This window comes from Sciurus vulgaris (assembly GCF_902686455.1).
Source record: "Sciurus vulgaris genome assembly, chromosome: 2".
Classification (NCBI taxonomy): domain Eukaryota; kingdom Metazoa; phylum Chordata; class Mammalia; order Rodentia; family Sciuridae; genus Sciurus; species Sciurus vulgaris.
Window position 1 is genome coordinate 135,985,064 of NC_136462.1, and position 206,495 is coordinate 136,191,558.

A 206,495-nucleotide genomic window follows, 5' to 3' on the forward strand; every position below is an offset into this window, starting at 1 on the left:
GATCATTGGCATAGAGCCTCTCTATGATATCACCAAAGGAAATCAAGTCCCTATAACCAGAGGGGGAACAGGGCTGCTGGGTAACCAAAAATCAATAAAGGTGTCCCTACCACTGTTCATTCTGCCTACCAACTATTTCTCAGATATATTACAAATGTATTTTTCAAACTATTTCTCAAATTCCTTCTTCTTAATTTCCATTTCCTGGGCCCCTGCCTTATCCTATGGGGCCTTAGCTATTATAAGCAATAGCCCTCCAATTTTTCTCTGCCTTTCCCATTCTCCTCACCTGGCTGCCGGAACTCCTGTCCAGAAACAGATGTCTACCCCTGTGACTCTCCAGTGCACAGCTCTCCCGTGGCTCCCAGTGGCCAGCCAAGCCAGGGAATGGGCTTGTGGTCTGGTTTCATGTTACACTTCTGGCCAGGCTGCTGGTTTTAGTCACGGGGTATCCTCTGCCTCTAAGCCATTGTCCACGCTGGTCCTTTCTCTTAGGAAGCCACCTCTTTCTGCCCTTCCCTGCACAATCTGGTTTACCCTTTTTCAGGTCAAATGCAGCCTCTTCTTTGAGGCTCCTGCAAGCCTTTAGCTGCTGTGATGTCAGTTATCACTTTGCAGGCTGGTGACTTAACTGTGGTCGGTCTCTGCCCTGGAAGAAGATGTCCAGGAAGATAGGTGCCCAGGATGCAGCATTGTGCAGTAGCAGCTGGACATCTCTTGAAGTCCAGACTCTCTGGCCCTGCCCTCCTAGCACTGGGCTCCCAGTGCTACTGTGTAGGGGGTGGGGGAAATCCCAGCCTGCAGGGTTTCCTGTTCTCTACATCCGCACAGGTCTTCTTTGTCCAAGGTTCTTCCTCTCTGGACAGCTTCTTATCTAAGCCCCTCAAGTACACAGCAGCAGCGACCTGGAGGGCCCGGCTGGTTGGTTTCCTGCCTTAGCATCTCTGGATCTGAGTCAGAAGGTTTAGAGCCAAGCTCTGAAACTCTTCCTAAGACTGTGAACTTGACCCTTGCTTTCATCTCTGTTAAACCCCAGTTTCTTCCCCTGTAAAAAGAAATGGTTTTGCTGTTTAGCACAAGTTTGCTCTTCAGACTAAAAGTGTGCCTCCCAACCAATTCCTTTCCCTTAGGAATCAATGGTAACACTCCAGCATACCTGGCCAGATTGTTTTCTGTATATTTTTACAAACACCCTGAAAATTGATCTTGTTCTGTAGCAAAAGAATCACATTTACATGCTTCTCTATACTTTGCTATTTTTTACCCAACTCTGATCCCATACCCCTTCATATAGGCTTTCCTTATTCTTCATAGTAGTTGCTTATTTTGTGGAGTGTGAATGACCTTAGTTTATTTAGCTGGGCTCCCAATAACAGACATACAAACCATTTTCCTTAAAAACATTTTTTATGAAAGTCTTTATTTTGAGATAATTGTGGATCCACAGAAAGTTATAAGAAATAATACAGAGAAACACTATGTACCCATTACCCAGTTTCCCCCAATGGTAACATCTTTCAAAATGACAATACAGTATCACAACCAGGATATTGTCATCAATACAGTCAATAGAACATTACCAAACCCACAAGAATCCTTACCATTGTCCTTTCATATGCCATAACCATCTCTGTTCCACCATCCCCCCATCCACTCCCTACATACCATCCTTCCCACCAGCCCCCCACCCCCGCAGCCGGCAATCACTAATCTCTTCTGTAGTTCTATAAGTTTGTCATTTCAAGAATGTTATATAAAGGGATGCATGCACAATGTAACATCTGAGGATTGGTTTCTGTCACAGCATAATTTCCTGCACCTTCATTCAGGTTGTTTCATGTATTCACAGTTAGTTCTTTTTCATTGCTGAGTAATATTCCATGGAATGAATGTACCATAGTTTGCTTAGCCATTTGCCATTGAAGTATATCTGGGTTTTGCAGTTTGAGGATATTAGGAATAAAACTGCTATACACATTTGTGTACAGGTTTTCGTATGAATATAATTTTCATTTCTCTAAAATGCTCATGGGTGGAAATGCTGGGTATATGGAAGTCACATATATAGTTTTTTAATTTAAATTTATTTTTAGCTGATACATACATAAAAATGTACATATTTATGGGGTACCATGTGATATTTCAATACATGTACACATTGGATAACATTTAAATCAGGTTAAACATATCTATCTCATCATTTAACATTTATTTACAGTGAAAACATTTCTCTTTTTCTGGCTTTTTAAAATATATAGCATATTATTATTATTATCTGCAGTCACCCTACAATGCAATAACTCACCAGAACATCTTATTCCTATCTATGTGTAACTTAGTATGAATTGATCAACTTTTCCTCATTCCTCCCTCCCCAGTCTCTGCTAACCACATTCTACTCTCAATTTCTATGAGATCAATTTTTTCATATTCCACATATAAGTGAGAGCAAGCAATTCTTATTTTTCTGTGCCTGACTTATTTCATTTAACATAGTGACCTCCACATCCATCATGGTGGTTTCCATTTGCTCTTCCCTAATGACATTGACTGTATTTGGTGAAATGTCTCTTCATGCTTCTTTCTAGTTGACCTCTTATTTTTTAAATGTTTTTTTCCTAAATTTTGAGAGCAATCCTTTGTCAGATGACTGATTTACCAGCATTTTCTCCCACTTTTGTCTTTTCTTTAAATTTTGACCAAGTCTCATTCATTTGTTTTTCCTTTCATTGATTGTGTTCTTGGTATTGTGTTCTTGGTATCCAGTCTAGGAACTCTTGATTTAAACCTGAGTCCCAAAGTTTCCCTCCTGGTTTTTTTTCTGCCCTAAAAGTTGTACATTTTCTATTTTACATTTAAGTCCAAGGTCCATTTTGAATTGGTTGTGAATAAGATGGGGAATTAAGTTACAGTTCATTCTTTGCCTGTGGATGTTTGTTGCAAAGACTTTCCTTCCTCCATCGAATTGCTTTTGCACTTTTGTCAAAAATCAATTGGGCATTTTTGTGTGGGTCTATTTCTGGGTTCTCTGTTATGTTCTATTGATCTGTGATTCCATCCCTCTGCCAGAACTGCAATCTCAATTACTATAGCTAGATAATAAGTCTTGTTAACGGGTAGACTGACCTTCCAATTTACTCTCCTTTCGAAAAAAAAAAAAAATAGCTATTTTAGTTCATTTGTTTTTCCATATAAATTGGGAATAATTTTGTACATACATACAAGAAATCTTGGTGATATTTTTATAGGAATTGTTGTAAACTTGACTATTAAAAAGGAAGCAGTGACATTTTTACTATGTTGGGTCTTCCAAACCATGAGCATGATTTTTCCTCTTCATTTTTTAAATCTTGGATTTTTTGTTTGTTTGTTTGTTTTTGGTTCAAGGGATTGAACCCAGGGTACTTAACCACTGAATCACATCTCCATCCTTTTTTATTTTCTTATTTTTTAAGTTACTTAGGACCGTGCTAAGTTGCTGAGGCTGGTCTCAAACTTGTGATCCTACTGCCCCAGCTTCCTGAGTTGCTGGAATCATAGATGTACACTACTGTGCCTAGTAAGGTCTTAGATTTCTTCTATCAGAATTTCATAGTTTTCTTTGAGGAGTATTAGAATGAGTTCTTCTTTGAAGTTCTCCAGATTCAGTTTGGGTGGATCATATGTCTCTAGAAACCTGTCGATGTCTTCGAGATTTTCTATTTTGTTGGAGCGTAGATTTTCAAAATAGCTTCTAATTATGTTTTATATTCAATAGTGTCTGTTGTGATATTTCCTTTTTCATCACGAATTTTAGTAATTTGAATTTTCTCTCTCTCTTCGTTAGTGTGACTAAGGGTTTATCAATTTTATTTTTTCAAAGAACCAACTTTTTGTTTTGTCAATTTTTTGAATTGTTTCTTTTGTTTCAATTTCATTGATTTCAGCTCTGATTTTAATTATTTCCTGTATTCTACTACTTTTGGTATTGATCTGTTCTTTTTCTAGGGCTTTGAGATGTAATGTTAGGTTATTGGTTTATTGACTTTTTATTCTTTTATTGAAAGCAGTCCAAGCAATGAATTTTCCTCTTAGTACTGCTTTCATAGCATCCCAGATATTTTGAAAGATTGTATCATTGTTCTCATTTACCTCTAAGAATTTTTTAAATCTCCCTCCTCATGTCTTCTGTTATTCATGCATCATTCACTAGTGTATTATTTAGTTTCCAGGTGTTGGAGTAGTTTCTGTTTTTTATTTTATCATTAATTTCTAATTTCATTCCATTATGATCTGTTAGAATACAAGATAGTATCTCTATTTTTTTTTTTTTTTTATTTGCCAAGAGTAGCTTTGTGGCATATGGTCTATTTTAGGGAAGGATCCATATGCTGCTGAGAAGAAAATATATTCACTCATTGATGGATGGAATATTCTATATATGTCTGTTAAGCCTAAGTTATTGATTGTGCTGGGAAAACTGGAAAACCATACGCAGCAAAATGAAACTAAACGCTTATCTCTCACCCTGCACAAGACTCAATTCAAAATGGATCAAGGACCTAGGAATTAGACCAGAGACCCTGCACCTAATAAAAGAAAAAGTAGGTCCAAATCTTCATCATGCAAACTTAGGACCAGACTTCCTTAACATGACTCCAAAAGCACAAGAAATAAAAGCAGGAATCAGGAATCAGTAAATTCAAACTAAAAAACTTTTTGTCATCAAAGGAAACAATCAACAATGTGAAGAGAGAGCCTACAGAGCGGGAGAAAATCTTTGCCACACACACTTCAGATAGAGCACTGATCTCCAGAATCTATAAAGAACTCAAAAAATTTTACACAAAGAATACAAATAACCCAATCAATAAATAGGCTAAGGAAATGAACAGACATTTCACAGAAGATCTACAAGAAATCAATAGATATATGAAAAAATGTTCAACATATCTAGTAATAAAAGAAAGGCAAATCAAAAGTACCCTAAGATTTCATCTCACCCCAATTAGAATAGCTATTATCAAGAACACAAGCAACAATAGGTGTTGGCGAGGATGTGGGGAAAAAGGCACTCATACATTGGTGGTGGGATTGCAAATTGGTGCAACCACTCTGGAAAGCAGTATGAAGTTTCCTCAGAAAACTTGGAAAGGAACCACCATTTGACCCAGGCATCCTACTCCTAGGCCTATACCCAAAGGACCTAAAATCAGTATACTACAGTGACACAGCTACATCAATGTTTATAGCAGCTCAATTCACAATAGCTAGAATGTGGAACCAATGTAGATGCCCTTCGATAGATGAATGGATAAAGAAACTGGTATGTATATACCATGAAATATTATTCATCCTTAAAGAATAAAATTATGGCATTTGCAGGTAAATGGATGGAGTGGAGAATATCATGCTAAGTGAAATAAGTCAATCCCAAAAAACCGAAGGCTGAATGATTTCTCTAATAAGTGGATGGTGATACATAATGGGGTTGGGGAGACAAGAGTGGAGGAAGGATGGATTGTATAGAGGAAAATGAGGGGTGGGGAGTGGGTGAGTGGAAGGAAAGATGGTGGAATGAGACAAATATCATCACCCTATCTACAAGTATGATTATGCAAATGATGTTAGAGAAATGAAAGTTGTACTCCACTTGTGTACAAAGAATCAAAATTTTTTAAAAAATCCCAACACTCAGGCCATACTCCAGACTGATTAAATCAGAATCCTTGAGACTAGGGGAAAAAAAAATTAAGGCACAGGCATTGACCCAGGAAGAACCAAGAGAGGCATGTGTCCCTGGGAGGGCTAAGTTTTTGTCCTGGCTCTGGCACACTTTTCACTTGGATTGCACATTAAACAACAAATAAAATGACCTAACTTTCTGGAAAAAAAAAAAAGAATTTCATAGTTTTCAGCATAAAGTCCTTACATGTATTATTACTTTTGCATATATTTCTCCTTTTTTAATAAATGTAAATTTTATTCCAGTTTTAATTGCTAGTGATCATTGTTAGTGTATAGAAATCCAACTTATATTTGTATGGTGGTCCTGGATTCACTTATTAGTTCCAGGAGGATTTCGTTTTTGTTTTTGCTTTTGCTTTGTAGATTTCTCAGAATTTTCTACATAGAAAATTATATCATTTACAAACAGTAACATTTTTATTTCTTCTTTTCCAAACTGCATGAATTTTATTTAATTTTCTTATCCTAGTGCAGTGGTTAGAACTTCTAATACTAGGGTGAATAACAGTGATGAAATTTGGGATCTTTGCTTTGTTCATGATCTTAGAGGGAAAACAGTCTTTTGTGATTAAGCATAATGTTAGTTGTATGTTTTTTGTAAATGATTTTATCAAACTGGGTGAGTTCCTTCCTATTCCTAATTTGTTGAGAGTTTTTTTTTTTTTTTATCATGAATAGGTGTTGTATTTTCTCAAATGATTTTTCTGAGTTTATTGATATGATCATAGAAGTTTTCTTCCTTAGCCTGATTATATTGTGGGACGACATTTGAATATTGAACCAACATTGTATATCTGAACTAAATCCTACTAACTTATATACTTCTCTTTCTGTATTGCTGGTTTCTATATGCTCATATTTTGTTAAGAATTTTTGCATCTATAGCTATAAATGATTCTGGTCAGTAGTTTTATTTTTTATACTATCTTTGGTATTGATATCAGAATAGTTGTGTAAAATAATAGGAAAGTCTTCTATTTTCTGGAAAATATTATGTACAATTTGTGTTTTTTAAAAATTTGGTAGAATTCAGTGGTGAAATCAGCTGGCCCTAGAGAGTACTTCTGAGAATTTCAACATTATGAATTTATTTTCCTTAACAGTTATAGAGTTATTCAAATTATCCTTTTAACATTGTGTGAGTTATGGTAATTGCTACTCTTTAAGAGATTAGTCCATTTCATTTGAGCATTTGACTTTAGAGTTCTTCAAGGTATTCCTTTATTATCCCTTTGATATCTGTAAATTCTGTAGTGATTTTACCTACTTATTTTTGACAGTGCTAATCGGTAACACTTTTTTGGTCAGTTTTGCTAAAATTGGACAATCTTATTGATCTTTCTATTTTATTGAATTTTCTCTTTTGTTTTTTTGGTTTTGAATATCATTGATTTATTCTTTTAATCATTTCCTTTCTTCTATTTTCCCCAGGCTTATTTTTATATTCTTATCATATATTCTTGAGATTGGAGCTTAGATTATTGATTTGGAATGTTTCCTTTTATCTAATGTTAAGCATTTAATGTGATACATTTGCTGCATCCCACAAATTTTGATATATTCTATTTTTTGTGTTATTTAACCCAATATAGTTTTTTATTTTCCGTAAGACTTCCTCTTTGTGAAATATTTAGAAGTGTGTGTGTTTAATTTTCAAATGTTTAGAGAGTCTTCTTATTAATTACTAGTTTGATTCCATTGTGGTCAGAGTACCCTCCATATTTAAAACTTGGTTTTTTTTTAATTTCTTATGTTCCATGGGCTCTTGTAAAGACTGTATGTTCCGCTGTTGTGGGATGCTTTGTAACTGTGGATTAATGGTGTTGTTGAGTTCATTCATGTCCTTGCTGCATTTTTACCTGGGCACTATCAATTGCTAAGTGACAAATGTTAAAGTCCCCGCCTATAATTATAAATTTGTCAGTTTCCCCATTCAGTTTTATCAGGGTTTTTTCTCCACATTTTTTTTCTGTAGCTCTGTCGTTTGGTACATTCACATTTAAGTTCCTTACATCTCCTTGGTGAATTGAAACTTTTGTTATCATGTAGTGATCCTCTCTGTCTGGTGATTTCCTTTGTTCTGATACACTAATATCAGACGAAATGCAACTGATAGCAGTAAAGGCACTCTTGCTTTCTTTAAAAAAAATAACCTTTATATTTTAGGATAGACTTAGAGTTCTGAAAAGTTACTAAGAGAGTTTCCGTACACCTCACACTCAGTTTCCTTTATTCTTAACATCTTACATTAGTATGGTACATTCGTCACAAGTAATCCACCAAGACTGATTAACTACAGTCTAAAATTCAGTTTCCTTAGTTTTTACCTAATTACCTAATTTCCCCCCACTACTAACATTTTGGGTGCTGGGGATTGAACCAATGGCTTCCCAAAGGCTAAGCATGTGTTCAACCACTGAACCACACCCCAGCCCCACAATCATTTTTGCTGTCCAGGTTACTACATTACATTTAGTCATCATGCCTCCTTAGGTTTCTCTTAGATGTGACAGTTTTGAGGAGTACTGGCAAGATATTTTATAGATTGTCCCTCAATAGGGGTTGTCTGATGTGTTTCTCATGATTAGATTGGGGTTATGGGGTTTGGGAAAGAAGATCAAGATGTAAAGTACCATTTTTGTCGCATTATATTAACAATGCATACTGTCGACATGATTTCTCACTGTTGATGTTAACCTCGATCTCCTGGCTGAGATGGTGTTTGTCAGTTTTCTCCACTGTAAAGTGATTCTACACCACTTCCAACTCCCACCCCTGCTTTCACACTGTGATCTTTGGAAGGAAAGTCACTATATGCTTGAGGCGAGGAGAATTAGGTCCCATCTCCTTGAGGGCAGTGTATCTAGATAAATTACTTGGAATTCTTTCCCATGTGAGATTTACCTATTTCCTCCATTTATTTATGCATTCAATAATTTATTTGTGGACTCAATAGGGACTTAATAGTATTTATTTTATACTTTGGGTTATAATCTAATATTAGATTTTTTTTTGAGGCGGGCACCTTGGATTGAACTCAGGGGCACTTGATCACTGAGCCACATCCCTCGTCCTATTTTGTATTTTATTTAGAGACAGGGTCTCACTGAGTTGCTTGCTGCCCCCCTTTTGCTGAGGCTGGCTTCGAACTCTCGATTCTCCTGCCTCAGCCTCCTGAGCTGCTGGAATATCAAGTATGTGCCACTGCACCCAGCCAATACTAGTTTATTTTGCTGCTCAGATTTTCCCAGTTTTAGTCCTTAAGAGTTCTTTCCATTGGTGCCTGAAACCCTTAGACATATTCCCTACATCAGGTTTGGTTGGGGTTTGGCTTGCTTTTGAGAGCTTCCTTACTTTCTGACATTTAAAGATGATCCAGGATCATCTCACATGTTCCCTGCCCCAGCTATAGAATCAGCCATTTCCCCCAAGGATCCCTGGTTTCTTTTGTGGAAAGGGGCATTGGAAATTATGTTTTGGGCACCAACTGTGATCCTGGTCATCATTGTTTCAGGGTCCTCTTCGCTGAAAGAGGTGGGTAGATCTATGTGTATGTAGACCTGTATGTATGCACTTAAGTATTGTGTGTATCTAATTGAGCTAAACATGAGTTCATGCTGATATCTCCAACTCTAATCCATCACCCATGGATTATTCTAAACTCCTCTCCTTGATTGTCTATAACCTCTCATTCCAACAATGAGAAACTTGGCTCTCCAAATTCACCATTTATGTATTTGTGTGGTTGCAGTCTACATGTATGTTTGTTTCCAAATTGGTAAACTGAGGGGAAACAACCTTATCAGTGAGAATACTTTGATCTTACGTGGTTACTTAGGTCAGTATCTTATTTCCCACCCCCTTCGGTGAGGGTGTTTGCTCATAGATACATGCATGTGTAATGGTTAGATTGTGTCAACACAGAGTGTGCGCCTGGCATTTTGAGGGCAATACTTTCTAAACTGGAGATTCCGTGGAGTGCTGGGGACTTCATGCCGGAGTGTAGAGAGATGCCTGAGCTATCGGGCAGATAGGACTTTGGGTTCTCAAGGCTGATTCAATTGGAGACACTCCCTTCTCCCGTATTACTCATCAACATTGGATGAGATTTTATCTGAAAAAGTAGCTCCATAGCTGAAAAGAGAGAAAAACATTCTTTGAGAACCACCGTAAAAATGTCTGAGTTTCCTTTCCTTGGTAAATTTCTGTGATACTGTGAACTATAAACCCATCATGTTTTCAAAATGATTTGGAGAAGGAACCATGAACTTGAGTGTAATGGGCTACAAGAGTCCTTGAGCATAAAGAATTTGACATCAAATTATCTTAAACTGAAAACCATCTTGGTGCATTTAAAACAGCATTTAATTTATAACAAAGCTAATTAACACACAACTCTTCAGACACAGATCAATTATATGAAGCAAGGTGCACCTGTATTAAAATTCCCAAGTTCACCACTGTGGAGAAGAACATCTGTTTGAATGGACCCTTAGACAGGTCAGGAGTTGCCAGGGGAAGAGAATGGTTGCAAAAATGTTCTGAACTTGAAGATAAAGGTCGCTTGTGAGCAGAAGTGTTTTTCTTCCCCAAAGCATCTGTCCTCCTAATCCATCCACCACTTCCACCCTGCATGAGAATCTCACTTCTAGAGGCAGCTGCTTCGTGTTCAGCTTGGTGACACCTTCAGAAGTTTTGCTAATAAATGCATATCAGAAAAGCATTCTGCCCATGGGGACCAATTTCTTTTTCCATCACCCGTGACTTCTCAACATGAAATTAAAGGCAGAAAGAAGCAGGTAATTGCAGCTGGTGGCAGCTCCTAAGACTCATCTGCTGCCAAGGGACCCGGCCTGTGTGTCTCGTTCCCTCTGCCTCTTCCACCTTCCATCCAGGGATGGAGCAAAAGGTGAGTCGGACTGCAAGAAGGTGCTCCACCCAGCCTGAACACAGGTCCCAGACTGACATTCTCAGGAAATTTCTAGAGTTAGGACACCCAGGGAGATTCCTCAGGCCTAGAAAGGTTTGAAGAAGGATATTGCCAGCCCTCTGTCCTAACCCAGGACTGTCAGTGATCCCATGGATTCCTCTACCCTGGTGGAAGAGGTTGAAGGACCATGTTCTCCCAGTCAGTAGGCTACTGACTGCAACTCCCCTCTTATCTTGGGGGAGATCATAAAAGTCAGGGAAGGTTTATCACAGTGCCCATCTCGCACTGTGATCAGTGACATTACCTGGTAACCTGGACACACTCAGGCGCCCCCCCAACCAAAAAAAAAAAAAGGCAAGAGAGTGGAGCTTTGAATATGAGCTATGAAGGAAATGTAAGAGTCAAGGTTATAGTCATAAATTTTGACTTGAGATAAAGAAAAGATGCAACTGCAGAGGTGTCAGGAGGAACCACTTCAGGGGTGGAAATCAGGAGTGCTCGTGTGGGGAGAAGGTAGTTGGATTTATGAGCCCTGATTTCAGGGGAGAGGGCTGGTCTGCGTTATAAACACGGGAAGTACCAGCTGCCTTGGACATTCTTTCCCCGGTGACTTCACACCTGGCAAAGGCCTCACTTCCCATTTGTGGATTGGATGCTCCCTCCTCGGGGCCCTGCCCACCTGCCCTCTCTCTCTGTGGAGACATGAGCTGGTGGGCAGTATGTAGACTTTTGCCCCCACAGCTGGGTGACTGGCTGGCAAGCTGTCTCCTGGTTCAGGCCCCACAAGGAATAGCCTCTGATAAGATTCTGCAGCCCTCTCATGGCTGCCCACCCACACCAGCCTAGTGTCACAGCAGGAATGTGGTGGCAGCTGGGTCCGAATCACAAGGCTGAAACACCCAGGATATGCAGTCAGGCTGGGAAGGGCCTCCTGGAAAGGAGTGGGGTGGGGGTGGGGCCCAAAGGAAATCAGTGCTGGTGACTCACTGCAGATCTGTGGACAGAGTGTGTGTTGCCAGAGAAAACAAATTCCTCCGGCAGGTTTATCTCCTTGTGGAGGAGGCACAATCAGCAGCATGAAGTGGCAGAGGAGGGAGGCCATGTGTTCTGCCCTGGCTGAACTGCCTGTGCCAGGATCAGCTGGGTCAGTCAGGATGAACAGCACCTGGCCCCAGAGGGTACCATGCAGGGCAGTGTCCCTCAGACCACACAAGCCAGATCTGTCCCAATCCAAATCATTTTAGAATAGGGGACCACAAGGAAGATGGAGCTCCTGTGGAAATGAAGAGGAGTAGAGGGGAGACGGTTAGAGCACATGTAGGCACAGAATTTCTGAGGTACCATGTAAATATCTCCACAGCGACTTGCTGAACTTTTAGCAGGAAACCTGTTAGGCTTGGCAATACTGGGTGGAGAGGAAGGGATGCAGTTCTCACCCGTGTGAATGGGGGTTCCTGGATTTGTGCAGTGCTCAATATGCCTAGCCATCCCCTGAGATGGAGACAGAGACCCATTCTCCATCTATGTGGCTGCAATTATGCAAGAAGAAATAGGTTCCCACCTCACTAGGTGCATATGGGAGAACCCATCCCTAGAGAGCCATATGAAGCATTTAGGAAAATAAGACTACTTGGGCCCTTCAAAATAGAGTCACACTTTACCAATGGCCACAAGGAACGACTCTTAGCTCTTCCTTTGCCCCATCCAGTTGTTCTCTAAGTGTGGTTCCCACTCTAGCAATACCACTAATACCTGGGCTATGAGGATGCTTGATGGTGCAGATTCCTGAGTATCTTCCATAGAGATCCCAATTTAGGTCTGGAGTAGGGCCAGGCAATGTGCCTTGTGAACAATGTCCGGTGATTCTGATGGAGGCCCAGCCCCTCCCCTTTGAGAACCACTGGCAGGAACAGGAACATCTGGTTCTAGCTGCACCTCCACTATATGCCCCCAGCGAGCCACTTCATCAGTCATGGCTTCACAGGTAACTCAGAGAGAATTCGAGCTGCCCTGGTCATCTCAATGCTGTCCCGAGACCTTTGAGAGATAGTTAAGACTGATTATCCCAAGGAGGTAAGACAGACATAAGGAATTGCTGGACTGTTCTCCCATCTCTGTGCAAAAGTATTTAATAAGAGTACCTGGCACAGCCAGGTGCGGTGGTGCATGCCTACAATCCCAGCAGCTCGGGAGGCTGAGGCAGGAGGATCACAAGTTCTAAGCTAGCCTCAGTCACTGAGCAAAGCCATAAGCAAATTAGCGAGACCCTGTCTAAAAATAAAAAAAATAAATAGGGGCTGGGATGAACCTCAGTGGTTAAGCACCCCTGGGTTCAATCTCTGGTACTAAAAAAAAGAAAAAAAGAAGAGTATTTGGCACAGGTGGTGCATGTAGTGGCTGAGACAGGCCCAGAGTGAATGGACACAGATTCAGGAAGTTGAGGGGAGGAGTCGTGGGTCAGAGCCAGGCTTTGGGGTGTGTAGTGGATAGGGGATAGCCCCTGAAGCCCCAGCGGCCAGAGCTGAGACTGAAAAGACAACAGCAGTCATGGGGGAGGGAGGCCCCTCTTTTCTGATGAGTTCCATAACCCTTGTGACTTTGGATTCTGTTCAGGTATCCCTGACCACAACTTACTGCAGCACTTAACCTGAACGGAGTTTCATTTTCTTACAGAGCAAGGCCAGAAGCAGACAGGGTGGTGGAGCTATGTGAGGAGGCTCCTTTGCGCTCCCGCTTCTGCTATCCCTAGTATCAACTCTGTCCTCAGAGTCGCCAGATGGCCACCCTGGCTGGACCCAGCTTCTGCATTCAGGCAGGAAGCAGGGAGGAGACAGGGCGGTGTCTGTGTCTGGAACAGCACACTTCCCCAGGCGCCCCGGCACCCTGCCACGTGCAGCTCATTGGTCAACTGGATCCTGTCCAGATCCCAGCTTCCCCTGCAACAGTGCTGTCTGCAACAAAATCCAGGTGGGAGTTGGGAGGTGGAGGTGAGGCAGGAGCAGAGCAGGCTCTCTGCTGGTCATGGTGGACTTGGGTACCTCCTGGTTGGCCTTTGTTTGGGCACTACGTTGCAGGGTCACAGCGACCCCACTCATAGATGACCAGGGGCCAGAACAGGCCCCTCAGCCACTTCTCTATGCCATACTCTGGCCCCATAAACAATATAGACACTTTTAAGAGCCAAATAAAGACAGGAGCAACTTGCTCCCTCTCCTCCTCAGTTTTCCTCTTCATTTCTCAGTGGAAACCTGGGCTCTCTGCTACGACAGGATTTGCATTCATGCCCTCCTAACTTGCATCTTTCCTGGGTGCTGGTGTCTCCCTCCAGCAGTTACTGGATCCAGAGCCCTCAGGTTCCATGTTTAGTAGAGGGGCTGGGCCTCTGCTGTGCTCTGGGCTTCCAGGATGTCTGACCTTGTGTAACCTTGTGGCCCTTGTCAGTCAGCACTTCTTCACCTGTAAAGGGGAGATAATAATGTTGCCTCCACTCAGGCGGAGGCTGGGAGGGAAGGCAAACAAAAGACCCAGCACTTGGCAAACCAAAACAGCCCTAGAAATGCTTCATAATCAAAATGCTTTTTCCTTCTTTTAAAAACAGAAATGGAGGGAGAGTGGAAAGGATAGAGAGAGGGGAACAGGCTCACAACTTTGGTGGGAGGAGGGAAAAGAGGCATTTACTGAAGGTGTGTTGAGAGGGGCCTGAGAATAGCCCCTCTTGGAGACTGAGGTACACTGTAGGGGACAGAGTGGCCAAGGGATCCTGCCATTCGGCAGGTGTGTGGTCTAAGGCATTGTGTTATTCCATGATTTGCAGGGTACCAAGGGTAAGATAGGTTTCTCTGGGTTCTGTGCAACAGCCACCAGGCTCACGGGGCTGCTGGAGGGGAGGGGACTGTGGGCATAACTCAATTCCCCTTATTTAGGCTCAAAGAGGTCAGACAGTGCCCCAAACTTCAGAGCAGGGAATTTGGGTCACCGCAATAATCACAGCCCCTGCTGGTGGGGCTTCTTCCTGCGGTGACAGGGAGGCTGTTCCAGGGACCCTGACTTCACCATCAGGACAGAGAGGTTTCAAATGACATTCACGAAACAGAACAGCCTGCCAAAGGACCACCCCATTTTCTTATTAAACAGGGTTTTACCTAGCAAGGTCTCCTCCCAGCATGCTGTTTGGCTCTCAGTTTTATAGCAGTGACTCTCTAGGGGCACAGACTCCCAGGAGTCAGGCCTGAGCTCTCCTGCTTGTCACAGGGAAGTCACAACCTTTCCATGGAGGCAGGTGTCGACTGTTCCTTTTGTGCATCCCTCTCACTTGGGGGGTAGAGTGGGCAAGCTGAGCCTATGGTGTGTGATTATACAATGCTCTAACACTGGAGGAGTTTGGAGCTTTGATCTTAGAGAGAAGAGAGGCTTACGGGGTGGGGGTCTGGTCATTGTCTTCCAGCGGGTAGGAGCTTTGTTCTCAATGTGGCTTGTCTTTCCTGTGAGTAGCTGACCTCATTGGGGAGAGGGGACAGGCAGAACAAAGCAGGAGAGACTGGCTTCTATACTGGGAGTGGTTTCCCGACCTACAGGCGAAAACAACAAATCACTGGCGAGGGTTGTAGAGAAGAGGTGATGGCCAGCTCCAGTCCTGGACCAGGGATTATTTTTATACATGACTATAAAAAATTATAAAACCAACACCTGTGCCTGGTGAAAATTCAAATACTACAGTAGTGCTTCTCAAAGTGAGGTGCCTGGATCAGCTCAGCAACACTTTGGAACTTTCTAGAAATGCACATTTTACCTCCCTTCACCCCAGACCTACTGAATCAGACACTCTGGGGGTGAGTCCAGCAGTCTGCGTTTCAAAAGACCCTTAGGGGTAGGGGTCCTGATGTCTCAGAGAGTCCAAGAACTCTGCAACAGAAGAGGAAACCAGAGAAAGTGAAAGACTCAATTTTGCTCCAGAGGGAATCTTTCTTTAGCCATGTCTTTGCACAAACGGAATCCTACCTGCTACATACTGCTCAGAACATCACCTTTACACCTGATAAATACATCCTAGATTCCCCATTCCCACCTCCTGCTTTGACATTCCTATCTCTACCCACAGACCTAGGTAGTTCTAAAACATATTCAGTTTATCAATTTATACTTCCTTCCAAAATACGGAGATTTTCCCTTTCCCTATCCTTTCTAGAATTGTGAGTCTTCTCTATCTTGCTGCTCTGACAGGTGAAAATAGAGACCTAGCATTTGGATTTGGGTTTCTTTGACTATGAATGCCTGGATGACCTTCTACTTGCTATAGCTGCTGACATTCCTTCTATGATTGTTTTTTCTCCTCCACTCCCCACATTGTTTTTCTTTAGGTTGGTGGACTTTTTCTTATTAGTCTGGAAGTCTTTATTATACATTAAAGAAACTGGTAATTGTTCTATGTCTCGAGTGGTTTTCTCTGGCATTTCTTTTTTTTTCTTTTTTTTTTTTTGCACCTATGAGTTGTGGTAATAGTCTTTATAATAATAATAACCACGAAAGGGTTTCTTTGTATGATGTTGAATTTATAAAGTTTTTATTTAAATGCTTCTGGATTTAGAAATACAAAAAAGCATTCCCCACCTTAATATTTTAAAAAATTCCCCATGTTTTCTTTAAGTTCATGATTAAGAGCACAAGCTTCAGAACTAGACAGCCTGTGTTCAAAACCGAGCTCTCCTGCTTCTTGAGTGACTCTGTGCCTCACTTTTCTACTCTCTAAAATGGGGATAAGGGCACCTCCTTCATAAACCGGGTAGGGTGTGGGAAACTCTCAGGGATTCCTCCTCAGATTTTCCATCTGAAAGTCAAAAGCTTCAGTTAACTGGAAAGATTAACTGGTGCCCCACTAGAGTGGAAGCCTAGACCAGATGGTCCTTCACAATTGTTTCCAGGATCTTCCAACTGCAAGAACAAGGGGCTTTCCCTGAACCTGAACATATGCTTACTTCCTTCACCCTTGATTCTTAACCCAGAGGCAGAACTTGCCAGGAAAGAGGTTCAGGTTCTGCCCCTGAGGTTGGCCAACCGGGAAGTCCCTCTGAGGCTGTTATGGGTTGCATTGTGTACCCTCCTGACATTCGTTGAAATCCTAACCCCTGGTACGTATTTGGTACCATATTTGGAGTTAGGGATCTTGAAAGAAATAATTAAATTAAAATGAAGTCATCAGAGAGTTACACATTCAGACCGGCTGGTGTCCTTACAAGTGGAAATTTGGGTGGGCTTGCGCATACACACACAAGCCCGCACGCGCGCTCGCAGCAATGGGGGAGGGGACACCAAGCAAAGACATAGCAAGAAGACAGTTATCTATAAACCAAGGAGCAAGACCTCAGAAGAAACCACCTGTCAATATCTTGATCTTGGACTTCCAGCTGTCAGCACTGTCAGAAAACAAACTTCTGTTGTTTAAGCCACCCATTCTAAGGTGTTTTGTTTTAGAAGCCAGAGAAGACTAATACAGACTAATACTGGACTTGCTCTGGGTAGTCCAGTTTAGGCCTCCCTGTCTCAGACTCTTTAGGCCCCAAATTGGGGTGGGAGTATGTGGATTATCTAGGTGTCTCTTTTATCCCTTGCCTGATACTGAAAACCATGACTCAGGTGTAGACAACTGTTCTCTTGACTTTCTCCTCTCCATAGTCACCAAATAATTTGAAAGACAATATGTGAGGCTTTGGGTTTGGACTAAGATCAAAGCCAAAGAACAGGTGCTCAGGCACAATGTGAGGGCCTTCCTACACTGGGTGTGGACAGGGCCATCCACGTGGACTTCCCCAAATCCCCAGCAGACTCTAGTGGACTGCAGACAGCTGCAGCAAAAACAGGTGTGGAGGCCACAGGAAACTGAAGAGGGCAGCACAGTAGGTTAAGGAAGGGGAAGAATGCTGGGGGAAAGACAAAATGTCACCTGGTTCTGAGTCACTCGGTCTTCCCAGCCAGACTGGGCAGGGCCACCTGTGGGTGGTGGGCGGAACTTCGTGTGGGCAGTGGGTGGTGGGCGGAGTCTCCTGTATCCCACCACTGCAAAAATATTACTGGCCTCCCTTCCTCTAACCCTGCAGCAGCCTGTCCTGACCCCAGATTGGGAGGAAACCAAAGCAAGGGAAAGAAAAGGGGGAGCTGGCAAATCTAGGGTAGCTGGATTGCAGGTTAGAGTCATCAAATTAGGAGACAGCCCTGCTTGGAGAGATGGTCTTTACTCTCCTTCACAGTCCTAAGGGCCCTGGGAAAACTTTTCTGCAGGCCAGTGTGGAGCAGGGCCTAAGAGGCTTTCCACAAAACCAGATTTCTGCCTCTTGAAGATGGCTAGCCTTTGCCTGGGTAGAGTCCCCACCTGCCACTCTAGGACTTAGTGCGTCAGGAGCAGCGTGGTGAAGGATGCACATTGCGATCTGGGCCTGAGGTCCAGACAAACCCGAAGCTATCACCTACCCTGCTCTGCCGGCCCAGGAACCCATGTCGACTAATGAACCAGCTGCCAAGGAGTGGCTCTCAGCAGCTGCCCTGGCCTTGCCAGGTGTGTGCAGCACTGGGCGGGCAGATAGCTGGGCAGGCCAGCTCCACTTGTAAAGGGTAATAACCCTAGGCTGCAGGATAATCGCCCTCTCTGCAGGCAGACGTGATCTCATTAGTAGTGATCAGGCAGAAGGTCGAAAGAGGACTCTTGCTCTTCCAGGTGGGGGAAGCTCTCCAGTCAGGGAAGGTGCACAGGTCTTCTGCTTCCAGGTGCAAATGGGGGAAGCTCCAAGTTTCATAGAAATAATGGAGGCAAAGGAAGGGAAACTGAGCAAACTTAAAAGGAAAGTCACTTCCAAAGCACTCCCTGAGCCAGTAGGCCCCTGCTGGACACTTTCCCAGGCCATGCTAATTCCCACCCTGTGCTCAGACTGAGTCCCCAGCCAGAATCCCTTCCTCTGTGGATCAGATATACCCTCCCTGCTGGGAAGAGTTCTCCTCCAGGCCACCCGCCCCTGGTATCCTTCTCCTATCCTTTCTCTGCTGGCACCTGCACTACTCGGATTGAAAGGAAAGAACTGTCAACACCTGACTACACTGGGACATCAGCTAAAGCTCGGGTTCCAAGATGTGTCCTGTATTATATCATGTCTAGTGTCCACTGAATTCTACTCTCTTAATCCCAAAGTTTGTTTGTTTGTTTGTTTGTTTGTTTATAAGGACACTTTTTGAGAACCTGGTGAACACGATGAAATTCTTTCCTTAAGATGTGCTTTAAAATACATTATGTGCAATATTCATAGTCCCTGGATTCTCTAAGTCTATCCATGGACCCTCAATCCAGTAATTTCCAGACTTCAGTGTACATGAGAATCATTAGGGGATTGTCAAAAATACAGAAGTTCAGGTCTTACTAGCTGGTTGGGGGCCTGACCAGGGAATCTGCATTTTGACCAGTATCCCAGACTATTTGGATGCAGGTTCTAGAACTTCACTTCGAGAAACACTGCCTGAGGAGTCTGTGGAGCACAGGTGAGGACCATGCTCCAAACCCAACTCCAGATGTGCAGGTCTTGACATCCCAAAGGAAACAACAAACTCCCTAACAGAAGGGACTGTGTCTTAAATCTCTGTATGTGGTCTCAGTGCCCCAGAATATTATCCATAAGCCCTCATTGCTTGTCAAAACTCAAGGTTCTTCAAGGAACAATCTGGAGGAAATCTACAACCCAGTCAATGTGGGCAGACTGTTTCTTCTTCTGTTGCCAAGGGGACCAAATGATGTTGCTCTTTTGTGTGATATGATGGAATTCTCTCCCCTTCTTGTCCATCGGGGCACTTAGGCAGGTCTTTGCAATGGAAGAAATAATTCCCAGGGCTCTTTGAATTCCTGCCTGGCTCCATTGCTGGGTATAAACTGCCAGTATGGGGACTGTGTTGACATTGTTATGCCTCTGTGTTAGCTAGTTTGAATTTGGAATTCTAATCTGATTGACTAAGTAACTTTTATTCTAATTAGAACAGTAGGGTTTGTTCTTAATCTGCAACCATTTAATCTTCTGTCTCATTAATTGTACAAAGGTTTTTATAAATATGTAGATTGGAAAGGGAGTAAAAGATTATTTGACCTTGAAAGAAACACATATAAAATAGGTGTACACTCTCCCAGCCTCCTGTTTCCTTTTATTATGCAGATGCAAAAATTGGTATGGCTCCAAATCAAGCTATTGTGGGTTATCGGCAATCTTGTAGCCAATTAGGGCACAGCATTCTGATGAGCCATACAAGTTTAATAATTAGTATAGTATTTACATGCGAGCTGCTTCCTGTGAATTTGCATGTAAATAAAAATGTGGCTATCAAAACTAGTCAGAAACAGCCTGCTGATGAAAAATGTCAAAAAGGTCCAAAGTGAAAAAGGGAAACACTAGAGAAGGAAAGGGTTAAAGGTCTCCAAACCTCAAGTTAAATCCTTTATGAAGAATGCTCATGTTAAAGGTAAATGGTCTTCTGAATATATAGCACATCTTTCTTTTGAGACATTGCTGATTTGTCCTCGATAAAGCTTAGACATAAAATCAGGACAAGCTGGTTTTCTGGTTAAGATCTTGATCCGACCACCTACCAGATAGAATGCTCTGAGTCTCAACTTCCTCATTTTTAAAATGGGAAACATCCCACCTTCCTGGCCTGGCAGGATTAAATTAAATGAGATTGAGCATGAAATTCTGAGTGCACAAAGACTTCCCAGAAATGTCTATTTCATCACATTTTTATTTCCTTTCTTCCTTCTAATAATATACCTCGAAGGCTGGGAAGAGTATTTTCTTAGCAGCTGGATTGACCCATAGGGAGAAACCTGTCCTTGATTCAAGGGAGCATGTTTGGGGAAAATAAAGCCTCCCTATTTAGAAAATGACCAAATTTTCTTGTACTGAGGGTGTTTTATAAGAACTAGGGAGATGGTGTTTTATAAGAACTAGGGAGATGGAACTTTGTGATTTGCTGGGGTTAGACCTGGTACAATTGCCCACACAGGATGAAAGTCCCTTGTCTGACATGCTTGGGACCAGTAGTATGTTGCACGTTGAATCTTTGTGAATTTGGGGATATTTTCATATGTATAATGAGCTATCTTGGGGATGGGACCCAGGTCTAAACATAAAATTCATTTCTATTTATATGCACCGTCTATACACAAACTGAGGTGATTCTAGCAATATTTCTAGCACACCTGCATTTTGACTGCAACCTGTCATAGAGGTCAGGTGTAGAACTTTCAACTTATGGCACCTTGTTAGTGATCAGAAAGTTTTGGAATTTGGAGCATTTAGGGTTTCAGATTTTTGAATTAGGAATTCTCAACCTGTAGTTCCCTTTCGCTTTCAGAGTGCCCATGAGAGGTCAAGGTAGATGAGACCACTGACCAGGGAAGAGTCGCATGCCTCTTGAGGAATTATGATGCTCCTGCTTTATGCCAGATGACCATCTCTCCTGGTTTCCCCAAAGTCTTCATTACCTTACTCCTTTTTGATGAATCTTCCATGAAGTTGAGTCACTGCCAGACATATGGATTGCTGAGAAGGACCTGAGGGAAAGTGTATGGAAGGAATGTGGGGCCCCTCAGGGGAGTCCCACATTTCCAGGAGTACTGCCTAGCCTGCACTCCCAGTAATGAACATCCTGGTCCTTAGAACGCTGCCATCATGGCCCAGTAACCACAATTGCATCCCCACTGTTGACCACCCCAGCTCTTCTCCAGGGCCCTTGCTGGGGTCCCAGCATTTCAAAGACTAACAACTCCCCATGCTCCCAAGCAGGCCATGGGTGGGATCCATGATCCAGCACAGCCCACCCACAGCTGTGTCTTCTGACTGGTCCCTCCAGCACCACCGGTTGCATGTTGGTGATACCATATCCCTGGTCACCTATTTTGGCACCAAGTACAAGACTCAACTTTAAAGTTCAGTTCCCAGTGACAATCCCGTCTTTAGGAAGACTCAGCCTCGTCCTTCTCCATGGGGGAACCACATACACTCTTCTCGCTTGATCCATTACTTCAGTGAGGGTCGTGAAGGGGAGATGTAGCCACCAAGTCACCCTCTCTCTGCCTCTACTCGATGATCTTATACCAGGCGCCTGGGTGTTGGAGCTGGCGGGAAGAGGACATAGCTGGGGAGGAGAGTGTTTTCCTGGCTAGCTCGGGGCGTGATTTTTGGCTCCTGGCCTTTGACATAGTTTACTAATCCTTTCCACTGCCAAGAGCCGGTGAGGAAGGGCATGTGTGACGAAGATGGAGTGGGGGGTGGGCTGTTTCTCCACTTGTAGTCTTCTGAAGCAGAAGAAGGGGGAGGGGTGACTTCTGGTTTTAATCTTTACATGTAGGGCAACTGAGAGCAGAAACATTTTAATGGTTAATCAGCAGTTTTCAGATGACGTATTTCACATTCTTCTTTGTATTCAAATGCCAGGGAGAGAACTCTGGCAAAAAGATCAACTCCATAGATGCTTGAGTGATGGAAAAAAAAACAGTGACACAGTTTTTCCATTGCAATTCAAAAAGATACAATCTTATGTTAGTACAAGGAAATGTTTATGAGCAGTGATATTAAAGGAGAGGCAAAACAAAAGTCGGTGTGCATACACTAATTAAAAGTGTGTAGAAACAGCTCTAAGTACATTAACCAAGATCAGATGGAATCTCAAAAGCTATGCCCCTGGTATAGCATTGGACTCTCTTTTGAGTGAGGAGTTAAGTTTTACGTTGTTCTTAAAAATATTAATCACTAATCTGGATTAACAGTTCCTGGAAGAGGGTGGCATTCCCAGGGGCTATCCAAGTGTTTCATGAACGTCCGGTGCTTGACTCTCTCCCTAAACCCCAGCCCAAGCACTGAGGTTACCTCCCCACTTCCTGCAGTGATCCACCTCAAGGCAACTTCAGACAGGCAGGTTTAGAATGCTCTCCAGAATAGGACACAAGGAGGCAGAGCCCTGCACATTGTACAACTACAGTATTTTCATGAATCACACTCAAACATGAGGGGCAAACAGGCCCCAGGGTGCACAATTATGGTTTTGCTGGGCACAAGGCATTAATCTTTCCACTGGCCTTCAGTGAGTAAAGAAATAATTGGGGAATGGGGAAGGATTGAGGCATCTCTCAATTCCATTTTGCATTGTTTAAATAAATAAATAAATAACACACAAGCATTTTCTATTCCAAAAATGAATTTACTAATTATTTTAAATATTTAAATGGGCCTCATCAATGCACACAGCTGGGCTCCAAGTAAGATACCATTAGAAGGTTAAACCTGGTCCATCCCCTTGGATTCCTGGCGAGGCTCCCTCACTTCCCCCACATTCCCCCACCCCCACCGTAATGGTAACTCTTCCAGTGTTTAGTAGTGGGGACACAGTGTCTCAAAAGATTCATCTCTGGCCTTTTCCTTATGTCCTCATTCCCAACTTTTTCCCTAGTGGTTGATTAGAAGTGACCACACCCTCATCACTTTCAGAAAAAGTAAAGTTATAGTGGAAGTATGAAAAAGCAAGAAACAGCGATGTGCTAAAAAAAAAAAAAAAAAAATCAGGATAGATTCTTGCAAATAAGAAAGGAAGCCAGAGATAATCATAGAACCTGTATCTTAATAACAGTGTGGTAAGGAGACAGAGCATCCTCTTTCCCCAATTGAGGAGGGGTTCTTGGGCTGGAAGTGAGCAGCAAGGTGGGTGAGATATTAGGGGTTCTGGAGGTGGGAGACCTGAGGAGAGCGTGAGATGGGGAGGTGGATAAAATAGAGGATGCCCAATTAAAATTAAATTTCAGATTAACAGTAATTTTTAAGTATTTTCAAATATCACGTAGAGGTACTATTGAAAAGGAAGCCTCCATGTAAATTTTGGGTGGGGCTGGACATGGGTGAAACTCACCCTGCTTCCTTGATATTCCAGGCCCCTGTCCTCAGGTTGTTCTGCCTGGCATTGAGTCAAGTGTCCTTAGAAACCATTATTCCAATGCTCTTATTGACCTACAGGACAGGTCTTAAAAGAATTGTCTAGTCTTTTTGTAGCCGCCCACCCAATAACTGGCAGAATTTGGATGCTCACCAAGACCAAGGGTCCTCCTGTGGTGGCTCTCAGGAAATGTGGTGGGGGGCAGCAGGGAGGCTGGAGGCTGCTGGTGCCACACAAATTCAAAGGTTTAGACTGGCCCCTGCTCAGATGAAGAGGTCCAGGGCTCACTGGAAATGTTCCCTGCCCTGCCTGGTGGATCACAATGTCAGTTTGATTTGCACTCTTTTCAGCTTTGGAAATATCGCCAAGGAGACATTTGAACTCCTGCTGGAACCCAGGTTAGTGTCAGCACCTACGACATACCCATGTGACCACCTCCTGTGTCTAAAACACAGGTCCACCCACTCAGGAAGCTGATGCCTCAAGATAAAATGCCAGAGTCTGCTTCCAAGTTGGGTCAGAAGAAAAGGAGGAACAACCAAATGTGGGGTCGGTACTACTGTGAACCCCATTTTACTGTTAGGAAATGAAGGGGAGGAGGGGTGAGGTCTGACTGCAGATCCTGGATGCTAAATAACTGCTTTTCTGTCTTTCTGATGGTGGCGATAGTCCCTGTGTGATGCTGCAGTACACAGAGCTCTCTGCTCTGTCCCCTCAGCTGCTAGGAGGCTTCAGATGATGAGATTCATAAGCAGCAATCTGTAGAGAAACCCTGCCCTTCCCACCCCAGTTACCCTAAGTGGTAGCATTGGAGAAGAACTTGCTTCCAGCTTCCCAGGTCTGGGAGAAGCCTTGTGGCCCAAGTAGATGTGGTAGTGTGGCAGGAAAGAGGGTAATTCAGGGCAAGATCAAGATACAAAGATGCATCTCTCAGACTGTGCGACGGATAGATAAACCTGAGTAAGGAGGTTTTCAAGCAAAGAAGAAGAGAAGAAAAGGGGAAAAAATTTATTTCCATAATACATTCCTATGAAGCCCGGGTGGTGGCTCAGTGGTAGAGCGCTTGCCTAGCACACATGAGGCACTGGGTTCAATCCCCAGTACCACATTAAAAAAAAAAAAAAAAAAAAAAAAAAAAAAAAAAAAACTACATTCCTGTGAAGTGGACTCTGTTTTATAGATGAGAAAACTGAAGCGGAGTGTGGTTTCAAAGCTTGCTCAAGCTGACACAGCAGATGATCAAACTGAAATTGAACCCAGTTAGCTAGGTGCTCTCACCACAGGACAGCAACCATAATGCCCTTTCTAGGGGCTTGTTAGAAATGCAAAACCCAGGCCCCTGTTGGAACTCCTGGTCAGATCCTGCTAACAAGGTCTCACATGATTTGTCTGCTCATTCTAGTTTGAGAAGTGCTGCTCCAAGGAACCGTCATATGCTCCCTTTGGGCTTGTTGAACCTTATAGTTTGGATGCCCAGGAATCTTTGTTTTGTTGGCTGTTTATTTTCAACACTTAGAATAATGCCTGGTGTATAGTAGAGGCTCAATGAATGCTTATCAAATGTATGAAGTGAATTGAATTGAATTTGACCCTGGCTGGTTTTGCACCCTGGTACAGAATTGCCACAGTCTAGTTCAGACCTTCCCGAGGGCTTTGTGCAGGAGTGAGCCCATCTTCCTGGCCATCTTGTTGGAAGTGGGAAGAGGAAAAATTGCCTTTGGCTTGGGGATTAACCACTGTGTGGAATTATCCTCTGCCTTCATTAGTGGAGATAATCAGCTACAGTGGCAACACTGACCCAATGTTGGATCAAATCATAAAAATCTGTGACACCCTGGAAGCAGCCTCTCTCTCCCAGCCATGGGCCTCATTTCTTCTCCACCCCAGGCACCAACCAGCCACTGTTGTTCAGCTGCTCACATATCTCAGCTGCATTTCACATACCTGGGAGTTATTTCAGCGACATCCCTCCAACGTCTGCGAAAGGGTTTTATTTTTATTCCCTGAAAAGCCTTCAAAGCGCTCCATCTGAGCTTTGAGTTTGGCGTGGGTAATTTGAAACATTTAATGGGAATTGTTATGTGGTTTTTTTTTTTTTTTTTTTTCAAGGAGGAATTATTCTCAGCAAAGTCTGGGACTGGCCGGAAGGAGACAGCCAGACATCTCCAGGTAGAACAACGAGTTTCCTGCTGTTCTTGGGTAAATCAAAGAGGAACCAGCAGCCCCAGCTCCCCAGCCCCATGCCGGGCCTGACCCCAGTCTTTCATGTACATTGGCCACAGGGAGGAGAGAAAGTACAAAACCAGAACAAACCCCCCAAAGTAAAGGCCTAAAATGAAACCATTTCACAATGACAATACTCTGTTCTTCTTTAAACTGCCCAAGAACAAATGACGGTCTTTTTTTTTTTTTTTTTTTTGTTTTCTTCCCAGTGGAAAGACTGGATTCAGCCTCTTATCCTCAGAGGCCTTTATTTGGGTACCTCCACCCCTATCTCCTTTCATTATTTCAGAACTTAGAATCAGGGTGGGGAGTGGGTGAAAACAGGAACCACTAGGCCACCCCCGCTGGAGGACCATGGCCTGGGCCTGGGGACACGTGGTCTTGGATTTGTTCAGATTTAGGGTGTAATGAAGGGTCTGTTTTTATCCTGGTGGTAAGGGTTAAGATAAGTGCAGGGAAATAATGGTGCTGTTGTCCTCCCCATCCCCAAAGCAGGGAACTGCCCTACCATCTTCTTTTGGACCTGCATTAACAGAGAGGGTCATAACCCAGCTGGCACTGCTGTTTGGAAATCTGGACCTTAAAACACTGTCATCCAGCCCACCTGGCCAGCATGATGCTGGGTCCCTGTTCATTGTGCTCAGCAGGCTCAGCTGGGAGGTGGCATTAAAAGCTGTGTTTGCCACACAGCCCTTCCAGGCAGGCCTGAGGCCCAGGATGACTCAGGAAAAAGTCCCAGTGTTTCAGTGTTAGATGCTGCTAACCAGTCCCTGAGAAGAAGTTGCACTCGGCTAAAGGTGCATAGAGTTGAGAGGAAGTGGAGCCTGTGTTTCAAGTACAAGGCTGATGTTTCCTCAGGCATAAGACCCCGGGGAAGGGTGGACAGGATTGTGTGGACCCTAACTCATTTCCTTCCACTCAGTCCTAAGCTAGTCCAGGTCTTCGTGCACACCTCCACCCATTCCAGGTCTCTGAGATCCTTCCACTCTGAAAATCATCCCTGATGGAAGCAGGAAGTCCCCACAGGGAGTCCACAAGGGAGAGAGAAGCTTGAGAAAACAATGATCAAAGGGAATGCACAAGGGAGAATCACCCTGGGGACCCCTGCAAGCAGCCCAGCCACTGCCCTTTTAAGTGACCAATGACTCTTTGTCAGGTTCCTCTGGTACAGACCCCTTCCTGCCTCGTGTTTGTGCACTGCTGACCTCCTCTCCCTCCCTGAGTCATGGGTCCCAGGAGGACACATTGGGCTTCCCAGGCAGGGATGGAACCGATCCCCTACTCCAGCTTTGGTCTGCACTCCTCTTCTATGACCAGTGTTTTCAGCCTAGTTTTGTCAATTACCAGACCACACTCCAGTCTGGTCTCTGTCATGGGACTGGGTGATTAAGGTGGACAAACTAGGAAAATCCAATGACTTCACTGTCCCAGCCAGGCCATCAGCCTGGCAGAAGATGCAGAGAAGAGAGATGGAAGAAGATATCAGGATGAAAGAGCTAAACAGGCAGGCAGCAAGGGGACAAGGTCTCTTCTGCCAAGCGTTAGTGCAAGCCACATAGGGCTCAGGGACTCTGTTAGCAGAGTCCACCACTTAGCAGCACTCCTGCCTGCCCATGGACCTCACTCTCCTGGGTAGGACAAGCTTTCTGGAGAGCAGGAGAGATGCAGAAGGCAGGCTGCCCTTGTCTTTTGGCACGCACCTTCTGGGCTTGGCACCCTGGTATTAAAAATCCTAGTGATGGACATTATTCATATGTGCCCATGCTACCTAGGGGCAGGGTGGGCGGCTGGAACTATCAGACCCCATAACCACACAGGGGCCACAAGACTACTCCCAAAGGAAGGAGTGCTGGTACAGAAAAGTGAAGGATTGCTGAGCTGACCACAGTGCCCATGTCCCCACTTGGCCTATGACTTGATGACCTCCAGCAAGGTGGCAGTGCCTTGTGGTCCTGGTACACAAGACCACCAGGCATAGCCCCCTGTCAACTCCCCAGTGTCAAGTGCAGTACTGTCACCAAGAAATGCTGGTGGACCCCCAGACTGGAGGGAGAATATTGAATAGCAGAGTTCAGGCAGCAGTCACTGAGAGCTCTTCGAGCACTTTCCTTCCTGAGAAAAGGGAGACCCAGAGAAGATACATATGTTTCTGAATCACATGCAAATTGCTCCAGTGGCTTTTCCCACCCAGCTGAACACTGTAGAGGTGCTGTCAGATCCTCTGATGGGAGTGTGGGTCAGGGGCTGTTGCAGGGAAGTCCTTCTATGGGCAGAAATCCGGTCCTCTGTGTGGGAGGGGCACTGTCTGGGTGAACTCAAAAATGGCAGTGTCTTTGGACCCAGAGCAGGCTCCTTGGAAGCAGTGGATCTGGCCATGGAACATGGAGGGCAGATTGGATTTTAGGGCTGGAGATGGCAGAGGGGTCCCCATGTAAGAGGGCAAACCAGATAGGAAGATAGGGGCTTCCCGAGGTATAGGTAATTAAAGCTTCTCCGACCCATGCTCCTCTCTCATTTGAAGCACTGACCACGAGTGAAATTTAATATGCCTTTGTTCCCTGTCTTGCTGGTCTCTGAGCCTCAGCAGGGTAGTGTTGGTGTTGCTCAGGGCTCCATTTCCAGGTCGCAGTGCTGTACCTACAAAGACTGGACAGAGGGCAGCTGAGGAGAAGACAGAAGAGGCTTAAAGGGGGGTTAGGCCTTTGTCACGCTAGGTCTCAGGTGGCCCAAAGGCACATCTGTACCCAGTGCTCCCTGCAGATCAGTGTGCCAAGCCCCGCTCATCCTCAAACCTCTCCGTGTATTTGGGTAAGTTAAGTATCCTGATTCCTAGCTTCCTCATCTGTTATTTAGGGCAATAAAAATGACCAAGCTTTGAGAATCTACCCAAGGAGACAATGTCCTCACTACATATGAGGTTTCCTCCTCTGAGGCCATGAAGTGGAAGGAGGAGGGTAGAACTTAGCTCTTCCTACCTGGGTCACTTTGGGCATGCCACTGAGCTGCTTATCTGTAAATTGAGACTGTATACTGGGTTAAGAAATGCTCCTTCTTTTTAAAGCAGTGATGACTCCTTCCTCAAGCAATGTTTTATTCGGAATTCCAATATAAAACAGACAAACATGGGGCTGCCTAGTTGAAGTTGGAGGGACTAGGCAAGGGTCTAGAAGCCCACCAGGTTGGTTTCCTCTTAACCTGACTCTGTGCCACTCCATGGAGCTCCAGGGCACGAGGGGACCCCAATTTGAACAGCACTTTGAAGGCCTAGAACTCTCTGGAACCAATTCAGATGCAGTCAACACATACCACTCCCCCAGAAGCTCCACCCACCAACTACCAAGAACCTTTGATCTTCCCCTGAGTACCCTGGGGCAGTCATTTCTTGGGTGTCCTCTCTGAAGGAGGGGACAGTGAGGGCCCCTCCTTCAGACAGGCCATCCTGCAGACTAGGAAGGCTAGGTCAGGCCCTAGAAGCCCCAGACTTGAGTTCAGACTTTTCTTGGCATCCGTCACCCCATTCCTCCTCGGCCCTCCCCGAGGGCCCCACCCTCACAGCTGCTCACACATAGGTGGTTGCCTCTTAATGCCACCTCCCTCTGCATGTCGTTGCCACCTCCGGCACACCCTGCAATTAGGACTGCTGTTCCTTGCCTTTCTATTGTGCCTGCCTCGCCTCCCCACTCTCTGTAGCTAATTGCTGGGTTGATCCTTCACCATGTCCTTAATGCTAAGGCCCGTTCCCCTCAGCTGCCAGCACTGTTTCTGTAGCTACAGGGGAGAAGAGTCAACGCGGCTTTAGCAAGCATTCCCCTTAGCCTGGGAGAAGGGAACCTTTGTAGGCAGGCCAGAGCTCCCAAACTGAAGTGTGCATGTTTGGCTGAGGGATTTAGTTAAAATGCAGACTCCGGTCCCCATGGATCCAGACTGTGTTGTTGGAGATTTTGCATCTAACCAAATCCTGGGGTGAAGGTTTACAACCCTCAGTGTGAGGGGTGACGGTGAGGGATGAGCACAGAGAAGTCAGGAAACGTGGGTGGGTGGGGTTGCTCTGGTGCTGAGCAGCTTGGATCAGGTCCTGCCATCAACCCAGGAGACCAGGCTCAGGCCGCCTGGAATTGCAGTGGTGACCAGAAGATAGACCTTATTGTAGCCCCGGGGAATTCCTTTCAGGAGGGCTCCTAGGAGCAGCGGGGAGGGACCCCAGGATTCTTTTTCCCAACCCTGCTGAGAAAGCATCAATTTCTTCTGGAGGAAGGATCCCTTTTACTCATTCCAGAAATATTTATTGAGCATCTATGGCATGCCAGGCACAGTGTATGTCCTGAAGATATGAAGTAATCAAGACAGACAAGTTTCCTGAAGCTTCCATTCTACCAGGAATGGGATTGGGAAAATGCCAAACACGGAAAATGCAGCATGGAGTTATTGGCAATGCACAAAATGGAGAAAAACGAAGTTAGTGAGTAGGTACAGGTGCTGGGAAGTGGCCAATTTAAACAGGGTGGTCAGGAGTATCCAGGGAACCCAGGTGGATTTTAAAGGTGGGTTGCTTATAACAGCCCAAAAGAACAAGATTTGTTTGTTTTTTAAGCAATTTCTGTGTGACATGAACATGAATTTCTGTATGGCAGTTGGGGGTCTTATTGACCTGTATCATGGTCACTGCTGGGTACAGGCAGTGGTTAGGAAGTCCCAGAACCAGCAGACTGTCCATGTGAATGCTACCAGGTTGCATGAAAGAAGAAAGTGAGCTCTGGTTTGCGCTTTGAATCTGTGGTATTGTTGGCGGGACCCTTCCCCTTGGCAATGGGCCCCCTCCTGGTCTTTAGTCCTGCTCTAGGAGAAGGAAGAGAAGGTTGCCCCCTTCAGCAAAGGGGAGCAGCCTTATATACCCCTCTGTCCCCACAACTTGGGGGTGTCTGGCATGGAACCAAGAACCCCCGTCCAAGCCCAGAGAGGGAGGAGGGAGGCGTGAGCCCCAGCAGGTCTGCCTGACAGGTAGGGCAGATCTAATCATAACAGTTCTGGATTTCCAATTTTTCCATTTGAATTAGAATTCTAGGGGTTAAATCTAGCCCTCATTTGCCAACCACACAGGTGTTGGGGGGCGGAGGTCAACTCCTCCCCAGGCCCTGCAATGATGTGGCTGTGGGGCCTCTGCCCGCTTCAGGTCCCACCCAGGATGGAGTGAAAGAGCAGAGTGAAAGGAACCGAGGCAGGAAGCTGCAGAAATAGCTTTCAGGGGGTGGGAGGGCGTGGTGCTCACTGAAGGCCGAACACCCCCGCGGGGCGTTGTTTCTCCACCCTCCAAAGCTCAGGGGATTTCTCAGACATGGGAGGAGTTGGAACCCAGTTCAGTGAGATCCCCACCCCATTCCAGCCTCAGCATCGCCCGCTCCCATTCTCCACTGGACAGCAGGAGCATCAAAATCTGGGCCCACCTACAGTAACAGTAAGGTCCTTGTGAAAAAGGGTGGACTAACCAGCATGTCCCTGTGCCCCAGTATCTGTTCACCTGGTCTCTCAGACAGCATCGGGGCTCTGTCTGACCTCACCCCACTCCACTGTGGGGCACGAGTCAACTCCAGGCATGTGTGGCCATGATGAGGTCTGCTTTGGTGTTCCCTGCTTGTCTTAATGGCCCTCTCATGTCCTGGGCTCACCCACAGGGGTCATTTCAGCCCCATATAGGATTCTGTGTGAACCCAGACTGTACCAGTGCAGGGAGATACCTCTGGGCAGCTGGGAGCAGGAGGAGCGTCCAGCAGATGAACAGAATTCCACAAACAGTCCATGAAGGGTCAGAGGGACATAGGGGTCTTGGGGAAACAGGGGACCCCAGAAGCTGATGGAGAGTTGTCAACCATGGGATGTTTTGTGAGAGAACCTGATGAACAGTTGCCTGTGGCCACTTCAACAGAAATCACTAATCCCCAAGGTCACACCTTCCTAAGCTGATCAGCCAGTGGCCAGCTCTGGAGCTAGACAGTTGGCCCTCCTCTTTGTGCAGGCCTCCCTCTGGGGCTTCCATCAGCCTGGTCATGGGGAGCTTTCTCAGGGCTAAGCTGAGGATGAGGTTCCTCCTACCTGGTACCCTTCCCTCCCTTCCACTCTCCTTTTTTAAGCATCAGACCTTCATCCTGGTCTGAGGCTCTGTTCACCTGCCCCTGCTCCCATCTCCCCATCTGCCACAGCTAACATTTCCCCCCAACAAATCTCTCTTACTTCTCATTCTGGCTTACCATCTGCAATTCAGAGAACCCAGGTGGACCCGTAGGACTCAGACAGGACCTGAGAGGAACTATAAGCTCTCAGCCAGGGCTCAAAGATAGGAGTCGGTGCTGAGGCAGTCAGCCTAAGGATATGGGGTTGGGGGGTTCCCCTTAGCACTCCCTGCTCTACATCTCCTTGGGCCATGTGGGTCCCCCTCTACTTCTTCACCCTCTTCCAGGTGGTTTCCACTGACTGACCATCTTCCCAACCTACAGTCAGTCTCTAGTTCAATTCCCACAGAAGAGAACATGGAGTGTCCAGTCTTGAGTGAAGGCCCACACTCAACCAAACTGATGTGGCCAGAATTCTTGGTTGGGTCTTGTTATTAACATGTAGGAAGCAAGATAGAAGGAACCTAAGAGCTGGGAAGGGTCACCTTCTCATATATACTGTTCTGGGCAAGGCACTGTCCACCTACCCTGGTCCCCAGGACCAACCCAGGGCCTCCTATGACTGCTTCCTCCTTGTAACTGCCAGGTCATAAGGTCCTCCCCAATCTTTCTGTGACCTCCTGTCTGTTGTTCTTGCTTGACCTTGGAGGGCTGGCACCTTTGTCTCTCCAGCACTAGCTGAGATCTTGGCACCTAAGTGCTCACTGCATTGCTGGGAGCTGCTGTGTTAGGCCATGTCGGTTCCAGGGTTCTAGATGAGGTGGAGAGTGGTCACCTCACTTTCAGTCAACCTGGGAATTAGCCCTTCTCACCCTGCCCTGTCACCCTCCAGGTTACAGCATCCCAGACAAGGTCCTGAAGCCTGCTAAGAGGCTGACCCAGTGGGTCTCTCCATGATTGTGGGCATTACCAGTCACCAGTGACTCTTGTGCTATTGTCATTCAGGAACAAATATGGGTGATGTAATAATAAAGGACAGGGGCAAAGAGGCACAGGTCATGACCATCAGAAAAAGGGGGGATGGGCCTTGGTAATATACACCAGAGCTGTCAGTCCCTCAGGCGGGCACTGTGCTAAACATTTTCTCCTCTGACATCACCAGGCATGTGACCTCCATTACATTACTTAACCTCTTTATGCTTCAAAAATGGGACTGGAGAAGAGACATCTACCCAGGGTGGCTACTTCATGTGCGCTACCAAGACAGTATCTGGCCCTTAGCAGGCTTCTGTCAATGTTGGTGATGACAGGGACAAGGGAGCGGGATGGAGTGATGTGCCCAAGGTCACGCAGCCAGCAGGCAGCTGGTCACACTGCCAAGAGTCAGCAGGAAATAGCTGTGGACAAAGTAGCATTGGTTTTCAGTCTCTCTCCACAGAGAAGTGGGCTGCAGTTTCCCTCACCACACAGAAATCAATATACAGGAGGTTGTTAAAAACCACCTCCCATCAAGCCAGCCGCTGGCCGGGAGCTGAAGGCTGCTTGGTTCATGGCCTGCCCCACCCCAGGGGCACTTAGGATTCACCACACAGGGTGTAGAGGCATGCACACAGGCTTCAGGCAGGCCTCAGATGCATGAGGAGGCAGAGCCAGACCTGCCAAGGTTATGTGCACACCTCTCAGCTCCTAGCCTTTCACTGCATTCCCTGGGAGAGAGATTTCTCCCCAGCTGCTTCACATCAGAGGAGATCATCAGCTCTCAGGGAAAAATAAGGCAAGTGTGAAAACAGCTTTGGATGCCAACTGGGGCCCCACTTCCAGGGGATGCTTTCCCTAGAGGCCACTCGTTTGCTGTAGTTCCTCAACCTGACTTGGATTCACACTCTCTCATTAAGAAATAGTACAACTGGAGCTAAACCCAGAGTGAGTGGTTGGGGGGCTTGCCAAGGACTGGGGGGAATAGGGAGAAAGGTGGCAGAGGTATTGAAACAATTCAGTATTGTTGAGAGGATTGGCCAGGAAACCTAGGTCTGCCCACCAAGAATCCAAGAATTCAAGTCATCTGGCCACAGCTAGATGGAAAACAAGATGATTTTTCTGAGATTATTTAGACTATGTAGGCCTTGAACCAGCCACTATAGGGTTAGGTGGTGCTGCAAAAACAAACAGCCCCAAATCTTTGTGTTTAATAGCCACAAAGGTTTCCTTCTTACACATGGTATATGTCCTGGGGACTGATTTTGTTGTCTCTTCAGGGTCAGATTAATGGGGCAGTTACCACTATGATTTGAATATTTGTGTCTCTTTCAAAATTTATGTTGAAACCTAATCCCTAAGGCAACCCTTTAGAAGGCCACAAGTGTTCTGCCCTCATAGTGCTTTATAAAAGGGCTAGAGAGAATTAGCTGGGACTTTTTGCCATTTTACCCTCCACCATGTCAGAATAGAATGTCAAGGCACTATCTTGGAAGCAGAGAGCAGCTCTCACCATACACTGAATCTACTGGCATCTTGGACTTGGACTTCCTGGCCTCTAGAACTGTGAGAATTAAATTTCTACTAATTATAAATTACCCAGTCTCAAGTATTTTGTTATAGCAGCATGAACAGTCTTAGATGGCCATCATCTCAACCTTTGCTTCTGTTTCTAATGGAAGGAGACCTCTGAAAGTATCACAGGTCAGTTCCTATCACTCGCTAGGACTAGTCCCAAGGTCCTGACCCAGAATGTGGGGACTAGGAAGGCAGTCCCACTGAGTGACCACCACAGGCCTGTCCCTGTTCTCAGGATTCAGATAATACTCAAGCAGAAAGTCCTTCCTCACTGCCCTCCCCCTTCTGCCACTCAATAGCCATATCATCATATGCTTGTGAAGCTCAGGGCCAGGTCTGGTCAGTCTCCCAGGCTGGGTCACCACTGTGAGCTTCATGTTTCAGTTTTCATCTTCTGAGCATGGACTCAGATCTCCAGTACTTGATATACTTTTATCTTTCTAAAAAATTGTTTAAGTTCTGGTGTCCTATTGCACAGCAGGGTGACTAGAGAACAATAATGTGCTGTGTATTTCAAACAGCTAGAAAAAGAAATTTTTTGTATATGTCTGTGGTGCTGGGGATGGAACCCAGGGGTGCACTACCACTGAGCTACATCCTTAGCCCTTTTTATTTTATTTATTTTGAGACAATGTCTTGCTAAGTTGTTCATGTTGGCCTCAAACTTACAATCCTCCTGCCTCAGCCTTCCAAGAAGCTTGAATTATTACAGGTGTGCACCACTGTGGCCAGCAGAAAAAAGGATTTTGACTACTTTCACCATAAAGAAATGCTAAATGTTTGAAGAGATAGATATATTTAAACTGACACAAACATTACATAATGTATACTTGTATTGAAGTATCACATGTAAAAGGACTCTATTAATAGGTATGGTTTTAATGTTTTTATGGATGGATCAGTCAGAAAATTAATTTAAAAGTTGAAAATTTATAGACATATTTACTCAAATACATGTTATACATGGATATGCAAATACATCTATATATAATCATGTATGTACATACATCAACAATCTCCAAAGACCTCAAACTATATGTGAGTGTGTGCGTGTCTCTGTGTGTGCACGTGTGCACATATGCACACGTGCACACACACACAAACACATACAGGGGTTTTCTTTGGGGGTGGCTTGCTCCTGAGGTCCAAACACCTTTGCCATTTTAACTCAAGAGTATTAAGGGTCAGTCACTAAGGCAAAGAAACTCTTCTGCAGTCTAGCTCCTCACTGGGCAGATGATCAGAGGATAAAAGTGGGGTGACAGCACCTAAAGATGTCTAGTGTCACAGGTAGAAAAGCTGGGTGCTGACACCCATTTGCTCTAGGAGGATTCAGAACTTGCAAACGATGCCTGAGACTTTGTCCTGCACTGGCCATTTATTCAGGTCCCACTGTGGTGCCTCAGCCTGACTTGGACCACCCCCACCCCACACTGACACTACTGTCCCTGTAAGCACTCCAGTAGAATAATCAGCTTACTTTCCTGCCACTTGCAGCCCACAGGGTCCAAAAAGTGACACCCATGCAATGGGAGAGGTGAAGCCACCAACAGAACCCTCTCTCACCCGACTCCAACCCAAGGGGCTTTTCGGTTGATTTTCCACCTAGCACATTCACATCCATCCATCATCTATTCATGCGTGCACCCATCCATCCACCCAGTTACTCAAACACATGTTCCCTTTCCTCTAGTTTGCTGAGCATCTACCACATGCCAGGTGCTCTGTTCAGCATTTGGGGACAATGATGGCCAAGTTGAGATGTCAGCCCTTAACGAGAATATGACTAGTTTCTTATCTTTCCATGGAGAGGATTTTGATTAGAAATGGGGGCCCAAGTAGTGTGAGGAGGTAAGGGGGAGGAGCACAAAGTGTCAAGCTGAGGCTGCAGAGGAGAGAGGTGATTGCTAAAGTGAGTCTTTATTCACAAATCACAGAGCAGAACTGACCACCAGTCAAATCCTATTCAGGAAGGAGTTTGGCAGTGGAGACCCAAACAGCCTCTGAGGGCAGGTGCGGGCTGCCCTCCCAGTTCTGTGCAGAATGAGGGTCTGCGGAGGTCTGCTAAAGGCTGCTGACAAAGGGCACTGGAGGAGAAGAACCGCCCATTACAAGAAAGCCGTTCCCTGTAGGTCCATGGAGACCTTTGCTGTGCAGAATCGGTCATTATTACAAGGCAGACATGTCACACTTATTACTGAATCATCCGGTTGACTCCCAAGTTTTAAAATGCAATTTCCAGGCCTGTCACCTCCCACATAAACAGCACTTGCTGTAACTGGAGACCTTTCTCCTTCGCCATTGCCCTAGGCTATTCCAACTTAGAAGGATCCATCTCACAAAAATCCTGCTGTGGTGTCATTACCCCTTGGCTCAGCCCACACTCCAAGGTCTCCATCTTGCTTTCTATTCACAACTCAGCCAGATCTACTGCTGACCCTCGGGCACATCAGTGCGCTGTCTACATCACCCTGTTCTTCCTCCTGAGCTGTCCCCTCAGAGCCGCCCCCCAAATGCTCTCCTCTTGCTGGACCTGCTGCTCACCTGGGGTGCTCCAGCCTCACCCTCCAATAAGGAGCCTCTTCTATGAGGCCCTCCAGAATACCTATGGAGTGATTATACTGGAGTGCTACTGGACCCACTTTAATGGCTCAGGAGGGGTCTTTGCCTGGGACTCTTTGTCTCCAAAATTCAGCAATAAACTGAAAAAAAAAAAAAAAAAAAAAGAGGCCCCCAAAGACCTCTTCAAAGCTACTGGATTCTAATCTAATCTCTGTTATAGTAATGTGACCTCACAAAATTTCCTCATCTGGAAAGAGAGACATTTCCTGGACTCTGCACCCAGAGGTAACTATGAGGATCAAGTGAATGTTATTTCAAACTGCAGATGCTTCTTGTGTGCTGGTGCTGTGACCAAAGGTCTGATTCACCCATCTGCACCATTCTCAAAGCACACAACCCTGGATATACAGTAGGTGCCTACACAATGCAGGTGACCACAAAGCAGGGCTGTAATCAGCGGAGCACAGGCAGGTTATACTGCTAAGGCACTCAAAGACTGAGAAGGTGGCAGGGGCAGGACAAGCAGGCCCTCTTCTTGGTGACCTGCAGTTGGGTACCAGGGCCCTTCATTTGGTGGCTCCTTAGTGGAAAACTGGGAGCACTTCGGAGGAATGGCCCAGCCTCTGCTCCTGAGGACATTTGGAGGGGATGGGAGACCTGACGAGCACTGGCAGGGCCTGAAAGTGGCACTGGAGCCTCCTGCCAGACAGAGATGTGGCTGGGCAGTGTCTTGGCATGAAATATCCAGACAGACAGCCTGGGACAGAGATAGGGGGTAGGATCCCTGACAGCACATATGTGGAGCCCAAGATGTTTGCCAGTTTCCTGAAGGACAGTGGCACTGTGAGTAGCAGAACTTTCATCTGTTGACAGGTGACCTGTGACTGGGGGTAGAACTTCCAGGGCTGCTGAGAACCCCCAGGGTGGCTGCTCCCCTACTCCAAGTTCATGTGGGACATACATGTGAAGAAGACAGTCTCAAGAGGGCACAAGTGAGGTCCACTTGCCCTGGTTGGTCATGGATGAAGAGATGGAGACCTGGAAAGTCTTGGCTTTACCTCCTCTGTCTTCAAGCTCCTGCCCAAAGGATATGAAAGGGCATCCTGTGGGCCTTTCAGCATTAACCCCAGGCCCGGAAACCTCCTTCCTCTTGGCTCTGGGATGGGACAGGTTGTGTTCTCCCTGCTTGAGAGGGGCCACCACCTTCCCCTCTAAATTGGCTGAGGCAGAGCAAGGCCCAGGCTGGGGTCCAGACCCTTGTGCCAATTGGCACTTGGCCTGAGCTACAAAATCTGAGCTCATCTACAGGCAGCGGGGCACTGAGAAAGCATTCTGGGTCCACATGGGCCCAGGGAGCCTCTGCCCTCCACCCCGGCACCTGCCAGGCACCCAAGGTCCCCATTGTGAATAACGGTGACTCACAGGAGATTTTTGTTTCTATCAGATTCTTGAGGCTTAGTCGACCTGGTCCTGAAACAATGACAAGTCTCAAGACAATCCTTCCTGGCTCCCCCAGAGAAGCTTTTCAGGCCTGGCCAAAAACTCAGCAGAATGGAAAATGACGTTGGGAGGGAAAGGTCAGGCGGCTGGGCCTCCCGCAGCTGGGAGCAGGTGGTGGCTTGGGCCAGAGGGCCAAGTGGCACAGCCTGTGGACACAGGTGGGTGGCAGTGACCCTGCAGATCATCTTGGGTCCTGGCTGCGGATACCGAACAGGCGGCAACCCCACTTGGCTTGGCTGTCTGGTGTGGCCCCCTGCTTCGCCGTGACACTTCAGGACAGCGCCCTGGTCTCCAGGTCAACAGACCAACTTGGTGTGTTTAAGTCAAATTTACCTCAAGCTCCAGAGCTGTTCTTGGGTGAAGGAGGAGGGCCTGGAGCAGAGGTGGCTGAGAGAAAGCAGAACCCAGCCACACATAGCACATCGTCACAATGACTGAGGCAGCCACTGTCCATTGGCTCTGTCTCCCTTATAGAGCCACCACTTTTAGAACCAACCTTACAGAGCCCTGTTGCATGCCAGGAAGTAAACTTGTTACTGTTCCTCTTCATGTTCCCCTGCCATGTAAGTACCACTAACACTAACCCCATTTCACAGATAAGGAAATTGAGACTTCAATCACTGATGTCTCACACAGAGCCCCTGTTCACCTAGCTCTTACACAGGACAGGAGACACCTATCAACCCACTTCTCTTTAATTTTCCATGGGGATGGGATTCTATATAAATGCCTACCTCCACCCTCTCCAATAGAGACATCAGAAGCCTGTGTCCCAGCAGCTCTCTGAGAACCTAGTGGGTCGAACCCATTGTCCATAGTAGAAATTCCTTACTCATAGAATCTTTAGGGGCCCTCCCTCCCTTCTGTCTCCATTCTCCACCTCTCACCTGAGCTTCTAGGCATCACCTCCCACATAACTCACCTGCATCCGAGTCCTTGTTTTGTGGTCTCTTTTGGGGGAATTCAAATGTAGCCATGCCCCTTCCAAGCAGAGACACCAAGTATGGTACCCCCTGCTCAGTACCATGGGGAAAGGAAAGTGTAAAACCCTAGTGTTCAATTCAGAATCAAACCAGAAGGATCCAACAGCAAAGGTGCACACCAGTACAAGGAGTGGAGGGACTTATAGGAATTAGCTCTTGTGGTTGAAATTCACAGGAAATCCAGCTCAAACTGGTTTAAGTAGTGGAGAAATACTTTGGTTGGTGGGAGTGGAGTCCAGAGGTAAGGAGCTGCAGGCTGGGCTTCACCCGTAGCTTCTGCTCATCTCCCTGGTTTTCCTAGTGGTACCCACCCAATCTCAAGGAAGGAAGCTATATGGACACAGCTGTTCTGGGCTGACATTCAACAAGATGCCTTCCTGGGGCCCTCTCCCAAGAAAGAGAGCTGGGATATATCAGCTTTCCATCACTATAACAAGATACCTGAGACAATTAATTTGTAAAAGATTCGTTTTGGAGGTTCCAGTCCATGACTGGATGAACCCACTGATGTGGTGAAGTAGTACAACATGGCAGGAGTGCACGGCAGAACAAAACCACACATTCCATGGCCAGGAAGTAATAGAGAAAAGGAAGAAGATGAGGTCACACTATCCCTGTCAAAGGTACACCCCCAAAGACCTAAAAACCTCCCACTAGCCCCCAACTGATAAAGGTTCCACTACCTCCCAAGAGTACCACCATGGGGACCAAATCTTTAACACATGGACCTTGGGGGGGACACTTAAGTCCAAATGATAGCATGGGGTGACCAAAACAACAACAACGACAACAAATTTATGTTCTCAAGATGGCAGAAAGAGTTGGGGAAGCTGGATGAGTAACCTAACAGTATTCACTAGATTTTTTTTTCTGAAATATAAGTTTCTCCCTGGTGAGTTGTCCTGAAACCTCCAAAGACCACAAACAGAAACTTTGCCTGCTGGCAGATGCTAGCAAATGACAAAAGGAACCAATAAGCAGCAAATCAATCTTCATGGAAATGCAAGGCAACAGTCAATCCTTTGACGACATTTCTGCGTATACAGTGCACCCATGGGCTGTGGTTTAACTGTGTAAACATAGTGAAGTTGTATTATGCAAGTAAACATGTTCCTCATTTGGGTCGTAGATTTAAATGTGAGAGTGTTCCACAGCCTTCTCCAAGGAGTTGGATGTTTCCCAGCATACTACCCATGACCCTGTGGGCTTTGCCATAGGCCTGGCCACTTGCCTGTGTCTGTGGTTGGCTGTGCTGGAGACCAGTGTGGAAGCAGCCATCCCAGGCAAGTTCTGGAGGTGCCCTGGTTTGCAGCACAGAGGGGCTGGAGCTGCACTGGCCCAGGAGTATCAAGACTCAGCTCCATTCCTTCCCCAGTCAAACTTTCCAGGCCTTAGCACCTCCTTGAAATAATTCCCAGTTCCCTGTCTTCACAGGAGGAAGGTAATGTTCCCAAACATGAGAACGACTCTACCCTGGATTCTCAAGTTCTTACCTCCAAGACAGTGTAGTGTGGTGCCAAGGAGCGGTACAAGGTGGTGGGCTCCACTTGCAGCTGCATGGCCTTCAGTAAGGAGGCACCCTGCCAGACTGTGAGAGGGCGATGATCCTACCCACCTCCTAGGGGCAAGGGAGATATGTGTCTGGAGTTCCAATAAGGAAGAGGGCTGAGGAACAAAGAGGCAAGGCTGGGTTGATTAAATCCCAGGACTAAAGGACTCCATGAAGCAGGACCGAGATCTGCAAGGAGGGCACAGATCAGCTACTGCTGGTGTGCTCCAGTGAGGCGGGCAGAATGGACAAGCCTGCTCTGTAATGCCCCCTTGCATTTAGTCCCTAAAAGGCTCTGTTTCTCCCAGCTCTTTGGCCTTTGCTGTGACTTGAATCCTCCTGTGACAATTGTGGGGCAGACAGTCCCTCAGGTGGCCCCTAGTAGTCCTGCCATCTAGTGCTTCACTTCTACTTAGTAGAATAGGGCCAAGGTAATGGCATGTCATTTCCAAGATTATGAGGCGACAAAATAACTGCCACTTCCATTTTGTCACCTTCTCTTGCTCTCTTTCTTCAGAGTCCTTGCTCTGGGAATTGTCAAAGACCATCTTCTGTTCAGCCAGCCCTGGGGAGAGGTCCACATGCAAAGGACTGATTGATGTCTGTGGCCAACAGCCAGGGAGGACCTGCACGCTGCCAGCAGCCATGGGAAAAAGCTAGTAGGCAGGTTCTGTAACCCTAGTCGAAACTTAAAAGCCTGCCTGATGTCTTCCTGGAGCCTTTTGTGGGGAGCTCCATGAATTTTCCCAGGATTCCCTTTGAACCCTCCCTTCCAGACCTACTTTCTCTGCCATGGAAGACCTAAGGTCAGTCCCACTGGGGTGTCGAGGCAACTGGCACAAATGGCCCTCTGTGTCTGCGGGCTCCACATCTGCAGACTCAACCAACTCTGGATCAAAAATATTTAGAAAAATATTGCAGCTATACTGCACATTTGCCTACTTTTTTCCTTACCATTATTCCCTAAACAATACTGACTATTTACCTGGCATTACATTGTTAGCTATTACAAGTCAGCTGGAGATAATGTGAAGTATGCAGGAGGATGTGCATAGGTTCTATGCAAATTCTATGCCATTTTAGATAAGGGAGCTGAGCATCTGAGGATTTAGGTATTTGTGAGAGGTCCTGGAACCAATCCCTCATGGATACCAAGGATGACTGTACTCCCCTCAGTGGGTGAATGAAGATTCTATATTTATTTCCTATAGTTGTCTGACCCTGGCACAGACAACAGTTGAGTCATGGTGGGTCTGCCTTGAATTGGGATTCTGTAGCATCTTCTGCAAAATACCAACAACTGTAGAGTTGCCTCTGCTTTGTCTCTGTCAGTACCACTTCCCTCTGTGCTGAAGTGGCCCCAGCTCACTTCTTATAGGTACTGTTACCTCTCGAGGCCTGCAGCCCCCTTCAGCCCCTGCCTGAACAGTCTGGCCTGCAGCCCTCAGGAGCAGGGACACCCTCAGTGACATTTTCTGCAAGTCACCCAAATAGACTCTCGGGATCCCTGAGATCTTCTTTAGAAGTACATGGGATCTGCTGGGCTTCTTCCCACCCTGCTGAGACTGAGGGGGTGGAAACAATGAACTTTGGTCCCTCCCTCCCTCTGAAAACCTACCAAAGTGGCCTCCCAGGACAGCTGCCTCTGAGGAGGAGGCTGGTCTGCAGGGATGTTAGGCTATTAGGATGTGATTTGACTCTCTAAAATGCATGCTGAAATTTGATTCACAATTAACGTTGTTGAGAGGCTGTTGGACCTTTAAGAGGTGTTTGGTCATGAGGGCTCCCTGCCCTCTGCTGGAACTAGATTAGTTAGCACAAGAGTTGTTAAAGATCAGGCTGGCCCTCGGTCCATTCCCTCTGAAGAACCACTTACCATCCCATTTTCCAACCAGGAGATGCAGCAGTACAAGGGCCTCATCAGATCCTGCCACTGTTCTCAGGCTTCTTAGTCTCCAGAACCATAAGCCAGTACATGTCTGTTCTTTATAAATCACCCAGTCTCAGATAGTCTGTGATAGCAACAGGAAATGGACTAGGACAGGTGTCCTCTGGGGGTCATCCCTGGCAGATGGGAAAGAATAAGCAAGATGAGCACAGACAGAAGCTGGGATAAAACAGACTCAACCAAGGGCTCTGGGGCTCTGGAACTCTGAAGCTGGGAAGGCCCTGGGCTGAGGCTTAGGCCTCCAAGCCCATTAGTCAGCGAATGTGGCTGCCCTGGGAAAGAGGGACACCTTGAGCAAGGAGATCGCTCTTGTTGGCCAAAGCGATTCCCCAGAGGGCTGACAGCTCTGGAACAGGCCTGGAGGACCTAGGATTCTCCGGCCTTTCCTTTCCTCAGGCATAAGTCTCATGACTCAACCCTAGAGGTGGACAGCAGGGAAACATGGCGGAGGAGGGAAAGCAGGGATTGTACACCACCCACCCATGGACTCCCACAGCCAGCCCCAGGCCTGTGGAGACGAGTTTCAGCAGGCGGGCCTGGATCTGACTCATCTCTGGGGTCCAGGGCTCTAGACAGAGCGTTACTCATCACAGGTGCTTAATGAAGCTGCCGAAGCATTTTGTGCCTTTGCCTCCTCACTTTCTGCCACCTCCTGTGTGCTCGGAGGGATACCCAGACACCTTTATTTTAAGGACCACCCACTTCTTCCACCTCTGCATGGGTTGCCACCAGCTCCTCTCTAACAAGAGTCAACAGCTTGTGGCATTGACAGGAGCCATGTCAGTGACTACTGCCACCATGATGCTGTGCAGCAGATCACCCAGACCTCCGTGGCCTAAAGCTATTACAATTATTTGGCCCCCAAGTCTGCAGGCTGGTTATCTAGGCTGGGCTCATCTGAGTAGTGGCTCTGGTTGCTGGCTGGTGTAGGGTAGCCTCAGTTGAGGCAACTGGGGACTCAGGTTCTGGCCCAGGTGTCTTGTTGACCAGCAAGCTAATTGAGGCATGTCCCCAAAGCTGTGGCAAAAGAGCAGGATGAATGAGCTCCATTGGTTAGCACTTTTCAGAGCTCTATTTGCTTCCCACTTGCTACTAACATCGGCTTGGATCAGAAAGGGAAAGCCCTGCAAGAGGACCGGTGATGGATGTAGATCCAGGGAGGTTGAGACCAATGCCCAGCTCTGTATGCTGCTGGACAGAAAAGGGAAGGACAGCAGGGAACCCCTCACAGTCACAATCAAAAAGCTACTGGTGACATCAGAGCAAATAGTCAGGACTTTCATGGACTGAACAAGAGTGGCTGATGACAGCATTACCATGTGGCCCTTGTAGTCCAGGGCAAGCAAGATGCTGAAGGATGCTCATTGGTCATATGAAGAGGTGACTTAAGGGCTTGATGTGCACAGGTCAAGGCCCTGGAGTATGCCCTGAACTGGCGTCATGGTGCAGCCTATCCCTGATCACCACCACACAGGCTGGCCTGGACCCCACAGCTGGGGAGGGGAGAAGGATGGCCAGCCTTCCCTGGGGTCCTTTCCCAAGTTGGCTTCTTCGTAGGTGTGCAGCAGTGCAGTGTGCAGGAATGTTCCAGACTGGGGCAAATGATTCACTTCCTCCAATGGCCAGTTCCTTGTGACCCGTCTCAGGTTCAGGTCCCCCTCAGCCTGATGCAGCTCTGCTGCTCCTGGCCATGTCTCTGGGGACTTCCTCTTATTGGAGTACTTTCCCTCATCTTCTCTATGCTGGAATTAAACAAGACTCCACCCAAATACTCTTGAAAGGGGATTCAGGACATGGAACAAACACAGGCCTTGGGGCATGAAAGCTGTCCATGATTATCATGGCGTGATTTGCACACAGGAGCTGGGCATGAAAGCAGGATGGAAAGAAGATTCATTGTTTGAGTTTTTGTTGATTCACTCACCTTCAGCTTTAGGCCTGACCTCAGTCATCATTGGGTTTCTTCCTTAGGAAAAGCAAAGACCCTGAGTTTTCTGGGGGCTAACATGTGAGAGGCCCTGGTCACTGGCCTGCCCCAGGTGAGGCCAGACACTGGCCTCCAGCCAGCCTCACCCTTCACAGCTGCCCAGTGTGGGAGTGTGGATCTTGGCAAGTCTAGGAGTTCTGGAAACCTCCTACCTGCCAGTGCTTCTGGGAAGCAGTGCCTAAGACTTTCAGACCCTATTCTTGGGGTGGGAGTTGGGGAGGGGGATGAAATCACATAAAAACAAAAACAAAAAAAAAAAAGGAAAAGAAAGTCAGAAACGAACTTGACTAATTCTCGATTCCTACAACGATTCCTACAAAGAACAATGAGAACAATACTATTATAATATTTAAATTCGAATTCATGCTTACCACGTGTCTAGCATTATTCTAAGCTTCCTATGAATAATGAACTCATTTTATCCTCACAAAAGAGGATCCTTAGGAGGTTAAATTCCATTTTACAGATGTGGAAACTGAAGCATAGAGGTGTTCAGTAATTTTCCCAAGGCCAAATAGCTAACAAGCAACAGTGCAAGGATTTGAACACAGGTGCTTCTGGCTGTCCGGACTTTCTACTTCTCTTTGGAGGACTGTCAGGAGCAGAACAGTTCCCTTTCTGCAAACAGAGCTGTTCTCACCAGGAAGGGGAGCACTGTCCTTGGAGGTGTGCTCCTCCTTCATTCTCTTCCCCTGTAGCCTCAAAGGATGGCGCCCCAGTCCTTCCATTTGAGGGACTTTGGCAGGCCACAGAGCAGTTTGAAAGGATTTTGGGATGAGCAGAGCCAAGTCTTCAGGTACCTCTGACATGCCTGTTAATCCAGACAAGCTGTCTGGTGGCATCAGTGTGCAGCATTGATCTTTGAGTCACACTACCTAGTGTTAGAGAAGGTATACTTGCTGGAAAGGGAGTTTGGAGGGGTCGGGGATTCCCTAAGGAGGTTCCTCAGCCCTCACTAAGTCCACAGGAAACCATGTCCAGAAAGATGCCAAATCACAATGAGGTTTGTTCTCACATAAATAGACACCTGGTGTTGGAGTGGGTTTCAGGACTGGCTTGATCCAGTGGCTCTAATCCTATCTTTCACTAATTCTCTTTGCTCTCACATCCCTAACTGTATCAGCTTCATCCTCAGTCTGACTTTATTCATGGAGGCAAAATGGTGGCAGTTGTTCCAAACCTCACATCCACATGTCCAGCTATTCAGAGAAAGTGAAGGTGTTTCTTTCATTGACTCATTCTTAAGAGCAAGAAACCATCTTCACATCTATTTCACATTTGGTCATAAATCACCACCAAGCCAACTCTTGGGGAGAACTGACTCTGGAACCCATATTAATGCTGGGTACTGATTGGCTTAGGGCTGAATTCCTCAAGCACTCCTGTTGCTCAAGAAGGGATGCCCCTTGGACCAATCAGACTGAGGCCTGGACAGGGCCATTTGGGGCAAGACTGGGGAAGAAAGGATCGATACATGTGGAGAACAAGCATAGGAACTCAAGATCTAAAACAAAAGGAATTTGTCCACAGAGGAGGCAAAACCCAGAAAATCAAACTCTCCAGGTCAGAGGGGATTTTCCCTTTATGATGTGTCCTGGGTGTCCTGGAAGCTAAAGCTACAGAGAGAGAGTGTGTGTGTGTGTGTGTGAGAGAGAGAGAGAGAGAGGAGAGAGAGAGAGAGAGAGAGAGAGAGATTGAGAGAGGGGAGGAGAGACTCCCTGGCCTTATTGGCACCTTATCTGCAGTGTAGTGACAAAAACTGAAACCCTCTGTCATGGGCCACCTGCCCAAAGTTTCCCGGTCACCAGAGACTCATGGGAGCCCGGGGCTTTGGTGCCCTCTCACGTGTTTATCTTGTGAAGTATGAAGCCATCTGAGGTGGACTTGACTCATGTCTCAGCACAACAACACTAAGTGAAGAATGGGTTCTGCTGTGGGAGGCGGGGGCTGACACCTGACTCACACTGTCCCTGATGGGCATGGAACTTGTCTGACACAGCAACAGGGCAGACATTGAGGGCCCCCTGCCAACAACCCCCTTCATATATGTGGGGGTGGGGAGACTCACAATAGAGCCATTCTGTTAAGTGGGGCCCGACTTATCAGGTGGCTGATGGTGTGGATGCCATGCTGCCCGTCAGTTCTTGATGATGCTTTTGATGAGCACAGATTAAAGATGTGTTTAAACAACAAGGCAGCAGCAACCCTCATGCAACTGGGAAGGAAAAGCCCCCGAAAAACCACAATTTCCAGCCCAGCCCCGTCTCCTGGGCTCCCTCTCCTCCCTGCCACGATTAGGTGCTGGGCACTCTGCAAGGTGCCGCAGCCATCACTAGATGGGGAAACCATCTTTTTTATGCATCAGCTGGCATCAAAAACCTTTCTGCAGCCCTAGCCAGCAGGACCCACACTCAACTTGTAATTGTACACATGTACCTTCTCCTTCTGTAAGTGACGTTATCACCGAAGTGATCTCATTGTGGTGTGGAAGGTAAAGCACTCCTCAGCTAGCTCCAATCCAGAGTCAGCAAATGCTGGTTTTTGGGGGGGGCAGTGCAAGCATCAGCCAGTAGCCCAGGAGAGCCACAGGGCTCCATCTCTGCAAGACCAAGTTAGTGACCAAACAACTGAAGAATGATCTTGTCCATGCAATGCCCACAAAACCATAAGAAATAGGATGTGCAGTTTTTCTTGATTGTTTTGTTTGCACTGCTGAAGGAAGAACCCAGGACCTCACACATGCTAGTCAAGAGCTCTACCACTGAGCTGCACCCCCAGCCTCATGTGCAAGCATACAAAAATAAACAGAAAGACTCCAGCCCACAATCAGCAAGAGAGGCTGCATCTGATGGAGGCGCTGGAGTCGGGGGTGGGTACAATATTAACCTCACTGTTAATATTTTTATTCTTTTCAAGCTCTTCTTGGGGTTGCTGGGGGTGGAGGCCTGGCAGCACAGGGAAATATGGTTTGATGTCTGACCTTGTTTTGGGTTTAAAGGCATCCAAGTAACTTGTCTCAGCACTTAGAAGTGCATCAGAGCCAAATGTCTCCAAAACTGGGCCTGGAGCCACAAGGAGAGGAAAGGAGGCCATGGGCTTGGCAGGACCGTGTGATCTGAGAGGAGGCTGGAATTGGGCCCTGGGGAGTGAAATTCGTCCAGGGACAGGAGAAGGGTTTTCCTGCATCACCCCTCACCCCCCAACCTAATTCTGCTCCAGGGACAGAAAAGAGAGGGAAGGGAGACTGGGAGGGTAGTTGAATTGGGGGATGGTGAATGGGGAGAAAGTTTCCTTTTGAGCCCTTATAAAATGCCTGGCACATTCTACTGTTCCTCAGAGAAATTGTAGGAGCACCTCTTTGCCCCCTCCCTTTATAACACAAGGCAAAGAGGCTAGAGAGGTTGAGGGGCTGGGCGTGAAGACATACCTTCAGCCTGCAGAGGTGCCACCCCTCCAGAGCAAAGGGTGTCTCTGGACTCTGGGAACAACAGAATGTGGAGATGTGGGTGAATGGGATTGGGGAGCACCATCTCCAGAGTTGACCCCTCCTGGCCCACAGGACAGTGCAGCCTCCCTACTACAGCTTGCTCTAGTCTCTGGCTGCAGTACCAATTCATCGAAGCTCAGAAGAGTCCTTCCAAATCTGGGTCCAGGGCCCAAGAGATCAGCAAAGGGGAGGCAGGACTTGGGTAGCATCACAGAGAGGCAAGTGTGCCCATGCCACAGGCCAAGCACATGCACACCTACTGTAGGTGAGACTTACAGCAGCACAGAGACCACCAGACTGACCTGAGGCTTTGCTGAAAGATATGTATGCTTTGATTATCAAGAAAAATGGGACAATAAAGTAGCTGTTAATTAATTAATGCAGGTTTCCAAGGCAGATTAGACCTTTCAGGCATGTGGGGCCTTGAGGAGCAGACCTCAGAGGGTCGAGGCGGAGCTACTGGGTGGATGACTGAGCTCCACCTCCTCTGTCTGAGCCATCAATGGCCCATGGCTGGGAATACTCTGCTCTCAAGCTCCTCATGCCACCTGAGGTCTCAGCATAGCCAGGTGGTGACCACCTGGGGCAGGTGTCAGTGGATGGACTTCCATACACATCTGCAGATTTACCAGTCCTCTTGTGGAGAGATGAATGATGGGGACACCCAGGCAGGGACCAGATGGGGGGAGGGAGGAGAAGAGGGAGGAGACAGCCCAGGTGTGTGCCTCATTAACCCATTCCTGGTACCTCCTGCTGAGCAGGGTTCTTTGTCTCTCTGGTTCCAGCTGTAAACCTAAGGGGACTCAGAGCTTCCTCAGGGCAAAATGTAGCACCAAGCTGGCAAAAAATGGGGATGTACTCAATTGAGGCTACCAGGTGGTCCTTGAGAGGTTGAGAAGGGCAACTTGAGTTCATGGAAACATCTAGTTGTCTGGTTTGAGTTTGGGTGAAGATCAGGACCCATTTTTTTAAAGAATCTGCTTTTTCTCTTTCTCATCTGAAGAACTCTTACCAAGTCTATCTCTGACCTTCAGCAGGAAGCCTTTATTGTTAAGGTGTTAACCCTGGTACATTCCAGCCACAGAGCACAGCTGGTAGGGAGCCAAGGGAACATGATAGGTGTTATGGGTGCACCTAGAAAACTGGCCATCGCTTTCATGGAAAGGATGAAAATTCTTAAACGAGAAACCTCTGGTCCTGGAAGGTCAATAAAATGACTTGTTTTTATTTATTTTTTGGTTAATATCTGAAGCATATTTAAGTGTGAGAACTCTTTTCATGAGCAAGAAGACATGTTGATGCCATTAATTTACATCTTCAAGGTGCAAGGACGTTATTCTGACAACATCATATCTCTACTTCCTCATTTCCCAGTAAAGAACGCAGATGCTCTGTGCCTCTGACCACAGCATCTTCAATTAATTCACCCACAGCTTGGCCCAGGGATCTTGGCTGGATATGGCAATGTTTGTTGGAGAAAAAGTCTCCAGGGGACTCTTCCCCAGAAGGAACCACATCCCCCTCTTTCCCTGTAAAGAAGGGCACTGTGAGAGAGCTGTGAACCAGAAGCCCCCCTTCACGAGTTTCATTCTACTGGACTCAAGTTATCAGCTACGTGTTCCTGTTCATTTTCTAGAGGAACCTGGTCTGATCTTTGGAGTCATCCTGGGAGTGTGGTCTGATAAGGTGTCCCCTTTTCCAAATTTGTTTCTCAGAAGAATCTCTTTTTTCTTCCCATTGTGGTGGGACTGTAGGGGGTCTCCAGAATAGGTATAGTTCGTGCTTCTCTCTACTGTGAAGTCCAGATGCAGCCTCTCCTCCCACTAAGAAAGTGGAGGCTGGGGACCCCAGAGACACTCACAGACACCACCTCTTCCTCCCCTGATGGGCTGCTTTTTCCAATTTAGCAGCAAAGTATTGAGGGAACCTTCAAATGAGACCCCATCAAGCTCACAAAGGGGGAGTTCTTGGGAAGGACTGCTGGGCCCCAGCTGCCATGTCACAGTGTCCCTAACTGGAGCAAATAGTGGATTAAAACAGGGTAGCATTTGTTATTGTTTGATTAGCAGCATGGCATCTTCCCTTCCTCTGTTCCTCTTCTTCTTATGTCTTCTTGTTCTGAGGGCTACACATGAATGCCCTATGAACTTCTTCAAGGCAAGGATGATGTTCCTTAAGTATGATGGACAAATTTTTTCCTGGACTGTAGTTTAGTGTGACTCCTGAACCTCCTTCCAGGCCTATTGTGCATTTGCTTATAAAATCAGTTTTAGCAAAGAACTGAGTTAGTCTATCTGATCACTGTTCCTATCTGGCCAATTTCTTCCTCCTCCATTGTCCCCAGATCACCCCGGCCTGTCTTCAGCAAGAACCTTGTTGGGTTGGTTTAGTCCATATCACCCTTAGTCCTGATGTTTCTTCTTCACAATTTTCCAGCCATTGATACCCAACCTGCTCCTTGATCATAAATTCCCACTTACACATAAATTCCCATATGCTGTATTCAGAGTTGTCCCCATCTCTCTCCACCATTGCAAGATCCCATTGTAGTGGCCCTGTACCTCTGGTAATGGTCCAGAATAAAATGTGCCTTGTGCTGGGCATGGTGGCGCATCCCTGTAATTCCAGCAGCTCAGGAGGCTGAGGCAGGAGGACCGCAAGTTCAAAGCCAGCCTCAGCAACTTAGCTAGGCCCTAAGCAACTCAGGGAGACCCTATATCTAAGTAAAAATGTTAGGAATGGCTGGGAATGTAGCTCAGCCATTATGCACCCCCAGGTTCAATCCCTGGTACCGAAAATAGGAAAGAAAAAAATGTGCCTTGCCGTGCTTTAACAAGTATCAGTGAATAATTTTTCTTTAAAAGAAAGACATACTGTTTAAGATACTGTTGGATACTATTTAGGATGCTCTTCTGTATCATAGGTACTCAAGAAATATTTCTAGAATGACAGGACCTGAGTTTCAGTCCTGCACTCATAGATTGCATGGGAAGTACTGGTCAGAGGAGAAATGGAACCGTCCTACATAAAGATGTAGAGGATCTATATCCTTAGAGAGCTACAAATCAAATGTTGTAAGAGTGGAAGAGGGAAGTGCTTGCTGCTAACCGGAGGAAGGGAAGATGTCCAAAGGCATCTGACCCAGAGGGCCAAGAATAAGCACAGCGTGGCTGCATGTTCACAGGGCTGAAGCTAGATTCTGCACCATCACTGGCACAGAAAAGGAACAGGCCTTCCTGGGGGCACAAGCCCTTATAAAGCTCAAGTCAGCAAGAGATGGGAAAGCAAGACGTCCATGCTTCTGCACCCCAGCAAAGCAGGCCCAGAAAGCTGAAGTTCTAGGTCAAGTCCCCACTTCTGTCACTCTCTCCTTTTGTAGGGGTGAGAAAGCAGCCCTGCCACAGGGGGAATGCCCAGGCTGCTTGGTGCCAGGAAGTCTGGATTGTGGTGCCAGCTGTTTGTGGGACTTGTCTGGGAATGCCAGCTGTCTGGCTACTGGAGACCCTGGCCCAAGAAAGTCTCAGAGAAACCACTTGTCACAGGGAAGGCCAAGCCCAGAGACAGCCCCTCTTGCTGGAGGAAGGGGACTCAGGTCACAGGAAGCTCCTGTCCCAGAGCAGCACAGTGGTGATCCTCTGTGTTTATAGATTCTCCTGCTCTATTATAAAGACAGTAATCAGTCACTGACATGTAAACAGAAGGAATAATTCTAAATATAAGAAAGAGGATCAGAAGTCATTCTGTATAAGAAACTCTGGAAAGCAAAGAGCAAAAGAATGATACAAGAATGAAGCAGCATCAGGATAAGAAAGTGCAAGACAGACTTCTCAGCACATCAGAGAGGGAGTGTGGGACATTCCAAAGTCCTATAGGACCAGGATTACTTTGGTGTATGAAGGTGTTCTACTCCCCTTCCCAATCCCTAATGCTGGGAGGCCCTAGAATATTATGACAGCCCAAAGCAGCCTCCCAAAGATTGGAACACTCCCCCAGTGGTAGTGTTGGTACGGTGACCACTGACTAGAGAGCCCTAGAAAGGTATTGTGTATCATATGCTGAAACTAACCTGGGCAGTTTGAGAAATACTGGTGGGCGAAAGTTGGCCAACTTTGGAAGCTTCTGGACCTAGGAAGTTAGTCAGAAGGAAGAGTCAAGTGTGACTCATGTGGGAGGCAGGTGGTGGCTCCTGGAGACGAGAGATGGAGAAGGAGGTTAGAACTGGGGGTGGGAGAGGAGACCTGCTGGGCTTTTCCTTCCATTACTTGTGTCTCAGGGCATAATTTACATACTATAAAATTCACCTGTCATCATTGTAGAATCCAGGGGTCATTAGTATGTTTTCAGAGTTGTGCAATGAGTACCACAATATTATCTGAAACGACCAGTTGAGTTTTGGTGGGGCTGAGGACACACACCAGGCCCCAGGCGTGTGGTCAGGACTGGATGTGGACCTGTGAAGACCACCCTTCAAGGCCAAAACAGGAGCAGTGACAGTCACGTAGACCTCGGTGTACCTTTCTAGGGACTGTGTTGGCCGGTGGGGTTAGCAGCAGAAGGACTCGGAGACACAGAGAGGCAGAAGGAGGTGGGGGCCCGTGGGCCAGAGTTCAAGGAGCAGAGGGCATTGGGGTGAAGTGCATCAGTGGTGCAGAGGAAAGATGGAGGGTGGGGAGCTGGGGGGGAGGGGTCACAGCATGGGAGGGTGGCAGGGGCAGCTGGAGAAGGGACAGTGAGGAGGTGGAAGCAGGGAGGGAGCCCACTCCTTTGGTGAAGAGAAAAGGGACAAATCAAAACTGAAGGGACATGGACGAGATGAAGAGGAGCAGGAAGTGGAAGATTGGGCTGGAAACCTGGGCACCTCTCTCCCCTCCAACCTCCCTCATCACCAGTCTCTCCCCTCCTCTGTCTTCTGATCAGTTTCCCCATCTCGACAGTGGCCTAGTCACTGCCATTTCCCCCCGGATTCCACCCACCAGAGCATCCTGTTGAAGAGTGAGACAACGCGTCAATGGCTCAATGGCTCCAGTGGACTCTTGCCAGTCCCCACCTTGCCTGCCCTGCTCTGCCCAGCACCCACCACGCTCCAGTCACTCATGTGCCCTCAGTCCTGGAATGTGTCGGGAGCTTCCTCACCTCAGAGCCACTGGCCATATTGTTCCTGGAACACTCTTCCCAGCTCCTCTCATGACTCGCTGCTTCTCCCCTGTCAGACTCCTTGGCCGAGCCTGCCCCTCCCAGCCCTCTTCCCGGGACCTTCCCTGTATGTGAGTCTATTTTTCTTTACCTGCTTTCTCTTTCCCCAGAAGCAGGCTCGCCTGGTTGAGCCTAGCACAGAACTTGCCACTTTGAAGCTGGGTGGTGTGAGTGAATGAAGGAATGGATGGAGTTTTTGCTTGAGTCTGTTATAATCAGGCTGTGGAGTCTTAGCTACATCCTCTCAAAGTCCTTTGGCACCACTTTCCTCCTGTCACAAATGTGGGCCAAAGTACCTGCCCTCGCAGTGTTCTCTGAGGACTGCTAGGAAGGGACCACGTCACTGTGTTGTCACAGGGCTGGGGTTGCGCGCTCAGCCCGTTGGAAAACCTTGCATTTCTTCTGATATTGGGACTGTTCCTCACTGTGGCCTGGTTCTGTGCAGATTGGCATAAGCACACAAAGGGGCTGGTGGAGGAGAAGGGGGTGACACCCAGTGGAGGGTATTCGTATCCAAGTCAATTTTGCGACCCCAGCACAGGGTGCCGTTCTTGGCCACGTCTTCTGGGGGCACTGCCTTGCCCTGCCTGTGGCTCTCTGCCCAGAGCCCACCAACAAGCTCCCTTCTCTCTCCTGTGTCTTTTGGCAGGTTGGATTTTCTCCTTTACCGTGTCTGAAATCTCTCTCCTCCCCTTGCTACTTTCTGTTCCCTCTGACACGTTGCCAACCTGTAAATGATGTCTTCGTTTTTTTCTTTGTTGTTTTGATGCTGTGAAGTTTGCCTTGTTAACACCAGGTGCTGAAAAATTAAAACTTATCTCATCAATCATCATCATCAAAGCAAGGTGGGGTAGGATGGTTTCAACTAGTCCCAAATTTCTGGAGGGAATTTGGCCTCTTGTCAATTCCCCTCTCCCCAAGGCTGACGTTACTAGAAAAACAAAGTCCTCTCCAGCTGCCCAGTCTTGGGTTTACTCAGTTAAAAAAATCTCATAATGGGCTCAGTGCTAAACATGAGAAAGGGCCCAATGTTTCTTCACTGATAATCTATCAGTTGTTTCCTGCCATTTGACTGTGAGACTCTAAGAATAGTACATTTTTTCTGGTAGCAGAGTTTTAACAACCTAGAAAGCTTAATTAAGCTTTCCTGCTGCATTTTTTTAATTGAATTAGTAGCAGAAGAGTATTTTTAGAACCCGAGTGACTGTTTCTTGTAACAGATACATGTCTGAATATTCCTAAGCCTCTATATAGGCCAGCACAGCTAGAGGACCAACTTCACAAGTCTGAAAGCATGACTGGCTGCCTTTAGACACGTCATCACTCGCATAATCTATTTATTTTATTCATTCATTATGTATACCTTGAACTCTTTCCTTTTTCCTAAATGCAAAGATGGAGTTTCAAGGAGAATTTTTTAAAATACTTTACAAAGTTGGTCAGTCTTCAGAAGTTTTCTCTGCCCTCTATTTGACCCATCTGGGTGGATCCCCTTCCTAGATTTCAGTCTCACTTGGATTTTGTCTTTTATTTAGAGGAACCAGGACTTCATGACTTCATGGTAAATGTTTTGTATATTGCTTTGGAAAGTCAAAGTAACACTAAAAATTCTTGTTATGAAGAAGCTCCAGGTTAAGAAAGCAAGCCGTCATTTAACTAGGGCTTTGAAGTGTGCATTATCTCAGCAACTATGGTGACAATTCAAAGTGAGGTAGCAGATGGCACATTTTCAAATGAATGCTCTGGCTAGAATGGATCTTTCAGGCTGCAGTGAAAAACATGACATAGAAGTGGTCTAAACGAAATTCTCACGTTTTTCTGGAAGGGCCTTTCTATAGAAGTAGAATAAAGACTATTTTAATGTTGGTTATGTGAGAAATACAGTGTACAAATTATAGCCACTACACCTCTTGGTTAGGATCACTAAATTACTCATACACAAATAATGGGAATCATCTAACAGAAGTAGAGGACGTGATCTGAAGTAGAAATGCTATCTCTGCATGCTGTAGGTTTGGCAGAGGAGCTAAGAGGGATCCTGTGAGAAACCTGAGGGTGAGGTGGGGTGGGTGTGATGAATTCGATTTGAGGAATTTTCCACCTCCTCTGAGACAGGTTTGCCAATTTAGTTACATCGGTGAGATCCATGCAAAGATACGGGACTGGGCAAGAGTGTCCCAAAGAAAGGTAGCAAGTGAAGACAACACCTGGAGGTGGCCACAGGCACAGGAGAAAATCAAGTTATTTCTTGCTTCCTTTTGATATTTGTGCTATCAGATGATTCTGCTCTTTAATCTCACATTTCCATGTTTACTTTTAGAATGAGTTTCAGTATTTCTCCATGTTTCTTCTTCTGCCAAACACTGCAAATCCAGGGACTTTTTGTAAAAAATCGTGAGACTTCTATTTTCTTCTTCTGAAATGGCATAGCATCTCCTTTGATTAGGGTTTGTTTCAGTGACCTGAAAGATCACAGAAGTTTTCTTCATCTTCACTCAGCTTAGCCTCCTATGGGGTAAACTCCTTTGGTGTTTTCCAAACACCAAATCCAAGTCCTTCTTTGAAGCACCATCACTACCAAGGCCATGGAGACGTGGTCCAGGCCAATCTTGGCTGCTGGCAGGTGAGCACCAGGCACCAGCAAAATCAAGGTACTGCGAGTTGTCAAACTGTGGATTGGTAGGGTTGGAGAATGTTGGGGGTGTGAATTTATAGCATTTCTTTCCTTAAATTTGGATTTTCTTCCACTGAGTAGGGTGCATATTGTTAAAGCAAAAGAGGAGAGGAAATAGGCACTGATAAATTATGCTCATTTATGTTTTTTTATATGTATATATAGATTTTTTTTTTAAGTTGTAGGTGGACCCAATGCCTTTATTTTATTTTTATGTGGTACTAAGGCTCCAACCCAGGGCCTCACACATGCTGGGCAAGTGCTCTACCACTGAGCCACAACCCCAGCCCCTCATTTGTGTTTTAAGAAGTACTTTCTACTTGGAGTGGTATCCTCACCACCCAGCCCCCTCTACCCTTTTCTTCCCAACTTGCTCTAATCTTATTACTCTTCTGGTTTCGTAAATCTGCAGAGTTCTTCAGCTGGGAGAACGCCCCAAGGGTGCGGTCTGTGCTGCAGCTGACTCGCCCCTCCCTCCGGCTGCTCCCAGAGCTCTGGGGCCTTTTTCTCCTTGGCGTCAGCAAGGCTTTTTCCCTGAGCTGCTCCTTTAAACTAAAGTGAGATCTCCTGTCCCACTTTCACAGTGATCCCAGCTTAACATGCAAAGTATTGATATTTTGGCCATGATTCCCATGTCAATCAATGCTGTGACTTTCACATGAAACAAAAGCTTAATTGTCAAACCTCCACTCATTTTGTTGTCCTTAATATACTGAATGGAACTGATTTAGGGAAACCTCTTACTGGAAACTGTACATGGCCATGGTACACCAGCTACACAGATAGAAGTACATTTTGAGTTAAATTGTATTTCAAAGCTTTAGTCACAAATGAATTTAACCTTAAATACAAGGATAAAATTTTCCAAGATTGCCGTAGTTGAAAAGAGCCAGACTGATAACGTGTGTTTACAACAGTAGAAGCAATCTAATACTTGCTTATAGAAGAATTAATCTCTTCTGCTTTCTCAAATAAATTGGTACTACATGGAAGAAGAAAGTGGGAGAAACTGATATTTTCACATAGAAATGAAAAACAATTTTAGGCTTAAAATACATTAAATATACATATAAATGTGAAATTTATTAAATAATGTTGCTAGGAATGTAATACCATGCAGTCAGTGATTATATGCATTTATATATTTTTTCTATAGTCAACAAGATTTATGGATATGGATTTTCATAATCCATTAGGTGAAGACAATAGTAATAAAACCGTGCATAGTAAGATGCCATTTAAGTAAATCTACAGGTGAGGATTTACAAAAGACTGAAAAGATAGACAAAAATCATTATCAAAAAACAGGGAGTAGTTATTAAGTTTTTTTATTCATGGTTTTCTCTAGCATGCAGAATTGCTTTTGTAATCAGAAAAAGGCTCTCTAATTTGAATTAGAAACTATTTTTAAAAATACTACATACAAAATTCTCATTAGGAGTTTTGAATTAAAGTACACTTCTGTACTAAATAGAAGAGAGCAGGTTTTTCCTCTTTTGGTAATCTACCAAATGCTGTTTCAAATGATTCAATTACACAATCAATTTACAGGACTCAACAGCAATAGCGCAAAACACAGTTTACCTAGATTCAAGTACTGAGGTCATACTAGTAATGCAACTAGATTGTGTATCTACTTAAAATTCTTTACCAACTCAGTCAACTAAAAATAAAGAGCATATTCCTGAAGGTAGCAAAATGTAACTACTGATGTTTATACACAAGGTAAATCACTCTACCATTTAGAATCTAGATAGTTTTGATCTACTGAATTAGATCACACACCATCAAAGAGGGTATAGTTCTGTGGCCAGTGAATGTAAGTCTTTATCAAGTTCAGAGAATTATGAACAGTCAATAGTTAAGATATTTTGGGAATATCTGATAAAATAAATGCAAATATTTAATAATTTGGTTGAAAAGGTAAGACCTTTATTAAATAATTCCTCCCTGCATATTTGTTCTAGATAAAGAATGGTACAAACAGTGTTTAGAACCTAGGAAAGAGGCAAATATGGCTTCTGGAAGAAATTGGTTCATCCCAAAAGTTTATTGGTGGATATGTAAAGTAAGTTGTACGTCTAGTTTTGATTTTTAAAATTGAGATATAATTCATATCCCATGAAATTCATCTCAAGTCAGTGGTTTTCAGTATGTTCACAAGGCTGTATAACCATCGGCATGAATTCCAGACCACTTTCATCAACCTCAACAGAAACTCCATAGCCATCAGCAGTCATTACTCATTTTCCTCTCTCAACCCCTTGAAATCATTATTTCTGCCCTTATGGATTTCCTTATTCTGGAAATTTCATATAAACGGAATCATTGAACTTGTGGTCTTTTGCATCTGGCCCCTTTCACTATTTTTTAATGTCATAATGTTTTCAAGGTTCTCCCACATTGTAGCATATGTCAATAATACTTTTTTTATGGTCAGATAATATTCCATCATCTGGATATACCACATTTTATTTAGCCATTCATCCATTGAGTTGTTTCCACTTTTTGGTTATTATGAAAATTCTTATAAGATTATTGTATACAGTGAGGGAATGTATAGTTTTTTGATGCTGCTCAGCTACTGTAGAGTTCATATATTCCTACCAGCAATGTATGAGCATTTCAATTTTTTCACATTGTTGCCATCACAAACATACTGTCTCCCAATATGCAAAGATGGGATTTCTTTACATCTATTCAAGTTATCTTTAATTTTTTCAGTGATGATTTGTGATTCTTGGTGTACAGGTCTTGACTTCTTTTGTTACATTTATGCCCAATTTTTTTTTTTTTTTTTGTACTTTAAGCGGGGGCTCAATGGGTAGAAAAGACCTGATGAGTCTGATCTTAACCGTGGAAAAAGCCCACGAATGCTTTATTTATAGTGAAACACATCAAAGGGATTTATTGTAAGGAAAGGTTCTTCAAGGTAAACAAGAAGTGAGAGGCTGTGGGGAAGCTGTCCTGACTGGACACTCATCACTTGCCCAGTAATTCTTCCTCCTCCAGGCAGCTGGTACCTCAAGGCTAGGTGGGCATACTGGTAGCTCTTTCCACCTCCAGGGAATTGTGTTGAACCTTGGGCTGTCTAAACCAATAAATTCCACGGTATCACAGAATTCTCTTTGACTAGGACGTTGCCAAGGCAATCGATCTAAGATTGGTGAGATAACACCGAAAGTTCTCCAAGGAGCATACCTCTGCTTAGAGATGGCTCAGACAAGCCCTCAATTCATTCAGGGCTCTCAACAGGGAGTGAATTCTGCCACAATACGACATGACCGATATCCTTTTCTTTTGATATGAGAGAGCTCAGCATTTATAAGATGGATTAAATAACCTTAATAATATCAAGGTATCAAGGGAAATAACTGGATAGAGAGAACAAGATCCTTGTTCCAAGGAAAACTAGAATTTTTTGCAAGTGGACTTACTCAAATAGAATTGATGAAGTTCTGGTAAAGGGGAAATAATGGAAGGAAACATATCATTAGGAATTAAATAAAAGCAACAAAAGGAGTAAGTATATCATCAAGTGAGATATGCTGTGCTTTTGAATTTTAAAAATTGTGTTGGAACCAAAAATGTCTTATATGGTTTCAGTGGATGTCGAAGTGTTGACCGACACTTGCCATCATGGAAATGTAAGTGAAGGCCATGATTATATTCTACTGCATACCCAATAAAGCTAAAAAACTGACAGTGCCAAGTGCTAGAAAGGACATGGGACAAACAGAGTGCTCATAGCCAATATTTTATGATTTTATGATACTATTGTAGATGGGATTATTTTCTTTATGTTCTAGGTTATTCATTGCTAATGTATAAAAGTCATTGATTTTTGTAAATACTGTATCCAGCAACCTTGCCAAATTTATTAACTGTAATATGAAGTTTTTTGTGGATTCCTTAATGTTTTTTTATATACAAGACCATGTCATCTGAAGTTTTGTTTCTTCTTTTTCAATCTGGATGGATTCCTTTTATTTCTTCACCTTGCCCATTTGTCATATCTTTGTCTTATTTCTGATCTCGGAAGAAAAGCTGACAGTATTTTGCCACTAATATATTACTGTGGGGTTTTCATAGGTGTCCATTATCAGATTGAGGAATTTATTCCATATTTAGCTTTTTGAATGTTTTAATCAGAAAGGGTGTTGGATTTTGTCAAATGTTAAATGCTTTTTTACATCTATTGAGATGCTTGGGTTGATTTTGTCCTATATTTAATAACATGGTGTAGTATATTGATCAATTTTAGTATGTTGAACTAACTTTGTATTCCCAAGATATATCCTATTGGGTTATGTATAATCCTTTCTGTATGTTGCTCAGTTTGGTTTTATACTTTGCTGAAGAATTTTATATGAAGTGATATTGGCCTATAGATATCTTTTTTTTGCCTGATTTTGGCAAGTGGATAATGTTGTCTTGGTAGAATGAGTTCAGAAGTGTTCCCTCCTTTTTTGGGGTAGAGTTTGTGACTAATTGGTGTTAAATATTTAAATGTTTGGTAGAATTCACCAATGAAGACATCTGTTCCTTGACTTTTCTTTGTGGGAAGTATTTATCTTATTACGATTTAATCTCTTCTTTAAACTTTATTTCTCTTTGACTTAATTTTGGTAGTCTAGATTCTCTTAACTTGTGAGCCTACAAATTTCCTAATAAATCTTTCATTTCCATAAGGTCAGTACTTATATTTCATTCCTGGTTTTAATTTGGGACTTTTTTTTTTTTTTTTTTGGTAGTCCATCTAAGTGTGTGTTAATTTTGTTGATTTTCTCCCAAGAGCCAGCTTCTGGTTAGGTTTCATTTGTTTTTCTCTTCTCAATTTATTTTTACTCTAATCTGTATTGTTCTTTTGCGCTGCTTGTTTTAGGTTTAATCATTATTCTTTTTTAATTTCTTAAGTTTGAAGACTGGGTTATTGATTTGAGAACTTTATTTTTATTTTTTATCATTTGTTCTATTTAGTTATACATGACAGCAGAATGCATTTTGATTCATTTTACACAAATGGAGTACAACTTTTCATTTCTCTGTACACGATGTAGAGTCACACCATTCATGTAATCATACATGTACACAGGATAATGATGTTTGTCTCATTCCATCAGCTTTCCTTCCCACCACACCCTCCCCTCCCATTTCCCTCTACACAATCCAACATTCTTCCATTCTTCCCTTCCCACCCCACTACCCAGGTTTTGTATCAGCATCCACTTATCAGAGACAGCATTTGGCCTTTGGTTTTTTGGGATTGGCTTATTTTACTTAGCATGGTATTCTCTAACTCCATTCATTTACCTGCAAATGCCATAATTTTAGTCTTCTTTATGACTGAGTAATATCCCATTGTGTATACATACCGAAGTTTCTTTATCCATTCATTTGTTGAAGGGCATCTAGGTTGGTTCCATAATCTATCTATTGTGAATTGAGCTGCTATAAACATTGATGTGGCTATGTCACTATAGTATGCTGATTTTAAGTCCTTTGGGTATAAACTGAGGAGTGGAATAGCTGGGTCAAATGGTGATTCCATTCCAAGTTTTCTGAGAAATCTCCATACTGCTTTCTAAAGTGGTTGTTGCACCGATCTGCAGTTCTACCAACAATGTATTGAATGTACCTTCTCCCCCACATCCCCACCAACACTTACTATTGCTTGTATTCTTGATAATTGCTATTATGACTGGAGTGAGATGAAATCTTAGTTTTGATTTTCATTTCTCTAATTGCAAGAGATGATGAACATTTTTTAAGTTTATTGGTTATTACATTTCTTCTTCTGTGAAATGTCTGTTCAGTTCCTCAGCTCATTCATTGATTGGGTTATTTGTTTTTTCAGCATTAAGTTTTTTGAGTTCTTTATATATCCTGGAGATTAGTACTCAATCTAAGGTGCATGTGGTAAAGATTTTTTCCCATTCTGTAGGCTCTCTCTTCATGTTATTGTTTCCTTTGCTGAGAAGCACATTTTTAGTATGATGCCATTCCATTTATTGATTCTTAATTTAATTTCTTGTACTTCAGGAGTCTTGTTAAGGAAGTCAGGTCCTAAGCTGACATGATGAAGATTTGGACCCACTTTTTCTTTTATTAGGCACTGGGTCTCAATTCTAGTGCCTAAGTCTTTGATTCACTTTGAGTTGTTTTTTGTACAGGGTGAGAGATAGGTGTTTAATTTTGTTTTGTTACATATGGATTTCCAGTTTTCCCAGAACCATTTGTTGAATAGGCTATCTTTTCTCCAATGTATATTTTTGGCACTTTTGTCTAGCATGAGATAACCACATTTATGTGGGTTTGTCTGTGTCTTCTATTTTGTACCATTGGTTTACATGTCTATTTTGATGCCAATACCATGCTGTTTTTGTTACTGTCACTCTGTAGTATAGTTTAAGAGACTGTTCTTTTTTAATGTGGACATTTATAGCATGTGTTATTCTGTAAGTTCTGCTTTAGCTACATCTCCTAGGTTCTGGTGTGTTGTATTTTCATTTTCACTAATCTCAAGGAACTTTGTAATTTCCCTTGTGAATTCTTCTTTGACTCATTTGTTAAATAGAAGTACACTGCTTAATTTTCACACATTTGTGAATTCCCCAAATTTCCTTGTTATTGATTTCCAATCTCATTCATTGTGACCAGAGAACATACTTTGTGTTATTTCTATCCTGCTAAAAAATTAGGATTTCTTTAATGTCCTAAAATATGGTCTGTGCCAGGGAATGTTCCAAGTATACTTTAGAAGAAGGTGCATTATGTTGTTGTTAAAAATATTTTAAAGTTATTTGCTATGTCTTTTTGACTTAAAGCATTGTTCGTGTCTTTTATTTGTTGACCTTCTGTCTCATTGCTCTGTTATTGTGAGGCATTGAAGTCACCAATTGTTACTGTTGAATTGCTTATTCTCTTTCCAATTTTGTCAGTTTTTACTTCATGTGTTTAGGGCTCTGTTATTAGATTCATATATATGCATAACTATGTCTTCTTGGACTGACCCTTTTATGATGTAATGTCTTTGTCTCTAGTAACAATTTTTACCTTAAAGTCTACTTTGTATGGTATTATTATATTGACTCTAGATCTTTTTGCTACCATTTGTATGTTATTTCATCTTTTTACTTTTGCCCTATTTGTGTCATTAAATCTAAAGGATGTATCCTACATATAGTTGGACTGATTTTTATCCATTCTCCTCTTACTTTAAATTGGAATGCTTAATTCATTTATATTTAATGAAATTATTGATAAAGTGGGATTTAGTTTTCCATCCTTTGTAGTTCTGTCCCTTTATTCCTCCATTAGTTTCATGCCTTCTTTTGTTAGTATTTTCTAGTGTACCGTTTTATGAGTTCTCTTCTTGTAGCTTTTACTATATATTCTTTAGCTATTTTTCCCTTGATGATTATAATTAACATCTTGAATGCAGTTTGAATTTAAACCAACTTAATTTCAATAGTGTAAAATTTTGTTCCTAAGGAAGTTTTTTCCTGCCCCCTTTGTTCTGTTGTCATATAAAATATTATTATTACTTTGTTCTTTATGGTGCTGGGGGTTGAACCCAGGGCCTCGAGCATGCAAGGCAAGCACTCTACCATAAAATGTTATTTTTATTTTGTGCCTGTCACTACAGATTTTATGCAGTTGCTCTTAATTCATGAAAATTATGAACAGAAAACAAATTCAGGCTATATTTACTTACATAATCTTACCAGTGCTCTTTCTTTATATAGATTTGTAGTGTCTATTTTAAAATCATTTAAGCTTGAAACTCTATTATTTCTTGTAGAGACACTTGCTACTGTAATTGTTTTTGTTTACATGGGACTATTCTAATTTTTCATTTGCATTTTGAAGGATAGTTCCCCTGGATATAGAATTCTTATGGATAGTTACTTTCTGCACTTTGAATATAGCATTCCACTGCCTCTTCTCTCTCACTTGTAATGAGGATCCCTCATCCATGAGTCAGTTTTTCCTTGTTTTCAAGATCATATGTTCAGTCATGGATCTTCTTGAGTGTTTCCTACTTGGAATTGATTGAGCTTCTTGTGTGTGCAAATCAATGTGAATTTTTTTTTTTAAATCAAATTTGTCTTTAACAATTATGTTTTCAAATATTCTTGTTGCCACTTTCTTTTCTCCCTAAGACTCCAATTATACACATTAGTATGCTTGATAGTGTCCCACAGGTCTCTGTGGCTATATTCATTTTTCATTATTTTTTCTTTCTGGACCTCAGAATGGGTCATCTCAATTGACCTATATTCAATTTGTTATTTTTCTGCCTGCTCAAATTGCTGTTGAGTACCTCTCATGAAATTTTCATTTCAGTTATTGTTTTCAACTTTAGAATTTACATTTGGTTATTTTAATTTTTAAAAAATATTTTTAGTTGTAGATGCACACAATACTTTTATTTTTATGTGGTGTTGAGGCTCAAACCCAGCACCTCACATGTGCTAAGCAAGAGTACTCTATCACTGAGCTACAACCCTAGCCCCTGGTTATTTTAATATAATTTCTATTGTTTAATCATTGTTTTTGATTTAGTGAGACATCATTTCCATACTTCAGTTATTTAGATATGGTTTTTATTTCAATAAGTATATTTAAAGTAGCTGACTTAAAGTCTTTGTCTAAAAGTCCAATGTCTGTACTTCCTCAGGTGCAGTTTTTTTTCCCTGCACTTTACATGCTTCATAATTTGTGTGTGTAAAACTGGACAATTTGAATAATGTAGTAACTGTGAAAATCGTATTTACTTACCTCCTTTTTTAAGAGTTTGCTGTACTTGCTGCTTTTTATTCTAATGACTTTTCTGAACCAACTCAGTACTATGTAATCTTTGCAATACATGAACACTGAAGTCTGCTTGGGTAATTCAGTGATCAACAAATGATTGGGCAGAGATTTCCCTACTTGAAACAAGTTAAGTTTCCCAGTCTCTGCAGAAGGCTGTGGGCACATTGAGACACTCAGCAGGAAAGGTGACAGCTGTTTTCAGCCTCACTTTCTGCTTGTGCAGAACCACAAGGTCAACTTCAGTTCAGAGTTTAGGATGTTATCAGGTCTTTCCTGAGCAAGAGGACACCCCTAGCCAAGTGCAAAGCTCTACACATGTGCACGACCATCTATCTCTCAGAATACCAGAGCTTTTCAAAACTCCTCTGGACACCTCATTCCCCAACTTTTCTTTTTAAGGTTTTGGTTAGCCTACTGTTCACTGCAAGGATTATGTGCTGCTTCAGGCAGTCACATGTTCATTATCTCTTGAGTATTTTTTTCAGCAATGTTCCTGAGGAAAAGACTTTTCACACTTGACAAACTCAAATCCAGTAAAATAAGGACTGGCAAATAATATCTTCCAGAGAACTGCCCAACAGGTCAAGTGACAGTTCTCTGGAAATGAGGCTTTGAAGGAGCTCCATCCTCCTTTGCCCCCTCTGGTGGCTTCCAGGTCAGTTTTACACCTTCAGTTGTGTACTGCTGGTTTTCAAGGATCCAGTAGAGATGGAAGGGGGATGGAAAAAAGGCAAGTCAAAACACCACAAAGCTCACTGTTCATGCCGTGATCCAGTTGCTTCTCTTGAATTAGTAAGTACTGCTTAGATTGCTGCAGCCCTTGGTAATTTCCAGAATTCTGAAAAAAGTGAATTCTGACATTTTGGGTCAATTTCTTCTTGCTTTTACAGTGATTAAAGGGTTTTCAGAGGTCCTTCCTCCACCATTTTCACTGGCTTTGATTTAAATGTCTAATGCCCTCTTTTCTTTCCTACAGAATGAATTTGGCTAAAAAAATAAAGATAGCACCACTGACATTTCTGAGCATTCATATGGTTCAAACTCAATTATTCTCTAAACATGAAACCAGACTGGATGTAGTATGAATTTCAGAAAATGGCCACACTTCAAGTGGACATTGCCATAATTTTTTGGAAGGCAGAATCCGAGTCTGAGGTAATCTTTTTGTTATGTACACATATATCTCGAATCATCAGAACAAACAAAACCTGATGCTCTTTAATATAGACAGCAAAGATAACCCATACTTTACTGTAAGGTGAATGGGAAAGAAAATAAAGCAACTCTTGTCGGTTTCTCAATGCATTTAGAAATGATCTCCAGATGCTGCACCTTCTGCTTAGCCACCACACTGGGCTGCCAGTATTTTTCTGTATCTAAAGTACAAGAGACCATGTAGTCATGCTTCAAAGAGCACATCTTAGGCTGTGAAGCACTCTCTTCTTCTGACTGAAGATAACAGTCACTCTGCTATGATCAATCCCTTTCCTAGAGACACCTGCATCACTTTCAGATCTATTAGCTGACGACACAGGGAGGTACTTCCTGGGTAGGGACAGTGAGTCTTAAGTGATTATTTTAGATAAATATGGAGCTATTTTCATGAGCACAAATTTCATAAAAATCCTCTCTGAAAAAAAGGCAAGATATTCACAGAGCTCTTGGAGAATATAAAAGAACTCATCAGGAACAAGCAGGGTGAATGGAAATCACAAAAATAAAAGCATAATAAAATTATCAGGGTTATGTATGGAAGCATTTAAATAAGATTCTTAGTGTTTACGAGTCTATGAGATGCATTTACATCTCAACATTTAATTATATCAGGATGTATTAATGTTGGTCCAGTTAGGTGTCCATGTTCACAAACTATCTGAATAAGAATGTTTTGATTTCTGCTGAAGCAATGTACTATATTCAAGTTTTCTTAAAGAAAAAGTAATACTAATTTTTTTTCAATTCAGGAAAGAGAACTAAATATTACTATTAATAATTTTAAAAACTGCCTTTGAAAGTTTCCAGAGATTATGAAATAGGCATATGTTTTAGGAAAAACTACAAGCAGCCAACTGGTGTTGAAGGTTTTTTTTTTCCTTAGACCAAAAACATTTTAATATATAATACTCAATATGAGATAGACATTAAATTAATCTGACAAGTAGAGTGTGGAAGGTTTTAGTGAGAGCTGAGTACACTGACCAAAGAAAGTTTAATACGCACCTCACTCTTCCAGAAGAGGAGGGACAGATAATAAACAAGATCACTTCATCTTTATTAGCCAGAGAGGATCCTCCACCAGTCAGGGCTCTTTTGTGTACTCAAAAATATTTTAAAGTGCATTTAAAATACACATTAATTGAAGATGCAGCATTTCATCTACACAATGTTATATAATCAATATTTCTGGCATAACCATTAGGCATACGGAAGAACACTGATGAGTGATGCACTGACGTAGACCCCTTGGTACCGCCTCACCCGATGACCTGTCTTCATGAGGCTACCCGAATTTTAAAACTTACCACTAGCCAACCACACATGAGGTCACTGTTGTAAACATACCTGAACACTCTATTTTCCAAGTGGCTCACTTTTAAAAATTATTATTACTGCATAAAGTATTTTTCTACTTGGAATAACTATTGCTCAAGGCAACAGCAAATGATAAGGGCATTTGCCTAGCAAACATGAGGGCCTGACCTTGATCCCCAGCACTGTTAAAAAAAAAAGAAAATAACACATATAATACCTTTAGATTTGCTTTTCTGCAAAGGTTTGGACATGATTCACAGCATGTAGGCAAGTTTTCTCCAGGTGACAACATTCCTTTATAGTATCAAAAAATTAGAAATGACATCAGTGAATCCAGCACGAAATTTCTATAATGAACAGCACCAAGGAGACCATGTTATAAGTTCTATTTCTTATCAATTAAGCCTGAATGCTGCACCCCAGGGTTAAGGTTGAGACTGCCCAAAGACTGGCTGCCCCACCAATGCTGATGTTCAACACATTGCAGTTTATAACAGGTAAAGAGCTGATGCTTGGAGAGTAAACATCTTTGCAGAATTTCAAACATGTTAAAACAAAATTATTACATACTTTATCTCAATAAGAATTCCTGAATATCAGGTTAGTGCATTTCATGGCTCCATTTTAAGATATATGATGGTAGAGGGTGAAACAGAAAGATGCCGCAATCTCCTTGCTGTCATTTAAATGATAGGTAGCAGTCATTTAGGCCTGAAGCACATTTGTGAAGTTTCATGCCACATTTCTCACCCGTCAACTTACATACAAGTAGGGGTTTTGCTAAAACTTCAATTATTCTAAAAGATGAAAGAAGTGGTACATTTTGATATGGATCTTCAGTTCCTATTATACTCTAAGCCTTTGAAATGTTAAGATGAACAGACCAAGTTATGAAAGGGACAAGAGGAAGTAAGAACAGCGCGAATGCAGTTGGAACACATGGTAACTCTCTGCCGTCACCATTCTCCCCGATAGTCAGCTTTCTGAGCAGCAGGTGGTGTGACTGTAAAGAGATCACACATTTGTCAGTAACTATGTAGGATTTTTGGCACTGTTAGAGCCTAGCATTACAGAGTTAGGGCAGCTAATAAAATGCCATCAACCAGATTTTTGACAAGTCTGAAAGTTTTTGAAAATAACTTCTCTACCAAGCAATCCTTCCTGGTTCTCCGTTTAGTCCTGCCTTAGAAAAAGAAAAAAAAAAAAATTTTTTTTTCTTTTAAAAAGAATCACTTCACAGCAACCAGCTGAACATCTGGCAGCAAAGTAACACTAAAATGCCATCCTTTTAAAGGAAGGGCAAATACGTGACTCTTCCACAAAGAGTATGTCTCTTTGGTAGGGGTAGGCTCACAGGCTTTTGTTTACAGAGCTTTTTATTTTTTTTTTTAAACCAAAGTCCAAGGCTGTTTGGATTTCGCCTGTATTTTCTCAGTGATATCTGGACAACGTTACATAAATAAGAAATCCAGAATCAAAATGAACCTCATGCACCAGGTAAATAATGTGCCCAAGCTGTACGTTGGATTGACCTGCTAAAAACTAGTAGCAAAAGTAGGTGAAGCCAGTTTTTTATGTGTAACAATAATAGTTCAAAGTCATTATGAATTTAATCATACACCCACCTAATGGGAACAGGGAGGTCTCAGGTTGGTGTGTGTTTTCTCCCCTTTTCTTATTATGCAGAAAATGCTTAAATCTAGAAAGGATCAGATCTTTTCAAGCCTCAACTATTTCTTGAGCTTCTCATTTACAAAAACAAAATCTCATTAGGAAATTAAGAAATTAAAATTATCTTTTTGTAAACAGTCTTTCAAATAAAAGTATATTTCATTATCACCTGCATTTTTGTTTTTGAATCCCTCTTGATGGTCCCTTAATACATTGCAAAACTTACAAATAAGGTTGTAACTTTCCAGAGGGTGTGTGCTCTGGGATCTTGCTGCGCCTCCACAGAAGACTAACTTTGCCGCCAACTCAGGGGCCCCACCCTGCTATGTGAGACTATTAGGCCATGGAGTGTGCTTAAATGGTAAAAACTGACAAGTTTCCACTGGAGAAACCATGGAGAATAATCTCCTGGGGAAATAATCCTCTGGGGAAAGAAAGAGAACAGGAGAAGTATCACTGAAGGTAAGTTGTTCAAGTTAATTTGCCTGTATTATCAAATTATAGTTCTTCAGGGAACTGCAACTTGCTTTAAATTAGACATGGGGAGGCTCATCAAACTAAATAGTTTACATATGAGACACACTCACATAAAAAGAAAAAACACAGAAGACAGGATGTCCTTAATTTGGGGGAGGATATATTCCAACTTGGGGGAAGGGTGAAGGCATTTTAGCTGTGCAGCTCAATATGACATTTCCAGAGAGTTCTGCATGCCCCGCACTGGACAGGACAGGATGGAAGGGCCTGTTCCGCACTGGCTGGACTCTCCAAGCCCTGTCGCACACAGTGCGCGACTCACAGGCGGCCTCGGTGTCAAGCTGGCAGTGCTCCTGAGGCTTGAGTGTTTATCAACGCAGCAGGTCAAAAGTCTGCAGACACTGGGTGGAGCAGCAGTAAGCCACAAAGCTGACTGTCGTCCTCCTGGAAGGAGAGAAAGGAGAGAGAACACTGTAAGTTCAAGATTAAAGTCTCTGGATTCTTTTCAGTGGAGACAGTCTTTCTTTGTTACAAATGAAATGATTGGGCATGGTCAACAGACTGCATACATTTCCTTTTAAAACTGAGTACTGTCATCAGGTAAGGCATGTGTGTGCATGTGTGCACTTGCTTTATTAGTGGTGTCCCGATGACATATTCTCCCTAACCTCACTCCTGGGGAATAATAAGCCCTTTTCCATATCCTGTTCTGAATTGTGCTTAGTAGAACTAACAGGGGGATCACAGAATTTGTAGTACATTATTAAAATTATACAACTCAAAACGTCACCAATTTAGCTAGAATGCATGTATACTGCAGAGCTTAACATAATTTTAACAAAGGTATTCCCACAAATTGTTCATGGAGATAATTTCAGAATCTGTTAATAGATTTCAAGGGTATTTCCACATGACAGAGGAATGCCTTCTCAAACTCCTGTTTGGATACCATGGATACCATTGACTAGCAAGCTACGAATTCCCTGGAGATCTGATACACTCTGGACCTCTCCAGTTGTTGGATGCCTTGTGTTCTCACCAGAAGTGCCATCCTCTGGTGAGGGGAAAATAGACTACTATTTGTCTTTACCAGGCCCCGTGCTAAGTGTTTTCTATTTTCTCACCCCTTAATCCAGTCTCTGCCTATCTCTGTGGCCCAGGAAGGTGACCCCTATAGACAACCTCTGAAGCTACCTGATGCTAATCGGCAGAGCGTGCTGTGGCATTGTAATTACTCAAACAGAATGGCAGGTACAGGACAGCAAGTGGCTGGGGCACAAGAAGGCTTCTGACTGTGTTGAAGAGACTTGCAGGGAGGAGAGGAGGGAGGGGAAGCATTGTGCCTTGAAATCTCAACTCAAGGAACAGACAGAAAATCAGAAAGTTTCTATGGTGGTCTGAAAGGATCCTCATTTTAAGATGCAATGAGGAACACGGCTGAGGCCTGAAAAGTACAGGCTGCAGAATCATCAGCCAGGTAATGGGACACTTATGTTAAATCTCTATGCTAAAGTAAAGGTGCTGGTTGGGAGAAAGTAGGAACTTGAGACTTGAGAGACGAGCCTTTGGACAGACACCAACCTAAGGACCTTGAGCCTCTAACATCTTTGAACATTTTTTTTTTTCATATCAGGAACAGTGTTTTCTAGGTAGTAAGAAAATCAGTATTGCTTTGCATAAAAATATTCCAATGGCTTCATGTAGGGTGGCTACCTAAAAATGAAGTACCTATTCTTTTTAGGACCCACCATCACCAATACAAATTGCCTCTATGGCCATCTAGAGTAAAATTCTGGCATGACCCAGAGATCAAGTAAGATCTGCTCCTGGAGGAGATAATATATACAATGAAGAAGTCACAGGCTCTTTTAACAGTGTATTAGAAGGAACCCGGAGAGCAAATGTGGAAACAGATTCTAAGTACATTAGCCAATAAGAATAAACAGAAGGTTGGATCAGGCCAACACTTTACCTAGGCCTCAGGATTTAATGTGTTACTCTAGGAATGAACAACAATAGCCTTGACTCAGTTGGAAGGCTATGGTCAATGAGATCAGATGCTGAAACTCCTCCTGAAGACTTTAGAGACAGGAGAGCAAAGGCTTAAGAGAAATGGAAACACTGGGGTGGACCCAATTTGGTACATCCTCCTTAGTCACCTCCTGAAAAAATCTCCAAAAGGGCCAAGACATTCTTTTCACTAAAGCATTAATATATGTACTGGTGAGGGGAATACCAAATGGAAGGAGCAAGCACCCTACCGGAGGTCAAAAATAAACCTGTGTATGTTTGAAACCTGCTACATTAGTGAGGTTTTAAAAGGGAAAGAAGAGTTGTATCCAGAACTGCCCAATATGAAGAAAGAGACATCTGGTGTGTCCCTTTGGGTTATGCTGGCAAGATCTATTTCAGTGGAGACTTTTGATTCTGTCAAGAGGGGATGGCCCCATTCCCTCCAGTTCTCCCTCTTAAAACTTCAAACATTCTGGTCTCAGCACAACAAACAAGTTTAGGATGACTCTGAAATGTAGAATGAAAGCAGACAACCTAAGGACCATGGGACTTGAGGAACAGCACAGCAAGGGTAAGTTCTTGGCTTACCTTAGTGCCTCTAAGGTCTTAGATATTATTACCTCATTACCTTAGTCTTAGAAGCAGAAGCCTCCAAATCAGAACCACCCACAGGGACAAACAAACAAACAAAAATCTCCAGAAAAAAGTCTGTTCCCCCAAGTCAAAAGACTAGAACAGGGAAATCTAGAATGACAGAAAGTAGAGAAGAAGTTGCTCAGGGCTGGTTATGTGGTGGGGGAGAGAACAGAAGGCTAACAGCTAAAGGTACCAGGTTTCTTTTAGGAATGAGAGAATGTTCTACAATTGACTGTGGTGATGGTTGCACATACTTGTGGATGTACTAAAAAAACACTGAATTGTATACTTTAAAAAGGTAAAAGTGTAGACTATATGAATAATCTCAAGAAATCTATTAAAAATAGAGGCAAAAAGAGAAATATATAAACCTACAATTAGAACTGATAGAACTACTATATAAAAAATCAATACAGGTATAGAAAAACTAGTAATACAATAAACCAAAGGATCTAATTGACATATTCAGATACTTCACCCGACAGCAGCAAAACACTATTTTTTTCAAATGTCCATAAAACTGTCACCAACATTTACTATATATAGGGCTATTAAATAAACATCAACAAATTTGAAAGAACTGATCTATAGAAGAGACACCTGGTTTCATCTTGAACATGTAAAGAGTCAGGGTCCATTCTTTACAAGAGATATATGTTGAAGAAATTGAAAATCAACAACTTTTCTTCATCCCTTCAGAGAACTAAAATTGTACAATAAACTACCACTTCAAAATCTAGAGACAGATGAATACAGAAAGTCACAGCTAAGATCTGCTTACCTGGATAGAAGCTGCTGAGACATAAACTGGTAGGAAATGAAAATGTTTATAATAGGCTAGAGAGTAGAAATCAACAAAACTAAAAATATCACTAGAATTAAGATCAATAAAACTGATGTCCTTAAAGACTGACAAAGATAACAAGAAGACAAATTACTATTATGTATGAAACAGGTAATACTACAGATCCTGTGAACTGAAAATTCTAGATACAAGGGAATTCTGTGAACAACTTTCCACTTAAAAAGTTTTTCATCTTAGAAGAAACAGATCAATCAATTCTTAAACACCACAAACCACCAAAACTCAAATGAGATGAAATACACAACCTAAACAGTCCTATAACCATTAATTTGAATTTGTAATTAAAAAAAAAAAAGAAATTTACATTCCCAAATGGTGTCACCAGAAACTCTAAACATTCAAAGGGGAATTAATAGAAAATTTTACAACAATCTCCTTCAGTCAAACAGAAGAGGAACACTTCCCAACTAATTTGATGAAGCCAGTATTAGTCTAACTCTAAAACCTGACAAGAACCATAGAAAAACAGAAATGTATAGACAAATATCTCTTATGAATCCAGATTTAAAAATCTTCACTGGGGATTTTTATCAGTAGAATGTTTGACTAGCATGCTCAAGTTCTGGGTTTGATCCAGTACTACCCCCCACTCCAAAAAACAAAAACACAAAGTATTAATAAATTAAATATATAAAAGTATAAAATGAATTATATATCGTGAGCAAGTGGGAGTCATTCTAGGTGTATAAAGAAGGTTTAATAATTTTAATACTTGACAATAGAAATAGATTAAAGAAGAAAAAGTATATGATCATATCAATGGATTCAAAATAAGCATTTGACAAAATGGTACATTAATTCATAATAAAAACTTTTAGCAAACTACAAATAAAGGAGATCTTCCTCAATTTGATAAAGAGAACATACAACAACAACAAACTCCTACTGCTAATGTTATACTTAATAGTGACAGACAATGTTTTCCGAGACTGGGAAAAAGTCAAGAATGTCCACTCTCACATCCTTAGCATAGAACTAGAAGTTCTAAACACTGTCATCAGACAAGAAAAAGAAATAAAAGGCACACCAATCAGAGTGAAGGAATAAAACTATTTGCAGATGGCATGACATAATTGTCCATGCAGAAAATCCCAAGTAATCTACAGAAAATACTTCTAAAACTAATAATAAGCAAGGTATAGCATATAAGATAAAAATACAAATGTCAATCATATTTCTATAAACTAATAATGAACACATATATCATTTTGACCACAAAAAGAAAGTGAAATATCTGGGTAAAAAGAAATCATTTAAGGGTCTATATGTCAACTGTTGTAAGATGCTGATTTTAAAAAAAAAAAAAAAAAGAGTAAAGATATTCTTTCCAAATTGATCTGAAGTCTAAATGCAATTCTTATCAAAGTCCCAATGAGGTTTTTGGAGACAAAAATAAACTTATTCCAAAACTTAATGAAAAGTACAAGCCCTAGAATAACTAAAATAACCTTGAAGGGAAGAATAAATTGGAAGTTCACCCTGCCAGATATTAACTCCTATTATACAGCTATAGTAATCGAGACACATTGGTAATGGCTGAGACAGATGCTGATCAACTAAATGGAAGAGACCCAGATCAGCCTCATGACCTTGGCGTAAGGTAAAGGTTTCTTAGGACACAAAAATCATTAATTATGAAATTAAAATGGATAGATCTAACTTGATCAAAATTAAAAACTGATTTTCAAATGACAAAAAAAGTGAAAAGGCAAGCATCATTCTTGTAATTTTTTACAATTCCAGAAATTATGTAAAATTTTAGTTATTAGATACTTTGCATTACTTCTAACTTTTAAAAATTAAAGTTGATTAGAACCCTTGTTCTGATAAATTTAATGCAACATCAGGACATACATATTTGTATAAATCAAAACTGAACTTTAGACACAAAATTATCTTAAATGTCTAAGGTACTTTGGGAATTAACTAACAAGATTCTCCTTGTGTTGAATTTTTTAAAGATAATTATACAAATGATTTATAGAAGGCATACATTTAATACTATGACTGTTGAGTTTTTAAAAGTAGAGCTTCTAAGCAAAAGAAACCAAGTCCATAAAGGTCTGGAGGGTAATCTCCTTTAACATGAGCATAATGCCCTCTGGATCATCAAAGAGGGGCTGTGAGTAACCCAGAGGCATCAAGTCTGCTGCAAAGAACTCCCAAGGCTATGTGCTTCCTTGCTTTTTGGAGTCTTATTTAATAACAGGTTGCATTTGCTTCTTATATTAATGACATGTTGTGTTAATGATTATTACAACTAGACCAACAAATCTGCTGCCTTAAGAATGACTTGGTGTTGGTTAGGTCCTTTAAAATCCAGAATTAAGGAACCAGAGACATCTGAGTTTTAGGAGAGAAACTTGGAGATAAGCAATAAGCTCTCCAGTTAAGAAAAAGATACTGATAAATTCTACAAAGAATATCAGACATTACATTTGTGGCTTTAGAATCTCTCAGTATATTTACAGGCAAGGCAGAAGAAAGAGCATTTGAGCTTGGTTTTAAAATAGAGAAATACCACTATTCCTTAAAAGAACAAATCACAATGCTGTTGGCACATACTGGAGCCCACAAATATCTTAAGAAATGTGGAATTTTTTCCTGCAAATGTGTTTCCTGATTAAAAATAAAAAGCATATCTTTGACTCATACAGAAATTCAAGCCAAAAGAAAAATAATATTTATAAGACGAAGCTGATCAGAACTCCCAAGCTGTGTACATATTAACTTAAGAATCATCTAATAACATCCTGTATCTGCTTGTTATGCTAGTAGTGACTATTTCTCATGGGAAGATTCTTTGTGTAGAATCAGAGGCTTAAATGTCACATACTTGCTTCTCAATTAGTCCTTGCACCAGACTTTGGGACTGAAATATATATGTGAAAAGAATTAGGTGGTTTAGTTAGACTTCTCAGTATCAAGTATAGAGCATGGCACATAATGGTCAATAGTTTTTGAAAGATACAGTGAGGAAGAAATAGTTAAGAACAACATTTAAATTTGCTGAAGCAATTTTACTTGTGGGAAATTTCGTAAGTGACCTTAAGAGGATGCTACTGAAATTAAAACAAAACCAAACAAAACATGAATGTGCACAAAGCTAGGATAAGGAGATGTGATAAGAAATAGATACAGGAACTCACTAAATAATAAACCATTAGCAAATAGGAGAAGGAAATGTTACGTTGTTCCAAAAGATGGAAAGGGAACCATAAGACCAAGACAGTTCTGCATTCCCTCTAACAAGCAGGTCTTTATCCCATGGCAGAGTTACAGCCCAGACATTTGGTGTTCTCATGTAATCACGCTGGTTGAGAGACCAAGAATTCCTGAAAGAACAGGGCACGGAAATCCAAGCTTGAAAGCAGACCGAATGGAGTCCATGGCGCCATCCCCTACTGCAGGACCTGATGGCAGTGGATGCTCAAAGCATGTTAGCTGACTGAATAAATTAAAAATAAGAGGATGAGTTCTTCTGAGCTATTTGGAAGAAATTTGGAAAGAAACCACTAGCCTACTAATGTTTTAATAATTAAAAATATTTTTTATTTCTAAATCAATACCAGTTCACTGCAAAAATTCAACACCATCTGAAGGAAACCACTGTTACTTTGGTGTGTGAGTTCTTTGAGACTTTGTCTACATATACACAATTGTTTAAATATGTCTGTATGTGCATGAATATAAATGTGAATAAATATATATGTAAATATATATACATTTTCATGCCCACAATTGACAAAAATCAGATGACATTATGCAACTTTCTTGTAATCTGTTTAAAACATTTTTCATCAAAAATATTTTGCTATAGCAATAATTTCTTTTTAAAAACCTACATAAAATTTTGGGCAAAGGACTTTAAAAAATCTCTCTAAATATACATTTTTTCAAATTATTATTTTCTACATGCATAAAAAATATTTTTAATACATAGAGTTATACATTAAAGTATCCCTCAGCTATGGTTTGAATATGGTTTCTCCCTCAGAGGTTCATGGGTTTGGAAGCTTGGTCCCCAGTGTAGCAGTGTCGAGGTGGTGGAATCTTCAGGAGGTAGGGCCCAGTGGAAGGTGACTAGGTCAAGAGGGCTGCACCCTCATGAATGGATTAGTATGGCCACATGGGAGTGGGTCAAATCTGGTAAGAGTGGATTATTTCTGTAAGAGGGTTTTTATAAGAGCGAACCTAGCTCCTCTCCAGTCTCTTGCTTCCTGTCTCACATGTGATTTCTTTTACACGTCTTCCCATTATTGGGATGTTTTCTGCCATGAGAACCTGAGCCAAGCAGATGATGCACACATACTCTAGAATCTCTAGAACTGTGAGCAAAATAAACCTCTTCTTTATAAAGTGCTCAGTCTTAGGTATTTTATTATAGCGACACCAAAAAGACTAAGACATTTCCCCACCTGATTACCTCATAACAGCCAATTCTTCCCTCCTAAGCTAATCCACAGTAAAGAGCTGGATGTATATACTTCAGTACATACACTGGAATAATATGTGTGTGTATATATATATATATATACATAGATACACTCATATACTTCAAAAGTCTCCTGTTCAAAATATTTGAGAATACTTAATTTTGCATTTGAGTTTTATTTACACATTTAGTCTTTCGTACTTAATCGTAAAGCACAATGGCTAAAACAGATTTGAGGCCAGATTAGCTATGAGACCTTGGCCCTGTTTCTAATCTTCCTGTACTTCAGTTTCTCCTATCAAGAGGGGATTATAAATAGGTTGGACCAAACAGAAGTGTTGAGGCATATGATTCAACTGAGCAATAGTATCTATCTTACAGTATTAATAGAAGTAATCTAGCTCAACTTCCAAGTTAGAACTCCTGACTTCTAGGACTAGAGAGTTATATTCATTGTGTCTCAGGGCCTGATTGCACAACAGCAGTGATATGACCACATCAAACCCCATGTGTACACTCTCGTATCTGTTATGGCTAAACTTAACTCAGCATTAGGGTAAAAACCATTGGGACCTTTTGTAGTTCTTGTCTCAAAATACTCTGGTGATTTAAGTAAAATCTTTTGAATGACTGCGATGGTTCATTTTAAATGTGTCAACTTGGTTAGTTACTGTGCCTAGTTGTTTAGTCAAGTACCAGTTTATATGATGCTTTGAAACTTTTATTTTTTTAGATATGATTAATATTTAAAATGACTAGACTTTTCACATTTAAAGATTACCCTCCATAAGGTTGGTGGGCCTCATCCACTTAGTGGAGGGACTTGCAAAGGTAGAAAGGTGGAAGGCATTCTTCCTAAGAAGACAACACAGAAACCCTGCCTAAGTTTCCAGTCTGCTGCCTGCAGAATTCAGACTCAACACTAACATCAACTCTTACCTAAATGTCCACCCTGCCAGTCTCTGCCCTACAGTTCTGAACTCACCAACCATCATGGTTATGTGTCAATTCCTTAAAAATCAATTCATCATACTCTCTCACTCTCTCTTTCAGAGAGGAATAAGCTGAAAGATTTTTGCTACTTGGGAGTGGTTTGCTGAAACACCTGAAATTTGCTTTGGAATTGAGTAATGGGTAGAAGCTGGAAGAATTTTGATAGAAAAAGCCTATATTGCCTGACATAAACTAATAGAAATAAAGAATCTGGTGAGGGCTGGTAAAAGGAGCTATAGAGAAAGTTCCTAAGGTCTTAGAGAATACATACACTGCCATGAACAAAATGTGCTAAATTATGTTAAAGGTGCTTCTGATGAAGTCTTAGATGGAAATAAGGATCATGCTACTAGAAACTAGAAGGAGGTGAGACTTGTTGCCGAGGACTTGACTGAGCTGGATTTTATTGACTGGAAAGCAAAACTTATAAGTGATAATGTGGAGATTTCTGAGGAGATTTGAGTCAAGTGGTGAAGGCATGGCCTGGGTTCTTCTTGTTGCTTATATGAAAATGTGAGAGGTGAGAGATAAACTGAGGGGATTATTAAGGAAAAAGGAACTAGATTTGGAAAATCCTCATCCTTTCTTGTTGTAAAAAAAAAAAAAAAATTGATGAAATAGGGCACCACTTCATGCTCAAAACACTAGAAAAAATAGGGATAGTAGGAACATACCTCAACATTACAAAGGCTATCTATGCTAAGCCCATGGCCAACATCATTCTAAATGGAGAAAAACTCAAAGCATTCCCTCTAAAAACTAGAATAAGACAGGGATGCCCTCTTTTGCCACTTCTATTCAACATCATCCTTGAAACTCTAGCTAGAGCTATTAAACAGACCAAAGAAATTAAAGGGATATGAATAGGAAAAGAAGAACTCAAACTATCACTATTTGCCAACAAAATGATTCTATATTTAGAGGATCCAAAAAATTCCACCAGAAAACTTCTAGAACTCATAAATGAATACAACAAAGTAGCAGAATATAAAATCAACACTCACAAATCTAATGCATTTCTATTCATAAGTGATGAATCCTCTGAAAGAGAAATTAGGAAATGCCATACTACCAAAAGCACTATACAGATTCAATGCAATTCCAATTAAAATCCTAATGATGCACCTTACAGAAATAGAGAAAGCAATCATGAATTTCATTTGGAGGAATAGGAGACCCAGAACAGCTAAAGCCATTCTTAGGAAAAGCAAAATAGGAGGTATCACAATACCAGACCTTCAACTATACTACAGAGCAATAGTAACAAAAGCAGCATGGTATTGGCACCAAAATAGACAGGAAAACCAATGGTACACAACAGAGGACAGAGACAAACCCACAAAAATACAGTTATCTCATACTAGACAAAGGTGCCAAAAACACACAATGGAGAAAAGATAGCCTCTTCCAACAAATGGTGCTGGGAAAACTGGAACTCCATATGCAGCAAATAAAACTAAACCCCTATCTCTCACCCTGTACAAAACTCAACTCAAAATGGATCAAGGCCTAGGAATTAGACCACAGACCCTTCACCAAATAGAAGAAAAAGTAGGCCCAAATTTCACCATGTCGTCTTAGGACAAGACTTCCTTAACAAGACTCCCAAAGCACAAGAAATAAAAGCAGGTATCAATAAATGGTATAGATTCAAACTAAAAGTTTTTTCTTGGCAAAGGAAACAGTCAACAATGTGAAGGGAGAGCCTACAGAGTGGGAGAAAATCTTTACCACACACACTTCAGATAGAGCACTAATCTCCAGAATTTATGAAGAACTCAAACAACTTTACACCAAGAATACAAAAAACCCAATCAATAAACAGGCTAAGGAACTGAGCAGACCCTTCTCAGAAGATTTATAAGCAATCAAGAGGTATATGAAAAAATGTTCAACATCTCTAGTAATAAGAGAAATACAAATTAAAACTACCCTAAGATTTCATCTCAGTCCAATTAGAATGGCTATTATCAAGAACACAAGTAACAATAGGTGTTGGTGAGGATGTGGTGAGATTGCAAATTGGTGCAGCCACCCTGGAAAGCAGTATTGAGATTCCTTAGAAAACCTGGAATGGAACCATCATTTGACCCAGCTATCCCCCTCCTTGGCCTATATTCAAAGGACATAAAATCAGCATACTAAAGTGACACAATCACATCAATGTTTATAGCTGCTCAATTCACAGTAGCTAGAATGTGAACCAATGTAGATGCCCTTAAATAGATGAATGGATAAAGAGACTGTGGTATATATACACAATGGAATATTATTCAACTATAAAGAGGAATAAAATTATGGCATTTGCAGGTAAATGGATGGAGTTAAAGAATTATCATGCTAAGTGAGATAAGACAATTCCAAAAAACCAAAGGCCGAATGATTTCTCTGATAAGTGGATGATGATACATAATGGGCGGGGGGAAGAATGGAGGAAGGATAGATTGTGTGGAGGGAAATGAGGGATGGGTGGGAAGGACAGATGATAGAATGAGACAAATATCATTACCCTATGTACATGTATGATTACACAAACAGTGTGACTACTTCATGTACAACTAGAGAAATGAAAGTTGTAGCCCACTTGTGTACAATGAATCAAAAAATACTAATAATTAACAAAAAATAAGAAAGTACGCTTTGGAGAGAATACCAAGTACGACTGGACAACTAAAAGTAGGCATGTGTCTAGGATCTAGTCAATCCTTTCAGCGGAAATGCTGCTAGCTTGGACTGAATGAGATTGAGAAAGGATGAGCTTGAGAAAGGCCGTCAGACTCAGTATTCCACAGGAAGAATTGGGCTAATTAAGCAAATCAACTATAAAATACGTTATTCTTGAAGAAAAGGGAAGAATGAGTCTGAGGCTGAGGTCACCTCCCTCAATAACAAAGGGCAGGGAAATTTTCATGGCTCACTCGGCACTGAGCTGGCAGGACCACAACCCCAGTGGGCTAGGGGTCTGAGCAAGGAGCCAAAAAGGATTATTCTCAAGATTTAAAATTGAATGGGTTTGAATTTGTTAGGTCCTGTGATCTCTTTTTTCCTTCCAAAGTTCTCCTTTTTGGAATGGGACCATCCATCTTTGTCTGACCATTATCTAGATAAACACAACCTGTTGTCCGGTTTCACAGGTTTTCAGAGGGAGAGGAGTTTTGTCCTAGGATGAATTAAATCCCAAGTTTTATCCACACCTAATCTAAATGGTACTTAAGATGAGATTTTACACTTAAGAATTGGTGCTGTGGGGAAAAGAGTTGATGCTGATTCAGGTAGGACTTTGAGGCATGTTGGGATGGGTGAGTTTATTTTGCATATAAGAAGGACATAAATTTTGGGGGGTATAATATTGTGAAATATATATTGATTTTCAACCTATTTTCCTGATGTATAGTTCCTAAAACCCTCGGAATCTTCTGAGTGATAGGAATGTCTTTTGCATGCCAGTGAGATGGCTGGTGGCTGGCCATTCTACCTTGCACAGATTACTGGAAAAACCAAGGCATGATTAGAGAGTTAGAACCTTTGGCCCCACAACTAACCTCGAGAGAGGGCAGAGGTGCTCAAAGTTGAGCTGATGACCAATAGTCGATGATTTACTCATTGTGCCCATATAATGAAGCCCCCTTAAAGCCCAAAGGACAGGATTTGGAGAGCTTCCAGATAGCTGGACACATGGAGGTTCCTGGATGGTGGTGTGCCCGGAGAGTATGGAATCTCTGTGCCCTTTCCCATATGCCCTGCCTGTGCATCTCTTCCCTCTGGTTGTTCATCTGTATCCTCTGTATGTCCTTTTAACACATGGATAAACAAGTGTTTCCTTGAGTTCTGTGAGTCATTCTAGCAAATTAATTGACCCCAATGAGGGAGTAGACTCCTGATTCAGTCAGAAGAATAGGTGACTATCTACTACTTACGATGTGCACCTGAAACAGGACAGTCCTGTGTGACTCAGCTGCTAGACTGTGGGATCTAATGCCATTTCCAAGTAGATCCTGGCAGACTTGAGCAAAATTATAGGATGCTCAGCTGGTATATGTTGCAAAATTGATTGGTTGTTGGTGGGGAGAAACTCCCACAAATTTTGGTGACCAGAGCATTTAGTATTTTATCGAGTAACTGCATAAAAGAAAGAAGATACTTTATTCCTTTGTCTCTAATGGGGCCAGAGGCAGACTGTTAAGGGTTTGAATTTTATCTCCCCCAAATGCATGTGTGTGGTCTTAAACCCCTAATATCTCAGAATGTGACTATTATGGATTGAACTGTGTCCCTTGTATATTCATATGTAAAAGCCCTAACATGAAAGTATTTGAAGATGAGCCTTTGGGAGGTAATTAAATTTAAATGAAGTCAGAAGGGTGGGACTCTGACTGAATTGGTGTCCTTATAAGAGATACCAGGTGGCTAGTTCTCTCCTCCCCTTCTCCTCTTTCTGCCATGTAAAGACACGGCAAGTTGGCCGTCTGCAAGCCAAGGAGAAAGTGCTTATCAGAATCTATACATGCCGGCACCTTGATATCTGACTTCCATCCTTCAAAACTGTAAGAAAATAATTTCTTTGGTTTAAGCCACCCAGTCTATAGCCTTTTGCTATGGGAGTCTGAGCTAATATAGCAAGATTTTTTTGAAACTGTCCTTGTGTATGTAATAGTCACGATGAAGTTATTAGAGTGGGACCCAATTCAATATGACTGGTGTCCTTATAAAAATGGGAAATCTGGACACAGAAACAGATATGCAGGAGGGAAGATGATGTGAAGAGGCACAGGGAGAAGACCTGAACAGATCCTCCCCACAGACCCAGAAGGACCAATCGTGCAGACATCTTGATTTCCAACTGCTAGCCTCCAGAACTGTGAGACAATACATTTCTGTTGTTTAAGTCACCTAGTTTGTATTTTTATTGTGGAATCCCTAGCAAACAAAAAAAAAAATGCCAAGATTTGGGTAGACTAATTTCTTGTGGAGAAATACAGGACTTGGGAGACCCATACCTACTTGGGAAAAACCAGATAAATGTTTTTATACTAACAAATATTTAAAGTCAAAGTTCTCCATTTTAACAGTTAAGTTTTCAGAATGAAAATTTTCTATGCCTGCAGGATCAAAAATCAAGTGTACTTGTCATTCTTCCCTGCTACATAATTTGAAGACTTGGGTATTCACTGTTTATGTGAAATACTATCATTTATTTTTACTTCACTCTGTATTAAATTTAGGACAAACTAACACTTCCATGGAACTTGGTATTTTAGAAGATTATTCAATATGTTCCCTTTTAAAATAATGCCAGATGTCCACATGAATTTAGATATTGGCTGATACAATGTATTATTTTATGACAAGCACTGCAAACTGAACTGAACATAATAGAAAATTTCAAAGTAACATTATCAAGACTTGATTAGAGAGGCTGGGGTTGTGGCTCAGTGGCAAAGCACACTAGGTTTGGTCCTCAGCACCACATGAAAATAAATAAATAAAATAAAAGTATTGTGTCCATCTACAACAAAAAAAATATTTTTTAAAAAGACTTGATAGAGTTCATGACAGTCAAGAACACTGATTTCATTTTCAGCAATAAGCTACTGTAGATTCAAGTATTTGGGTTTCAGTTACGAAAGAAACTATGTTAAAGACTATGGTTAAAAAACTGAAGTCAATGCTTTTAATACAATCTCCATGGCAACATGGGAAGAAGCAGTCTGGTGGATGAAATGAAAGCCACAAACTCTCAATTTCAGACCCTAGCATTAACTCACCACAGAAAACCACATTTATACACTGGCATTTGATCTCTGCCTGAAACACAGATACTCTGACTTTGCTCAACAAAAGGACATTGCTGAAGTCCTTTGTACTTGATATACTAATTTTACTAATACTACTTTATCTATGCTATGAAAAAATATAAACTTATGCACACTGAATTTCTATGTTGTAGCAGGAATGAAGTAGCAGTAAATGGAAAATGCACATGCTAATTAAATTGCTCAAATTTCATGTAAGGATAACCCCAAACTTCAACTGAAGGATCTACTGTATTTTACTAAATTAATTACTATGGTAAAAGGAAAGTTCATTTTTAAAAACAGGTATTTAGAATTCAACTACTAAATGAACATTCTGACTTTATTACTTGGCTTTCGTTTTCATATTTGCAGTAAGGAAAGGTCTTCTATAGGAAATCATACAATAACAATGCATCAGGGTTTCAGCTGAAGTTTAAGGAATTACTCAAGATTTTCCTATGAGTACATCTTGCTGTATGAAGGCTGTTTGCAACAAACAGAAGAAAAATAAGAAATAAAAGTTCCTAAGCTATAAAGCTATTCTCACTGAATCCTCAAAATGACCTTGTTAGGTGGGTATCATCCTCATTTTATTGCTGAAATGATGAAGCTCAGAGATGCTCAGTACTTTGCCCAAAGTGTCCCAGTGGAGGAGTGGGAATTAGAGCCTGTGTACTTAATCACTAATATGCTACGGTTTCTCATGGACGTTTATATTTCATTTGTTAATTTTATTCTTATATGTAGTAATATACCCGGAACCTGACTCAGTTCTTTTTATTCTAATTTAGATGTAATTTCACCAAATTTGATTATCTGATCACCTAAGATGAGAAGCAGTATGATATTAGGATATGTATTTTTTGGGTTTTGGTCCCTGCCTGGTTCATGTCTCCACAAGGCAGGTCATAGAAACTCTTATCTTACCCAGCTATTCTGTGTGGAGGTGGCCTTAAAGAAATGATCTGACTTCCTCTTGTGCAGTAGTAGGTTGTAAGACCCTCCTCATTCCAGAGCCCTCCAACCCTGCACCCTAAAGGGAGGAAGACTGCACAGAGAGGTTAAGCAAAGTGCTGAAGCCCAAAGGACTAGCTGAGGTTTCCATCCAGTCCAATTGCAAACATGCCATTCAATGAAGTCTCCATAAAAACTCAGGAGGACAGGCTCTAAGAGGGCTTCTAGATGGCTGAACCATGTGGAGGTTCCTGGAGGGTAATAATGCACACACCTTGCCCTGTGCATCCCTTCATCTGTATCCTTTGTAATGTACTTCATAACTAACTGGTTAAAGTGTTTTCTTGGTTTCTGTGACCACTCAAGCAAATTAATCAAACGCAAAGAGGGGATTATAGGAGCCCTGATTTACACCAGTAGGTTGGAAGCACGGTTAAATGAGCTGGGGCTTGCAACTGGCACCTCAAGCGTGTGTGTAGAGGTGGGTATCAAGGACTGAACCCTCAACCTGTGGGATCTGATGCTGTCTCTAGGTAGACAGTGTCAGAACTGGATTAGATTTGAGGACATCCAACTGGTGTCCATTGCTGCAGAACTGATTGTTTTCTTGATGTATGTGGGAAGCCCCCACATGACTAGTGTCAGAAATGATCTATGTTGTGAGTGTACTGTAGGACAGCCTCCATTTGAGTTTGGGGTTTGTTTGCTTTTCCCAACACAAGCAGCAGATTAGAAAGGTTCAGACTAGGGCTCCTGTAAGCAGGAAACATTAAAAAAAAAGAGTTTAAAAAGGAACTGAAAGCATGCCAAATAGGATTATCCAGAGCAAGAAAAAGATAAACATAGTTTTTGGAAGAAGAATGTAGAGAGACAGAAAAAGTAACTCCATTTGTTGAATATCTACTTTGTGCCAGGTATTTGCCTTCATCTGCTAATCATCATGGTGGCCCTGCCAACTGGATTGTTCTCTTCCTATTTCCAGGCTCAGAGACCTACAGGAGAAGAGCCAGCCTTGTGGGGTGCAAAGTCCATGCTCTGAATACTGCAGGGTGCAGCCTATCTCAAGTGGATTAAGAAACAAAGGGGTTGGGGGTGTACCTCAGCAGTACAGCACTTGCCTAGCCCTGGGTTCAATTCCCATTACCATAGTGGGTGGGGTGGGGAGGAAGAAATGAAAAAAGGAAAGAAAATCTTAGAAAGTTTTCTACGAAAATGATCACAATGGAAATACTTCTTGGCATTGAAGAGGGGTAACAAGTTTAAGTTATCTGGAAAATTTACTCACCCAAAATACCCTATTTGAATAATAATTGAAGTATTATACTGTTTTTCTAAAATTAAAAAAATCCAAACTTAGAAAAACCTACATTTAGAAAATCCATAAGCTAAGGTTGTGCACATAGGGGATTTGCTGTCCTATCTTCAATTGTCCAGTATTCTTTTTCTAATCCACAGTATCATTACTGGGGTTTTTCTTAGTGAACATTCTTAGCAAATTCAAGGCACTATGCCAAGAAATGAAGAGTGGCATGAGAATGCCATTTGGAAGGGTTAGAAATTCAAAACAGAAACACACGCATAAGTGCACAGAGCTCAGCCATACACTTTCAGTTAGCAATGCCAATTAAATAGAAGGGCTGGGCTTGTCCCATTATACAACTTTTGTTCTTGCATCCCTTACTGCCTAAAGACTATTGTGAATAGGGAAATAGCAGGAAAACATTCCCACAAAGAATGAGCTACTCTAAAGAATACATACAATACAACTTTTCTGTATATGACTGAAAAATTAACTAATAAAGGGAAGTCCAGTTTTCTTGTGATGCTGAAAATGCACATTTGTTTCATTTAGGTCTATCTCAGGAAGCATATTACACCCCTTCAAAGCTGTGACTTAACAATGCTTTTGTGCATGGTCTCCCCACTCCCCACACTGCACCCCTTGCTCAGGTGTAAACCCTGGCACCAACTTAGGTGTGATTACCCCTGGTGCAGCCCTGCCATTGGCGTCTCTCTCAAGGGAAAGAGCTTGGGGTAGACGATGGTAAACATGGGCTCACTACACCGGTGACAGTGCCCCAAGGGGCAGTGCAGCAGCTCCAGGAGACTTCTGGGTAATGAGATTGGAGACAAAAAGTTCAAATCTGGAACACAAGAGAAAATCATGCACATGAGTAAAAACCAATTTCTTTAAATCAGACTTCTTAAAATACCTCTTTGTTACCAAATGAGTTCAGTTAGTTAAAAGTACTTGGTGTTGAAAATTCTGTTATCTCATAGGTACTGAATAAAAAAATCTAACATTATTAGGAAATGAAAGATTTTTTTTTTTACATTTTTTGATACCAAAAGAAAAATGAAAATCCTCTCTTAAGAACAACCAGAAGCTGTCCTGAGATACAGTCAAGGAAAGAATAAGATCAAATACTCTTTAAGAACAAGGATCAAAAAGGCATCAATTTACCCAGAAAGGGTTTTGCAAGCTTTTATAAGAGTCAGAGAATTAAAGGAGGGCTGGAATGAAGACTCAAGGACTTTCATTAAGTTCTCCCTAAATCTATCAGGCTTCAAGTCAATCAAGTATCGATCAAGGCTAAATTATGTTTATGGAAAAGAATGAAATGTAGGAAATCAAAGAGAATGAAAAAAAATAATGAAACCAAGCTTTTCCTTATCTCATTCCCATGAGCTGTCATTAATAAAAATAGGGAGTTTTCCTTCCCAGCTTAGTCTGAGCTACATGAGATATCTAAAGCAAAACATCTCAGTGATGCAGGCAATCCTGATACAAATTCACACTAGGTTTCTTTATTGCTGATCAAAACTGAATGGAGGGAGAAATGTTCACAATGAGGTGAAATCTAAAGATTATCAGCTCATCTTTGGAAAGGAAATACAAATGATCTTCTTAACCTTTTATATCTGTTCAGATTCACCAATAACCACTTAGAAAAATATAACTCATCCACAGGTGAACAGTGAGAATTTTCTGTTTAATTTTTTAAAAAAACAACTTAACTTTCCACTTTCCACTAAACATTCTAGGAAGATTAAAGGCTGCATGTTTTTTGTTAGTTTGTCTGTTTGTTTGTGGACTTTTTTTTCATACAAAGATAAAACATTTAAGAACACTTGAAATGCATTTTTCTTATAAACACTGCCTAGTGCTTTCTTCTTCTCAGGACTTGGCACATGCTAAGCACATGCCTTACCACTGAGTTACATCCCAATCCTGCCTAGTGCTTTTTAAGGCATTTCAGTTATACACTCCAAAATACCTATAAAACTTACACACTGCCAAATCCTTTCCAAAACAAGAGTTGGAATGCTGTGATAATACAGCCAAAGGCTCCTCATATTTCTTCTCCTCACATTTCACAGATGTGAATAGACAGCAAGGCAGGAATCTGTTCTTCTGGAGAGATCTTCAAGGTTAAGATCCTTCCAAATTTTCCCCTACTGCCAGGCTCTTGCCTCAACCAAATACATATTTCCAAACACCAAGTTTCTTTCATTTGAATATGATTTGACTTTGAACCACTGTTCCTCTTTGTGTCCATTGTAGGTACTAAAGGGATCAGTGCTAATAAAATATGAAAACTTTTTTGCTATAAGATAAGTCCTAGCTGGGTACGGTGGCATGAAGCTGTTGTTCCAATTCCATGGGAGGCTGACACAGAAAGATCTCTTGAGTCCAGCAGTTTAAGGTAGGTTTAAGCAACATAGTGAGACTCTGTCTTAAAAAAAATAAAAAAAAGAAAAAAGTCCTATTGCACAATAGTGTGAACACAATACCATTGAACTGTACACCTAAAAGTAAGTTAAAATGGTCAATTTTGTGTTGTGTATTTTACTATGATAAAAAAAAAAGATGAAAGTCAAATCAGGCAGTATAAAACACAATTGTTTGTTCATGGAATCAAAAGACAGAATAGGAAAAAGAGGCAAGCAAACCTTTTAGAAATCTGTGATGGGCATGATACAGACTTCTCATGGCCAGCTCTTGCAGAGGCAGGACGTGATCATTCTCTGTCCCTATGGCCTTCACCTCGGCTGGGAGGAAGACGGTCAGCTGCCCCGATGAAAAGGAGAGCAGCTTTACCTCAGACACTTGGATGGGGGCTCCGCAGCTGAAGACAGACACATACCCACAGTGGTGTTAGCAATGAGGGAAAGAATATGGGGCCAGCACACATGAGGATCACAACACACACTTGAAGACTGACAGCTCTGCTGAACAGATGCTGTCCTGGGCTCCTTAACACAACCTGCTCTGAAACTGAAACTCATAAGCTGGAGTGCAGCTAAGTCATGGCTGAGGCATAGTCGCTTACAGGAAGCACAACACAGAACAAGCTTTTCTTCATGGACTCTACATAATTTTCTTTGTAAGCTCTACTTTTCCTTCTTTTACTACCCTCTCCAAGTTTGTTGATGAAAACTTTGAAAAGAAAAAGAAAAAAAAAAGTATCTTATCAAGTACTTTGTATCTTAGTCTACAATAGTTTTTTTAAACCCTAAGCCCACAAAGCAAAGAGATTTTAAATGGCAGAAGATAACTCTGGTAGATCTTTCCATAAAAATGTTGGGACAATATTTTTGGCGTGTAGAATGGGTCAAGTCATGTCCTATTCCCTACAGCCACTTTTAACCAGAAGGCAGAGATGTCCTTGTTCCTTTCACTGTAGGGGTCTGCTTTCCTTCTGCCTCTTGTCTGAGGTCATCAGGTTACTCTTCTCTAATGGCAAATGGTGCCAACAAACCCTGGTTCTTCAAACACAACATAAGGTAACAATAACCTTGACCAGAAACAGGCAATGAAGCATCAGGCACAAGACTGGAAGGTGAAGCCCTGGACTCATTTGTTCATTAGAAATTCTTTTATTTGCTCTTTCCTCTATCAGAAAATGGTTCCAGAACACCTACTACATGTCAGTCAGTATTAAATAAGAAACAAAACAAAATAAGATGACCTCTTTCCTCAGAAGGAGAGTGTAATGGGGCAGAGAAGAAGGGGTGACAGATTGTTCAGGGAACTAGAGGAAACGTTACAGAGGAGTTGATATCTGACTTAGAGCTCAACTGATTCTACCAGGAATAAATGAAGGATACATGTACTGGTATGCCAATCAAAGAGAACACCATGTGCGGCAGCAGCAAGCCTGAAAGAATATAGGTAGAGGTTTCATGGGAGCTGGGAAAAGGGACACTAGGGTATGGAAAGAAGAGGAGGCCAGGAATATTAGCAGAAATTAGATGGGGAAGACTCTTAGATGGTTTTTACAAAGCTATCTGGCCATAATATGGGCAGTCTGGTAGCAAAGAAGTAAAGAAAATCTCAAACACAGAAGCGAACAGGAATGGGAAAGTTATCAGGTGTGAGATAAGCAGAAGAGGCCTGGAGTAGCCATTGTGGGTGAGATGCTGGTGGCTTTCTTGCTAAGTTCCTAAGGTAAGTACTACATATTTTCCAACTATATATGGTTGGGGGTGTTTGATCTATTTGAAAAAGAAAGGCATTAAATTTCAGAAGCAGGAAACACATGAGATGGGTTGGACAAATTCCACATAGACTTCTTTTTTCACATTTTTTCATTGATTTGATTTTAGGAGCTCTGGTTTTTAGCCAGGAGTGGGTATTTTAGAAGATTATTCAAAATAATCTAGTATTATAAACTTAAACTATAAAAAACCTAGTATTATAAACTTAAATTATAAAAAGTAATGCATGATAATTTTTATGAGTTTATGTTCATATAGAAAATGAAGAACAAGTGAACAGTTTCTCCTAAGTTTCCCTTCTTCAAACTCTATCTCTACCCTCTGTAAAGAAATCACAATTATCAGTGTGTTTATCATTCTACTGTTTTCTCTACACTCAGGCAAAAATACAGTTAGATCTCCCCACCCCAACCCCCATCAAATGGGATCACACAATAATATAATGTGTTTTTGTTCATGTAATTGTTTAGGTTGATCAAAACAGATTTAAAAAATTCTTTTAATAGTCACCTAATAGTCTATAGTATGGACAAACCACAATTTACTTATTAACTTATTCACTATGCTCACCTCTTCTTTTTTTAAAGGTTTTCCTTCCTACTATACAAATAAGGTCATAATAAACATATACAAACATTCTTATGCATGTATGCTTTCATTATTATAAGATAAAAGTCCCCCAAAGGGGATTGCTGGCCATGAGAACTGAAAAATTTAAATGTCTAAGATCTAGGAAAGTATCCATTTCTCCATATCATCATCAGAACGGGATGTTATCAATTATTTTAACCTCTTGCCAATCTGATGAAGAGTATCATCTTGGTCACTAAGTTCAACCACATTTGATTTGTTTATTGGTCATTTGCATTTACTCTTCTGTGAAACATCCATTCACATCCTTTGCCTTATTTTCTATTGAATTAAAAAAATTCTTAGGAACTTCCATATTTGCAGAAACAATTCTTTGTTGTATTATTTCCAAAAATATTTTTGTCTTAAACTTTGCATATCGTGTCTTTTACCATTCAGCAGTCATTCTTTTCCAACATCAAATCTACCCACTTGTTTCCTTCATGGCATCAAACTTTTCTGATTTTCTGAAGAGGGTTCCCTAATTTGAAGATTGTGCATGTATTATGCTAAATCTTCTTCTAGTATACTCACTATATTATCTTTACATGTGGATGGCTATCTTTTTTGTATATGACATGAATTAGGACTCAAATTTTTCCTCCAAATGGACAAACAATATTGATAACATTATGCAATAAAACTATAATTTACCTCTGAATTAAAATGCTTTTTAAAAAAATTCTTAGAGTTCTGGATCTGTTTCAATGATGTATTTGTTTAATCCATGTCAATTCTACATTGTTTTGATTATAGCAGTTTTATAGGCGATTCTGTCATTTGATGTCTCCCTTAACTATTCTTGTTCAATATTTTTCTTGCAATCCTCAGTTGTCTATTATCCTACTTGAACTCTACAAGCATTTTATCTAGATATTCCCCAAATCTTCTCAGGATTCAGAGTAGAATTGTCAATTTAAATGTTAATTTGGGTAAGTTAAGGTTTTTCAACATTAAGTATAATATTAACTATTGGCTTTCTGTAGATATATTTTATCTAATGAGGAAATTCTCTTCCATTTCTAGTTTGCTGAATTTTTTTTTTTTTTTTTTTTAGTTAGGAATGACTGCAGCATTTATTTCCCTTGGAGTAAGTAGGAATAGAAAGCAGAAGCTGTCTCAGGGACTGAAGCCTAACTTTAAATCACCTTGGTCTGTGAAATTGGATTAATTGCCAGCAACTGCAAACTGTCATTATATTGCCCATCCAGGAAACAGAAACCTCATCAGTAATTTGAATAGGGAAAACTGTAACATGTATCAGCCAGGTTGTTAACTATTAAAAGGAGTACAAAATTAATAAAAACGGGGGATGGGGATGATAGAGCCCTTGCCTAGCATGCCCTAGACCCTGGATTTAATCCCCAGCCACACACATGCGGGCGCACATTCACACACACACACACACACACACACACACGGAGTAACCAAAAGCAGAAAGCAGAAATTCCCTCTAGAATTTAAGGAGTGTGAAATGACAGTCACTTACAAAGTTACAAACTTTCAGCCAAATGCAATGGCACACACCTGTAATCCCATTGATTTATGAGACAGAGGTAAGAGGATCTCAAGTTTGAGACCAATCTGGGCATCTTAAAGCTGCAAACTTTGGGGGAACTCTTGGGTTCTATAAGTCTTGAGGCCAGGAGATATGTTGGAGAACTAAGTACTGCAATGACCTATATATGATCACACAACAGGATGGCCACACTTAAAGAAATGATCATTTAGGAAAAATGACAGTCATTTGTCAAATGGAATTTTGGCAAATGTCTGACTTTTTTTGGCAACTTGGAAGGGCATGGTGCCTAGCCATTTTGTCAAATATTAGCCTAGACTTCTCTTCTTTGAAGATGAGATTAACATTTAAATCAGTAGACCTTGAGTACAGCAGATGACCCTCCATAATGTGAGTTGGTCTCATCCAATCAGTTGAAGACCTTAAGAATAAAGAGTAAGGTTCTCCAAAGAAGAGAAAATTCTATCTCTGGATTGCCTTTGGACTTAGTCTGAGGCATCAGCTCTCCCCTCGGTAGACTGGCCTGCCCTGCATGTTTTATACTTGCCAGCCCCCACCATTGCGTGTGAACCCTAAAATACATGGTAAAATAGTATGTTTTCAAACTTTGTAGCCAGGCTATAGTATAAGAACCCTGAAAAAAATCATAAAATAATGAAAATATAGTATAAAAAGTAAGTCATTCATGAATATTTATTTCCTACTGTCAGTGCCTTAAAAGCTGCTACTTCTGAACCCAGCTGTGGGTACACTCTATGTGGATAATGCCCAGAGACTTGAACAATATGGAATAATAAACAGAGTTGTAGAAAACTGAAAGACAGATTCTTTCTTTTTCCTTCAGTGCCAGGGATCAAATCAAATCCAGGGCCTCAAACATACCAGACAAGTGCTCTACCACTGAGCTACAACTCCTCCCACCCCCATTCTTCCTAATGCTTTCATTGTCTCCAATAATTAAAAAGACAGATGTCTGATTAAACAAGTGAAAAAGCTCACATTATCAAGTAAGTGTATTCTTATTTTACATAAAGTTTAATTTCCCTTCAATAATTCTTTTAGCAGAAGTTCCTACTCTTCACCACTGGGTAGAAGGAGCTAATTAATTTTAAGCTCCATTTATTAAATGCCTTCTGTGCTTCACACTGGAGCATGAGCTGCAGCTAGGCAGAGAGAAGGCTGCAAGGGAAGCGTCCACAGGAGTTGGTATTCACAGGTCAGCTGTTTCAGGGCCAGCCTCTCTCGACTGCTATTGGGGAGACTTAAGCATCCACCTGACCTGCTCACAGGAGTCAGCAGAAGAGCTCAAGCATACACATAGTCATGATTCTAGACAAAGGAGAGGAGGGAGGCAGAGCACCTAGTACAGAGGTTAAGAGTGTGAACAAGGAAGCAAACAATGTTATTACTACCTAGTTTTCGACTTCAGAGGATTTCATTGTCTAAACTTCAGTTTCTTCATTTCTAAAGTGGGGATAATGACTTCAGGGTTGCTGGGAGAATTTTGTGAAATAATGCAGATAATGAGCACATTGCCTGGTACACAGTAAATGTTAATCAATGTATACAGCTGTGCTTTCTTGTCTCTTTATTATATTTCAGGGAAAGAAAATAACACAAACAGGGTTTCAGCTCTGTAAATGCACATGAAGTTCCAATTAGCTACAGTGTTTGGTACATAGAAGAAAATTGCAAAAGGAAAAAAACACTAGGAAGGTATTGGCCTTGAAAAGTGATCACCACTCACCTAAAAAAAGAATAATGAAGTGAACTGTCAACAAGATGGAATGAAAGTCCATGATATGCTTCAGTTCACAATGAAGTGAAATTATTATTAACTAGCAATTATTAAATCTTGGAATCTTTATTAATTTATATTAAATGCCTAAGTGTTTACAAAAATATTTCTACATGGAATCCTCAAGTTAGTTATTAAAATTATAAATGTTAGTAGTTTTGATTTAGTAATATAGATAACTATAACAAATATTAAACAATTTCCTTTTTTAAACTCAGTATTTTCAGAGTTGCTTGGCCTTCAACATTTAGCCCAAAACAAGCTAAAGGAACAGAGAAGTCATCTTGCCACTGAGATTTTTACCATACATATGTACCAAAACATGTATATGACTTAGCCAATTAATTCATATGTATTTTCATACTCGTAATTCCACTTAACAACATGTTAAAAGTCTTTACTTTTGCTGGGCATGGTGATGCATGCCTGTAATCCCAGTCACTTGGGAGCCTGAGTCAGGAAGATCTCAAGTTCAAAGCCAGACTCAGCAACTTTGTGAGATCCTAAGCAACTTAAGCGAGACCTTATTTCAAAGCAAAAAATAAAAAGGGGTGGGGATGTGGCTTGGTGGTTAAGTGCCCCTGGGTTCAATTCTGGGTACCAACAAAACAAAAGTCTTAAGTTAGTTTAAATCCTCTTACCAAAACCACTCAAGTAACTATCTTTTATCTTTCATCGAGTACATATGTGATCCACATGCTCATTAGTGTGGGAATTGCTACAGATTTAAGCCCCTTCTTCTCAGTAAATATATTTTTTCCCAACTTAAAGTAGGGGGAAAAGGGAGAGATGGATATGAAGAACCAATGAAAAAACTAAGCTACACAGAAAGAATAAACCTTGTTCTGAATGAAGAGTCTTAATTGGGCAGAGCTTCTTCATGTTAAATTTTGTCCTATCTGAGCATGTATTTTGCTGCTGCCACTGTTTTTTTTTTTTGGACTGGGGATTGAATGCTTTACCACTAGCAACATCCCCAGCCCTTTTTTTAAAAGTGTTTTGTTTTGAGACAGGGTCTCACCAAGTTGCTTTAGGACCTCACCAGGTTGTTGAGGCTGACCTTGAACTCGTGATCCTCCCACCTCAAACTCCCAAGTTGCTGGGACTACAGCATGCATCATTGCACTGGGCTTGCCTTCATTCATTTTCCTGAATACATAACTCCACTTTGACTTGTTTTGCTTTTTCCTTTAGCATTTCAGATATGTTGTTCCATTGTTTTCTGGACCCTGAAGTTTACTGATGAGAAGTTTAACAGTCTTGACTTGGTCCTTTGTAAGTAATGTGTCATTTTTTCTCTAGTTGCTTTCAAAATTTTCTTTTTATTTTGGTTTTCAGCAGCTTTACCTAGGCATGATTTTCTACTTATACTACTTAGGGTTTGCTGGGCTTCTTGAAAATATAAATTTATGTCTTTCATCAAACTTACAACATTTTGAGACATTATTTTGTCAGACATTTTTGTCATTGTTGCCTCATTGTCTCCCTATTCTCTTTTTGGGATGACAACTATACATATGTCTGTCTTTTTATACCATCTCCACGTCCCACACCTGGTGTTCACTTCTGTTTTCAATCTTTTTTTTTTTTTTTCTGTGTTCCTGAGATTGGGTCATTTCTACTGATCTACCTCCAAGTTCACTGACTTTTCCTGTTTATTCATACCCCTTCTGCCATTAATTCTATCTAGCAAATATTTTACATCAGATAATATATTTTTCAACTCTAAAATTTTCTTTTTTATAGTTTCTATTTTATGGTCTTTTCATTCATTACAAACCTAATTTCATTGGGAAAAGTTATAAGAGTTACTTTAAAATCCTTCTTTCATTTCCAACATTTTGGGTGATCTCAGGATGGTCTCTGTTGATCTTCTCTCTTGATAATGGGTCATATTTTCCTGGTTCTTTACATGTCCTGTAATTTTAGGTTGTATCCTGGACAATATGAAAATTACACTGTTTAGACTGGATTTTTATATACCTCTAACTCTTAAAGGGAATGTTAGTATTTTTGTTTTAGCGAGTAATTAATTTTGTTGGAGTCAAACTGTAAACTCTGTCTTCTGAGTGGTAGCTCAAATCACACTCTTCCTCTGTTGTATGCAGCTAGGCTGCTCTGGGCCTGTGGGACAGCTCCCACAGAAAAATGGACTGTGATCTAAAGAGCATTTTTTTTTTTTTTTTTTTTCCCGTCCTGGGGAATGAACCTCAGGGTGCTTTACCAGTGAATTACATCTCCACCCCTTTTTATTTTGAGACAGGGTCTCACTAAGTTACCAAAGTTGGCCTTGAACTTGTGATCTTCTTGCCTCAGCTTCCCAAGTTGCTGGGATTACAAGTGTGTGCCACTGTACCCAGCTCTAAAGGACATTTTAAATCTATTTAGTTCAGAGTACAGAATGCATAGTCAAATAATTCTATTACCTTAGTGGTTATATTCACAAGTCAATTGCTCCCAACCATTACAATTGATCATTTACACAAGGAAAGGCAAAGCAGGACTTGATTTTCTTTTTCTCATACAAAGAGATAACTGGAAAACAGGATCATTGTATAGGATCATTAAGTTTTCCTGACTACAACAAATGTGCCAGTTACCACTTTCTAAAATTCTAACATGGGATGGACTTCTTTTTCTGGGGACAAAGTAGAAGAACTGAAGACATTTATTCCTATAGTAACAACAAGAAAAACCTAGAGAAATAAAAATCATACTTTTCCATGAAGCTAGCAAAAAGCTATGAAAACCACTCTCTACATGGGCTCCTTATGGTGCTCCCTGCCTCCTCTCCCACCACGAAGATGGTGGACGTGTGTAATCATAGGATGTAACAGAAATGATGGTGGATGGTTTTGAGGCTAAGTCACAGATATCAGTTCTATGCTTTAAATTTCTCTCCATTTACTTCTCTCAAGATATTTATTATCTGTATTATAGTTATTTTTGTCAGGGTAAACATCTAGATTATCTTTGTTTTTCTTATAACTCCTAGTGCGGTGCTGATTTGCTAGTTAGGGCTCAATAATAATCTAGAAAAATTGACATATAATATGGAGTAGCTAACTTTGTTCACAATTCCATCATATCAAAGATAGTTTTGTGAGACTTCTGAGATTTCTTGAAACTGCGTCATTGGTTATTTGCTATTTTTATGGCCACTAAGACATTTTAAACCCTATTCTCTCTCTGTTCTCCAAGATGTGAATTTAATATCTATTTTTAAATGCACATACATAAATAGATCATAAAAATCCCTCTATATACTTTGCTAATAGTATATGCATGTTGGTATGTATGTATACGTATACATATCAGACTTTAAAAATCTTATCCCATAGACCCTTAAAGCTGTGTTCTTCTTGCACTGTTGTCCCAATTTTCTTAGACTCAAGCTGAGCAGCATACTGCAACTGTCTCAGTCATAGCAGAGTAAAGCAGAAACTACTGTGTTCTTATATTCTGGGTCTACGAATGAGTTAGAAGTAACATGTTACAGCAGTGGAGAACCAAATGAGCTGACCCTTTAGGTCTTAGCTTAAATATCATCTGGTACCAATTACTTTAATTATTTATCATTCCATAGCTAGATGGTAAGATCCAGGAGGGCAGGCAATGCACTGTATGGCCATTATCTAGCACCATAACCAAATGGAGAAACTGTTCAACAAATGCTCACTGAATGAACAAATGAACCAGGATCCTCGTTCAGACTTCAGGAAGTATATTTTCTAGACCTCAAATACACTCATGTCCTTTATAATATGTTTCCCTCACAGCTTGTTCTATGGCTTCCCAAGGCTTAGTAAGCACCACCACTTTGACTTGGAATGGGGAAGTCTTTTTTCATATATACAACAGATAGAAAAGAGAAAAAAGGGGACCCTTAATTCTGTCAAGACTTCTGTGTTCCCACTAAAATTCTGAATACACTTTGCCATAAACATATTGTGTAAGTAAGTAATATTATTTGGGCACAAAATAGGTTAAATGAACTTTTAGTGAGTTTGCTTAAGAAGGTATGATGGAACTAAGGATGCATTCTGAGTTACTGCACTAAGCCAACAGACTACAAATGCCTTTTGAATGACAGTTCATTTGTAAGTGGGTCTCTATATATCCTAATACTACTAATATTAGAAATTTGGTTGTTTCATACTATCCTATTAATAATTTTAGTTGGGGCTAGAGTTGTGGTTCAGTGGTAGAGAGTTTGCCTGGCATGTGTGAGGCCCTGGATTCGATACTCAACACCACATATAAATAAAATAAAAGATCCACTGATGACTAAAAGAAATAAAATAATAATTTTAGTTTTATTACTGTTAACAAAATAAGCTCTTAATAAAAGTATAGACTATTAGTTAATACTTTATTTTTCCCTACTATTTGTCTCCTCAAAGATTTGGAGCTCTCCTAAAATTCATTATCACTATTACCATATACTAAGTCAAAGATGAAAAACTTACTTTACTCAGCATAAACAGAATTTTCTGGTAGTTGGTGATATCTATTACTAAACATCGAAGTAGATAGCAATCTTCACCTTAAACAAAAGCTATTCCTTAATTGCGTTAGAGACTTAACTCATATTTCAGTGCAGTCTCTAAAGATGTTGGTATGGGCAAAAGGGCCATGAGCTTTGGTGCATGCTTGCATCATTCCATGTATCACTTTGCTCACTTTACTTGGAAGAATTATAGTAAAAATCCTTTAAAAACTCACTGGGTTTAATGACTGTGTATTATCACAATTGTGACAAAATCAACTGTAGAAAAATCACTGACCCAAAACTATACCACACATTCTATTAGCTTTGCTTCACAGAAGGTTCTAGAAAAAACCACTCAGCTTGGATTTCATCAGCTATAGCACTGAACTCATCTAGGGCTTTCCCGAGATCACAAATATATAACTTTTCCTACGGGAAGAGAGCTTCTCCTAGGATTGCTCTTTCTGGAACAATCATGGCTCACTATCATCCCCTGGAGTCAGGCCAATAGGGAATGGCTGTCCCTTATGTATATGCTAACTGTCAATCCTTTCCTTGCCAGAACTACAAGGTATATAAGCTTGGTTATGCAGGATGTTGGGAATTAGAGGGGAAGACACAAACATGCTGGTTAAGATGTCTCAAAGGTATTCCTTTGAGAACTGAGTGGGGAAAATAAGACCAGCACAAAGCAGGTTCTGGCAGTGGAGTGGTCCTCTTGATCCTAGACCATCCTGGAAAATACCTTAAGGTGTTTTTATCCCACTGTTGCAAAAGGAGAAGCTGAAGCCATCCTCAAATCCTGAGTGAAAGGAAAGAGTATAGATGCTCTGAAAAGACCAACATTTCCCAAGAAATTGAACACCTGGTCTGGTTTCTAGAATCATGATTTGTATTGAGGGACTGTCTTAAATATTGAATTCTAAATATTTCCAATTGGTAATACCCTAAATGCCAGGGCTGTCATAGTAAAATTGCCATTGCAATGGAGTTCAGAGAGAGAAAATTTTTAACTCAATGCTGATTCCTCCACTTGCTGTGGCTGATACCACTGAGTTTATAATGGCACATGTGGCAATGTATATGCATATCAATTATGTCATAGACTTAAATATGTACAATTTTATTTGCCTATTATACCTTAATGAAGATGGAAAAAAACAAAATTGATTATTTCCATAGCAAAAAAAAGTAAGTGTAGATTCATTTTTCACTACTGATTCAACCTAACAGTTTATTAACTGAACCAACATGCCATATTCTAAACTGTCTACCCAATATATAAAGATATTTGATTTAGTATATGAAGGATAAAGACAACTGAACAGAATTACCAAAAGTAGTTCATCTATTTTTAAGTTCAAAAGGTGAAGTCAGCCTTACCCACTGCACCCGATGACCTTATTGTACAGGTAAGATGGCAAGCCCTTCAGGTGAATGTTGTTATCCACATATACATATTGCAGTTCTCGAGATCGACCTAAATCTGAATTAAAAAGGAAAGAAGTGTAATTCCTTTAAATAGGCATCATTATATGAAATATATAATTTAATATGTAATATTAGAAATATTCAACAATTTATATTCTGGAAGAAAAAAATGTAGATTTCAAACTCCGAGTGCCAAGTTATGCTGTGATATTAGATTATACGTCAGAAAACATAGGTGTAGAAAAATTATTTAACTAACCTAGACTTTGATTTCTTAAACTATAAATGAAATCACTAGGATGAGATCATAAGTAAATTCCTTTCCCATGTAAAACTGCAGTGACATTTTATAGACAATTTCAATTTAAGTATAAATTTGCTGTGGGTCATTTATTTTCATTTTCCTCTGTAGGAAATGTCATAAAAGTAAGTTTATGGATCAGCCTAAACAAATCTACTTCTGCTCCTTGTCAAAATTCTTGGCTTGATCAGACTTCAGTAAAGTCCTTGAACATTCTGGTAGGTTGATCTGTGCACTTCCTTATAAAATCCATTTTTAACAAAGAACCCTTCTTAGTCTGTTTAGCAAGAACTCCCCTAGATGGCATTACCCAATATCTGATCACCCTCAATACCCAATCAAATTCATCATTCTCCACCATTTCCCAGGTGATGTCTGATCACCCTGGTCTGCTTTCACCAAGAATCTCGATAGGTGGGTTAAGCCAGGGGGACTCTTCATATTCTTATTAATTTTCCATCCACTGACCCCCAATATGACTCTTGGTTCTAAATTCTCACTTACTGTGTAATTCTGAGTTACCTCAATCTTTATCCCCCATTTCAATGGTCCCTGTACTCATTTAATGGTCCTGAATCAAATCTACTTTATTGTGCTTTAACAGGTGTCAGTGAATATTATGGTAATGTAACTGGAACAAGAAGCCCCCAGATAGAAACAGGTGTGCCAGAAAAGGCAGAACTGAAATATTTCCCAAAGGTAGTAGGAGTGTTTGGGAAAACAGAAAATAGGCTGAAGGAGATATCTTCCTCCTTGTCTTTCAAAGTTTGGGGAAAGACAAAGGCCCAAAAACTGAATGAGGAGGTTCTTAGATGCATTTACATTTCAAAAGATAACCCATTTACCCATTAGGGACATTTTAATCACTTTGGTAGGCCTTGGGAATAAAGAACAAATGCCACATTAGTAAAAGAAATCAAAGACATAGAAAAATGATAACTAGAATACAATATGATCATTGCTATTAGAAAGGCTTGTCTGAAGTCTTGCTGCTCAGAGATGGTTCTGAATAATTTACTACAGAGTGGGAAGAGGGTAATAAAAGGCTGAGTTGAAGAAGAATTGGGGGGGGGTAGGGAAGGGTTAACCTCATTCCTTCCTTTCTATAGCTGATCCTGTTACAGTAAGTCTACCCAGGAACAGCACTGCAATCCAATACAAAAGGAACCAAGGCTGGGAGCACCCACAACAGGCAACAAAAGGCAAGTGGCAACTCTTTGGGAGAAAAAGGAATTCCTAGGCAACAGGCTAGAGATGTCCTTTCCCAGTGTGGTGGTTTTACAGATTTAAGAGAATGAGGCAGAAACGATGGGTGTGATTTCAGAGACTAAGTCACAAAAGGTACTGTGTTGTCCTCCTTTTCCTTGCTCTGGGGTCACTTATTCTGGAAAACGATAACTCCCTTGTCATGAGAGCACTCTCGCGGCCTGAGAGAGTAAATGAGGCCTCCAACAATAGACATGTGAGTGAGCATCTGGAAGCAGCTCTGGGTCAAGCTTTTCGATGACTCCAGCCTGCCTGAGCCCATGTAAATATTCCTTTCTTTCTCAAAAACTTTCCCGATACTTTTAGCAACCATGGATCTTGTTCGTCAAAATGTTTCAGTTCGTCAATTATGAGCAACTTCAGATTGGCTCTTAAGTTCTTTCAACAATTCCTCATTCTTTTTTGATCATATCCAGATTTTCTGGCTTGTTGTAGGCTCAGCTTATATATTCTCCGCTAAAGCCTTAAAATTAACCACTTCTCTAAGAAGCACTAATTCCTTTTGTTGGAGAATGGTGTTTAGAAACCACAATCTGAGAGTGAAGCGTGTTCATTACTACTGGGGTGATATCTCTTTGAAGATCTCTGAGATTTAGGGAACAGGAATGTATACTAACCTATGCATGCATATGTACCTCTATTGTTGGTGGTGTCTCTTCTTTATAGATTTCTAGAAGTGAGCTTGCTGTGTTGATTCTTTGGCATTGCCATAATCCTTCCTTGAAAAGAGCTATCCCAATTTGCATTCCTACCAGGAATGTATGAGATATCCAGATCCCTATTTTGATAGGTATCTCACCACTGTTTTTTGTGTGCATTTTTCTAATTATAAGTAAACATTAAAAAAAAGTCTTAAGGGCAATTTCATATTATTTTTGTCTTATATTATTTTTGTTGTTTATTAATTGTCTTTTCCCAATCTTCTTATCAGGTTTTTAATGTTTTCATCCTTTATTTTTTGAGATAATCATCCTATGCCTAAGGTGTAAGTTATATTTTCTTAGTTTGTCAGTTGTCATTTGACATCATTGATGACTTTTGTTTGTCATGCAAAAAGTTTTTAAAGTCTTTAAGCAGTGAAATTTACCAATCTCTTCTTTTTTTAAATTGCTTTTAGATTTTGAGGCACAGTTAGAAAGCCTCTCCCTTGACATCCAAGGTTAAAGCAAAATTTACTCATGTTTTCTTCTAGTGCTCGTGTGATTTTTCTTCTTTCTCTTTCTACTTACATCCTAGTACATTTAGAATCTATTTTTTTAATTTTTTCTTACGTATGATATAAAATATACAGCTAATAATTTCTTCCCATTTGTCAATCCAGTCATCTGGGCATTATTTAAGAACATTTTAGTTCACTTTTATCCCTATAACACCAAAAAGAAAGAAAGAAAGGGAAAAAAAATCTCTTAAGACTAGAAGAGAAAAATTCATCAAGTACACAGAATCCAGAAAAAAAGTAACTATGTTGTTAAATCAAATTACAAACATGTAAAAGATAAAATAGAGATGCTAATCCAGAAAAGGTGTGTCACTGGAAAATCAGCACATCCGGGGGACAATCAGGCCCATCTGTCTATACTTCCACTTACTAGTTATGTGAGCAGAGCTTCAGTTTGCACATATGTTAAAAGGCATAACAGTACTTGGTCCCTGAACTTTACTAGGTTGTAAGAATCACTGAATATGAAAACAATCACTATTATAGTATGCTTTTTAAGCATCAAAATATAGTATGATATTACTAAAATATCATACACTACTAGTTTGGAACACTAAAAAGCTATAAGTTATAAAACATAGATGGGAAAAATGTAAATACCTAGATCCACTTGCAATAGAAAAGGTCACAAAATTACACTAAAAATTTCTATTCTAAATTTCTTCACTATTTCTTTAATGTACAGACCAATCCCTTAGGCACAAATAAAATTTTGCAGTCTTTGAATGTATATAGAAAACTCTGGAATATCTTTTAGAAAATGAAAACTAAATTGATAAAATACAAATGATCTCAGGTCTCCAATTTGCCTTTCAGGGGCCATAGGAAGCTCAAGGAAAGCAAGGAAAGATTCTGTACTTGGATGCATATAGCAGAAAGGAGTGTTGCACACTTATCAAGAAAATAAGAGCAGCTGAGGCTTGGAGTCAGAAAACCTGAGTTTGCATCCTCATTCTTCTACTTACTATTAGATGAATGGCATGAGTTTCTCATCTATATAAGAGGGAAAATAAAGCTATCTGTTAAGTTTTAGTAAGAATTACCAACAAAATTGATGAACTATCAAGCAGAATTCTTGCCACATAGCCTTCTCCAATATATGGCAGTTATTTTTCTCATTATTATTAGTAAGTGACACATTTAGAAGTGTGGCCTACAGTAGAAGGCCAATTAAGAAAGAATTCTCTTTGGCATGCAGTAAAGGGTACTAACACTGTTCTATACTTTAATTGCACAGAAAAGAGTTGGAGGCTACAGCCTCTAGAGACAGTGATTCATCCCCTCAAGCCAAGGACACAAAATGGGACAAGGCAGAGAAAGCACCTCTCTCTTCTAATACACACAAAAGAGCTTGTGCAAGTTAAATGAGGCGACAAGCAAAGATCACACTACAAAGTTAAATAAAAGCTGACACCTGCTACTTCTTACATAGTTTAGTTTTTCCTATCCTAGTTTTATAGGAAAAAATGAATAATTAATGACTTTAAAATACTATTTGGTTTACATTTTATGATAAGTTTTCAACATTTCAGAGAATTCAGTTTGCACCTTCTGACTACCTGTCTGAAGAACATAATTTTTTATATGTCCATAATGGCATGAACTATTTTATGTTACAGCAGAATCAAAACTAGTACAGCCAGGCATGGTGGTGCACGCCTGTAATCCCAGCAGCTCAGGAGGCTGAGACAGGAGGATTGTGAGTTCAAAGCTAGCCTCAGCAATGGTGAGGTGCTAAGCAACTCAGTGAGACCCTGTCTCTAAATAAAATACAAAATAGGGCTGGGGATGTGGCTCAGTGGTAAAGTGCCCCTGAGTTCAATCCCCAGTACCAAAAAAAAAAAAAAAAAAACTAGTACAGCTGTATTCAAGTCTATTATATATTAGCCAGAATAATGCCATGTGGACATGAGTAATACAAACACTTAAACATTACAAATAGTACAATCTGATACAGAGTGAAAAGAGACAGTGCTGAAATGACATGATGTAATGGGTTTGGAGTCAGAACTGAGTCTGAATTCTGGCTCTCCACTAACTGTGTCCTGACTCCAAAAGAAATAAAATCCTCTGAGCCTGTTTCCTCTGGGGTACTACAGGGATAATACAACTTATCTCATAGATTTGCTATGAAGATTAAACAATGCATATGATGCCAAGCGTGATTCTTTGCAAAATAACTGGTGCTCAATACATCTTAGTCTTTTACCTCCCTCTTCTGAATATAAAGAGAACATCATGAAAAAGAGTGTAGGCCTATGAAGAGAGCCAGAAAGCTCTGTTGTTTTGGCTGACACAGCACAGCCTGCTGGTGAGGCTGAGACTCCTAAACCCTGGGCAAGGTCCCAGGCTGTAAAGGCCATGCTCCTACAGGCGTAGGAGAGCAGGCTCTCAGCTGGCCAGGAAGCAGTCCCCTGGCAAATACCCCAAGTGCAATGGAATGACATTTTTAATCATAATGAGGCTGAAATATGACTATTTGCTGCATGAAAAAGCCCTGAGATATTTCTTACATTCTTAATACAGAAAATTTTCAATCAGTAATTAACTTTGAAAGAGACCATTTATCTACTAGCTAGTGAGGAGGTTTGTTTTCTTCCTTCTGATAATATTAATTCACCAATAACTGTGCAATAATTATACCATGCAATAAAGTTCTCATGCAAAAGTACTTGTTATGTAAAATTTATAAAGCAAGGAAAATGTCCACCTTCATAGATTCGAAAGCCGTAAAGAACTGCTTTATGTGACTTTTTAAAGTACTGTACTGTGCCTAAAGTATTTCCTTTTTTCTTCCAGATTCACATATCAAAGTTTGTTACTTAGAAATTAGCAAAAGCTAGGAGTTCTGCAAATACTCCAATTCCTTTTTTTTTTTTTTTCCAACCTCAAGACTCTGGCATATGCAGCCCACATGGCTGAAGATGGAACAAAATGCTTCCGTGTGTTTAGGCTATTGCTCTTTTAACCATGCTATAAAAGCAAGCATGGAATGACAGCACAGGCCAGAACAGAATAGGGTCTGTGTTTTCTGCACAGTGATCAGTTTAAAACTCATTTATTTGATCAAAAGGTGAATGATGTATTCTCTTCAAAATGATGGGGCAATTGAAACCACAGATCAAAGCAATAAACAAAAATGGGTTGTTTGAAATGTTCAAGCAACGTTTAACCAATAATCACAGTTCAAAAAGTCAGAGATATTATGGATCATTGTTAAAGCATTTTTAATTAACATAAAATGTGATTTTTTTCATGGTGAATGCAGAGTAATTTATAGCATATCCTGAAATAATTTTAAAATTAATTTAAATTACCTATACAATGCCTTTTATAATAAGGATACTTCTTCCACTTTTTCAGGAAAAAAACTTTTTCATTGCTAATTTTTCAATATACATACACACTGACTCCATTAAATCTTTTACATTGTCATATCTTTCTGATCTTTTTAACTTTTACAAAAGAAAATTTCACAGTGAATAATTTAATAAGACACTTTATATACAATAGATTGCCAACAACTGTTAAAACAAATTGAAGGTAATAGATTTGAATGACAAAAGGAATGCTCTTGGTTTACACAATCACATTTCAGCATCTCTACTTCTGTTGCACAGTTGAAGTAATAAAGAAATGATTATAAGTAATGGGCTAGGCAGCATACCAGATGCCTGGGGCATGAAAATGAAGACACGCAGTCTCCACCGTAGTGAAAAAGTAAAATAGTTCATAGTTCCATATGTATGGAATGTTTATTGAGTGATCTGTGTTTTAAATGGGTCTTACTGAATTCTTACTATGGTGCTAGGAAATAGGTGTTATTATTACCTTGCCGCTGAGACTTAGAGTAAAACCCCTTCTACGGCCACATTCACAAAGCTATTAAGATGTATAACTGGGATTTCGAGGCACATCTGCCTGCCTCACCATTATGTGTGTTAGAGGTCCCCCTCCACACATCGTTTTCCTATAAGCAGGGTACTTCCCCCTAGTGTGGTGATGGTACTGACTATCAGGGCACAAGGGTGCTGGGGGGTAACAAGAGGACTGGTGCTATGTCCAAGTCAACCAAGTGTGATGTCAGAGTTGGGTCTTAAGGGAGAAAAGGGATGAACAAAGTATCTCTTCACTTCCTTTAAAACATCAGAAAACTGCTGGGTCAGTTCTAACTCACAGATTTAGGGCAGATATATCAAGAAATATCAAAAGTTTCTTCAGAAAAGATACTAGGGAAAGGAGGCTCCTTGATGACTGCCCAGCATGACACAGTTGCTTAATACAGCAGCGTATGATGCAGCAGCACCATGGCAGCCAGAGTGAAGAGCAAATGTCTTCACTCTGCGTGGCATCTTGAATTGGAATTGGGCCTGTTTGTTTTGTTTTGAACTTAAGAACTTTACTGAGAATAATGACTGATGGAAACTCCAGATTCTTGCTTTTAAGTCAATTGACAACATCTTCCAGACTCCACCAGTACTGCACGTCCTAGTCACTATTTAAAAAGATGTAAGTTCCAGAACCAAAGTAACAAAAAACTTTGCTGGCAAACATTCTGCACGTGATTCTAGTCCTCATACTACTTGTTTTTCTCAAATTCACATCTGTGTCTTTTTAAGAATGAGCAGCAATTCTTCTGTTTTGCTTTTTAAATTGATATTTGGGAGAATGGGGCTTGATTTCTTATTATTAACCCCTTTCAATCTCCAAATCCTACTCCCAACTTACAGAAAAATATAATTTGTTCATTGAAAGCTCACCTAATCTAGGTGCACTTTTCTCATCACATAAAGAAAAAAAAATTGCATTACAAATACTTCTGAAAGGAACAGTGAACAGCCATTTTCTTAGACACTGCATTCCTGAGTTGAATAAAATCTGTATGGGTTTTAATGAACAGATGAATTTCTCTCCCATTTCTTCCCACTTTTTGAACTCTGTCTTCAAGATTTTCTTTTCTTCTTTTCCATTTACATATATATTTTTCATTTTCTCATTTCATTTACTTCTCCTTTGATTAGAGACCAGCCCAACAATTCCTACAGAATGCAATCTTAAGCACATGCTTGGGCTCCCCCTTTAGGAAGCAGCTAACATACTTTCTACTCAAATCACAGCGGTAGCTCCAACTTCTGGGACTTTCTGTCTCCACTAGAATAAACTTGTTAGTACTGAGACTCATTTACTTGGCAAATTAGTCCTATTAAACAATGACCCTCAGGCAGCAGTTCTTTGAATGGCAGATAAACATATTCACATTTCAGGAGAGTTTACAGTAGATTCCAAATCCAAGATTAAGAAATAATCAATTGATACGTGTATTGAAACATCACATGGTACCTCATATATGTGTATGATTTTATGGATCAATTAAAAATAAATTAATTTAAATTTAGAAAATGGAATTATTAATTTCCTTCTAATTTTAATCCTAAGGTTTGAATAGTTTTACAGTGTGAACTTAAATTTTTTAGCCAAAAAATTATAAACAGCAATTGCTGACTGTCTAAGCAGGGAACAAGAAGCATTAGAAAAAATAAGTAGAGTTAACATATTTGTACCTTTATATTTCATTTATAACAAGAAAAGGAATTTCAGCCCATGTTTTGAAAATGCCTGGGAACTAGTTTGTAAAATTGCATCTCTAATTTGCCATAATGTAATTTTTTTCTCTACAAGGTACCCGATTCCTACAAAGGAAAACAACCACTACCACTATTTTAAAAAACAGTGTTCATCTATTCTGTGAAAAAGGGTTTGTTTTGCACCCTCATCAATGCAACAGTGTACACTGCAGCAATAAGTAAAGGAGGTCATTCGATTTGTTGCACAAGTCCTTGAAGTACAGAATAACTCTTCCTAAGAAAACAAAGTCTTCACTACTAGCATCTCTAAAGGACAACTATGTGATCGGTTTGGAAACCCGATCATTTCTTATTATCATTCTCTACTAACTTTTGGGCTTACTATGTGGTAGTTTATGCACAGGCTGTTCTGTAAATCTCAACGTCACCACCAAATTTTCTTTGTGAAGAATTCATTCACTGTTTTCTAAATAAACAATCAATAAAAATTCTACCTGATAATGGTGCATCTTTGTTTTCTTAAAACTATGGAAGTTACTAGCCTTGAGCTAACACAGCACTCCCCAGAAGCTAACTAAAGTATGCTCTTCCACAGCCAACTTGTGCTCGGGCTGCCTAACAATCCTGTATCTACATTCAACATTAAATAAGTTGTAAGCATTCCTGAATAACTGGGCTTATTAATTATGCAAGGAAAACCAGGAGCACCTGGTTAAAAAAAAAAAAAAAAGTCTTAGAGGAAATCACCTTTTTAGTTCTCTAAACTTTCAGAAGCCAAGAGGTGACTCACAATTCTGTGAGCTATTTAGTCAACAGGGTTATACTGAATTGACAGCAAATATTTAAGTTCTGAGAGACCTCCATTAACTTCCATAGCACTAGGCTCAAGTGACTGCTTTTCTCCTCCTCTGCTGATAGTCACCAGTGAGAACAAAGCCTCTGGCTGCAGACTCATCTGTCACTCAAATGTCACCATACAGTAATAAGAGCAGTATCCTTCTTTTTTGATGCATCTTTTCATCTTAAGAAGAACATAGAGTCTTAATGGTTTCGACAGTATTACAGGGTTCTTAAGAAGAACACAGTCAAAGAGAGTTAATGGGTTCAATAGTATTACAAGTGATTTAAGTTATCCTCACATATAGTTTCTGTAGCTGCCTTTGAAGCAGCTATAATCTGACATTACTTTAAGAAGTCCTTTAAAAACTTCTTTGGCAAGAAATTGAATTCAGTAAGTGGCTCCCAAAATGATTCCCACCGTCCCTCACAGGCAGCAAAACTTCTAAGTTCCTAAATTGTGCTTCTAGAATCATAGCTAAACATAGGAGCCTTCCACTGCTTGAAAACTCTGGCGGGGGGAGGAGGGTGGGCTGTATGTGTAGAACATCCCCAAACAACTATAAAGAGATACCCCTCTTTTGCTAAGTTTCTAAGGACAGTTCAGTGCACTAAGGAAAGGGAGGGCCAGCAGCACCATGCTTCATTTGACTTTCTCCCAGATAGTTCTCAGCATTAGATGACTTTAGTTTATCAGAAGAGTTCCATGAAAGATTTTAAGCACACAAACATATCTATTTTCTTTCTAAAGTTGTAATTATTTGAATTCTCTTTTCAAGTCTGTCTTCATGGTGGCAAAAACAATAAAAGTAAATTCATGCAAAAAGTAAAAAACAAAAACGAGACTGAGGATATTGCTGACACTTTGGTTTGCTTCAGTTTCTTCATCTTCACTGATTACCCCATCTCCAATCTCCCCAAGCCTTCCCTGGGTGACCACGTATTGTGTGGCTGCCAATGCATGTTTCTGCTCCCTGACCCTTTCATCCCCTGTTCTCAAAGAATCCAGTCTTAGACCAAGGGCAGAGTGCTGCTTTGGGCAGATGGTTCTTTTAGACTGGACAAGCCTCTCCACCCTCTTGCTTGTGTTCTTCTCCTTGTTCACAGGTCTGTGTGCTGCCAGGGCTATGAGTCCTGTGAGCTGGGACAGTGCCCAGGGCAGTGGGAAAGCCGCTTCCACATTCGAGGTTTCTGGGTACTTCTGCTGTCATGAGGCACTCTTCTCAGAGCTCAGCACAGACCACCATGCCAGTTGTGCTTTTTGACACCACATTATCAAGTTTACAAAGGAAAACCTCCTGATGCAGAAACAAGAGTTGGGGGTACAGTGACAAGAAACCTAGAGATAGAAATTATTCTGTAATAATTGTACTCACCACTGAATATCAAGTAGCAAAGAAAAGATAACTACTTTCCTAGTCACACCAGCACTGAGCACAGGGCATACAGAAGATGCCCAGTAAATAAATGAGAGTGCCAAGGCAGAGGAAGAGCCAGGCAATGTGTAGTCTTCTATCCTCTACCCAAGAACCACTTCTAGTATCCTGCTCCAGTCCCTGCAACTCAGATCCTCTGTCACTGTGAGCAATTAGCATGACACATGGTATGACTGCCAGTTCCCCATGTTAACAGTGGTCATGTTCCCAGTATGAATTTCCTTTATTCTTCTAATACCACTGCCAACTCAGCACCTGCTCAGCTCTGTCACTACTGAAATAAAGGTAAGAACGGGGGCAGCAAATGACCAAGGGAATGAGAAGCTATGATGAGGCAGAGAGAATGGGCAAGGCAGAAGACACAGAAACTAGCTGTGGGACATAAAAGCCATTTGACTTAGAAAGTCCAATTATGTGTAGAATTCCAGGCAGAATGAAAGCTCTAGAACTAGATGTATTTTGATAAGAGTTCATTTGGCTATGAGACATGAGACCAGGGCTGTAACTCACACTCTGGCCAGCTGGATGGAGCCAGTAGTTGTATGAATGGTTTAGAGTTGAGACAGATGATGCAGTGGAAGAACCAAAAAAGAAGACAAAGAAAACTAGTTGTTAGGAGCACAATTTCAAAATGAAAGAACTAAGGGCTCTGTAGAAGTTGAAGGAGACAAGTAAAGTGAGAAGAAGAACTGCTAACACCAAGAAAGACCTAGATGACAAATGTCTGGCCTAGGCTTTTATAAGATTTCTGTTGCATCTGTAGCAATCAGGGAAATGGAAATCAAAACTACACTGAGATTTCATCTCTCTTCAGTTAGAATGGCAATTAAGAATACAAATAATAATAAATGCTGGAGAACAGTGAATAAGGAACGTTTACTGGTGTGATTGTACATTAGTACAACCGCTATGGAAATCAGTATGGAGGTTCCTCAAAGACCAAGAATGGAATCACCATATGACCCAGCTATATGACTCCTTAGTATTTATCCTAAGAACTAAAGTCAGCATACTGTAGTGGTATATGCATATCCATGTTTACAGCAGCACATTTACAATAGCCAGGTTATAGAACCAAGCCTAGGGGTTCATCAACAGATGAATAGATAAAGAAAATGTAGTATATAGATACCATGGAGCTTTAGTCAACCATAAGGAAGAATGAAATTACGTCACTTGCAGGAAAATGGATGAAATTGGAGAAAATCATGCTAAGTGATGTAAGTCAGACTCAGATAGTCAAAGAGTTCTATGTTTTCCCTTATATGTGGAAACTAGACAGAAAAATGGGGAAAGGGATCTTATGAAAATAGAAAAGGAAACCAATAGAGTAGAAGAAGGGGATCAGGAGGAAGGAGGAAGGGAGGGAAAGGAGTACTGGTGAATTAAATTACCAATTCATTTTATGTGCATGTATGACTATATCACAATGAATTTTATTATTACATATAATTATAATGCACCAATAAATTTTAAAAAAATTTCTTTGCTGTAGGATTTATTGAAGCTAGACAAGGTAGAAGCAAGTAATTGAAAAGTACCTGGTTGGTGTACAGATAGAGTAGTTGAGAGAAAGCACTTACCCGTGTCAGGCAGACCCTGCCGGGAAAATGGAGAGATGCACTGAAAGAGGCCAACTAGAGTGTCCAAAGGAGTTTTTGAATCCAAAATGGCAGAGCCAAATTTGACACTGAAGATGGCCATACAACTAGAAAGATGATGTAAAATCAGGTTGTCAATGGGTTTTGTAATAGATTTTATCATAAGGTTTTGTAATACTTAGAGAGCATCTATATGGCAATTAGAAAGCTTGGCCAAAGGGTGGGTGCTCAAGAAGTGAGAGCTATTGCGAGCCATAGCAGTACAGATAATACCATTATTGTGCATGGAAACACTCTTCTTATATATGTGCTTTATGATACTACTATTAAAAATAATAATACTATGAAAAAAAATTTTTAAACATAGATATGGTAATCCATAAGATATATCTTCTCATTTGAGAGTCATCTACATTTATACAGAGTTTTATAATTCTTATCCATAAACTATCATTAACCAGGAAAAATGTTATCTTTGGCTTACAGATAAGGAAAATGAAGCTCAGAGAGGTCATGCATTGTGAAGTGGTGGAATCAGGCTAGAACTTGGATCTCTGGGTTAATGCAGCATGTACATTTATTTTTATTTTTTTATTTCAGGATTATCTTTAATCACAGTTTGATAAACTTTGGTTCTAAACTCAAATCCTGAAAGGCTAACAATACTTTTGGCTTTTGAATAATAGATCTGCATGCAGTAAAAGAATACTTAATGAACTGTTCTAACTTCTGTGAACAGAACAAAATACATTTTTATAAAACATATATTTTTAAAAATGCATTTATATTTGATATTTTTCTTACTCAAAATCAGCTCCCATTTCCTAGAAATGAAGCTTGATTTTTAAGTAGTTTTATTTTACTTTGTTAATTTTAAAAGCATGGAATTTGTGGAAAAGTAATTTCCTTAAATTTGACAATTATTTATCATCATGTGAATTGATTTTAATGTTGCCAGTACTTAGTTTTCATGAAGTGATTTAAATTGAAAATAATATGTGCAGTTATATTAGAAAATATTACCTTCAGGGGACTAGTAAATTATTCACTTCATTGCCCTCAGTGATAAATTATTCATTATAAAACTTTTTATGAATAAAATTATATGATGTTTATTGTGACAGAGCTGGGGTTCTATGGGACTTCATATTTTAATTTTTTTTTTAGTTGGCATTTTGTTTCTTGAAAGTTAAGAAATAATTGAGTTTCTGTGAAACAAACATGCTATTTTACTGAAGTCTGTGTTGAATGACATATAATATGGGTCAACTACAGAAATGTATAGTCGGCAATATGTTGTTTACTAGCCATGGTGACGTTTTGAGCTCAGCAGGCAGTTTAGCCAATTTAAAAGTCTTTAAGGTTTTATGATCAGATTTGGCAATGCTAATTATTAGGATACTCAACACCAACTTTTCTAGGTAGAAGTGAATATCTAAGCAGATATAATCATAAGTAGCTGTTCTTTTATATTGCCTAATACCCTCTGTCAAATTTATAGTCACATAGCCTTTTTCACACATACACACACGCACACTAACTCCCTCCTCAGAGTTATTATCTTATATCACATGTATTTTGTCCCTAAGCAATTTTTAGCATAGTTTTTTTTTTTTAAACATGAAATCCCTAATTGTAATAATTTCATTTGTTATCTAGGAATGATGTTACTCTCAACTGCAACAATGCCTCTATTGAGGTTCCCTCTATATACATAAACAGAAAGAAACTAATCTATCCTGTCAAAAAAGAAGAGACTTTCATCTTAATTTTTGGTTGTTTTCCTGTACCATAGAAATGCCAGCACTTACCAAGTGGCAAAAATGCAAGACGATTTCCAGCCATGGAGAGCTCGTTGAGGCTGGGCAGCTGGCAGAGATGGCGCGGCACATACCATAGACGATTTCGGTCCACAGTGAGGTACTGCAGAGAAAGGCACAGGTGAAGCCGCTCGGGTAAAGTTAGCAAACGATTGGTAGAAATGTCTAGTGTCTGCAGCTCCTTCAAATCGCCAACCTCTACAACCAAAATCAAAATTAAGATAAATTGCATTCTGATTAACTTAAATAAATGGGTTAAAATTAATAAATACTGTAACAGTTCACAACTAAATAAAATCAGTAGCTGGGACTATTTCCATAGTGTTGAATGTTGAAGTACAGAAGTTAAAGCTCATAAACAAATAATCCAGCCTAGGGAGGTATTTTTAAATTAGCCTGCCAGAATTTCTTAAGCAGAGATAAGTGCTGGCATGGAAAAAGAGAGGCACAAAGTGATGAATCTGAACTGGAAGTCTGTCACTAATGAACCACCCTTGTTGGTAGGATGAGGAAAAAACAATTACATCCACTTCAAGGTATATGTATCTGTTTTTTGTTGTTGTTGTTGTTGTTTTGGGTATTTTTTTTTCTCTTTGTGTGATTTACCTTCTATCTAAGTAGATAATAGGATATTCATAAGTTATAGCATTCAAGTAAGTACAAATTGTTCATATGAACTAAACAGAACATTTCTAAACTAAGAATTACAGTATCTTTTGGAAATTTCCAACACGGTAAAGTTTATACTAAATGACATTATTGTTAGGATATTGTCCAGCAATGTAGCTCATTTGCAAAGACCCAAAGTATACATGTCCGATGAAGATTTTTAATTCCACCCAAAGTAAATCCTTCCATTTACTCCAACATTCCCTCATCATTGATACCTACAGTTGTAATCTATTCCAGGGTGAGTACAATTACATTCTTGTCCTATTCCAAGTCACTAAGTTTTGAGTAAAGTCCAGAAAGTTCTCAGGGAAAATCACCATTGTAGGGGAAGGACATTTACTCTGTCCCAGAACAGCACATTTCACTCAAGGATAAGCAGGCAGGACAATTCCATTTGTTCCCCATGAAGAACACACTTCATGTTCAAGTCTACTATGATGCATCTCTTGTCCTTCTCCAATCACGGCCCAGTTTCTGATTTATTCCTCTTAGGTGAAGGTTTTTCACGCTTTATGATTGGACTACACCCCTCGGGCACACTCCAGTCTGTTTAGGACTTGGATGAGACTTAGCAACAGCTTCACTATTGGATAATAAAATTTTCTGCCCTCTTGAAGGCTCAATTAAACAGATTTGCTTATGGCTACAGAGCAGGGGTCAGGGAACTACAATCCTAGGCCAAACCAGTCCATGGCCCACTTCTATCTTCCTGCAGCTGAAACTGGCTTTTATGCTTTTAAAGGGTGATAAATAACACCACCAAAAGTAAGGAACATGTGACAGACACTGGTCTGCAAAGCCTAAAAACATTTACTATCTGGCCATTTACAGAATGTTTTCTGTCTTTGCTGTAGACGGTACTGTTAGTCAGGAGTGTTTTTAACAGCTAGCCTTTTAAATAAAAGTAATTTGAATGTAAAATATACTAATTTCTGCACATTTTTCTAATACTGACAGATCTGTGCTAAGAAAGTCACAGCTTATTGCTCAATTTCTCCAACACTAAACAAAGTACACACTTGAAGATGGGTAGGTGGATTCAGTACACAGCCTGGGACTGTGAATGGGGGTTTTCTTCTGTGTGAGCTTAACTGACACACATGGTAGTCAATTTTACTCTTGGCTTCATTAGTATAGTACTTTACCTACCAATGTCTGCATTCTTATCTATTTCATAAAACAAAATTGCTTCTGATGTGGGGTGTGCGAGGATGAGGGAGTTGAAGGAAGAAAAAAATGTTTCAAAAGCGAATAAAAAGAAAAAAGGAACAAAAAAAAAAGAGAAGTTCTTCTGATCTAACTTTTTTTGGCATAGAGATTAAACCCAGGGGCACTTTACCACTGAGCTACATCCTCCTGCCCTTTTAAAATTTTTCATTTTGAGACAAGGCCTTGCTAAGTTGCTGAGGCTGAAATCCTCCTGCCTTAGCCTCCCAAATAACTGGGATTACAGAAATGCGCCACCACACCTGGCTCTGATTGAACTTTAAAAAATGATGATAGGAGTAAAGTGAATGACACAAGGTCTTTGCCTTTGAGAATTGCATCACATATAATAGATAATGTGTGACAGGAGCTCAGGGAAAGAAAGTTAGATGACAAGTTGGAGAAGTTTTTCCAAAATTAATTGGTGATGGGAACTTTTTGAAAAGGACAAAATGAAAGAGGAAAATAGGAAAAAAGAAAATAGCACTCACTTCTGATGGGGAATGAGGGTGGGGTTGAAAGCATGAGAAGAGGCAAGAAAATGAAAAAAAATGAATATGGCATGTACCATGGGCTCTTTGGGGTCCAGTAAGTACCCACACACCAGTGGGAGGAAAGCAGAAAATAAATTCGATATAGAGGTCTTGGTGGAGGTGTGGATGATAATATGAGATAGAAAAGACTAGACTTGCTAGAGTGAGAATATAACATCTCCTGAAGATCCTCAGAGTAAATGTGCAGAAAGTAATAAAAAGAAGAGCCTAGGTTGAAAAAACATGCAGGCATTGATTATAAAACAAAGAATGACAGAATTTGAGGGTAAATTCCAGAGACTTTAAGAAAAGCAGGTAGCCTTTCTTGGATACAGAAAACAAAAGAACCAAAAAAGACAAAGTCAATTTTAAGCTTCTAGACTATTACTCTGAGTATGGGGATGCCAATGCTAAAAACTTAAAGTTATTTTTATAGAAAAGAAGTAATATTTCCTCAATATTATAAAATTGCATTATCTATAAATCATTTCTTTAAAGCTATTTGGGAAAAGATTTCATCAAAATTCACATGGGTGAAAGCATTCCCCCTAAAAACTGGAACAAGACAGGGATGCCCTCTTTCACCACTCCTATTCAATATTGTTCTTGAGACTCTAGCCAGAGCAATTAGACAGACCAAGGAAATTAAAGGAATACGAATAGGAAAAGAAGAACTCAAACTATCCCTATTTGCGGATGATATGATTATATACTTAGAGGAACCAGGAAATTCCACCAGAAAACTGTTAGAACTCATAAGTGAATTCAGTAAAGTGGCAGGTTACAAGATCAATGCTCATAAATCCAATGCATTTTTATACATAAGTGATGAATCCTCAGAAAGAGAAATTATGAAAACTACCCCATTCACCATAGCATCGAAAAAAATAAAATACTTGGGAATCAATCTCACAAAAGAGGTAAAAGACCTCTACAATGAGAACTATACAACACTAAAGAAAGAAATTAAAGAACACCTTAGAAGATGGAAAGATCTGATTCTTCTGTCTGTCCTACTCACTTTTCTCTATCCTCCTGGCTTTTCACTCTCTCTAGCTCACGCCCTTTCTTTTTCTTTCTATTTTCCTCTCATTTTCTCTCTTATCCTGCAGGGAGACACTCTGATTGCTTAATAAATTTCCTTATGTGATTTCCCATGTCCGGCGTGCTTTTCGTGGGATTCCTTACATCTGGTGCCATGACTTGGGATGGGTCCTTCCACTGTCATGAGTGGAACCTCATCCAAGCCCCAGTGCCCCCCGGACATGGCTCCACCTTCCATTCTGCCTGGTGGCTCTGCTCTGCATTTATCACCGGACTTCAGGTTGGCACATCAGCAGCTATCTTAGACCGAGGACCACTGGAGAGCATTTAAGCACACTGCTTGGGGCCAATTTCTACAGCAGCATCACGGAGAAAAGCACATACACGGTTTTTTCAAGATGGCGGCCTAGAGGGTGGCTGCATTACGTGTTGCTCCAGAACTCAGGATTCAAGAGAGGAGATATTGAGACGCTTGGGACCAACTCAAAGTAGCCGGGTGACTCTCACCCCCTGGGGGGGCATCCCGGATGGGACGGGGGTCCCGGAACGCAGGAAACTTTGTGAAGTAGAACTGCCGGCGAGACGCCCCTCCCCCCGCTGGAGCGCCATAGAGGAGGCCGCTCGGCACAGCGCTGGGACTCGGAGCAACCACTGGGGCTCCGGCGGCTGCCCGGGGGAGGAGTGGCGGGGAGAACTGTGTGGACTCAGGACACCGGGGCCTGCCCTGAGGAGGAGGAGAGGAGCGTGGCCACTTGGATTCGGAGAGACTGCACCAGAGCTGCAGGCGGTTGCCAGAGGAGAAGCCGCGCGGCGAGCTGTTTGGAATCAGAACGACGCTTCTGAACACCGGGGCCTGCCCTGAGGACGAGGAGGAAGAGGAGCGGCTGCTTGGATTCGGGTGACTACACCGGAGCTACAGGCGGTTGCCAGAGAAGGGGCTGCGTGGCGAGCTGTTTGGACTCTGACCACTTCTGAACCCCGGGGCCTGCCCGGAGGAGTAGGAGAAGGAGGAGAAGGAGTGCGGCGGGTCCTTTCGACTCGCAGTGACTGCATTAGCGCTCCAGGCGGCTGCTCAGAGGAGAAGGCGAGTGGTGAGTTGTTTGGTCTTAAAGTGACAGCTCCTGAACACAGGGGGGCTGCCTGGAGGAGAAGCGTGGTGGGACGCTTGGTCTTGAGTGGCCGCACCAGAGCTCCGGGCGGTGCCCAGAGGACCCATGCAGCGGGTCACGTGGATTCAGAGCCACTCAGAGGGACTGCTCCTGAACACCCGGGGGGTTATCTGGAGAAGGAGGAGGAACAGGGAGGGTCACTTCGACTCGGAGTGATTGATTGCCCCGGGCTACGGGTGGTTGGTGGGAGGAGGAGGCACGAAGTGAGTTTCTTGGACTCCTAGTGACCGCACCGGCATACTGGGCGGCTGTCTGGAGGAAGAGGCCTGTGGCGGGTCTCTGGGACTCAGAGCGATTGTTCGGGGCCACAGGTGGCTGCTCAGAGGAGGGGCCACGCAGCCAGGCGATTAGGTGCAGAACAGGGTCCCGGGATCTAGGAGGCTTCTGGGTGGAAGAGCCGCACAGAGACAGGCTTAGGGCGGAGCGAAGGTTCCAGGCCTATGGGCAAATTCTCTGAGGAGGGGCAGCCTAAGGAGATTCATCTGCAAAGGGTGAGGCTCCCAGGCCCAGGAGGTAGGGCCGGGCCCCTGGAAACTTTGCAGAGGAAGGCAGCCCAGCCCAGGCAGTAGCTGTAAATTGAGGGGAACCTCTAGGAGGAAACTGACCAGCGAGACCTCCCCACTGGGTGAGTCTTCCCTGCCTGGTGAGGTTTCCCCACAAGGACGGTAAAACCAGAGACTCAGGCCCAAACAGGCCTTGCCTCAGCCCACAGCCTAGGTCCCCTTTGGATGACCATTGGTCAACAAGTGGAGGCACCTCTGCCCACTAGCAGGGAATATACCCCACCTGAAGGCCACCACTCCTAGAGAGGCAGCTTCCTTGTGGAGCACCGCATTATCAACCTCCTCCAAGACTTCAGCCTACTGAAGGCTAAGAGGGGATATATATAGAAATCTTCAGGGTCATTGTAAATCAACAGAGGAAATCTGCAATATCTCAGCGGTCCACTGATATCTGAACAACATGAGAAAACAAGGAAAGAAAATGCTGCAAACAAATCTAGATGTTACATCAATAAAACCCAATGACAGCATGGCAGAAGAAATGACAGAAAAGGAGTTCAGAATGTACATAATTAAAATGATCAGAGAAGCAAACGAGGAGATGAAAGAGCAAATGCAAGCATTAAATGATGAGATGAAAGAGCAAATGCAAGCATTGATTGATCGCACCAATCGACAGTTAAAAGAGCAAATACAGGAAGCAAAAGATCATTTCAATAAAGAGTTAGAGATATTGAAAAAAAACCAAACAGAAATCCTTGACATGAAGGAAACAATAAACCAAATTAAGAACTCCATAGAAAGCATATCCAATAGGATAGAACACCTGGAAGACAGAACCTCAGACATTGAAGACAAAATATTTAACCTTGAAAACAAAGCTGAACAAACAGAGAAGATGGTAAGAAATCATGAACAGAATCTACAAGAACTATTGGATATCATGAAAAGGCCAAATTTAAGAATTATTGGGATTGAGGAAGGCCTAGAGAAACAAGCCAAAGGAATGAACAACCTATTCAATGAAATAATATCAGAAAATTTCCCAAATCTGAAGAATGAAATGGAAAATCAAGTTCAAGAGGCTTACAGGACTCCAAATACACAAAATTACAACAGACCCACACCAAGGCACATTATAATGAAAATACCTAACATACAAAATAAAGACAGAATTTTAAAGGCTGTGAGAGAAAAGAACCAAATTACATTCAGGGGGAAACCAATACGCATATCAGCAGATTTTTCAATCCAGACCCTAAAAGCTAGAAGGGCCTGGAACAACATTTTTCAAGCCCTGAAAGAAAATGGATGCCAACCAAGAATCTTATACCCAGCAAAACTTACCTTCAAATTTGACGATGAAATAAAATCCTTCCATGATAAACAAAAGCTAAAAGAATTTACAAAAAGAAAGCCAGCATTACAGAACATTCTCAACAAAATATTCCATGAGGAAGAGATGAAAAACAAAGAAGCAAATCAGCAAAGGGAGGAATTATCCTAAAGGAATTGTCAAATAAAGGAGGAAACAAGTTGTGTCAAACAAATAAATAAACAAAATTTTAAAAATGAACCAAATGACCGGGAAACCAAATCATTTCTCTATAATAACCCTGAATGTTAATGGCCTGAATTCATCAATCAAAAGACATAGATTGGCAGACTGGATTAAAAAGAAAGATCCAACAATATGTTGCCTGCAAGAGACTCACCTCATAGAAAAAGATACCCATAGATTAAAGGTGAAAGGATGGGGAAAAACATACCATGCACATGGACTCAGCAAAAAAGCTGGAGTATCCATCCTCATTTCTGATAATGTGGACTTCAAGCCAAAGTTAGTCAGAAGGGATAAAGAAGGTCATTTCATACTGCTTAAGGGAAGCATAAATCAGCAAGATATAACAATCATAAACATCTATGCCCCAAACAGTGGCTCATCTATCTATGTCAAACAAATCCTTCTCAATTTCAGAAACCAAATAGACCACAACACAATAATACTAGGTGATTTTAACACGCCGCTCTCACCACTGGACAGATCTTCCAGACAAAAATTGAGCAAAGAAACCATAGATCTCAACAACACAATCAATAATTTAGACTTAACGGACATTTATAGAATATTCCATCCAACCAAGAGTGAATACACTTTCTTCTCAGCAGCACATGGATCCTTCTCTAAAATAGACCATATATTATGCCACAAAGCTAATGTTAGCAAATACAAGAAGATAGAGACACTAGCATGTATTCTATCAGATCATAATGGATTGAAGTTAGAAATAAATGAAAGAGTAAAACACAGAAACTATTCCAACATCTGGAGATGAAACAATATGCTATTATATGATGAATGGATAACAGAAGATATTAGGAAGGAAATTAAAAAATTCTTAGAGGTAAATGAGAACAAAGAAACATCATATCAAAATCTCTGGGACACTATGAAAGCAGTACTTAGAGGGAAATTTATTTCATGGAGCGCATTTAATAAAAGAAGTAAAACTCAACAAATAAACAACCTAACACTACAGCTCAAAGCCTTAGAAAAAGAAGAACAGAACAGCACCAAAAGTAGTAGAAGACAGGAAATAGTTAAACTCAGAGCTGAAATCAATGAAATTGAAACAAAAGAAACAATACAAAAAATTGACAAAATAAATAGTTGGTTCTTCGAAAAAATAAACAAAATTGATAAACCTTTAGCCACACTAACAAAGAGAAGACGAGAGAAAACCCAAATCACTAAAATTCGGAATGAACAAGGAAATATCACAACAGACAGGATGGAAATACAAAACATAATTAGAAGCTATTTTGAAAATCTATACTCCAACAAAATAGAAAATTTCGAAGACATCAACAGGTTTCTAGAGACATATGAATTGCCTAAACTGAATGAGGAGGACATAAACAATTTAAATAGACCAATTTCAAGTACTGAAATAGAAGAAGTCATCAAAAGCCTACCGACAAAGAAAAGTCCGGGACCAGATGGGTTCTCAGCCGAGTTCTACAAAACCTTTAAGGAAGAGCTCATTCCAATACTTCTCAAAGTATTCCATAAAATAGAAGAGGAGGGAACCCTCCCAAACTCATTCTATGAAGCCAATATCACACTGATACCTAAACCAGACAGAGACTCATCAAGGAAAGAAAATTTCAGACCAATATCCTTAATGAACATCGACGCAAAAATTCTCAACAACATTTTAGCAAATCGCATACAAAAACATATTAAAAAGATAGTGCACCATGATCAAGTGGGTTTCATCCCAGGGATGCAAGGTTGGTTCAACATCAGGAAATCAATAAACGTAATTCACCATATTAATAGACTTAAAGTCAAGAATCACATGATTATTTCAATAGATGCAGAAAAAGCATTTGATAGAATACAGCACCCCTTCATGCTCAAAACACTAGAAAAAATAGGGATAGTGGGAACATTCCTTAATATTGTAAAGGCCATTTATGCTAAGCCCATGGCTAATATCATTCTAAATGGTGAAAAACTGAAAGCATTCTCCCTAAAAACTGGAACAAGGCAGGGATGCCCTCTTTCACCACTTCTATTCAACATCGTTCTTGAGACTCTGGCCAGAGCAATTAGACAAACCAAAGAAATTAAAGGGATACGAATTGGAAAAGAAGAACTCAAACTATCCCTGTTCGCTGATGACATGATTATATATTTAGAGGAACCTGGAAATTCCACCAGAAAACTCTTAGAACTCATAAGTGATTTCAGTAAAGTAGCAGGTTACAAGATCAATGCCCATAAATCCAACGCATTTTTATACAAAAGTGATGAATCTTCAGAAAGAGAAATTAGGAAAACTACCCCATTCACAATAGCCTCGAAAAAAATAAAATACTTGGGAATCAATCTCACAAAAGAGGTGAAAGACCTCTACAATGAGAACTATACAACACTAAAGAAAGAAATTAAAGAACACCTTAGAAGATGGAAAGATCTTCCATGTTCTTGGATAGGAAGAATTAATATTGTCAAAATGGCCATACTACCTAAAGTGCTATACAAATTCAATGCAATTCCAATTAAAATCCCAATGACGTACCTTACAGAAATAGAGCAGGCAATTATGAAATTCATCTGGAAGAATAAGAAACCCAGAATAGCTAAAGCAATCCTTAGCAGGAAGAGTGAAACAGGGGGTATTGCAATACCAGATCTTCAACTCTACTACAAAGCAATAGTAACAAAAACGGCATGGTATTGGTACCAAAATAGAAAGGTAGATCAATGGTACAGAATAGAGGACACGGACACAAACCCAAATAAATACAATTTTCTCATACTAGACAAAGGGGCCAAAAATATGCAATGGAGAAAAGATAGCCTCTTCAACAAATGGTGCTGGGAGAATTGGAAATCCATATGCAACAGAATGAAACTAAACCCATATCTCTCACCATGCACAAAACTAAACTCAAAATGGATTAAGGACCTCGGAATCAGACCAGAGACCCTGCAGATTATAGAAGAAAAAGTAGGTCCAAATCTTCACCTTGTTGGTCTAGGACCAGACTTCCTTAACAGGACTCCCATAGCACAAGAAATAAAAGCAAGAATCAACCACTGGGATAGATTCAAACTAAAAAGCTTTCTCTCAGCAAAGGAAACTATCAGCAATGCGAAGAAAGAGCCTACAGAGTGGGAGAATATCTTTGCCAATCATACTTCAGATAGAGCACTAATCTCCAGAATCTATAAAGAACTCAAAAAACTCTACTCCAAGAATTCAAACAGTCCAGTCAACAAATGGGCTAAGGAAATGAATAGACACTTCACAGAAGAAGATCTACAAGCAATCAACAAACATATGGAAAAATGTTCAACATCTCTAGTAATAAGAGAAATGCAAATCAAAACCACCCTAAGATTCCATCTCACCCCAATTAGAATGGCGATTATCAAGAATACGAGCAACAACAGGTGTTGGCGAGGATGTGGGGAGAAAGGTACACTCATACACTGCTGGTGGGGCTGCAAATTAGTGCAGCCACTATGGAAAGCAGTGTGGAGATTCCTTAGAAAACTTGGAATGGAACCACCATTTGACCCAGCTATCCCACTCCTTGGCCTATACCCAAAGGACTTAAAATCTGCATACTACAGAAATACAGCCACATCAATGTTCATAGCTGCTCAATTCACAATAGCCAGACTGTGGAACCAACCTAGATGCCCTTCAATTGATGAGTGGATAAAGAAACTGTGGTATATATATACTATGGAATATTACTCAGCCATAAAGAATGATAAAATTATGACATTTGCAGGCAAATGGATGAAATTGGAGAATATCATGCTAAGTGAGATAAGCCAATCTCAAAAAGCCAAAGGACGAATGATATCGCTAATAAGTGGAGGTTGACACATAATGGGGGGGAGGGAAGGGTTAGAGTTAGGGTTAGGGAGGGGGGCAAGTATGGAGGAAGGAACTACTGTATAGAGGGTAAAGAGGGGTGGGAGGGGTGGGGGGAAGGGAAAAAATAACAGAATGAATCAAACAACATTGCTCTATGTAAATTTATGATTACACAAATGGTATGCCTTTACGCCATGTACAAACAGAGAAACAACATGTATCCCATTTGTTTAGAAAAAAAAAAAAAAAAAAAAAAGATGGAAAGATCTTCTATGTTCTTGGATTGGAAGAATTAATATTGTCAAAATGGCCATACTACCTAAAGTGCTATACAGATTCAATGCAATCCCAATTAAAATCCCAAGGACGTACCTTACAGAAATAGAGCAAGCAATCATGAAATTCATCTGGAAGAATAAGAAACCCAGAATAGCTAAAGCAATCCTTCGCAGGAAAAATGAAGCAGGGGGTATCGCAATACCAGATCTTCAACTTTATTACAAAGCAATAGTAACAAAGACGGCATGGTACTGGTACCAAAATAGACAGGTAGATCAATGGTACAGAATAGAGGACACGGACACAAACCCAAATAAATACAACTTTCTAATACTAGACAAAGGCGCCAAAAATATGCAATGGAGAAAAGATAGCCTCTTCAACAAATGGTGCTGGGAGAATTGGAAATCCATATGCAACAGAATGAAACTAAACCCATATGTCTCACCCTGCACAAAACTCAACTCAAAATGGATTAAGGACCTTGGAATCAGACCAGAGACTCTGCAGATTATAGAAGAAAAAGTAGGTTCCGATCTTCAACATGTCAGGCTAGGACCAGACTTCCTCAACAGGACTCCCATAGCACAAGAAATAAAAGCAAGAATCAATAACTGGGATAGATTCAAACTAAAAAGCTTTCTCTCAGCAAAGGAAACTATCAGTAATGTGAAGAAAGAGCCTACAGAGTGGGAGAATATCTTTGCCAATCATACTTCAGATAGAGCACTAATCTCCAGAATCTATAAAGAACTCAAAAAACTCTACACCAACAATACAAATAATCCAATCGACAAATGGGCTAAGGAAATGAACAGACACTTCACAGAAGAAGATCTACAAGCAATCAATAAACATATGAAAAAATGTTCAACATCTCTAGTAATAAGAGAAATGCAAATCAAAACCACCCTAAGATTCCATCTCACCCCAATTAGAATGGCGATTATCAAAAATAACAAGCAACAGGTGTTGGCGAGGATGTGGGGAGAAAGGTACACTCATACATTGCTGGTGGGGCTGCAAATTAGTGCAGCCACTCTGGAAAGCAGTGTGGAGATTCCTTAGAAAACTTGGAATGGACCCTCCATTTGACCCAGCTATCCCACTCCTTGGCCTATACCCAAAGGACTTAAAATCAGCATACTACAGAGATACAGCCACATCAATGTTCATAGCTGCTCAATTCACAATAGCCAGACTATGGAACCAACCTAGATGCCCTTCAATTGATGAGTGGATAAAGAAACTGTGGTATATATACACAATGGAATATTACTCAGCCATAAAGAATGACAAAATTATGGCATTTGCAGGCAAATGGATGAAATTGGAGAATATCATGCTAAGTGAGATAAGCCAATCTCAAAAAGCCAAAGGACGAATGATATCGCTAATAAGTGGAGGATGACACATAAAGGGGGGGAGGGAAGGGTTAATGTTAGGGTTAGAGTTAGGGTTAGGGAGGGGGGCAAGTATGGAGGAAGAAAGTACTGTATAGAGGGTAAAGAGGGGTGGGAGGGGTGGGGGGAAGGGAAAAAATAACAGAATGAATCAAATAACATTACTGTATGTAAATTTATGATTACACAAATGGTATGCCTTTACGCCATGTACAAACAAAGAAACAACATGTATCCCATTTGTTTACAATAAAAAAAAAAAAATTCACATGGGACCAAGGAAAGTAAATGATTTCCATCTTTGTTTAAAAAAATAATGTACAAAAAGTATTTGATGCAGCTGCAAAAATTACAAAGGCAACTGACTTTGTGTTATTATACTGTGAGATGGGGAAATAATATGTGAATAATTTATGAATTTAAATTTTTCATAATTTAAAGATTTAATGTTTTTCAGTAGTAATAGATCAATATTTACCCTTTGCTCATGCATCGGATACTAAAATTGGTGACACTTTTGAAAACAAAAGGGGAAACACAGACTGTCTGAAGCAAAAATAAAAGTAAGAGCGAACTGGGAAGGAGAAAGAGGAAATACCATTTCTTACTTCCCATAAGTGATGAACTTAAAAAATTCTATAAGTTCTGAGGGATCCCAGAAAAAAAATTCTATTAAGATGGGCATGGTGGTGCACGCCTATAACCTCAGCAGCTCAGGAGACTGAGGTAGAAGGATCACAAATTCAAAGGCAGCCTCCGCAACCTAGTGAGGCCCTAGGCAACCTAGTGAGACCCTGTCTCAAAATGAAAATAAAAAGGGCTCAGGATGTGGCTAAGTGCCCCTGGGGTCAACCCCTGATACATGCCCCACTGGAAAAAAAAATTCTATTAGATCTGAAACATGCAGGCCTGCATATAGCAAATGAACAAATGTAAAAAGAGAGGGGTGGGGGAAAGGGACATTTTTCTTTCTCCCTTCCAGTGAAGGAGATAGAACTCAGGGTCTCGTGCATGTTAAATACAGGCTCTACCATTGCTGTATACATCAGCACCAGGACATTTTTCTAAGAAGCTTAATAGGTAGACCTTTTTGTTAGAAAAAAATTCAGCTATTGTTCCCATTAAAATACTGTGTTGCATACTACATATTATATAGATGTAAAATTGATGATTTTGTTACATGGTTAAAGCATTTGGGGGAGGAAAGTGAAGTAAAATTAAATAGTCTCTCAAGGGATCTGAAATAAAAATAATTTTCATGATCATCATGTAACAGATCACAAATCTAAGAACTAGATATGGCTTTGGTATTCAATAATCCATTCAAAGATATAATTATCAGCTCAGCCAAAGGAAAGCACATTTTTAGAAAAAAACAGAATTGAATCAATTTTATCTAAGATTCTACCTTACCTGAAACACAAGAAACATGAAATGAACCTCTAGTAGCAACACATTAGACAGTAATAAAGAATGAGCTCAAAATGTGGGTTTGAGTTAAAAAACTGAGGAACTATTGGCAAAACATAAACCCAGCAAATGTGATCAAGTTTGAAATCTGCACTGGGGTCAGAGCATTTTCTTATAGGAAGTCCATTGTTCTTTTTTCATTCCTAAAAATCCAAGTTTTCTGTTTTTATCGTTTTATTTCAGCATGGAGAACTTCTCCCATTTCTTTTAGAGCAGGTATGCAGGTCATGAATTCTAGGTTTCCCTTATCTGGGAATGTCTTTAAATCATAATTCCTAAGATTATTTTCATCAGGTACAAAATCTGGATTGAGCACTTATTTCTTTCAATACTTTAAAGATGCTGTTCTATTGTCTTCTAGCCTCCATTGACGTTATTCTCCTGTACATAATGGGTCATTTTCTTTACTTTGCAGAGTTTTAAAAAATGTTTTTCTTGAGCCAATTGATTACAATATATCAGCAAATGTCATTCTTTAAATTTATCCAATTTGGTTACAATGTACTTTTGCAATCTGTAAATTTATGACTCTCCTCAAATTTTCTGCTTTGGCCAGTTAGTCTTCAAATTTGAGTTCTTATACCTAGGTAAATATAATAGACTATAGACTCTTAAATTTAAGATATGCATGGTTGCTGAAAGTAAAAATTATAGCCTTGTCTGGTGTGGTTTTCAATATGTGAAAGTGTATTACTTATGACAAATATAATACAGATTGGTAGAGGAAAATGAAAGGAGTTTCAAGGTAAACCTTAAAATATATATATAATGTAATCTCTAAAGTAATCACTAAACATAAGACAAAAATGATGAATCTGAAAAGCCTGTAAATTAAAATAGAATATTAAAAATATTCAAATAACAGAAAACAAAGATAGAAAGAGGGAACAGAGAAACGAAACCAGAGGCTGCAAACAGAAAACAAATAATGAAATGGTAGGCCTAACTTTAAGATTAATAATTACATCAACTGTAAATAGCCTAAGGTCTCCAATTAAAAGACTGTCAAATTGGATTGCTTTTTTGAAAAAAATCTATTTTATCTTAAAGGAATTTATTCTATGTATAAATACATAGCTAAACATAAAATAACAAACATACATACCATCCAAACAATGACCCTCCCACACACAAAGTGGAACTTCCCTAATGGTGGAATGAGGAAGTTGCCAAATCCTCTTCTCAAAAAGCAATTATGAAATTACACAAAATGATCAAAAGCAACCATTTTGGTACTCTAGAAACTGAGCAGCCATTTGGACAAATGGAAGAACATTATCACAAAGAAAAACAACAAACAAACAAACAAACAAAAACCTCCTGCAATTTTGATAAGAAGGGTTGAAATCTGTGACAAGTTTACCTGAGGTGGCTCCCATCCTCCAACCCAGGTTGTTTAGTGTAATAGCAGTTTTAATGGGGGAAGGGCAGGCTGCAAACCAGCTGCTTCACTGCCAGAGGGGACTGACTTGGTTTGGAATGAAAGGTAAGAACCCACACCCAGTGGTGTTGTAATAAGTAGCAATCTTGGTCATAATCAAACTTGAAAGGCCAATAATTTTACTAGACTGAGGTGTGGTCCTGGTTGAGATAGAGGAGCCAAAAATTTAAGGAGACATAGGATGTGAAACAGTCCTAAAGGGATCAGACAGGCTCTCCACATAACCAGACTGGTTGGAGGTGGTGGGCAAGCACGGAGGAGGCCAGAGAAGGACTCAAGCAATACAGACTCCGAGCTACAGGGAGACTGCACACATGCACAGAGGAGAAAACAGAGCTTGGCAAGAAATAAAATCCAGGGTAAACCTGAAAACTGCATGAATTTTAAATGTGCTTCTAAATCTATAAACAGATTCATCAGCTGATCTGTAGAAGACTTACTAGCTCAAGGTGTTTAACCTCTAAGCTGTTCAGAGATAGGAACAAATCCTAAAAAGTAAAGCTTACAAATTAAAATAAAAATAAATTAAAAGAAAAAAATACCAAGCAGAGACATCAGTGGTGAAACTCTGTGGGGAAAATAGATTTCTTATTTTTAGTCAAAAAAATTACTTAAAGAAATGAAATAAATAGCAATAACAACAATACTCAGGAAAAAAGAAATCAAACCCCAGAGTTGTTCTGTACATCATGTAAAAGGCCAGTTGAAAAAAATTACAAGACATACAATAAAACAGAAAGGTACAATCATACTCAGGAAAAAATAAGTAGAAACATGCTAAGCGAACCCAGATGTTGGATTTAGCAAACGATGACATTAAAGCAGTTATATGTTTAAAAAACTAAAAAAATGCATTTAAAGAACCAAAGGAAAATATGATAATGATGATTCAAAGATAGAAAACTTCAATAAAAAGTCAGAAATTACTAAAAATGTAAGTCTGAAGTTGAAAAGTACAAGTGCAAAGAAAAATTCAATAGCAGATTTGAATGGGTAGATGAAATAATCAGCGATAGATAATAGACATAATCCAATTAGAAAAGGTAGGGAAAAACAAACTGGAGGAAAATGAACAGAGCCTCAGACATTTGAAGGACAAAACAACTATTACAAACACAAGTGTGATAAGATTTCAATAAAAAGAGAATGTGAGAAAGGGACAGAAAAATATCAAAAGAAATAGGGGCCAAATTTTGATAAAAAATATTAAGTATCAAGAAACTCAATAAATATCAAATAGGATAAACACAAAGAAGTCTACACTCCTATACATCATAATTATATCGTAAAAGACAAATATAAATAGAAAATCTTGAAAGAAGATAAAAATGACTTCATCAAATTCAGGGGAACAGTAAGATAACTAAAAAAGGAAACAAATTCAACAGAGGAACTGAAACAGCACACTAAAAATATTTATATATCATCAAAGAATGTAACAAGGGAGGTACAGAGGCACAAAAGATATAAAATATGTAGATTACAGATGACAAAATGGCTATGTAAATACAGTCATGTTGATAATTTTAGTAAATGTGAAAAGATTAAATAAGTCAAATGGAAGAAGGTATCATACAGCATAAAAAACAATATGCTATATATAAGACACACATACAGAGATTTAAAGTCAAAGGTTGGAGAAAAATGCATTATGCAAATGATAACCATGAGAGACAGCGGCTATCTATAATCAGAAAAAAAATAGATATTAGAATATGAAATACTAGAGAGGAATATTTCATAATGATAAAATGGTCAATATTTCAAGATGCCACAATTATTAAGTATACCTGCCTAACAGAAGAGCTCCAAATTACATGAAGTAAAATATCAACATAAGTGAAAGGAAAAATAGACATTTGAACAATGATAGATGGAAGATTTCAATACGCTGCTCTTGATAACTGAGAACAGTCAGATAAACAGCAAGACTTATACTATATAATCAGTCAAACTGACCTAATTTGAGATCTTGGAACACTACAGCAGAAAACATATTCTTTTCTTTTTTGTGGTGCTGGGGATTGAACCCAAGGTCTTGCATGAGCTAAGATATATTCTTTTCAAATATACATGGTACATTCTCCAGGACAGACCATATGCTAGACTGTTACACCAGTCTCTTAAAAGGACTGAAATCATCCAAGACTAAATGGAATTTAAAGTAGAAACTCACAAAAGAAAGAAATCTGAGAAATCCAATAGTTGGAAATTACACTAAATGTTTATAAATACCCATAAGAAAACAAACTGCAAGGAAAATCAGAAAAAAATTTTTAACCAAATGAAAACAGTCAACACAATGTATCAAAATTGGTGGGATCCAAGGATGTGGTAAGTGGGATGACAACTTAAATGCCTACATTAGGGAAGAAAATTCTCAAATCCATTTCCTAAGCTTCTACCTTGGGAAAGGAGAGAAGGAAGTAAAAATCAAACCCAAAGTAATAAGAAGAAGGAAAATAATAAAAATTACAGTACAGAGCAATGAAATGGAAATCAGAACCACAACAGAAAAAAATCAATAAAAAACAAGTTAGTTCTTTTGAAAAAGGTAAAATTGGCAAACCGTTATCTACACTGACCTAAATAAATAGAAAAAAAAAACACATAAATTGGCAATATTGGGGACAAAGGATGGGACATCACTATTAACTCAATGGAGACTAAGAAGATTAGAAGTTATACTACCAATAAATTTGTTCCAAGTTAGCAACTTAGATGAAATGAGAATATTTCTGAATAGACACAAATTACCAAACCTAATTCTAGAAGTCATTAAAAATGTGGACAGATTCATCACATGTAAAAAAACCTGAATTAGTAAATTTAGATGTTTCCATAAAGAAAAGCCCAGGTCCAGATGGCTTTTCTATTCTATTAACTATTTAAGTCCTATTAAATATTGAAAGAAAAAAATAACTTTTCACAAATCCTTAAGAAAACAGGAGAAAACACTTCCCAACTCATTTTATGAAACCATTATTACCCTCCAACTAAATTCATCCCAAAACATCATAAATCGACAGATGGATATCCCTTGTGAACATCTGTGCAAAAAAACTTCAACCAAATAAGAGCAAACAAAAACTAATAACACATAAAAATAATTACACATCATGAACATGTAGAACTGATGCCAAGAATATAAGGCTGATTTAACACTTGAAAAATTAATACGATACATATGCTCATAGAATAAGGATAAAAACTGCACAATCATTCCAAGAGATACAGACAAAGCATTTCATAAAATCCAAAATCCATTCAGGATAAAAACTCTCAACAAACTGGAAACAAAAGGCAACTTCTTTAATCCTATAAAGAACAATCAGAGCTAAGATCATAGTTAGTGACTAGGGACTGAAGATAAAGAACAAAGAAGCCAGCCCTCTCCACTGCTACTCCATGAACTGGAGGTTCTAGCAAATGCATTAAGGTAAAAACAAAAAGTATCAAGAATGAAAGAAAAAAAGTAAAGCTTTCTTTATTCATAGTTGACATGATTCTTAGTAGAAAACTCTAAGGGATTCACAAAAATTACTAGGAAATAAACAAGTGTATCAGGGTCACGAGACACAAGATCAATATTAAAAAATCAGTTGCTTTGGGGGATAAATACAAAACAAAGAAAGAGAAAAGGGAAAAAAGGGAGAGGGGATTTCATTAAAACAGGAAAGATCAGTAGAGAAGACGAAAGGAATTGAGGAGTAGGAAGAAGGGATGGGAAAAGGGAAGAACAGTGGAATGAACATGACAGAACTTTTAGCTATGCATACATGGATGTGGCACAGGGGGTCTCACCATCTAGTGTATCCACAGAGCACTGATAAAAAAGAAAGAAAAAAACAAAAACATAAATGGATTGAAGAGGGATTGGTGGAGTGAAGAGAAGGGAGCAGGAGAGGGACAGAGTGCTGGGGACTGAACTGGGCAGGTTGTACTCCATGCTTTTGTAATAACATCAGGGTGTATGAATTTTTTTTAAAAGAAAACATATACTCAAGTTCAAATATATGTTAAAAAATTAAAAAATCAGTTGCTTTCTATATACTAGGAAAAAAATCCCAAAATGAAATTAAAAATTTCCTTCAGAAAAGCATCAAAAATAAAAAAAAAAAAAAAAAAAAAGAAAGAAGAGAGAGAGAGATATGGGAATAAATTGAATAAAAGACATATAAACTTATATGATAAAAACTACAAACTATTACTGGAAGAAAGTAAAGATCTAAATAATCAGACATTGATTTCATGGATATGAAGACTTAACATTGGTGAGATGCCATACCGATCAAACTGATTGACATAATCCCTTATCAAAATCTCTGGAGGTTTTTTTAAAGTAGATATTAGCAGGTTGGTTTTAAATTTTATATTTAAGATGCAAAGAACTTAAAAAGAGCTAAAACAATTTTGAAAAAGATGAATAAATGTTTTTTCATAAATGCAGGTAAATGGGCAAACTCTGATATACCTATACAATCCAATACTACTCATCAATAAAAAGGAATAAATTATGAACATATGAATGTGGTTGAATTTCAGATGCATTATGCCAAGTGAAGCCAGATTCAAAGTGTATGTACTATACCATTCCACTTGTACAATATTCTGGTAAAAGCAAAAGTACTGAAATAGAAAATAGTTGCAAGGCCTGAAGAGTGGACAAAGGTTTATATATAAGGCTTACATATAAATAGACAAAGGTTTGTACAGGGGATCTTGGAAGGTGTGAAAATTCTTATGTATTTTGAGTGTGGTGGTGGTTATCTGACTGTACATCAGAAGGATGAATTTTCCCCGTGTGTTAAAATAAAAACAGTAACTCAAAATTCTTGGGCTGGGGATATAGCTAATAATAGAGTGCTTGTCCAGCATCACAAGGCCCCTGGTTCAATCTCTAACACTGAAAAAATAAAAAAAATTTTTAAAAAAAGTAAACTAAACAAAAAAAAAAATTCCTTTTAAATATTAAAAATATCATTTTTTTAAGGGGGCCAGGGATTGAACCCAGGATGGCTCAACCACTGAGTCACATTTCCAGTCTTTTTAATTTTTATTTTACTTTATTGTTTTTACTTTTGGATACAGAGTCTCACTAAATTGCTTAGGTCTTTGCTAAGTAGCTGAGGTGGCTTTGAACTTGTGATCCTCCTGCCTCAGCCTCCCAATCTGCTGGGATTACAGGTGCGCTACATCTCACCTGGCTACATGTATTGTGTACAAAAGTTATTCTGGGTGCAGATTCACATAATTTAATCAGTCAGGTAACTTTTTATTTCTAATAAAATGCTACTTGTATTTTTCCAAAGTCTTCTTTTCAATATACTTGTGTTTTTTTAATAAGTATCTATAATTAATTTTTAACTTCAGCATTATTGACCTCTTCAAAAATATTTATTTCTATGTCACCTTCAAATTAATATAGTAGTAACACTACGTTACAATATTTGTTTTGGAATCCTGGTAGAATCCTACTCTTTTCAGCGGGGTCTCCTGGACACCACACCACTCTCACCTGCCTCTTTATTCTTTGGGAGTAAACAGCACTTAGTATACCTTACTTCCTTAATGTCCCTGGAATAATCCTAACTCCACAATTTTTGGCATTTTTTACTTTTATGCTAAATATAAAATACCTTCAAACGTTTCAGATACTTACATACAGTATCCTGAAAATAAATTCATTATTGTCACATTGTAATTACCTAGACTTAAGCATAAAAATAGCATTAGGGTGCCAATTTCAAAAGAAAAAAACAATAAGTTTAAATCATCATTCTGTGACGATGCACACTGAACCTAAAATTTAAATGGAATGGGAAGGAAGCCACCCACTGCAAGCCAAGCCAGTGACCACAGAGTCAATAACAAGGCTTGCTATTTTCAAGCTCTGGCTTTTTCCGGTACCACTAAAAACAGCTCTAATTTAAGCTCCACAGCACTCTGGGTAAGGAGATCATACAAAGAAATAAAAGACAATATTTCATTCTCTACACAGTAAGTCTCCCTCTTTATATTTGTTTGCTTTCTCTTGATGGTGCTGTAGAAGGCCTATGATCTATTATGTAAAAGTAGGTACAAGTCATAATACTATTTACTTAACAGCTGTGCAAATTTGGGCTAGTTATTCAATTATTTAGATCACTGGTTTACAAACAAACAAAAAACTTCTTTAAAAAAAGGAGACATTATAACACCTAACTCAAGAGGTTAATGATGTGATTAAATGAGATGTATCAGTAATCAAATTCAATAATACATGGCAGAAAATATTTCTAATTTTTAATTCATCATACTATACAATAAATATGAATTTGGAACATAAATACTTTCACAATTGATGTAGTTTTTATCATGGAAAAAAACTACAAACACATTTTGTATTTATGTCTAAGAGAGAAAGGGGCTCTCTTTCAGAGACAGATCCCTTTCAGAAACTGGGCAGGAATACCTTCTGTGGTCAAACAAAAAATTCAAACCAACCTGGATTCAGCTGAGATGTAAGTCCATTTGAGGGAGGCATAAAGGGACAAGAACAGCATTCTGGTGTCACACGCCCTTGAGTTCACTAAAATCATCAAGTAACGCAGACTTCTACACATTACTTGGAACAACTGGGATCAAATCCTGGATATATTCTCAAGTCATTTTTTTTTTTTAAAAGCAGAATTCATATATCCTCAAGAAGGAGTTTAACCTGCTTCTCTGACATAAGAATTAAGGTCCTTTTAAAACAAATTATTGTAGTCATGTATCACTCAACATCAGGACATGTTCTGAGAAACTTATAATTTGGCAATTTTGTCACGCAACCCCCATAAAGTGTACTTACCCACATCTAGATGTGACAGCCTACCACACAGCAAGACCATATGGTATAGCCTATGGCTACTAGGTCACAAACCTGTATAGCATGTCACTGCACTGAATGTTATAGGCAACTAAGACAATGGTTATTATATATTTTACCCAAATTATGTAAAACCATGGGGAAGGTAGCAGAGTAAGGAAAACTTGCAATTCATTTAAAAATACAGACTTAAAAATTCTATTAGGAATACTAGCAAATCAAATCAAGTAAGAATGTGACAATGGTTTAACATAAGTAAATCTAGTAATGTCAGTATCACAACAATTATTTACCATTGCTTGAAAGGTTAAAGGAAATGAAATATTTTAAAAAGTGAAACACATGTAGACATTAGACAAAAAGAGATAATATCATCTCAGGGTGACAAAAATAAAATATGTTCCTAACAGAACCAGAAAAAAAAAAAAAAAAAAAAAAAAAAAAAAAGGCCTAGAGTAGTAATAAAGTAATTCGTGAAGAAGGCTGGCACAAGAAATATTTAAACAATTAATGCTTCTCTCTAGATCACAATAACATGTTAGAAATAACAACAAAATTTCCATTTACATTATTGACTAAAACTATAGAATACCTAGAAATACATTAAGAAAAGCTCAAGAATCTTATTCAAAGATTTAAAAAGGACCTCAAAAATAGAAAAACAGCACTTCTGGACAGCAAGACTCAATTTCATGGGAATAGCAACCTTCTAAAGTTAATAGGTACATGTGATTCTACTCCAATCAGAATTCAGATTATTTTTAAATGGATAAAACTGACTTAAAAGAAATATAATCCCTCATACGAGAATAATTCTCTAAAATATTAAAAAGAAAAATACTAAGGCCTTTCAGCAAAACAGCATGGAACTGGCATAAGAAACAAATATGTCATTACAATAAGAGTGTAGATAGATCCAAGTACAGTAGTCCTCACAAGTTAGAGGGCAGAAATCAGGACTGGAAGCAGCTGAGCAACTGGAGTCTGAGGAGCAGAAAACAAGAGAAAAGGGAAGTGATGGGGGGAGTAAGGAGGCAGAAACCAATGTAGGGGACTCCCGCAAGTTCCTGGCATAGGGCCAGGTGAGAAAACAAGGGTTATTAGAGACTACAGCTACAGGCTGACAGCAGGACAGAGGTGTTAAGAGTTCAAAGAGCACTGGAGCACACTGAAGTTCTGGCTCAGCCAGAGCAGAGAGAACTTGTTAATAACTGACATCCGACTGAGACACCAGAAAAAGCCTCACCAGAAGAACCACATCCTAGACTAAGAGTTATTCCACACCCACATAACAAAGCCTGAAGTCAAGATCAGACAGGAGAAGGCAGAGGTTAGCAGCTAAGTCCCGTTCTGACAAAAGAATTTGGAAAATACCATAGGTTTTCCACAACTATCATATATACCAACAATATCAATTCTAAGCAAGTTCAAGGTGATCAGGCATGATTAAAGTAGAACCAATAGTAGAACCAATGCCAATAATGTGCAGAGGAAGACAGGGTCCCACAATATCAAGTATATATTGAGTGACTGATTGATTTTTCTGGATTCAACTCAAGGGTGCTTTATCACTAAGTCACATCCCAAGTCCTTTTTTGAGATAGGGTCTTACTAAGTTGACCAGCCTGGCCTTAAACTTGCAATCTTCCTGCTTCCACCCCCCAAATAGCTGGAATTATAGACGTGTGCCACCATGCCTGGAAGATGTTACCATTAAAAAAATCCAACCAAACCAAAAATGCCTAAAAACCGACAAAGAAACAAGCCAATATGGCTCATGGCCAGAGGGGGGAAAAAAGTCAATAAAAACTGGCCCAGAAGAGTTCAGGTATTGAATTTAACAAAGACTTTAAAGCTGGTATTACAAATAAATGTAAAGAATTAAAACATTTTAAAAATCAAACTAAAATATAGTGTTGATGAATGAAAATATAGGGAGTCTCAGCAGAAAAGTTGGGATTCTTTTAAATAGAAATTTTAGAACTAAAATGTATAATGAACATGAAAAATTCACTAAATGATCTCAACAAATTAGAAATGGCAGAAGAAGAAAACACAGTGAAACTCTAAAGGAACAAAGAAAGGAAAGAAGGTTCAAGAGTGCCTGTCTAGGAAATAAGTAGGAGGTAAAGAAATAGATTACAACCAGTAAAAGGAACTCAGCAAGTGACGTCATCACAATTTGACATATACGTGGCCAGAAACACCTATTGTTCTAAAAGTTTTTAATCTAGTAGGAAGGAAAACACATGGACTTCCAGGTTAAACTAACCTAAGTTAAAACTTCCACTCACTTAGCTGTATGACCTTATCCAAACTGCCTGCTCTCCCAGGCCACATTTTTGACATCTGCAAATGGTTATTCCATAGGCAGTACAGGGTCAATGACATGAGACATTATGTATGGAACTCAGTAAGCTCAGTAGTATTTTTATTGGGTCCACAAAATCCAGAGAGCACTCTGAAAGTGTTACCTAGGAAAGATACCAAAGGAACCATCTAACAGTAAGACCCAAGTTTTCTCCCTCCTCCCAGCCCAGTTCTGTTTGAGAAATACTTCCATACTGCCATAATAGACTTCTTTAATCACCAAGAACTCCAAAATGATAGCCACTAGCTACATGTGGCTATTAAAGTTAAAATTAAGTAAAATGTTAAAACTCACCCCTCAGTTTCATGAGCAAAATTTCAAATGACTCAGAGATTGCTACACAAGGATAGTGGCTGTTGTAGAAAACAGCATAGATGCAGAAGAGCATCATTATCACAGAAAGTTCTATTGCACAGCATCACTTTAGAATCTGATGGGAGGAGCAAATGAGGGGGCAGGGGAGATTTTCTTTTGCTCTTAAAGATAAGTGATGATTTGCCAAGGACTTTTTTGATAATAGAAATGAACTGAAAAACAAATTGCTATTTTAAATACACAAACACCACAGAAAAATTAGCAGCATCAACAAATTGGCCAGTCTCTTTAAGTCATCATTTACCCCGACCTAATTCAGCGATTTGCCTTGTTCCAAAGGTAAAAAGTAATTTAGGTGTTTGTGTGTCCTTGCTTGCTTTGTCTCAAAAGATCCGAACTTTTCTAGGGACAGGAACTGTCTTGCCCATCTTTGTCATAATGTGCATTACCCAGTGACTAGGACACAGGACTCACTCAATATGTGCTTGTTGAATGAATAAACTAAACTGAAAAAAAAAAAAAGTAGAATGTAGTTAACATAAAGTAAAATGATATTTGGATCTTACTAGAGGTGGGGGCTGATGATAACTTGCCAGGTAAGGAAAGTTTATCCTTTGAAACCCTTTCAGTCATTTTTTGTCAGGGTGGTCTTGGGGATTGAATTCAGCGGCACTCAACCACTGAGCTACATCCCCAGCTCTTTTTTGTATTTTATTTAGAGACAGGGTCTCACTGAGTTGCTTAAGGCCTCGCTAAGTTGCTGAGGCTGGCTTTGAACTTACACCCCTCCTTTCTCAGCATCCTGAGCTGCTAGAATTACAGGCATGTGCCACCACACCCAGCTCTTTCAGTCCTTTTTTTTTTTATTAAAAAAAAAATGTGGGGCTGGCGACATAGCTGAGTTGGTAGAGTGCTTCCCTCATAAGCACAAGGCCCTGGGTTCAATCCCCAGTACCGCCAAAAAAAAAAAAAAAAAAAAAAAAAAAGCAGTGAGTCCTTATTTCATAGGTGTTATTTTATGGAACAGCAACCAAATTTGGGAACACCATCATAACTTGCCATTTCCTCCACAAATCAGAGACAAATAGAGAACAAATGTTGTGTGCCACATGATAGCTCATGTTATGGTTTGAATGGATTCCCTAAAAGTTCATGTTTTGGAAACTTAACCCCCAAATTTGGATGTTAATGGTAGTTGGAGATGGGGCACTTTGGAAGGCAGCATTAGATGAAGTCATGAGAGGAATCCCACATTCATGACAATATTATAGGAAGAGGGAAGAGACCTAGAGGGCTTGCTTTGTCCCACGTGATACCCTCCACCACTTTTCGATGCAGTGAGGCCCTCACTCGATGCCACCACCAAGCTCTTGGACTTCACAGCCTCCAGAACTTCAAGATAAATAAACTTTTATTCCTACTATTCTTTATCAATTATCCTGTCTCAGGTGTTTTATTACAGCAACAGAAAACAGACTAAGGTCACACCTGAAAATATAAACTGAATTTATCTTCATCTCTCTACCTCTATTGTTAACACAGCAAGCTAAGTACCACTACCACCTCTTTTCCTGAGCTCACAAAACAGCATTCCAGCTTTTTGCTTCTCTTTCTAATACATTTTATACCCAGAAGTCAAAGTGATATTACTGTAGGTCACATCATGTTCCTTCTCTGCCCCAAATTCTGCCCTGGCTTTCTACTGCAGATCAACAGGTTACCAGCAACAGTCCCCTGATCAGCCCTGGCCTCCCTCCTTCAACCACCTCACTAAAATCGAATCACCTGTCCTTCTGTCTGGCCCAATAAAATGTCAAGTGATTTCTTCCTTCAGAGCCTTTGAATCTGTTATCACCTGTCAGGAATGTTCTTTGCCTACCTCTTAAACATGCAGATTGATTCTTTTTTATTTGTTTGACACTGGGAATTGAATGCAAGGCCTCATGTATACTAAGCACACATTCTACCACTAAGCTACATCCTCAGCTCAAGAGATTCATTCCTGTCTTTCAAGACTTTATTATATTTTCACTTTATTATATTTTCATGACTAGGTCCTCCATTTCTCAATTATAGCATCTATCATTTATTTCCTCCCTTGCATTTATCATAATTTGTTTGGTTTACTAATTTATTTACCTGTTAAACTATATCTGTAACTCCCACTGGAAAATAAACTTTTTAACAGCAGGGTTCCTGCTCTAGCTCTGTCTCATACATGATAGATGTTCAGTAAATATTATGAGATAATTAACAAGTTTCTTAAACTGCCTCACTTGTTAAGTGAGCACAGACCAGAGTGGAGCTAAAAAATAGAAAAAAAATTTTAAAAAGCACACAATTCAGACTTGTTGCTTAATAAAATTACAATTGTTGTGGGCTTTGGAGGTGACTCAAATCCTGGAAAAAAGAAATGTGAAATTCTAGGCTGCCAAAGGCTTATTACATATTGAATACAATTTAATTTTCATCAATGTCTCATAATTATCTCTGTGAAAGCAAATGACAGTATTTTATTAAGAAATTGCTGACAGAAGACCCAAATGCTAAATATCCTCAGATCTTTATGTATTTTCTAATTCTTACCTGTTATTTCCTATAGCTGGTATAGTTTTAGAGAAATAAATACAATGTGTGTAACTTACAGAATAAAATAATGTTTGGTAGGGTACCCTCCTTTTCTATTTCCTGGAATACTTTGAGAAGTATTGGAATGAGTTCTTCTTTGAAGGTCTTGTAGAACTCGGCTGAGAATCCATCTGGTTCTGGGCTTTTCTTGGATGGTAGATTTTTAATGGCTTCTTCTATTTCATTGCTTGATATTGATCTGTTTAAATCGTGTATGTCCTCCTGGTTCAGTTTGGGAGGAGCATATGTCTCTAGAAATTTGTCAATGTCTTCAGTAGTTTCTATTTTGTTGGAATACAGATTTTCAAAGTAGCTTCTCATTATGTTCTGTATCTCAGTGGTGTCTGTCGTGATATTTCCTTTTGCATTATGTATTTTAGTAATTTGAGTCTTCTCTTTCTCTTTGTTAGTGTGGCTAAGGGTTTTTCTATTTTGTTTACTTTCTCAAAGAACCAACTTTTTGTTTTGTCAATTTTTTGAATAGTTTCTTTTGTTTCAATTTCATTGATTTCAGCTCTGATTTTAATTATTTCCTGTCTTCTACTACTTTTGCTGTTATTCTGTTCTTTTTCTAGGGCTTTGAGCTGTAATGTTAGGTCATTTAGTTGTTGACTTTTCAAAATAATGTAACTAAATTTCAGCAAGCATTTCAGAAGCTATGTAAGCAAACAAATATTGTCCTTCAAGGTCAGAAGCCAGCAAAGTCATCCAATGATTTGTTTTCATATATTTTGAATGCCTATTTTGGACTTGCCTTGATAGACAATTATTACCTGGATTCTAGGGATCAAATCCACTCTAAAAATGATAAGGATCTGCCACCACAATTGTATTAAGAACATTCCTGAAACTAAAGGTTTAATTGAGATTAGTATCCTCAGAATAGCATGTTCAGTGACAGTTCAGAGATATAATAATGATCTCTTTTTGGAATCATTTAGAAACTCTAGTAGGAGATCTTATTTCAACTTAAAAACCATGGAGTCCTTATTGAAACAAATGTCTTCAAAAATAATTAAAGAAATGAATGATGTGGTTTTATGAATTTGGAATCTACATATATTTGTTTTTACATCACTTTCACATTTGAGAAGGTACTATCAAATCCATCCAGTTTGGAAAAACTATTGTAACTCATCTACTGGATGGGTTAGAAATAGCTTGCATTTGGCTCACATCATGATCTAATAAGACTAAGGCAGAGCTTATTTGTGGGGCTCGAACAGCACCAGGGTACTTCTCCCATCTTTGTGCTTATGCTCCACTGTAACTTAACTTTCACGTTTTTCTTCCTATAAAATCAAGTGCAAAATGGACTTCAAAGGCACCATAGAGGTTAGCCCAGGGGTAGAGCACTTCCCTAGCATGTGCAACGCCCTGGGTTTCATTTGCCAGTTATCAGTTCTGCTTCCTCAAATGCTGAAGTTTTAACATTAAAGAAGCAGGCCGAGGCAAGCATATAAAGCAGATTTTTATTTAAAAGTAGTAGCACAGACTTCTCCCAGGAGGGAGAAAGGGGGCCATGTTGGTATTCTGGTATCCCAAGAAGTGAGAGCGCCCTGCCCTTTTTATAGACTAAAGTTTCCTTTGTTCTCCTGCATTATTCTCCCTTAGGTTGTTCATTTCCCCCTATCCTGTATAGTGACTGGGAGATGTTGGTGGAATGGCCAGGGGGTGAGCAGGTGGGCTGGAAGGGCCAAGGTGGAGTGCTAGGCAGGAAGGGAGCGGCAGCCCAGGAGACACTGATTATCTCTGTCTGCTCAGGAGTTGCTTTACTAACAACCTTTTGGGGAGGGGTGGTATCAAAGGGCACTGGAGACATGAACATTTCAATCTCCCAGGAGCAGTTTCCAATTTCCAGGACTCAGATCATTTTCTCGATTTGACCCAATTACCTATTCTACACTAACTACCTGTCCCTAATTCTGGCTTCACTAGGACAACTGCCCATGTACTACAATGTAAATTGGGAGACTTGCTTTGGAACCCATCCATCCATTATATTGGCCCTAAGGGATAATAGTCTGTAAACATGAACTTATTATTAACAGTTTTAATACTCCTAGTAATGCATTATTTAAGGCCTGCCAATATAGGAACAAAACTGTAATCATAAGCAGTTTGCTATATATCTATAACTTTGAATATATGGCAGGATAACAAAGGATCTGAGAATAAAATTAACAATATCTGAAAACACACTGGAAGAACCTATTAATCACATATTTTTCTAATATAAGCAATATGAGAACTTTTTTTAACAAAATCAAATTGATAATTAAGCCCTCTTAACAGCATAACCATTATATTTATGAAATATAACTAACACTATTTGAGAACTTGAAAATTAAATGTTTCTGAACATATAACATTTGAGAAAAAGAAACTGATTTGACTTAAATAGTTATGATCGGGTGGCGAGCTTGCCAATTAATTTCCAAGAGAAAAATTTTTAAATGGTAAAGACAGTACTTCAAGAAAGAAAATCACCTTGTTTTGACATTTTACTTGGTGCTTTGTGTGTGATTAAGTTATACACTAGAATCAATCTCCCTCAGTATTTTTCAAAATAAGTTATTTCCAGATATTTACTGATTATCTAACCAAATAATCAATTTGATATTTGAGGTACATGGCAAAATGCCACAAAGAATACTGCAGAAGACAAGAAAAAAATAACTAGAAAGTGTTTTTGCTAACTGGCAATTATAACTAACTGCTAAAGAGAAAAGGCACATCTCTCTTCTTCAGATATATTCTGTCTTTGAATTTTAAAAGTATTTATTATGAAACTTAGCATCTGTATTATTGCCTTGTGTCAGCACATGGATTTCTTCTTGGAAAAAAACCTTTGTCTTCCTCATTCTACAAGATTTATGGAGACCACATACGCAGATTTTCATTTTATGTTTTATTTTAGTGATTGTCTATTTCACAGATTTCTTCTAAGTAGGCTTTTCCTCTACTGAGGTAACACAAAGAATTTTCAGGCTTTGAGTTGAATGAAACCACTAGGTCTCCATTGTTGGCATAAAACTATTAGGATCACTGCCTTAAGAAATATCAAAACATCATAAGTTCAGAATAATTTTTTTAAATTTCACTACTTTGCAGAGAATAAAAGTAATACATATTTTGTTTTCTAGAAAGAATGATTTGATGACAACTGCTTTCATCTCACTTTCTAAACTAAAAACAGGGAGAAATTTTAAGGAGAAAAAATTTAGGGTATATACATTTCATGTTATCAAACTGATTAATTTCAGTTTCTTTGTATTTCCCATAAGAAAAGTAACCACTTTGAAAAACAGAGTAGTTGGTTGCTGATCCTCACTGATAGAATATTTAAGAAACACTTAAAAAACATGGTGCACAACATGCAAATCATGTGATTAAACAAAATTCTACAATAATTAAAATAATTCCACATTAAAGTAAAAAAATAACTAATTTCTAAATAAATATCCTTTGTAAGAAACAATAAGAAACTCACATTACCACTATTTACATAAGAATTTATAAACTGAATTTGTAAATTTCTGAATTTGCTTATTTGGGTCATCAATCTTAACACAAAAGTAACATCTTTAGATTTATTTTTTGCAATTGTTTAGCCTTATTGAAGTCATCACCTGCAGAATGAAAAAGTACTCAGAAGTGATTAATATCAAGGCTGGCAATAAAATAATGCACAGAAAGATGTAGACTTTTAAGCTTTTGTATGCTATTTAAACTTTCATTTCTATGTCCATTATTTATAATAATAAATAATGCTAATATGGTAGTACCTCATCACATATTTGGGGATTCCTTAGAACATGAAATGCAACAATTCTCATTTCCAATTTATTAGTTGTATTTATTTTACGTAAGAATGATCACAAATTTGTGAATAAAATTCTAAGAATTGGTTTCTTAATATTTTGGTTCACTGAAATGCAACAAAAAGTTAATAAATATGTATGCAGTGCTTCTATGAAAATCTTTATTACTAAGGGTCTCACAAGTTCTGTCACTATAAAATGAAAAAATAATCCAAAATACATATAGTTTCTGTCAAATACAAGTATCACAGAAAAATGTACTATGCTTCTAATGAGAACACATAAAAATATACTTCTTTTGATTTCTATTTATTCCTCAACCTTTGCAAAAATACTACAAAGAGAACTACTGCAAGCCAGTCAATATATACTAGAGTTCAAAAGTCTTTTATTGTGCTCTATAAATCTTTTGTTGTGCACTGCATTAACAAAGCTTTCAAATGCTACTCCATACCAGAAACTAACAGAATAGTGGAATAAAAAGAACAATCAAACTTGTAAACACATAAGGAATGGGAAACAATTCAACAAAAGTCATTTTTTCTTTTCAGAAATGCTTTAGGTGTAAAGAATATTAACAATTTCTAAGTTAATTTTAAGCTCCACTCTTCCATCCTATTAGTTGAACTCGTTTAGTAAAACAAAACAATTAGGTCAAAACAACACACATACACAAAAACTAAAACAATTCCCATATATAATCTACATTAATTTTATCTAAACCAAATAATTGCAATTATAGTTACTACAGAACTATGGAACACATTCATTTTGAGTAGTGTTTACTCAAACTATGTTCATGTAACTGCCAGTTTAAAGCAGTGTTTCCAGGGTCTAATGAGCTTAGGAAATACAATATGCTACACTGTTTATCATAATACACATTAGCATATTAAAGAGCAGTTATCTACTTAGGAAACCCATTTAACTGTGACTTAAAGGCAGGTTCCCATTCATTTGGCCATGGCAAACTTTTTTCACAGAGTATGTAGAGTAGAGGTGGTTTGGAAAATGCTGATAATCAACATTTTAACACACTTTTTTTTTTTTTTTTTTTAATCTGCTCCATAAGACGGGCCTAACACTGAAGAGTAGTTCTATTTTTGTTTTTTTCTTTTTTATAGGAAAAGTAAAAAGGAACTATTTTGGACTCTGCTCAAAGGAAAGAAAATGAAAATGAGATACAAAATCCTAGTTTATTTTAGCACTCATGGTCATTGTAATCCTTGAGCATGTGCAACATCTGTGAGGTTCTGATTAGTATAACTTTAGACTGTCACCTTAAGAAAACCTCCCCGGATGCCCAAATTTGTATCAGTCATGGTCCTTTCAACAGTTTTGCAGCTATTTTAATTTTAGTATTGCAGTCCTTCCAAAGGATGTTAAAAGAGTTTTCAAGTTAAATCTTACCTCAACTCTGTCTTTATAATCCTCTCCCATCATACATTGAATTTCTTCTCTCTTCCCTCTAGGCAAAGAGGCATTGAGTCCCTTAAAAAGTTTCATGTTCCCAATCAGGTAGCAGTAATTAAGAAGTATCTGATAGCATATGGAATGAGACCTATCCATAATCCCCTTTAAATTCTTCCACAAAAATATATCTTTCATTATTCACAGACGAGTGACTTCTCCCACAAAAATTCTTTACAACAAAAGTCCCAATCAGAATGCTAGTAAACGAAACTACAAGGATTAAAAAAAAAAAAAAAAGCCATTCTGGTTTGAAATAACAAAAATATGTACAAGTATTATTCAAATAACTACTATTTCCTTTGTATTCATTTTTATTAACAAAAATAGTTATGTAATATAAACCATATTTTATGAGTGACTAGAAATATAAAATGTTTTTGGGGGCGTGTAAAGGATTGAACCCAGGGGCACTTAACCACCAAGCTACATCCCCAGCCCTTTTTATTTATTTATTTTTGAGACAGGGTCTCACTAAGTTGCTTGGGGACTTGTTAGGTTGCTGAGGCTGGCTTTGAACTTGCAATCCTCCTGCTTCGGCCTCACAGGTCACTGGGATTACAGGTGTGTGCCACCTTGCCCAGCTCTGAAATTGTTTTTAAATTACCTTAAATTTGTCAATATAGTTACTACTAGCATTGTAAAAGGTTTACTGGATGAGCCAATGTAGTCTCAGAACTTAAAAGTTTTATGTCAAAATTTATAGAAAACATGAATTCATTTCATTAATGACACACAAGTTGCTAATTTGGCATTTCAGTCCATTTTTTAAATGTGATACCTTTTGTAAGAAATTCATATTTTAAAATAAAAAGGATGGGAAACAGGCTGCTAGTAGACGAAGATGATGTTTCTGATATTTTTTTTTGGTGGTACAGGATATCTAATCAAAGGCCTTTCCCGTGTGATACCTTATTTTAATCATGACCTTGATCATAGTTGATGCTTAACAAAACTAGAGCCACAAGATTTCAGTCAGCTTCAAGCCCTTCTACATCACCCCTCTTATTTTCTACAAAGTAGCAATGGCTAATCTGTGCAAAACTATTTAATAGTGAAAAAGAAAAAGAAAACCATGATTGATTCGAAGCATATGGACTCACAACTGCATGTGAATCTCCATTTACCTCAAAATTCAAAGTTTAATAAACAACAAACATATGGATTGCCAGTGACAGTGCTGACATATGATCCTGGAATTCTGTTTTCCACCACAAAAATCTTAGGATACTAGTAACTTTCCACTGACAGTTCATTTTAATTAGAGCATAAGAAAGTCCCATAGGCTAGTGGCCCAAAACACCAAGACATTTTTAGCATTATAAAACCCATTAACAAACACAGAAGAACAGCAGCACCTAAAACAATAACATGAATAGATTTACTCTTCTGTTGCCTAGACAGTATTGTCTGCTGATGTGCTGTTGTCTTCTCAATTATGCGTCATATTTTAGATTTTTAAAAATTCAACACAAATTATACTGTGCTCTTCTGGAAACTGTTACAATAGTTGCATGCTTACTTGTTTGAATGCATTTTTCATGATAAAATTACTTTTTTTCATCCTCTGAAGAGCTGAAAACCTATTAAAAAAACATTTTCTGGATTTTATTATTATATTTCCTTGGAGTAAAGAGAATGAAAATGATGATGATGCCCTAAGTAAATAAAATCCAAGATTTGAGGCTGTATATAAATCTTAATGTTTTCTGAGAAAAATATAATCAAAGATTTATATTTGGTTTTGATTATGTATTTACAAGTGAATCTGCAAGAATGGAGAAAATTCCATTGTCCTGAATGAACCACACTTCAGAAAAATGCTAAGGATAGCAAAAAGATTTCTAAAGCTATGTTTGTGTAATGGGTAGAAAATCTAAATAAACCCTCTGGCTCCATTTACTTTTAGTTGATTTTAAAAATCACTGATTTTTGAGGTCACACACTGAGCAATATATCCTTAGTCTCCACTAGCTTTGTTGTAAATGACACCTCTGACTGAAGTCACCTAATAGATTAAAACTGCTCTATGAACAATGAGTTTCACTATCTTCTCTCCTACAAGTTGTCTTTCTGTTATTTTACCCTGTATCTGGGGACAGTTGCCTTTCACTATTTTCCCCTGTTCTCTGAGGGAAGATGCATCCTAATGATCACCTGCAGGTTAGCGCTTCCTGGGAAAAGGAACTAAAAAGACATGAGTACTAAGACTTTCTAATCAGTAACTTTTCTTTCAATTTACTGAACCCAAAACATCTGGTGACCTACAAAAAACTATCTCTATGTCAGAAAAGCCTGCCTATTTGATGTGCTTTCCCTCAAATTCCTATAAAAGCCCTGCATCTGCAACCACTTGGTAGGATTTTTTTTTTTTTTTTTTTTTTTTTTAGGACAGGAGTTCCCATCTTCCAATTTGACAGTTTATTGCCAATAAAGCTCTTCCCTTGCCCTGATCAGTCTGTCTCTAGAATTTCTGGCTTAAAGAGGTGACAGTAGTACCAGACCTTTTGTGGTTTCACTTGCACTAAGAATAATTAGCTAACAAATGACAGGTAAAAGTATTCTACCTTCTCCACTAGGAAACTTTTGTCTAACATCTTAGAGAAGAACTTAAAGTCTAGGTTAGGAAAAGAGAATAAGAATTTCACACACTTTAAGGCAGTTTATCTATGCAGACAAAAACCATCCCAGTAACCGAAAGAATATAAAAAACACTATCTCAATGTTTTTGCCAATAACTGTGAACACAGGAACTTGTCCAGTAACTTTGGAATAGGAGAAATACCAGAGAATCAGGATGGAAAGATACTGTCACAAAATTCATGACAAAAATATGGATTCTTCAGTTCCATGAGCTCTTTAAATATTTTTACATAGTTAATTAAATAAATAGCTGAGAATATTTTAAAATAGTGGCAGCTAAGGACAGTGTGAAGAACTCAATTTAGTTTCTCCACCAAAGCAAATATAACACTGGACAAAACTACAAAATCATCATTTCAGAGCTCTGGAAATCAACCCAAGGCAGAAGACAAATTTAGAAATGTTTGTTCTTAAATACCTGTAAAGTTTCATTCAAAAACAGTGGAATCCACAGTCTTTTCTTGCTTGGGATGACTCTTACCCCATTCTTCCCTTTAGCTCAATCTGCAGGAATGGTAGCTTACCAAGGTATATCTGACTACAAAAGCCCAGTAGCCTGGCTACCGGAGGAGCACCCTTGATTGGGGCAAGGGACAAACTCCCAGTTTTGTCAGCCAAAAGTAACAAATTCTGAAGGAAAAGGAAAAGGAAAACTTGCCAACCAAGTATTCTATATCCAGCAAAACTATTCAAAGTCAAAATAAAATGTTCCCAGATGAATAAAAGCAGCTGCTAAGCGGATCTGCCCTAAAAGAAATGTTAAAGGGCTGAAAAAAATGATATTAGATGATAACTCAAAACCTACAGGATGGGGCTGGGGACATAGCTCAGTTGGTGGAGTGCTTGCCTTGCAAGCACAAGGCCCTGGGTTCAATCCCCAACACCGCAAAAAAAAAAAAAAAAAAAAAAAAAACCTACAGGAAAGAATCAAGCGCTTTCAAATTTATTGAAATGTTTTATGGGCTAGCATATGATCTATCCAGAATGTTCTGTGTGTGTTAGGAAAGAGAATCTATTGCACTTCATTTAAAGGAAGCATTAAGTTACTTCAACTTGGTCAACAGTGTTGTTCAAATTGTCTTTGTCCTTAATTGTTCTATCAGGTGCTGAGGAGTATTAAATTCTCAATGATAATTGAGATTTTTGTTGACCCTTTCAATTCTGTGATTTTTCTCCTTCATTTTGGGCCTCTTTTAAGTAATATACACATTTACAATTGTTATGTCTTTCTGATATCTTGACCCTTTTATTATTGTCCTTTATCTCCAATTGTTTTCTGAAAGTCTACTTTGTCTATTTTTAAAATAACTACTGCAGTTAAATAGTTATTGTTTGCAGGGTATGTTTTTCTTCCCTTTTATTTGGGTCCTACTTGTGCCTTTGAATCTAAAGTATGTTCTTTTTGACAGGATATAGTTTGGATCTTGCTTTATTATCAAGTTGGAAACTCTGTCTTTTGACTATAGCATTTACACCATACTGAATTATTGATAAGATTACATTTACATCTGTTATTTTGTTTTTTTATTATATCTCATGTCTTTGTTTCCTTTTTCCATTACTATTTTTATGTTATGTATTTTTATGTACTCTTTGAATTCCTTTATTAATTTTTTAGTTGTACTCATTGAACTATTTCCTTAGTGGTTGTTCAAGCTATCACACCATTAATCGGTCTCTTTTAGGTTAACACTGGTTTAATTCTGATAAAACAGCAACTTTACTCCAGCATAGCTCCATTTCCACCTTTTTTTCATTGTTATAACTATTGCTTTAAACAATAATTTTAAGAAATAAATATATAGTCTTTTATATTTTACATATATTTATCATGTCTAATAGATCATATTCTAGGGCAAAGATGGACAATTTTTTTTTCAGTAAAGGGCCAGATAATAAATACTTTAGGCTTTGCATGCCACATATGGTCTAATATTGCATATCTTTTGTTGTTGTTCTTAAAGTACTCTTTAAAATGTAAAAACCATTCTTAACTCTTAGGTCTTAATAATATCAAAAAAGGTCACTGACCAGATTTTGCCTGTGGGATGTAGTTTTCCAACTAGAGTTAGGCTACATAAAAAATTAAAATAAATAAAAAAGTCTTAATGAATTAAAAAGAAAAATGAAAAAACAGAATATCTAAGAATATTCTCTGATTACAACACAATTAAATTGGAAATCAACACTGAAGAGCAAACAGAAATATTCAAACACTTGGAAACTGAACAGCATATTTCTAAACAAGTCATGGGTCAAAGAAGAAATCATAAAGAAAACTAAGAAATATCTTGCAGTGAATGAAAACACACACAAAACATCAAAATTTATAAGAAGGAACTAAAACAGTTTTTAGAAATTTATACCTTGAAATGATTGCATGAGCAAGAAAAATCTAAAAATAAGTAATATAAGCTTTTATTGAAAGAAGGATAGAATAAGAAAAATAAACCAAACCGAAGCAGGCAGGGACAACATTTTTAAAGTATAGTACGGCATGACATGAAAGGGATCGAGATGCACTGCCTTAGAAAAACTCATACACAGGCACCACACAAGAACACAAACAATATTGTATCCATCCTCCTCCCCCTCCCCTGTCCCCTACCAAAAAAATGCATCATCAGTGCCCACAACCTTAGTAGAAAGAGAACACCTGGCACCCAGATCTTGGTATCTAAATACCACTCTCCAGTACAAGGAACAGAAAATACAAATGAGCTCAGAACATCTTGTAATGTCAGAAAATAAAAATATGATTGAAAAAGGATGGAGACATGCCAAAAAGGTACAGAAATCAACCAAGAGGAGCTCCCAATGGTCAAAGCCAGAAACATCTGAAGGATGAAATAATAATAGTGTTATAAGACAGAATATTCATGAGTTCTTACTGGCATAGATAAAGGGAAGATAATGGCAAGTTCTTCTTTACAAAATTCCAATTAATAAATGTAGAAGGAATGAGGGAAATGCAAATGCTACATAAGGCTAACATCATAGTAATGCTTGTTGAAGGCAAGATCTAACAATGGATGATAAAATAAGAGCATAAAAGTCAGAGAATAAATAGCACACAGGAAGCATCTAAAAGTCTTTCTAAGAGGGAAAAATAGAAAAAAACGAGTAGTCACCAACTTAATGAAGGAATTAAGGTTAATATCATTAGTGATAAGACATGCTCCCCAATATGATGTATTGAGAAGAACACAATATAATTTCTTTGGTATTCTTGACAAAAATGCATAATCTAAATCTAATATTAGTTCTTATACAAAGGAAAATAAGATTCTAGGCAAAGTGTATTCTTGTGCTAAGACTGCAGAGGTAATGAATCTGCACCAAGGCTTTCTGAAATTTTAATTACGAAAAAATACAAAAGTAACAAAAGGTGAGTACTACATAAGAAAATTTTACTTTCTCAAAACATTTTAAACAACAGGTGTTCTTCAAATTCATATATATTATATACATAAGTAGTTAATAAATAATAATATCAAATTCTTCAAGCATAACTAGGATTCCAGGTTGGAGACAGTGCAACTTCTCTTTCCCTTGGGATTACCCAGATAATAATTTCTCCTTAAGATCTGACTATGGGAAGTAGCAAAGTTTCTTCTCCATCTTCCATTTCAAATACATACTTTTTCCATCTCCCTTTGCTTTTACTCATTTAATGTTTACTGACTGCCCATATAAGGTCAGACCATCAAGTACTATAAAAATACAAAGATAAATGAGATTAATTATCCCATGCCTAAATATTGCTTATATAGTTTCTTATGCTTTTAAAATTATGACTTTTGAAATTTTGCTTTTGTTATTAAAGTTATCAGCTGCTTTAACTGATGCATCCTACCTAAATGCTGAGTTCCCTAAAATAGACTTTTTACTTCTGATTTTCACAATATCATCTTTTTACCCGTTTTCTTTCTTTTACCATCCAATAAAGCATCCCTGAAGACTATGACTTAGTTTTGCTTGGTTTAGAATTTTCTACAATCACAATCATGTAATCTGCATTCCTCTGTGACTGGCTTCTTTTGCTCAGTTATATTCATGAAAGTCAAACATTGCTGAATTCAGTTACCTGTTTCTTTTTGTTATTCAATAATATCCCAGTATATGAATTAGCTTGTTTCATCTATTCAACATTAATGTTAAATGACATTTATTTCTAGCTTGAGGCAATTATGAACATTATGAATTTAGTGAACATTACCACGTCTTTCCATTTAGTTATAGGAGTTGAACTGTTTGGTCACAAGTATTAATATCATAGACACTATAAGGTATGAGCCCTGTTGCTCCATGGGCTTATAATTAGTTTTGTCAGTACTTTTGAGTCATTCTAGTGGCTATCTAGTTAAATCTTATTGTGGTTTTAATTTGCATGTCCCTGATGACTAATGAGGCCATCTGGATTTCCTCTTTGTAAAGTGCTTGTCCAAGTCTCTTACTGATTTTAAAGCTAGACTGTTGATCTTTTCATTTTGATTTGTAGATTTTATTATGTATCTAATAATAACTCTCCAATTATATGTATTGCAAATATCTTCTACCTTTTCATTACTTCTCTATCTCAGGGTTCTACAAACTATGGCTGACATACCAACACTGGCCTGTTTGTGTACAATATAATGTTATGAAAATAAACCACATGAATTCATTTACATGTTGTCTATGACCTCTTTTGTGCAACAATAGTAGCTGAGTAGTTGGGATGAAGATTATATTGCCTATAATAATTAGTTCTTTACAGAAAAAGTAGTGATCTGTGCTGTGAACATGTTTTTTAAATATTAAAGTCAATTTTATTAATCTTTTCCTTTATATCTGTCCAGTTAGAAGTCTTTTCCTATGATGAGGTCATGAAGAAATTTACGTGCAGTAAGCAGGGGAGGTACTAGCTACATTTTTAAAATTGACTCCTAGTTTAATTGCATTGTGGTAAGAGAACAGTATGATTTTACTTATTGGTAGATTTTTATAAGTGTTACATGTGCCTGAAAAGAATACGTATTCTTAAATTGTACAGTATGGTACTCTGTTTTCCATTAGGTGAACTTTGAACAATTGTTTGTAGAAGTAATTTTAGGTCTAGGACAATGTTATCTTCCACCTGCAAAAATCTGATTTGCTTCTGTCAGAAACTTGGGGGCATAAGCAATCAAAAATGCAATTTCAGAAATTTCCCTGCTAACTAGAAGGTAGGCTGCAATTTATGCAAGAACTGCTCTATTTCATATTCATCTTATGAACTATTTCACCAGCAAAAATACTTTAGTATATATTCGAACAGATAAAGAATTATAAAAAACAAACCCACAATATCACTATTGTGCTTTGTAAAATTAATAATTTCCTAATATTATCTGATGGCTGGCCCATGTCCCATTTCCCATGATATAAAAACATAGTTTTACAACAAGTTTATTTGAATCAGAATCTTAAAAATAAATAAATAAATAAATAAATAAATAAATAAATCCAACAACTGAATTTGGCTGATATGACTCTTCTCAATTTCCCTTTTTTATTTTCATGTCTTTCTTCATGGAGTCACCAAAAATATTCATTTATTATTTGTTCAGTTTTCTTTGTCAAGATTACATTATGAGGGGTTAGTTTTGTAGCTCTGGGGTGGAACACTTGCCTAGCATGTGTGAAGCATCACAAAAAATAAATAAATAAAGGTATTGTGTCCATCTACAACTAAAAAATTTTTTTAAAAGATTACATTATAAGGATAGGGCCATATATTTCCAGTAACATCACCCTGCATAGCAGGACATAATGTCTGCCTGTCCCACTTTTAGTGAAGCCAGGATTAATTAGTGATTCTGGTGTTACAAGTGTAGTTCAGTCAATACAAATATCCCTATCAACTTTTTACCTAATGGTTTAGGAAACTGGAAATCATCTTTAACCAAGATAAGTATTTCGTTAGAGATTATAAAATGTTGATTTTTTTTCAATTCCATTATTCTCTCTGTATTTATACATTATTCTATTCTGGAAAATTCTCTTATTCAACTATTCAGTTTGGAAAAGGCACAGGAAAATGTTTGGTTCTTTCACTTCAAAATTTTTCAAAGACCAAGTTGGTACCTTGTTACCTTCCAGAATTTGCCAATAATTTTTTTAAAAGCACATTAAGAATCCATAGATGTTTCTATGTCTGATATGTCTCTACCCATGCCAGTCATTTTTCTTTTTGATGTTCCAACAATCCACTCGTGACTTCTGCACCATTTTCAAGCAGTTGTTGATTGTGCCTGTTTTCTGGCACGAGATGTGGATCTTCTACATGTTGTGCCTCAATACGGCAACACAGTACACTATGATCACTTAGGTGGGAAGTGATTTTTTTTAAAAGACTACAGTCTTTTTGCCCTGGGAACTCTTCACTATCTTGTAAGCTAGCTAACTCAAAACAATTCCACTACCCTACCCCTGCAAATTTTTCTAATTGTCTTTTAAGGGAGGGTTGGTTCAAGTCACCTAGTTTGCCAATTCTATAAGCAGAAATCTTTTAAAGCATAAAATTTTAAGTTAAGTAAAATAAAGCATGAAGAAACACACCAAGAAAAGAAATTGTGGAAGATACTACCCCAAAGCTTTTAAATATATAGTTAATAAATACAGAATAATGGAATTTAAAAAGTCAACATTCTATCATCTCTAATGAAATAATATATCTTGGTAAATATCATTTATAGCTTCCTAAACCACTAGGCAAAAAGTCAATAGGGAACTTTGTATTGGATGGGCCACACTGATAAAACCAGAATCACTAATTAATCATGGCTTCACTAAAAGTGGGACAGGCAGACATTATGTCCTGCTTCCTGGGTGATGCTACTGAAAATATATGGTTGTATACTTATAATGTAAACTTGACAAAGAAAACTGAACAAGGGATAAATATTTTTGTTGACTCTATAAGGGCACAGCAATTTTATTCAAATTTCATAATTCAGTAGCCAAAGAACCTACAAAAGATCACCCTAGCACTAGACTAAAAGTAAAAGTATAAGAAATTAGAAGTGAAATGGGAAATAACCACAAAAACTTAATGAGGATATTTATTAGTGGTAGCAAAAAGAGGATAATGCCCACCAACATATAGTCTGAATACCAAGATTATTTTTTTAACACCAACATTCTTTTTGAAAAAAAGTATTTTTAGTTGTAGATGGGCACAATACCTTTATTTTTATGTGGTGCTGAGGAGTGAGCCCAGTGCCTCACATGTTAGGCAAGTGCTCTACTACTGAGCTATAACCCCAACTCCCCGCTTGCCCCAAGATTCTTATAGAATGGAATTAACATGTTTCAATGCCTCAAATGTCAAGTCTATGTACTAAAAGGTAAGAAAAAAATGAAATGATACTTTAGGAAAAGAATACAGGGGCATCATTTTTTAATAGAATTCATTCTTTCCCTTGAGTGGCAAAAACAATAAAAATTCCTTTATCTAAGGCTACCATACTAAACTTCATCATATTACTTGTCCCAATCTCAAGTACAAGAAACAGTATTAAGGGATCTGCAATAAAAACCAGATCCTTCTACTGTCACGCTTCAGATGAGAACAGAACTCAAGCTAACCCAAACTCAATTGTAATTTTGTGAGACCATCAGTGGAAAATCTAGCTAAGCTGTGCTTGGACGGCTGATTCACAGAAACAGATAAGTGTGTGCTATTGTCTTAGGTCAATAAGTTTATGGTACCTGGTTATGCAAAAATAGGTAACTAATATAGTATTATAAGCTAGTCCATGATTTTAATTTCTTCACTCATATAAAATATTTGAATCATTTGAGAAGACTATACATTTCTGTTACTAGCTTAGAAAAAGTCCTAAACTGAGAATGAGAAGACCATGTGTGAGTCCTGATTTTACCTTACTAAGCCACCTTGTGTGAGGTTCACAACCTCAGTGTCTTGACATTCCTCATTTGTAATCAAGGATAAAACCTGCCCTGTGGATAAAAGAATGAATGCAATACTATGAATACGATTAGTCATCATATAAACCCAAATGTGACTGCTTCTCCCCAACTTCTGCTTCTACTTTAGTGTAAGCCACCATTATCTCTTGCTGGATTATTTCTGTGGATTCCTAACTGATTTCCCAGTGTTTATTCTTGGTTCCTACTTTACACAGTTGCCCAAGTGATTTCCTTTATACCTAAGAGAGATCATATCATTCCCAAGCTCAAAATCCTCCAGTGGCTTCCCATCACATCCAGTAGAGTCCATAATGACCAATGGCATACATAGAAAGTCTTTCCTGTTAACAAGAGCACACAGAACTTTAATAAGATCTGCAACTGAGTAATCTTTAATTTCCATTTAAAACTGAGATGCATTTTGGAGATCAGAAAAGAGGTTACCCTTGGAATGGGGGAGGTGGTAGCGACTGAAAGGAAGCATGGAGACTTCTGGGGTGTTCTGGCAACGTTTTATTTCTTGATCAGAGAACTGATTACAAAAGTGTACTTATTTGTGCAAATTTATTTACACAATACTTTTGATCTGTTCACTGTTCTACATGTAACTCCTTTTACATTTTACAAGGTGAATGAGTTGGACTAGACTCTTTGACCTCTACTTACTGGCTGTGTAACTTTGGGTAAAGTAATTAATTTTTCTAAGTTTCAGGGTGCTCATTTTTAATTAAAGTGAAAAAAAAAACGATTCTATACAACTGCAGTGACAGGAGCAAAAAGCAAAAACGAAATTAAACATTTAATAGAATGCCTGGCTTAATTTAAAAGCTTAATGAGTGCACTACTAACAATAGTATTTTCTCGATTATATAGGGTAAATTTACCACTTTTTGAAATAACTAAGATTTTATTATTACTAGCAATAATAGCAAAATACAACGTGTTTACAAATTAAAATTACTCAGCAAAAATATCTAAATGCTAGATTTTCACTAATGTTAAAAATTACTCAGTAACCAACAGGTGCCAATTTGGGTCTTTTACAACAGGGACCTTCCCTCTGACCACTCTTTAGCTGAAATCTTACTAGAACAGTGTCCTGTCAGGACAGCAAGACAGTGTCCTAAAAGGCCAGTGACAGAGTAACTATGAGCCAGTCTCTGCAGGATGTGAGTTCCTGGAGCAAAGGAAGAGACGGGGAGGCAGAAGAATGTGATGAGGAAGAAGATATGCTCAAAGAATATACATTTTTTAACCTGTAAACTTTTCTACAGATTTTCCTGTTAAAAAAACTAATGAACAGGATTAGAATCTTTGGCCACTGATGCTAGGGATGAAGATCTAACTACCTTATTCAGACACCTACAAAAGTCAAGGACTAGATCATTTTTAAAACTATTTTCACAGATTAGTAACCTTCTGATCACTTTTGGTCAAGAAATTTGTGATGTTTATTATACTTTATTATTTAGTCTTTTGTTTTTTGGGGGGGTACCAGGGATTGAACTCAGGGGCGCTAGCCCACTGAGTCACATCTGCGGTCATATTTTGTATTTTATTTAGAAACAGGGCCTCACGGAGTTGCTCAGTGCCTCACTTTTGCTGAGGTTGGTTTTGAACTCGAGATCCTCCTGCCTCAGCTTTCCAAGCTGCTGGGATTATAGGCATGTGCCACTGCACTCCGCTATTATTGAGTCTTTTGAATGAAAAATTTTACTGATACTAAAGTTGTTGTGATTTGATTATTGAAATTTACAGTAAATCCTTTTTGTTGCTTTATCTGTGATTTGGAGCCTGTGCACTATATGTGTACCCCAATCACAGTATCCCCAATATTAGAATTAATTGTTCATTCCTATTTGTCAAAAGCTTTATGAGGAAAGAGTAAGTTTCTTCTCTCTCAATGAAAATATACTTGAGAATGACCTGCCTTCTGTGTTTACACATCATCTAAAACCAATTAACAACAAATCATCAAGGCAGACAGCTGGCTCTCTTCTGATAATGAATGGCAGAGGCCAGAAGAAATACACGACAGTTTGAAGAAGAAAAGAAGCAAGTTAATCCTCAGGGTTTAAGGCTCTTCTTCAAATTCAGAAGCAACAGACCATAAGAAATATGTGCCAGACAAAATGAACCAACAAGAAGGAAAGCAGCCTGTGCTCAAACATGCAATTAAGAAACCTCTGCAAACCCACCCATGACAGTCTTTGGGTAGGGCAGATACTAGGAACCACGATAACGTAGCCATGCTGGCACCAGAAACAGAGAGTAAAACTAGGCTGCTGCTGCCGCTTTTTTTTTTTTTTTTTTTTAATGTATATGTTTTCAGTTGCTGACAGACCTATATTCTATCCATTTCTTTATATGCAGTGCTGACAATAGAACCCAGTGCCTCGCAATTGTGAGGCAAGCACTCTACCACTAAGCCACAACCTCAGCCCCCAAACTGGGCTTCTTTTTAAAGTTTCTCTTAGAACTTTATTTTCTTACACAGGAATTACATATTATATTATCAATTCTTCTATATTATGCTACTTTAAAAGGTATTACAAAGACATAAAATCACTGAATAGAAGTAACAGCTAATTTTCATGAATTATTTATCAAGAGAATGCCTTTTATAAAAATTCACAAAAATATGAAATCAAAAACAATATGAAAGGCAATTTTTAATTTTGGAAAATAATGTATCACTTTACATGTATATTTAAACAAAATGAACTTTTATGTCAATGGCAGCAGGTTAGCTGAGTTCCCTTAAATAGTTAGGGATTTGCAAAGTACAAAGCTCATGTAACAGAATCTGTGTTTTCCTCAAATCCCCATTCCTCCATTTACTTAAGAAACCCATGCTTCCTGGCTGGGTGCCAGCATACCAAACCTGCCAGGTCCTGCATAGTTTTATTTCTGTTGCTAAATTAGGAAACCAAAGCGGGCAATGTCTGGGCCAACAACAAACTGAAAAGATTCAGCATCATTAGTCGGCATGTCTCCTTAAAAGCCAGATCATTATAAGATATTTAATTTTTAATTAGAGATACCAAAGTAATTTGGCCTAATAAGGAGCCATCTAAGAAAGAATTAAATGAAGACAAAAGGGAGAGATTCAAATGTTTTAACAGAAGCATTCTTTGAAATAGCCTTAATCATGATGTTGAAAGTAAGTGTATAACTACCACCACTCAAAGCTTAATGGCATAATGGTTGATCTTAAAATGCTGTCATCTTAAAACACTTCTTCTAAGAAGTGAAGGAGAAATACAAGTTATTCATCACAATTTTTACAAAGTTAAACTAAAATATTTTATGCACAGCTTGGTTTAGAAAAACTAAGTAGAGCATTCAAGGAGACCTGAGCAGAGAAAACACAAAGAAGGATTTTAAGAAAACAAAGTCACTATTTTCAAATTATTTATAAGTGACATAAAATATGGCAGGAAAAATACATAATTTTCCTCTTTCCAAATTTTACTGGCCCTAATTAGCATCCCACTGGGCTTTTAAAAGAAGACAGTAGCTGTTAATTAAAATTTCTTAAAGTATTTTAAACATACCCTAATACTTTATCAAAAACTAACCCTTGAGCTGGGCACAGTGGCGCACGCCTATAATCCCAGCAGACTGGGAGGCAGAGACAGGAAAAGTGAGAGTTCAAAGCCAGACTCAGTAACTTAGCAAGCCCTAAGCAACTTAGGGAGAACCAGCCTCTAAATAAAATACAAAGTAGGCTTGGGCATGTGGCTCAGTGGTTGGGTGTCCCTGAGTTCAATCCCCAGTACCAAAAAAAAAAAAAGAAAGAAAAGAAAAAAAAAAAAAACTAATGCTTGAATCCTAAAGGTGTTAGAATATTAGTTCCAACAATATTTGAATATTTTTCTTATAAACATTTTCATTAAACATTCATACATTTCAAAGCACTATTTATTTCAATTATATGAAATAAAAAACTAAATGAGAATTTGCTATGAAATCTTTATTTCATATGAATAGTTTATGTATTTAAATACCAGATTTAAAAATTACAGAAAACTTGAATTAACAGTTTGAGTACATCACAGGCCATTGTTTCACATTGTCATTCATGTTTATAAAGAAACCAGTGAGAAGAACTCTTCCAATTGCAATCCTGACAGTTTGACAGACATTCACCTCATAGTCTCTTTTTATATATAGTCACATGATCTCTACAGGGTTTTAAATGCACTGAGGTGGTCTGGCATGTGCCTAAATCCAGAGCCTTTTGCTTCTGCTGCTCAGTTCCTACCAGTCATCATGAAGTGGAAAGGGGTGAGCCAAGCTACCCATAAGGAAACGCATAAATGGATGAACTATCAGAAAGGAAAAATGAATTTTCTTTTACTGTAAAGTATCAATGAGATCAAAAAGACATCTGAAAAAGAAGAATAAGTTAAGGAGTTTCACTGCCTCACTCTAAACTTACCCCAAAGCTAGAGTAATTGAGCTAGTGTGGTACTGCCGTAAGGGTAGGCATAAAGACAAAGGAAGAGATCATCTCCAGAATTAAACCCATATGATTTTTGACAAAGATACAGGTAATTCGACAAGGATGGTTTTTTCAATAAATTGTGCTAGAATAACCAAATATCACATACCTCAATCCTTACAAACATCACATACAATAATTAATTTGCAATGGATTATAAACATAAATAGAAACCTGATAAACTGGGCATCATCAAAACTTAAAACTTCTGCTCTTTTGAAAGACACCATGAAGAAAATAAAAACATAAACCATGAATTGAGAGAAAACATATGCAAATCGCATATCTCATAAAGGACAGACAATAACATGGGTCAGCAAACTTGCTACAAAGGGTCATTTTGCAAATATTTTGCAAACTACTGAATCATTGTCAAAACTACTCAACTCTGCCACATAGCAGAAAATACATAAATTAATGAGCATAGCTGTGCTCCAATAAAAACTTTATCTACAAAGTCAGGTCAGATTTGGCCCAAAGGTTATCTGATTTTGATTCTATGAGAGCTACTTGACAATTTTACAAAGCTGTAGATAACTCATAGCAATGTAAAATAATCTTTATTTATAAACACATACATAAATTATGTCTGGTTAAGGGATGACTTTCTGTCCCTCTGGAGAAAACCAGCTTTGCCTTCATTTTAAGGTTCATTTCTATACTCCTAATCTCTAACATGTCTGTTCCGTGGATTCTCCTTTGAACTGGTTGCAACACCTTACCAATTTCCTCAACAATAAGTTAAATAAAGACTTTATCACATTTGAAAATTTTTGTTATCTGTATTGGGGCCAGGGTCTTAGCTTTTTTGGTGAAAATTATCCTTTAACACCAAAGATATATAAAGAATTCTTACAATGCAATATTAAGAACATAAACAACTAAGTCTTTTATGGGCAAAAGATTTGAATAGCTACTTCACCAAAGAAATGGCAAATAAACACACAAAAAAAAGTGTTAAATTTGAGTTAAAAATGAAATGAAAATGAAAATCACAAGGCGATGCTACTATATAGCCACTAAAATAGCTACAATTAAAAAAAAGGCTCAAAATACCAAACATTGGCAAGAATAAGGAAGAACTGGAACCCTCATACTTTGCTAGTGGGAATGTAAATGGTACGTCACACTGGGAAAGTTTGGCAGTTTCTTTCAAAGTTAAAAATATACCATATAACCCAAGGATTCTACTTCCAGGTATTTACCCAAAAGAAAGGAAAATATATGTCCATGAAAAGTTTGAATGCAAATGTTCACAGCAACATTATTCCTAACAACCCTAAATGGAAACAATCTAAATTATCAATCAACTGCTGAATAAACAAAATTTGGAATATCAACACAACAAAAAATTACTTAGCAATAAAAATAAACTACTAAAACCTGAAGACAATATGTATGCAAAAACATTCTGCTAAGTAAATAAGCCAGAAATGAAAAAATTAAAATCACAGGACATATTACGTGATTCCATTTATATGAAATTTCTGGTAAAGTCAAAACTATACAGACAGACTGCAAGATCAATGGCTGGCCAGGGAAGGAATGGGAACTGGCAAAAAACAGCAGGGGGATTTAGGAATGATGGAAGTGTTCTAAAAACTGGAATGTGTGCTAAATTGTGTACATTTAATAAAATGTATCAACTACATATATAAAATAGTGAATTTTATAGTACATAAATTGTACCTCAATAAAAACTATCAAAAAATCAGTGGGGAGTAACTTAAGTAATTTCCTCATGCCAGGAACAAAATTATTGACATAATTATGACAAAATTATTGTCATAAAGTTTAACAAAATATTATTAAGAAGACATGTCAACATAATATGTAGATAAAAAAGTGACATACAGATTACACAATACAAATCAGTTATAGGTAATTCTCTGGGTAAATGGAAATCAGGATTCTATTTCTTATTTTACCATTTGTACAATATAATCTTACAGCTGTTTCTAATTCAGAGGTAGTTAGAAATTTAAACTGTGAATGGGAAATAAATAAGACTTTTATAAAACCTCATGCCCTATTGTGTCGTGCCTTTTGGCAGCAGAAACAAATTCTCAGAGGTGTTGCTTTATGTCCTTCATAAAATCAAACCTGCTGGAATTATAAATTTCAGGATGATGAATTTTAGTGGTGGAAGGCATAGCAGAACCCATTAAGTTCAAACCCACCTATCACACTGGATAAGAAAACAGAGGCTTAGGAATCAACTGGCATTAATTTTATAGACTTTTGCTTTATTGAAAGTTTACTGCACTTAAAGCTTCATAGAATTCTAGGTATGGGAAACAAATATTCTTATCTATAAAGTTCAAACACAGTTTTGTAGAATATTCGAAGCAAACCAAGAACATTCAAATAAAACATATGAGACTGGCACTTTAGACAAAAATTCTTAATGAGTATATAGAATATTATTTATAAATTATATTATTTATAAATTTTCTAAAGCATTGATTTATAGAACTGATTTGATCTACTATATTGAGTCTCAAAATAAAAAAAGACTAAAACATCACCTTTACTTAAAATTAATAGTATCCTATAGTCTATATTTAATATCTCACTAAACATAATATAAATATTTGGTTCTTAGCTAAATAACTTTGAGACTTAATCTGTATAAAATACATATTCAATTGCACTACTGGATCTTATCACTTAAAGTGAAAAATTCATGGAAACTTATTTCTGAACCAGAGCAGCCCCTCTATGGGTATAAAAACTGCAGGAAAACACCTGTACAAGGCAAGGCCAAGGACCTGTCTTTCACTATCTCTACACACAGCATTGTCTCATGTTCTTAAACATGCAGTATTCAGGGCTGGGGCTCACTGGGAGAGTGCTTGCCTAGCGAGTGTGAGGCATTGGGTTCTATTCTCAGCACCACATATAAATAAATGAATAAAATAAAGGTCCATCAACATCTAAAAAAAAAATTTACAAAAAAAAACAACCCATGCAGTATTCAGTCACTTACTGATAGCAGGTAAGAGAAGAATAGTACTGCAAAAATCACAATTTTGGTTCAGGATATATACAATGTGTATAACTATAAGCACTTTTAAAAAATATTTTTCAATGTACATCTGCTCTACTTTAAACATTCCTTTAAGATCAAGCAAAAAGAAAATTGCAAGAATATTTATTTGATTACTTGGTTGAATATTTTAATAATTAAAATTTTAAGTTTACTTTATGTATAAGAAATTCATGTTTTCCTAAAAAGTATGCGTTTACATTTTAAAAGAAGATAATAATGAAGGAAAGAAAAATTCTAAGATCTATTGGTTCAGACATCAACATATTTCAACTATTTTTCTAAAAAACTTTAAAATTATTTCAACATTTCATGATAATGACTATAAAATGATATCTCATTTAAGGAAAACAGACTCACGTGAGAACCTATATCCTACAAACCATGCTGTTTTTCCTTTAAAAAATATTGATTTGTAAATTCATACACAAGGAACGAATGCTAAACTTCTGAAACTGAAAAGAAAAAGTCATCAAAATAGACCTGCCAGACTTAAATCCTCTTTGGGAATATGTCAGGAGCAGGGATGTCAGCAGATTCAGCTAAGAAGCAGAAGAGACATAGAACCAACAAATGATATTTGTTAAAAGCATATAAGGATGTTTGTTTTGGAATCCTTCCTCACTGCCAGTTTTGATTTCATATTGTCTCACTACCTACAAACAAAAATACCAGTGAAAACTAAAAATCTTTTAAAAAATCAAGGTATCTCCTTAAAATATTACCTCTTTAAAAAAAACAGGATTAATAAAAATGACTAAGCAAAGAACTGCAATGCCAACTGTGTGTGGGGGGGCTTGAAAACAAGTGATATCAAACTACATTTCTTTAGTTACTTCTCATTACATCAACCTTGGCAAATCATAAAGCTTTTCATTCACTAATACAATCAGAAACTCTAAAACTGCGTACAGAGCAGACAATCAGATTTAAATAAAAATCTTTAGCAAGGTTAAAGCATAATTTACGGATGAAGTAAAGCAAAAATAACGTTCAAACAACAGATGAAAAAAATGTTTTACATATTGAACACATTACTTTTTAAGAAATATTTATTTTGGCACTTAACCTAGATTCTTCCAGTTACTTTTTCTTCACAATTACATAGTATGACCCGAGACTCTAATTTTCTCATCATGTCACAAAACAATATACTGAAATCAAGGCAGAAAACCCAACTGAAGCTAGAAAGTAACCACAAAAATATAATCTTTGTTTATGTATCTAAAACTTGTTTTTATCCCCAAAGCTTGGTTAGTAAGTACAAAATATCAAATCACTATTAATGTAAGAAATGTGTTTAATACTTGAAGGTTCTTTAGTAAAAATGAAATACAAATTCAAGTTTGCGAAAATAGCAAAAGTTATAGCAGAAATTACTCCATGCCACCTCTAAAATACTGCAAGTTGATTTAGATACAAAAATAACTAAATCTCCAAAGTCTCATGAATACGCTGTGTCTACAAAAATACATTTGATAAGTTCTCAAAATTTTACTCCAAAAGATTAAGAACATTTCTATATATATCAGTTTTTTAAAAAATCTCTGCTTCCTGGAACTCATCATAAAAAAAAAAAATTGTCATGAATCCAGTATAGGTTTCTATCATGACAATCAAAACACTTTGGTCGATTTATTTAAATGAAGGATTTTAATTGAAGAAAGTTTATCAAATCTTTGAGAGAGAGAATGTTGGAAACAGAGTGGATGAAAGACTAGGAAATGGATGCATTTCAGAAACAATGAAAAATATCCAGATCTCAATCATTTGCTCCTGCATACCACTTACACATCAGCTCAGTCCCTTACCTCAAACACGACGTTTCCTTAAACCATCTTCACGGACCTCAGTACTGTCATTGCTGTCCACACTCAGCCTGTACTACACTATGGGACAATAAATTATTTGCACACAGACAAGGAAGAGAAATATTGTATGGGAGGTGAATTTGGATATGATGTTAGCTGTTAGATTTTTTTTCCACAAACAAAAGGTTCACGGAAAGACGTTCACTGTACCTTAAACAGTAGCTTGATTGATGATAAAGACTTTCCAAATCTCAGGGACCATTTTTTTTTTCTTTGCTTTTTTTTTTTCCCCTCCCAAATACTGTCACAATGAACCTTTGTTTTTCAGGCATTTGGCAAGTTTCCCACCACTTTCCTTTACACCTTTCCTAAAAAGGATTATTTTTTGTATTACCTCTGAGCTCTAAGAACACATGGTCTAGAAAACAGAACTTTTTTTTTCCCAGACAAATTTTAATGGCCATTTTTATCCTGAGGTTTTTGCTAAATTGTTAAAGCTTACAAAAGTGTGCAAATAAAATTTAAAGGCAATAGCTCCATTTATAAGCAGATTTTACAATATGTAATAGTGTCTGAAAATATTTTTTGGAGAAATCAATGTGCTTTATTTTATCTAGTATATCAAAATAATTTTAAGTAAACATTGAAATAAAATATCTGTATGTTACTAATATATATTTAATTAAACTACAAATTTACTTTATTAATAGACTACTATACATACTATAAACTTTAGGTCTATATAATTCATTGAAAGAACAGGTTCTGAATACGAGCTTAGGACTCTGGCAGACAATTTATTCCTTTACTCAGTGGTCATCTAGCAACCTAATCAATATTTCCCTCTCCTGTCTAGTTCCTTCTTAGGAAGTTGTAAAATATAAGTTTCTCAGAAGCCCATTCTCCTCCATGATGCCCACTTTCTCTTGTACACAGCATGGTATACTTTGAGCCAACACATATTTCTTGTTAAAAAGATCAAACAGTAAGTCTTCCAGGTCATACAGATAATCCTGCAAAATACGCATTCTATTTACATATATTAATAGCCACACGTACATAGTCTGGTGGCACCAGAAGGGATCTCTGCCAGGAATGCATTTTCAGATGCTTTTTTAGTGAGAGAAATACTACCACCAGCACTAATGTACAATAAGCGAAAAGCCCAGACTCCCAGAAGGATAAATCACCCCAAAAAAGTCAATGAGTGAAGGAGGATAATATCAGAAGAAAAGCCTTGATTATCTGGGGACAGAGGCAATATAAGACAGTGTTCTGAGGATTCAAAAAGTGAGCTGCTTTTGAGATGTCCACTGAGGATGCGGGTGCAATAGAAGAGTTAAAGAAGGCAGAGCTGACCCAGTGTGCCTGGGTCACCTAGCATCATGAGAAACTGTAAGGCAGGGTGGAACACAAGGCCTGTAACTATGGGATGGGATCTGCACCCCTGAAGAATCACTGTAGTATGCAACCCAGTGACAATACAGTTCCTACAAACAGGGTAGCAAGTAACAGAGAAGCCCAGAGAGACCAGACCCTGGTTTTTACTATAGCCTCCAAGAAAAAAGACTGATCTCCACCCTCCCCACCTCCACAACAGACCAGTAAGCAAAGAGATTTTAGAACAAGTTAGGAGGCAATGGGACAGACCAAAATACTAAATTTCATCCCAATAAAGCAACTGAGGATCGACAAAATAAATAAATAAATAAAATTTAAGAAATAATAACGACTTGATCAGACGTGAAGCCTAAGTTTAGGAACAATTCATGCTGATTGTATATAGGACATATCTCTGTGTTTGTGTGTACTTTTAGCCATTTAAGTACAACACGTCCATGTTTTTAATTTGGACTAAAAATTCTTCCTTTTTTGGTATGCAAAACAACTTTTCAAGGATAAAAGCATTTCAAAAAGAAACAGGCTGATTTATACGCCAGATGCAAGCAATATCTTTTCTAGCTCCTGGTTACTTTTTGTTTGTTACTATAACCTTCTCCCATGGGAATTCACAGAGAGTTGATGGCAAATCACAAAAATGTATCAGAATTCTGAATTAGAATTCAAGGATTAGCCTTTGTGGTCTTTACAGGAACAAATAAAGTGCGTGGCAAGAATCCCTACACTGACAGAAACTCTTCCCCAATAGTCCTACATATTTGTAGGTGCACAGCAGTTCTCTTAATAATAGCTCATATAATTTTATCTCATCTAGTTAGAAAAGGCCTTTGAGAGAATATTAGTTTAAATTTGTTTTATAAAAATACTAGTTTTGGGCTGGGGAGATAGCTCAGCTGGTAGAGTGCTTGCCTTGCAAGCACAAGGCCCTGAGTTCGATTCCCAGTACCGCAAAAAAAAAAAAAAAAAAAATGCTAGTTTTGATACTGCAAATAGGGAATGGCAATATATAAATGTCTAAGTGGTACATACTTAAGAATATATATGTACATATGTGAATGCAGATAAGCAATCTTATATATGACTTGTTCTGATCCTTATAAATAATTTATCATGATTCTTATTGATTTATCAGATGAGAAATCAAAGAACATCTAATGGACATGGACTAGCAATACAGAACTACAAGTTTTGAAGTAAAGGAACACAAAAGGTGAGCCCTTTCTTGCTGAAGGGCACTTTCTAGACCACAGCACAGGGAAGTGGAACCCAAACGGAACTGCAGGAAAGTGGAACCAAAACAGAACTTGCAGTCTCACAAAGCAAAAGCCAGAGTGTTTGTCTTCACATTCCTACATCCGGTCTTTACTAAGAACAAAGCCTGTGGATCTCAAGAACAGAATCTGGGACTGGAATATTAGAATTCAGGGAAGCCTTCTCTCCCCTCTCCCTGCTTTGTCTTTCCTTCTCTGTCTCCCATTCCACATGGCTACTACCAGTACTTCACAACATCATACAGTACTGTGCAGTATCCCAGAGAGAAAGACAAATTGATTTAAAATTTTTCCTGCCTTCTCTATACTCTTTCCTTCTCTCACACCAGTCTCTTCAAAATTCCCAGGAAAACAACTGGTTTTGCTTGGGTTAGGTATCTAAACCTAGACCAGTCAAATGTGGTGAGAAAACAATGGGATGTGGTAGAAAATCGTAGTACCTGTCAATCCAATAGAACAGAGAAAAGAAATTCCCAGAAAAATGGGTCCTGGCAAACAACCCATAGACAACAACCACATAAATCTAAACTCTATTTCAAAACTCCTCACAGCAATACAGATATATAAACACCAACTATGATATACAATTTAAGGAGTTAGGAAAGCTCTGTAATTCATTCTTACGTCCTGATGTTAAAACTTTCTATATTCACCTACATTTTTCAAATGTTTAAAATATTTTTCAATTTTTAAGCAGTGGATATGGAATAGAATTTCAAGGCTTTCCAAACACAACACATAACCAATAAAATGGTAAGTCTTTTGAAGGAATGTGACATGAAGAAAGTCTACATAATAGCACGGACTATGTAGAAGGGGCTCTAAATCAGATATCAACATAATAATCCCTCACATTTCTACAGTTAGAAAACATTTCCATAGTATGTCTTCAGACACTAACATTTGGGGATATACACCTATCCCCTAACTCATTCAAATCACAATAGTTATAATGACCTTAAAATGAGTTGTGTATGTGAATTGAATAAGTAGTAAGGCCTTGTCCACTGCTACTCATGGTAGAAGAAAAACACAATTGAGCTCAATCAAAAGTTCCTATTCAAAACAATAGAAAAAGATAGGAAAATAAGATAAAAAAAAATATGACTCAACTCTCTTGTATAACAAGTGAAATAAAATTTAAAAATATATGAAAATATTCAAGAAACATACACTGTTCACTGGTTATTAGGAGGTTATTAGGGGGCAGTTGGTGATATCAGAAGTACATCCTTAACTTCTGAGAACATATAATGGAAAGAAATGACCACATTCTACCACAAAATGATATATTATATTACATGAAAAAACAGAATAATGGAAGACACAGAACAAAATTGTATGTTTGTATGTTTTTTAAATGTATATAAAAGGGGTTTACAGATACCATATTATATCCATGCATTTTGATTCCTCATCTCTTATATGAAAATATTATAGGAAAATACCTCATCTATGAAAATATTATCTTTGGTGATATACTTTCTATGCAATCTTCAAAACAGAATCTAATTTTCTGAATATCTGAATATATAAACTTAATGAAAGCTAGAGTGATGAAATATCACCAAGCCTTTATATGTATTATATTAATATACCATTAAGATCATATGTCTGTATTGAATTGAAATTTTTTGTTTTAACTATAGATGGAAACATTAAGGCACTGGTTATATGAAGTTTAAAAACGTTTTTAAAGCAATTCCATTGCTCTATTAGTATCATTTTTGTAAACAGTACTGGACCTATATATATAAAGGCTAATGTAGAAAATTAAAACTTAATCAGTTACTGTGCTCATTTAGAAATGTCCCTACTGGAAAAAACTGGAAGAATTTTTTTTTAAAATCACAAAGAAATATCACAGAGTTCTACATTCATGGATTTAACCTTAAGTTCTTACTATTCTCATATTACCCTCCAGTTCTATGACACATAGTAATCTGTAATTCTATTTGGGTCATATATTTCACTGTATACACTAAAAGACTAGTTGGTGTTTCTGAAGTTACTAAATAAAAATAATCCCTGCCAATGTGACATTTGTATCTTTTTCAGTTCATCCTTGAATATATGCTGATTTTCATGTAATACCTGAAGCACAAGTTGTTTTATTCTTAAATCATACTTCATCTTTCTTTGTTTTCAGAAGGGAAATGATATATGACAGAATTTGAAAATGTGCACCTTCACAGACAAAGGTCCCTGAAATGCCCTTCCCCCAAAAGTCAAAAGGTTTAATGTGACTTTCAAGGGAATGCAGGATTTTAGAACTATCTGCCAATAGGCATATCAGAATCTAATCAGGTGTTCAGCAGGCAGAACTGACAATTCTAAGACTCAAATTTAAGTTGTCCTAATAGATTCTAGTATGATTCCTTATTAAATCAAAATTGATAATACATCACTACCTCACTAGAGAATAAGGATAAACGAAACAAAAAAAACCACTGTATTTGCCTTTTGTATACTAAAATGATTATGCCAAAGTTCATCTAAATTCTCTTATGTGAAATTCAGAACTGAAGTAGCTCTTTGTACAAATAGTTTGCTAAGGCAAAGATTAGAAGAGGCATTGTTTGTAATGTGCAACTGTAAAGCTGTAAACCTATCTTGTTAAATGCTACCTTCTCATATCTGTATCAAGAGTCCAAATCATATTTCACCCACATACCTTGGTTTCATCTTCAAACAAATGGACAAATACTTACAAATACATTTATATCCATAGCTCACTGCCTAGACATACAGAGAAAAACATGAATAAAAATAGATTTATAAAAGACAAGAAACTATTGTATACTATAGACTATTATTACCTGGAGGTAGGAATTGCAGTTGGTTATTTGCTAATCGAAGATGACGTAAAGCTCTCAGCCGACCAATTTCTGGGCAAACAATTTCTAAGGCATTGTCACTAAGATCCAGATACTGGAGTTTTACAAGGGACCCAATAGCTTCAAATGGAAGAGAAGGGGAAAAGCAAAATGAGTTTGACTCAAGTGTTACAGCAAATCTTTAATGAAAGTGTTCCAACCTAAAATATTTTAATGCTTAATACTAGTCCCATCTCAGTTGTTCACAAAACAGTAAAAACTTTGATCTTTAACTTTTATGTAAGTGATAAATATTTCTGCCTAGAGATAAAATAAAAGTTTAAAAAGAAAGCAAATGAAAACATTAAAACAGTGTAAAAATCTGCTTAAATAAATGATTCAAGAATACACAAAAGTAATATAACCAAAATTCTTAAATAAATTTTTTATGTTTAGAATTCATTTTATTTTTAACTTATTAGCAACTTATCTATGATTTGCTTATGCATTTTAACTATTTTAGATTTAATTTACTTAATCATAATTCTTAACTGGACTTATTAGGGGAAAAGTGTTTGAAGCTAATATATTAAAAGTGCCCTATAATTAAAATTCCCTAACACACCAAACAAGATAAGTTAAAAGAGATACTTTGCTCTACTTATAAAGCAAAGCTTTAACTATGTTGTCTTCTAACTAAAAATTTTAGGTGTGCTTACCTTCTGGAACCACAACTATGTTATTTGAGTGAAGGTACCTGGGGGGAAAAGGAGGAAAAAAGAAAGAAAAACAGTTGTTATCATTCAGTACTTTTGCCAGGTAAAAACAGTTAATAAAACACTCATTCAGAAATTTGTCAAATGTAAATGAACCAAAACTTACTTTCTCACCCTACTCTAATGTATCACCACAAAATACATGGTTACCACAGCCAATCTATTATACTTTGAGAGTAATGCTATGCTAGAATTGCATATTAAAGGCATGTACTGATTTGTTATTTTAAAATGAAAGCATCCATAATAAATTATTTTCAACTTCATAAGATAAATTATTAGTTTCTCCAGTTCATCTTAAGTTATTCAGATTTTCAGAAATATATTATGAAAGGGAGATACAACTCTTAGTTTCTAAAGGATAACATCGTAAGATAATCAAAGATATTTCTAGCTGGCATGCTTACTGAGAAACAAGAATAGATATAGATTAATTATCATTTAAAGTATCTGTAGGTGTACTCGATTGTCAAGGTTCAGAATTTATTACACAAAAGGAATTTCATAAACTTGAAATTAAATTCTCTTAAAAAAAATAAAATTGCTGAGACTGACAAGTTCAGGCAAGTCTAGATAATTAACACTTTTCCCACTGAAATATCTTTAGCACACTCTAGTGGAGACTCCATGAAACCAACAGTAACCAGTTACTGAGAGCAAAACAGTGACTTGGAAATTAAGTACTAATCATTTAAGAAAATTAAGTTACAACATTGATTTTGAGATTAAAAACTAGATTTTAGTGAACTTCATGTTCAACCCTATCATTTTATTTATTGTACTTTAAAAATAAATCCTCAAAGTATGACAAATTAGAATTTAAAATTTTCTTCTACATCTAAAAAACCTAAAAATTAAATGCTAAAAATGTCAATGAACACAGAATAAGAAAAATAAGAAATAGTCTTCTGAATATTATTCTATGCTGGATTAAATTAATTGTAGACAGTATGTAAGATGCTTGCCTAGCAGGCATCAAGCCCTGGATTTGGGCTCTAGCACTGACAGTTAAAAAAACAAAAAAAAAAAAAAAGAAATCTTTAAATGTCTAATTTAAAATATGCACTAAAGAAACCAGTATTATTACTGACAATATGAAAGTACGCTTTAATACACCAAATATTTATACATTATAACACAGAGGCTATATAAATGCACAAAAGTGTTCCCAATTCTGACATAAATCACCAGGGGTCTCTATGATATTGGTGCTCAAGAACATCCTGTACTAAGTGAAACTATCTCAATTCCTCAGGTAATTCTTTTAATCTTTTAGTTGTTGATGGGCCTTTGTTTTATTCATTTTTATTAAGATGTGGTGCTGAGAATCAAATCCAGTGCTTCACACATGCTATGCAAGCGCTCCTCCACTGAGCCACAACCCCAGCCCATCCTCAGGTAATTCTCGTGTACAACCACTTGAGAATCATCACTGGCAGAGTGGAACAGAGTGAAGGTTCTAGAGCAAGGCTGCCTGCACCTTCATAACATGGGACCATGGAGAAATTACTTCCTAATCTCCTAATCTACAAGAGCATTAAAAACAGCACCAATAACATAATGATGCCGTAGGGATAATATAAGCTATTAAAAGTAAAGTTCTTAGAACAGTGCTTGGCATACAGGAAGAGTTCCTTGAATGGTACTGTTATAGTTATCATGAGTCATCTGTAACCACACACTCAAGATTTTCAATTTCAAGTTCTTTCTTTTGACTTAATTTTGGTATAATTTCAGAGTAGTTGAAATATTGATGTTTCAATGTAACCAATTTCATAGAGTTCTTCTACTCAAATAATCCAAGGGTTCTCACTCATTGCTACTGGCATGCCACTCTGAGATATAGCCATTTTGGAAAACAGTTTGGCAGTTTTTAAAATAAAGTTAAAGATGTTTACTTTATATGTCAATGTCAGTTTCTCAATTTGGGCAACTGTACCATGGAATTGTAAGATGCTGACAATGAGAGAAACTGTATAAAGGGTATACCAGAATGCTCTGTACCATCTTTCTGATTTTTCTATAAATATAAAATTATTCTAAAATTAAAAGGTTATTAACTTTTTTAATTCAAGAAAAATGACTTCAACTGCCAGGCATGATGGAGCAACAAGGACAAGATTGCTATAAACACAAGAAAATTAGACAGAATAAATGAAACAATTATTTTCAGATACTGAAAACAGGCAACTAAGACTTCCTATGAGGAAGGAATCAAGTGAGGTAAGACACATTATCTCCAAGCTTTCCTCCTGGAGGCAAATTCTGGACTACGGGACAGGAAGAGAATCCCTTGTAAAAGAAGTCTTGCTGAATTACAGAAACACATATCAGAGTTCAAGCAGCTGGAAGGTATAGGTGGCACTTGAGAAGAATCTACCAAAAGAAAAAAAAAAAAAAAAAGATAAAGAAAAAATACCTCCAAAATATTAAATAAGGGATCTTTAATTCTTAGCTGATTTCTAAAATGCACATGAATAAAAGAAACTCCAGGCAAAAAAAGCAACTGAAAAGTTATCAGCTGAAAGTCCACAAAGCTTACATAGGGCGTAGGGCGTAGACATTCAAGTTCTGAGCAGATGTGCCAAATCTTGTTAATCTCCTGGGGCATTCAGAAGGGATCCTAGAAAGCTCAAGCCTCTGTAACAGGGCTAAATTATCCCTAGATTAAAGGTTACTCTAGACCTATTCTGAGAAAGCACAAAACAAGCCATTACTGAAAGGATCAAACAAAACTACCAATAACAGCATGCCAGAAAAAAGCAAAACAAAAAATACAAAATCTATACATCCAATAATGTAAAATTTATAAAACCCATTACCCAACCCAAAAGTATTAGATGTGATAAGACTTGGGAAAACATGACCCAAAAATAGAGGGAAAATAGTCAATACAAATAAACCCAGTATGACAAATGATGAAATTAGAAAACAAAGACATTAAAATACCTACAATAACTATATTCGGGTATTTAAATGAAAACATGACATAGTAAGAACTGTAAGATACAAAGAATAAATAAATAGAACTTCTAGAGATCAAAAATAAAGTAAAAACATCACTGGGTAGGCTTAACAGATCAGACTGAAAAGAAAATGTGACTGACTCTGAAACCAGAAAAAATTTAATTTGTTCCAGCATACAGAAGAAGACAGACAAAAATTAAAAAAAAACAAAAACACAAAAAACCTCACAATCTTACCAGCACAGTGGTGCACAGCTCGGGAGCCTGAGACAGAAGAATCATGAGTTCAAAGCCAGTCTTAGCAAAAGTGAGGCACTAAGTTACTCAGTGAGACCCTGTTTCTGAATAAAATACAAAATAGGGTTGGGGATGTGGCTCAGTGGTGAGTGCCCCTGAGTTCAATCCCCAGTAAACAAAAATATAAAAAATAAATAAATAAATAAACCCCTCACAATCTTAGTGAGAATGGGATCTGTTAAAAAGTCTAATAAATAAACAATAGTCCCATAAATGGAGCACAAAAATGGGTATAGATAAACATCTAGGCTGGGATTGTGGCTCAGTAGTAGTAGAGTACTTGCCTAGCACGTACTCTATGAGGTGGGGGGTTCAATTCTCAGCACCATATATAAATAAGTGAATAAAATAAAGGTCCATCAATAACTAAAAAAAAGTTTAAAAAAATAAATATGCAAAGAAGTAATGTCAAAAATTGTTCAAATTTGATGAAAAATATGAAGATACAAACTCAAAAACCACAATGAACTTAAAAGATAAGGAAAACAAAAATCACAATACATCAAAATTAAATGCCTGGAAAACTAGTGTAAAACAATAAAAACTCCTCAAAGTAGCCCAAGGGGAGTAAAAAAGACACATTAAACACAAAGGAACAAATACAAGAACAGTAGATATCTCCAGAAATTTTGCAAGCCAAAGGATAAACAACATCAGGAAGTGCTAAAATAAAAAACAAAACAGCAACCTGGGAACTAAGAATTCTAATCCTAAAAGACACATCATTGAAAAAATACAGAAGATGAATGTACAACAAAAGAACCGTAAGAATTTTACAGAAAAAGAGAAAAATATTTAAGACTTAGAGACAGATAAAAAAAATTCTTACACTGACATCAAAAGCATGATACACATAAGCAAAAATTAATAAACTGGACTTCATCAAAATGTAAAATATTTAACAAAAATAACAGAAAGAAGATGGAAAGACAAGCTATATATTGAAAGAAAATATTTGTAAGCAAAATACAAAAATAAGTCCTCATTTTTAGACTATATAGAGAACTTTTAAAACTCAAGAATAAAAAATAAAATTAAAACAACAGATGCAGACACTTCACCAAATATACCAAGGCCAAATAAATATATGAAAAGATGTCAATAGCATTGGTCATTAGAGAACTACAAATGAAAACCACAATAATAAACCACACAGCTATCAAAAGGATTAAAATGCAAAATAACAAGCCGCTCGGCTGCGGCGGTGGCTTCGCCTGAGGTAGTAGCTGGCTGGAGCACTGACGAGCGGACGGGTGGACGCACGGGCCGACCGAAGGGACCCGCGGCGGGACTAGAGTGAGGGCGTCAAGAACCACTCAGCAACGATGTCAGCAGAAGTGGAGACCTCTGAGGGAGTAGATGAGTCTGAGAAAAATAACACTGTGGCCCCAGAAAAGTAAAACCATACCAGAATGGCTGACCTCTCTGAATTCCTCAAAGAAGGGACCAAGGAAGCGCATGACTGGGCAGAAAACACCCAGTTTGTCAAGGACTTCTTGAAAGGCAACATTAAGAAGGAAATATTTAAGCCCTTGAGGAGGAAATGGACCTCAACAAGGACCACCCAGCCTTTGCCCCTTTTTACTTCCCCATGGAGCTGCACCGGAAGGAGGCGCTGACCAAGGACATGGAGTACTTCTTTGGTGAGAACTGGGAGGAGCTGGTGAGTGCTCCGAGGCTGCCCAGAAGTACGTGGAACGGATCCACTAAATAGGGCAGAATGAGCCAGAGCTGCTGGTGGCCCATGCATACACTCGCTACATGGGGGACCTATCAGGAGGCCAGGTGCTGAAGAAGGTGGCCCAGTGGGCACTGAAACGCCCCAGCACAGGGGAAGGGACCCAGTTCTACCTGTTTGAGCATGTGGACAATGCCCAGCAGTTCAAGCCGTTTTACTGGGCCAGGATGAATGCCCTGGATCTGAATCTGAAGACCAAAGAGAGGATCGTGGAGGAGGCCAACAAGGCCTTTGAATACAACATGCAGATATTCAATGAACTGGACCAGGCTGGCTCTGCCTTGGCCAGAGAGACCCTGGAGGATGGGCTCCCTGTGCACGATGGGAAGGGAGATGTACTAAAATGACCCTTCTATGCTGCTCAAGAAGACAAAGGTGCCCTGGAGGGCAGCAGCTGCCCCTTCTGGACAGCCATGGCTGTGCTGAGGAAGCCCAGTCTCCAGTTCATTTTGGCTGCGGGTGTGGCCCTGGCTGCTGAACTCTTGGCCTGGTACTACATGTGAAGGACCTGTCATACCATGCTGGAGTCCTCCCAAGTGACCTCTGTCCTACTCCCATCTCTACCCCACTAATCTACCACTTCAGGTGACTTTTTAAATGCTGGGTTTGAGAAAACAAGCAACCAATAAAAGCTAGACGCTAGCTCTGCCTGATAGCATCTTCTCTGTAGGCCAGATGGGCACCAGGCATATGGGCTATCACCCTCACAGCAGCTGGCACAGTAGGGCAAGCCTGGAACAAGCTCTGCTCCATGGCTTCTGCACCTTGAGCCCTAGGTGCATTCCCTTCATTCTCTATCTTCACAGTACCTGAGGAAATACGTCCTTGCCCTGTTGGGAGTAAGCCCTAGTAGCCAGTATGCCTCAGTTCTGTGGGATGAGAGGGGTAAATAATATTGCTCAACCTCTGGGCCTTCTTTGGGGACCTGGGGGTGAGGTTGGGCCGAAGCCAGAATCCCTCTCTGCCTCAGAGGCCCTAGGAGCTCTTTCTCAATCAAGAGCTCCCAAAGGTGTGCAAGCCTGGGCTGTCCCCTCCCCTGGTCTGTGTAAATGCTATGTGAAATTAATGAGAATACTGGCAAAACTTTTCAGAAGTTACGTATACAGGGCTGTGGAAATGAACCCAAGGACTGCAGTAATATATAGAGCATTTATCTAAGGAAAAAAATGAGAGATGTCTAAGAATAGTGGGCCATGAGCTTTGTAGTGTTTTCACTACTCTCACTCTTTAGCTCTGCAGAAACCTGGAAAACCAAGAGTCCACAATCAAATTGAGTAGCAGTGCCCTGGGCTAGAACCAGACTGGAGCCCTTTCAAAGCCTCATTACCGAGGAACTGTCATTATTCAACTTGTCTTAGGGTTCCCCAGAAGATCCTACTTGTAAAGCTGTCTATTTATCTTACAAGGAGCTAGTCTTGCACAAACATCCTATCTCCAGTGTTGTGAACTGAAATAAATGACAAGCAATAGTTTAACTTTACAGATGCCTGAGGCAGTTAAGTACTAGTTGATACAAACAATACAAACCAAAACTCTTAAAATGAAAGCTGTCCACAGGAAGCCTGGCATATTCCTGGGAATCTAGAAGATTGCAGGCATATGTGGGGTCGTACACATGGCCACTGCTGTGCAAATGCTCAGGCAGGACCTGACGAGGTCTTACTCTTTCACCTTGCTGAGTTGGAAGCTCTACATAAGCAAGAAGTGAAGGCTAAGGCAGAGTTATCAACTGCTGACAACTGAGAGGTGAACAAATGTCCCAACACTCATACAGAGTCCCTCAGTAAAGACTAGGGACCAGATTCAGTCAGTTAAGGAGTCTCTGTCTAATGAATAGCTTATGAATAGGTCACAGGTCTTCTTTAGAATAGGACTAGAGTAACCTCAAATTAGTTGTCAGCTAGTGATTAGACAGAGGCCACTAAAATTACTGACCAAATATTTTTAAAAGGTGGACAGGGGGTGGTGGGAAGGGCTCTTGTCAACTCATTCTATGAGACCAGTAACAGTGATTCCAAATCCAGACAAAGATATTATAACAAAAAAAGACTATAGAGGAATATATCCCTTATAAAGACAGTACAGAATTCCACACAAAATACTAACAAACCAAATCCTGAACACATAAAAAGGATTACACTCCAAGACCAAATGGGATTTACCCCAGCAATATAAGGTTGGTTCAGTGCACAACTATCAATCAATATAATACACCAGATTTGTAGAAAAAAGAATAAAAACCACATGATCACAGGTAAGGGAGAAAAAAGCAAACTGACAAAATCAAGCAACCTTTTAATTTAAAAAATACTCAATAAACAAGAAGGGAACTTTCTCAACTTCAGTATACCTATGAAAAACAAATACTTAATATTACACTTAATGACAAAAAAAAAAAAAAAACTGAAAGCTTTTCCCTAAGATCAAAAATACCTGCTCTCCAAGAATGGAGGAAGGAAGGACTGTATAGAGGAAAAAGAGGGGTGGGAGGGGTGGGGGAGGGGAAGGAAAAAAAATAACAGAATGAATCAAACATTATCTTATGTAAATTTATGATTACACAAATGGTATGCCTTTATGTATAGAGAAACATGTATCCCATTTGTTTACAATAAAAAAATATATATTAAAAAAAATACCTGCTCTCCTCATTTCTTTTCAACATTCTATGTTCTAGCCAAAGCAATTAATCAAGAAAATAAAAAGGTATATACAAATTGAAAAGGAAGAAGGTATCTTTATTGACAAAAAGAAAAATGATCTTGTAAACAAAAATCCTAAAAGACACACACTCATGCACAGTTAATAAATGAGTTCAACAAAGTTGCAGAAAATAAGATTACTATACAAAATTCTGTTGTACATATTTATATACAGGCAATGAATAATTCTAAATTGCAATTAAAAAGAAAATTGAATTTCAAATAGCATCAAAAGAATACACACATGGGACGACTGTTAGTCGGTTTCTTTTAGGGTGATAAAAATGTGCTGGAATTAGACAATAGTAATGGTTGTACAACCATGAATATAAATCACTGACCTCATATCTTTAAAAGGGTAAACTTTATGATATGTGAATTGTATCTCAATAAAAAGAAATGAAACGTGCAATTACTACATGACTCAGCAATTGCAATCCTATCCATTTTTCCCAAAGAAATAAAAACTTATTTCTAAAACAGCATATACACAACTGTTCATAGCAGCTTCATTCACAATTGCCCCAAACTGGAAAAAATATGTCTTTCAATGGGTGAACATATCATAATCATATCATGAAACATAACTCAGCAATAAAAAGGAATAAACTATTGACATGTATCAATTTGGATGAATCCCAAGGGAATTATGCTGAATGGGAAAAAAAAAAAAAGTTAATCCCACAAGGTTACATACTGTATAATTCCATTTACATAACATTCTTAAAATGAAAATCATAGGGAGATAGAGAATGGATTAAATGGCTGCCAGGGCGTTTGTTGGGGAGGGATGTTTAATTACAAAAGGATAGCCTGCCAGGCACAGTGGCACATGCTAGTAATCCCAGGGGCTGAGGCAGGCGAATCCTGAGTTTAAAGCCAGCCTCAACAACAGTGAGGCACTAAGCAACTCAGTGGGAGCCTGTCTCTAATAAAACACAAAAAAGGGCTGGGGATGTGGCTCAGTGGTTGAGTTACCCTGGGTTCAATCCACAGTACCCACAAAAAAGAAAGGCATAGCTCAGGTGATTCTTATACTGCAGAAGTTTTCTCTACCTTGACTATGAAAACGATTACACAAATATAGACTGATAAAAACGGTTAACATAAATATTGAGAAAACTGCACGTAATTATACACTCACAAATGAATACAAGAAAAACTGATGAAACAGAATAAAGTAGTGGATTGTATCAATGTCAATTTCCTGGTGGAGATCTTGTACTATAGTAAGGCAATAAGTCAATAAAATGGGGAAAAGTGGAGGAGTACAGAATGTTTCTGTATTATTTCTTACAACTACATGTGACCTTACCATTATCTTAGTAAAACATTTATTTTTTTTTTAAAAAGGGGGACAAGACTTTTTTCAAGCAAGCCAAATCCAAGAGAATATAGGAGTAAATATATGACTTTTTCAATTTAATTTCGTTAAACTGTTTAAAAATTATAATAATGTGTTCTGCCAATTATCAGTTATCAGTCTCCTATCTCTCAAGTTCAGATCTAACTTCTTTGCTGTCTTTTTTGATCCTGGAGCTGAATTTAACAACACTTTTCCTTTGCCAATTAGACTTTACGATTTCTCAAAAAAGGCAATTAAGATTAATGCTTTCTCAAAAGAGGGGGCTGAAGTGACTCCACAAGCCAAGCAAGACGTCACCACCCATTCTGGGTTCTAGCTCTCCTCCCATTTTTAATTTTCGATAGAAGGCAGATCCCAGTGGCACTCCCCTCAGCAGCCCTCTTAGACAAACTCAAGTCACATTTTCAAACTATTCTCTCGCCACCCTGAAGCCATTTTTGTGGCAGTTTTGGTACAGTCTCAGGCTACTGTTTCCCTTCCAGCTATAAATCAGCTTCTTCTACTTTCAGGTAAGTGTCCTACCACTCTTTGGCTCCTTCTACAATAGCTCTGCCACACTCTTCTGCCAGCCTGCTACTACAGACCAGTTCCGGGCTGCCAACATCTTCCTGCAACAGTAAGCCATTGTAAAAGACCAGCTCTGGCTTATGCCATCTGCTGAGTCTCTTCACTATCAGCAGGCTATATGTTCTTGAGGCAGCCATGCCTTCTGAAGAGCTCTTAACTCTCAGCCTGGAGGTTGGTGCTCTCCTAACAATCTTTAGTTACTTCACTGTCTACTTCCCTTCAGCCCAGAGGCAGTAACTGCTTATTTGTATTAAATCTAGTCTCCACAGAGTCTTCCTCAACTTCTTTAAAAAACCTGTATATTGCTTTTACTTATTTAAATTAGGGGTGTGGTTTCTGTCTCCTAACTGGAACCCGATTAATACACACACACACACACACACACACACACACACACACACACACAAATACACACAAAACACCTGACAACAGCACAAAGGATGGGAAGGATGAACTGGAAGTACTAATGTAAACATTCTTATATTACATGTGCATGTAAAGTGGTAATGATATCACATGAACACAGATTATGTTATGAAATAGAAGTTTATCATAAACTTTACAACAATAAAATGAGGTAGATTTAATGGGCCAATAATGGTATTAAAATGGAATTGTAAAAACTAGCATAATTAAAAAGGAAAGAAAGAAGGGAAAAAATAACAAAAGACAGCTGGAACAAGTACACTTAAAACTTAATCATATCAATAATCACATTAAATATAAATGGTTTAAACATGCTGTAAAAAAGCCTGGGTTTATCAAACAGCTCAAAATTCAAAGAACCAACTAAAGTTGATTTCAAAATTCCACTTTAATTATAAAGAAACAGGTTAAAATAAAAGAATGTGAATTTCAATTCCAGTACAGCAGTATAATCTCCCACTGGACTGATACTCTGGCAGGTAATAACTAAAACACCAAGGAGACACACACACACACACCAATCCTAAGGCACAGTATAGTACACAAAAACAAGCCAATTCTGGAGGAAAGTGAAAATTTAAAAGCTGAAATAGTACCAGGAGAGTTTAAGTTCTTTCTTTCTCCCTACTCCTCTATTTTTTAAGAGCATTTAGTCTAAGGCAGGATATAGTTACCATGCAAAATGGTTAAAATCATATCAAGGCACTGCTGGAAACCAAGGGGCAAAAAAGAAAATCTTGAAAGCAGTCAGAAAAAGATGACATATTATACAAATTCCACAGTCATTATAAATAAAATTCTTCACTAGGAATTAATGGTTGGCAGGCAGCCCTAAGACAGTCTCAGTTGATCTCTACTAGCAGACATTCACATTCTCCGCAATAGCCTCTGCTCAAGTGTGGGGCTGACCCAGTGACTCACTTCTCCTGGACAATAAAGCAAGAGTGATGGGATGTCACATCCAAAATTAGTTAGAAGAGATCACTGATTCTGTATTCCATTCCCTCTCTTGCTCTTTTGCTTGCTTGCTCTCTAATGGAAACCAGTTGCAAGGCTGTGAGCTATGGAAAGGACAATTAGTTAAGGAACTGAGATCTTCCTCTGACCAGTCGACAGTCAGCAAGGTCCTTCAGTCCAATGGTTTCCAAGGAATTGAATTCTGCCAACAACCTCCAGAGTGAACACAGAAAAGGATCCTTCTCCAGATGAGAATACAGCCCTGGCCAACAACCTTAACTAGAGCCTTGTGGGAGACCTTGAAGCAAAGTCATCCAGCAAAGTTAAGCCCAGATTCCAGAACCTCAGAAAATACAAGATAATAAATGTTTATTCTTCGAAGGTACTATTTAAGGATGTTAGGTCGGAATTTAACCGACTGCACGGGAGGGAGAACCACTGAAGCAGCCAGGAGCGCGCGCCAAAGAACAACCAATCAGACACCAGCAAATAAACCTTAGCGGCATCTTGCAACCACTCATCAATCAACAGAGTCCCCAGCCAACCCCAGCGGGACACTAAACCCTCAAGCCTTCCTCTGCCTATTCCAGCCTATAAAGACACTGGACAGCGGGGCTACGTGCGATATTCTCCGGCTCTCCACACTGACCTGTACCCTAGAGGGCTGGGAATTTCGACGGGAGCCAAATTCCAATAAAGTTTGTTTCGGCCGTTTCTGCTTTTGTTTGGCCATCGGCCCTCACCCTTGAGCTTACAATGGAGATAATTTGTTAAGCAGCAATTGATAACACAGGTAGATACTGGCTTAACACTACCAAAAATCATACCAAATAAATAAGAGAACAAGAAAAGGAAATGCAAATCCTCCTGCAATGAAGTAAGAAAATAACTAGAAAGAAAGAGAAATATAAGATTAAAATTTATCTTCCTTAATATGTTAGCAGATGCTTAAACTTGATGCATTAAAAAACAAAGGTGTAAACATGCTATTTTTCATTATGGAGTTAATCATCAAAAGAACTAAAACTAATGAGGTATGGGAAAGAGACCTTCAATGTCTCTTTTAAACATTTCATACCATCCAACTGCTTATATCTATTAGCACATATAATAGTAGTAATAATAGATTTTTCCAATTACATGAACTATCCAGAGGATTCTGTTCCAATATACTGTATCCAGAAAAAGAAAACTATATCATTCATCATCTTCACTTCCTGAGGTTAGATATTTAAAACAAAACTTTTACCAAATTTTACCAAATAGTCAAAATACCATTTGGCTTAGAAGAACCACAGGTTTACCTAAAGGAGCATCATGGTAATGATATTAAAAAACAAATTAATACATTAAAATGATATATCCTCTTAACTCAAATGACAAAATTATTTCCATTTGTGTTTTTTAAAAATTTGAGTAAACAGACTCACAGTTCCACAAGGTTTGGAAGCTTCTGAGCAAGGTTTTCTGGCTGAAAATTAAAAACTCAGAATTAAATTTTATTTTTGAAAAATGCATAAACATTTCTAATTAATTTAAACACAAAGTACCAACTTGTTAAGAGGTGTAAACTTTGAGAAAATTTGAAAATAATAAACCAGCAGGTCTGGGTTTCATGCTTACATAGGCCGTAATACAATTTATAAACTTGAACACTTAAAATCAATGTCCCTTAGAGAAACCAGAAACCTTACATCCCATGGTCATGGAAGAAACAAAAAACATGCTTAAGAGACACAGACAGAAGGAAGAACACCATGTGATGATAAGCAGAAACTGGAGTGATGCAGCTTAAACCAGGGACTGCCAAAGATCACTGGCTGCCCCTGCGGCTAGGAGAAAGGCAGGGAACAGATTCTCTCTCAGACCTCCCCCACCGCACTCACCCAAAAAAAAAAAAAAAAAAAAAAACCAAAAACCAAAAAAAAAAAAAAAAAACAAGTTTGGTCTCCAGTTGGTATTACTTTGTTATGGTAGCCTGGGACAGTACTGTACCCCTTAAACTCCCAAATCATGACCCTATAGAAAAAGAAAGAAAATTCCCAGGGTCCCCAGGTTCTAAGACCTAACAAGGCTCAGAAAGAAGCTCACAAGGTCCAAGAGGGTGTAGGACCTGATCAAAGGTCCTGAGATCAGAGAGGAGGCGAGGTTTGGGGTCCCAGGGAGAGGAAACTGGCCATTAGGAGTGCTTTTCCCTGGCAAGAATCCTAGAACAATGCCCCCCAAGGCTGAGAGTAGGCTCCTCTCTGCTGGAGGCCCTGGATAAGGGGGAAAGCTGAAAGCTAGCCTCCACAAAGACACACTGAGCACGCATGCACAGGACACACACAGTTCAAGTTTGTATGCACACAGAGACCTAAGATACAAATTGTGAAGATTGAAGGAGCATACAAAGTCAAGACAAAAAGGTTTTTTTTCATTCTACATTCAAACATACTGTAGCTATCAATGACAACAAATCAGATATGTCTTTTTAGAAGAAAATAGATCTGACTTGAGTTCTGGAAGATAAATAAAGATTAGAAGAGGTTAATAAAAAGTGAAGAGAGTGTAGTTCTATTTAGCCTTCCAAGCACAGGAGGTAACACAGGGAAAAGTGGTCTTAAGAGAAGGTTCATGTAGGAAATTACAGATATAATCTATTCTGTTTTAACTCCATAATAGTCGTACTAAAGAAATCAAAGATTTCCAAAAATCCTGCTACAAATCAATTACGTTAACAGAAAACCTGGTCCCTACTTGTACTGGGGACTAGAAAGCTTTATATTTGTAAATACAAAGTAATTTTTCATACAGTAACAGTGATTACCATCAGGAAAAGGACTAGGATTGCTATTCTCCATCTACTTGTATCGTTTCAATTTTTAATAATAAGCAGAAAAATTTAAAAAATTAAGCACATTTTGAATGTGTATGCACAGTATAAACTGTTAACTGATTAATTAATCATGCTGTACACAATTTGAGATCTAAACACTCAACAGAACAAATCTCCTTAGTTTGCTGCATTTTAGTCATTGGATATGAAGATGTATAATGATTTTGCAGAGAATGGCAAGGAACAGATCATTAAGAGCTGGTATTTTATACTAAGGAATATCTTTCTTAATCCTAAACATCATGGAAATGCACTGGTTTATTTTAGACAAAGCAATAACACTATTAGTTTCATAGTGGCATACAGATGTATTTAAATATTTAGCAATAGGATCCCAAGCTACTTAAAGCTACTTACATACATCGTTGCCCTTTTCTGTTAAGCAAATCTCACTGGATATGAATGTTCTTATGAAGTGAATGAAGTATTTATGGAGAACCCACTCTTGACAGAACCACTTGTATTTAGTTTTAAAATGATGTAACCTGTGATTCTTTCTCTTCCCATGTTTTGATATTAATATATGCAATAAGGTCCTTCACAACATCCTTCCTCAGATGTTATGAATCTCTCCAAAATCCCTGGAATGTTTCTTTTAGTGTTTGCATTTCTTCTAATAAGGAGAATATACACTTTCATTTATGGGCATACATACAAAGTATCCTAGGAAAACTAGAGAACTGCTGGGGTGGGGTAGGAGCTAAATATAAGCTACTCCTATAAAAAGAAAACACTCGGGCACAAATGAAATGCTGTTAGACCCTCACCTAGTTTCATCTGCTACAGTATCAATTTTGTGTCTGGCTAACTCATACCACTCCCAATCATTCTTTCTGGCCGCCTACTTGGTTTTGTCAGATAGCATTCTGATACTTCCATGATAAACTCATTAGTTCTTTAGGGTTATAGGTATATACACAATTAAGGACTAAAATAATGCTTCTGATATAACAATGCCAACAGAGCTTCACTAGGTCTTCAATAACAAGCACATTGTCTTTTAATTTAAAAATAAGCTTAGTGACATTGAGAAAACTGCCTCTTAAAAATACAATAAATAAATCAGTAAATCACTTATGAATAAATGCTCAAAAAGCATGGCAAATAAGCAGCCCATGGCTCAGGCTGTGGTTGACACCTACTGGTGGCCTATAATATCATCTGCTTTTTTAAAACATAACTTTATTTTATTTATATATTTGTTTACTTTTAGGTAGGACTGAGGATCAAACCCAATGCCTCACATGTGTCTAGGCAAGTTCTCTGCCTCTGCCACTGAGTCACAATACCAGCCCTCATTTTCTGCCTTCTAATACCTTTTTCTTTTAAAGTAATATAGCTCAATAATACATGGGAAACTCTACATACATTTAAATTTTTATACTTCTATAGCTTAGGTACAGTGAGTGAGAGATTAGACCACTGTAAGTTAATGTCACATGTTTGTTGCTTGTGCAGGTGACTGAAACCTAATGTTAGTTTATGGTTGGCACACAAGCTAGTACATCCGAATCTACAAGGTTTAAAGCTATTCAGTTTGTACATGTTTTTAAATCTAAAATCCTGATAAAAGCAATAGTTTTAAAGTATTCTCAAATCTGTTCTTACTATTTTTTCCTTTTTTTCACAATTTTGACACAGAAAAGTTTCAACAACCTGCACTCAAATTCCTGGAGCCTAAAGATGTCCTATGAAAGTATTTGAAAATTGTTTTTCTAAATTGAGCCAAAGATTCTCTTCACTAAATCCCACTAACATTGTCATTTAATGAAACACTCTACAAATAATACAAAAGTAAACTAGTAAGCACAGTTAAAATTTACCTCAAATTTTGAATCAATACTTGACTAGATATTTTCAAACCCCTTAAATAGGAATGCTTTTGAAATTTTGTATCTTGGAACAAATACTTGAAACACTATGCAAACAACAACATATTTCATGATGTTCTCAGGTAGGCACTGTGTACTTCCTGTTCCTCTCTTCAGGAAACCTGGTAGGACTATACTTCTCTCTTCAAATTGGCCACAGTTAAGTGACTTCCTTTGGTCAGTGAAATTAAGTTCAAGTGAAAAATTTAAAAAGTTTGAGTGCAAAAGACCTTACCATTGTGATTTCAGATGGTAAAAAGCTTTGTCAGACTTCATCCCTACAGGATACCACAAACTAGAGACAGCAGTGAAGCAGAGATAGCAAACTGAGACAGAAATAATTGTGCCATAATAAGCCAGTAGGGCTCCGGGTTCAGCAAAACCTTCTCCATCCTAACCCGTAACAGCACATTTTAAAGAAGTCACAAATAAGATGCAATTTGGTTCTTACAGCATTCAAAAAAGTAGAATCATGTAGAATGAATCTGAATGCCTCACACCATATACAGAAATTAACTCAAAATGGACCAAGAACCTAAATTTAAGAGCTAAAATCATAACTCATAGAAGAAAACATAGGAATAAATCCCTTTGACCTTGGATTTGGCAATGAATTTATAGATATTACACCAAAAGCATGAGCAACAAAAGGAAAACAGGTAAATTGGACTTCATCAAAAATTAAAAACTTTTGTATGCTAAAGGACATTACAAGAAAGTTAGAAAACAACCAATAGCAGGGCTGGGGGTATAACACAGTGGTAAAGCACACTTGCCACCATGTGTGAGGTCCTGGATTCAATCCCCAGCACTGTTTAAAGAGAGAAAGAGAAAAAAAAATAACCTATAGAAAAGGAGAAAATATTTTAAAATCATATGTCTGGTAAGGGTTCAGCATCCAGAATATAAAGAACACTTATAACTTAATAACATAAAAAACAACTCAATAAAAAAAAAATGGGCCAGGGATATAAACAGACATTTCTCCATAGAAGATATGCTATAGCCTGAATCTTAAATTTTCCAAAGGTCCATGTATTAATAGCTTGGTGCCATCAGAGGTGATATAACTTTTAAGAGGTGGGGTCTAGTGGGGGGTCTTTAGGGCATTGGGGATATGCCCTTGAAGGGGATTATGGAATCCTGGTCACCTCCTTGCCCTTTTTGGCTTTCCACTCATGAGGGGAGCAGTATTGCTCCACCATGTACTCCCACCACTGCTTTTGGTCTAAAAGCAATGGGTTTGCTCAATTATAAACTAGAATCTTTAAAACTATGGGCAAAATAAACCATTTCTCTGTGTAAGTTGATTATCTCAGGTACTTGTTATAGAAATGGAAAGTTGACAACACAACATACAAATGGCCAACAAGCATACAAAAAGACACTATCATCAGCATTAGGGAAATGCATATCAAAACAACAATGAGGTACCACTTTATACCTACTAGGATAGCTATAACAAAAAAAAATGGAAAATATCAAGTGTCAACAAGGATGTGGAGAAATCAGAACCCTTATACATTGCTAGTGGTAATGTAAAATGACTCCTATTATGTAAATAATAGGATTTATTCCTATGTTTTCTTCTATGAGTTATGATTTTAGCTCTTAAATTTAGGTTCTTGTTCCATTTTGAGTTAATTTCTGTATATGGTGTATGTTAGGCATTCAGATTCATTCTACATGATTCTACTTTTTTGAATGCTGTAAGAACCAAATTGCATCTTATTTGTGACTTCTTTAAAATGTGCTGTTACGGGTTAGGATGGAGCAGGTTTTGCTGAACCCGGAGCCCTAGGATACAGGTTTGCAGTTCCTCAAGAAGTTCACTCTTGTAGAATTACATGACTCTACAACTCTGCTCCTACATATACACCCAAAAGTATTGAAAACAGGTCCTCAAACATGTATACTCATGTTCACAGTGGCATAATTTACAATAACCAAAAGATGGAAGCAGTTCAAATGTTCACGAATGAATGAATGGCATATCCATACAATGGAATCTTAGAGCCATAAAAATGAATTAAGTATACTGATATATGGTATGACTTGGCTGAATCTTGAAAGCATTTTCATTTACCTATTTTTTTTTTTTTTTTTTTTTTTTTGCAGTGCTGGGGATTGAACCCAGGGCCTTATGCTTGCAAGGCAAGCACTCTACCTACTGAGCTATATCCCCAGCCCTCTGAAAACATTTTCAAAGTGAAAGAAACCAGATACAAAAGGTCACATGCTGTACGATCCCATGTATATGGAATATCTGGAAAAGGTAAATCCCTATGGAGATAGAACAAATTGGTGGTTATTAGACCTGGAAGTGGGCGTTAGGGAAAGAAGGGGAAAGCAGAGAAACTAATGAGTAAATGTCTTACTTTGAAGTGATGGAAATGCCTGGAAGCAGATAGAGGTAGTAGCACAATCTGTGAATGTACTAAATGCTACTGAATGGTTCACTTAAAATGATAAATTTTGTTATACCAATTTCACCTCAGTAAAATTATTTTTAATTAAAAGCAAGGCAAAAGTTTTGGTAAAGGAAAAAAACACTTCATTCACGTCACGACACTCTTAATGAGCTTTCTAGTTAGGTCAACAGTTAAACGTCATTGCTTCTGAGCCAGTACACCACACAAGTTAAATACCCTGTATCTACACGAAAACAACAGTGGTATACTTCTTTTCCTGCCAGCAACATTTGCCCATTTCTCCTTCAGTAATTCTCTTCATTTCTATGTATGTAACAGAGCAGTCTTTATCAACAAAAGAGGCAGAAACCCTAGCAGGCTAACACAAGCAGAGAGAATTGGCACAACTTTTCTTCTGCAGTAGCTTAAAAGTCCTGCAGTGTCCTAGCTATCATTTGCTCCCCTAAGTCCTTTGCCATTTATGCCTTTATCTCTTGGCTCATTTCCCATTAATTACTCATTTTCCTTTCCTTTATTTCTCTCTGCCATGATGGAAATATTCTCTATTTGTGCTTTCCAATATGGTAGCAACTAGCCACAAGTGGTTATCAAGCACTTAAAATGCAGTGATGTGACTGTGAAACATAGTTATAGATGGACAGAATGCTTTTCATTTGTTTATTTTTATGTGGTGCTAAGGATCGAACCCAGTGCCTCTACATGCTAGGAAAGTGCTCTGCGACTGAGCTACAGCCCCAGCCTCAAGAAATTGAATTTTTATTATTACCTCCCACTAACTTAATAACTACTCATGTGTGGTCAGTATCATATTAAAGAGTGCTGAATTTTTACCCTTATACTCATTACCAATTTTTCACTTTAACTCAGATTTTTAAAATGAAAAATAAAAAAAGATAACTATTAAACTGTATGAATGATAAATTTTGTGCATCATTTTTTTCTTAGAAATAAAAGAAGACTTTGAGACATTGTTTAGCATTTATACAAAATGAAACTGTCATCCTGAGAAATGTGAATTAGCCTAGCGATGGATCTCAGTGGTACAGCCCTTGCCTAGCACTTTTGTGTGTGTGGGTGTGTGCTACTGGGGTTTGAACCTGGGAACACTGAGCCACTAAGCTACATTTTGAGGCAGGGTCTTGTTAAGTTGCTGAGGCTGGCCTCAAATTTGCAATCTTCCTGTGTTGTTGGGATTATGGGCATATACTAGTGCACCTGATCATACTTGTCTAGCACATGAAAGGCCCTGGGTTCACCCTCTACACCTATATCAAACAAACAAAAAGGATAACCAAATAAATGTAATTAAAAACTTTTAAGTATCTTTAAAGCTGCAAATACTTTATTGTCAAAAAATGAAAAACAAACTTCAAGTCTAATATTTTTAACTTGGCAAAAATTTACAAAATCTACACTCAAATTTTAAAGCATTGCATGTTCAGTACATTTACAAAAATAAAGGTGTATTAATTTGATAAAAATTTGGTCACCAAGAAAAGATTTCGCAAAAAAAGGCATTTAAAATTGCTAAGTATTAAAATACCAGCTTAGTATTAATGAAAGTCATATATACATATATATCATAAACTAGGGTTGACTGTTAGAGAATCACTTGCCCTTATCTAGCTATTTTTTAAATTTTTAAAAAATATTTAATGTGATTTTATAATTGGAACTTTCAAGGCAACAGAAAAATACACAAAAAGAATAGTAAACACTTATTCCCACAAAGCGAGATCAACCATCTAAAATTATATATAGCCTGAATAATTTTATAAGCTTATGACACAATTTTTTTTTTGGGGGGGAGGAATGTTTCTAAGCTCAACATCGGATATTTTGAGCTCCTTACTTATATAAAGATAGTATTTGTTGACTGATTTAATAAGTCTAATATTTAGAAAATGGGTCTCACTTTTTGTTTTTAGGTAACATGTTAGAGTATAGCAAATGCTTGAAAATGAATTTAAAGTTGTGGGCATACTCACAGTCATGAGTTTTGTCTTGCTTGCAATTAGTACCTTTCAGGGGCATAAGCAAATGGTCTGGTATAAGGGACTACCTTGTCACCTACTTATAAGTCCTCCCTCCTAACTCCAGATAAGAAACTACAAATCACAGAGTAGGTTAAGCCAGTTTCCCTATATTTTATCTAAGAAAGTCAGAATGATACATGGTATAAAATATTTCCATTAACTTAGACTTTCACTCACAAATTCTAGAGGTAAACTTCACAGAGGTTAGGCTAGGAAAATTCCCTTACTATGCTATACCTCATTGCTCCACAGTGGAGAAACATGGTTAAATTTTAACTGCCTGGTGCTAGGCTAGGAATAGGTCATCAACAATCACCTGCAGAAATAAAATGAAAACCAGACTCATGGGATTACAAATGAGGAGATTTTACTTCTGTTTTAACTAGATGACCCACCCATTAACCTCTTGTAAGTTAGTTTCCTCAAAATATTCAAATATTGATAAAGCTTCTTCTAGTTTTAAAATTTATGATTCAATATACAGAATTAAAATTATAGGTAAGAAGTACACTTTCCTGAAAAAAAAAATGTTTTTCAATTATGACAAGGAAGAGGCTTAGCCACAGCCTTTTAACTATTCACAAGGAACAACTGTCAGATGGTTAGCGATGAAAGAAAAACTTATAAATCTGAAAATTCAAAAGGAAAAGATTTGGTAATAAACCTTTTTATTCTCAGGCACATGTGTATTATCAAGACAAAACACACTTGTAATGACTGCTTCCCAGAACTATACCACCAGTTACACATAAACACTGAAACACAGAGACCACTGGAATTCACTGTTTGACATAGTTAGTTATTTCCACATATTCAGTGTAAGAAATAAGATACTTTTATACACAGCTAGCTTGAGAACAGAGTAATCATGGTGATTATGTGCTCTAGCATAACTTACTGTTTTCTCACCAAGCTGTTTCAATGCCATTTGATCTAGACCCCTAATTTGAATATCTAAAATTCTAAATGCTCCAAAATCCAAAAGTCTTGGAGCACCAACATGACACCAAAAATGGAAAATTCCACATCTTACCTCGTGTGACAAGTTGCAGGCAAAATGCAGGCACACTGAAAATACTGCATAAAATTACCATTGGGCTACATGTATAATAAGATGTATATGAAACATAAATGAATTTTTTGTCTAGACTTTGGTGCCATCCTCCAAAATATATTAATATGTATATGAAAATATTCTAAAATCCTAAAAATCAAAAATCTGAAAATGCTTCCAGTTCCAAGCATTTTGGATAAGAGATAGTGAACCTGTATTACCAGATTTAATGGGGAAATAGAATGCAAGTTGTGTGACTTCCCTAACCATCAACCTCTCTCACCCTCAACATAGCCAACAGCTTCAAGGATATCATTTATGTCAAGATACCATAAAAGTAGCCATCACCATTAGACCACATAGACCCTTTAATTAACAAAATATGAGAGCTGCATAAAATTTCTGTGGTACTATATTCCTAACAACTTCATTATTAATTATAAAAAGTATTTCTTAAAAAGAATATAAATCAAACATAATAGAGCCTTTCCCTTTAACTATAAAATATAAATAAGGCCGTTTCTTTCAACCCCCATGCCTATCTTCACACCCTCTACTTGTTCATAGCTATAATCACTAGTAAGTTTAATGGAACCCTTTTTTAATGCCCTATTCACCTATAAGATAGGGATTAAATAATTACTTGCTTAAAACAGGACCTGGCATTCAAATGATGGCACTCAAGACTCAAGCAATATTAGCTGCTACCATATTTTAACCAATCCAATTCTGGTGAACATTTAGGTTAAAACAATTCTTCATATACAGCACTGTGATGAACATCCTTGTTCACAGCTGGGTCTGATTTTTTTGGGGGGGTATGGGTAAATTCTTGCAAGTGAAAACGCTGATTCAAACATATACTCACGTAGTATTGTACTAACAAGGTTCCATCAATCAAAACAAATATCAGGTCAATTCCCACTCCAACAGTGTGGGACTATCTTCTGTCTCCAAGATTGGGTATTAATATAATCTTTAACACTAGGTATTGATGTTTTCAGTTTTTGAGAAACTGATAGCTAAAAATGATCAGTGATTTATCACTTTTTCTAATGGAAGCTGAACATCTCTTCATGTGTTTTTACTATCTATAGTCTTTTATCATGTGCCTATCCCTATTAGATATGGAGAATAAAGAAATGTTTTCTACTGGGTCAACAGGAAAGAAAAAATCTGTGCCTCAACCCTCAGCCCAATTCAGAACATAATTGATAAAATTCTTTTTCCCTTTGATCTCAGCAGAATATAACTTTTAAGTTACATTCTCTTGTTGCATAGATTAATTGCTTAGAGAATCCATCTGCTCTTGTTATTTAGCCATAAGTCTGAAATTCCCTCTTTCATTAAAACTAAGATACCTTTTTTGTCCATTCATATGTACAAATGAAACTAGCAATTGTATTTGGGTAAGTCACTCACTTCCCCAGTAAGACCAACTGTTCTCATTAGGAGAAGCTGACAGATTCAGTAAATGATTCTGCTTCCAGGTTGAGATTTTTTTTATTTTCCTCTAAATCTCTTGAGGCCTTTTATTTTACAATCAGGGAAATGAGGTCCAAAGAGATGAAACACATAGAACCTGGGTCTGTTACCTCTCAGTTCTGAATTCTGCTACCAAACAATGAAACACACACTTCCTGGAACTGCAGCCCTCAAATGTTTCTACTGTTAATTCCTTCCCTGTATGAACATCGGAGTCAAAAAGACCCAGTAAGCTGGGCATGGTGGCACACACCTGTAATCCCAGTGAGCTGTGAGGCAGGATTGCAAGTTCAAAGTCAGCCTCAGCAACCTAGTGAGGCCCTAAGCAACTTAGCAAGACCCTGTCTCAAAGTATAAGATAAAATAAAATTTTAAAAAAGGCTGGGGTTGTGGCTCAGTGGTTAAGTATGCCTGGATTTAATCACTGGAAAGAAAGAAAGAAGGGGGAGAGGGGAGGAGAGAAGAGAGGGGAGGAGAGAAGAGAGGGGAGGAGAGAAGAGAGGGGAGGAGAGAAGAGAGGGGAGGGGAAAGAAGGGGAGGGAAGAGAGAAAGAGTGAGAAAGAGCTCAGATTTCACCTCCTGGTATTTAAACACCTGTTGCCAAAATCCTAAAACTCTTTAGTTTCTCTGCACTTGTATTATATCCACCCAGCAAAAACTTAAACCTGTATGAAATGTAAAAATCCACTTTCTTCACACCTCAAACAGATGACTACAGCAGAACGCCTCCTATATAAGCAGATGGTTTGATTCTACCATAAGCCAAGTCACCAAATGCTTGCTCAACAAAGCCCAACAAGTCTATTACCTTTCTCTAGCTAAACAGCCATGTAGACGCTTCAAGACAGTAATCTGAAATCGCACTCTCCGATACATACCTTGAGACGTCGTCCCTACCCTTGAAGGCTCTCAGTCTAGAACTCTTGTAGTCTCTATGCAATTCTACTTCATATTCATTTATACTTTCATAAATATGTGAATACTTGTATGACAAACACAAATCCTATGTTACTCCTATGAAAATACTTATAACTATCTCAAAGATCACGGACTTAGTAATTCTTGAATTACATTTAAAATAAGGTAAATATTAGAAACCAAAATTATGCTTCCTATATTACTACTTATTCACCTATGAATTATGTAAATGAATTCCTACATAAACCAACTCATATTGTGTTAAAAAAAATAGTCTGAAGATTTCTTAACCATACATATAAGTGATAATATGGCATGGTTAAAAAAAGCTTTCAAGTATTTTAAAATGTGAAATGTGTCTATCTTTTGACCCAGCAATTCTTCAAGACTATCCTAAATATAGGCATGCACATACATATAAAGGTAAATGTATGTCTACTAGTCTAGGGGTTAGTGGAATAATGAAAATAGAAATTTGCAGAGAAATGCATGTAGTAAGATTCTATTTTATTAACAAAAGGGGAAAATGTAGACAAATATTGAATATATAGTTAAATAAACACAAGCAAGTAGGGTGGAAGGTGCCATGGCCTGAATGTCCATGCCCAGTCCAAAGTTTATGCTGAAATCCTCATCCCCAAGGTGATGATATTAGGAAGGGCCTTTGGGAAATGATTAGGTCATAAGAGCGTAGCCCTCATTAATGAGCCCAGCGCCCTTATAAAACAGGCCCAAGAGAGTCCCAGCAAGAAGGCACCATCTATGGAATCTTGCTCCTGGACTTTCAGCCTCCAGATCTTTGAATAAATTTCTCTTGTTTGTAAGTCACACTGTCTATTCCTCTATGTGGTTTGACATAAGGGAAGGTATCATTTTTGTGATTTAAAAATGAAAAAGTTCATTACTTTAAGTATAAAAAAAGGTTTTTTGCTGTGCCTTAGTTCTAAATATGGGCACTCCCCAAGTTCTGAACATCTGACATATATGATCACCCTACAAATATGAGCCACTGTGCTAGACGAAGCAACTTGAAGGGCAGAGGAAGAAAGGTAGAGGTTGTACATTGCTGACTACTTCTCTTCCCACCAAGTGGCTCACTTCAGAAGTGGAGGAGGACAGAATGGAAGAAGAATGTTGATGAGGAAGTATTTAACAAAATGTAACAACTTGAACATGAAACAATAAAACAACATGAAAATGGAAATGAATGGCAGGTTCCCAGGTTTATTAAAAATAAACTATAGGAGGCCAATTAATCCATAATGTTTGAGGTACTATATATGTCCAATAATGTCCCCTTCCTTTGGACACAGAACAGTTATAAGTCAAATTCTACAAACACTGTCTCCCATAGGAACTATTTTCTCTTAAGACCAGCAAATATCCTAAAAACCCTAATTCACTAGCTTTGCACACTCTGGGTCAAGTATTATTTCACCTGCTCTCAAAGACTGCATAGTAAGCTGTCTTATATCCAATATAGGACCATCCATTGGATGGTTTGGGATCCCTGTTATGATTCCCACCATCCCCTGATATTTGTACAGCACTTTATACTTTACAAAGTTCTTTGATACACGTGAATCACATATTTAAATTACTAAGAAGAAGGAATTAAAGTAAATACACCTTGCATTATAAGCATGCAATAATTTAAACTCTGATGATTAAAAAAGAACAGGAATTTGAAAATGTATGCTATGAGGCATTACACAGACCTATCTGAATTGTACACTAGATACTTAGTGTTTTCCTAAATAGAAAATTGCAGATGAGAAAACATCACAAGAACAAAAGTTTACTTTAACTTTTATAAGCAAAGGTTAATTTCTTTGAGGAAAGTCTACTCCATTAGACTATAACTGACAGGAAAGACGTAATTCACTCATGAACTATTTTTTGTACATAAGTAACATGGGAAAATCTAGGCTATCATCCTTGAAAAAATATTTCTTACACTACTTCTTCCTCAAAGGGCTAAAAAATTCTAGGTAAATGTGGTTTCATATTATGCAGTGATGATTTTGCAAAAAGGATTCATGTAACTGTATATAGACTTTCCAAGTTTAAACACTGAAACATCTAATTTTAAAAATCTAACTAGGAATTCAACATATGTACCAATATGCCAAATGCTAAAAATAAAAGATATGTATCCATTTACTTCCAGATACAAAGATAAACTTTATAATGCTTTCTACCTACTGTAGGTATTTTGCACAGATTAAATAAAACTTTTCTAGGAACACATGCCATTTATGTGAAAACGATACCAAACGCTTTTCAGATTTTTACAAAAGTCCAATATGTAGAAAGGAATTTTTAAAGGGTCAATTCACAAACAAAACAATATGTCATAAATCATCTAAAATGAATAAGAATTCAAATAAAAAGACTCAAGTGAGGTTAAGTGATAGCCAGAAAAGGCCATATGAAGTAAATTCATTTAAAATGGAGATCAAATTTATAATGCAGTGGGAATAAAAACCTGATTAGGATAATCTCTTGAAAAAAATTTTTTAGTTTATCTAACATGTAATAAAATTTAGGTTATAATAATAATTATGTGCATATTCTTAGACTATTAAGTGTGAATCAAACGTTGCTTATATGGCAAAATTTTTTCCAACAAAATGTATAATGGGTCAGTTCAAAATCATTTTGATTTTCATATGGCAATTATAAAGAAGGTTTGTTTTTTTTAGCACTCAAAGCTTCATTAAACTTCCTAAATGATTCACTTACTATTTTGATCTTCAGATTATTCTCTTTTTAATGCCTATAACTCAATTATTCTCATTAGTCTTTCTCTTATTTCCTTTTAAACTTGTCTACTATGCACTTAATATCTAAAAATTATAGAAAGGTTAACATACAAAGAAAGCAAAAGTCAGGATACACATGCTAACTGAAGTGTGGTTTTGGAGTAGACACTGATTTTCAAAATGTTATGTTAGTGAATATTTTGCTTTCCTACACAATTCCCTCTACAACCTCATAATTGCAATGATTTGGATAATAAATTCACAGCTAATGAGAACCCCTCGACTGTGTATTACCTGCAAGAGGGGTATTCATTCTGATCTGACTGTCTTAGGATATACAGAATGTGTCTTGGTCAGGACCATATTTGTATATGATATCTTTAATGCAATATGATACTATACCAAGGTGGTAAGGGAGTTCCTTTTCATATAGAGTCTCTCCAAGTACTGCAGTCCTTCATCTTTCAGTAACTCCAATGGAAAATGGTGCAGATTCCTATAATTTAAGAACAAATTCTTGTGCTTTTCAAGCCTTGCCACAGAGATCGTCTTACAAAGTTCGGATGCCATGATTTATCATATCCCATCAGGCACAATGCAGCACTACATCTTGTCAAAATTGGTCAATTTCTATAAAGAGAACAAAAAAGTTTAATCATTATAAAACTTATTACTAGGACAGGAGGTGTAGTTAAGTGGCAGAGTGCTTGTCTAGCATGTGTGTGAGGGCTAGGGTTCTATTCCCAGCACCATCAAAAAAAAAAAAAAAAAAAAAAAAGACTTCTTTTAAGCATCACCATATACAAACCTGTTCACTTACAAAGCTACATATGTACAGACACGAGACGAATTATATATTCTACCCTATTTTTTTATAACAACTGAAATTTAGGAGATTAAAATGAAAAACAATAAAATACTCGGATTAAGCAACACTTACTACTTACCAGAAATGGTCCTAATGGAAATATTATTTTTTGGATTTGAGGTAGGAATCCTTTTCTAAAAGAACAGAGAACTGGTTTGTAACATGCAACCAAAAGAAAAGATTAAAAATCAAATGCTGCAAACCTCACTTTCATCTTGAACTACCCCATTTTGAATTTAAGTATACCAAAAATATTAGTAGATATGTTATTTTTAAATAGATCACTAATTGTTTTGTTTTCCTTACTTCCTAGTATCTAAATGTTGTCCTGTATCCTTTTTCTTTCTTTTATCTCTTTATTCTGTTCTTTCTTTTTAGCTTTGCAGATTATCTGAAGTAGCAAAGAAACAGGTTCAGGGTTACAAAGTTTTTTAAATTTTATTTATTGTTTGCTTGCAGTGCTGGGGATAGAATTCAGGGCCTCAAGCATATTAGGCAAGCATTCTGCCACTGAGCAACAACTCCAGTCCCCAGTTTTATTATTTTAAGTCATTTCAATGAAAGAAGCAACACTGCAAAAGGGTACAATAACACTGTATTATTCTATTATAATCTTTCTGGGCCTCAGTTGACTAATACATAAAATGAATTTAGCAATTAATGTGTTGGTTTAAAGGCCCCAACACAAATTATTTTAAATTTTCTTCTAGTTACAAAATTGACAAGGACAGGAAGAGAAGTAACATTTGACATCATGCCCACTAGGCTGAAATAAACTTTACCATCATTGAATACAAGATGAAACAAATTGAGAACTTCCATAATTTGTTCAAGAGAACAGCTCACAAAGAATTAAGAACAAGGGTTTGAAATTGGGTTCAGTGAATTTCAAAGCCTTGGTTCTTAAAACTGACTCATAAGGTTCTACAAGATACTAAGGAGATGCTAAAATTATTATACAGAAGCTGAGCTTTGCTCAGAGTCTACTATTTTCCCTGACACCTTCTCAAACTCCCTACAAAAAAAAAAAAAAAACTTTTACTTTTCACCAAGAATTACTACTAAAGCTTCTAATAAACAGAATTTTTTTAACTTTTACATTATTTTATATTATTCCCAAACTCTAATTCCTAGCTAATAGGACAGCACTTGCCATTTAATATAAAAGAGCAAAGAATATGAAATTCTCAATAAAATTTCCAATGCAATAAAATATTCCAATATTTTCTCATATTTATTTCACACACTCACTCACCTACTTTATGAGATATTATGTGACTTTGTGCAAGACCTTCAATCTTTAGACATCTTAATTCTCAATAAAACTAGGGGAACCAGATAACAATATCAATGACTGTGGAAAATGAAGCTTTCCAGGTAGTTATTGACTGAAGTAAACTGAAAACATTTAAGATATCTCACAAGCATCTCAAACTTAATACATTCACAGTTTTAGGTTTTCACCACCAGTCTGAATCTCCAAAGTCTTTTCCATCTCAGTAAATGAAGAGAAAAGCATACTTCTAACCATGCAGCAGCTCAGACCAGAAAGCTGGCATCATAAATGAATCCATTCTCTTATTCACCCACATCTCTGAGCTATCACAAAGCTAGTGGTTTCCATTTCCAGAATATATCTCAAATCCATCTATATCTTCAATCTGCCCAAACCACAGCCGCTGTCATCTCCTGACTGAGTCAACTCTTATTACTGGTTTTCCTGAGTCCACTTAATCATTTCCAACACATTAAGTATAGCAGTGAGACTTTGAAGATGTAAACCCAACTGCATCTCATTCTCTCTCAGGCACACATCTTACTAAATAAACCCTTCAGAAGTTTCTTACTTAGAAAATCAAACTCTTACTAGGTCTTCAGGGCTCTCCACCATTGGGCCCAACACACTTCTCTAGCCTCATCTGCAGCACTCTCCCTGGCTTCTCTAATTCCTGGGCTTTTCTAGTCTTTGGAACTACCAAATTCCTGAGAACTCTTGCTGTTCTGCTATCCTGTAAGTCTGGAAAGCACTTCCCCATCAACCTGCAGGTTTCACCATAAAAACCAATTCCCTATTCCAAGTTAAAGTATTCCCCTGGTATTCTTTTCAAGCAACCAGCTGTTTTTCTTCATAGAACTCTGTACAATAATGTAATCTATATATTTACTGGTGCACTTGTTTACTCTTAATCTATCAAGAGCCTGTAAAATCCTGAAGGCAGAGATTTTGCTGCTTTCTTCATGCCAGCACATCTAGCACAGTATCTAAAAGCAAGCCTTCAAACAGTTAATGATAGATAAAATTAGAATACATGGAATAATGTTGGAAGGGTGACTTTTCATCTATCCATCTCAAGACCACTTATAGATTCTATAAGCTTGCTACATGCCATAAGCATCTTCAATCCTCATGACCACACATTGCAGGAGACATTGTTTAGCCCATTTTCTAGATGAGGACACTGAATTTCTCAGAAAGTAATTTGCCAGAAATTCAATGCAGGTAGCCTAACTGTGAAGCCTCTGCACCATCCTACAAGGCATCCTTTCATGCACTTCAGTTTAGCCAGTGCTTCTTCCTATCATTTATATTGTAGACAAAACTTACATAAATCCAGTCTTTACTTCATAAAGTAAACTTTACCCAAAACCATAAATTAAAACTATATCCACACTCACTGACAGAAAATTCAATAAGAGAATTCAGTATAACCAGATGGTTTTCCTTCTGAATGTTCTGGCTGGAATTGGTTACCTCAAAACCATCATTACAACCTGATAAAATGCATTTCATTTTGCTACGAAGATAGGCAGATTAAATCTATACAAATGAAATCTGAAAGCTGTCAACAATGCTCATGGTTTTCCAATATGCATTCACTGGCAACAGCCTATAAGAGGATAATTCTTACCCATTTTACTTCACTACCTCTTGCCTATAGTTAAAGCAAATTGTATTTTTAGTATTAACTATATACAGCTGCACCTCCACATGAGCACCAAGCTATCTTATTATTAAAAAGAAAAAAAAAAAAAGAAAAAAAGAAAAAAAAAAAACTCCCACCTTAAGAAAATCCCACACATTTTATGGAGGAAAGGAGTCCCTGAGGCTGACCTAACACGATAGAATACCCATTCCGATATCCTAACACTGGAGATTAGGGAATGACAAACTGTATATTAAAAGCATTTGTAGAAGATTATTTTATTAGCCAAGAAATGCTAGCAGAAGTCTTAGGCAAAACACATACCGTTTTACCCAAGTTAAACACTAAGATCGTTACAGTTAGGCAGCAGCGAGCAGAGTAGCAGGGGTTTCACAGACCGGGTATTATTGGAATTGTCCGATCCCAGGGGCCGCGGAGTGCGGGGAGGGCCCGGACAGTCCACGGTTCCACTCGCTGCGGCCAGGCGTTTTTGCCCGGTCAGGTATAGGACGTCCCTGCTGGGGACCCGGTCAGGGGACCTTGACACTTGAACCTCCGGACTGGGCGAACAGCTGCACTCACCTCCGCGCCGGCACAGCCAGCGCTCCCCGGCGCGGGCGGAGCTGGACAGCAAGCCTAAGGAAAGCGGATGGGGCGGGGCGGGGCAGGGAGGGACGGCGAGCGCCGGCGGGCCCCGGGGGCGGGGCGGAACCCGCACTACTGGGAGTTGGGGAAGAGGGAGCCGAGGAAAGGAGGACAAGACGTCGCGATAATTCGTCCCAGTTCTCGCGGTTTCACGATAGGTGGAACGAGAGGCTCGTTTTCCAAGCGATGTGCCTATTGGTCTAGAACGCAGCTTCCTTCTGCAGGGCCCTGCCCACGGTCCTGTTCTTGCTTCCAGCTCCCGCGCGTGAGGATTTAAGAGCGCGACTTTTTACTTAGTATCTTGAAAGGGTAATTTAGCCGGTGCCAACCTCAGGAACTGCTGGTCTTTGACCTGTTCTTTTGTTCATGCATTCAGCGCCCGAACTGGTCGTTCAATTCATAAACGTTGAGGGATGACAATAACACGCGACGTGGAGCGCTTGTTGTGTACCATGGGGCACAGATTATCTGTTTTAAATCTTAACAGCAATCCCATGACAAAGGTACTATTCTAGCAGTCTGATGGATTTAAAACTGAGACTGGGGCTGGGGATATAGTTCAGTTGAAGTGCTTGCCTCACAAGCACAAGGCGCTAGGGTCAAATCCCCAGCACCACAAAAATAAATAGATAGATAGAGAGATAGAGAGATATAGATAAACTAAGACCGATAGGTTTATGTAATGCAGTCGGGGTTCGGCAGTGAGTAGTGAGCCCAAGCCCTGAGTTAAGAACTCACTGTGTGCACTGATAGGTTCCAAAGGTGAGAAAGTAGTCTGCACTTCAAACACACAAGGTCTGTTTTGAGAAACAGTTGCCAAAAAGCACAATAACAATTTAGTTCAGTTAAATATTATGACAGTTACTAGCATGGCTAAGTAGGATGTCAAAAAATACTTCAAGAGGAAAATTTCTGTCAGTGAAGACATCAAAATAAGAGGAATTTTTTTGTTTTTGTTGTTGGTTGTTTGTTTTTTAATGCATGCATTGTTCGGGAACATTAAAAATTTTAATGTTTTTATTTTTAAAAAATAACTGTGTTCAGGACTGGGACTGTACCTCAGTGGTAGAGCGCTTGCCTAGCATATGTGAGACCCTGGGTTTGATCCTGAGCACCACATAAAAATAAACAAATTTTAAAAAGGCATTGTGTCCATCTACAACTAAAAAATATTTTTAAAAAATACTGTGTTCATTACTATAGCACCTTTCCTTCTTTAAAAAAAAAACTTCCAAAACTTATTTTTGTCCTTTGAAAAGTTTGTTCTATTTGCTACAGGCTTATTGTCAAACAACCTTAAATTTATAGTGAACTAGTTTTATGTTGACTTAATTACTTTTAGAGATGAATTATCTAGAAAGCAGAGTTATACTAAGTAATTTGGTTCCAAAATAAGGTATGAATTATAATCAAATAGTTATCAATTATCTATTAAATCTGTTCTTCAGGTGTTACTGATGTCATGTACATATGCTGTGTTCCTAAGACCTTTTATAGAGTTTCATAATACCTCAAAAACTTTTTGCTGTACTTAAAATGAGAAAATCTAGAGTTTGTGTAAAAACAAAAATTCATCAGTAATATAAGAATCAACCCAAATATGAGAGTTGTTGCTAATATTGAAATAATCATACATATGCAAAATAGATTAACAATAGAAAAACAATTTTAAAAAATCGGTGTTAGTTTCTTAGTTTTCTATTTTAAAAAAATTGTGGTTTGGGGTACATTAATCAAACATCTCATATTTCATTATGAAAAATTAATCATGTTAAGATAACTTTCACCTCCTCC

General features: G+C 38.7%; 1 protein-coding gene, 3 long non-coding RNA genes and 1 pseudogene across 17 annotated transcripts; 3 read left to right on the forward strand and 2 right to left on the reverse strand.

Moving 5' to 3' along the window:
• Positions 1-10,074: 10,074 nt before the first annotated feature.
• Positions 10,075-53,729, reverse strand: LOC306653498. The gene is made up of 3 exons (XR_013761739.1): positions 53,632-53,729; positions 52,565-52,684; positions 10,075-14,113 (listed from the first exon to the last, which is right to left on the reverse strand). It is a non-coding gene; the product is annotated as an uncharacterized lncRNA (long non-coding RNA).
• Positions 53,682-61,165, forward strand: LOC306653497. The gene is made up of 4 exons (XR_013761738.1): positions 53,682-53,762; positions 56,191-56,342; positions 58,333-58,433; positions 59,502-61,165. It is a non-coding gene; the product is annotated as an uncharacterized lncRNA (long non-coding RNA).
• Positions 61,166-70,098: 8,933 nt separating this feature from the next.
• LRRC28 (leucine rich repeat containing 28) lies at positions 70,099-204,784 on the reverse strand. 13 transcript variants are annotated; one of them, XM_079126516.1, is made up of 11 exons: positions 204,639-204,784; positions 200,819-200,894; positions 186,256-186,296; positions 173,750-173,787; positions 173,034-173,171; positions 114,985-115,096; positions 113,156-113,280; positions 100,881-100,983; positions 89,511-89,686; positions 87,541-87,700; positions 70,099-70,309 (listed from the first exon to the last, which is right to left on the reverse strand). In XM_079126516.1, exons 2-11 carry the CDS (start codon positions 200,849-200,851, stop codon positions 70,237-70,239), a joined length of 999 nt encoding a protein of 332 aa, XP_078982642.1. In that variant the 5' UTR covers positions 200,852-200,894; positions 204,639-204,784; the 3' UTR covers positions 70,099-70,236. The 13 variants fall into 13 exon arrangements, with proteins under 13 accessions (XP_078982642.1, XP_078982634.1, XP_078982643.1 ...); XM_079126508.1 differs by having other exon boundaries at positions 200,667-200,894; XM_079126517.1 differs by lacking the exon at positions 204,639-204,784 and adding an exon at positions 204,455-204,623.
• Positions 87,707-111,320, forward strand: LOC306653495. The gene is made up of 3 exons (XR_013761737.1): positions 87,707-89,263; positions 94,810-96,280; positions 104,531-111,320. It is a non-coding gene; the product is annotated as an uncharacterized lncRNA (long non-coding RNA).
• Positions 178,264-179,857, forward strand: LOC306653130 (heme oxygenase 2-like; annotated as a pseudogene). The gene has a single exon. The product of its transcript is annotated as a heme oxygenase 2-like (transcript).
• Positions 204,785-206,495: the final 1,711 nt, after the last annotated feature.

Excerpts from the sequence above, each read along its gene's own strand:
- LRRC28 (XM_079126508.1), bottom strand. The coding sequence starts at position 200,834 with ATGGCATCCGAACTTTGTAAGACGATCTCTGTGGCAAGGCTTGAAAAG. Across the intron at positions 173,788-186,255 it reads CTTCCAAACCTTGTGGAACT|GTACCTTCACTCAAATAACA; the intron begins GTGAGTCTGTTT and ends TTTTCCCCCCAG. Across the intron at positions 100,984-113,155 it reads GCAGGGTCTGCCTGACACGG|ATTTAGGTCGATCTCGAGAA; the intron begins GTAAGTGCTTTC and ends TTTTTAATTCAG.